Here is a 235,760-nt window from a genome sequence, read left to right as displayed (position 1 = left end):
AAAGTCACGGTGGTTCTACATTGAAAGACTGTGCCTGCAACTGTGGGGAATGGGCTCTTGAAGGCCACGATGGCATGGGAGGAACTGCACGAATTTTTGTGGTGTCTGGGTTTAATTAGCTCTGGCACTAATGACCCAAGGACAAGTTTCTGAGCCTTCCTGATTGTCAATTTCCTTACCTATAAAATGGGGATAATCATGACACTTAGGACATAGAGTCACTAATGAGGAATAAATGAGACGATGTGTGTTAATGGTGTAATCAGAGCCTGACGCATGGAAAACACTCAGTGCGTGGTGGCTGTCACTGCTGTGATTTGCGACTGCTGTCACCTCCAATGGAATAGACCGTTGCAGCATTTGCCCAATTCGGGAAGATGGGGCTGAACTGGTGCATGCACAGGACTGGCAAAACACAGCGTGTAGGGTCAGCAATTTTCTCTCTGATGCTGACTTGTTCTTGAATGACCACCATAGCATCAGTAACTCTCACAGGGGGTGCGCATAGAGACCTTGCAGAGGGGCTTTTACACCCCTCATCTGACCCTGCCCTCAGAGTCTGATGGACTGTTCTAGCAGTGTGAAATTGAGAATGGCCACCTGTGAGGAGTGTCCCTGATGGGAGTGTGGTGTACATATGAATAGTATGGAAAGGGGAAAGGGGAGACCACTAATTTATATCCATGCTATTATATCATCTTCTGTCCTGTCAAATCTAACCTGTTACTAACATTACCAGAGGCAAGTATCTGAAGAAACACTTGCTTGTCGTATTTTAGATCCTAAGGATTCGTCAGTCACCTCTTCTAGGGATGCTGTTCAGAGTTGAATCTCTCAGAATCTGACACAAAGCAGTGGAATAACTGACTAAGGAGGCCGGATATTTCCCATTCCTTTTTAGCCACTGATTTTTTTATGGGCCACCAGTATAGAAAAAAAGTAAGCCAACAGATTTTAAGATATAACAAAGATCACACAAAAAATTCCTAAAACGTAAGCCATTCCTTCACACATCACAATATTTTCAAAGTTCCAATGGAAAGAAGCATTTATTCCTAAAAGAGGTAGATGAGCTATTTCTAGAGCAGAAGTGATAACTCTGAGAAATAATCAGAAAACCAAAGTCAGTAATAACTTATTTGGAGGTCCATGCTTTGAGTGACAAGAGCAGTTTCTTTGGCTCCACACTAACTTTAGAAGTTCTGTTGCCTCCTCTTTCTCTCTGTGCTATTTCCGCTCGTTCTCCTTGCTGCGTCATAAGCACCCCTTATCCTATCTCCCTCTTTTCTTTGCTCTCTCCCCATCTCTCCCTTTCTCCCTCTGTTTACTAGCAATATGAGAAACTAAGCATTCAAATGATTTTTTATTTAATTTTAATGAGTGAGGTTTTATATTTTGTCCTTAATTTTAAGAGAGTATGTTAACATTTTATCTTCTTTGAATAAAAAAAAAAATCTAAATCTTTGTTCAGATATGATTCACTTAATTTTTTCCTTTTAGTGTATGTGTCATTCTCAATTAACAACAACAAACATCGTTTGACTTCTATTCTGGCCTGAAAGATACTTTACGCTGTCATTTTATTTCTTACTCTCATATAATGGGACCTCTGTTTTTTAATACTTTTTTCCTGTAAGCATTCATATAAACGTGATGGTGCATGTTTGCAAATCCAGTAGTAAATAGTTCAGCATGATCTGTGTCTGCTCATGACCCAGCCTTTACCTGAGTCCTGAAACTGCACCCCAGATCTAAGAGCAAATGTGCATGCCCATGGTGTCCTGTTCTTGACTTTAGTATCCCTAGCGATGTGGCCTGCCAGCTATCACAGGCCTCCTGGTGCCAAGAAGGAATACGCCATGTTACCTTCTCCTCTCCAGTTGGGCAAGACCCTGGAATTCCCCTGGATTGGACCTCCTAGGTGAGATAAGTTCAGTGGTATTGCTATTGGATCACACTGAATAACACAACCAACATTTCCCTCTCCTGGTACCACTTACAAAGAGCTTCTGAATCATTATCTCATTTGATCCTCACATCAACCATGTGTGGTGAAGCTACTAATGTATTCCCATTGTACAGATGTATAAACTGAGACTCAGAGAGACTAAGTGATTTGTCTAGGGTCACACAGCCAGGAAGTGTCAGAGCAAGAATCTGAACTCTGGCCTTCTGAATACCAAATCCAGGGCCTGGCTCAGAGTGGGCTCAGTAAACATTTGTTTTTCCCATTGCACCTGCCACAAGCTAAACAGAAGTCATTTCTTCTCTCTTGTTGGGCCATCTCTCCAGGAGAGGACAATCACCACCCCAGGACCCTCGGCAAAGAGAAGTTAAAGACAGGGCCCTGTTGTGTTATTATTAATAATTATTCAGATTTCAGAGCTCTCTTGGTCTCTTTGGAGTCTCCCTGCCAGCTCAGCGACGAGACTGCTCTTATATGTACCACCTGCATGAAAAAGAAAGGAATCCCCCCATTTCTCACAGAAAATAACAGTCAGGAGTCATTGTCACAGATGATAAAAATGTTAGCAACCAGATTCATGTAAGAACTAAGTGGCCATCATGCATTGCATCAGACTCTGTGCTGCTCATATTTCGCTCCACCCTCTCTGTAGTTTGCTGGCTAGTGGAGGGGGTAAGCTAAAGAGTAGTTTCTGATAATAAGCAAAAAGGATTTTTCTTTTTAAATAGCAATGGAATTGGCATACTTGGGAATGAAAATAAAACTTGGAACCAAGTTAGAGAAAGTGGAGTATATGTAGAAGGACTGCTGAAAATGTAAAGCTTGGGTACGTTATTTGTGGGGGCTCAAACTTGGGAAGGTTAAGTACCATAATTTTCCCATTTGTTCTACATTTTGATTCTGAAAAGACAGCTGACTTTGCCCATATCTTATTTTTTAAAACTTGTAGAAAAGAGAGAAAGGAACCATTTTTAAAAACTGTTTGAAACTATTACAGCCAAAAGAACCTACAAAGGAGCTAGATAGAGAACATAGTGACTAAGAGAATGAGGAATGACAAGTATGGCCACCCTCTGGGAGGAGTTCTACACGTACAGATCTCCACACACAGGAATCTTAACCCCAAACATGTTCTCACATGTATGCTGGTGGTGAATGATTTGAAAGAAATCAAAGTCAGAGCAAAGAAGAGTCAGAAACATGTCTAATGATTTGCTTCTGTGGATCATTCTAAACAACCTAAAATTTGGAAGACATCTCTGAAATTTCTGGCTCTTGCAGAATTCAGCTGGAAAGTAAAAACAAACACCTGTTCCCTTGGGAATGTCTCCAAAAGTCCTGAGAAAGTAAGAAATACCTAAACGTGAATGAAGTAGCCTTATTCACCAAGCTATACTGAATCAAAATGTCAGCCTCCTAATTCCATTAATAAGCCTCCCACCTTTGCTACATTCTCAGAACACACACACACACACACTTCCATGACACCAAGTCTAAAACTTTTCTGGTTAACTCCGACTCCCCTTCATAGCTCAGGCAAAATATCACTTCTTTGGGCAAACTCCTCTGATTTCTCAGACATGGAGACATGGTCACGGCCACCCATGAACTCTGACAGTACCCTGGAGGCTTCTCAAGGGCCCTTATAGCATTTCCTTTGTCCCCATCTCAGGGTGTTTTGTCTGACCCCAAAGTGAAGATATGGATACACTTCCACTCCACCCCACCACTCACTAGGTTCTCTTGGGCTTAAAATTCCCCGGGGGTGTTAAGTGGAAGGACCCCAAGAAGGATGTGGAAGCCTTGGCCTCCTAGGTGGGAGTGGAAGCCATGGTAGGCATGAGAACCACGAGAGATCCAGGCTGGAGAAGAGGATTGCTGATTCTGCGAGCCTGACCACGACCTCATCTCCGGAGTGGCAAGGCCTCCATAGACAACTGCCAAGGTGCCCATGGAATCCAACCACTAAGTCGGCAAACTTTGGCCCTTCAGTGGGGATTCTCAGGGTCCAACTTGAATAGACAGAATGGAACCTCCAGAAGAAAGGGCTGCCACTGCAGGGCAATGTGGGCCTCAGCCAAAGGAGGAGCCATCCAGCCAGAGGGATGGGGCTGTTTCCCTGGGTGACATCACCTCACAGAGAGCAGGGATCACCAAGATGAACATCATCAACCTGGGCAGGTGGCTTCTCAAGTAATATCTTCTTTGACTTAGGAAAAGTAAAGGATCTTTGCTTTCATCTAAATTCACCACCATCATACCATACCACAATTATAATTACGTAAGAACTTCCAAAATTGTTGTTTTTACGTCCACCTCCCCCCATTAGAAGTTTATATACCTAGCACAGTCTAAAATGTAGTTGATTCCCAATAAATAGTCATTCAATGGATGAGTGAATTAATCTTTCAAAAATTCCTTAAATCTTCCAATAATCCCAAACCCTCTTGTCGAAAACTTTTACCAAAGCAATATCATGACACCCCATGATATGTTTTTGAGAAATATATTCAGCCCTGAAAGTCTGAAATCATAATTTTTGAAAGACAGGTGTTTTGTTGTTGTTGTTGTTTTTAAGGTAAGAATAACGGCACTTTTATCAGGAGAGGACCTCAGCCCCTACTGATTACATATCTTAATCAAGGCTCACTTCTACCTCTGTTAGATTCTACCAGACCATCCCTTTCTCTTATATTTTTCCAGCTTTAACTAACTGATCAAATGCTTTTAAAAGAATAAACCCAAGAAGGAAACTTGAAAAGCAAGCAGCTAAGACTAGAGTTTTCACGTTGCAGAGAACACAACAAGTGGAGGTCTGCATTCTAGGAGGTTTCAACTGATGAGAAAGACAGTGGCCCAATGGTTAGAAAACTTGACTTGTCAAGAGGCGACTGGGGGAGGAGAGAAAGGAAAGAGGGTCTCTTTGTGCTGAAATCAATGCAGTAGCATCTTATGTGAATGGAGAAAAACAGGTCCTGTGTAGATAGCTCATTACAAGTGACAGATAATAGCATGCTCTGATATCTGGACTCTTTATGCCATTCATGTCCAACCAAAAACCAAATAGTCTTATTTCACAGATTTCTGGCACCTTGCCTTTCTCTCTAATGACAGAACTAAACACACATATAAAAATAGGTGGCTGCAAATAAATGACTTCTGGCTTTAAATGCCATTTGGCTCGAAATGTATGAGGCAGCCTCTCCCAACTTTCCTTATGATACTTATGAAAACAAGAAATAAACAAGAACTCAAAACAACACTAGAAACTTCAACACAATCAATGGCTTAACCAGATTCTAGGAGGCATTTTTATTAATTGTAATGTGGGACAACCTGGAGTGGTACAAACTTATGCAGGTTGTGTCTTATGTAATAGAGGTGACTGGGACGCCAGTTGCCCTTACATTTTATTACAGACACAGAGATCCAAGGTCTGCACCGACTAGGACACTCGGTGGGTACCCATATGCTATGGAAGTGCTGCTTTTGAAAAACTAAAAAACATTTTATTGAGGTATAATTGACATATAACATTATATTCATTTCAGGTGTACAACATAATTTTCGATATTTGTATAAATTGCGAAATGATCACCACAGTAAGTCTAGTTAATATCATCAGCTTACATAGTTACACACATTTTATTTCTTATGATAGCTTTGAAAATCTCTCTTAGCAACTTATAAATATGCAATACAGTATTATTAAGACAGTGCTGCTTTTTGAGGATGCTAATACTATATCTATTGCAAGGTAGCACCTCCCAGGAAATAACTGGTCAGGAAGTGTGTGTATATGTGGGGAAGGGGTGGGAGTAAGGAGAACCAGCAATTTTTGTACTATATACTCGGAGGTGTGGTATTTACAAGTTAAACACTACAGGCAGGGGTGGGGACAGGAAGATCTCTGATAGCAATACACACTATCAATTGCAACTTTACAAGTGACTCCATGGGTCAAAGGAATAGCGAACCAGATGGGAGAATATGCTATGTCAGTTGAATGGAGCCATGTTAGGCAAACACCTGCTAGAAACTGAAAATTGGTCTGGACACAATACATGTCAACTTATGCTCTGAATCTGAAAAGATGCTCATCACACAGTGGACTGACAGGGTGGCCAAGGGTACCACACTTACACTGATTGATGGCTAACATCTACTCTGGAAAGACTTCATTTTAGCTGGAGATGAGAAAAGAAGCACATCCTACTATTCACCTCAAAACTGGGCACATGTAAATTGTACAGAACAAGGGAAAGGGGATATGGTTTTGAAAATTCTTTGAAACCATCTATTGTAGAACCAGAAGAAAAATTTAGGAAGGTTGCAACTTCAATGAAATGCAAGAAGACATTATTTCTTAGCGGGCTCATTTAATTTATCCTATTTAGAGAAAAAGGGGGCACTATTGATACTTATGTCAATATCTCTCATAAAAATAAATTAAAACTTTTAAATAAAGTTTTAGCAAATAGAACCCAGAAAATATATTTTAGGAGATAATACATCAGACAGAATGGGATTTATTCCAGGAATGCAAGTTTGGCTTAACATTGCAAAATCAATGTAATTCATGTATTAACAGAAGAGAGAAAGATATCTCAATGGATGAAGAAAAAGATTTTTATAAAATTGAACATAAAATCATGATAAAACTCTCAGCAAACTAGGAATAGAAGGGAACTTCCTTAATGTGGTTACAAAGTCTTTCTCAGATGACCTACAGTTTATATTACAATTAATGTTGAAACAATGAATGCTTTCACTCTGAGATTGAGAATAAAGCATGGATGTCCATGTCACCATTTCTATTCAACATAGTACTGAAAGTCTTGGGAGGTGGAGTATAAAGCTTGGAAAAGAAAAAGTAAAATTTTCATTATTTGTAAATGACATGATTACACATTATAAAATTCAATAGCATGTACAATTAGAATTAATAAGTGACTTTAGTAAGCACACAGAATACAAGGTCAATATAAAAATCAGTTATTTTCTATGCACTAGCAATAAATCATTTAAAATGAAGTAAAAATACTATGTGCAACAGCATAAAATCATTAAATACTTAAAAATAAATATAACAGAAGATGTTCAAGATATCTCCATTGAAAACTACAAAATGTTGAAGAGAAAAATAATTTGAAGATCAAATAAATGGAGAAATATACCATGTTCATGGATTAAAATATGTAATATTGTTTAGATATCAATTCTCTCCAAACTGGTTTGCAATCCCAATCAAAATGTCACATGGTTTTCTACAATGTGACTTTGCTACTGCTTTATTAATGTATGCGTCTAATTTTTCTTCCTTGGAATTGAGATGGGCTGTGTGCTGCGTAAATTCCTAGGCAGGTCATAAATGGCAACGTGACTTCCACCCACTGAATTACTGGATTACTGGAATAATCACTCTTTTGGACTTCAGTTTTGTGAGCAGTCCAACTGAAATGAGGTGCCATGCTGTGAGGAAGCCCAAACTAGCCTATGTGGAGAGATCAAATAGAGAGGCCCTAAGATGACATGAAGAGAAGACTATACGAATGCCTGACCAGCCCCCCTGTCCCATCCCCACCCCGCTGCTCTAGTTCCCTGATGTTCCAGCTCCAGCCATCATCCAGTTACAATTGCATGAGAATCCAGACGCATATTGCTAAGCCCTTCCTGCATTCCTGACCCACAGGAACCAAGGGAGATAATACAATGATTGTTGTTGTTTTAAGTCACTACATTTTTTAAAAAAAACTATTTTGTTGCAGTATTATTGGAAAAACGTTGTACATATTTAATGTAAACAGCTCGAGTTTGGGGATAAATATACACCATGAAACCATCATCATCAAGGTCATAGACATATCTATCATCTCCCAAAGTGTCCTCCCATACACTTTACGATTGTGTGTGTGTGTATTAAGAACGTTTAACATAGGATCTACTCTCTTAGCAAATTTTAAGTACACAATACAATGTTGTTGGTTATCAGCACAATGCTATATAGTAAGAGCTGCTTTATCTTGCATAACTGAAGCTTTGCAGCTTTTGACCATCATCTCCCCATTTCTTCCTCCCCCAGTCCATGAAAACCACCATTATATGTTCTGCTTCAATGAGTTTGACTATTCCACATACAAGTAAGATCATACATTATTTGCCTTTCTGTGTCTGGCTTATTTCACTTAGCATAATGTCCTCCATGTCTATCCATGTTGTCACAAATGGCAGGATTTCCTTTTGGAAAGCTGGATAACATTTCATTTTATGTGCTTTAGTCTGTTTGGGCTGCTATAACAAAATAACCAGAAACGGGGTAGCTTATAATCAACAGATTTTTTTTCCCCCCCTCACATTGTGGAGGCTGGAAAGTCCACTATCAAGTTGCTGGGAGATCCAGGGTCTGGTCAGGATCCACTTCCTAGTTCATAGTCAATTTATGTTCTCTGTGTCCTCACATGCTAGAAGGGGAAAGGGAGCTTCCTTGGGCCTCTTTTATAAGAGCACTAATCCCATCTATGAGGGCTCTGCCCTATAAACTAATCACCTCCCAAAGGCCCTACTCCCTAATACTATCACCTTGGGGCTTAAGATTTCAACAAATGAATTTGGGAGGGACACAAACATTCCATCTATAGCAGTATGTATAGACTACATTTTCTTTCATATTTATCTATCAATAGACTTTTAAGTTGTTTCCAGATCTCAGCTATTGTCAATAACGCTGCAATAAACATGGGAGTGCAGGTATCTCTTCTAGATCCTGATTTCAATTCCTGTGGATAAATACCCAGAAGTGAGATTGCTGGATCGTATGATAGCTCTAATTTACATTTTTTGTGGAACCTCCATACTGTTTTCCATAATGGTTATACCAATTTACACTCCCTCCTCAGTGTACAAGTCTTCCCTTTTCTCCATACCCACACCAACGCTTATTACCTTTTTTTTTTCTTAATAAAAGCCACCCTAGCAGGAGTGAGGTGATATCTTATTGTGGTCTTCATTTGCATTTCTTTGATGATTAGTAATGTTGAGCACCTTTTTATATAATTGTTGGCTATTTATTTGTATGTCTTCTTTGGAGAAATGTCTATACAGGTCTTTTGCTCGTTTTAAAATATGGTTTGTTTGTTTTGTTTTTCTATTGAGTTTAGGAGTTTGTTATATATTTTGAATATTAACCCATTATTAGATATATAATTTCAAATAATTTCTCTCATTATAGGTTGCCTTTTCATTTTGTTGACGGTTTCCTTTGCTGTGCAGAAGCTTTCTACTTTCATGTAGTCCCACTTGTTTATTTCTGCTTTTGTTGCTTTGTGCTTTTGGTGTTACATCCAAATAATCATTGCCAAGACACATATGAAGGAGCTTTCTCCTTGAGGTTTTGGTCCAAGATGGTGACATAGGAGGCTCCTGAACTCACCTCCTCCCATGGACACAGCAAATCTATCCATACATGTTTTTCTTTCAAAGAAATCTTGAAACTAGCTTAGTGACTCCTACACATTGGGCAAATGAGAAAATACCATCAATGGGTAGGAAAGGCTGAGAAACACTGGCCATAAACCTTACTCCAGGCACAGTGACATGAAATTGGGGGGTTGGGAGGGGAGGTGACTCACAACCCCCAGCTTCTCCCTGAGGAGGAAAGGGTTTGGACTCATCATCTAGTGCCTGCAAACTTTAAGACTTCCACCTGAGGGATGGGCCTCCAAAACACCTATTTCTAAAAGCCAATGGGTGTTGCATTCACAAGACTAGAGCAAACAGAGAAACAGTTCTTCATAGGCTCCTGAGGAGGCTATCCCCTCACGGCTCAGCACAGAGAAAGCTGACAGAAAGGCCCATTCCCAGTCTTTCCCTAAACAACACTGAGGGCCAGGCTTCTAATTTAGCACCCATCTAGGGGCTGACTGCAAATCTCCCTGGAGACGGGGAACGCAGCAGACACCATCTCTGCATTCTCTCCAAAGCCCACTCCCAATTGCCAATATCTCCCTGGAAGGAGCTTGTACATATAACTAATGCCCACTTTTGTGGCTGCCACCCAGGGAAAGCACCCCTTGATCAGCTGGCCTGGTTCCATGTTAGACCACATTTGACTAGACGGACTTAACAGACATTTTTACAGAACATTCCATCCAAAAGCAGCAAAATATTCTTCTCAAGTGCACATGGATTATTCTTCAGGATAGATCCTATGTTAAGCCACAAAATAAGTCTTAATAAATTTAAGGGGACTGAAATCACCTCAAGCATCGTTTTCAAGTACAATGGTATGAAACTAAAAATCAATGACAGGAAAACTGGAAAATTTACAAATATGAGGCAATTAAACAACATGTTACTGAAAAAAACCAATGGATCAAAGAAGAAATCAAAAGCAAAATAAAAAAAAGTATCTTCAGATAAAAGAAAAAGGAAATACAATGTACCAAAACTTATGGAATACAGCAAAAGCAGTTCTAAAAGTAAGTTCATTAGCAATAAATGCCTATATTAAGAAAAAAGACAGATCTCAAATAAACAACCTAACTTTATACCTCAAGGAACTAAGAAAAGAATAACAAAATAAGCCCAAAATTAGTAGAAGGAAGGAAATTACAGAGATCAGAGTAGAAATAAATAAAATAGAGATTAAAAAGACAATAGAAAAGGTCAATGAAACTAAGTCAGTTTTTGAAAAGATAAACAAAATAGACAAATGTTTAGTAAGACTTAGCAAGGAAAACAGAAAAACGAAAGAGGACTCAAGTAAATAAAATTAGAAATGAAAGAGACGACATTACAGTTGATACCACAAAAATACAAAGAAAAGGATCCTAAGAGACCATTATGCCAACAAATTGGAAAACCTAGAAGAAATGGATGCATTTTTAGAAACATACAACCTACCAAGACTGAATCATGAAGTAACAGAAAATCTAACAGACTAATTACTAGTAAGGAGATTATTGAATCAATTCAAGACATTAGTGTTTTAGGTGCCGTCTGTACTTCTTGTACACTGTGCTTCACATTTTTTCTTTTGACCTCGTGGTTGCTAGAATGTCTGCTATACCTCCAGGCATCCTTTTCATTCCAAAGCAGGAAAATGGGGGAGGAGAAGAGAACACATGAAGCCAGCAGACTTTTTCCTATGTCTCATTGGCCAGGCTGTGTCCCTTAGGCACCTGTGGCTGCATGAGCATCAGAGGAACCTGGAATTCATGTTACAGCCTCTAGAGCAGAAGGCAATGGAGAAGGGGGTTGGAATTGGACTCTGAGTGAGCCAAACTACTTATAAGGTTTGCCACAATATTTAAAGCTATAAATATTTATCCACTGATTCTTTGATAGACCCCAGAAACCTGAAGAATTAATATGTTCTGGAAAATGTTTAGTGTAGGTTTCATAGCACAAGCTATGTCTAAGTATGACTTTCAGAAGAAATGTATTTAAATGTTTTCTTACATGATGGTCTTTGTGGCAGCTCCCAGGCTTTTGTGTATTGTTGGACAGAAGAAAAAGTCCTACAATGGAAGCAGCAGTGAAACATTGGGTCATATTCCTTTCAGTTTGTTGGTGATCTACAGTTATGGAAAAATACATGCAGCAGTTTTGAGTTTATGTCCTGAGGTGGAATGACAGTGGTCACATCAACCTTTTCATTGGTGACACTTTGATGTTTATGAGATAAAAGCATAAAAACCTTTGGCCATTTGTTGACTCTCGTAGCAAAATATTTCCATCTTCTCTGATTATTGGAAAACATGCTAGTAGCATTCAAAGAGAGCCATAGCACTCAATTTGATGTGCTACTATGAAGAAAATATCAAAGTTCATTCATTGACATTGAGCTCTTATTGTTCTAATTGCTTAGTACACAGCAATGAAAAAAAAAAGGAAAAAAAGACAAAAATTCTTGCCCTGATGTGGCTTACTTTCTAGTAGGGAAATAGATGATAAATAAAATATATATGATGGTGATATGTACTATGGAGAAAAATAAAACAGTGAAGGGGGAGAGGGAACAAGGGGAGTGAATAGCTATTTTAAAAAAGGTGGTCAAGGAAGAGTTCACTATGAGATGACATTTGAACAAAGATCTAAAGGAGGTGAAGAATTAAGCCTTGCAGATACGCGGGGAAGAGTGGTCCAGGTTAAGGAAAGCGCAAAGGGCCTGAAGCAAGAGCATGCCTGTTCTCTATGGGGGAACAGCAGGAGAGCAAAGGAGAGCAAAGGGAAGCAGGGGAGCAGTAGAGATGGAATTGGGAGAGGCAATGTAGGGCCCTATAGGCCATTGTAAGGATTTTGCCCATTATTTGACTGAGATGATATACGCCATTGAAGGTTTTAGGCAGAGGAGTGACATGGCCTGATTTATGTTCAAAAAGGATCACTCTGGCTGTGATGCTGGGAACAGAAGTACGTAGGGTTCAGAAATATACACAGGGAGCTCAGGAGAAAACTCTTGTAATAATGCAGGCAGAAGAAAATGGTTACTTGGAATAGGGTGATACCTGTGAAGTTGGCGAGAAGGGCTTGAATTTTGGGAAAACATTGATGCTAAGTATGGCAAGATTAGCTGATGGATGTGTGGGAAAGATTTCTGGCCTGAGCACCTGGGAGGTTGGAAGGCCATTTACCCACGTGGGGACGACAAGGACAATTACGTACCAAGCATCGTTTCTAGCTGCTCAGGAACTAGAATAAATTTTTGGTGCGGAGAAGGTCTGTTTTGAACAAGCTAAGTTTAAGAATACTATGCAAAGATGTCATGTAGACAGCTGAATACACCAGTCTAGGGTGGATGTCTGAATTTGGAACCTTCACAAAACAAGAGGGTCTGCTTCATTGGCTGGGATTTTGTCCTATTCATACTGAAAACAAGCAGGAAAAGACAAAGTATCACCTCCATGTTGAAAGCTTTTAGGATTTGGTGGTTTGGTTTCTGTCACACAGCTATAAATAACGTATTGCATTCATCTGGGGCTCCACCCATGCTTCAGACCATAACTGTGTTAACCTGAGCATCCGCAGGAATTGCTCTCACCCTGTGGCACGTTGAAATATGATCTAGAAACACATCAGTATTCAGTTTGTGACTAATGGGCTAACAGTGAATTAAGTCAGAGTGATGCAGCTAAAGCTGAAAACTATCCTCCAAGCCAGTGCATTCTTGGAAGTCACCATAGATGCTAGTGGCCTTTTGTGATCATTGCACAGGGATCATCAAATAAACAAACTGAAAAATTGTGATATTATTCATCCATTCTAAAATTGTTTCTGTGCCTTTCTCAGACTTTTACCCTTTTAAGAAAAAATATGAGGGGCAAGGTGAAGGTCAGAGGACCTCCAGAAGTCTGTGGTGGTTATAATGGGTATGCCTGTGGGTGTCTCCAGTCTCAACCTTGTCTCTGGCCTCTAAAGCCTAGTTTGGATACCAAGAGCAATACTAGGGTTTCCTGAACACAACTGTAGCTTGTAATTAAGGGTGACCCAAATGACGATTTGGTGGCCATGAGGTTGTGCTGTCATTTGAAACTTATGAATTATTAGTTTCCATATTCCTACCAGCACCCTGCAAACAATCTTTTCACTTTTATTCACCTTTTCCAACTTTTAATGTGTGTTTCTTTGTTTACTAATGAGTTGATCATATTTTCAATATATTCATTGGCTGTTCTTATTTCTTCTTTATATGCTGTCATGTTTAGCCAAAATTTTTGGTACCTATAGTCTATGGGTTTTATTTGTAGTAGAGCATGAATTGAATGTATCTACTCTGTAAGAGCGTCAAATTGTTCTGTCCTGTTCTAAATGGTCTTTAAATATACTTTAGTACTCTCTTTTGTTTCATTTCTGGTGGTAGCAGACTTATGTGTGTTCTGATGTTTTATACAGGTTAACTTGTTAACCCCCCTTGCCATGAATGGCCAACTGGAGTACATGAAGAAGCCTTTTCCACTTTCTTCTGTTGTCGATACCCTGACTCTATTTGTGGGGTTTGTGTAACTCAACCAAGATATCTGTGGTCATAAACTTCTCTGTGTGACCTCATGACAAGACATGTCTGCACAACACTATTTATCCTTATCAACTTTTTTTGCATTTTGAATTCTGCACATTCTTCAAAAGTGAATACCTAAAATGGAACACCTAACTCACTGTCTGCACACCTTCTTACCTCTTTTATGCACTTGGATGGGTGGATGTGAGGTTGGATGATGAGAAAATCACTACTAGGGCCCTGGAAGTTATAAATGGTACCAAACTCAGGATTTCGGTGGGGAAGGGGGGCATAAAAAGCTATCTTAAGCAGACCTATCATGCCCTTGCTGTCACTCAAGCTTAGGTATTTCCCAAACAGCTAATAACAAGCCATCGCAAACCCTACAAGCTCATTTTGAGTTGTGGCTGTTTTTGTTCAGTTGGAATAGTTGCAAAAATAATATGGCCTCCACCATCACACAGAATCTGCTCAGTGCTGTATTATTATCAGCTCTACAATCCTGCTGGGGTTACAGATGCTGCTGCTTTGGTGATTGTTAAAATGATTTCAACTGTGGGTGCCCTGATGCCACAATTTAAGTAATGCCATGAATGAGTTAACAGATAAATGTAGCATTCTTTATAAGTTCTCTAGGATGTCATTAATAATGTGTCTGATAGCATGCAAAGGGCAACTGAACAACACAGCAGAAAGGACAAAGTATTAGAATCCCCTACGGGGAATAATTCCACATTAAAATGTCAATCTACATGGTGTTAAGAGAGTAAACAAAGAAGTGTTAAATTTAAAGAAGCTTTAAATTTATAATCACTTTTCAATTTGGGAGCTGATACTTAGAAATGCCCTGATAGGACATCAATGTGGCCCAGGGAACCTCTTCAGTCAAGTCCCACGGTGAAGTCTCTCCCAATACCCCTCACCATTCTGTTGTTTCCCCAAAAAAGCCACTTAAGGACTGCTGATTGGCTCAATGTTTAGAGCGCTGTGCTCTTAACATCAAGGTCATGCTCTTAAGATCAAGGTCGCCATTTTGATTCCCACACAGGCCTAGTGAGCTTCGCCCTCCACAACTAGATTGAAAACAATGACTTGACCTGGAGCTGATGGGTCCTGGAAAAACACACTGTTCCCTAATATTCCCCAATTTAAAAAAAAAGCCACTTAATTCAAGGGCATCAAGTTGATCTATATCTTAATGTGCAGCTTGAAAACAATTCTCCTGCTATCCATCTCTGTATCTCTGCCAATAAAAGAAAGTATATATATATATATATATATATATATATATATATATATATATATACACATATATGTAAATCTGCAATCTCCATATATGCTTACTGTGTAATTGCTTGTGTGTATAAATTGTTTTCTGCCAAACTTTAAACAACTATTTAAAATCTGCAGATAGTTTTATCTCCAGACATCACCAAAGCATAGTATTTCAACCAGAAATATAAAACTCGTAATTTCCCCTTCCTGTGATCAAAACTGATTCAGCAATGCTGGATGTAGAGTTCTGGGTGAAGAGGAAAATCTGAAACTTCCAAATCAGAAGACAGAGCTAGAGCTTCTTAAAAATGTCCTGAGTTTATGTACATCTTTAGATATGTCTTTGGAAAGAGTAGCCACAAGCCTGATGTTGGAAACTCTCAGATGCCACACGTGGTTGGATATTTTTAAGTGGGCTATGGTGTCATGAAGAGAATGTGGTAAGTCTATGAATTACTATAATTATACACAGGGCACCTAAGGGGCTTTTCTAACTGCCTTCATCAAGCCGAACATCACGTCTACCCACCCTCTTCCTTTTTCCTTTCCCTACCTCTCCTCCTCATCCTTCATATTTTCTGATCATTGAGCTCTGTAGTTAATTGGTTTCCCATCAGTTGACCCCTCTCATAATGCAGAACTACACTCAATGTGTCTTCTGCAAATCACAGGTGTCAGCCTGATCTAATCATCTTCCTCAAACCCTTTTTGTGCTTTAATCTTTTTACCTTCACTTGATCCTTCTTTGATGCTTTTTCTTCCTATTGTAGATCTGAGTTTCTGAGCTACATTATCTTCCTTCTCTCTAAAGAACTCCTTTTAACATTTATTGCAAGGCAGGTCTATCGACAACAAATTCCCCCAATTTTTGTTTGTCTGAGAAATTGTTTTATTTCACCTTCACTTTTGAAGGATAATTGCTCAGGGTACAGAATTCTGGGCTGGTAGCATTTTTCTCTTAACACTTTAAAGCTTGCACTCCATTCTCTTCTTACTTGCATGGTTTCTGAAGAGAAGTCAGATGTAATTTTTTGTTGTTCTACAGGTAGGGTATTTTTCTCCCCTCTGGCTTCAGCAGGATGTTTTGCTTTATTTTTGATTTTCCATAATTTGAAAATAATATGCCGAGGCGTCACTTTTCTCGCATCGATCCTGCGTGGTGTTCTCTGAGCTTCCTGGATCTATAGTTTGGTGTCTGATATTAATTTTGGGGAAATCCTCAGTCCTTAATGTTTCTAATATCTTCGGTTTGGTTCCTTTCTCTCTTTCTTCTCCTTCTGGTATTCTCATTATATGTATGTTACACTTTTGTAATTGTCCCACAGTCATTGGATATTCTGGGCTTTTTTTTTTTTTCCCCCAATCTTTATTCTCTTTGCTTTTCAGTTTTGGAGGTTTCTATTGAGATATCCTCAAGCACAGAGATTCTTTCCTCAGCTGTGTGGGGTCTAATTGTAAGCCCATCAAAGGCATTCTCCATTTGTTACAGTGTTTTTCATCTCTAGAGTTTCTTTTGGGTTTGTCTTAGGATTTCTATTTCTCTATTACATTGCCCTTCTGTTCTTGTATGCTGTCTACTTTATTCATTAGAGCCCTTAGCATTTTAATGATAGTTGTTTTAAATTCCCAGTGTGATAATTCCAACATCCCTGCCATGTCTGGTTTTGATGCTTGCTCTGTGTCTTCAAATTGTGTTTTTTGCCGTTTGGTATGCCTCGCAAATTTTTCTTGATAGCCAGACATGATGTTCTGGGTAAAGGGATCTGCTCTAAACAGGCCTTTAATAACATGGTGGTGAGGTATGTGGGGGAGGGGGAGGCATTCTATACATCTCAGTCTTATATGATTAAGTCTCAGCCTTTTAGTAAGCCTGTGCCTCTGGACTGTGAGTGTTTTAAAAAAATTGTTTCTCTCCCCTTTGGTGGGAGAGGTTGGCTAGAGCTGAGTGGAGATGAGTATTGCCCTCCTCCCAGGTTAGTTATGCTCTGCTAATAACCCCACCAGGTTAGACTCTGGTTAACTAGTTTCCTCCATGAACAGATCTTAAGAAGAACAGAGTACTCTGGTTATTTAAAAAACGGTTCCCTTTTTCCTTCCCCTGCTGGAAGCATGAGGGTATTTTTCTCCAATATTTACTCTGGGTGCCTAGTTGAGCTCCTGGACGTAAATCTCCAAAATCGTGCCCCTCCCCCCATGACTGGGTCCCCTTGGAGTTTTTAACTATAAGATCCGTCCACCCTGAGCCTCCAGCAATTTGTCAATGACAGTTCAGGTTCCCCACACTCAGTTCTTAGGGTGGTTTCTGCTTGAGAGTCTCTGCTGGAGAAGCCCAAACTCCCTGTATCACCTGTCTATCTCTCCAATCTTGGGGGCAACCGTTTGCTCTCGTTTTCCACTGTCTTATGGATCCAGGAAGAGTTGTTGATTCTTCCATCTGTTCAGCTTTTTACCTTCATAGGGCACGGTGGCTATTTCCAAGCTCTCTACATGCGCAACTAAAAACTAAAAGGCCCCATACTTCATTCTTATAAACCTGCATGATGGAAAAGCTACAGCAGGAAAAAATGTGCCAATACACGGGGAGTGTGTGGGTAGGTGTGTTGCGTGTGTGTGTGTGTGTGTGTATGTGCTAGGGTACCTACTAGAGATGGCCCAACTGGCTAAGACGTTGAAGTAAGATTACAGTGGTTTAAAACTCCCCGAAGAGACTAGTAAAATTGTCTTTATTTTTACTTTTCTGAGTATTTTTTAAAAAAATTATAATCTGTGGTTTCACACGAGGAGTGTGAAGTGGTTTCCTCATCTCTTTGGGAAAGAGGGATGCCTCTGAGGGGTGTCCATGAGGAGGGGCTGGTGCAAGAAGGGAGGGGTGTCTGAGCATTTACACTTTGTTGGGAAATCAGTTTTGGATCTACCATTTCCTATTTTTCAAGTTTTTTAGAAGGTTCTTTATTTTATTTTTGTAAAAAAATAAAATGTCATCAAACAGCTAAGACGAGAGAGACAGGAAGGGAAGGTGGTTTGAGGCTGATGAAACTTGGTTCAAATGTAAACGCCAGAGGAATTTTAAACCTGTTCCTGGGCTTTTTTTCTATATTCTGGAGTGTTTCCACACACTCACCTCCACTACACCCCCAAAAATAGTAATTTCAGACTTGGGGAGGGGTGAAGCATTTTCTGAAAAATAGGTTGGGTAATGTTAGTGTTTGGTAAGATCTTTCAACAAGTTAGGAGGGTAAGAGATCTTAAACGTTTCATTTAAACATAATGGCAGCAGGCTTCTGGTAGAAGGAGGATTAAAAACATAACTGAAAACATTTGTGGAGTGGGCTGAACTAGGTAGCTGATTAAGGGATTAGCTTGATGTTAACATGAAAGTTGGGGGGCGGTGCATGACAGAATTAATTAGAAACACATGGTCAGTGTAATATGCTACAGATGCATTTCACAGCTTAAGATTTCTGTTCCTGGTTAGAGTGAACATACAAATAACTCCTCAGAATGCAATCATTCCCTCTGTGGCTCCCAGTTTCACTTTATGCATTTAGCACACAGGATACAAGGCTCATTCCCTGAAAGACTGTGGGGGGAAAGCAAGCATTCGCCCAACCACACATCTCCATTTTAGTACCCACTCGAATTGTTGCATCTTTACAAAATTCTCCCTGCCTCCACCGCATCCTCAAATTCCCTGGACATGGACTTGGGAAGGCTTTCACTGGCCATCAATTGCCACATGAGTGGCTTCAGCCTAAGACACCCAGCACCCGTCACAGTTCAGTCCAATGTGGGGCTGACATTATTCTCAAATCATCATCGCTGATCACAGCGAGTTAAGTGAGAAGAAGAGTTTCTTTTTAAAAACCAGTCTATCTGCAGTGTTCAAAGGTGGATCCTGGGTCCCGTCCTCTCTTAGGCTTTGATGATCGCTGGTGAGCTGAACTAAATCACATCACATGCTCATGCAGGAGCACGCTGGCCATCTAGTCAAAGGATTCTTGCAAAGTATGTGGGTGGATTTTGGCCTTGCACAGTAGCAGCCAGGCATAGGGAGAGCATGTTATCTCCTTGACCTTCAACCCTCTGGATTAGTCTGCATTCTTTAGAACTGGGCCTGAAGGAACATGGAACAATGTTTTAAACAGTTAAAAAAACAACAACAAAAAAGTATGGAGGGAATGCTAGCCTCAAATATGATCAAGAGACAACCTAGTTGTAGGCCTCTGTATGAAAAAGAAACCTAGGGGCCAGGTAGGAAGGGGAGAGTGGAGGGAGAGTGACTGCAAACGGGTAAAGGTGTGTGTGGGGGGGAGCTGGTGGTGATGGGAATCTTCTAAAATTAGATTGTGATCGTGGTTGCACACATTTGTAAATGTACTAAATATCATTGAGTTGTACACTATGGTATGTGAATTTTACCTCAATAAAGCTGTTTTAAAAAAAAGAAGATGAAAGAAAGAAAACGGCAGATCACAGATTGCTATTACTACAGCAAAAAGTGATTACTCCCATTTCTCCTGCGGGATGGACAGTTACCAGTGACTCCTGCAGAACCAGAGTTGCATCAGAACAACTCAAAAATTTCTGTTTCTCTGACAAAGGCCAGTAAGCAGAAATTCCAGGGATGCAGATTTAGCCTTGATATCAGGAAGGGCCTTCTGTTAGAAATCCTTAAAAGGAAAACATGCTTTTTGTGAGGTAGTGCAGTCCCTGGCACTGGGTTCGATCACAGCCCTCTACCAAGGCCGGGTACCAGGGACTCAGCGGTGCACTGGATGACAGGTGTCTTTCTAGCTCTGAGGCCCAGGAACTCCACTATTGGTAATGAGACATCCCCTTGTCCCTTTGAGGCTCTATTTGTCCATCTGGAAGCCAGATGCTCTTTGCCCCATTCCTAATTCACCCAGAAGGGGATGTTTGTCTGCTGCTCAGAGATTTGCTGATGAAAGAGGCCAGAGGAGCACAAAGACTCCCTGAAGAGTTAGACACAGGTAATAACAGGAACTCAGCAACTGACAGACTGCAATTGTGCCTCCATGATCATAGTAATTAATGCAAGAATAATAACTTCATTTTTGATATCCTATTGCCATGTTAGTCCAGGGCAGCTCACAAACCCAACAGAATTTTAGCCACTTCTAGGGTGTGACCAGGTGTTTTCATGTTTGTTTGTTTTAGATTTATGGGCTTTTTAGATTATAAAAGTGCTATGTTGCCTGTAAGAACTTTAGAAAAGGCAGAAAACAATGAAAGATAATGTATGTTAAATGGGAATCTCACAAGCCAGTGATAACCACTATTAACATATATCTTCTTATATTGTTGCACAAAAATAAAAATGTGATGAATGTTGTTTAGTAAACCGATTTCTAATTTAACAGTATAATGCAGTCTTTTGAAGTCACAAAGTATGCTTCTAAAACATTTTTAATGGTGACATAGGTTCATATTATATGATATATATTAATATATTGAATTAATTCCCTATTATTGTAGTTTTAGATTGCTTCTAATTGTTTTTACTGTCAACAATGTAATTTCCTGAAGACGAATCTTACCTCTGAACATATTCTCTTTCTGATTGTCCCACTGGAGTGTAAACCCTTATCTGGGCACTGTGTGGCATACTTTTAAAAATATGCTGTTAAAAATATTTGTTAATATTTTATTTGGGGATTTTCCCCCTTGTGTTGCTAAAATAAATTGGTCTGTAATTTTTATTGTCATTTTTGCCTTCAGGGCTACATTAGCTTTATCTTATAAATTGAGTTTTATTTTATACATCAGAAACATTTTACAGTTTGTATTCTCTGGAGCAATTTTTTAAAGACTTTCCTTAACAATTTTTTTTTCTTAAAGGCTTGAAATAACTCTCCAGTAAATTGTTTGACTCTGTCCTTTCAGCATATTCCATCCTAAGTCACCGGTTGTGAGTGCCCATATCAATATATTCTTCCTAGCCATCCTTCGATTTTGCACCCCCAGGTCTAATATCTTTAAGGTACACAACTAGACGTTGTTGCGCTCTCTGTTCCTGCCAATACCTATGAGTCAGGTCCTGCAATTCTTCCTGGGGCAAGACCCATATTTCTATCCTCCTGTTGTTCTGACACATGATCATGGTTGTCAGCCTGTAGAGAACTATGAGTGACGAGAGTCGATTTGCTAGGTACTTGCCTCAGGTGAAGTCTTTGCAGGTCTCCAGGCAACAGGAGATTGCTCTCCCTGATAAGGGGGTGGTGGCTACTTCTTCTAGAGCAAGCAATTCAGGGAAATTCTAGGTTTCAAAATTACTAGGGACATACATCCAAATGTCCCCATCCCATGTCCCACAGATTCACTCTTTTTGTATCAGCGCCCTAACTCTAACATGTGACACCTATTGTGAATACATGTTGTCTCTTGTTCTTACCCTGGTTGAGCAGACAGGGTCCCACACTGAGGGAAGACCTGAGGCCCAGGGGATTTTAAGTGATGCCCAAGAAGAGTCTAATAGTCCACCCAACACTGTGACTAGGTGTTTGCTTCTACAACTTTTAAAATTTCTTTAAGAATTAGTAATGTTGTCAGGTTTTCTGCCTCCTATTGAGTTCTTACATGTTTCTTTAAAAATCATCCCTTTTCATCAAGGTCCTCAAATAGGCTAGCATCATTTTTTTCTCTTTTTTTTTACTTGACTTTTAGAATGTTGTCTAATTTATTCTTGTTTTTTGTTGTTGTTGTTTTTGTTTCATAGAAACCAGATTGGACTGAATTACTAATGATACTTTTCTGTTTTTCAATGAATTAATTTCTGCTTTCATTCTATTAATACCTTTTGACAGCTTTACTTTACATTTATGTTACATTAAAAAAAAGTCACATTTCTTCTTAGACTAAAATATTCTAATTGATAGAAACAGAGAGTAGAATGGTGGTTACCAGGAGATGGGGCACAGGGGAATTAGGGAGGTGATGGTCAAAGAGTACAAAGTTTCAGTTGTGCAGAATGAATAAGTTCTGGTGATTTAATGTACAGCATGGTAACTATAGTTAATAACACTATATTGTAATACTCGAAATTTACTAAGAAGGTAGATTTTAAGTGTTACCACAAAAAGAAAAAGAAAAATGTGAAATATGTGGGGTGATGGATATGTTAATTAGCTTGATCGTGGTGACCATTTAAAAATGTCCACATATATCAAAACATCAAGTTTACACCTTAAATATATACAATTTTCATTTGTCAATTGCACCTCAATAAAGCTAGAAAAAAGAATATACAAACTGTGAATGCTGTTGGATAGAGGCAGGTGAATAAAGAGGTGAAACCACCCTCTCTAATTACACAATAAACAAACAAACAAAAAATAAATTTAAAAAAACTTTCCTTCTTGAGATGAATACTTAATTCATTTATTTTCATTATTCCTTTATAAAAATAATAATAATCTCATTTTAGAATATGATCTTTTCTGTTAGTATAGGCTTGGTCACATGCCAGAAGTTGTGAAACCTAGTATTATTATTATTGTTATTTTCAAAACACTTTAATTACATGTTTTATTCCCTTTCTTACCCAGGAGTTATTTAGAAGAATATTGCTTAATTTCCTGGTATTTGGATTCTACTATTTAATATTTTTCTTGCTAATTCTTTGTTTTGCTGGATTATGGTCAAAGAGAATTTACATCTAAGAATTTATTGAAGTTCGTTTTATGACCTAATATATTAACTAAGTTTATAAATGTCCCATGACTATTTTAAAGGAATATTAATTAGGTATTTGTCTCCTGTTCTATAAATTTGAAAAACTTATTGATTATATTACTTCATTCCTTTGTCCATCCACTTGATTCATCAAAGTGCATGAAAGAAATGATAAAAGTTACCAATAAGATTACAATCTTTCAATTTCTTCTCCTTTTTTTCCAGTGTGAGCAGTTGCATTTATTTATTTATTTAAAGATTTTTATTAACAAATAGCGCTACCATACAATATTATATCAGTTTCAGGTGTGCACCATGTTGTTCAACATTTATATACCTAAAGAAGTGATCACCATGATAAGTCCAGCAACCATTTGACACCACACTACACTATCATAATATCATTGACTGTATTCCCATGCTGTACATTAGATTCCCATGACTTATTTGTTTTACATCTGGAAATTAGAACCTCTACTCCCCTTCACCACCACCCCCACTTTTTAAAAATCTTCAATTGCAGTTGACATTATTATTTTATATAAATTTCAGGCATACAGCTTAGTGGTCAGACATTTGTATAATTTAAGAAGTAATCTCCCTGACTAGTCTAGTACTCACCTGGCACTATATATAGTTATTACCATATTATTGACTATATTCTCTATGCTTTAGTTTACATCCACATGACTATTCTGTAACTACCGATTTGTATTTAATCCCTTCACCTTTTCACCCTGTTCCCCAACCCCCCTCCCATCTATCACCCTGATAAATCTAGTGCCCATCTGCACCATACATAGTTATTACAAAATTATTGACTACATTCCTCTTACTATACCCTACATCCCCAGGACTACTTGGTAACAACCTCTTTATTTGTACTTCTTAATCCTTTCCTGTTTTTCACCCACACCCTCAAATCCCCTCCAATCTGTCAACCATGAAAATGTCCTTTGTATCTATGAGTTTGTTTTGTTTGTTTGTTTGTTTTATTCTTTAAATTCCACCTATAAGTGAAATCACATTGCCTCTGTCTTTCTCTTTCTGACACTCCACTGAGCACAATACTCGCCAGGTCCATTCATGCCGCCACAGATGACAAGAACCCATTCCCTTCCATGGCTGAGCAATATTCCATTATATACATGGACCGCCTCCTCTTTATCCATTCTTCCATTGACAGGCACCCAGGCTGCCTCCACACCTTGGCCATTGTAAACAATGCTGCAATGAACATATGGATGCACAGGTGCCCTAGAAGTAGTATTTTAGGTTTCTTTGGATAAATACCCAGAAGTGGAATTACCGGGTCCTTCTTTGTCTCATGTTGTAGCCTTTGTTTTAAAGTCTATTTTGTCTGGTATAAATATTGCTACCTCAGATTTTTTTTGTTTTTGTTTTTTCCATTTCAATTCTCATGAAATATCTTTTTCCATCCCTTTACTTTTAGTCTGCGTGTGTCTTTCAATCTGAAGTGAGTCTCTTGGAGGCAGCATATTAAGCGTTTTGTTTTCTTATCCACTCAGCCACCCTATGTTTTTGATAGAAGCATTTAATCCATTTAATTGAAAGTAATTATTGATAAATATGTAGTTATTGCCATTTTATTATTAATATTTTTTATCCTTTTTTTTTTTAACCTTAAAGAAGTCCACTAACATTCCCTGTAATACTGGTTTGGGGGTGATGAACTCCATTTGCTTTTTTTTGTCTGGGAAGTTCTTTATCTGTCCTTTGATTTTAAATGATAGCCTTCCTGGGTAGAGTGGTCTTGATTGTAGATCCTTGCTTTTCATCACTTTGAGTATTTCCTGCCAATCCCTTCTGGCCTGCAAAGTTTCTGTTGAGAAATCAACTGACAATCTTATGGGAGCGCCCTTATAAATTATTAGTTGCCTTTCTCTTGCTGCCTTTAGGATTCTCTCTTTGTCTTTAACCTTTGCCATTCTAATTATAATGTGTCTTGATGTGGGCCTGTTTGGGTTCATCCTGTTTGGGACTCTCTGCACTTCCTGGGCTTGTATGTCTATTTCCTTCATCAGGTTAGGAAAGGTTTTTGTCATTATTTCTTCAAATAGGTTCTCAATCCCTTTCTCTCTTCTCCTTGTGGCACCCCCATGATGTGAATGTTGTTATGCTTGTTGTCCCAGAGGTCTCTTAAACTATCCTTATTTTTTACATTCTCTTTTCCTTTTGCTGTTCTGGTTGGGTATTTTCTGCTGACTTGTCTTCCAAATCACTGATTAATTCTCTGCTTCATCTAGTCTGCTGGTTATTTCTTCTTGTGCATTCTTTATTTCAGTTATTGTACTCTTCACTTCTGACTGGTTCTTTTTTATGGATTCTGTGTCTTTTTTTTTATGCTTGCTATTTCATTGTTGAAGTTCTCGCTAAATTTCTTGAGCATCCTTATAACCATTGTTTTGAACTCTGTCTGTGATAGGTTGATTGCCTCTGTTTCATTTATTTCTTTTTCTGGATTTTTCGCCTATTCTTTCATTTGGGATGTATTTCTTTGTTTCCTCATTTTGGCTGCCTCTCTGTTTGTTTCTATGTAATAGTTAGATTTCCTATGTCTCTTGCTGTGTGGCCTTATATAGTAGGTGCCCTTTGGGTCCCAGGGGCACAGTCTTCCTGGTCTCCTGCTCTGAGTGCTCCAGGAGTGTCCCTTGTGTGGGTTGTGTGTGCCTTATATTTGAGCCTTGATTGCTATTGGCTCAGTAGTGAGTGGGATTGACCCTCAGGATGATTGGCTGTGGGGTTCGGCCACATCCATAGCTTCTGCACTGCTATGTGGAGGACTTACCCCACTGAGGGGCATTCACCCCCACAGGCTTTGGTGCCTGTTGAGATTGCCTTTTGTGTGTTCTGCTTGTGGGGGTAATTGAGTGGTGCTCTGCTGTGGTCTGAAGCCAATCTCCAAGTATGTTGGTTCTGGGACCTCTTGGGAGGGGCTCTGGTGCAGGCCCAGGTCAGCCACTGCCTGTGACCAGTCAGGGACTACCTGGTAGCTGCTACAAAGTGACCCATGGTTGGTCGCTGCCTGGGCTGGACCTGGAGGCAGGTGGGAGAGGTCATGCTGTGAAGCAGGTGGGAGAGGTCATGCTGTGAACTGAGGACAGCTGCCACCAGTACCAGTCTCCATAAAAAGCCAGGACACAGCAAAACCTGCTCCTGCCTGCTGCTGGTTGCTGGTTGTAGGTCTGGTAAGATTCAGCTGCCAATAAAGCCTCATGAAGTATGGAGTAGGGTGTGGCAAGGTCACAGTGAGTCAGCAGGTTGGAGCTGTGGAGCTCACCAAGCCAATCAGATTCAAAGTTGGCTGTAAGTATAGGGGACAGGCTCAACACAGGAAAGATGGAACCCATCTGTGGGCTGCATGGGAGGTTGACCCCACACAGGGAAAATGACAACTGTCCTTCAGGCAGCACCCCAAGGCCACACACCTCTGCCCCCTGTATGGTTCTGACGCCCCCCCCCACCCCAGAATCACTATCCCTCTGCCAGAATCCAAGGTGAGTGCTTGTGAGTGAGTCTGTTCATGGGCCGTTTAAGAGGATATCTGGGTTTCCCGCAGCCTTCAGTCCCACCAGGACAGTCGGAATCCCCACTGTTTATAACAGCAAGATGTTATGGGAGCTCCTCTTCCCAGAACCAGTTCTGCTAGCTGGGGAGCCTGGTGTGAGGCTGGGGTTTCTTGCTCCTCCATGCAGAACCTCTGTGGCCAAGATAGCCCTCCCAATTTTCAACTGCCACGTGGAGGATTGGAGTCAGCCCATTTCGCATCTCCACCCCTCCTACCAGTCTCGGTGTGGCTTCTTTATATGTTTAGTTATAAAACTTCTAGACTTCAGGTGGTTCTCCAGGTTCCATAATTTAGGTATAATTTTGATGTGCTCATGGGATGAAGCAAGCACAGTATTTACCTACTCTGCCACCTTGGATCATTCAGTCTCTCAATTTCTTCTTGAGTTCTAAGATTTTTATTTTTAACATTTAGATGCTATTTTACGCAGAACATAAACATTCTGAGCTTATATCTTCTTTGTTATTTGTATATTGTGTTGATATAATAACCTATTAATGTTTTTTTCTTGAATTCTTTGTTTGATATTAATATTGCCATCTCTACTTTAGTTTTTGCTTTGTTTTCATTAATGTACTATATCTTTGTCATCCTATTTTTCATATTTATTTATTTATTTTCATTTTTTATATTAGTTTCAGGTATACAAAACAACATAATGATTAAACATTCACATCACTCACAAAGTGATAACCCCACTCCAAGTCTACTACCCCTCTGATATCATATATAGATACCTATTACAATACCATTTGAATAAGTGCTTTATGAGTCATTTTATTTTAGGCCTGCTTTTGTAAGCAATATACATTACTCAGATTTATGTGGAGGAGATAGAAACCTTATATGTTTCAAGTGGAAAGGGATTTAATGCAGGGAATTTGGTGCTTATTGAAGTATTAGGGAAGGCTGGTGGAGTAGATATGGGGGCTTTCACTGGATTCTTGATTCCAAGTTACTGCATGGGACCGGGATGCTATTGCTGCTGCTGTCAGCAGAGCCACTGCTCACCTTTCCATATTAGTGACCAGACACTGGAACATGCCTTTGGCTTCCACCAATGCTCCTGTGTGCTCAAACCTATTTCCTGTCAACCAGCAGCAGGAAATGGCCTCCACCTCACCTTCATCTACCAAACTAGTGCATCTTCCTCAAGTGTATCTTATTGGCCTGACCTAATTTACACCCAGCACCCTCACTTTGAAGGCCTTTGAAAAAGTAGTTTTTGGTTTTACAATATATCCAAATAGAAGGAGGATGAAATAGAAATTAGGAGAGCCAATCCAAGAACTTACCACACACTGACAGTGCTGGATTTATCCTTTTGAATTCTGAGAGCCCTTCTGTTTCCAATGGGGAGTATAGCCTGTCACATTTATTATGGTAACTGATAATATTGATCTAACATCTATGGTAACTGCATTTCTACTCTTCTTTTCTGATCTTTTGGCATATTGATCAACTTTTATTTGCTCTTTTTTGTTTTGTAATGTGTAAGTTTCAGATTCCATTTTATTCTACTACTGATTATCTTAAAATTAAATATATATAAAGGAAAATATATTTAGATTATATATATTTAGGTTAAATACATTTACATAAATATAAACATAAATAAATATATATTCATACATGTATATCTTTTTCAAGGTCAAGCACAAATTAGCGTCTATTGACAATTGTGCTAGTCAGGGCTCTGGTTGGTAAATAAGAGAAACCCTCTGCTAATTTTTAGGATTTTAGTGGAAGGATATTTGATAGATTATAGAATTGGTGGGAGGGCTGGAGAGCAACGCTGGGGAAGTGGGCAGGAGGCCAGGGACCTAGCCCCAGCTCACACCCAGGACCAGCCTGTTTAGTGTCCTGCTGCTGCCACCACAGCCCCCGGGCACAGATCTCCCCATCTTGACTTCCCTTCCTCTAGGTTTTAAATCCTGGGCTGGGCTTCCTATTAGCTGAACTTAGGTCATGTATCTGGGCTCTAGTTGCCAGGGGTCTGGCAAGGGAGGACAGTATTTGGCTTTTTAAACTTAAGTCGAAAAAAGGCTGGTCTCACCTTCCACTCCCTGAACCTAGGAAGGTGTTAGAGGCTGGCATCCCCCAAACTGAAGCATCCATTGCACACACCCCTCATTGTGAAAGGTGAGAGATTTAATTCCTTTTCCTTCTCTCATGATGTATGACTTGCCTTCATACATCAGAAGCTGTTGCAGGCACAACATAAGGAAATAAAAAAGCCAATTTCTGTCTTTAAGGAATGTATAGTCTGAGGCGGGGGAGTTAGATACTTAAAGGTGTTGTTTTCCCAGCATGAAACACATCGTAGAAACATGTATATTCACAGGGTGGGATTGAAGCAGAAGAAATGGATGCTTAAGTCCCACCTGTGGGGGAAGGACTGAGGACTGACCTGATTTCAAAAGAGGAGCATTTTCCAGGTGTCAAGTGGGGAGAAAACCACAAGGACCCAGAAATAGAAGCCTTTTGCTGTTAGCAGGGCATGAAATGCAGGGTGAGGCCAGGGCAGTTGAGGCTGGCGAGACCTATGGAGCACCTCTCGTGAGAGAGGCTGGCCCGAGAAAACAGGCATCATCCCCACCTCCACCAATGTGGGGGTCTGGTGACTCTGAAATCTGCTGAGTCTCTGGATCCATAGAGCTTGTAACCCTTCTGGAGCCTGGAGAAAGGGACTGCTAGAAGGGTACCCGCAGGACACCTGCACCCTTGCCATTTGGCTCAGCAAAAATACAATGGTTTCCCACAGTTCAGTAGATGCCAGAGAAGGTGGCTAGGCTTGAGCAGACTTTTGGGTGACGGAACCCCCAACCATTTTCTGAGGGGAGGACCCCATGAATCAGGGAACCTGCAGGGAGGAGGTCTCACTGGCCCAAGAGAGGACTGCATTTTGGTGTCTGACCCTCAGAGGCTACCAGGGACCTGTCAGTGTTATGGAGAAAAGTGGACACACCCACCGAGGAACCTCTGCCCTGTCTCCCCTCAGAGCTTGGGCTCAGAATGGGAAGGGACAAGAGGCACTTGAGAGGGGGGTCACATCCCCAGTCTCCCCCAGCTCCTCCCACACCTGCCCCTGCCACCTCAACCCCAAGCTGCTAGGGCCACAACTGTAGCCTGCCTTGGAGTTTTCTGTACTGGAGTAAGACAGCTTCAATAACTTAAAATGATGACATACAATAAAAAATAAAAAGTTCTGGAGTCTTGACAAGCTGTCAATAGGGGAGCTGCTACCTAATGGGAAAGGGGAGTGTGACACAGTTTGAGAAAGGTTATTGAAAAAATAAAAACGCTTCATGTCTGTATCCCAATGAGCTAGGCCTTAATAAACTAGTTTGGTCGGCATTTGCTGGTGGCTAATTGAGGACATGAAGGAGGGAGCTCGTTATGCAACATGCAACACTGCACTACTTCCTAAAAATTCTTCTTAGAATCTCTTTTGCCTCCCAGCAGCTGCTCAAACTCCCTGCCCTCTACCACCACCCCCTAAATCTTTTTCTTCCCTGTGTTTTCTTACGTAAAGCAATCTACCACTGCCAACGGTTCATCCCCACCCACCAAACCTGTCCTGTCAGGACCTGACCTCAGCAGGCTGAGTCACAAGTGCATCATCCCTGGGGCCCAGGTCCTCATCCCGCTTCCGTTTCCGGTTGCAACCCCATGGTTAACTCTGTCAGGTTCCCTGAGGGGAGCTGCTTTCTCCTCTGCCTTCTGAATTAGATTCTCCAATGGCAAGAAATCAGGCTCTCTGGGGAAATCTAAGTTTGTTCTTGAACTTGACCATTAATTGTCCCTTAGTTGTCTGAGCCAGCTGTTCCTGCCTTTCCAAACAGCACTCAGCTGTGCCCTTAAGTGAACTGTAGCCAAAGTCCTTAGGTGCTGACCACATACCCTGTTCCCAACTTCCCCTCCCCTTGATAGGCAGTGGTGAACTCTGAATTCCAGCACGTCTCCACGGTGCCGTGGAGCCTTTCTAGGGCTGGCAGGCATTCGGCCACAGCGCTGGTCTCTGTGGCTTTGTGCCCACAGGTAATTATTAGAGCTGAGCCTTGCACACCCTCTTAACCTCCTCTACTTCCAGCCTCCAGGTCTGCAACCCCTGCAGTGTTTGGAGGAGTGAGTGACCACAGACTGAACGTGTGTGGGATAGCAGGTGGTCTGCTTGATCGCTGGTCCCTCCATGACCTTCTGTTCTCCAGCAGCCAGACCAGGGTTCTGAACATGTCCAGTCATGTCTGCCATTGACTTCCTCATCTGTGAAAGATCCCAATATCTGCAGAAATTGTATATGTATATACTAATTCCCAGTATTAGCCCATACGAATTCTCAGCCTGCACCTTGATAGACTTTCTTAGACTCCCTCAGCCTTGCTTATATAAAGCCAGGTAAGTGTGGTTCTCCATTTCACACATAGGGCCCTAAAAGTTGGTGCCCTCTCATTGCTCTAATTCTCATTTCAGAATAGACCCCACCATTTCTCTCTTTTTGAAGGATACTTTCCAAGGACTGTACAACTCCTCGTGGGCCAACTTTTGTTCCCTAGCACTATCAGCATAACAACTGGATGGTTATCGTGAAAGCTCATTCTTGTCCCAGGTCTAGGGAGGTAATTTACTTAAAGGGCAAAACCCCCGACAAACCACCAAATATGACTTGAACATTCCAGGCTGTGTTGGAGACCATTGCCATGATGTCACATCCAAATAAACACTGATCCCACCAAAAAAAAAAAAAGAAAAAAAAGATAAGTAATACAGGTCTTTACTGAAGTTTTCTTCTAGACCCAGAAGAGAAGACTACAGAGCACATCATACAAAAATATCTCTAAAATTCTCTCTGAACAATTTTTATGCTCAAATTTTGATTCCTCATCAATTTCTTATGGAAAGTGCTCTAAATCTAAATATCTCCAGTTTTTCTTCTTTTTCTCTGCCTCTCCATCCCTTTCTATCCTTTCTGTGTCTCTCTTTTTCCTTCTCTCCCTCTGTTCTGTGTTATTACATTTCCTTAACACTTCTTCCCTGAGGTGACTTAAAGCAGAAAGGATGATTTTTTTCCCCTGCAATTATTTTTTAATTAATTTGTTTATTTTGAGGTAAATGTACATTCACACGCGGTTGTTCAGAAATAATGCAGAAAGATCCCCTGTACCTTTATCCACTTTCCCCAACGGTAACATCTCGCCAAACTGTAGTATCATACAATTCCACAGCCACGATACCGACATTGCTGCAGTCTAGATAGAGAACATTTCCATCACCACAAGGCTCCTTCATGTTCCCCTGTCACAGAACCCTCTTTAGCTCCTGGCAACTACTAATCTGTTCTCCATTTCTGTAATTGTGTCATTACATGACTGCTATATAAATAGAATTACACAGTATATAACTTTTGGGGATTGGTTTTTTTCATTTAGCATGATACTCTGGAGATGAATCCAGATTGGGGCATGTATCTATATTAATAATTCCTTTTTATCGTTGAGTAGTTGTCTTTGTTTGTGCTGCTATAACAAAATACCACAGACTGCATAGTTTATATACAACTGAAATTTATTTCTCACAGTTCTGGAAATCCGACATCAGGGTGCCAGCGTGGCCGTGTCGCTGTGAGGGCCAACTTCCTGGTTCAGAGCCGGTGCCTTCTCACTGTGTCCTCACACGGTGGAAGGGGCTAGAGAGCTCTCTGGAGACTCTTTTTTAAAGATACTAATCTCATTCATAGGGGTTTCACCCTCATGATTTCAGTCCCCCCAAACGGCTCCACATACTAATCCACATCACTTCTGGGGGTTAGGATTTTAACATGAATTTTGGGGGAACACAAACATTCAGACAGTAGCAGTGTATTCCATGGTAAGGTTGTACCACAGTTTATTTAACCATTAAGCATTGGAAAGACAGCTGGGTCATTTCCAGCTTTTGGCTATTACAAATAAAGCAGCTATAAATATTTGTTTACAAGTTTTTGTGTGAACATAAGCCATCATTTCTCTGAGATAAATACCCAGGAGTGCAATTGCTGGGTCACATGGTAGTTACGTGTTTAATTTTTAAAGAAACTGCCAAATATTTTCCTAGAGTAGCTATACTATTTTCCATTCCCACCAGCAATGTATCCATTTCTCTGCATGCTTCTCAGCACTTTATGGTGTTATTATTTTTTTATTTTAGCTATTCTGATAGGTGTGGTTTTTTAATTTGCATTTCTGGAATGGCTAATCATATTGAACAACTTTTCACATGCTTATTTACCATCTGGACATCCTCTTTAATGAAATGTTTCTCCATGTCTTTTGACCATTTTCTAATTGGATTGTTTGCTTTTTTTCACTGTGAGTTTTTAAATATATTCTAGATACTAGTCCTTCGTCAGGTATGTGGTTTCAAAATATTTTCTTCCACTTTGTAACTTGTCTTTTTACCCACTTAACAGGGTCTTTCACAGAGCAAACATTTTTAATTTTGATAAAGTCCAACTTATCAATTTTTTCTTTTATGGATTGTGCTTTTGGGGTCAAGTCTAGAAACTCTTTGCATAGGCCTAGATCTCAAAGATTTTCTCCTGCGTGTTTTTTTTTTAAGTTTTATAGTTTTACATTTTATATTTAAGTCTACAATCCAATTTTAAGTTAATTTTTGTGTAAAATGTGAGACTTAGGTAGAGGTTCATTTAAAATTTTTGCTTATCATATTCAATTGTTTCAGCATCACTTGTTGAAAGGCTATCTTTCTTCTTGTCACACATGGGCGCAAAACAATAAGGTATTTCTTTTACACAAACTGTCCTAGGGGCTATGTGGCAGGTAGATTTGAACATGACCCAAATGGAATCTAATAAATTTAAAAGTTATTGGTAGAGATAAAAAGAGATAGTGGTAGGATGGATGGAGAGAAAGGACAAATTCTAGGACTATTTAGGAGATAAAATTAACAAGACTAGGTGATAGTTTGAATGTGGTGAGTGAAGGAAAGAAAGGAGTCTAAACTGTTAGGTTTGTGACTTGGGATTCTAATATGGTGGGTATATTATAAGATTGGGAACATAGGAGGGAGAGCAGGTCTGAGAAAGGGGTGAGGAAAGACTGGTTTTAGATATGTTGAGTTTGAGAAGCCTATGATTATCCAAGTGGGAGATGCTTATCAAGTAGTTATATACAAAAGTGTGAAGTAACACAGGGGAGAGGCCAGGACTAGTTCTATTTCTTTGAAAGGCCTAAGCAACACATGGTAGCAAAATCATGAAGGAAAGAGATCACGTGTGTGAGAACAGAGAGGGAAGAGCAGTGTGCTAAGAAGGGAACCCTGAAGAGGAGCAATTAGACGCAAGAGGAGAGGAGGGTTTGGGGTGTTTTTGGAAACAACAAGAAGGAAACTTTTAAGACAGAAGTGATCAGTGCATCAAATTCTGCAGGAAAGGCCATAGTGGGATGAGGACTACACAGCGTCTTGATTTAGTCTTCCAGAAGCCTGGTCACCCTTGTCAGAGCAGCTGCCATGTTAGTACTGAGGCAGGAGCTTGAACACAGAGAAGGAACTGAAAGGGAAGAGAGTGGTGAAAGCAAGTGCAGACTTGCTTCTCAAAGCTTGGCTTCACAAGGAAGGAGCAAGCTAGGAAAGAAACTAGAAGGTGGGATCTTGTACTCATTTTTTAAGGTAAGTGAGACCTCAGCATTCTCATGGGATGAAGGGAAAGAGCCAGTAGAGAGGGGGAGTTGCAAGATATGGGAGAGAGAGGAGTTGACTAGTGGACCAATGTCCTAGAGGCAAGGGGCAAACAACCAATCAGGAATGTAGAGGGAGGGTTGGCTTTGAGCCCAAGTCCAGACACCTGGTCCTCTGAGTCTGGAGAGATGGAGGTAAAGATGGGGTGGGGGTGGGGGATATGTGAATAAGTTCATGGGTAGGAAACAGGGAAGGGAAGTAGTTTACAGGTGTCTACCCCAATTAACTTTATGATAAAGTGGGCGGTAGGTTCTCTGCTGGCATAATACTTAGGGGGGTTGATTAAACAGGGAACTTGGAGACAGTGCTGCAGACTCAGAAAGAGAGAAGGTGCTGACCATGGATGAAGTAAAGAGTCATCAGTTGATTATGAGGTCTCAGTTCAGGTTGGACACGTGGAACATGCAGTGGCAGCTCCACTGTTAAGAACTAAGGTGGTTTCCAATGGAACTCACAGGTCAGTCTCAGCTATCTTTTCATTTGTGACATGTGGGCCAGGACAGATATAAACTCTTGGCAAAAGATAGAAATGAATAAGACATTTGGCGATGGTATTTCAGCATAGAAAAAAAATGTTCATGTGAAATTTGGTCTGTAAGACCTCCATTTACAAATACCACTGGTAGCAGGCTTGTATAGCTTGTGTTGTGTAATTATTGTGCGAGACAGAGAGAGAGAATTCCATGTCCATGAATTGCCTATATTTCACTGGGCACAGAATCAACTGAGGTCAGGTAATAATAAGCAGTGCTGATACCAGCCTTATTCATCTAATCATCTCTTATACTGCCAAGACAATGCTCCTCTTTATGCCACGTGGAGGCTGGCCTCTGTGATTGTAGGAACTCCAGCCAACTCAGCACTTGGCTTGGTGACCCAAGGGTTCTCAGGCCACATAATCAGAGACAGCTGGTGCCATGGACACATCTGTCTTGCTCCCCACGCAATGGCCATTGAAAACCCCAGGATAGGGACTCACTGCAGAACTCCTATTCAGTCCGTGCAGAGCCCCAAGGAGAACAGGACTGACGTCAGCCTGAGAGGTGAAAGGACCAGACCCAGAGAAGGCAGGCTGTGTTCCAGGACGTGACAGTTTCTATGCAGAGAAGATATATGTTCCTCTTTCTGCTAGAGAGTGTCTGAGGCTGGAGGAACAATGAAGATAGCCTTCTGAGGAGTTCATGCATTATTCAGGAGGTTGCTGAGAAAGGCTGAGATGGCAGTGGGAGAAGCAATCAAACTGTATATTTTCAAGCGGAAGTCTCCATTGTGCAACCAGATTCTGTTTAGATGAAGCCCTGAGACTGGTCATCCAAATACATGCAGGAGTAAGAAGAGCCCAGGGTGGCCCATCTGTCCCCAGGCAGTGCGAAGAGTCCTCTATTGGTCCTAAATTGGCTTGTGTCATCCCCTCCTTCCACTAAACAAGGAAGAAGAACAGCATTTATTTAACACCCACCACGGACACAGTCTTGAATAGGCCTTCCCTAATCTTCGCAACAGCGGTGAAACAGATCTAAGCATTCTCTTTTCAGAAGGGAAAGTGGGAGTCAGGCAGGTTAAGGAGCTTAGTTATGGCCCCATGTGGCAGGGCTGGGATTAGGACCTAGGCTTTGTGACATGGAAGACTATTACTACTCTTCCCATTATATCCAAAGAAATCCATAAAGTTATGTGCTTTGTGTTTCCTTCTGCTCAGAGTGCCTATTTAAACATCATAAATATTACAGCTCAAAACTGAATGACCTCAGAGGGCAAGTGGGTATTTGCCTAGTGGCTTACAGGGTGGGAGGGACGTTTTTCACTTTTATAAGTTTTGAACCAGGCGCAGCTCACTGTCTTTGAACTTATGGTGCTCGATGCCTATAGCACCCATTTTTACACTTGTTCCTGCCCTGACTCGGGAGACACCTGGGAGACTGGACCTCAGTCCTTACGTCATTTATATAGCAGGGAGTTGATGTGTTAGTCTTTCCTGAAAAAAACACGTCAGGACACATGGCCTGAACAAGGTCTTTTTCTAATTTATAAATATATACAAATAACAGGAAAAACAACGAAATCCACTTATTTGCACATTTAATCAATGATTTTTATGGAAGCGTTCACAATTATGAGGCGTGTGTGTGATATCATCGTGCTGAGAATAAGGGAGCGCTCGAGACATCTACGTTGAAAAGAACTGATTTTAACTGAGCTGCACAACTGCTTGGCACATGCCCTTGCTAGCTTTTCAACTGGACTTCCCGGTCCTGCCTCAGTTGAAAGATGGAGGTCTAAAACCAGTCGTTATTAATGATAACCATGAGTGGGTGACGTGTCAGAAGTTTTTCTTCAGAAACATTGCTCTTTATCTCGGGAAGTGAGCCTCTTTGAGGCTGCTGACCCTCCTTCCCCAACCCCCAGGGCCTGGTTCTTATCCCCTTGGCACGTGGTCTATCTTTGGGGCACCAGACTGACCATCCCCTGCAATCTGTTTGTAACCGTGAGCAAAGACTTCATGCTGCTGGCCAGGCCCACGGCCCACGTGCCTTGGCAGGACTCTGCTACTCGGGCTTATCCACCGCCTTGCTGCTCCTCCACCAGCCTCCTCCCTGCCATAGCCCGGTCTCCTCTGCCAACAAAAACTTTCACACCTGTCCCTCCCACACCACTCTGATTTCTCCCGATTCTTTCCTCCATGGATGATGTCCTTCCCAGTGCTTTCCAATAATGGCAATAATCCTTTAGAATATTGATCCATTGTAAATCAACTCTTCAAATCCCCATGCTCCAGGCTCTTTACAGAATCTTCTTTCCATGCCCTGCCTCTCTCTGGGAAAGCTGGAGCCTGGCACCCCCAGGTATAGCCTGGGAGGTTGAAAGACCTACCTCCAATATGGCGCTTGGAAAGAGCTGTATTCATGGCTGAGGAAGCATCTTGGTGGGTGGACCTGAGGACAGTTTCCCAGAGGCATGTGTCCCCAGTCTGGTGCTGGGAAGTGGACAAAAGGGTCAGCAGACCCAAAGAGGCCCTGTCCTTGGACAAGGAGGATAAAGGTAGTGTGAACCTGACAACTGGTAGCCTCACCTCAGTAGCAGATGCAGCTGGGGAGCAAGAAGATATCAAGATCTCACTGACAAGGTGCACCTCATTAGAAGCCAGTGAGGCTCGAAGATGGCCAAAGACCATTCCAGCACCTTCCTTTCAAGGTCACAATCACGCCATCTGCAAGTAGAGATAGTTTTGTTTCTTCCTTTCCAACCTGGAAGATTTTTAGTTCTTTTCCTTACTTAATTGTCTGTGCTAGAGCATCTAGTACAGTGTTAAATAGAAATGGTGAGGGCAGACATCCTTTTCCTACTTCTGACCTTAGTGGGATAGCTTTCAATTTTTCCCTATTAAGTATGTTTTTAGCTGTGAAATTTCCAGAGATGCCCTTTACCAGGTTGATGAAGTTCTCTTCTATTCCTGGTTCATTGAATGTTTTTATCATGAGGAGTATTGGATTTTGTTAAATGCTTTGTCTGTATCTATTGAGATGATCATGTGGATTTTTTCCCCTTTAGTCTATTAATCTGGTGTATACATTGACTGATTTGTGTATGTTGAGCCAACCTTTCATTCCTGAAATAAATCCTCTTTATATACTTCTGGCTCTGGTTTGCTAGTATCAGGTTGAAGATTGTTGCTCCTATATTCATAAGGGATATTTGCCTGTAGTTTTCTTGTGATGTCTTTGTCTGATTTTGGTGTCAGGGTAATACTAACTTAGAATGAATTAGAAAATGTTTTCTCTTCTGCTATTCTTTGGGAAGATATTGTGAAAGATTGGTGTGAATTCTTCATTAAATATTTCATGGAATTCACCAGTGAAGACATCTAGTCCAGAAATTTTCACTGTAAGAAGTTTTTTGATTGCAAGTTCAATCTTTCTTGTTACAGGTCTAAAATTTTCCATTTATTCTTGAGTAATTTTTGATAGTTTGCATCTTTGTAGGAATTGTCCAATTCATCTAGGTTTTCTAGTTCATTGGCATACAGTTATTTATAATGTTCTCCTATAGTCCTTTTCACTTCTGTAAGATCAATAATAATGTCCCCCTTTCCTGATTTTAATAATTTGAATTTTCTTTCTTTTTTTCTTGATCAATCTAGCTATAGATTTGTTGATTTTGTTGATCTTTTCAAAGAACCAACTTTTGATTTCATTGATTTTCTGTATTTTTCTATTCTCTATTTTGTTTCCATCTTAATCTTTATTATTCCTTCCTTTTGCTTGCTTTGAGTTTGGTTCGGTCTTTTTTCTAGTTTCTTAAGGTGGAATATTAGGTTTGTTTGTTTGTTTGTTTGTTTGTTTTAATTTGAGATTTTTCTTTTTTAGGGTGTTTGCAGCTATAAATATATTTCTGTGCACAGCTTTCACAACATCCCATAAATTTTGGTATATTGTATTTTTGTTTTCATTTATCTCAAGTTATTTTCTAATTTCTCTTGTGATTTCTTCTTTGACCTATTTGTTATTATTTAATTTCTACATATTGTAAGTTTTCCATGTTTCCTTCTGTTATTGACTTTTAATTTAGTTCCATTGTGGTCAGAGTACATACTTTGTATGCTTTTAATCCATATAAATTTATTGAGACTTTTATGGACTGAAATATGGTCCGTCCTAAAGAAGAATGTGGCATGTGCATTTGAGAAGAATTTATATTTTGCTGTTGTTGGGTCTACAGATGTGTTAGGTCTAGTTGGTTAATTGTTCAAGTTTTCTGTGTCCTAATGATCTCCTATCAAGTCATTCTATGCATTTCTGGAGTTATTTTCCAACACCACCAAACAATTCTCCAATTCTCAGTGGACACTGACTGGGTGTCCCACAAATTTAACTCAATCTTGGCACTCTCTATTTGGAGATATTGTCAGATTACATAGGTTAAGGGCTCAGTCACACAAGACAGCTCCCACTTCAGATGCCAATCACAAGTCCAGGTGGTTACCTGTGCTTCTGACCAACCAGTTATAAATCAGAGGTTCCCATGACCCCCTCCTTGAGTTTGGTTAACTTGCTAGAGTGGCTCACAGAACTCAGAGAAATATTTCCTTACATTTATCAGTTTATTATAAAGGATACAGATGATCAGCCAGATGAAGAGGTCCATAGGGCAGGTCTTGAACGATCCCAAGTATAGGAGCTTTATTCTGCATAGAACATGGGTGTGCCACTCTCCTGGTATATGGATGCACTCACCTACCCAGAATCTCATCAAATGTTTTTGTTCAAGAGTTTTTGTAGAATTTTAATCGCTAGCATGCACCACCTTCCCTGAGGTCAGTGAATAGGATGAAAGTTCCAATACTGTAATAATTTGGTCTTTACGGTGACCAGTGCCATCCTGAGTTTATGTAGGGACCCCGCCCTAAGCTACTTCATTAGCATAAACTCAAGTGTTCTTAAATGAGGCTCCTTATAAATAAGAAAAGACACTCCTATCACTCAGGAAATCCCAAGGATTTTCCTAGCTTTGTGCCCAAACTGGGACAAACACCAAATATATTTATTATGCCACATCATTACAAAAACGGGGTATTGAAGTCTCCAAGTATTACTACTGACTTGTCTATTTCTCCCTTTAATTTTGTCAATTTTTGCTTCATGTATTTTGAGGCTCTGTTGTTAGGTTCACATGTGTGTATAAGTATTATTTCTTGATGGATTATCCTTTTTATCACTATGAATGCCCTTTTTTATCTCTAATAATTTTGGTCTTAAAGTCTATTTTGCCTGATATTATAGCCACTCAGGTTCTCTTTGGTTACTGTTTGCATGATGCAATTTTTTCCATCCTTACACTTTCAACATATTTGTGCCTTTGAATCTAAAATGAGTCCTTTTAGACAGCATGTAGTTACATCTCTGTCTTTTAATTGTAGAATTAATCCTTTTACATGTAAAGTAACTACTTACCGGAGGGTAAGGGGGGGAGGGGTGGTAGATGAGGGTAAAGGGGATCAAATATATGGTGATGGAAGGAGAATTGACTCTAGGTGGTGAACACACAATGGGATTTATAGATGATGTAATACAGAATTGTACACCTGAAATCTATGTAACTTTACTAACAATTGTCATCCCAATAAACTTTAAAAAAAATAAAGTAACTACTGATAAGGTAGAGTTTATATCTGTCATTTTACTATTTCTTTTCTACACGTCTTATGTATTTTTTTTTTTTTATTTTTCCTCTATTCCTACCTTATTTTGTATATTTTCTATATAGCATTTTAATTCCCTTGTCATTTCTTTTACTCCATATTTTTGTGTAATTTTTGTAGTGGTTGCTTTAGGAATTATAACTAACATCTTAATTTACAACAATCTACTTCAGATTAATACCAATTTAATTTCAATAGCATACAAAATCTTTACTCCTATAAAGCTCCATTCCCACATGTCCTTTGTATTGTTATTGTCACAAATTACATCTTTATACATTTTGTGTTTACCAGTATAGATTTATAAGTATTACTTTATGCAGTTATCTTTTTAATAAGATGAGGGAAAAAGAGTTACAAACAAAAGATATATTTTATATTTACTTATGAGATCTGACAATTAAGTTCGCGAACTTGTTGCAATGATATTGCTAACCTTTTTTGATATCAGAGGGATTATTCATTATGAATTTGTACCAACTGGACAAACAATTAACCAAGTTTACTATTTGGAAGTGCTGAAAATGCTACATGGAAAAGTTAGATGACCTGAACTTTTTGCCAACAATTCATGGCTCTTGTACCACAACAATGCACCAACTCACACAGCACTGTCTGTGAGGGAGTTTTTAGCCAGGAAACAGGTAACTATTAGAACACCCTCCCTGCTCACCTGATCTGGCCCCCAATGACTTCTTTCTTTACCAAAATATAAAGGAAATGTTAAAAGGAAGACATTTTGATGACATTCAGGACATCAAGGGTAATATGACAACACTTCTGATGGCCATTCCAGAAAATGAGTTCCAGATTGCTCTGAAGGGTGAATTAGGCATGGGCATTAGTGCATAACTTCCCAAGGGGAGCACTTTGAAGGTGATCATAGTGATATTCAGCAATGAGGTATGTAGTACGTCTTCTAGGATAAGTTCGTGAACTTAATTGTCATACCTTCGTATAGTCCCCACCCATTAGTCACTTAGTAGCATCTCGATTATCAGGTCACCTGTCACAGTATTGCAGTACTTGTGTTCAAGTCAACCTTATTTTTTTAATAATGGCCCCAGAATGCAAGAGTAGTGATGCTGGCATTTTTGGATATGTCAAAGAGAAGCCATAAAGTGCTTCCTTTAAGTGAAAAGGCATGCATGTATAGAACAAAAAATATAGTCCATATAGGGTTCAGTACTATCTGTGGTTTCAGGCATCCACTGGGTGTCTTGGAACATAGGGGTTTGGATAAGGAGGGATTACTGTACTAACAGTCTAACTTTCAGGGCAGATTGACAAGAACTTTCTGATCACAAAATCTTGAATGGACTGGAATTTCTGGAATCTTAGCAAAGGTTAGAGAATAAAACAGAGGAAACAATCAGATTCAAATTATACCAGGTTGGGCTTTGGAATTCATACTAAGCCTCAAGGCATGTGTTGTATACAGAAGCCTATGCAGAAAGAAGACAAAGAGAAGAAAACTTATCCCAAAGAAATAAAACAAAACAGTGGATTATCAGGCCTCATGTCTCCATAGTGAGTGCCCACTTATTTTGCTCACACATAATACTACTCTAAAATATCTCATTCTGTCTTGAAGACTCTAGCATTCCCAGAGGCTTCTGGTGGGCGATCATGGAAGGAGGGAAGGTCCCCTGGCAGTAGGCATTGTGTGGTGCTCAGGAATGGACGACAGGAAAGAGCAGAGGGTGTAGTCATTATTTTCAAGAACATAACACAGGATGATGGCACACAAATGTACGCCAGGGAAAGAGGGTATGATCTATCATAGAGAACAAAGGAATTCTGACGTATTTTCTAGTTAGGGAAAAAAGGAAAAGGGGACAAACAAATACTGGAAAAACTCTTCCTTCTAGAACTTCTGGGCAATTTTGGTTTGCTATTGTTGCTATGAGCAATTAACATGGATTTGTCAACTCTATGTCATAATCTGCTTAAAGGAAAAAGTTGCCATTAATTTTAATTTTCCTTCATGGTGAATTTTAATTAGTTACTTGTCAGAACAATGATCTGCTAATTAGACAGCTTCCAGAAATGTACAGCATTATCTGATTTTCCTAGGTAACAGAAATTAATAAATTAAAAATGTGCCTTACAAAATCAGAGCTAATTAAGATTGAATTCTAAGTCAGTAAAAGGAATTGTTATTGTCTTTATTAGGATTTCCTGTTCCTGACAAATACATCAAAGACAACAGAAAGAGAACTATTCTCTCTTGAATCGTATCATTTTCATAGCAAGCAAGTGGTGTGTGAATTACAAAATGCCCACTCTTCTCCCAACAGGCTCACTTGCAAAGCTCTAATAGTAGGGGGGGAAACTAAAGTTATGCTAGAGTAACTTCCTTTAAGATTTGGAGAAATGAAACATTAACTAGAAATACTGTTAAATATCGAAATACTAATTCAAATGCTTTAAATGTCAATATAGAAGAGTACTTATTTAATAAGGTGAAAATAATAGAAATATAAAACTAACAGCCACTGCAGCAATCAATGGAAAAACCAGGACAAAACAAGGTGTTTGTTGAGACATTTAGAGGCTTGAGCTGCTTTCCCAAGCAGACCAAATTTGCCAACAAATTCATTTGCCTAGTGGTCAGTACCCACATTTTTGGAAATTTTAAGCGTTGCTTTGGCTTCTCCCAAGCTGTTTGCTATTGGTGGACGGGGATGAACAGGCTATGGTACCACCTCTCCCTGCACCAGGGCCATTCTGGTTCCCCAAAACCTTTTTCTATCAAAGACAAGTTCATAATGATCCATGCTGCATGAAACTGTCTGAATAGTCTTTAAGGATTTCCACCTAGCTTTTAGTTTTTCTCCTAGCTTTGCACCCCCTGTATCCTTTGAGGTGGGCTTGGATGAGGGAGACACTCAGAATGGACATCCACAAATACCTCTAACCCCTGGATCATGCTCCTGGAACATTGCCCAGGGCACCCCTATGGTCACACCCCTAGGGACAGCCCAGGGAATGGAATGAGCAGGACTTGTTTGGGCAGGAACACCTCTCAGGCCTCTCTCCCCACCCTTTCCACCCAGCATGTGGACAGAGGGGTATTGCCATCCTCAGCTGCTGCAAACCATCTGATGGTTGGGATAACTGGTCCTTTGGTTAATTTTCTGTGACTTAATCTGGAGTCATCTCCTCCCCCCACACCACCCACCCCCAATAGAGGGAAGAAAACCAGTCCATTCTTGCCAAAATGGAGGAAGGAGGGAGGGAGGGCAGGAGCGAAAAAGATCTGGTTTGCCCCCAGTGCCAGATGCCACCCTGGCCTGGTGAAGCCGGTGCCATGGTGATGGCTGCAGAACTGACTGTGAAAGAGGAGAGTACAAAGAGGACATGGAGAGAGGGCTGGACACTCCAGGAGTTGAGATGCCTTGCTATGTGGTGCTTACAGAAGAAGAAAGCTCAGAAGAGATGACTGCAGTCAGAAGGGGGCCCTGATTCAACTCTGCTCCTGCCACATGGGGTGAAAGTGAAATCCTGAAGGCAGCGTAGGTGGGGTTTTAGTGGAAATTGATCGTATTGGCCAGAACTTCCAAGGGAAACCAGAGTCCCATCTCACCAATCACTTTTCCCCCATGAGGCTCCTGAGAGCTGTTCAAACAAAAAGGAAGAGCAGATGGGCACGTAAGTGTCCTCTGACAGCTGGCCCAGAGCTTAATCACCTCCAGCGCAGGATTTTCTAGTCAAAGTGTGGCTGGAGCAGGTGGCTTACGTGTTCCCCAACCTGAGTCTCAATCTTGGGGTCTTGTCCCCTTCTGGTGGGTTCCTTGCGTAGGAAGTCTAAGTGACGAGCACGCCTCAATGGGGGCGGGCCTCAGAGCTGCTCAAGATCCTGGTGCAGTAAATCAAAGAGAGCAAGGCTGCCTGCGCCTGTAATAGACAGTGACCCTGCCCACAAGCACAGGAAGACCAGCCAGGTTCATGGGTTCTGACCAATCCAATGAGCAACTTCTCCTTTCTGGAGGAATTAGGAAGGAGGTATGTAGACAGGCTGGCAGAAAAGTAGGCAGGAATACAGATAACAATGATACTCATTTAACTTGGAGCTGGAAGTTCTGAAACAATGACATGATGAATGGCTATTTGGAAGGAGGAGAGAAAACTGTTATTCCTGTTTGTGACTAGACTATCCCAGAGAATTCATGGAAAAGCTATTATATAAAGTAGTCGTACTTTGTCCCCATTTCGGTTGTTTCCTTACAGTACATTTCACAGGCTTCGAATGTTTTTTATCACAGAAACATAACTGCTGATTCAGAGCATGGGATGCAAGGATTTCCAGAGGGCTGGGGCTCATGATTGTGTGAGGCTGCCCTTTCCACAGTTCATGTTCTTTTACAATTTTTTGCCAAATACAATAGCTAAAAAATAGCATTTTGTTCTCTTTTTATTTTTTTTGTGTTTGTTTTTTTTGCATTTTTGTTGTTATCTGAACAACAAAGTGAAGTGAAAAGGGATTCAGAGCAAGAGCTCTGGAGTTAGAGGTTGGCCAAGGCCTGGCCGCCACCCTTCTGTCCTGATTCATCTTTCCCCTGCAGTAACGCAGTGCCTTCCTTAGAGGAGTGTGAGGAGTAAAGGAGAAAACGCCTGGAACGCACTGAGCCGGGCTCTTGAGCTGTCAGCTGTGCTGGTACTGGGACCGTTATGATGAACACCCCCTTCCCAGCCTCTGGAAAATGCAGCATCTCTTAGGCTGTGTCAGGCTTTCTGTTCTGACATCACCTCTGAAAGCTGCCATTTACGTGTCTTGTCTCCATTCTCCTATCCCACCTGTGTCTATGCCCAACCATGAGAAGTTTGACCCTGCCCAAATGGAGAGAGTTTGGATGCTCTCTCTCTCTTTCTTTGAGGGCTTGAGGGCTGGTTCAGTGGCCCTTCGTTTCAGGCCATGGCTGAGCAGTGACCCTGGTGGGCACTCTGGCCACCAGTGCAGCTGTGGCAGGACACCATCCACCGCTGATGAGGTCAGCCCATCAGTCTCAGTACTCAGTGCCATCCCCTTGCAGACAGTCCAAACAGTTGACATCACTGCAATCCATGCTCCTGGACTCCACCCCAACAAGCTTCTCCCAGGCTCCTAGCCTCTTCCCTTCAGATGTACTTGTGCCCAGAGCCACTCCTCCTGGGGGCCAGGCAAATAAATAGAACTGTACACACTGCTAGGGAACAGGTTTGGAACTGAGCTGAGTGAGCCAATCTTCAGTATGTCCCCATTGTCAGCCATCTTGGGAAGGCTTTTACTCTGGGATAGGAAATGAAGAATAGGGAGGCAGACCTCAGAGGGAAGAGATTCAAAAACCCATTCCTTTCTTTGGGTTTTGTGAATGTTGGTTTGGACTTGAAGACTCAAGAGTAAGACTATGTTAGAGAGAAGCTGCTCCTGCCACACAGAGGCATGATTCTGGGCCTGGGCTATAGTTGGGGGCAGGGTCCACTACTTACTATGTTGTCTCCCCATCTGTTACCCCTTACAATCTCTGAAACTTTAGTTCCTGGCTTAGCCACTACTCCAAAGAATTAAAGGATGGCTGTATGCTCACACTTGGGAAGAGGTGGTTCAGGCAAAAGCAGGAACAGACTTGGGGAAATTACCAGCCAGTGAGCAGCGTCCCGTTGAAGGACTGTTGCAGATCAGCTGGCCAGAGTGAGACACAAGCCTGCAGCAAGCGGCACCTAGGAAAGATCTGTGACACGTAATCATCTCTGCTTGAACCTTGGAATTCTTTGAGGGGAGTAGGGGTGGGGGAAAGAGACAACTAGATCAACCCTGGACTTCCTGGCAGTAGAATATCAGGGGGACAGAGGACCATTTTACTTTTGAGCATCAATAGAAATATAATCTCATAGGCTGAGAAGGTCTGGGACATACCAGTTATAATTATAAAAGGGATAATTAGTTAGAAAATGGATTTTTAAAGTGGTATATTCAAGTAGACAAAACATATTTGCAGCCAAATCTCTGAAAAACAAAGTTCAAAACCTCAAAAATTAATATCTGGTAAGGTAGAAAACTAGACATCTTGAAAAATCCTCATGGTTCATTTATAATAGCATTTAAAAATATTAAGTCCCTAGGAATAAATCCAACAAAAGATATGTAAGATATCTTTAAAGATGATTATTAAGCTTTAAAGAAAGACATTAAAGAAGACCTAAAGAAATGGGAACTTAAAACATTCATGGCTGAGAAAACTCAAAAGCATAAGATGTCATATGCCCACCACCTACATTCTACTATCATTTTCTTATGCACGTTTTGTGCATGTCTATGGAAATATTCACCTCTATCCATCCATCAATCCACCTTATTTTGGGGATGAATTGCAAAGTAAGTTGCAGGCATCAGTAAACTTCCTCCTAAATACCTCTCTGCATTATCATTAATTAGGGAAGCCTAAGGACCTTTGAACCACCTGACTAGTATGACTTCAGGCCCCCAAACTGTATCCAGGCCAACTTTTATTTCTAAATTCATAGGGGAGAGAGAGACCACATTTCTTCTTTTTCTTTCTCCTCTCTCTAGAGCCAAGGCTGACAGCCAGGTGTTCTTGTTGCCTTCTTTTTGTGTGGGATCAAAGTTTTGTTTCTTGCTGTAACTTGTAGTGTAGCCCTTGGAAGTCAACATTTTGAGTCTCTAACATGACATTCCAGCCTGGGAACATTCTGTCCTACATGTGGCCATACAAATGAAGTTCTAGGCTATGGGGAATTGTGCTAAGTCCCTGAGGCCACCCCATGACTTTATTTCTTGCCTGTCTGGATTCCTGCTCTGTTTGGCACCTCTAGAGGGTTTCCTGGCTTTCTTGACAGCATGAATTTGAAAATATTTTTAAATCCAGTATATCATAATGATTTGTATTGTGCACTGTGTTATACAATAGGTTTGGTTATAAATTAATACACATTATCCATACATCTGGGTATAGCCTAGGGACTGCCCCTAGATCTGTCATTATCTCCATCTGTTGCCATAATGAGATGGGGAAGCCCAGGATTTCAACATTATATTTAACCAAATTCTAAGAGCCTCTTTTCCTCTCCTACTTTTTCTTTTCCCTCCTTCCTCTTTTTGGCCCAACACACATTAACAGAATGAATGGAACACATTCCCACGTTCTATATAACACTCATAGAACCGTGACTCCAGAAGTAGTTGTGGGGGCCAATTAAGTGGCATGATGTCACCAAAACTTGCTCCTAATTTGTGTAAGAAGAAGGTATCTGACCATTGAGGTGGTATCCAATGACCTCCACAATGAATCCACTCAGTCATTCATGCTGTCCACTCTAGCCCAACCCGTGTCCATATAGACACTCACAGAGTGTGCCAAGTACCTCACATCTCCAGCAAGCCTCAGGCATCCAGAAGCTGGAAGGACCCCAAGAATCTCTTACCTACCTGCGCTTTCTGCTGATGACTCAGAAAATCTGAATAGGATATTGCCAAAGGCTCTGCAAACCTATAAAGCACATTTACACACCTGAGCTACTTCAGCTAAACGCTCTAATCCCATATTAGCCCAAGTCTGGTGACGCAGTTTGTGAAGGGTTAATTACTTATGGGGTTCTGCCTTAAGAAAGTAAGGAAAGCAATGAGAGCAGGTGAAAGAAGATAACAGCAGGGGTCAGGCTCTCAGGTGGTGAGATCTCTTATCTCAGGTAGGCAGCTCTTGCTGAGCATTGGGCTGGAGATCAGGATTCCCCTGAGACTCTCCCTTGCTTAGTAAACTAAACGTAGAGGGGTCCTCATGAGCCACTTTCCTGGGGGAGGAGACAGGTGTGAGCTATACCTGGCTAACCACATCCTGAGATCAAGTGATTCATTTAGTGTGAAACCTCTTCTGGGAATATTCTACTAACTCAGCAGAGTAGAATGATTAATCCGCTCTCAGATGCCTGTCACAGTTGGACAGGTCAGCCTAACATCACATCTGGAAGCCAGGAAGTAAAGCCCAGGGCATGTTGCAGCCTCCGGGTTTGCAACTGCAGCACGTGTAGGGGTACAGAGAATGGAAGTGTTGAGCCCCATCCACTGCAGGGCTTCCTCCCAGCAGCGAGGCATAGGAGGTGGTTCCACCCCCTTCTCTACAGAACTGGCCCAGCCTGCCTGTGAGCCACTGCACCCACGGCAGGGCACAGCATAAACAGTGTGCCTTGGGCACACCATCATGGAATGCATGGGGACGTCTTTGTGCTATTAGTTCTCGGAGAATAGATGACACAGGGAAGGAACCCTGTGCTCTTCACAGAGCTTAAACTTTTCCCATGTTAGAGCACCAAGCCTTGTGGGCCGGATCCTGGCTGCCACCATGATAGAAAGCCCAAGTGTCCCTTTTCAGAGAGAACATTAGATGACTGTGAGGAATGTGCTTACAGTATAAACATGACCACGAAATATCCGGGCTGAGTATGTTCATCAAATGCTGTGAACCACTCTCTTAAAGAATACAAGTGGGCAGGGCTCACCACGTCAGCATCATCCTGGAAAATTCTGACGCTGTAGTTGATGACAAAAGGAAGAAGTGTCCATATCCACTGAAAGATGATGATTTCCTAGAGAGATCTGGGGAAATGGGAGCAGAGAGTCTGAGAATCTTCCTCAGGATTCTAAACCCCTCCCCAGCTGGGTGCTAACCTTCGGTAAGTCATACATTGGCTTAGGGCATTTGTTTTCCACATCTTGGAAAAGGGCTTGATGATACCAACTACTTGGATGTGCACTGAAGTATTTAATTAATGTTTGCAAATCACTTTGAGATGCAGTTGTAGGGCCCAAAGCCAAAAACAAAGCTAGCTTGTTTAGGTTGGCAGGAAAAAGGTTAAGCGCTCTTTACTAATTAACACCCTATTAGTATAACAGCAATATCCTTGTTGAGTTACTCAAGATCATGTTTATTTTCATCACTCTGCTTAGGTTGGTTTCCAAGCTAAGAAAATCTGAACTTACCTGATGGTGTGAAGTAATGAATAACTGAAACCTCCCTTCAAGCCAAACTCAACCGACAAAGAAATATGCTAAGAGAGGTTTGTGCCAGGAAATGCCAGTCAAACAGGTGCCTATTGGGAAAAGATGTTAACCAGAAACCCGGGACAAATGTTTCCCAAACCAAAGTTCTCCTGGACTTCGGAATGCACTTCCGGGAAAAAGAGTGCGCCCAATGAGGGCGCCCTCTGCTGGCTTTAGGGAGTTATTTTCAGTGATTTGCTTGCCAACTTGCAGGAATCTACAAGAATAGAATTCGAGAGAATTAGAAAAGTTCAAAGGAAGCTTATTAGGCCCGCCTCCATTTTTACAAATGGCAATAAAGTCTAACATAACCATTATGAGAAAGTAAAATAGGCAAATATAGGCCTCTGTTATGTAGTTTAGTAAACCTAGTACGTCTAGTAAACCTAGAAAAGTTTAGAAGGGAGCAGAGGATGCTGGTTAAGCTAAAAATCTAGCAGCAGCAATGGCAGATTGGTCAATTGTACCTCAGTTGGCACTTACGTTCTTGTCTCATTCTATTTCTCAGATGAATGTATCTTTTTTTAATTCTTAAAAATTTATTTTTCAATTACCGTTGACATACAATATTATATTAGTTTCAGGTGTACAAAGCAACATACGTAGTGATTAGACATTTATATACCTCACAAAGTGATAACCCCAATAAGTCTAGTACACACCTGGTACTGTATATACTTATTACAATATTATTACTACATTTCCTATGCTATACTTTAGGTCATCGCGACTATTTTTTTTTCAATTATAGTTGATATTCAAGATTTTTTATATTAGTTTCAGGTGTACAGCATAGTGGTTAGACATTTATATAATTTATGAAGTGATCTCCTGATAAGTCTAGCATTCATCTGACACTATACATAGTTTTTACAATATTATTGACTATATTCCCCATACTGTACTTTACATCCCTGTGACTATTTTCTAAGTACAAATTTGTACTTAATCACTTCATCTTTCTCACCCAGCCCTCCAACCCCCCTCCCATCTGGTAACTATCAGTTTGTTCTCTGTATCTATGAGTCTGTTTTGTTTGTTGGTTTATTTTGTTCTTTTATATTTCACATATAAGTAAGATCATATGGTATTTGTCTTCCTCCTCCTGACTTATTTCAGTTAGCATAATACCCTCTAATTCCATCCATGTTGTCACAAATGGTAAGATTTTATTCTTTTTTATGGTAGAGTAATATTCCATTGTATATATGTACCACTTCTTTTTTATCCAATCATCTATTGATGGGCATTTTGGTTGCTTCCATACCTTGGCTATTATAAATGGCGCTGCAGTGAATATAGGGGTGCATATATCTTTTCGAATTAGTGTTTTGGATTTCTTTGGATAAAAACGCAGAAGTGGAATTGCTGGGTCATAAGGTAGTTCTGCTGAATGTATCTTAATTAAGGGTGTTGACCCATTGGAAATATCCATCCTGGATTTTAGCAGAGTAATAAATTCTACTTGCATTAATTTTTTTCATCCAAATCTAATTACGTGGCTTAAAAACACTTTTTTTTGGCATACTAGCCATCCTAAAGAGGTTATGAAGTTGAGGGTAGGATTGTCAACTTAGGCATAATCCTATAAGCAAGTAGTTAATCATTGCTGGACAACAAATAGATAAATAGCTAAGCATCAAGATTAGCCAATTTTTACACAAACACACACACACACACACACACACACACACACACAGAGACACACACACTGAATCAATCCATCCTCACCTGAGTCAAAGAAGGAGGTTAGGAAGTGAGCCAGGCAGATACCTAAGAGAAAAGTGCTCAAGTCAGAGGGCATAGAGAGGAAGCACTCTTGACAGGTGGAAGAAGAGCAGGGAGGCCAATGTGACTATAGCAGAGTGAGCAAGGAGCATGCAGAGCACACCAACCAGAAGTCCGGAGTCCAACCTGGCCCAGCCTACCCCATGGGCCATCTATAGACCTGAGTGTGGAAATAGATTATTGCGGTTGTGCTTGTCAGTCACATCAGGAATGTAGCAATAGCTGACAAATTAATCAAGTAATCGCACCATTAAATGTAGTAGCAGATGAGATTTGACAGGTAATGAGGGGCCAGATTGTATAAGATTTTATAGCCACTGAGGGAGGGAAAATAATAGGAGAATGGTGTCTAGAAGCCAAATAAAGAAAGTATCATAAGAACAAGACAGCAATTCAGTGTATCAAATACTACAAATAGTAGGGAGACCTACTTCCTCATGCAGTGTGGGGTCCTTTTGAGAGCAAAATGGGGCACTATGAGTAACTAGGCCGAAACAATAGGTATAAACGAGGGGATATTCTGGGCAAACTGAGATGTATAGTCACCTTACAGAGAAATCAAGTAAAATAAGAACTGATCATTGAAACCAAATTTAACAATTCAAGGGTCACTAGTGATCTCCCCAAGAGCAGTTTCCGTGAGCCTGGAGGTTGGTCAAGTTTACTCCCAGTTGGGTTGAATTTAAGAGAAAATGGAGGAGTGTGAATATACACAACTTTTTTGGAGAAAATTTTCTATAAATGGGAGAAGACAAAGAGGCAATAGCAAAAGGGAAATGTGAAAACAATAATGGGTATTTTTTTAATGAAGAATTTATAAATATTTCTTTGCTGATGGAAATGATCCAGCAAAGAGGGGAACATTGATGATAAGAAAAAGGAGAGAAATGTTGCAGTGAGTTCCTTGAGTAGATGAGAAAAGATAGGATCTGATGGACAAATAAGGGTGGTGTTTTCTGCTAGGATCATGGGCCCTTCATCCTATAACAGGAGGGAAGGCAGATTGTCGACAGAGGGACGTGAGTAGGTGTCACAGTGGGAATCGGTGGAAGGATTCTTTGGATTTTGTCAGCTTAATGGGAAGCAAATTGATCAGCTGAGAGTGAGTTTGAAGGCAGAGAGGGGGGAAAGTTTGAAATAGTCTTCTAGGACAACAAGAGAATGACTACATAAGGAAGGTGGAGTAGGATTGCCCAGCAGCAGTAAAAGTTGTGAATTTAAAGTACAATCAGTGGAGATGCCACTTCTGCTTATGATGTAGAAAGCTACAGATGTCACCTGCCCTAACCTGCTACACAATCACCACTTTTCTTCAAAACAGCAAGAGCTGAGGTCACAAGGAGCAAACTACTGGAATTCCAAAGAGAGATAAGGTCTTCAGAGGAGAGATAGGAGTCAGCTGACTATGCCACCTGAGGAAGAGCATGGGGAAAAGGGAATCTGCAGGTCAAGTGGGGAAGAAGAAATAAGCTTAAGTTTTAACCAACTGCCAAAGGCCAAGTGTGGGCTAGTGTGTTGGTCCAAAATAGATGGATGCTCCAGACACAAAGGGAATCTGCATTCACTCACAAGCTTTCCCCACAAGCTTCCACACTGGATGCTCCTGAGAAAGATGAAAGGCAGGCAGGAGACTGAAAAAGGCCTTCTCCATGCAGGCATGCAGAAGGTAACTAGTGGCTGTGTTTGGACAGGTCCCTAGACCCCTCTTTTGCCCAAGAGAAGAAGAGTAAGAGAACAGGGCAGAAGAAATATTTTCAAAGATATTGGTCAAGAATTCCATAAAAATGAAATACATCAACCCATAGATCCCCAAGATCAGAGAACCAAGAAGGAATAACACAAAACAAACAATAACAAAATCACTTGCACACATCATAGTCTCATTGCTGAAAACCAGTGTTAAAGAGAGAATCTTGAAGGCAGCCATAGGGAGGAAAGGAGGAAAAGCACATTGTCTTCAAAGGAACAAAGGGAAGAATTACAGTAGAATCTCATCAGAAACTATGCAAGCAGAACACAGAGAAGCAGCTTCTTTAAAATACTGAAAGAAAAAAGCTGTTGATCCAGAATTCTACACCCAGTGAAAATGTCTTTCAAAAACAAAAGCAGAATAAACTGTTTTTCAGAAAAACAACAGCTGAGAGACTTCATTGCCAACAGACCTGTACAAATGTTAGAAATTCTTCAGGCAAAAGGAATATGATACCAGACCGAAACTCAGATCCACAAAAAGAGATAAAGAACTCCAGACATATTGAAAATGAAGCTAAAGTTATTCTTTCTAGTGCTCTAAAAGATAATTTTCTAGAGCAAGGGTCAGCCAATGTTTTGTAAAAGGGCCAGATGGTAAATATTTTAGGCTTGTGGGCTATATGGTCTCTGTTGCAACTACTCAACTCTGCCATTGTAGCATGAAAGTAGCCACCAACAATATGTAAACAAGTGGGCATGGCTGTGTTCCAATAAAACTTTGTTTACAAAATTGTGTGGCTGACCTGAGAGTCATAGTTTTCTGACCTCTGGTCTAAGGCAAATATAATTTTGAAAAATGTATTGTAGGGTTTATAAACTATGTGTGAGTAAAATATAAGACAAAAAGTAGCACAAGGATCAGAGGAAGAAACTGGAAGTATACTGTTGTAAGGTTTTTATACTATTGATGCAGTGCTATAATATTATTTAGGGATAGACTGCAATAAATTAAAGATATACATTGTAAACTCTAGGGCAACCATTACATATTTTTTAAAAAGAGGTATAACTAATAAGCCAATAGTGGAGATTTTTCCAGGTGTGAAGAGAGAGAGGGTAAAAGAGTTTTAAAGAATGGGTTATAGTATTGGATCGTGGCATTTACGAAGGTGAGACACAAAATACGAACATGAGAAGCAGTGGAAAGGTAGTAGGATCGATGGACTGGAGATCTGATAAGCATTATTGGAGTTAGAGGACTAGAAGAAGTAAACTGGATATTTAGATGGTGGTCAAAGAGAGAATGCTTGAAACTGACTTTACAGGTGGTAACAAGGTCAATTGAGTAACCGAGGTTGGAGAACCTGATCATTGCAAGAGATAAGAACAAGGAACTAAGATGTCGGCTATTGGAAATGCCGTCTGTGTGGCTATTAAAGCATCATGAATTATGAAAGGAGTAGTGTTAGAGACGGCGACAGTGATTCCAGAGCTAAAATCTTCAAGGAATCGAGGGAAATGACTAGCTGGTGGTAGATGACAGTCACAAGAAGAGCAGTAGTGAGTGATACAGTCTGATAACCTTATTAATGAAGAGGAGAGTCCGGTCTAACGCCAGCAATGAGGGGCAAGGAGGTCACCTGCTGCCCCACCAGGCTCAACGGTGCAAGGAGCTGAAAGGAAACTGCCCTCACTTGAGAAAGTGCAAGAGGATGCAGTGTCCTTAGGAGAGTGCGGGCATTCATAACGTGACTTAGGAAGCAGGCGAATTCTTTCCTTACTGTGGAACAGGCAGAGTAGCATGGGGATTTTAAAGTTCACATTGGAAGGCTGAACACACAATTTTTTTCCTTTACCCAAGACCCCAGTGGAATAATAGTGAAAGAGTAAACTCATATTATAAAAGAAAGAGACCATTGGTAGATGAGAGATTTCACAAATTTCTTGTAGATGGAAAGAGAATGTAAGATACTTGATGAATAAACAGGGTGAAACAAAGCATCCCAGAATACGCAGGAGGAAGAAACAGCAGGAAAGGAGAATGCCAATGTCCTCAGAAGCCCCAGAGAGGCTCCAGGAACAGGCCACAGCTGGCAGGTATGATGGCGGGCAGGGGTGAGGAGGTGAGTCCCAAAATGAAAGGGTTAATTCAGAGTGGGCCCCTCTCCTTTCCCCTTTTCAGCAATATTGCCAAGAAATAAATTGTAGGAAGCCCAGCATTTTCTTCAGGCCCAAACTACAGGCCTCTTCTTCATAGATGTCTAACTTACTCCCAGGGGCCAAATTGGATTCCCAGGCCGGGTCCCAGCACTGGTGAGGAAAGCCCTCCACTGAGGCATGAGGAGAAGCCCAGCTGAAAGTCTGGCTGTCGATGCGTGCGTGCTAATCCAGGGTGCCTGCAGCTGAGCCCTGCCAACACTGCAGAGTGGGCAGTAGCATACCCATTCCTAGGGGACACCTAGGGAGAAAAATAGACACACCTCTACATAAGCAAGGAAACCCATAGCAGCTCCAGAGGAAAATCAACACCATGCCCCATTATTAAGTAGGAATTGGCAACCATCAGCTAGAAGACAAACACCTGAGCATGAAATGACAAGGTATACAAACAGAGCAAATCCCGCCAAAAGAAACAGGTAACTCAGTGAAGACAAGAAAACATAAAAACAAACAACCCTCTAATGAACAGCCTCAGAGTTTTTAAGACATTGCATAGATATGGAGATACGGATAAAAACAAGAGCTGGATGCTATTATAAAGGAACAATCAGAAAATTAACTAGAAAAAAATTAATACAATAGCTGGGAGATAAAGTCAAAGAAATTTCCCAGAACATAAGTCAAAGACATGGAAATGTGGGAGAAATGATAAAAGGCCTTAAAAAATCAAGCCAGAAAGTCAGTTATCTGACTAATAGAAGTTCCAGAGAGAAAAACAGAGAAAAGTGGAGCAAACAAATAATATAACAGACTTTCCCAGGGCTTGAAAGAAATGTAGTTTTCAGATTTAAGAAGTTCACATAGTGCTGACCAGCCACACACACCTTTAACAAATTTCTATATACTGAGGCTAGGGTATATCCTAAAACAGGGAGAAGGGAAGGGGAGTAGAGAGGTGGAAGGGGAGAAGGGAGGGAAGGGAGAGAGAATGACATTTTTTAAAAATCAGAAGTCAGATTGACATCAGACGTCTCATCAATAACTGGATTCTAGAAGACAATGGATCCAATTCTTCCAAAGTTCTAAGGGAAAATGATTTTGAATCTAGAATTCTATATCTTGTTAAACTATCAATCAAATGTCAGGCTGAAATAAAATGTTTTTATAAATGCAAAGCAAAGAAAGTGTGTCTGCCACAAGAATGCATCTTGTACAGCTCTGATTATGGGGAATATAAATGATGGCCCCACTTTTGTGTCTAAAATCCATCAATATATCTGTCAACCAATGACTGAATGCAGCCGAGATACTAAGATAGATCTGTTTCTGGGAGAGAAAGAATTCTCCAATGTCTCTGCCAAACATATACTTTGACTAAATGGCAGTCTGGAACACTTCTACCCAACCTTCTCTTCCTCTCTCCATCACTCAGGGTCCAAATTGCATCATGGTCTGAAAGCTCTCCAGGCCTTACCCACCTTCTTCCCTATTTCTCCTCACGCAGGTGCACTGAACCCCATCTTGAAATCTACTTCTCAGGGAACTCAGACTAATAGAAGTTTACCTCTTATGCACACTTCTTGGGGGAAAACAAGCAACAACAAAGGTAAAAAGGAAAAAAAAATCAGAATGAGCAAGTCATGAGATATAAATGGCAGGTCTAACCAGAGTTCAGTAAATATGAAGTTGTGCAACAGGCCTAAAAAAAGCAACTGGAGTGGATGTCTGGTTTGAAGATGATTGCTCAAAGTTACCTTTCCCTCTCTTTCTTCCTGGAATTTATCCAAAAGCAACAAGGAGAATTTGAAACAAAATGTAAACTCCATTTTAAGAGAAACTTAGAGACAACTAAAACACCAGTCATGTGATAGGTAAAAGGACTGTCATAAGCAGGGAATTTGAGGCGAGTGTTTGTGTAGAGAAAGGATGCTGCAGGGAGAAGGTGCCATGGCCACCGCTCTCAGAAAGAAACAGCAAAGCACCATTCTTCAATAGGAGAGGCACCCTGGCAGTCAGTCCCAGAAGACAGCTATGCAGCATCCCAGATAGGAGAAAACACACCTTCAGGAGGGAGGGTTCCAACAGCAAAAAAAAAAAAAAATGGAGGAACAATTACATTGCTTCATGTTGTTGGCCCTGTAGAAAATGTTCTGAGGGACTTTTGGAAGTTGTGGGGTGGATGAGCAATTACATACAAAAAAAAATTAAGTAAATAAAAATGCAAGCTAATTATTAACTACAGGTAAAACAAAAATTAAGAAAGGAAACAATCGTAGTGCACTACAATACTCAGCTATGAATAATATTTGTCTAGGTATAGTATGTAAACAGTGACTATTGATCTAAGAACTGTAATCTAACCACATGGGGAGGTCGGGGGACAGGAAACAGAGGAATGAGAGGATGGTATAAGATAACTAGATCCTCATCTACTATAATAGGAAGCCGGTAGACAGCATCTAAAATTGATAAAGTAACAGGTAACAGCAAATACTTGTTATTTAGATACATGCTAGAATAATTACAGACCAATATCTCTGATGAATACAGATGCAAAAATCCTAAACAAAATTCTAGCAAATCAAATACAACAACGCATTAAAAAGATTAGACATCACAATCAAGTGGGGTTCATTCCAGAGGCACAAGGATGATTCAACATATGCAAATCGATCAATGTGATACACCACACAAACAAAATAAAGGACAAAAATCATATGATTATATTAATAGATGCAGAAAAAGCATTTGACAAGATACGACATCCATTTATGATTAAAATACTTAATTAAATGGGTATAGAAGAAAAATACCTGAACATAATAAAGGCCATATACGACAAACCCTCAGCTACTATCATAATTAACAGTGAAAAATTGCAGCCCTTAGCTCTACATTCAGGAACAAGAGAGGGCTGTCCCCTATCAACATTGCTATTCAACATAGTATTGGAAGTCCTTGCCAGAGCAATCAGGCAAGAGAAATAAATAAAAGGCATCCAAATTGGGAATGAAGAAGTTAAATTGTCACTTTTTGCAGGTGACATGATGCTATATATAGAAAACCCTAATGACTCCACCAAAAGTTATTAGAAACAATAAACGAATATAGAAACATGGCAATGAGTAAACCCAGGAAAACAGCAGCTGACAATGGTAGCCTTTGGGGAGGGGAACATGTGAAGTAGGGAGAAGTGGAACAGGGAATCATATTTTGTTATAAATATTTTAGTTCAATTTGATGTTTGAAACTATGTGTACTGTTAAAACAAAAAATTAATTTAAAAAACTGATTAAAAAAAACTGATTAATTTCTCCTAGCCCCTTTGCTTACAAGTCTCATGGCTGCCTCTGTATGCTGTAGTACATTTTTCTGGCTTCCCTGTCCCAATGGTAAGTCTTAGAAAAAAGACAACAATCCCACCTCCCCCACACACACCTTAAAAAACCACCTCTTATTTTTCTATAGGTGTATGCTTCTTAAAGTGTGCTCTTATTTCAAAAAACTATGCCCTGTATAAAATATATGGGAGAATGAAGACAGTGATCACAGACAAGCAAATTGTAATTGTGTTTGCAGAAAACACTTAAAGGCAAGTTAAATACCTTCCTAAGCATCAATCATCTTAATTTATCACGTAGCTAATTACCTTTTAGTTTTCCCCACTTGTGTTTCCTGGGCGGAAGTCCAGCTCTCAGTTCATTGATGGCCTCTCAGCTCTGATGGCTTTGGGACCTGCTCTGAGAGACAGTGAGGGGCCCAGGCTCCTGCTGGCTTTCGCCCATGCCCAGTTCTTTCTAACAGGCTCATCTTACCTTAGAGAGACAAGGACATACCTTTCCTGAGAGCAATGTCCTGCTCAACACCCCAAGCCTGGCAAAGAATACTCTGAGGTAATTAGCTGAGTGTATGTACTACCTTCCTAACCTCAGCACAATCCTTAAACCATTGTTAGAGCTGGAAGGATCCTAGCTGATTTTGTCCAACCACCTCATTTTGCAGAATCCCTGACGAGTCAACATTTGCTCAGGTCACTTGGTTAGTCAGATACTGAAGTAGGTGTGTGTATTAGTTTCCTGGGGCTGCTGTAACAAAGTGCCACAAACTGGGTCACATCAAACTACAGAAATTTATTCTCTCATGTTTCTGGAGCTAGACGTACAAAATCAAGGTGTGGGCATGGCCCTGCCCCCTCCACAGCCTCTAAGGGAAGATCCTTTCTTACTTCTTCCAGCTTCTGGTGGCCCCAGGAGTTCCTTGGCCTGTGACAGCTTGACTCTATCTTCCCTCTGTGTCTGGGAGTCTTTGTGTCTTCACATGGCATTTTCCTCTCATGTCTTCACATCTTCTTCTTATAAGGACACCAGTCATGTTGAATTAAAGGCCCACCCTACTCCAGTTTGACTTCATTTTAACTAAATACGGTTATGTTTTGAGGTAGCGGGGATTAAGACTTGAACATACCTTTGGGGTGCGGGGGACACAATTCAACCCATAACAACATGGAATAATAAACTTTCTGTCCCTGGAATAGCAGTTTTACCACTAGGTTCCATGGTTGCCCCTCTGTCCAAGCTGGATGGCCTGTTCCACCCTTTAAAGACAGCTCTTCCAGGAATACTTTAATATTACTACTTAAATGTGAGTTTGCATTTTAAAAGAGACTCTTAAAAACCAAAGATTCCTTTGAGAGCTAAATAAGTGGAATAAGTGATAAATGAGAGACAGAATTTACCTCAGCATCTCCCCTATCTCCAGGCCCCAGCTATGGCTGGGGTATTAGAAAAAGCAGGTGGCAATATAATGTTCCCATAATGCTCGCCTTTGTCCTGTCATTCAGGGCCTGTATCTCTCTTGCCTGCACTCAATGGCCTGTTCCCCTCCAGTTGCCACAATGACCCAACCAGACCCACAGTGATGCAGAAATAGAAACCCAGGGTCATGGGTCTCTCTCTTGCCATGGAAGAGCAAGAATGACGGACTCACCCTTTTTAGGGTGACACAATCTTTTGAGCTGGAACGTGCTGTCTTCTCTTTTTTTAATTGAGACCACAAGCCTCTGTGGGTAAGAACAGGCTGTCAGTTCATGCTGGTCCTTTGGTGTTTATTTTAAAAGCCACGAGAATGAATCTGATTCATGTCTTTAATGATCCAGCCTTCCCCATAATTGTGAGGGAGAAGTTTGTCCTGAGGCCTCCACTTCCTCTTCCTCACTCCCTTTCTCCCCCTAGTGTCATAACTTGCACCAGTCCTTCTAAAAGCAATAGCCCACACCTTTGAGTTAACTGGTGTCATCCCTCCCTTTGCACTATTAAAGAGCAAAGCAGCGAGAGGGACACAGGAAGACAAAGCCTTTTGTACAAAGAAAACAATTTGGGAATGTGGGAGGGCTTCCAGTTAGCCCACCACCAACCTGCTCAGCGCTGATGTGGACAGTGGGCTTTCATGTCATGAGTGCCATCTGCTAGCCGGAGGAGGGTGTGGAGGGGAGGCCCAGGGGTTGGCAAGAGCTATGGCACGCCTGGGGCTCAGAGGGCTAGCCACATGGACCAGAGGAAACCACCATGTTCGTCCACCAAAACAAACTTCAAAGGCAGCGATAAGACAGAAATGCTGGGTAATGACATGTCAGAGCTTCCTTTCATCTAAGCATCTGGAATCTCTTGAAAACATTAATTACACCTTCCTCCCTTTGGATGGAGGAGGACCCATGTAGTTGTCACCATGGAAGAACATCTCAGCTCACTGGGAAAGAGCACCAGACTGACTGGAACCAGGAGATGGCCTCAGCCCTGTCAATGTAGTGGTTCTCAGGCAAATTCCTTAACCAGAGTCTTGGTTTCATTATGTTGAAAATGGGAGAAATAATAACAATAACAATAATAATAATAATAAATAGTAGCCTCTATAAAGCACTTGCTGGTGCCAGGTATTGTGCAAAGGCTGCCTTATGCCGGAGGCCCACAGAGGACCTCAGTAGGCTGGTATTACAATGGAGCTCATTTTGCAGATGAGAAAACCAAGGCCCGAAGAGAATGATTGACTTTACTAGTAAGTTGAGATGCTGGTATGTGAAAGCCAGGGCTAATAGGCTGATAAGAAAATCTAATGAGACACAGTGTGCAGAAGTGCTTGGAAAAATTCCACAGAAGTATAAGGGAGTCTCAGGACCAGCGTTCCCACGGGGCTGCCATCCTGCCTCCCACCCCAGGCTGCACGCAGGCTGTTGTATCTCTGTGTCTAACTTCCCTGCTGCTGGTACTTATGCAAGATTTAGTCAGACTTCCAGTGGCTTAGAATGTACTAAAGGAACAACATAGGATGTACTAGATTAAAATGTTTTGTTTCTTTCAAAACCCTCTTCACACAGCTTCTGAATCCGTCAGTCCAGGAAAGCCAAACCATTCTAGCCTTAATCAGTTATGGAAAAGCAATTGTCAAAATAGGATGATAATTGAAGAATATTCTGCTGTGTATTGCTTTCTACCCCTTCTCAGGGCTTGAGAAACATTACCTGACAGTGGGGAAAAATTGTGGGTGGGGTACGAAGTGTCTTTTCTCCTTTTGTTATTGAAAAGATGGTTGCTTTTGTAATTAATGATGGGGCACTTTAAATTAGTGACACCAAGATTCCACAGAACCAAGGTAGTAATTCCCAGCTGAGTGCCTGTGAATAACCAGCCAGAAGAAAGTTCTCCAGGGCCTGTCACGCGCGCTGCCCTGGGAAAGGCAAGCCTTTGCGATTGCCTGTGGTTCTCAGTTCTTCCTCCCTCCACACAGGTTCACTGGGCACCGTGCTGGGTGCTGCAGTTACCGGATGGAGGATGGCAGACCCCTGCTTCAGGTGGTGAGACATAGAAGCCTACACTTGCTCCGCGTATTGAAGAATAAGGTGAAGAGTAGGCAAGGTGCCCACGGGGTGGTGAACGGAGTCCAGACGATAAGTCTGGCAGCGCCGTTTGGGCCAGATCCAAAAGGATCCTTGTAAATCGTGTGAAACAAGTGGTGCGCTCCATGGGGAATGGGCAGTCCTCCAAAAGTCTCAAGCAATGATGTGAATGAAGAGACTGGAGCCGTGTGTACGAGGGCGCCCCCTGGAGGTCGCAGGGCAGTGCCGCGAGCCCTGGAGGCACCGACTGTTTGTCCAAACCTGGGTGACAGGTCGCAACCAACTCACCTGGGACCAAGACGCACGTGCTATTTTTAACATTTGTGTCCAACTTTCTGCAAAATAAACTGTATGCCTAGTGACTATTCTATGTAGTTAGAGAGAATTTAAGACATGAAGCAAAATGTCTTTAAAAGTTAAGTCGTTTTGTGATTGCTGTAAGAGTCACATTGCAAACTTGAATAGATGGAATCAAATATTCATCATGGGATTTTAAAATCCTTTTTTAAAAAAATTATTGATGCTATTGTTCTTCGTTTAGGGGTTCACTTGATGATAAAAAATGACAATAGTGAACACTTCTGGAGCACTTACTACATGTCCTGCTGTGTCCTAGGAGTTTTCAACAAATCAACACATTTAATGTTGACAACAGCTCATGAGGTGGGCTCCAGTATTATCTCTGTTTATAGGTGAGGACATTAAATAACCATGCAGCTCGTAAATGAAAGAGCTGGGATTTGAACGCAAGCAGTCAGGCTCCAGAGCTCCCCTCTCAGCCAATTCCCTGCCAATTCATCACTTGACATGCCCAACACAGGCCAGCATTTAGCAGCACTGCACACTGAAATACAGGTGGGTTCTTTACCTGGGAGCATATAGGCAAGGTTTTGCGTATATGTGCATTTTCTGGAGAGAGTCTTGACTCTTAGCACCTTCTGGATCCCCATCACTAAGTAGCAATGTGACCTTGGGCAAGTTGCTGCTCCTCTGTGCCTCAGTTTCCTCATCTGTAGAATGAGGGAGGGGTAGTAAACTACGTGATCTCAGGGACCTCTTCCAGCTCTGACATTCTACTGTTCTAAGTCTGATAAATAGCTGAGCCCCTACATTGCATGGGCGGGCTGCCTTGGGAAGCCCTTAATCTCTGCAGGGATTTGGCCGGTGTCAGAGCACCCCTGCAACTCTAGTCCAGTGTCCATCAGACTGTGTGAGATCCGTTTTCACAGCCACACTGAGCCTCAGCGAAGGTCACAATGGCAGAAGTGGATTCATGTCTCTCGGGTTGTCTTCCTAGTGTTTGAATTCCCAGCTTCAGATCCAGTCCTTCCCTCAGAGCTGGGATGATTCTAGAGATGGCTGGGGGATACTCTGTGATGCAGAGTCTGGGATTAGAGACTAGACTGTATACTCTGGCCCTGTACCCCCAAAGATTCAGGGCAGTTATATTGGTCAGGGGTGACCATTGTTGCACGCTGAGGTTGTATAAGGCAAAGACCCACCTCTAATCTAGTGTATCTATGTTGTTCCTTTAGTACATTCTAAGCCACGGGAAGTCTGACTAAATCTAGAGATGGCATGTCTCAACAGGGGAATGCTGGCCTTTGTGCCAACATGGACATATGTAGACTAAACAATCAATGTGAAGGAAAGAAGAGCTCTGATCCGGTCTGTATCCCAAGCTTGGGTGATATTTATAGACAATGCCCTAAGACTACAGGCCCAGAACTAGAGGCCAGGTCAGCAAATGCCACTGCCAGAAGTGACACAAACAAGAATTGTGATGCAAAGTCTGGGATTAGGGGCCTAGACTGTTCTCCCAGGAGCAGCCTCAGTGTTTGGGAGATGGCAAAAGGATAAGATGAAGGTGCCTCCCTTCATGTCACCAGGAAGTTGCCACCTAAGAATGCAATCTGTGGAAAATAAGCTGCAATCCTGAGCCGAATCACCCCTGGGTGATCTGATAAAGTCAGTTTCCTGGCCCTACAAAGAGGAGAGCCAGATAACCTAACCAACAGGCCAGCGCTATTTCCTACCTGTATTTATCATGCTTCTGAAGCCAAGAATGAAAGAGAGAGACTAGAAATGGCTCGCCATTAAGATTTTAACACGGCAAGTGGGTTCCATGTCTCACTGCACTCAGTATCACTGAAAGAAGCTCTTACGGTGTTTAGATCCAGTGAGGGTAAAAGGAGGCTTGGTTTCATTCAGCCCTCATTAACCTGGCAAATCAACCATCCATCTAGGACTAGATCTTGTCAAGTGTTTGTCTTCCCTTATTATAACAAAACACCTCCCACCCAAACCCATGGTGAGCTTTTGTTTTTTAGTTAATAAAAATGAGGACATACTGCCTTCTCAGGAACTTCACAGAGGGGAGCCACTGCTGTCCAGCTGCTCCTTAAGATTTCCAACAGCAATCCTGCCCTTAGATTCCAGCAAGAGGGGCCCCTGCCCTGGACCCTGCACCACAGAGGGTCCTGTTCTGACCCTTTTGCTGGCCACACCCTCCATGGGGTGAAGTCAGCAACGCCAAGGGGACATGCCCACTGGGTGCTGCTCCATGCTCTGGCTATCCAGGGCTCCAGAATGCCCTGTGCAAACAGGCCCGAGCCCATTTCTAGTGTCTGCGCAGGTTCTTTGCAGAGTTCATACTCCCAACGACTCAGAGTGGCCAAGGGCAGCTGTTTGCATGGGGACAGAGCCTGGACATGAGGTCTGGGTGTCCACAAGGCCTCTGTGTCATGGGATGGACCCAGCATTGGGAAGAGAAGGGTAACAGGCCTCAGGCTAGTGGTTAGAGACGGGATCAGCTCTTCCCCCACTACCACTTTCCTCTGTGGAACTCCAATGAGTCTGAGAATTCTAAATTTGAGCCTAACCTTCCACCTCATTATCATGTATTTGTAAAGACAGGAGGATAGAACATATTTAACTTAAAACATTTAGCTTGATTTAAAACTTTTCAGTATTTAGGTATATAGTATGTGAACTTCCACGTATACTCTGGCCCTGTACCCCGAAAGATTCATGGCACTTATATTGGTCAGGGGTGACCATTGTTTCATGCTGAGCTTGTATAAGGCAAAGATCCACCTCTAGAGAGGAGGGACTCCCGCTTCTTGCTCTGAAGTCAGGAGATTTTGAACAGATAAAACAATGGAAATAGAAATAAGCAACTTGAAGTTTATTTAGAATGATGTCAGGTGTGCATCCGTGTGTGTGTGTGTGTGTGTGTGTGCATTCGTTTTAAGAATAGTAGAGGCTGACCTTCAGAAGTCTGAAGCAGTGAACATTTTTGTGGTGACCCCCATTGTATAATTCAAAATTAAAATAGTCTTAAATCATCAAAAAATGAGTCCCCCAAAATTCTAAATTATTCCCCTTACTGATTATTTTCTCATTTTACAAAGGAGGAAACGGTAGCTTAGAAATGTTCAGTGACTTACCCAAGGGCACCAAGCTCAGGAGCCCAGGGCTGGGATTCAGTCCAAGCAGCGTGGCTCCAGAGCCCTGGAACCCTGCTCACTAGCATGCATGGCCTCCTGGCAGGGAAAACAGATCTCAGTGAACTGGGGCCATGGGTCAGTTTGCCCAAAAGATGGAGACCCCAGAAGCCAGGCAGAGTACTGGATATTAGACAAGAGCTAAGTGCTGCTCAGAAATCAGATAGGTTCTTATGCCTTGGATGATTAAGGAGGCTCACTGCTCATCCTTGATCCTTTTGCTGGTGACAAAAAGAGACTACGGTCCATGAGAGCACTAGCGAGGGCTGCCTGCCAAAAACAGAACAAGTCCTGCTTGGCACAGTTTCTGCAAAGTGGAAGCAGAGAAAGGAAATGTCGTCTCCTGGTGGAAATCTTTGGTAGTGGCAGTAAGGGGCCTGGCAGCCTGAGTCGGTATAGATATGTGGCAGGACAAGTACGTTTTCTTGTCTCTTGGCAGACGATCAGTCGTTCTCAAGTGTCTAAAAAATCATTGTTTTATATATTTCAACCATTTTGTGGTCATTTTAAGCAAGATGGTAAATGTGGTCTCTGTTATTCCATCTTAGCTGGATTTCTATTGATTCTTTTTTTTTTTTTGGTATTTTTCTCTTTAATGATTTGGAAGCTATGTCGCCTTTTAACGAAACTTTTCTTTAAAATTTTATAAATCATTTCTAAGTTCACAACTTTATATGTAATTGAACCCGTATTCCTCTAACAATTGAAAAAATGAAATATTCTATTAGATCTCTCATCAATAATTGAAAAAAATGAAATATTCTATTAGATCTCTCATCAATAATTGAAAAAATGAAATATTCTATTAGATCTCTCATCAATAATTATAAATTTGGCATATTTTGCCTCTCTGCTGCTCCAAATGTGTGTGCAAGTGTGTGTTCCAATAACTACTTTTTAAACAATTTCTTTAAGTTGGCTAAATTCACTATAATTAACTAGACTTAGCTATAAATTTATTTGATTTATTTGCTCACTACCATTGTTTTAATCCCATGTCTTGCCCAGTCTTGAAGTTATTTACTCACATCGATTTCCCATTCAACTGGATACATGACTGGATACTTTTTTTCAAGTGGTGGACTTGGGCTCCTTACATGTCTAAACATACCTTTATGTTCTCCTCATTCATCAACCTGCTGCTGACTGCCTATGCTTCATTTTAAAATATGGCATTGTTTTTCATCACCACAAAGAAAAAATTTCTTGATTTAAGAAAACTTTTTTTATATGACATAGGGATAGGGCACTTGCCACATCCCTTTTCATGACTGGCTGGTCTTTAAGGTTAAATTAATATGTATATATATATTTTTTAATTAGTTTATTGGGGTGACAATTGTTAGTGAAGTTACACAGATTTCAGGTGTACGATTCTGTAATACATTGTCTATATCTCACATTGTGTGTTCGCCACCCAGAGTGATAAATTAACATTAATAGAGATGTTCTCAGCCTTCCTCCTGCTTTGTCTGGTAACTCAGCTTCACTGGGGAGCATGTCTTCTAATTTCTTGGTCTCCTACTTTTGAACTACTAACTCATTACCATATTATTTTTTCTCCATGCTTATTCTTTACAGTGTGAGATGTCTATCAGATGAAAGATGGTTCCTGTCAGAGACGTGTGGCTCCCTGTCCAAAAAGGCCCAACAGAAGAGAAAAGGAAAGACTTCTATTTCTAATGGTTACATTTTGTCAGTTCAGGGACCTAGTTTTCTGTGTGGCAGCAGTAGAATCCACAATAACTTGGCTGAAAGTTCCCTTTTTCGTATTAGGAGAGCCAGCATTAGCTGGGGTCAAGGCACCTTTTTCTTGTCAGGATCCCGGTGCTGAAGCATCCCTCCCCTTCTCATTACCTAGACCTTGCAAACAGGGTTCCTGCAGTGTGGACCCTGGCACCTTGTTCACTGCTCTTGAGGCCAAGATTGGCACCCACCACAGCTCCTGTGTCCCTGGCCCTCCCTCTCTGCTGTCAGCTAGCTCCGAGTGGGAGCTGGTTTCCCTGGCGGGTCCTTTCCACTTTCTCCCCAGGCAGGATCTCCATTCACATACAGTGAATTGGGGGTTGGTTGGCCCTGGACTCCTCTCCTGCACTATATACTCTGAAGAAATTCCTCAGCCTTTCTGGCAGGTAAAGGGCACTCTCTTCCTATGTTTGTATCCCTTTAGTCTCTGCAGTGGAAATTTAGGAGGATGAGGAAGAAGAATTCAACTTGTGGGTTTGCATTACCACCTTTCACTGGAGGGAGCTTTATAGAGTCAGCACACTAACTAATCAGTGCACACAGCTGTGAGATTCAAGAGCTGGGAAGTCATGTTGCTTACAGCTGGTTTCCTCGGTGACGTCAGGAGAGGAGACATTGATGGCTTTGGAGCAGGGAGGGCCTGAGCTCCGTGTGGATAAGTCCATAGGAGCCCATGGGAGCTACAGTGTTCTTGGATGTACGGGGCAGCACTGTGGGAAAAGGTACCAGGAAGCAGTGGGCTGTGAGCGATGATGGAGACAACATTTGTGGAGCTTCGTTCAGGACACTTGAGCAGTGGGAAGGAGGGGAAAGAGTAAGGCTTGGTTATCTAGAAGACCTCAGTCTGAATTTGGGCTTTACCACGTGTTAACCTGTGGCCCACGAAGATCTCCTTATGTCAGAGCCTGTTTCCTCATCTGCAAAGTGGGTAATGATAATAGGACCATCCCCGGGGTCTTATGGGAATTGAATGAGGTGCTACGTAAAGACATTTAAACAACGCCTGACCTAGGTGTGCAAATCTGCATCAAGTCCTGGGCTCGTATTTGAGTAAAAAAGAGCTGGTTGGGGGCAAAATGGGTCTTTTCCTCTTCTTTCTATCCCATAGTATCTCCATTCCCCTTTCACTGTTTGGGATGACAGCTTAGCTCTCCCCAGTCCTCTGATTCTGGCCTGACACCACTTTCCATTCCAGCCCCGCCCCCCACAATCTGCCCCTGTGGGAACATCCACATGTTTGTTTTTACAACCCCCTTTCCCAATCCAAACCCATCTAAAATGATCTTCCTCCAAAGAGCTGTTTGCAAATCCACATAGCCTTGCCCTTCTCACAAGACTAGAGCATTTTATTGCCTCCCTGCATGTGTGAGGAATGGTTTCAAGGATAAAGATGTGGTCAGATGTTTCCATACATGGACTCCCTCTCTGGCTTCTGCTCCCCTGGGAGTTGGGAGAACTGGTGGCTGACAGACGGGTCACACACCGGGAAGCCAAGCACAGTAGATTTACTGGGGTAATATCTGCAGGTGAGATAAGAGCACATACATACAGAAATCCCTGGGCAGATATACTCAGATATATTACTACCCAGCACCACAAACACCAAAGCAGGGGGTGGGAGGTGTCAGGAAGTGACTTTGGAACATTCTCTAGAAAAATCCAAGGGCAGCTTTGGTGCTCAGAGATTCAAACAGAAAACTATACAAAACCAACCCATAAATATATATATATACAATATATGTGTGTTATATATATAAAATTGCAAAATAAAAGCCCAAGAAACTAATCATCAATCTGCACGTCTCAGTGGCTCAAAAAGTGTTAGCATAGAGAAAGGTAAAACCATTTGTGGGGCTGCTGCATGATCCGAGGGCTAGCATTTCAGTAGCAGGAAGAGTATTTACATGGAACCCCTATTTGAAATCTCATAATACTAGGACAAGCTAAACACAGACAAGGTATGTACAGGGAGACGATTGTCTGACATAGACATTTCACTGAAACCATCCACAGCTTTAGAGAACACCACACTATCTAGACGCCCACACCCTAGCCAGGCCAGCCCAGGCTCTGCAGGGACTCCGAGTTATAGCATAGATTGCAGGAATTTAAAGAGGGAGCCAACCATGTAGATCAAACAATCTCCCACAAAGCATGCCCAAGAAGCATGAGGTGGAGTTGAAATGTGGGGGTGAAGGTCCCTAAAATAGATTCCCATTTTATAAGGGCTTTGATGTATTTAAATGTGGCCCCTCTGTCCTTGGTTCAACTGTCATCCTCCTTCTAATTCACTTTAAAAGGAAGATCTGGCCTTTTAGCTTCTAAAAGTAATACAAGATGATTTGCTGGAGCAGAGAAGAGTTTGGGGTTCTTTTATAATTACTTCCCCACCCCGCCCCCACAACATTTTCTTTATGTGACAGAGGGATAGGGGACTTGCCACATCACAGCTGGCCTCATCCGACTGCTTGGGAAACGGGGTGAGACATGGAGCACAGGAGCCAACTACCTTGGGAAAGCTGCCCACACCCAGGCTCTGGCTCTGCCTCCACCTGAGTCCCTCCCTGTGTCAGTAAGAGTGACCATTTCTCTTCCATCTTCAGGACCGAATTTCTCAAAGTCATAACCCAACTTTTGGGGATATCTTAAAGGCAATTGGCACCCAACATCAATTTGACAAAACCTAATACCATCTAAGTATGAATCAATGCAAACCATTACTTCTGTATTTTTAAGAACACCCCCAACTGGAGATTCTTTCTAATTGTTCCTAAAAGAGAAGCTTGTATATATAAAAATGATGAAAGCTTTCTCCACAAAAGAAGGACTCCCCATCTGAAATCTCCATGTTGATTCCTGGGTGAGGGTAGCTCCTCACCGAGGCACAAGAGGGCTGGGTGTGCCTTCGTGACTGGTCTCTATGTGTATGCTCTTATTTTTGGCAAAAAGGATGCCCCATCCAAATGGATAAGTTGGAAATAATTGCTCTATTGCATATGCATTTTTGTATTCTAGCACAAGTGGACCTACGCAGATAAATAACCAATGCGTATATTTCCTTAGTCAGTTCAAGGTCTCTGACTTTTTGTGCTAAAGTATCCCTTTTGGAATAGATGTGGAACACTGGTGTCCCATCAGGTTTTGAATTGTGAGGTGCCCTGTCCCTTCTGCAGGAGCGGAGGGCATAAAAGCATCCCCTCTCTCGTTTCTTCTCAGACTCTGACCCTAGAGGAAACAGGTCTTACATCTCTCACCACTTGAGCAGATTCTCGAGGCTCAGAGTCAACTGCAATTGTGCCAGCCAGCTCAAGGGCATGTGCCGCTCCCCATGAGAGAAATGAGTAAGTGTTATACGCTTTGTCGTTTGTTCAATAGTCAGAAACGGAAATTTGGCCTGGAACTAGTACATAAACTTCACACTTACACAAAAGATGGCATATAGGCCAAATGGTGGGCTGTGTGTCCCTGTTACCCCTGTACATGCCTGCATGGAAAAATCCAAACTCTTTCATCTTTCAGATTTTCAGAAGTGAATTGTGCTCTTAGGCAAAACCATGCAACCAGAGAAGTGGCTTTATAGCATTTCTCCCCATGCTGACAAAGGCAGTAGACCTCTGTGACGACAGTGACTGACGGCATCTGAGCGATTGTCTTGCCACATGTGGGAATGAGTGACACCGTATTAGACACAGGGAGCAGGATTCAAGCCTCGGTATATACGTCAGTGGTATAAGGGCAATGCTTTCCGGGGGTTCAAACAAAACCCCCAAGTCCTTTAACTTATCATCTGCAGAAGAAGAACCCCATTTTCATTATAGGAGTGTTGAGGGAGATTATTGTTATCTGTGTATAACTTGGCCGATGTGGGAGTTTCTTGGTCACCTACAGGCCAGGAGGCTTTTATGGAGCTCACACCTGGGCTAGCGGTTGTCTCTTGGCAGTGTTTTTTACAAAGTTTGAGGGAAGGTCATGTGGTATAGATGGGTCTCCCACACCATTGCTGGGTGCCAGCCACCAGTGCACGAAGAGTCACTGGGACCTAGTTTGTCTCTCTGTAACCATCTCTCCCTCTGCCTCCCCACCCCCTGCCCATCTTCCCGTGGAAACAGCCTCAGAAACCTCTTTCCCAGCTCAGCCAGCCACAGCACAGCAGACTGGTTCCATCTCCTCATCCCTTTTCTGCCGCATATCCAAGCACAGTGGCTTTCTTTGAAGTGAACCCATTGCCTACCAATTCTGAGTTCTCCATATACACATTCTCTCCAGACAGATACTGGTCCAGGTTTTCAGCCACCTTTTATCCAAAGCCAAAGACAATGGCCCCTCCTGTCACCCTAAAAGCCTGTGACACTGTTGGTACTATATACATCTACTTCAATAATATCTAGTGCACGGCCTCGAGCCTGGAACGAAGCGGGCCACACCCAACACGTACTAGGGAAGAAGAAATTAGCAGACGGACTCAACAGCCTCTCTACACAAGTCAAAATATAACTGGAAACTCTGCTAAGTAGTAGCTCTTTGAATATTTCCCTCTCCTTGTCCAAGTCTCTTAAGATGCCTTAACCAAATAATCGGATGGAAATGAATTCTGTGCTGGAAGCTCACTATTTGCTACGAAGGACAATGTAAGTGTAAGACAGGCCCCCAAACATGGTTTAGTGCTGACGTTCCAGAAAGGCCTCATTTAATCCATTCTCCACTCAGCCACCAAAGTTTTTCTAAAACCCAATCCTGATGATGACTCAGCAGCTCCAACCCCTGTACACGATAAAGTCTAGCTCCTCCATACTTTCTACAAGTTTCTTTATGATCCAGCCCTGTTCACCTGTGAAACGAACCAGCCCATCTCTACCCCACCCCCACCTTACGCTTTATGCTCCAGCAGTCCTGAATTGCTGAGTGCACACATCATGGAGTTTCATGCTTCCATGCCTCTGCACATGCTCTTCCGTCATCACGGAATGTCCCGCCAACCCTGGACAATTCCGCTGCTTTGAAAACCTAATTCAACCATCACTCCTTTCAAGATGGTTTCTCTGGCCTGGAAGACAGTAAATCATTGCTTCCTAATGCCACCTCTGCACCACTGATCATTTTGTAACTTGTCCACATGCTTCTTTTACTGATGAACTTCCTGCAGGCTGGGACTAAGTCCTGCCCTCAGGCCCAGCCAGTGATGCAAGCTCATGCGTGTTCTTTGAATGCACGAGGACTGAACAAATGGATAAACATGAGATGGGCCCATGGCATAAATTCCAAGGACGATGCTCAAATTGCAGCAAGCTCTGGCATTTTCACTGTTGTAAAGGGAATGAAGAGAATCTGTTGAATGCAAAGTCAATCAACACCATCTCTGAGCCACTCCAACACAGAAAGCTGCCTCAGTGGATGTAGTCACTCCACCCTTACCATTGCTTGCCATTGATTATTCTAGTCACCATGATCGTTTTCTTTTAATGTCAGCATAATACCTGACCTTTAGTGGGTGCTTAACAAATACTGTGAAGGGATGGATGAATGAATGAATATGAAATCTACCTTTTTAAAGAAGGCATCAAAGCATTGGCTATTAAAGGCATTTCCCATCTCACAGACTTTTCTGAGGCAGTGGTGCCCCTGACCGTTGGGCTGTCCATTGTAAGACCTAATCAAAAAGTAGAAGGAGAGGGGCCAGAGTGTGGGGTTACGAGGGTGCGGGGGTAGCAGTTGGGAATCTGCACTAGAGAGACACAGCATTGGGTTTTCCTCAGTCATATGTCAGTTTCCTTCCTTCTCAAGAAATTACCCAACAACAGATGGTACATCCTACCCCAACCAGAAGGCCCTTGCCTCTCCTTTGTCAGAGGTCCACACTGGCATCGCCACCGTCCATGTTATCAGGAACTTAACATGCACTGATGAGAGAGAACAAGGTAGTTTCCTACCTTCATTTCAAGTGCTGACATTATGCAATGGAGACCAGTCACAGAAATGGTTCTGGACTAAAACCACCACCCTTGGGGATTAAAGTTTTCTGATCACCATGGCTGTTAAGAGCAAAGGCTCTGACCCAGACTGACTTTGGTCAAATCCAGGCTCTGGATCTTTCTAGCCAAGTCACCTGGAACAAGTGAATTATATTTTGGGAATCTCAGTTTCCTTACTCATAAAATGGGAATAATCTTACCTACATCACAGGATTATTATGAGGGCTAAAGGATATAATGTGTGTAAAGCCTGCACAGTGTGTGTGTGTGTGTGTGTGTGTGTGTGTGTGTGTGTGTGTGGAGTAAGGGCTCAAACATGGAAAATTATGATTAAGAATGCTCAAAAATACTTTTATAATAACCAGGACAAAAAGGTAAATTATCCTTTGAAGACACTGTGCTTTCAAGAGAATAGATTGTCTTTTTTTTTTAGAAGCCAACAATGTTCATTAATCAATGCCCCATGGAAGAATATGAAAACATAATGTTGGCACTTAAAACAATAGCTGTGGCTATTACCAGGCCCCAGGATGAACAGACAGTGACAGAGCCGGGGACACCCAAGCATTTATCTGATTAATCCTGAAGGGCTCATCTCATTCTCTGCAGGACCCAGCATGACTGAGTTGGAACTCAAGGGCAAGATGCCAGTTCCACTCTATGAACCAGTGCTTCTGGGTTTCAGAGAAGGTCAGGGGACACCTAACCACTGGACAGGAGTGAGACAGGTAGAACCACATTGCTCCATGTGTCATGCAAAGCTAGAAAGGCATAGCATTTCCTGTGTTGTTTTGATCCTCCTCATATAAGCCAACAGAAGACCTAAATTTCCCCAAATTTCTGCCCTGAGCACGAGACAACTATTTTCTAAGCTAAATTTGGTTTTACTTTTGAAGCGCCTGAGATACACTATTTGAATGGGTCAAGTACCTGGCTTCTTATATATATTAAATTATCTCCCATCCTATGGCTGACTTGGCTTGCCCTTACGTCTGCCAACTGTTACAAGTCTTCCATCGTCATTCAGGAGGTTCCATGAGGAAAGCTCAGGGTTAATGGTTGGGGAAGCACAAGCTAAGCCATCAGCCCTTGAGAACAAAGATAAACTTCTAGTGGAGGGGGCAGGTCAATCTGTCTGGTTACTGTGAGCAGCAAGGCAGGGACCCTATGGAAAAGAAAAAAGAGATTTCTAAACATACTGATAGCTCCACCAGCAGGAGATTGGGTTCCTGTGAGGAAAGGACCTTGTTCAGGGAAAGCCTCAGTCTGATTTAGTCTGAGCCTGTGAGAGCTTGTGGCCCACTCTGGCCCTCTGGCCCGGGGCTCACAAAGGCCGCCCACAACTAGGCAGTGTTGTATAGTGGAAAGAGCGCTGGACTGGGAGCCAGGAGACCTGAGCTCTAGTGCAGGCTCTGCCACTAACTGTGACCTTGGGAAAGTCACCTGATTTCTCTGGGGCAATTGTAAGAGAGGGGTTGGTCAGGCAATTGCTATGTTCCCCCTCAGAGTGTGGTCCAGGGTCCTACTCTATCCCTCCTTGGCCCTGTGCTTCAGGGATGGAGATGGGAGAAGGGGAGAGGGGAAGAGAGGATGCAGATGGGAGCCCCAGGATGTTACAAATCAGGACTCCACTTTCTCCTTCTTTTTGCTCTTTTTCAGAAAAGATGGTGTTCGGAATTTCTTTTTCTTCTTTGAGGGAGACTTGGAAGGTGAGCCTTCTGGGGACATGGGGCCGCTGGTGACAGACTCTGTTTTGTCCTTAGAGGTGTCAACATCCGTGTCGGCATTGGTGGTCATCTGGCTCAAGCCTTTGCTGAGAATTTCTTCTGCTGTCTGCTCGTCCTCCCTCCCGTTGACCACCACCCCTTCTGGCTGCGCTGTTTCAGGCTCCGTGGTGGCTTTGCTTGTTTCTGTCTTCTTAGCACCTTCTAGAAAAAGATCAAAAGACATCACCCATTAGACGTCATTCCAGTGAGAGCTTTTACCTGGGGTTACCAGAACCATCTCTAGGTAATTCCACAAAGTAAGTCTAGAGCAATGAGAGGGCAGGCTGACATGGTAGGGGCAGGGGGTCGGCAGGGCTCTCATCCAAACCTGCACCCCTTCCTCATGGCCTACCCTGGGAGCAAGCCCTTGGCAGGTCAGTAACTCTGGGCTCTTATCTACAAATGCAAACCAGTAATGGCGTCCAAATATGGCAGCAGGCTCAGCCAGGGCCCAGTGTGGAGATTTTCTAGGCACAGAACGAGGGAAAAGATACAGGTGAGGACAGAGGCTGTAGGAAGGGGAAGGGCCGTGTCATGTACAACTCAGTGGATGCATCTAGGAAATGTAACTGGTTCAGTTTCACCAGTAAATGTATGGCAATTGCACGTTTTTGTACCCATTTCATTTCTGAAATCAGTGAGGAACTTTTGGAAGAATGGCGAGTAACTTCTCAGTAGGCAGAGAGGGGAAGGCAGACAGAGAATGGAATTCCTGAGTGACATGGACCCTGTGCTTCTAAGCTATAAAGATTAACCGAAAGGGGAAGGTACCTGACTGTCCCATTCTAGCAGCCACTGCCCCTTTAGGACTGGCACCATCTTGAAGGCCAGATCCGCTTAAACCCCAGAATCTAAACCTTCCCGTGGCCCTTTCTCCCACTTCTTACTCTCATCTCACTCTGTATCCACTTGAGCTTTGAAATGCCTGGATGGGGAGGAAGGAAGGAAAATTATAAAACCACACTTTGAAAAAGAGAAAGGAATATAAAGATCGTCTATCTCACCTCGCCCCTACTTTACAGATATGAAAACTGAGTAAACAGTAAAAGAGGGGGGAGACATCCATGTACTACCATCCAGTTCAGTGTTCTTTTCACTACGGGACACTGGGGGGGGGGGGGTGTGAGGATGCGTTGTGAGAGTGAGCATGAGAGATATCATGAGAAGGAACCCCACACGCTCTGCTGTACGGCAATGTGGCTAATGGCGGCAGGTGGGGCTGGTGTTACAGACAGAGTGGGTGAAGATGGGCTTTAGGAAAAGCCTAGGGTTCTCGACAGGGGTAAAGACTGGGGAAATGTATGCTTCCATGGAAGATGGGACAGAGGCAGATAAATTTGGGGACAGTTAGAACAGACTGGTTTAACTATCGGGCAAGGTCTTATAATGAGGTCTTTTATAACTTCCGAAATTGGCTGGGCAAGTCAAAGTCCTCTCTCAGATGACTTCTTTCTCTCTTTTGGTACTAGAGACCATGGCCGTTGGCTCCCATTCCTACTGTCCAACCTGTGTTCTGTCATCATCTAACAACCAAGTTCTCCAACACCCTTGACTCCTACAGCCTCTACTTGCCTCCCCTCCCACCATGTGTTCCCACAGCTGTCACCTGGCAGTACCCTTGAATGCAAGAAACCAGTCCAGACCCAACCATCTTGGTGTCTATTCTCCTCACTTCACCTGTTAGTTGACCTTATCAACCTTGTGGTCCTTTGACCCCTCCCTGTCACCCCAGCCTGTTTCCCTCTGTCTGGAAGGCCTTTCCCTCTCATCTGTGTGTCCCCACCCAACCTTCAGCCCATACAATGAATCAGCTTGAGTGTTATCTCTTCCTCCAAGTCTTTCCTGACCCCGTCCCTGCTTCTACGTAGAATTGATCACTCCCTCCTTTCTATCCATCATAGCAACTGGAAAATAACCACACTTCCTTGTTTATGCCTACCTCCACCTCAAAACTGAAATAACTTAGGGCAAGACTGTGTCTAAATTATCTATGTAACTAGCTCATAGAAGATACTAAGAAAAAAATATTTGTGGAAGCCATGAATGGTCAAATGCATGGGCAGACAAATTAATGTGCGAACAGTTTTGTTCTAACCAAGCCAACACTGTACCTTATCTTCTTTTCTGCCTATCCCAGCCAGAGCCTTCTAAACTGAACGGGACCCAGCCACATACACAAGTGTGTGCTGGCCTTTGTCCCTGTACCAAGTCCACTGTCCCCACTCTTGTCCTCCTGGGCTTTTGTCCTTCCCATGATTCTGAAACCTCAGTCCAGGCTGTCACTACAGGCCACTCCCTTCGATGACCCATTAGGACATGTTTCTCAAGCTTGACCCTCTCAGATGATTTGGTACTTGCCTTCTCGCTCCATGAATGCAACTGCTCTGTTCAAGGATGGTGACCAGTAAGCAGGAGGAGGGGCAGGGGGAATCGGAAAAGTGGGTGATTTGGAGCAAGACTGAACTTGGCAGCCAGGGTCCACATCCAGACCCCTGTGAATTGGGAAACAAAGGGCTGAAAGACTAGCAGAATCTAGAGCAGAGCTTGTTTGGACATTCCACCTCTCATATTTAATTTTTTACCATCCCTCAGCCTCCAACTACTTGTTGTCCCTAGGTCATCAATGTCCCCTTCCAGGATGCCCACTCCTCCAGATTCCTAGCCACAACCCCTGGACAGCTCACTCTACTCCTGTCTGCCAGTCCAAGTATGTATCTCCCCAAGGTCTGACTCAAACCTCCCTTGACATTTGACAATGAGCTTGCCCTTCTCTAAACCTACTGCCAATATATTCATTCTGCATTTGCATGTGTCATTTACCTTTTTTTTTAAGAGCTCACACTTGGTTGTTGTCCCCACCCATATTAAATTTGGGCTGGCCCTATGGCTCACAGTAACCAACAGAATTCAGGGGAAGTGCCACTGAGCCAGCCAGCCTCAGGCTGAAGACTTAAGAAGGCCTAGCAGTTTCTGATTTTATAGTTCCAGGAGCCCTGAGCTGCCACGTGTGAAGTCCGACTACCCTGATGGAAACACACATGGAGAGTCCCTACAATCACATGGAGAGAGACAGACAGAGACAGACAGAGACAGACAGACAGACAGGTAGATAAGAGTCCCAGCCATCCCAGTGTCCTGGCTGAGCCTAGCCTTCCAGCTGCTGCTGCCAAGGCACCTGACATGTGAATGTACCATCTTTGAAGTTCCATTTGAGTCAAGCTCCCAGCTGACATCAGGAACAAAAGAACCATCCTGCTGAGCCCAGTCAACCTACAGGAGAACTAATTTCCATCAAATCAGTTCTTACTATATACCACGATTTAATAATTATTGCTGTATAACAAACTACCCCAAAACTTAATGGCTTAAAACAGCAAGTGGTGTATTCTCTCTCACCATCCCGAGAACATAGTACACAATGAGAACTAATTTGCCTAAGCACGTTATGAGGTCCTCATATGCATTAGCTCATTTTATCCTGATAACAATGCTAGGAGTTAGAAAGGGCAAGGATTCATGTTGTTCCTCCATTCTGCAGTGTTTTTAAGTGACTTGTTTGATGTGGCTAAATCAGTAAGTGGCAGAGCTGATCTTCTGGTGTTCAGTGCATGGCTATTTCTTTGCGGGCATAGCAGGTGCTCCTGAGGGACCTGGGGATGGAGTCAGCAGGGGCAGGGACAGTCAGGAGCTAGTCCGAGAGAAGGCGACGACAAAGATGGCCAGATGTGAAGAAAGAGGATATGAAAGACTGTCCTTCAGAGAGGCTGATAGGGTCAGGGTCAGGAAGACTGATGAGGAGTGACATTGAGGGGACTCACCACAAGAGGACCTGAGAGCATGGTGACACATGGTAAAAAAAAGTCACCCCTGATCCGATGGGTGTGTGAACTGTAAAAGTACAGATGCTGCTTGGAGGGGCAGCCCTGTCTGCCCTGAGGAGCTGGGCAAGGCCACCAACCCCACTGCACCCTAAACAGCTACAGCTTATGCCTCATCACGTGGGGTCTGCTTCAAGGAGGCCCATGCTCCCCAGCTCTGTGTGCGTTACAGAAAGAGTCTTCAGGGAACACCTTCACTTTTCTAACAACTTCGCTATACTCTCCACAGGGGCATAGATCTATACAGGAGAGAAGTGGGATCCTGATGGAGTAAGGATGACGTTAGGAAGTGGGTATCCCACCCATCACACAGCCTTCCTCCTGCCCTCTGTCCTGCTGAGCAGCAGAGGTTGCTTCAGGGGGCTTCCAGGAGCTAAAATGGAATTGCCAGCCCTTGTCCCACTCCTGCCATGAGCCTCCTCTCCAGCCTGGATTTCCTGCATGCAGTGGCTTGCATGCCCCGAGGGATGCCGGAGCAGCAGTCAGGTCAGGTGCTTTACGCATCCCCGTCAGGCAGATGGTTTCTAGGTCATTCTGGTTCTGGCCCACAGCCCTGGAAGAGGTCATGGGCTCTGTAGAGGTGCCCATGCATTCGAAACAAGGACATAGATGTGCTCCTGAGGGCCATAAGCACTTCACCACAGGGAGTGCCCAGGAGCTGGCCCCACTGCCCATTCACTGTGGGGGCTTGTTGCCCAGTCATTGTGGGTGGTGGGTCAAGTGTGAATATCCATGTGTGTGCAAGACTGTGTCATATGTATGTATATACTTCAGGGAAGCCTTGTTCATGCATAGCACATGTGGACTTGGTCATAACTTTTATAGCCAAGAAACCTCCTGAAGGCAGGGTTGTAAGTTGCAAAAAATAATAATAATTGGGGAGAAATATATTTATTTTGAAAACCCCTCCCTCCCCAATTGCGAGTGTTGGAGTGAGTTAGTAAACAGCGTCTCTATACTTACTACAGAGACAAGTACTCAGAATCGGAGGAAACTCCTTTGATGAAGGCACAAATGGGAAGAGAAAGGAAGACATTGTGGAGACAGGTTGACAACACCACGATGAGACACAATGAACACAAACAGTTGGGGCACATCCACTTGGGGCCCTGGCCTCAAGCAGATAGGTTTTCTCTAGCAACACTGGGTCTGCTCTCAAGGCAGCAATTCATCTGTGGAGGGTGCTCAGGGGTTGGGGGATACTAGCAGCTTCCACATATGTGGCCATTCAGCCCAGGAGGGAGAAGATTCCATCAGGCCACTAAGCTGCTGCTCCCTGCATGGCGGTACAGCTCTCCCTGGGCTCACAGGGGCCAGGAGAGGATTGTTAATGGCCAGAAGTGATTTGATTCCAGGAGCTCATTAAAGACCCTTTCATGATCTGGGTGGAATGGACTATGAAAGTATTATTATCCACCATAATATTATTAATCATAACCATAATTGGATCTTACATTTAAATCATGCTTTTACTCTTTCAAAGTATGTCTTCATCTATAACTTCCCTTATACCTATAAGAATCTTAAAAAGGGAAAATGTTAGCAGCCCCATTTGACAGACAAGGAAATTAAAACCCAAAGATTATCTGATTTTCTAAAATTAGCAGTTGATTTGGGCCTAGAACTCAATTCTCTAAATTAGTAGCTAGTAACATGGTTTTCCACCTGGCCTCCACATTAGATTCCCCTGGGGGCGGCGGATCTTAAAACTCCACGCTGCATGCCTCCCCAGCTCCACCCCCAGACAATTCAACCCAGAATAGCTGGGTATGGAACCCAGGCAGGCATCAGGATTGTTAAAACTTGCCATGTGATTCCCAAGTGCAGTCAAGATTGAAAATGCCCTCATCAGCCTCACCTGGGAGCTTGTTGAAAATGCACTCCCAGGTCCCACCCTGAACAGGCTGCACCAGAATCTTCATTTTAACAAGATTCCTAGGTGATCCCGGAGCACATTAAGATCTGAGGACTGGGCTGGTGCATCTGGAAAGGCCCATCAGCCAACCCAGTGTGAGTTAGAAGTGAGACGGCTGTGAGTCAGTCATTACCTTGTTCCTCATTGCTTAGGCCAGGCTTAAACTGTAATGCGTATGGTTACAGCTTGTGAATGGAACAAGCTTAAATTTGGTAACCCCTCTTCCTAGAAATGGCAGAGGGGGAAAACTGTTGAAAGGCAAGGTCCCTGTAGTGTGCACACCTGCCCTACCTCCCATGCAGACCCCTTCTTCAGCCTGTGGAGGCACCTTCTTCCCTCCCAGCTGCTCAACTCCACTCACCGTCTAAAGACTTGGAGGGAGAGACCATGGGGCTCTTTGTCTCTGACTTCACTGGACTCTGTGCTGGAGAAGCAGGTGCAGACTTTACAGGTGAACCAGGCTCCTCTGCAGCAGTTTCTTTCTCTCCTGAAAATACAGAAAACCACCTCAGAATAGAGGTCAAGCAGAGAAGAGACAGGCAGTGGAGAGAGAGAGAAACAGAGAAAGACAGAGAGAGAGAGAGAGAGAGAGAGAGAGAGAGAGAGAGAGAGAGAATTTTAAAAAACTGCTTTCTTCTACTTGGTCCTCACTTCTGCCTGCAGTTAGGTGCTCCCCTAACCTTTGGGGACTTCTGCTACATCCTGGGGGAGGCCAACGGAAGGAGTCAGAGTCATGTTCTGTTTCCTCCATCAAAGCATATCCACTGATGAAATATGTTACCCCGGACATGGACAACAAGAGTGTACGAGACTTCCCACCCAGGATTTGTTAGCATGTAGCTCCTTTATTACTTAATTTATCTAATTTACATGTTCAGTCCAAACAATCCCTAGGGATAAAAAGCACCATATGTTTCTACCTCCTTTTTTGATCGGCACATCAGGACTCCAAGCAAACCAGGAAGTGTTTTTCTAGTGGCTGCTTGGTGCCCAGGAAGATGGCCGACTCTGGGTGGGGAGGACAATGGCGGAGCAAGACTCTGCCCTGAGGGAATGAAAGCCTAGCCTGGTGGACAAAACCAAGAGCTGAATTCTGAGTCTCAGACCTCAAGTGCTCCTGAAGCAAAGAGAAGGGACAGTTTGGTTTGAGAGAAGGGAGAGACACGGTAGGCTTCTTAGCTGGAGCGGGGTTTGAGATGGAGCCTGAAGTACAGATAACTTCAAGTCAGGCTCGTCCAGAAGGGAAAACATGCCAGGAAGGAACAAGGGTGTGGGGACAGAGCCCCAGAAAGTAGTTTCCAGGCTCTCGGCCTCACATAGAAAGGTGCTGGCTCAGGTAGTAAATGGCCATCAACTGTGATTAGATGGTCATCAGCTGTGGCTAGTTGGCCATCAGCTATAACCAGTGAGCCATTGGCCACTAATATAACTGCTGTGGCTACGCTAGCAGAAAAAATGGGGGCTAGCAAGAAGATGGTGGCTGGGCTGGCAAGTGTGGATTGCAGTTAGGATGGCGGGTTGCGGACAGTGTGGATCCAGCCTCCAGTGAGACAATAGTGCCACCAGCGAGAATATACTAGTATGACTCCCCTACCTATGGCTCCGTGGGTGTTCCTTTTGGCCTCACCATATCCTGCGTTCTTATGTGGGGAGCGGGAGCACAGACTTCACCTGATGACTCCCCGCACGACAAAGGGCATGTGAACTATCATGAGTATCTATCTGGGACTCAACATGGAGAGATGGGCTTAACTCAAGATTCTGAAATACGGGAGGAATGAGAAAAAGACATAAAGAAGTCAGCTGGTGGAGAGTTTTGTTTGCCAGGCTGAAAGGTTTATACCAAATCTGATAGATAATTAGTAATTATCACTAGTATCATTATCTTCTAGCTACCATTTATGTGGTGTCTACTGACCTAAGCCGTATTTACAGGTACTATTCCAAGCACTCTACAAGGATTAACTATACTCAGGTGAGAGGGTCCTGCAGACACCGTATAACTGTTAGGCACTGAGCAATGAGCGTCATTGGTGGATTAAATAGTATGCTAGTAAGAATATTATTTGGTGATTGGTCAGGAAGGTCAAACTGAGGATATGACAGACAAGAGACAGAGAGAAGGAAGTGAGGATTCAAGATGAAATCATGAAGCACGAGGGTTCTTTACCTTCGAGTTCTAGCTTCTTCCTCTCCACCTCTTTCTTGTACTCCTCCAGCTCCTGGTCAGTGAGTTGGCTGAAGGGGTTGGGCACCGTCTCCTCTGACTCGTCTTTAGTGTCCGCGTCGCCCTTGGCCATCAGCTGGCTCTCTGTAGACTGAAAGTTAACCATAGAGTGTGTGTTGCTCTCTGAACGCCGGGGTTGGGGCCCAGGCCTGAGCTTTCTTTCAGACTCATGTGGCTGCCAGTAGTCTTGCTAGGGACAGTGTGGCATGCAGCTCCTTGGAAACAGCCCAGGGCCTCAGGGGAAGGCTTCTTCACTCCTCCCCATGGCTACCTCACCCCCAGACCCAGATTCTTTGCAACTGCCTGGATGAATGCAGAGAGTCCACCCTCTGCCCCAGAAATAAAAGCAAAGGATGCCCCCAAGCAGAAGAAAGACACACCTTTATTGCAACCCCTCCCGTGGATGCTTGCAAGCCATCACTATGCACATACCGTCAGCGGCCCAAGGTCAGTCAGCCAAACTCCAGCAAGCAAAGCATTGGCTCAGTCAGCTTCATGCCAGCTGTTCCCCCGGCCCCTCCCACCTCCTAAAGCAGCACAAGCTACAGCACACAGCAGGAAAACACGCAGTGGCTTCGGCATTCTCAGTCCAAACTGTTAGGCCTGTTTTGCGCATAGTCGTAAATTACAAGGGGATCAAGGTCCTGAATCTTGGCTCTTCAACCTGCCTGTACTGCAGGTCCCTGCAGGGACATTGGCAAAATCACTGTTTCACCACCTCTGTGGAGCCTCTGGCTCTGGGGAGCTCACCAGCTGGGTAAGCTTGTGTAAGCTTCAGGAATGCTTTGACCCTTCTAGCTCCAGACAGGGACTAAAATGCAGACTCCATAGTCCTTTTTCCTCATCCAGCCTTCTCGCCTTGGCCTTTGAGAATGACAAGCTTTGAAGCTGAGGAGGAGCCAAAGACAGGGAAGCCCAGGGAAAGTGAGCGCGGACCCACTGGCCCACACCACGCACTGCAGGCCATTCTTCCCTAGCCCATCAGAGCTCCGGATGAGGGGCCCATGGGCTCCTTCCAAAAGAGGGCAGCACTGGGCCTATCTTAAGGAATCATGGGGTTCAAAAGAGAGTCCAAGACCAGAATTCCAAGAAGGTGGACTCCAAGAAGAGCAGACTTTTTAACAATTTTGCTCATCATCTTGAACTCCCGCCTCCCTCCAGCATTGTGGGGTATTTCTAGCCTTGACCCTGTGGCACATCTGTACTCCTCCTCTTCGCTGAATTGCGCTGGGGTGGAGGTGGGCATGATGACATAACATTCACACTTCTCCTGCCAATGGGCACCCACACTGTGCGCTGCAGCCTGATCTGAAATCATTGCATCACCTCAATTTGCTTAGCAGAGAAGAATGGTTCCTGTATTTCCCCCTGTTGCTAAGAACGACGCCATGCCCATTGCTGGTTTACAATGAGCAGCAATGATTTCCAACACAAGCCAGAATTCTGATCTTTACCTATTTTACTAAGCACTAGACAGACACTGTTCTATCTCAAGCATGGACACAACGACTTTCTACTTTCTAACTCTATGTGGGTTTGTGTGGGCAACTAACTACCTTACCTGCCCCTTCCCATCCCATAGGAGCACCAGTCCTTATATACATGCCTCCCCTCTAAGAGCACATGAGCATCTTCCCAGAGCTATGGTCTCATGATGCCCTATCCGTGCAGAGGCCAGAGATGCTCAGGGCAGGCAGGCCTGGAGCATCTGGGAACTGCCAGCCACATTCCAGCGATCCCCACTTTGCAGGATAGTAAGAGAGGGCAGAGTGGAGTTCCATGGGGGAAGCATGGAAGTCAGCGTCACTCCCAAGGGCAGACTGGGCAGCTGCTGCCCCACCCAGTGCCCAGAGGGGGCGATTAGACACTGTCCCCGGTCCTCACAGCGTCCATTTTGCAGCAAGAGCATCAGCGCATGAGATCACAGGGGGAGGTGGGCATGAGGATTCAGGGGTCCTGCTGCCCAGCCCCGGGCACTGATGACCCGGAAGGCAAACATGTTTCCCCTCCAGACAGGGGCCGCCTCTGCTGTACCGGGCTTCGGCTCTTCTCAGCGATGACACTCGCCAGGAGCTGGGACTGGGGCCCCGCTGATTTCACATCTTGTCGGTTTTGTTCTCGAATCTGTGTGGAAGGAGAGGAAGAGAGTGGGCTCGCTTTCAGTGTCAGGGTGTGGAGCTTGGGAGGGGCATTCCCAGGGCGTATTGGTGTCCAGTGTGGTCCGCGACTTGGGTCTAGAAGGGTCCCCTAATGGTGTGGGAGAATGTCTCCTCTAATTCTAACACAGTCTGTCCACTCTGAGACAGTCTCATGTCTGTTTCTGAGTGAAGGAGCAGTTCATGTAAAACACCAGATTCTCACTGACTCAGAGAAGGTAACTAACTACCTGTATGAGGGGAAGAGTGAAATGAGGCATAGTCGGTCCTTGAGGGAGAGTCTCAAATTTTAATATTCCTAAGAAGCCGCTGAGGAATTTGTTTAAAATACAGTTTGCTGGGGCAACTCCACATCTATTGAATCCAAATCTCTTGGGGAGAGGGATGAGGGAGGACCCAGGAACCTGCATTTTAAACAAGCATTTCAGAGGATCCTTAGACCACACATTGAAAAACTGTTTTGTGAGCGTCTCTGTCCTACTGGAGACAGCCTGCTACAACTTAAGTTTTTAAAGTAACATTCAAAATCTAAGTGAACTGTAAAGCAAAGGTGGAAAAATAAATATAAAGGATTTTGAAATCTTGAAAATGGGCCAAAAGGACAATAGCATAACATTCATAAAAACTTCGCCCAAATAAACTTTAATTTAAAAAAGTTCATAAAAACTCAATTTGTGGGCAAGGTCTCTTCAACACATCTAATGCCTAAAGCAAGCAGCACTTCTCTATGTAAGAAGGTTCTGTAGGACTACATAAGTACGGACAGCACTTAGCACAGTACCTGCAATACTGCCAATAAGTGGTAGTTCCTTTCCCATAAAAGGCATCTGGGGTGTTAGTAAGTCAGGAGTATCAACCCTGCACCCCCCCACACACACACTGGCCCTTGAGGGAGAAGAAATGGCAAGATAACTAGCTACCACCCTACCTTGTTCCGCATTTCCAGCACTTCTTGGGGGTCGGTATAGAGAGGCACAAATTGGTTTGGGTTTTCAATCCGTATCGGCATGCCGCTGCTGGATTTCTCCACCTCGTCAGCCTTCATCCACTGAACACACACAAGGCCAGGTGGGTAAGGCAAAGGAATAAGACCCGTGTGTCTTCCCCAGTGGTCTGCCCCATGCGATCTGGGCCAACCAGCTTACATGAAAAGTCAGCAAGCCTATACACACATGTTATTTCCCCATGGGCCTCTGTGATGTCTGTCTCTCAGAGCAGAGATGGGCAACAAATGACTTAGCTGCCCGAGAAGGCCCAGGTCCACAGCCAAACGGCACTTAAGAGTGGGGCTCAGTACCTTGGTAACCAGCATTGACAAACAGGCAGCCACTGGAGCTTCAGTATTAGATGACTCGATGATATTAATTTGCAAGGCTCCTTTTTTTTTAATGAAGGGCTATTCTATTTGGCTGCCAGCTACTTTAATGTTAATGAAAAAGTCAAATTAAGAGTCAGAGTGTGGGAGGGGGCCGTGGAGAACAACGTAATAGAAATGAATATCCCACCCGCCTCCTGGGTTGCATCAGATGTGTAGCTCAAATGTTGGTAGCCATCCTTGAACTTCCCAGAATTTCCCTCTGGATGTGGGAGCAAGAAGCAAACATTACTTGCTCTGTGCTCCTGGGAGTGACCTGGCCTAGCCACCCTCTGGACCCAAAAACTCAGCATGAATTTACAAGAAATAGGTGCTCGGAGGCTCCACGGGCACGAACAGCTGCTTCCAGCCACTCGACAGGAAGCCCTAAGAGGAGCTTGTACCAACACAGGCCCAGGGCGACCTGTTCTGTTCCCCTATTCTAAAGCTGCCTAACCCACAAACAGCCAAGCACTCTCCCCCCACCCTGGCCTTCCCCAGCGGGAGCCCCCTCTGCCCGCCTTACCGTGGTCTTGGGCCGGGGGCTGCCCATGCTCCTCTGGACCTCGTCAGCCACGTTGACCCGCAGGTAGGTGTTGGGCGTGTTGAGCCAGCGGGTCTTCTCCTTTTGCTGCTTCTGGGCGTGCTGCCGCAGGGCGGGCACCGGGACGCCGTCCTCCTCAAACACAAACGCTGTGACTGTGGCCGGAATCTCCACCTCGCTTTTGTGTTTGGTTTTCTCTTGAACAAAGGGGTAGCGGTACGTGTAGCCTGTTCTGTAACCCTATAAAGGACAAACAGAGAACCATTTATTGGGGAGGAAATGGCCTGTACCCACCTACGTGCCCACCTCCACACCCACCCATGAACTTCACCCCCTTCCATCGAATGACTCAACTTAAACCTAACTCTCCATAGTACAACCGAGGCCTTGCTGCTCCTCTGGTGTATCTGAGAATTGTTCCCTGGCTTGGTCCTGCATCTCTCCGTTCCTCTACCCCAACAAGCCCTCTGACCAGGGCTGAGAAAAGCCCTAGAACTTTGTGGACCAGACAGAGCTCCTTACCCAAACAGAGCTCTAACTTTTCATGCCATGGTCCTCAACCCTGGCTACACACTGGAACCACGTGGGAGCTTTAAAATGCTGATACCTCAGAGCTACCCATTTCATTGGATGGTGGTATGGTCTGAGCGACAGGATTTTTAAAAGCTTCCCTGCTGGATTTTATCAGTCAGCCCTCCCTTCCTCAACTCTGCGGCTTCTTAACTATTTCCCTCTTAGAACCCCAAAATCTGACTCAAGAACATCCCTGTCTCCTAAGTAAGACCACATCCCACATGGGCAAAACTTGACTGCTGCTCAGTGAGAACAAATTCTCGGGAATCCTGGCAGCTGTGGAGCCATTCTCAGCTCTGCCCGTCTTCTCTAACTGTTTAGATTTATTTCGTTTGTTTTACTAGTAAAATTGGATGTTTTTAGTTACACTCAATGGCCACTTGAACCTCTTCCTTTGTCAATTGTTTTTGGTCTCGGTTCATTTTTCCCTTGAGATGTTGTGGGGACAGAGCCAGGAGTGCAGTTTCCAGGCTCTTGGCCTCACTTGGAAAGGTGCTGGCTCAAGTAGTAAATGGTCATCAACTGTGGCTAGTTGGCCATCAGCTGTAACCAGTTAGCCATTAGCCACTGATATAACTGCCGTGGCTGAGTTAGCAAGCAGGGTTTGCAGTTAGCAAGTGCGGTTGGTTGGCAGAGAAGTGGACGGCAGGTTGCAAACAATGTGGCTCCTGCTTCCTGTGTCTCCAACCCAGCCGCCAGTGAGACTATAGTGTTATGACTCCCCCATCTATGGCTCCGTGGGTGTTCCTTTTTGACCTCACCATATCCTGCATTCTTATGTGGGGAGCAGGAGCTGAGACCCCACATGACACCCTGTGTGGGGGCAGAGCCTCAGAAAGTAGTTTCCAGGCTCTCGGCCTCACATAGACAGGTGCTGGCTCAGGTAGTAAATGGCCAACTGTGATTGCATGGCCATCAGCTGTGGCTAGTTGGCCGTCAGCTGTAACCAGTGAGCCATTGGCCACAATATAACTGCTGTGGCTACGCTAGCAGAGAAGAGAGAAAGAATGGGGGCTAGCAAGAAGATGGTGGCTGGGCTGGCAAGTGTGGATGGCGGTTTGCGGACAGTGTGAATCCAGCCTCCAGTGAGAGTATAGTGCCGCCAGAGAGAATATAGTGGTATGACTCCCCTACCTATGGCTCCGTGGGTGTTCCTTTTTGGCCTCACCATATCCTGCGTTCTTGTATGGGGAGCAGGAGCTGAGACCCCACATGACACCCTGCATGACACATGGCACAGTGAGCAGGGTACGGTGCCAGCTAAAGCTCTCCGAAGGGCAGGGGAGCAGTTTGTGCATATGAATGAATACCAGGAGGAGCAGCTGCTGGAGAGCTGGGCCCCTGTGGAGGGGTGGAAAGACGTGGACGGTTCTCCAACCAGCATAGGCAGGAGAAAGCAAAGGTCGTTGAGGCCGTGTGGGCTGGGCAGTGTTTGCTGAGGCAGCCCAGATGCGGAACTTGTGGTGCCAGGAGGCAACGCTTGCTGAGTCCTCGGTGGGAGATGAGGGTGAGGTCAAGGTCGTCCCTCATCCCCAGGTTGGGGAGGACCTGGAGCCCTCGCCCTGTGGACAGGGCACACTTTGTGGGGCCAGCACACAGCCCTGGCGAATGACTGGACTATGGGGAATTGCCTTCCATCCCTGAGTTGATGGGCCGTTTGACTGTTTGCTTGGGAACGTACCACCATGCAGTGGAACCCGTGGATGTTTGCTTCCTGTGTAAGCACCTTGGCTGTGAGCCATTATTGTTCCAGAAAGACTGGTGGTGCCCTGAGAACCCTGGCTGTGCCCAGAAAGACTGGCGGTACCCTGAGAAACCCTTGCTGTGCCCAGGAAGTCTAGCTATGCCCAGAAAGACTGGCTGTGCCCAGGAAGACTGGCAGTACCCTTAGAAACCCTCACTGTGCCCAGGAAGACTGGCTGTGCCCAGAAGGACTGGTGGTACCCTAAGAAACCCTGGCTGTGTCCAGGGAGACTGGTGGTACCCTAAGAAGCCCAGGAAGTCTGGCTGTGCCCAGAAGGACTGGTGGTGCCCTGAGAAACCCTGGCTGTGCCCAGAGAGCCTGGCTGTGTCCAGGATATTGCATTCACCTCCAGGATCCTCGCACAGGGCTCCTTGCGGAAGACACTTGTCGCGTAGAATGTGAGGCGAGATCCTGGAGGGGTGGGGACAGAGCTGGGAGTGCAGTTTCCAGGCTCTCAGCGTCACATGGAAAGGTGCTGGCTCGAGTAGTAGATGGCCATCAGCTGTGACTAGTTGGCCGTCAGCTGTAATCAGTTAGCCATTAGCCACATGACTCCCCTACCTATGGCTCCATGGGTGTTCCTTTTTGGCCTCACCATATCCTGCGTTCTTATGTGGGGAGCAGGAGCTGAGACCCTGCATGACAGATGTTTTTCTTTTTCATATTGACTTGTAATCTTTTTACATTAAGGACATTAATATTTTGACTGTTACAAATATTTCCCTCATAGTTTGTCTTTTACCTTTGTTTATGGTGGGGGGAGTGGTTTAGAAAAATGCAAGTTTTGAATTTTGATGTCATCTTATCTGTCAATATTTGTCATCACGATTTCAGACTTTCCTGCCATGTGAGATAAGGTCCTGCCCAGCACAAGAGCCTCAAAAAGATGAACCTATGTTTTTAATATCTATATGAGTTTATGTTTCAATTTTTGATAAATCAGGGAATTTATCTTGTTGAAAGGAATGAGGTAGCAATCCACCTTAGTTTTATTCTCCAAATGACTAGTAATCTATCTTTTCCCCACTGCTTTAGAAGATGCCTCTTTGACCTATGTTAAATTCTCATATATTTGGGATCTATTTCTGGATTCTCTAAGCTGTCACACTGATTTGCCTGTCCATTCTTCACTAGTGCTCATCCGTGTAGTTAATTAAGTTTTACCATGTGGTTGGAGCAGGGGTTTCTAAGTGCTCTTCTTTTTATAGGATTTTCCTAGCCGTTCTGAATTTCAGCTGGATGTACAATTTGCTAAATTCTTATGACTTCCCTCACTTTTAAATGAATTACATTGAGATTGATTAATTTGGAAGCGTGACCTCTTTACCCTGTGGAAGCTTTCTAACTAAAAATAGACTATAGCTCCTCAGTTCTCTGATATCCGCTGGTAAAGCTTTATAGTTTTCTGTGAATGGGTTCTGCTTACGTTTTTATGATGTTGTTGCATTTGCAAATAGGATTATTTTCTCCCATTATTGTATTTTTAAATATTATATGTTAAGATACATTTTCATAAGTGACCACTTTAAAATGCACTCATTATTTCTAATATTTTCAGTTGACACTTTTAGACTTTATAGGCATGTAACCATACTATCTATAAGGAATAGTAATTTCATTTCCTTTGCAATGTTTATGCATCTTATTTTTACGCCTCACTGCTTTGGATTAAGTTCCAATACTATTCCAGAACAATGTTAAATAATAGAGCTGAGAGCAGGAATCATTGTTTTGTTTCAAACAAAACAGATCATTTCTCACCTTTTTGGCTAAGATTGAGTGTAAAATGTAATGGAAATACTTCTAGTGGTTTCGCATGATATTGGCTCATGTTTTGAGAAAAATCACTTTAACCATGTTAAATAAGTATCCTGTCCTACATAACTGCTATTATTTTTATAAATTGATATTAAATTTGATATTTATTAAAATGACTGAAAGTTTTTTATCTTTAGACTCATTAATACCATGAAATATATTTAAAAGACTTATAATATTAAACCATCCTTGAATACTAGGAATGAACCTACATTTGGTTATTGTATCTTAATCTAATGTTATGCTGGATACTATTTGCTGGTTCTCATGCCGCATTTTTCATCAACTCAAAGTAAAATTGGCCTGACTGTTATAATTGTTACGGTTTAGTGTCTTTTCACTCTTCTGTGAAAGATTAAATAGCATAAGAATTGTCTGTTTCTTAAAGAATTGAAATAATTCCTGTATGAAACCATCTGCTTCTGGTGTTTTATTTCAGCATAGAGTACTCAGCACACAAATGCTAATGGGAGCTGTGTTTTCATTGTGGATTGTACCTTTCATCATTTTAAAGATACCCTCATGGTCAGCCTGGTAATAAGGCAGAAATAATTAGGAACTAGAGGCAAAGAGGAAAGTATTAATTATTTCATTGACCTAGGCACAATAAAGAGGGTTCAAGATAATAGCGTGGGTGGGGGGGGGACGAAATAAATCAGATATAAAAGTGTTACAAAGATAGGTTTCATCTTTCACTACTCTGCGCAATCTAAGAAATTAGAGTCTCTTCCTGCAATTAGCTCCTCATGCATGGTATAAGATTTCCTCTTGTTCTTGAATTGTCTTCTGTTTACATATCATGTCAGCAACTAAACTGTTAGCCCCTAGGAGAAAGAATGTCTTAAAATTCCTTTGTATCCTTTAAATCTCACTCCTAGACGCATCCCAGTTAACTCCTGTAATAATTGATTCAATCATTACAATAGGATATAATGCTGCTCACCAGGAATAAGAAATTTGTGACATTATGTGTTTTCTGCATTAAAGACATAAGAGAGGCAGAACTAACTACAAAAGAGTGAACAAGTCGCCTTCTAGGAGAAGCTCTGTGGTTCTTATTTTTACTGGATCACTACTTTTACCAACGCACATCTTCTTACCCCTTCTCTAAGGAGCAGTCTGTAGGGATGATGACACCGCAGCCTGTGATGCGGGTAGCAAAGGCCATCTCAACTACTATTAGAATGACCACAAATTCTAAGTCAAGTTGCCAATCAACATAACTGTGATGCTGGCAATTCTGATGCCCACCTAGTGCTTTGTACTGGCTGGTTCTGGGGCTAAGCCTCAGTGGAGCGGCCTGGAAGGGAAAAGGCAGGAGACTCACCAGATTGTCCAGCATCCTCATGAGGGCCTCAAACTCGTGCTCCCCCAGCCGGCTCTTCTGCATGGGTCCAAAGGTACTCCCCGCCCACTGCACGGAGCCCACTTCGTGGGGTCGGTGCTTCTCCTGCTCCAAGAGGATAAGGTTTTCTACTCCCCCAGCGCTGGACAGAGCAGACACCTGTGGTGAAGAGCAGAAAGCCCTCAGCTCGTGTGTGTGTGTGTGTGTGTGTGTGTGTGTGTGTGTGTGTGCGCTCGCTCGCGCGCACATACCTGTATACTTACTATACTCATATGTGTAACAGAGAGTAGGGATCAGGGAAGATTAGAAACAGAAATGGCTGGAACACTGAGCTGTATTTGACTTTTTCCTCCCAGAGGAAAAGCCACCCCAAAGTTGTTGGGCATGCACCCATTTCCAGAGAAAGAGGTATTAGCAGTTTCTTTCTTAATGTCAGCCCTTAGAAGCTATAGAGAAGGAAATGGCAAGTGTTAAACCTTAAGAATAAAACAATACAGAGGACTGGAAAGGTACCTGGGATACAGACCAACTTCAAATTGTGATTATTTCTGGGAGGGTGGGAGGATGGGGTCAGAAAGGGCTCTAAAGGGGATTTCAAGTCTTGTCTATAATATTTTATTTTTTCAAGAGGGAAAGATCTGAAGCAAGAAGGCTGTGGATATTTGTTAAGTCTGAGAGGTGGGTAGCAGGTGTACACTATTAGTCTCTGCATTTTTCTGTATGTTTGGAATATCTCCCCTTTTTTATCTTAAAGTCACTTGAAAAACATAGGCTCGCTTCTAAGCCAGTGAAATATGAGCTAGGCTCATAGACTGAATTAACAGGTCTGAAGTAAGAAAGCATCCTCCATGATGGGGTTAGTCAAGAATCCCAGGAGACAGATGAAATGCTGATAACGCACAGCCAGGCACTGTGTAGGGTGAGGCAGCTTTCGCCAATGGACTTAGAGTGTTTGTCCCATTGTCAAGGCTCCCAGGGGAGGGGACAATACAGGTGGTTGTAGGCAATGGACTTTGAGTATTAGGGCAAGAGGTCTGTGTACACAGCAGGCTACTTTAGAATGATCCTAAAAAGCATTCATCACTCTAATTCCGTTTTCTAATTCCATGCTCATCTAACAGTATATTGTATTTACTCCCTTTTTGTCCACTCAGATACAATTAGTTGTGATTTGGTTTCCTCGGCAAGCTCAACTACAGAAAGAATCTGAGTAAGGAGTTTTGTACTGTGCATCCATACACTAGCATTCTGATTAATATTTGATTATCTCATGTAAGCCTGTTATGGGAGAACTACTCTGATTATATAAATTTTTAATGTTTTAATTTTTATGACAGTTTTTTGTTTTTGTTTCATTTTACTGAAAATGAAAGGATGCAATTTAGCTTGCTGACAAACAAGTCCTACTATCCCATGAGGATCTGGGACACACCCTGGGGTGTGTTAAATTCACCAGTGTGACAAACGACCCCTAAGAGACTTCTTGGAGGTCAGCCAGGCCACCTTCCCAAGGTGACCCCATCACCCTGTGAAAAGGAGGAAGCTAGAACACTCGTTTTCCACGCTTTCTTCATCCAAGATATATGTCCAACGGAAGGCTCCATTTTTAACTTAAAAAATGAGTCCACACCTTGGCAAAGAGAGAGACCTTAGGGGTCATTTATTTTATCCTCCCACCAACAGTAAGAGTCCTTGTCTGAGATCCCCAGAAGGTGATCGGCCCTATGAGTGGGGAGGCAGCCAACTGTAGTGTTGTCCTGATGTCAAAGGGTCACAGTGAGTTGATATAGATTACAGTGAACTGAAACCTACTGGTCCTAGTTCTGCCCTCTGCTGTCATGTTTAATTCTGAAGTCCCAGCACTGAGGCTGAGCCCATAACGTGGACCCTGAGTGGTAGTGAATTCCACCTGGCTGATCAATTTACCTCGTTCATCCTGGACCTCCATCTCACCAAGGCAGGGCTTTAGCCTGGGACCTAAAACCCTGACTTGATGTGCCAGCTGCCTGGAGGAGGGTCCTGGGCTGTCAGCCGACCTTTCCCACAAACCCTTGCTATCCTGATAAGCAGTACAATGCAAGGCAGCATTTAAGAACACAGACTCAGTTTCCAGGCTGCCACTAGAATCCTGGCTCTGCCATTTACTCGTTGTGTGACTTTGGGCAGTGATTTCTCAGTTATTCTCATCTGTAAAATGAAAATAGTAGTACCTACCTCATGAGGATTATTGAAGGTAATAACACTTAGAATAGCACCTGGTGCATATAGAGTGCCATATAAATGTTTATGACACATAAATTATCAGTTTTTACCATGAAAGGATGAGAAGCAATATCCTCTGGGACTGGTCACTCACGGAGGAGGAAAGAATTGCCCACATCCTTGCAAGAGCTGCTTCCTCCCACCTCCCTCGTCCCCCATCAGTTTCCATGGTGATGGGTAGCAGATGGGGAACTGCCTGAGCTTCCTCCCATCTGCCTTTAAGCAGAGCAGGGAGCTGCCTCTCTCAGCTGGGGATGACCCAATTTCCTGGAACCCCAAACTGAGGGGAGCAAAGAGGACACTGTCCCATGAGATGAAAATAGTCTCTTAGTCTTGAACCACAGTCACACTTGCTTGTTTGCAGGAGAAAACTAGATCCACAGCTTCCAGAAAGAGAACTTCAATGCTGGCCATGCAACCAGAAATGACCCCACCGGATGCTGCAATCGCAACAGCATCTGCAGACTGCGGGTACCTGGGATCTTCCATGCCTTAAACCACCCACACCTCTGGTCTAATCTTGCCAGGTTTTCTCCCACACATTCCAGCTTCATTTCTCCCTCTAGAAGCCTCACTGCTCCACCAGCTGGAAGAAGCCACTGGAGCTTTTCTGAGGATCATCTGCCTCCATTGTCTGATGCACTTTAATAAGGTCACATCAAACCAGTCCTGACTGAAAGAAAGTGACGGCGGGTAGGGCCAAGAGAAGTAGCTGGTGGGCTGTCAGCTCTGCCATCCCGTCTCCGCAGTTGGTTAAAGTGCACAGTGGCCATTCCTGAAGGTCTAGAGCCCAGGAGAGACTCATTTCACAATGAGGGGGACGTGGGCATCTCTCTCCACTCATTTTTAGGGCGGTGCTGTCTTTGCAAAGAGATAAGAACTATTTTCTCATGGGAGCCTCTTCTTCAGAAGGAAGATGGATGACTCTTAAGAGCTCAGATGTGGGGAAGGGAAAGTGGGAATATCAGAGGCCCTGCCAGGCTCTAACACCAGTCATGGGTCAGAGCTCAAAGCCAGCATCGCTGGTTGAGGGCAGGGAGGCCCCACATCAGAAAGGCACCACCTTGGTCCTACTGTACCTTCTCCTCACTCTCCTGTTCCGACTACTGCTGTTGTTTTCTGTGGGGTTTTCTTGGGGGATGGGGATTGGGAGGGGGGAGGCAGTCTCATATCACTTCCTCTAACACCTCTTCATCACTGTCTTAACAATATTCCCCTCACCATATTTCTTTAAAAACCATTGAGAGATGTACCACTTGTAGAGGTTCCACTAGTAATTCTTCCAGCACAATCCCGGTCTTCCTCTAACTGCCAAGAGAAAGGCAGGCCTTCCTGGGGCACTGCTATGCCAAGACCAGTCAGGAGAGGGCAGACTGGACACCGAAAGGGCCCCGCTCAGAGCTGACTCATTCTGGAGCAGTGAGACTCCGCTTCTGTCAATTGAGTCCCCAAAATACCATCAGCTATACCTGTCCTTGTCTGAAATTCCCTGTCCTCACACGGACTCTACAGGCCCCACATCTGCAGCTGAGAAAATGGGGGATTCGTGGAGAGCGAGTCCCCGACCCAAGGCACACAGCCCAGAGCAGGGAAGGATGGAGCCCAGTCAGCTGTGCAAGGCCCCCTACTCACCCCTGATGTCTTGCCACACTGAAAGGAGCAAGTGCTTGGCTTATCCAGCACCACCTTGTTCTCTGAGAAAGCTACAGGATTTGTGTCTGTTTTCCTGTTGCTTCTTCACCAACTCCTCTAAGGTTCCCCATGACCACTGACGCTCCCTCCACGCCGTCTCTTACTGGTTAGGACTTCATGATGGGCTCCCTGCACGTCACCTTGGGGCTCCCTGGTGCTCCAGACTTGGCCTCTACTTCTCTTTCTGGACTTGACCGTGTTCATGGTTTTTGCAAACTACCCACACACCACCACCCCCAAAAAAAAGAAAAGAAGGAAAACTTACCTGTGTGGTGTCTGCTGGGTATAACCAGATGTAATAGGTATACCCCAGACAATAAATGAGCATGGTAGAATCTCTTCTCTGCCCTATGATGGCTTCTCCTGCTGTCTAATTCTGAGCGTAGGCAGCTCCCCATTCTGGGCATTGACCCCCAAGAGTTGGGTGTTGGTTGTTAGACCAGGACGATACATTTTTCAAAGCTACGGAACAGATTCTAAATGTGAAACTTTAGATGGATAGGACGGTGCCAAGGCAGAGAAATAGGTCAAGGCTTTTATGTGGCTACGTTCACAGGTCTCCCTAAATCAGAGCCAATGGGGCCACGGCCTTGGCCCACAGGCCTCTGTCAGAGCCACGCCCCAGAGGAACTTGCTTACCTGTATCTCACAGGCAGCCTGCAGGTGGAAGATCTTATAAAACGCCTCCTCCACGGTGTCACCCAGGGCAACCACGCCATGGTTTCTTAGCACCAGGATCTGCAGAGGAGCAAATGGCAAGTTAAAACTTTAAGCCTTCTAACTTTTAGTCTAAGGGGGAGAGATTTTCATTTTATTCAGATCAATTTCCATATCTAATCCTGAGTCTCCCCCCCAACTCCTTGTTCATTCTCCCTACACAAATACCCCAATGCTACCCCAAATGTGATTTTCACCCTAAGCACCCACCCTAAGAAACAGAAGATGCTTTTTAAGAATAAGACTAAATAGCTTGGTGGATTTCTTTGGACAATGCCTGGGGTTTTAGGCCTTGGAGAGCTTTAGAAGTCTGAAACACTGGTGTTTGTGTTAAGGTACATGAAATTACCTTAAGGTACATGAACTATGAGGTCCCACCTCAAAAGCAACCTCTTGCCTCTGTGAGTTAGTTGGCCTGGGAGTCAAAACCTGAGCGGTGTGTCTCTGAGGGGTGGCTCTGCAGAAACAAGTGGAAAACCTGAGACCCAGATGGCCAGTCACGTGATCTCTCTGGACCTCGGTTTTCCTCTCTATAAACTCAGTGAGGCCCTGGCAGCTCTAAGATGCTAAGGTTCTATGAAAGGGGCCGTAGTGACCTTCCAATCTAACTCACTGGTTTTACAGTAGAGGAAATAGAAGAGTAAAGAAATTGAAAGTCTCCCAGCTATTTAGGGGCAGAATGGGAACTAGAATCCAGGTGTTCTTGCCATTGGTGTAACGTTTCTGATTCAGCCAGGCAGATAAAAAGGGGGGGAACCCAAAAATGAATTTATATCAAGAGCCTGACTCCCCAAGGTCCAGGTGCCAGAAATTCCTCTTGGTTGGTTTTATCCTCAAGAACTCTCTGCAACTAGCGGACGCCCACCTGGGAGCTGGGACATAGATCCACACATTGGATCTGTCTCTGCAGACCTGGGCTGAGGCCTACTCAGCACGTCCTCTCTTGCTGAAATCAGTTGGAGGTTTTTCCTCTCAAGTACCAGAAAACTGGAAAGAGACAAGGACCCTGGCCCACAAAAGATTTTGTAGAAACAAATGCCCCATCTTTCAAATTCTTATGGCAGTGCATAGATGTGAACAACTCATCCCTCCGCGGGCCCTGCTCTTGAGGCTTTAGAGAATGTCAGGAGAAAGTGGCAGGGATTTCGCCTCTGTGTCAGAGACAGAAAGACAGGGACTTCCCGATGGGAAATGACTCAGGCAGTGAGAGCCTGTTGAGAACAGGAGCCCAGCAACCCAGGCTCGGCTCTGAACCTTCCCTTTCTAAGCTAATCACCCCTAACGATGTGCTGTTATAAGATTGTGTTCTTTAGATGTAAACCAAACAATGAGGAGATTTTTGTTTTTCTCTATCGAGTTAGAAAAGAAAAGTGATAACACTGAAGTTTGGGGAGACCGCCGGAAAATGGCATTCTCATATACTCGACATAGCAGGGAGGAGAGGGCAATTTAGCAATATGAAGTAAGAATTTTAAAATGTGCAACCTTAAGAATTTATCCTAAGGAAATTGTCTCAAGCATACACAAAGGTTTAGCTGAAAGTATTTCCATCACAGTGTTGTTGATACGCATATTAACAGAAAATTCAGGGGACAAAAAAACCTTCCAATGTCCAACCATCGAGGACTGTACAGGTAAATGGCAGCACAGCCATTCATACAATGAGATATGATTCAATAATTTAAAATAGTGGTATGGAAAATATTTAATAACACACAAGAGTGTTTACTATATATTGCTAAGGGGGAAAAGGAGAATATATTTTATGATCCTAGTTTTGTAAATATATGTGAATATATTTGGGGTGTGTACCAAAATCTCTGGATAGTGCGATCGAATTTTGTTTCACTTTTTTGTTTAGGTACAATTTCTAAACATCATCCAGTAAACATGTGTCACTTGTGATGTCGGCTTTGACAGTCCCACCCTGAAGCATCTTCCCAGAACAGCTGAGCCAAACCTTGCAGGTGGGTCCAAGGCACTTCTGCAGATTGATCCGATCCACTTCCTGCTCCATTTCACCATTGAAGTTGTAATAGGCCATGTCCCCCACCAGCAGGGCGTTGTGAGAGACAGGCAGGAGGCCCCACTTCATGGCTGACACCTTTAGGGAGACGATGGAATGGTTAGCACCTGCAGCTCCCCCCGCCCCTTTCCTCAGAGTGGCACAGTCAAGTTCTAGGCTGGGGACATGAGAAATGCACTACCCTTTGACTCTCCTCTCGGGTCTTCCTTCCTGGCTGCTGCCTCTAATGTCTTTCCATCAGTTTTCACAGCAGCCATATCACCTTTTAAAATTGCTGCAAAGAATGATCTTGAGAAAGCTATGGCTTCTTCCTACCCCCTTCTTTGCTCTTGTCCTAGGACTCTGGGAAGAGGCAGAGGGTGGTGGATTTGGCACCAGGCTGGGGTGAATCAGGGTCCAAGGTCCCCTAGGGTGGGTTTATGGAGACCCTCAGCCTTGAGGTTAGTGCAGAAACATCCACAACTTCTCGCCAACAGGGAGGCCCATTGTGAAGCCCCATTTTATTAGTAGCAGGGCAATAAGAGTGCCACGGGATGGGGTTAGAACCCTGTTGGAAACCCTACACACCATGCCCTGCCTTTTATTATAATCAAGAAGTGTGGAAAGGTTTAGGAGAGCCTTCATTCATTTTGCCCCATGAGTAAGACCAGGCTCTGCACACTTGGCACAAATATGTCATCCAGTCTTGGTCCAAATTCTGGAAAGTCTGAGTCCGTGCTCATAACCAGTGTGCTTCACTGAGAAAACCACAGCCCAGTGGCAAGTCTGCTCTGCCCCTATAGGTGTGTGGCCTGGAGAGTCAGGAAGATGGGGTAAAGGTTGAGACAACCAGAACTGGTTGTCCGCTGTCTTTCTAAGTGACGTTGCCGTGTCTTAGGCATCCAAGGAGAAATCACCAGAGACCCTAAGGGGACACTCTGCTCTTTGAAGAGGGGGAGGCTTCCTTCTACTGTCTCCCAGTTTTCCATGTTCCTGTCCCCAGCTCTCAGCCCACCCTGAGCCATGAAAAGTGGGCAAGTCCAGGTTCCCAACATCTTCTATCAAGCTCTCTCCCACCAGAGCCTGGGTTGGGGGGCAGGGGGGAGAAGGAACCAGCCTTCGATCCAATACAACTGACCTGAATAGAGAAACTCAAGAGGTGCTGTCATGTGGGTAAGTGATGCCAGTTTGTGTATGTGGCAGGGTGGGGGATGCAGTTGGGTGGACATCACACATCTTTACCTTATCTCCCCAAACCAAGACTTCCATAGTTAGAAAAATGGACAGGATTAGGGTCCCCACTGTGGGGGTTCCTTCTCTTCACTTTGGTATGAGTTCCAGGAAATCTTTCCAGAACTGTTCAAACAATGAGATTGTCACTAGCTTGGGAGTCTTATGTCTTTCCTCAGGTAGAATCTCAGAGAAGAGGGTAGCATGGGTCTGCTGCTGGCCTCAGGGAGTCAAATACTGGCAGAAGAGCTGACACTCACCGCTGCTGTGGCCGGTGTGTGCAGGTGGATGATACAGCGCACGTCAGGTCTGGCTGCGTAGATGGCCGAGTGCAGACAGAAGCCTGTGGTGTCCACTGGGAAGCAGCTGCTGCCCTTTTCTACCACCTCTCCCAGGATATTCACCTTGATCTGGGACAGGGAAGAAAACAGACTTACGACCCTCTTATCGAACATGCCCCCTGGAGCCCAGGGTGAGATCTCCCTGCAGCTGGTCATTAGCCTAACTTATTGACAAGAAGCTAGATTTTAGTTTCTAAAAATCACGACAGCTTTGGCCTTTTAAACTATAGCACCATGATATCCTGAAAGCAGTACACAGGGCAGTTCCACACATTGCCCATCACCCTCACTCCAGAAGGCCCAGGCAGACAAGATGGTACAAAGAAAGGGAGAGACTCGTGTGGGGAAGGGATGCTATTGACGCCATTTGTTTAAGCAGAAGCATCAGTAAGATGTTCAACAAATCCCCTCTTACGAAATTATATTTTAAGTGAATTTTACAGAATGAACATGACTTCAAAGTGGCGACCCCTGGTTACCTCTGCCCAGTCTTTCCCTGCTGCCCTGGTCTAAGTCTGTTTATCCTGTGGGCTCCTGAGGATTCCACTCTTTCATCACCATTTCAATCTAGGAGCTCCTCCTTTGCTCCCTCCACCTCCTACTGAGTTCCGTGCCCGTGCCCTAGGCGCCCCAAGCTTCCTTCATCTCTATCAGAGCACTCTTCGGTTTGAGTTTCATCACTGATTGCCTCCCCTGCTCCCCCCACCCGACCATGAATGCCTTAGAGACAGAGCCTGTGCAGTCTTTGTGTCTGTGGTCCCAGCCTTACTCTGCCATGATCTCCTTGGGTGGCCCTGTGTAAGTTATGTACCCTCACTGGGCACCAGTGCCTTCTCCTGCCTGCAAAGTGGCCTTAACAGCCCTGGAGGTCCTGCCCTGCCCTGATGTTCTGTGGCTTTGTCAGCCCGTTCTTCTGAGTACCTGGACTCAACATACGTGTCTCAAGCCTGGCAGAGGCCCCGAGGTGGTAGCCTCCTCTCCCAGGCTCATGGCACAACAGCTGCGACCCACAAATCTAAGGAACATTGGGCCTCTTCTGCTTCTAAGACAGCCCTTCCTACTGTCTTTCCTCCTCCCACCTAGACATCGTCCTCGATTGCAACCAACTTCTGGAATTTTCTCCTGACCACACCTAAGAGGTGCAGGAGGACTGAAAGCAGTCCCAGAAGCTGTTTCTAATGGCACCACCATGAGACAAGTCTTGCATTGCTTTGGGACAAAGCACTGGCTTTCATCTAATGTATTCCCCATTCAGAAAGGCCTTCCCACTCCCAGCCTTTGTGGTAAATCCCAGACTCAGAGGACCAGGCCCATCTCTCCCTCCTCCCTCCTACTGCACCTCACATGGGGTTTTGTGGTCACATCATGCTCTGGGGACTCAGTTTGTTTTGGTGCCCATGTGTATTTTCTGCCCTACCCGATTTGGAGCTCCACCAGCGACAGGACAGCAGTGGATAATCTGGAGATGATCTATCATTGTAGGAGCAGAGGGGGTGCTGTCATTTCAATGGGGAATGGGTAGTGAGATGCTGGACTGTACTCACCAGACTGGATGCAGTGACTTCGCTGCAAGAAACTCCCTTAGGGCTAATCAGGAAGTGATCCTGCTCCTTGCTGACTCTCAGCTGGAGGAAAGACACATGTTCTCAGTGGCAAGAAGGGAAGAGATCATTGCTTGAATCTCCTCTTCCCCTGAATCCATTGCACCCAAATCTTCCTCTCAAGAACCCTTATCTCCCCCCCATCCTAACCCAAGAGCAATGAAGAGGACTTGGCTTTTATGTGGAACTGGGGAAATGGAGCTGCAAGAGGAATCACTCGATGGTCAAGGGTAGTCCTAGAAGTAGGATCCAAGAGTTCCCCGATCCTCATCCAGAGAAGTGTCCCCTGGGCGGGTGACCACAGTGGTTATAAACCTTGGAAGGGCGCAGTGCATTTTGGCCAAAGGGCATGAGCAGTCTCATGGCTATGCCAACAATCAGGAGTTCTCCCTTTGGGTTTTGTGGGGGCCACACACAGTGAGTGTCCCCCCTAGTCCCAGACGCTCTCCTCACCGTGACATAGGTGTCGCTCAGCTGGGCCCAGCCGTAGAGGTCCAGGAGTCGGTACACACTGCTCATCTTGCACCGCATCAGCCGCTCCCCCTTGGCCAGGTTCAAGGAGTCAGCCGTGTGAAGGTCATTGATGGGCGTCATCATGGAGAAGTCTGCAAGGGCACAGGGCAGGGACAGCGCCGCTCTTAGGGTCAGGGGCTCCTGCCTGCCCCCCACGTCCTTGGCCTAGCCCTACAACTGCATGAGAGACTTTCACGAGCAGGGAATTCAACACTCTGACATTTACCCAAGGAGAGAAAATCCACAGATGGATAGTTGTGCCCAATAAAGTCCTCTGCTTATTTGGGTAAGAATAGCATTGCTTTTGGTCAAAAATCATGGCAAGACTCAAGGCCATGGAATGAAGGGTTCTCAAAAGGCCAGGCTTACCATAAATCCTAACGGTGGAATTTCAATAAAAGCAAGAATAAAAATAAGTTTCTTTTCGAGTGGAAATATTTGTATAGTTCATCAGTTTTTATGAAGAAGTTACTAATCCTTAGAACTGCAATTATATTGTTGTAACTATACCATGTCATTTTTCTCAGATTTGGAAACAGAGCAAATAGAATGCCAAGTCAGCTTGGAAGTAAATTCCTCAATTTTTTTTAACAAGTGATAAACTTCCAGAAGTCACTGTGGCTGTGATTGGCTGAAGGGCTGCAGGCCTCAGGCAGGCTACATTTGCTCCCCTCTGGATGTGAGTCCCTTGGTTCTTTACAGTTTCTTTCTGGGAATTTAGGGGACTGTGGAAGGGATTTCCAAATGGACGTAGAGGTTTGGTAGTCTTGTCCTCAGGGCATCCAAAGGGTCTAGGAGTTGACGTCCTGTCTGTCCCGTTAACCATGATGACTGCTGCCTGCAAACCTCAGGAAGGCAGAAGAGGGCATCTGAGCCCCAGAACTCTGATTAGTCAGTGTCTAGGAACCAATAAGAGAATCAATAGGAAAAGGTTCCGGCTTAAAATGATGTCTGGCTGGAAGCCTCCTGATGCTGCTTCTCCCAGCATCCTATTATTAACTTTAATGGATTAAAATGCTCTTGGGAAGCTTCCGCCATCTCTACAAACCTTGTTACTACACAATGTGATGTATGCCCTGGACCAGGTTTGCCATTAGTTGAAATAATAAGATGGTCTGTGAATGTGAGGGTGGGCTGGGTGCTGTTGGCCCTACACAAAGCAAGCAGAGCAAGCCTCGAACACCCCATGTCAGGAAAATGCGCCCAAAGGGCCTGTGCCCACCAGAATGGTACACCACTGGGGCATGTGTCCAGTAAACATAGTTGACCCACTCAAGTGGCAAGAAGAGCAACAAGGACACTCCAAAATCAAGTTTCTAATTCAAATGGATCAGTGTGGGCTCCCTCCTCCTCTCTGTGCTTCCCCCAGACGAGAAATTACCTCTTTGTTTCACCCCAGGCAGCAAGAAGGGAGTCATATCAAAACCATACGGCCCCAGGCAAAGCCAGGCAGGTGGGCTGTTGTTGGGACTTCAGACCCAGAGTTCTTTGAATCCTTCTCTTACAAATAACTGTAGAGTCCCAGTGATGACCAGGAGGCCAGAATAGGACTGAAAACGCCCCATCACATCCTCTGGGTCCTGTAGCAGAGTTCCCCTCCCTGACTCAGCGAGTATTACTCCACCCACAGGCCTGAGGGCAGGAGAAGAGAACCGAGGGCTCCATAGGAGTCTCCATCCTCTGCTCTCAAGGTCTTTTTTTTTTTTTAATGTTTCAATTACAGTTGACATTCAATATTTTTTATTTTAGTTTCAGGTGTACGGCATAGTGGTTAGACATTTATATAGGTTATGAAGTGATCCCTCAATCAGTCTAGTACCCACCTGGCACTATACAAAGTTACTACAACATTATTGACTATATTCTCTATGTTGAACTTTACATCTACTTGAGTATTTTGAACCTGCCGATTTGTATTTCTTAATCCCTTCAGCATTTTCACCCCAACACCCCCCCATCTGGAAACCATCAATTTATTCTCTTTATCCATGAGTCTATTTCTGTTTTATTTGTTCATTTATTTTGTTCTTTAGATTCCACATATAAGTGAGATCATATGGTATTTGTCTTTCTCAGTCTGACTTAATTCACTTAGCATAATACCCTCTCGGTCCACCCATGTTGTCAAAAATGGTAAGATTTTATTCTTTCTAATGGCTGAGTAATATTCCATTGTATGTACCATATCTTTTTTATCCAATCACCTATTAATGGGCACCGAGGTTGCTTCCACATCTTGGCTATTGTAAAGCTGCAGTGAACCTAAGGGTGCAGATATCTTTTCGAATTAGTGTTTTGGATTTCTTCAGATAAATACTCAAAAGTGGAATTGCTGGGTCATAAGGTAGTTCCATTTTAAATTTTTTGAGGAACCTCCATACTGTTTTCCATAGCAGTTGCACCAATTTAAAATCCTACCAACAGTGCACGAGAGTTGTTCTAAAGGTCTTAATAGAAAGAATGCTTATTCTGACCAGCCTCACAAAAGTTAGGATGGCTGAGCTAGGCTTATGACTCAGATCTAAGCCATTTCTTTACTCACATGACTTCAGAAAACAGAAAAAGATGAAAACTCACCAAGCCCCTCAAAAGCTAAGACTGAAAGACACACTCTTGCAAACAAACAAAACAAAACAACAGATTCTAAGGCAAATGGAGCTGGACAAAGACAAACCTCTCTGGGCTTGAATGCATGACACTTTGACTTTCCCTCTCCACATTCCCTCACTCAGATACCCTGGATGTGCACTGATCAGATTTCCAGTCATCCGACTGTCTTCGGGATGATGCTGGTAACTGAGGCAATGGGAATCCTGGTCAGACCTATTTCTCTTTCAAAAGGAAGAGTATACAGACAGAGACATGAAAACGGTGAGAGAGAACATGATAGATACGGGAGACAAAGACCAGACAACTAGCATACAGATAATCAGTATTAATCTGACAGAAAACATTTCTGGACTGAAAAACAGAACTATGTATATAAATTATACGGATTTACTGCCTTCTGGGGCAGAGGGGCACTGTCTATAAAAAGAAAAAGCCTACAATTACATGCTGCCTGGCAACATTTCTGAAATATAAGGAGAAGAATCCACAAATATCTAAAAAATATCTGGTTAATGGCAATAGAACAAAAAATAGGTTGTTTCAGATTTCTCTAATATAGCAATAGATGCCAAAAAACAATGCTATAGGAGGTTTGCACAAAACAAACACTACAGTAAAGTGATATAACCAGGTAAAAATAAAAGAATTATCAAAAGTATGCCAGGCAATTGTAAACAAAAATTAAACAGAGGTCGTAATATTATTATCAAAGTAGAAGTCAAGGAAAACAATATTCTTTTGGATAAAGAGAGCCGTTTTGTAGGTCATTTTATATGGTTAAAGGTATAGCGAAAAAGAACACTTATGCTCTGAATGACATCTCACCAAGATATACAAAGCAACAGCGATCAGAAATGCAAAGAGAACTGAACAGAAGTCAAATACAGCAGAAGACAACACAACTCTAACTTTTGACAAAATCAGAAACAATAAGTGAAGATATAAATTAAATACTATACCCTAGAAATAGTCTATACCCATATATCACTTTTAAATGATATTACTAGGCCACAAAGAAAATCTCAATAAGTCCTGAACATAAACATTATATAGGTCACATTTTCTAAACATATGTAATAAAATTAAACATTACCAACAAATCTTTAAAAGAATACAAACTCAACCATTTGAAAATGAGAAAATACACTCCCATATAGCTCTTAGAATAAAAATAAAATCAAAATAGTGACCTCCTATCTAGAAATTAGCAATAAAGGAAATACTAGGTCAAAATTCACGAGATAAGACCAAACTTAGACAACAACAAAAAATTCATAGGTTTAAATGTCTTTATTATTGAATTAAATATGAAAAGAAGTCATCCATTTTATTCTTCAGAAAAAAATATAAACAACAACAAAAAAGAAAACTTATGGAAAATAATTAATGAATATAAAAACAAAAGCAATAAGTTGGGAATAAGAAAATTAGTAGAACCAAAATGTAAATCCAAGAATTGGCTTATGTGGGAAGATCTATGAATAAACCAACGTCTGGATTGGCCAGTAAAGAGGAAAGTGGGAAAACACAGCTCCAGGAATAGGAACCGGAGGTCATCTTATTCATAGCAGAAAGTTTAAATGATTAAATAATATTGTAAATCACTCTAATAATTTTGAAAAGCTCCACAAAATGGATTGTTTTATACAAAATATATGACCAACATTTGCTCAGGAAGCAGCTAAATAATTTTTTTAAAAATCCCAGATGAAACTGAGAAAAAAAATTTTATCAAAAATATCCCAGATCTGGCTGGCCCAGTGGCTCAGGCAGTTAGAGCTCCATGCTCCTGACTCCCAGGCTGCTGGTTTGATTCCCACAAGGGCCAGTGGGCTCTCAACCACAAGGTTGCCGGTTCAATTCCTCGAGTCCCGCAAGGGATGGTGGGCTGCACCCCCTGCAACTAGCAACGGCAACTGAACCTGGAGCTAAGCTGCGCCCTCCACAACTAAGACTGAAAGGACAACAACTTGACTTGGAAAAAAGGCCTGGTAGTACACACTGTTCCCCCAATAAAGTCCTGTTCTCCTTCCCCAATAAAATCTTAATAAAGAAAAATATCCCAGGTCTAGATGGTTTTACAAGTGAATAATAAATCTTCAAAAATCATTGACTTCTTATCTTATTTAAACTCCATTAGGGCAACGGAAATAAAGATTGCCAGAAAAGTGAACTAACTGCTGACCAATCTCATGTGTGAATATGGATCCAAAAATCCTTCATAACAGTCTAGCTAATCAAACCCTGAAGAGTATTTTTAAAAGAATGTATCAAGACCAGGAATGATTTATTTCGGGAATGGAAAAAGAATTCAATATTCAGAAATCTATTAATATAACTTATCACATCAATAGTTCAAGGGAAAAAAATCAATAAATGCCCAAAATGCATTTCATAAAATTCAACATCCATTGCTGAGAAAAATCCATATCGAACTAAAATAAAAAGGTATTTCCTCAACATGATAAAGAATAACTATCTCAAACTCTTGTGGTAAAAGAATTTCCATTAAAGTCAGAAACAAGACCAGGATGATTACTCTCTAATCTATTATTAAATATTATTCTGAGAGTTCTCACAAATGCAATGAGAAAACTGGAAAAATAAACCAAAGAGTAAATGTTGGAATGAAGGATGCAAAAACGACTATTATGTGCAGATTATGTGATTTTTCTATATACAACACCAAAGAATTAACTGAGAAGATATTAGAATTTAAGAGTTTGATAAGAGGCTAGTTTAAACATATATATCCAATGATTTCCCCAGATGACAGCAAAAACCGTAAAGAAAATTGAATAGAGAAAGAATCATTTAAAAGGACAAAATTACATAAAGTTTCCAGGATAAACATAACAAGAAATTAGTTGGGATTATACGAAAATAACTCCTAAACTTTTCTGACGGACATTAAAGAAGAATTAAATAGAACTACATTATTTCTGAAAAGATTTAAAATTCACTCATGCAAATATTTCTTATGTACCTACTATGTGCCAGACATTTTCCTAAATCCAGTACATTATATCCTAAGTCCAGGATGTAGCAGGGAACAAAACATACAAATACTCTTTCCCCGTGGAACTTACATTCTAATATAAAATTGTAAATTTATAAATTCTCCACCAAATCAATCTATCCATTCAATGTAATCCCAATCAAAATCCAAAAAGGAATTTTTTGAGGTAGATGAGGAGACTTGATAAAATACTTCTAAAGTTATTCTAAAGAATAAACTTGTTGAGAAAATTTGGCAAATGAATATTTTCAAATGATAAACCATGGGGAAAGTGCTTCTAAACATACAATCAAAAGCAGAACACAAGAAAAATAACAATGGATTCAACTACGTGGAAATTAGAGTTCTACAAGACAAAAACATAATGAATAAAATTAAAAGGCAAACCAGACACTGGGAAAAACTGCAATATATTTGATAGATAATAGGGGCATAGTCTTACTTTATAAAGATTTGAAAATCTGTAAGGAAAAGAATACAGAAGTAGGAACACTGCAAAGGACATGATAGGCAATTTACTACAGAAATAAAATCATGTCCAACATGTATATGAAAATACATCCAACCTCATTAGTAACTGCACATTAAAACACAAATAAAGTACTTTTTATTGCCTATCAAATCATGAGGGTGAAACAAATGATAACACATACTGTGGATCAGGGTGGAGGAAATGGGCACTGTAGTGTGTGGCTGGTGGGAATATAAGTTGGTTCCATCTTTCTCCAGGGTAATTTGACATTATGCATTAAAGTCTATAAAACATTGCATTACTTCAATCGAGCAATTCTGCTTCTAGTGATTTATCTTAAAATAGTCATGGACATAATCACAGATTTAGGTACAAGAATGTTTATTGCATTGTTGTTCATAATAGCAAAAAGTAGAAACAACCTAAAAGTCCAAAAATAGGAGATTGATAAAACTATGGCATATTCAGCTATGCCGTAGAATAGCATACATCCACCCAAAATTATATCATAGAACCTATTTTCATTATGTGAAAAATTAGTCAAGACATATTAAGGCTATTAAATGTGTATAGATAATGTGACTTCATTTTTGTTTGCATAATCTATATAAAGAGAAAAGGGTTGGAAAGGTATCAAAATATTGATTTCTTGGTTGTAAGAACACAGGATAATAATTTCCCTTTCTTGAATATTTTCCTGATTTCCCACCATAATCTTGTATTCATCTTGTTGAGAAGTATTTTTTGATGTTTGTTTCTTAAAGGTTGTGGGCAGAGCTTCAGAGCCCAGGAAGATGGGTTTGTGCCCAGCCCTGGCTGCTCTTGACCCTGGTCTGTAGAGTCAGGTTGGCCTGTCCAGTGAGGCCTGGAGACACTGGTTTCAATAGCCTCTTCCCATCCCCCCACTCCATCTCCAAAGGAGTGGCTCCAACGGATCGAGGGAAGAATAGCCTGAGTCAGAGGACACCACTAACATGAAGAAATTCTTTGGTTCTATACCCATAGCTAGAGGTATCAGGGAGCAGAATCTTCACTCTCCACTCTCCACACCTGGGCCTTCAAGCAGAGGCCACGTAAGGAACCTTGAGTTGCAAAGCTCTTCCCTTCCTGCTACTCCACTGATGAGGTGGGGATGGGGCTGGGGTGGGGGGAGCCTATATGGGCTGCCTTTCCTCTCAGAGCAATGACACGGTGTTATCCTTTCCCCACCCCCAGCAGAACCAGAACCAAGTTCTCCCTTGAGTCACCACCACCACCCCCTTCCTATTTCCGGGCATCAGGGATAATTCTCCTGTGGGTCTTTAAATCGCAGCCGCATCAGAAGCAGTTTTAAGCAGGTACCTCTCTGGCTGCTGCTCAGCTCCCCCAGGTCTGCTAATGCAACTGCAGCACTCACCCCGTAGCCTGGCAACCAAGCTGCTTCTTGCTGCTCCTTCCTCTCTTTCCCACCCCACTTCCCCCACCCTCTGCTCCTGGCAGCTCCCCAGCTCCCCACGTACTCATGGAAGATGTTGGGAAGACTGCGTGGGAGGTGCTGGCCATGAAGTCCGCGATCTGCCGCAGGGCCCAGATGTTGGAGGAGTTGTTCCCCTTCTTCATCTGCTCCTGGATGAGGCCTTCCAGCTCTTCCCTAAAAGACTGAAGTCCCCAAGGTGCTGGTTCCCCCCAGTGCATCTCATGCCAGAGACCAAGGCCCCTCTTCCACATGCCCACCCTGCCCGTGGGTCAGCTAGGCTGGGGCCACACTTGGGATCCCTGGGCCCCAGCGGACATCGGGCAATTCCACTGAGATGTTGCTCTAGCAGTTTGGGGAGCAACAAGGAAATGCTGGGAATGGATCCTGTTCCCTTTGCCCTATGGGAAGTAGTCCAGATTCCAGGTCCTTACAGTGTGTAAGTGATAGGCAAGACCCCTTCCCCCATCAGACTTGGCAGGACTTCATTTTAGTAATTGAGACATTTTCAAAGGCAGAACTGAATGAAAAAAGTGTGCCATATTCCCCGTCCAGCAGCCATGCCTATGGCTCTTCTGAGCTTCAGTTTCCTCAGTTTCAGAAAGATTTGATGACCTCTGAAGTCACCTCCACTTCTCATGTCCTATTATTCTAAGCTGGGCGTTTCAGACCGTCAGGCTATGACTAAAGCATGGCTGCCCAGCATGTGGCAGTGGGGAACACTCAGGAGGAAATATGGAGAAAGCTACTTAGATGTTGGTGAATCTATAAAAAGACAGACACAGCCTGAGTTCCTCCCATTCCCATCTCCTGCCTGAGGATAGAGTCCCATCCTTTCAGGCCCAGAAACTTAAGTCAGCCAATTCTCTTACCACACCTGCCATCCCTTCTAGTCATACTCTGGGGTTTTTCTATCACCCAATGCTTTTAGCACCTACCATATTCCTTCAGGCTCCCCAACATTGTCTGTCACCAAGACCTCAGGCCCCTCCCTCGCTGCTCCTCTGTGAGGCCTGAGCATTCACTGTGTGCTCTCAGCCAGGGTCACACATGGCTTGTGTAATGCCCTGGCTCCCCAGTGTGGGAACTGAGGCAGAGCTGGAGATGCCAGCTCCATCCCTGGGCTTCCCGGCCCTTGGAATTAGGCACTGTTTCCCGAGGACCCCGCAGCTCTACCGCCCTCAAACTCCCATTGCCTCTATCCACATTGCTCCTCCTCCCTCCCCACCCAAGGGCCTGCCCCACACTTCTACGCCAGTGGCCCATTAGACCCACTCTGTCCTTCCAAATGCACCACTTGCCTCAAGGCTGAGCTCTGCGTCCATGGCAGCCAGGCACCAACTAACCTCAAGGCCGGAGCCTTGGTGGGGTGATCCTGACTTGCCCTCCCTTCCCTGGCCCCTGGCCCGTAGCCCCCCAAACCCTCCATTCCTCCTGCCTCCTGGGATTTCCAGGCTCTGCTCACCGCTGCCCCATGCATGTCAATCTTATTGACCCAACAGTGAGCTCTGTGTGGTGTTCAGAAAGGGGAGCCCCAAAACTTCCACGTGGCGCCCCCTGCTGGCCTCCGGTTTACACGAATTTGTTCGTTGTGACAGCTTTTGGCTGAGGAGGTAAGATGGGAACTGAGGCTCAGAAGGGGCACAGGAAACTGAGGTGGGGCTCCTGTCTATCGACCCACCTCCCCCCACCACCGAGAAAATAGCCTGCACATAAACCAGGTTTTGCCATCCACCAGTGACTAGAGACAGAAGCAAACTCCCACGTTACCCCCCTCTTGCTCCGAGGGCTGAAAATTGCCGGGACCAAGTGGAAGAGTAGTTATCTTTCCTGTTCACCCAGATGAGTCAGCGCCGCCCCCTCTTCACCTCGTCCCTGCCCGCCCCGCCCGGTCTGGGTCAGACCCCACTCACAGGGCTCTGCAGAATCATGGTGACGCGCTTCTTCTGCTCCATCAGGTTGAAGTCCTGCCGCAGGTCCGCCGCACGGTTGCGAAGACGCATGTACTCAGGGTCGTCCTCAGAGAAGCGGTCGAAGTACTGTTGCCTCTGCGGGGGTGGTGGGGAGGCGGCCTCGGGGACAGTCTCCTCACTCATTGTCCTGGGGGGTTTACAATCCACTCCTGGAACCCTGCAGAGAAGGGAAGTGGGGGCGGACAGGTTGGTGCTCCCAGCTGGGGTACACGGGTCCTAAAGCAGAGGGACTGAATTCACAGTGGAATTGTGGCTGTTCCCAGGAGGGTGTAAAAAGGAGCCGCGGATTCCAGGGCCGAGCGCTGGCAGCTGCCGATCTACAGGGGGCGCCAATGGACCATTGTACTAAATGAAAATATGTGACAGGCTCAGGGGTCCACCACCCTTCCCTGACCATCCGGGCTTAAAAGACCATCCTCTGGTTGAAGTAAACAGTTCTCCCAGTGCAAGCATGACCTGCAGATCTTTTTGAGCATTTCTGTGATGCATATCTACGCAGTGTAAAGTTATTTACGGGGAATTAGTACTTCACCTAAAATATAAAAAGCCTCTAAGAAGCCTCTTGAAAAAATTTGGTGGGAAATTCACAAAAGAAAAGGGAAGAGAGAGCGGGAAGTACTAAAACATGGGAAACGCTCTGCACAATGCTTTTCTGCACAACTTTAACTTTGCTCTGGCCTCTGGAAAAGAATTATTGGTGAATCTGTTCTATAAAACATGTCTCCATGCAGATTCAGATTCTTATTCCAAGTTTAAAAGAGGTGTGCAGTTTTCATTAATGGAAAATTAGTTTCTCCAAAACCAAACTAAGTATTGAGAAATAGCCAAATGATAAACACTATTTGAAGGGCACCAGGTTACCAGGCTGCCCAGAGTCCATCTAGACCTGGTCCCTGGAGTGAGGACTAGGGCAGCATTTGGAAAGTTGGGTGGGGAAAAGGACGTATTTTTCTACTCAGGCATGCTTTTTTAAATGCCTGCATGATGAATGAAGGAATGTCTTCTGTGGCCGTATCAGAGCGCATCTGTAGTTCCAGCCTCTGCTCCCCAGCTATGGGGCTTTGGCCACACCAGTCTCCCTCTGTGTCAGCACTGCTAGGCCCTCAAATCTGAGTTATAGCCCTTCACCACCTGGGGGGGGGGGGGGGGGACTTACAAAGCTTTAGTCTTCTCCTTGTTGACAGATCCCCTTCTCAGGGAAGGAAGGCAAGTGTCTTGATTGAATAAAACCTAGCTTTTGAACACGAGTAGGGAGATACTAACAAAAAAGCAATCCATGAGATCAGGACACCTAGCTTTCGTCCTTAAGCTGCCCCTGCCTCACTTTACGTCCAGGGTTCTCCTTCCACCAGGAGGCAGAGTGCTCTCTCGTTCTCTCAGAGCCTCTCTGGTCCTGATCTGCTCTGCTTCCTCAGCTGACCCTGTTAGCCCAAGCCTTAGTCTTCTTTCCAACCAGCAGCTCATTACAAAAGAGGCCTTGCTGAGCTAGCAAAGCTTATTCTTGTTGTGGGTGAGCTGTCTGACCTCTTCTTCCCTGTTCTGTCAGGACTCAACCCTCTACCTCACAATTCCTCTGAGTGGGGTGGGCAAGGATGATGCATTAGGTAAGAGATTTGGGAGTCCACCCCTTTAGTCCAGAATCCTCAGGTGACGTTTCTTTCTTTTTCTTTTTTTGCATTTTTTTCCCTTCTGGGGAAGGGCAAACCGCAAGTTCAAGGGAAGGTACATGGACAGGGTCCCTCAAGAATCAACTGCTGGCCTGAACCCTTGGCCTAAAACAGTGGTTCCTCACCTTGCATGCACAATGGAATCACCAGGGAAACTTTAAAAAATACTGATATCAGAGATTTTAATGCTATTAATTTGGACATCAAGATTTTTAAAAACTCCCTGGGCAATTCTAATGGGCAGCCAGGGTTTTACCACTGGCTAGATGTTCATGGTTGTAACATGTAAGGAAAGGTATCCATTCCAGGTATTAGCCATTTGTAGCGAGCCTGCCAAAGATGGCACAAAGCGTCATATTTCTAATGCTAGTGTCAGGTGCCATTTCCCATGGTTGTTCAGGCCCCTCCTCCGACTCCAACCATCCCCTGCCACCACACCCTTGACCTGGGACAGCCGTAGTGCTCCAAATTCCACCCAAACCCCACTTTTGTAAGTTTACCAAACCATGACCTCTGATCTTAACTCTTTCACTAATTAGTCACCTCCTTGTGAAAGCCCTCACCAGATCTCCCCCTTACCAGTCCTGTCCATGGGATGGAGTCTGGGACTGGCAGCCCAAGACAAACATTCTTTACGGAAATATTCTGAAGCATAATTGCCACGTTGCTAGAATGGTTGAGGTTGTACTTCATAACATTTAAAGCCCTCACAATGAGTGCATTGGATGTGAGCCTGGAGAGCCACGCGTTCCTTACAACTCCAGGTCCCACCTGAACTACCTGAACCTCAGCTTCTCTAGACTAGGATTTTGACCCGCACAGCCTGGTCCGGATCCTTCCTGGCCTAAATCCTTTCCATCACACAAGAAAAGGCTGATCCTCTCCCCTTCCCCTTGGAGTGGCTGCATTTCCCAGGAATGGATCTGTGAAGGCTCTGAAGCAGCTCTGCCCTTTCTGAAGCACCAGGGATAAAGAAGTTCTGGCCTGATGGACAAGTGCCCACACCACCATGCCCCCAGGCCTGCCTTTGCTTGTTAGAGCCCAGCCCCAGAGGGCTGCTCCAGGGGGGGAGGAAATGGAAGCCCTGACTCCCTCACTGTGACAGCGGGAGCCTGCTCCAACCCTTTGGCTTTGTGAACCAGAGGCATCCTTTTGTGCTCCTTCCTTCCCTTCCCAAAAGATTTCATAGGCAATCAAAGTTGTGTGCAACATGGCGTAGTGGTAAAAGCATGGACTCTGGAACAAGACAATGAGGTCAAATCTCAGCTATGCCACTTCTTAGCTGTATGATCTTGGGCAAGTTACTTTAGCTGTATGATCTTGGGCAAGCCACGCTCTGTGCCTCAGTTTCCCCATATATAACATGGGGATTACATTTAAGTACCTCTTCAGGTTGTTGTGAGGATTAGATGAGTTAGTGTGTGTGAAATACGTACTTATGACAGTGCCTGGTGTACAGCAAGTGCTCTTAAGCATTTGCTCTTATTATGTGACATTTAGCAGCTAGAATCATCGTAGCATTAAGGACTCAAGTAATGAGAGGTGTGTGATTCAATTGTAAACAGGTGCATACTAAATAACTGTAATTATGTTTTAGTCCAAAAACGAATTTGATCGTGAGCTATGTGAACAAAAAGAGAACCGTCCAGAAAAATACTGATGAGAATGCCTTAGTTCTTTGACCAGATAGTGGGCACATGTCAACCTGGAGATCACAGAAAGAGGGTAAGCAGGCTCCTGAGGACCAGAGATGGCCAGCACATGTTACACAGGTGTGAAATCATAAAGAGTGCATCTGGTCTTGTCCCTGGTTCCTGGCACAGAGCTTCAAAAACCCTTGGGATTTCTCAAATGTCCAAAAGACTTTCGGAGTGTCTTCTGTTATTCCTAATGAGCCCCTTTCACCAAACCTGAGTTGATGCAAATGAGGTGATTTCTGGTAGGCCCTGAGGTAGTTTCCAGGGAGTGACGGGCCACCAAGAAAGACCAAGCATGTGATTAGAGGGTTGCAACTTCACCCCACCCCCAGCCATGGAGGAAGGGAGGAGAAGGGGCTGGAGATGAGGTTCAATCAAGTGGCAAATGATGTAAACAATTATGCCTAGTAATAAAGCCCTTCCCCCACCAACATGCCGCCCCATTAAAAATCTTGGGGAAGCCTCCCGATTGGTGAGCACATGGCTCTGCTGGGATGGTGACACATGTGCATTCCACAAGGAGGGCACTGAAGCTCTGTGTCCCTACTCCCAGCCCCCAGACCCTGCCCTAGGTGTTGCTTCCATTTGGCAGTTCTTGAGTTGGCTCTTTTATCATAAAACTGTAACGGCAGTTACCATGTCTTCAGTGAGTTCTGTGATTAGTCTATTGAATTACAGAAACTGAAGGAGGGATGTAGGAACCCCCAAATTTATATCCTAATCAGTCAGTAGTGCAGGTGACCTGGGGACCCCACTGTAGCTGGCCTCTAAAGTGAGGGCAGTTTTGTAGGCGACTTTTCTCTTTAACTTGTGCTGGTCAACTTGTGTGCCCTTTGACTCAGGTTAGTGTCAGAACTGAGTTGAATCATAGGACATCCAGGTGGTGTCAGAGAATTGGTGATGAAGCAGCACAGGCAACTTCTATTCATGATTTGTTTTCATTCCCAGGACCACTCTATGAGGCAGACATTATTGTCCCAGTTTTACAGATAAAGAAACTGTATCAGAGAGGTTAACTAGCTTGCCCAAGATCACACAGCTGACAGTGGAGTCAGGATTTCACCCAGGATTGTCTGTGGCTCCAGAGGCTGCACTCCCCCACTCCAGTTGTCCCCAAATATCTGTTGGGCTGCCATATGAGAGAGGGATTAGGCTGATTCCTTAGAGCCTCAGGAGCCAGAACCAGGAAAGCAGGCAGACAGATTCTAGCAGAGGGTGTGAGGAAGAACTTTCTACCAGCAGGAACTTCTCAGTAACAGGCAGCCTCCTGGACGGCGAGCTCTGTCCTGGGCATCAGGGAGGACTACGGAGGCAGTAGAGGGGCTTCCACCGCAGCTGGAAGGAGTCCATGGTAGCTCTTGAGTGAGCAGAATTGGGGGACTTTATGCGATGAGTGTCTAGAAACTCATGCTGGTGAGATGGGCCCACCCAAAAAGTGTGCCCCACCCACACGAGCACCAAAAACTACTGATGAATTACCGGGAGGCTGAACCGGCCTTGCCCCAGGCTGCCTCTTCTCAGCGTCCGGCCTGTGCACCCAGCTCCACTCTCAGGGACGCCGTCCACATCTAAAGGATTTCAGACATCTGGGTGGAAACTGGAAAACACAAACATGACAAATATCAGGGTCCTGCCTGCACTACCAGGACTCCTGAACCCTGTTTTTACAGGATCGTTAGGTGTTGATTTATTTTAAGGACTCCTGGGAAATTCTTAAAAATGACCTTAAAATGAATTTTTGTTTTAAAAGCAAATTATGTCTATGAAAAAGTAAAGAGAGCTTCATTATCTTTACAACTGGGATCAAAATTCCTTTCAAAGAAAGGAATTGGAAAATCCCTTTGCTGAGTGTTAGCCAGCGAGGCCCAGAGGAGGGAGGCCGCTCTGCTCGATGGAGGAGCTGAATGTGAGCCCCTAGGGGCCAAGAGCTGCTGGACCAGAAGGGATATGACGCCTGCCTCACACGCCCCTCCCCGAAAATACTGCACTAATAGCTGCTACACTCACAGATGTGGTGTGAGTGATTTCTGGATGCAGCCCAGAGACAGAAGAAGCCTAAAGAACATCACACCCCAGGCAAGTGGAAGGGTTTGGAGTTGCTCAGGCCAGGAATTGGTGGATTCCAGACATTTTCACCCAGCGTTCCAGAAAGGCCCCCTGCTAATACCTGGGTAACAGGTCAAATGTAAAGTTGTTAATATCTTACAAACAAAGCTGAGTCGCTACCCCACAAAGTACTGGGGATCAAGGTCTTCAAAGGGTTAATCATGGAAATGTTTTTTGTGTGTTTTTTTTAAAGGCAAGTGGTAGTTGTCCATTTTCACTTGGAGCGCTATGGTTCAGACCCAGGGATGCTTGTCTCATCCAGGGCCAGCAGCACCCCCGACCCTACCTCCACCCCCACCCCAAAACCTGCTAAGGTTTGAATTGTCGGAGTCAGACTTATTTCTTGTGTCCACCAAGAAAATTAATCCTTAGCGGCGAAGGGACGTGTGCCATTCATGTAAGAAGACAGACATCAGATAAGTATACACTGTACACAAGAATTCTCTTCCCAATCTCCATCGGAGTTGAAATTCCACTATTAGAGCTCCATTCCTTGGCTTCTGGGGTTATCCCCTGATTGCAATGAAAAGAGTCCTGAGAGGTATTGTAAGCAAATGTGTTATCTGTAAAACTCTCACCTGTGGTACCGAAACTATCAAATCTCTGATTGCAGAGTCAGGCTGAGCAGGCTCAGGATGGGCACGGGATCAACAAGTCTTAATGAAGGAAAGGGAAGAGAAGAGGACTGATGCCAGGGCCACCAAGAGGGTGCAGCACCTTGGGCAGGGTTGCCACCTGGGTGGGCCTCTGGGGACCCTGGCCTGTCACCCTGAGACTACTGCGGAATCCAGGCCAGCACCACCACCCATTCAGCCTTCGCTTTCTCCAGCACACACTTCAAGAGCCTAGCTTGCCCCAGCTTCCAGACACCCAGGCCCCTTGGGCAGAGCTAGGAAGCAGGGGTGGGTGCCCCACATAGTAAGGACGGCAGCATCAACGCCCCCAGGGCGCCTGACACCTCCAGGGAGACATGGAACCTCTGGCCACCTGCTCTCAGCTCTCAGTGTGCAGTCAAGCTGACCTGGGAGGTGGAAGAGTTAGGATATGGGATTCCAACTCTAGCTGGCCATCCACTAGACTATGAACCTGGACAAGTCACAGCACTCTGGGCCTCTGCCTCCTGGATGTCCCATGGCCACCTTGAAATCGACCTGTCTGAACAGACCATTACTCCAGCCAACCCTGCAGCAGAGCCTCCCTTCCCCAGCCAGGCCCTCCTCTCTGCACCCCGCCCCCAGCCAGCCACCTCACCAAGGGCCCCGGAAGGCAGCCTCCCGTCCTCGCTCTGCTCACACTGCACACCTCCCTGCTCTGTCACCAAGTTCTCTGGCTTTACGTCTTACATATCTCCCTATCCAGAGCACCACGGTCCGAATCAAGCCCACATCTCTCCACGCCTTTCACAGTCTCTGCCCGGTCTTTCCTCTCTCATACCTGTGTCCAGTCAGTAGCCAGAGTTGCCACTTTACAAAAGCAAATCTGGCCCATGCCTGTCACGGCCCTACTAAAAACCTATCCGTCGCTCTCATCACCTGAGGCAGTGTTCCTTCATCGTTTTTTCTAATTCCTGCTCCTCTAGGCAAACTTTGGTCAAATTTAGATTGTATTACAAAGTGCTAGGTATGATAGGCATTCTTTTCATATTTATCAAATGTAAAATTTTAACTCTGAATTTGCTTTTCCAAACCAAACACATGTTCCATGTTGGAAATTCAAACCCACACATCCCAACCAGGGGACTAGGGAGCTGTGCCTCTCTTGCTCTGGCCACCCGTTCCTCTTGAGGACTGCCACCCTGCAGAATGGGGTCCAAGCTCTGAGCTGGCACAAAAAGCCCCATAGGCTGCTCAGTGGCCGCCCCCACCCTCCCTGCCTATCACTGGAGCTCCAGAGCTACCCCTAGCACCTGGAAGGTTCCAGGCTGCTTCCGCCTTGGGGAAGGTCCACGCTCGTCTCCGCCTGGAGCACTCTTTGCCGTTTGCCTTCCCCCTTCAGCTCAGGTTGTCCTGTCCTCTGGGAAGCCTTCCTCCCATACCCCTGTCCCTTAGGCTCTCACATCACCATTATTCACCACTGTCATTGCACTTACAGCCCAACAGCAACAATCTATTACTATGAGCTCCTATTGGGCAAGGGCTATGTCTTCAGCATTTCTCTGTTCCCCATGTTGCCACAAGAACCAGTGCCAGGTAGGTGCGGAATAAATATAAGTTGAACTAAAACTCAACTAACACTGAATTGGGAGGAGTTAGGCGGGTTTGGCAAAGCAGCACTGTCCCTGCCCTCCTGCCCTGGGGCCCCAGAGGTGACTGAGCCCTGAGGGGAGCTCAGGGTACAGTGTGGGGAGAAAGCCCGTTTCGGGATAAGGAGCTGAGTGTTAATGGAGGCTGCACGACAGATGCCCCAGTGCCTAAATCACCTCCTCTAAACCAAAATGTTCTTTGGTTATATAACCCAAATGCTGGGCCCTCTCTGGCAGCCATTCATCTTGTGTTATTTTGAAGCAGAATTCCAGTAGATGATTACAAATCTCAAACTACCAAATCTAACTCCGCAATATAATATTAATTATGGGGAGAAAGGAGAAGGTAGTATTATACACCATCCATCATGTACTACAACCCCCTTAGCTCTCTACAGTTCAGCCCTGCCCCTTTATCCATCTCTCTCCCCTCTTCCCTCCAGCAACCCTTCCCCTGTCGCCACCCAAGGCCCCTCTGCTCTTTGCTCAGGGGCGTCCTGGAGCTCCCTCTCTGCATCTCCAGTTTGCATCCTCACACTCTTGACCCTATTCAGCAAAGACTCTGGGATTCACCATCCTAGGAGAGCAGCTAGGGATTGCAAATCATGAAAGACAATCCCTGTCACAGGTCATTTCATCCCTGTTCCGCTGAAGACCAGGTATATGTAATTGCTGGAGTAAGAAATTGTATTTCTATGGGTCGTTCCTTACAGCTATAAAATAAACAAAAGGTCTAAAAGGGGAGTAACAGATGCCCAAGTTGTCTGACTTTTTGTTAAAATCTGTTAAGCTCCGTCGCACCGAGGAGCGGTGGGCGCCTGTCTCCTGCACTTCAGTGGGAGGTGTCCAGACAGGAGCAGACAGTCTGTATCACCCAGCACCCTGAGTTCTAAGCAGAAAGATGCTGCAAGTTGTCATTTCCTGGATGTTCCCACCACTGCCCTGGGCACGGCTACGTCCTGTGGTGGTACCAGCCTCTGAAAGCCCCAGGCCCCAGCCCCACAGGTCAGCTCCAGACAAGGGCAGCACAGCATTTGCTCCAAGCTTTACCCTGTAAGTCAGAGCCCAAACTCACCGATCCCTGCAAGAGAATTCCAAACATGAGGGAGAAGCTGGTCACAGCCTTGCTGTTGTGACTTTGCAGAATAAATGGAGACCGTTGAATAAGGGACTGGACCACACCCTGCCTGGTCTGTTCCGATAAAGAGAAAGCTCGAGCCTCTGAGTGGTGGGATTATGGGTGAAGCTTATCATGAGCTTTTTCACACGCTTCTGTCTTTTCCAAAGTTCTACATTAGGTATTAACTGCTGCAACCAATTAGGATGGAAATAGTTTAAAAGAAGAAAGGAAGAAGGAGGAAGGAGAGATGGTCAAGCGTCCCTCTGGAAACCCCCTTGGCTGGAAGAATCCTTTAACTCCCTGACTGCTGCAGGCCTAAGAAGCACTTGTTTCTGAGCATCCCAGATGCACACCTTCCTGGTCAAGTCCAGCAAATTCTGAAAGCCTTCTAGCAAAGGGCCCCAAAACTAATGGTTAGTATGCAATTTTTTTCCCATTCTTCTGTTATCCACAAATTGCACTGCTCTGGAACACTTGAGCTCAGCATTCTTTCTCAACACTTGGAATCAGCTTCATTCCCTGTCACTGGACAAGCCCAGTTACTTGTTGAGTATCTATTGGTGCCCAGGAGTGAGCAATAACTGGAATTGGGCATGAGAGGGGAGATTCCCAAAAGACATGAGATTTGGCCCCTGCCTGCTAGAGTCCCATGGTCATGTTAAAGTGAAAAAATATGAAGACAAATAAAACTATGTATTTCCAATGAGCATTAAACATATTCATTTCAGACCACCTCATTTTCAGTTTCATATATACATATAATCAACCGTTAAGTTCAACACAATACAGGAAACTGAAAATACATGAATGTGTTCACTGTTTTTTTGGAACAGGAGACTGGAAACCTTGGGTCCACGATTATGAGGGCCAAGGTCCTGAGTTAGACCTTGAAGGAAGCCATTATTTAAGTGCCCACAGCCCACGGCCCAGGCACCATATTCCTGGAAGAAGCCCCAAGGGTTTAGCCAGCACCTTAAACAATAATTCTGGTTCCTATTTCTGGCATGAGGACACCAAAGGATATAACTCACAATCCCTGCTCTCAAAAGGCCCGTGAGTTGGGGCAAGTGGGAGCTCATAGAGAGATCATTACAGTACCGGGGAGACAATGCTCCAGTAGAGGCTCATGAATCGGGGGTTCCATGGAGATCTGGACCTTAGGCTCCTGCACTGAGCTTCTACTCACTGTTGGATACCTCTTCCACCAATCACAAAACCATATGGACTTCATGCCTTCAATAAAAGGGAAAGAAAAAGTGATGCAGGGTACCCTCGTGATGCAGAGACAATGCTGAACTAGCAGGATGGCTGGGCTCAGCCTTCAAATACTCAGTCCCTTCAGTGAAAAGCTCAGCCAAACCTGCATAGTATGTGGGTAAAAGCTCATCAAAAAGGCTGCCTAATTGAACAGATACATCCTCTAATTCACTGTTCCACACCTCAGGCTCCCCTAGAATCCAGTCACAGATACTTTTAAGTGGTCATCTTGTCTACCTTTTGCCGTCAACTAAGATCGCACCTAACACCAACAGAACTGTATTTTGAAAAGTTTCACCTTGGACAAGTTCAAACACAAAACAGTTGATTCTGCTTTTGGCCTAATCTGAGAGCATTTGTTCTTCAATAGGAAAGTGAAGTGCAGCCCACTGAATCATGTGCCAGAACGACCTTGTCCCCATCCCTACCCACAGCCAAGAAATTCAGGAAACAGCTATTGGATGACGTGTCTTTCTGTGTTTAATAGAATAAACCATATCCTACGCCACAAAAGGTGGAAATAAATGCTCTTTAGCATTAAGATCAAAGTGGTTTTGTTGCGTTTGGGTTTGGTTTTTTTTTTTTATTGGTTTTGTTGGGTTTGGGTTTTGTTTGTTTGTTTTGTTGGGTTTTTTTCTCACTAATTGGGCATAAGAGAAAACTGTAAGAACATCTTACAGCTAGGACTGGGGCGTGAGGGGATCTGACACCATCTCTCTCTCTCCAGACTGAGAAAGCTGTAAAAATCCACAACTCTAGTGAGACATGAGACTTGTTGACCTAGGGGAGGGAGAGGAGGAGAGTTAGGCCCAGGAAGAGGGGATGGTGGGAACTGGACGGAATATGTGAAAGGGCAGGAGGGTCTAAAGCCTCATGTGGGGAACTCTATGGGCCTCTGGAACATCCATGTGGAGACACCCTAAAAGCCTGAGAAGTGAGGCTCAGACTGTCACAGTGTCAGGAATGAGATGGAAAAGATAAGAGGCACGTTGTCTGACTTTCTGCTTCTCTCTATGATCCCGAATGGTTTGGATTTTATCATAAAGATATTAAGGAAAAAAATTATTTCAAACCCTCTCTATATATATCTATGTGTGTTTGCATATCCGTGTGTCAGAGACCATGCCATGTGCTCAACAATCCCACTTCCTCTTCCTCCTGGGCACTCACATTTCCCAGATCCCCTTCCATCTCGATGGGGCCACATGGAATGGAAGCTGATGGAATGGAAGCAGCCGTGATGTGCTTATACATCACCTGTATCCACGGTAATTAAGAGCACAGGTGCCTTCTCCACACTCTTCCTTTCTTGCCTCCCTACTAGATGCAGAGGATTCAACAGCAACCCTGGGACCCTCGGAGATGATGTGGCCACCAAATGGAGGGAGCCAGGGCGTCGCTGAAGGCAGCCCCCTGAGTCTCTGATTGGAGATTCTGACGTTGTCATTACAGCAGGCAGCCGGCCCTGAAAACATATTCACACCTTTTCTGTAGCTCGAGATAGTCTTCTATGAACTCTTTGGTTATTGCTTCCATTCCATGCCAGTGTCTCCTTCAGGATCACCAATTACCAATTATCCATACGGAGAATCTCTGTTCTCCCCCCCCCCCTTTTTTTTTTTTTCGTTTTACCTCTTATTAGTTTTAATATTGACATTTTTCTTGCATTCTGACAGTTTGTCATTATTTCCAACTTCATTGATTTTAATTCAGAAAAATAAGTGGATTTTTAATTTTAATATTGAACATGTTCTCTCTTGCATACTTTCCTTATTTTATCTCCATTTTCACCTCAGGACTTTTCACCTTAATCCGTTCTCTCCTATGACTGCCCTCTCCTATTTCTTAGAAGCCATGTCTTTAACTATATTAAAGATACCAAATAGTTTTCTGACATTTCTGTTCTGGATCCTATAGCAGATTATTATAAGAGTAAGTGCATCTTTGAGTCTTTCAGATCATTCCTCTTCCCGTGAACTGTCTTTTCTCAAGACCCTTCTAATTGTTTTTCTTTTCCTATATTCTCAAATAAGGTGAAATCAAGTCCACTCAGATACAACTTACAGGGATAATAGCTTCCAGTAAAAGGTGATCAGGAAACCACATGACAGGGAAATCAAATGTGATACACACATAATGAATGGTGACTTTTTATACCTCCAGGCAATTTCTGCTCTAAGCAGACCATAGCAATTGCCTTAATAATTAGTCCACTTAAATCAGAGGTTTAAAAGGACAACTATCAAGAAACAAGCTTGATCCCATATCCAGGTTATAAAAACTGGGTACTCCTTTTATAGAAAACTTAATGAAGTTCAGTCAAACTCATTTCGAGGTGGTGCAATGATTGGTCTATTAACATCAGACTCAAGGAAATAAATACTTAGGTGAACCTACAAACATAAAAATTTGACCCACTGCTTCGTAACGTCCTGAGATTCTAAAAATCTTGATAATATTTGGCAAGGAGGAAAATGAAAGATACACATCATGATAACTATTTGAGGGCCATCAGAGACTGGGGACTCATGTAGCCTTGCTTCCAGGATATCTCCTGCTTGAAGAAATGACATGGGAAGCTAATCCCACAGGCGAGCAAAGGAATAACTTTGATACAAGCCCCAGAAGTGAAGGTAGAGAGATGCCAGCCAGATGTTGAATTGATAGTCAGGAGTAAAAATAAAGCAAACATTGGCATCATGGTCGTTTTCCAAATCTAAGACATCACTGATTAATTGACACCCCACTATTTTAAATATTACTAAGAAAGGAAAACCACTGCCAATTATAATCATGTCATTATTAATTGGAGGACACATCCCAATTTCAGAGACATCGACATGTGGGAGAAAATGTGTGTCTTAGAATTAGTGAAGTATGGGACCCAAACTTACAAGTTAGTGTCACCAACTTTGGGACTGCCCTTCATGGGGTGGGGAGGACGGCAGGTCATCCACTAGGTCAGGAAGCCAAGACACAGACCATGAGGGCTTCAGGAGAACCCCTCGATACCCTGACTCAGGGTTTATCAGCAGATGAGCTGTGGTGGCTGTCAGTCCTGCTCCTGCTACGTGTAGCATCCTGAGATCTACAGAGAAAGGTAGACTGACGTACCCAGCTCCCAAAGAGTTTTCACTCCGAGTACATCCATACACTGCTGAGGAGTGGGCTTCCTCCTCTGTGAAACAGGACATAATGTCATAAGGCAAGAGCAGGCTAGGATGAGAGGGCCAGAACTTAAAAGATAGCAAAATGAGACAAAAATGCAGATGGATCCCCCACCTGGATTTCTGATTCGCTGAGCTGATGAAAACTACCTTGGCTAGATGTGCTCTCCAAAAAGGACTAGCACACAATAAAAACCCCACCAATGCTAGTTCCCAGCCCCTATAGCCTCCCTCCAAGAACCCTCCCAGATCTGCAACTGGGATCTGCCCTGCATTTTCCCAATGTTGGGAGTAGAGAGATTTGAGGCAAGCAAAGGGAAAATTAAGGACTATTGTGGAAGGCAGGGCTGGGGGTGGTAAATAACTCAATAGGAGCCCAAAACTATGTCATTACATTAAGGGCCCAGGGAGGTTGGCTCCACCAAATAGCGTCATGGCTAAGAATCCAGGCTCTGGAGAACAGTAAGAGTCCAAGATCGAATCCCAGCTCTGCATCTTTCTTGCTGTATGATCTTGGACAAGACCTCAGTTTCTTCACCTGTACAATGGAGAGAGGAACGGTACCTCTGCAGAGGCTTTTGAGATAATACATAAAGGCACAGACCTGATAAATAATAAGGGTTCAATTAATGTTAGGTGCTACTATTAAATCATTCTTCATGTTGTCTATTGACAGTGTAACAATTCAATTTTTAAAATCACAGTCTGGATTCCATCTTGCCAGCAAGCATACATCTGGGCTGACTGCCTCATCAAAAATTCTCGAGGGAATGTCAATAATCTGTAAAACTGAGCTTAATAAAATTAGGCAGGTTCTGTTTGCTGCTGAATTTCTGTACTAAAGACACAGGTAGATTTTCAGCTGATAGGCAGTTCTAAACAGTGGGTTCCAATTTTCCATCTGGAGCGTTCAGTGCTGGTTACAATACTGCTTGCATCTAGTGAAAATGCCTGGACTGGGCTGCAGGTTGTTCCAGCTAATTCCCTGACCCTTTTTAACCTGGCCATTGATTTTACCGGCACAAAAGGTTGTGCCCAGCCATCTGACATGCTTGTGTCTCGGGAAGGGCTTCTGGGCCTTCTTGGCAGTCAAGCTTGTAACTCAAAGGAAAGGAGTAAGGTTTTCAGTCTGGGGCAAATGAACGGGGCCAAGGACGGCAAACCAAAATCATGAAGGATTTAAAGAGGGTGAAGACAAGGGGAGATCCCACTTCTCACCACTAAAAAGGGCATTTAAAGCAAATTAAATAAAGTTTTACATATTGGTTTACTAAAACAAATGGAATGTGTTAGCCCATGGCATGATACAGACTGAAAGTGTATGAAGCCATACTCCACATCCAGCTAAAGGCCTTCTTTGATAATGAGCCCCAGAAGGCATTAGTCATAACAAGCTGTCTCATGGAAACATGTACCTATACAGCGTTAAATGCAAAAGGTTTCAGGATGCAATAAATAGCAGCTGGTGGTTCCTCCAACCCCACTGCACCGTGGGGTGGGGGCAGGACAGCTGCCCACACTCCATCTTGGCCTTCCTTGTACCCACACTCCCTGGGATGTGGGACAAAGGGCCTTGGTGCCATCTTCTCCTCCACCTTTAGAACCCTCTGTAATTTCAGAAGCAAACTCTGGTGCAGACTGCCAGGTTTGTATCCCAGGTTCACCTCTACTAGCTGTGAGATTTTAGGTGAGTCACTGAACCACCCCATGCCTCAGTTTCCTCATCTGTAAAGTGGGAATAGCAACCCCAAGGGGTTGTGCAATCAAATGGATTCATCCATGTAAAACACATAGGACAATGTCTGTCATAGAAGCATCAGTAATACTGGTATGATTTGGCCATTTCCAGCAGTCTGGGTAAAGCTGAACATCAAATTGGCCAGCGAGGAGAGTGCGCCCTGGCAAGTGGCTCAGAAGCATGCTGCCTGGGAAGGTTCCAGGGGGTCTGCAGAGGGTTGAACGGTGGTCCCTCAAAAAATATATCCACGTCCTCACTCCCAAACCCTGAGAATGTGAGACCTTGTTTGGAAAATGGATCTTAACTAATGTAATTAAGTGAAGGCTGTCATGATGAAATCACCCTAGATTATCCAGGTGAGCCCTAAATCCCATCACATGTGTCCTTACAAGACAGACATGGAGGGGACAGCCACATGAAGACGGGTGCAGAGACTCGGGTGATGTAGCCACAAGTCAAGGAACCCCAGAAGCCCGCAGGAGCTGGAGGAGGCCAGGAAGGAACCTCCCCTGGGGCTTTTAGAGGGAGCATGGCCCTGCCGGCACCCTGATGTCACACTTGCAGCCTCCAGAACTGTGTCGGGCTTCTAGCCTTAGTGTGCAAACAGATCACCTGAGGGTCTGCTTACCTGCAGGTTCTGACTCCGCAGGTCTGGGCTAGGGCCTGAGAGCCGGCATTTCTCGAAAACTCCCGGGTGATGCTGACGCTACTAGTCCACAGATCACACTTTGAGTAGCAAGAGTTTAAGAGCATCTTGTCATCAGCAGCACACTCATGACAAAGGAGACCCCTGGACTAAAGGTTCAGAAGTTGTAACTCCAATCAGCCACCATACTGGGCCACTGTGACAGGGGAGAAGCCCAGCTTTCAGCCACGAGATAGAGTGAATGCAAGGCATTGACCTCTGGTGGCACATCGCCGTGGGCTCGGCTGAGGCTTCTGAATCGAGCAGCAGCTCACGGGGGCAATGCTAATGGTTTCTGACTGCTCCAGTTCATCACTCTGTAACAGGGTCAACCAGGAAATGTCTCATCCTTTTGGAGGAGAAAAAGAGAAAATGTCTTCATCCCTGGCTTACGGAGGGCCCAGAATAATTCCTGGGAGAATGGAAACTTATGTGTTTCCCCAAAAATAAGACCTAGCCGGACCATCAGCTCTAACGCGTCTTTTGGAGCAAAAATTAATATAAGACCTGGTATTATGTTATATTATATTATACCCAGCCTTATATTAAAATAAGACTGGGATATTATATTATATTATATTATATTATATTATATTATATTATATTGTATTATATTATATTCCCGGTCTATTACAGTAAAATAGACCAGATCTTATATTAATTTTTGCTCTAAAAGACGCATTAGAGCTGATGGTCCTGTTAGGTCTTATTTTCAGGGTAGCATGGTAAGTGACAGAATCCCAATTTCTTAATTTCAATGAACTTGACGGAGATTTATAAATCAGTATTTTTGCCCTGATGTTTTTTATGAAGTGAAAAACATGGTCCAAAAAGGAGACAAGAATGTGCTTCTAACGTAAGCTGGGCTCTTATGTGACTGGGTACTGAGAAGCTTAGTTTGGTAGGTAAGAGAGGAGAGGCCATTGGCATATATGTCCTAGTATGAGGGTGGGCATGGGGTAGCTTTACCCACTAAAAGAGCATAGGTTTAAAAACTAAAGGCTGGTCCACCAAGTTCAGTGTAAGAATGGGCAGAAGAAGGTACAGACGTCCCTTGGCCTGAACTCTCACTCCATTCATTTTCCCACTGATCTCTTTTTCCAGTGTCCCTCCTCCAATCCAATCTGCACACGTGGTTATATCTCTAAAATGCTTCACGAAAACCACCCACAACTTCTCCTTGTCTATAGCCAAGGTCACGAACAACGCTTTATAGCATGTACCAACTCCAGCGGGTGGGTGGCACTGCCTTGGTACCGCTCGAGTCCTCCTCTGCTTTCAGTCGGAAAGAACGTGGGGACTGACTCCCAGCATCTGCCATGGGCTCGGGGACAGGGAGTGGCACCGTGCCATTTCTTTCTGGGCAAGATAAAATCATTTTGGTTTTCAAGCTCCTCAAGCTAGCCCGTAAGCACCACCTCCCACTCTTCCTCTCCACGAAAGCCCACCCCAGACAAACAGGGTCACCCTCTCCACCCCATGCCAGCCCCCAGCTCCACTCATGTCCCTGCTTCTGTGGTCTGACTCCAGCCAGACCTCTCCAGTTCCATGGTCAAGGTCTTTCCAATCCCCACTGTATAACTGTCCCCCTTTTCTCTGCTCCAGCACCTCTCATTTGTCATCAGACTTGCATATTTTTCTGCGATTACTCATCTCTGTAGGTGTGTCAGGACAAAAACAATTCATGCGTGAGTATTCCCAGCTTTTCCCCTCCCTGCAGGCCTCTCCCCTCCCTGAAATCCAAGAAAAGCCTGCCTCTCCACATTGGCACGTTGGGGCTTCATAATGCAGAAGTGACAGGGAAGAGAGACAGGGAAAGAATAAGAGGATGGGAACATCAGGAAAAGTGGTGGGGTTTTAAGGCCTTGTATTGAGAGAAGAGCAGTTATGTGAGGTGTGAGGGCAGCAGGTGGCAGAGAAAATGGATTTATAGGAAACGTTGCTGTGGTCTCCATTTCACAGCCCAGAAATGTAAGCCCTCGAGTTATTACAAAGAGCTTCTGGTTACTTAAGTCCGTCCTTGAGGCCTCAGCCTCGAGCTGAGCCTGAACCTTGGCTGTGTAAGTGTCCCATCTATGCCTCACATGCTCTCTTCCGGGCATGGCTTCAAGGGCCATTTCCCGCACTCGTCTGCCAGGGTCTGGGGCAGATCCCTGTGTGGCAGAGTTGGGAGGGCCCTGAAAGCACACCCAACCCCCTCACTTTACAGATACAGAGCCTGAAGCCTAGAGAAGGAGGGTCCATTAGCACCTCAAATTCCACTGCGGCTGAAATGCTTGTGTGTGAGGAATTTGTCCTGAGCTGAGGACAGTGTGTGACCGCTAATGCTTCTTCCACTCCTTCAGGAGGAGGTTCCATAGGTGAGGGAATCTCAAGCCAATCCAGTTGGACAGTTATTGATTGAAGACATTCTATGCAAGAGGAGCTTTGTGTGAAAATCCGTTAAACATTTGAGAAAAGCCTACTATGGACACTGCCCTGTTGTGAATTATTTTATAATGAGAAGCATCCTCTTGCACAGACAATAGTCACCCCTGGTCATGGCTGAAGCCCTCTGACCTCCTTGCCTTTGGGTGTGGCCTTCCACGACAGGTATGACCCTTCTTCTGTCTCCTCTTTCTCCTCCACCCCTCACCCACAAACACCACCCCTATAGGCTTGCCTGGTGTACCCCTCACAGAGGCAAGCCCAGTGCATTCCCAGGTGTGCCCTAGGAATGTTTGTTTCTGATGGTGGGAGTAGGGGAGTCTCATTAAAGACTACTCTGGCTTTATTGGCCTGGTTTTCCCATTGGCAAACCCTCAAGGACACACTGAACTTCTAGCTCTCATTGCATGTCAGGGTGACAGGGTACTTCAAAGGCAACCTGGCCTGGGCTGCTCCCGACCCAACCATTGCTCAGACTTCCCTGCTGACCCCAGCAGGCACCATGTCACTGGCTCCTGCTGGGTTGGGGGCAATAGGAGGCACTGACCCAAGACAGGAAGAGACACTAGGGCATCTCCTTCACTCTCTGCCTCAAGCGGCATCTCCTCCATTTCGCCAGCTCCCACCAGAGAGGCCCACCATGTTCCATCTTTCACAGTGACCTTGGGCTGGGGTCACCACCTCCTGCCCTTCTCCCTCCAGCCTCAAAGCGGAAGTGACTTCCCACTGGAGCTAATCTCTGGGCTGCCTCTCCATGCCCTGTCTGTTTTAGTTCCTCCATGATCTGTGCAAATGTCCTGCATTAAATGCCCTGTATTGAGATACTTGGAGAAATTCCTATTTTCCTTGGTAGGCCCCTCCCCCTTTATTAAACCTCTGAGAAAACTGAGACCAAGAGGGTGTGATTTGTCCAAAGAAAGACACACAAATACTTAGCTGCCCATGACTGGACTGGGTTTCCTGTCTCTGTCCTCGTCTCTGCAGAAAATGAGCAGAATGCTTGCTTTGCACTTTTAAAAATGCAAAGAATCACAAGTCATTAGGATCAAGAAGTTTGAAATACACAACTTCTAAGGGACAACCACAGTCATAGAAACACAGTCCTTTTACGGTCTAAACACACCCTCCGGGCATCCGGAGTGATTTAAACCTTCACTCTGGAAGATGGTGGTACATCAATGACAGTAGCCCAGGCTGTGACCATAGCCAGGTCACCATCTGCTTCCATGCCTCAGTTTCCATAGCTAAGGAAATAAAAGTGACACAATATTACCATTTCTAGAATCATTTAAACATTTCTCTTAATGTATACAGCAAAATTCAACTCCTCAGATTTTTGGACCAGATGGTTTCTCAACTCTGCAAAGTAGGTTTAATTTAATGGTTATTTAAATATGCCATATATTTTAAATACACAGTGCTTCTGCTAATTAACACTTCATAATTTCTCAAGAGTCCCACAGGCAATTGTCACCATTTGTAAGTGGTGAAAGATAGTGTCAAGAAAATGAACCCTATTTCTTTCCCAAATCACAGCCCTGGGATAATGTATGTGAAGTATCTCGTCTCTCCCACCCTGTGTGAATGGAGTGGTGGGAAAGGACAAGCTGACCCCCGGAGTTGGATGATGGCGACATGTGAGCACAGCGCCACCTGTGAGAAAGGCAGGCACTTCAAAGACTGCTGTTCTTCAAAAGGGCAGATGGGCCAAGACGAGTTACACAGATGCACGTACGTTAAACAGTGACCTAACAAGAAGACGTGGACATACTTGCACACGTATATGCACACAGCACTTGTCAGAAAAGAACAGTCAATAGGGCAAAATGACCCCTGTCTGTGTGAGCCTGAGAGGCGAGGGCAACTAAGCCACAGGTGCAGAGTGGGAGCTGAGGCTCTTCAGCCCCCATATCTCTCCAGGCTGCCTGAACATCATCACCCCACTCCTCTGTGCCTGAAGTTGGATCATTTAAAGGTTCATACGGCTAATATGTCTCCTCTTTTGAAAGGCCAGCACTCCTGGGACAGTTGATGAGATATTTGTCAATTCTGCTTACATCCGTGTGACCTAATGAGGCAGCATTCTTGCTGGAGATTTGAGGGCATCAGGGGCTGATAGAGCGGGGAACAGAAGAGAACATGGAGGGCTTAGGGAGACACATGCACGGATGCCGTGCCAGGGGCCCTACTTTATTATAACAGGGGATCCTGGACACCTGGGGAGTTGAGGAAAGGGGGTATTTAGAAGTGATAGGGCACCAAAGAGGGAGGGAGAAGGAAACATCTGCTTGCCCAGGGTTCTGCCTGGGACAACCATAGATGGACAGGCTCCTACCATGAACACCCCTACAGGCACAGCCTCAGGATGCTTCTTCTTTGAGGAGAAAGGAGGAGGCAGGAGCAAAAGCCTGACATTGAGGCAGGGGACAAAAATAATAGGAAAGACTGAGTGTGATTGGGGGGAAAGCTTATTGTTTAGAAACTTCTTTCTCAAAATTGTAAAAATAACAAAAAACTAGACTGAAGGTTCTAAGAGGGAAGTGTGTTGTCTGATTTTCCCCATTACTGTATCCCCAGCACCTAGACTAGTCCCTGAAAAATAGGCGGTAATCAGTAAGATGTGAAGAGGGTACAGACCAAAGTGCAATGAGATGATATCTCAAGGCCCTTCTGAGCGTGTCATTTCTGAAGGCCCGTGACATTTGTGGTTGCACAATCTCTTGTTGGAGTTATGGGTGGGCCTCTGGGGAAAAGGAAAACCCCTCTGCAGACCCGTCGAGAGATGCACGCTGAGCTCTGCTGGCTTTCTGCTGTTCCCCTGGGTCACTAGCTTCATGAGGCAGCATCTGCTAAATGGCCAGTCCACATGTCACATCAGGCATCCTAGACATCTTCCCTGCTGACGCCCAGGACAGGAAGTAGATGCTGTACCAACCAACCTTAAGTCTCCCTTAACCAAACCTCTTGCTCAGCAGACAGCAGGCCCTACCCCAGAGGACACTGAAGGGGAATTCTCCAGAGGTCTTTCCACCTCTCATTTTTGAAGCACCACAGGCAAAAGGAAACTGCTGATATTCTGTTGGACCCAAGGCCCCAAGGTGATGTTTATGGTCATATTTTCAATCTTCCCTTCTCCTCTCATTGGGTTCAGAGGATTAAATGGCACAGGCAGCAAGGGAGAACATAGCTATGACTCTCTGGAAGGTAGAACACAGTCAGTGTTTTGTAACCAAACCAAGAAAAGTACACAAATACATAGCATGAGGCCTGTGGATCTTTACAGTTTGCAAAACCATTTTGTCAACCAATCAAAAACAGCACAGAATTTATCCAGTGACACTCCTACCTAAAGCCCATCTACAAAAATCCAGGTCCACACAGAAGCACCTTATTCAATGCTAGGCTCACAGTAAGTCCTTAATTAATCTCTGTTCAATTGAGAAACATTCGAATGCCATGTGTATCTGGTCCAGTCGAGATCCTATATGTATGCTTTCCCAATCCCTGGACATATACTTGAACCACACACCATACTGAGAAATCAGAGCCCTAAGGAGACATTCCAGGGGTGTATTGTGGGGAAAGAACTCTGGACAGACTCCAGAGGCCAGAGGTCTGGTCCTGGGTCTCCAACTAACTACTTCTGTGATGTACAGCAAGCCACGTAACCTATCTGAGCTTCTGTTTCCCCATCTGTAACAGAAAGGGCATGACAAGGCAGGCTCTGATGTTCCTTCCAGTTCAGAGGTGCTCTTTGACTGTGAGTGTGTGATTTGAACAGCTCCAGTGGTGCCCCTGCTTGGCCCACGTGGGGAAAGAGGTGAGGTGGGAAAGCAGCCCGTGGGCTCACCCTCTCCCAACCGACCTCAGTTGGCCCTGGGATGTGGGAGGTGGGGATGGAAAGCAGAATCCTGTGCCACCTAAAATCAGAGTGGCAAAGTCCTGGGGCAGGGAGGGCGCCTCGAAACAAAGAATTCAGCCTACGAAGCCTTCTCTAAGGGAGCCCACTGTCTGCCTAGGGGAGTCAATATCTTTATTTTAGGGAGAAAAAGAAACAAAAGAACCTTTGGAGGGCTTCAGAAGGCCACAGCTCATCCCTTGCTTACTGGTGAAGGGAGTCATGCAGGAGCTCAATTTGAGCCACAAGGCTACTATCCTCACAAGAGGAAAGTCACTGAAATGTCTCCTGAAAACGTACCAGGTTCTGGTTTCCATCTGTCTGTTCATACATCTGTCTGAATCTGCCTTCCCCTGTTAATTAATTCCCATCTCATCACAATCACTCTTGGCACATAAGTCCTGCTGACAATTTCCCATCTGTATTACCTAGCATTCAAGAATTCCGTGCAATGACATAGATGCACATAAAATAAGACACATTTGAACCAATTAGCCGCTTTTATAAGTTCAGGGTCCAAGGGCCGTCATTTTCAGATCTGCTAAAATTGTTGATAGGCCACAATTGTGCAGACTCTTTTCCCTGAATGTTTCCTGCAGCAGATGTTGCTTCTTGCAGGAGACGTGAAATCACTGCTGGCACGTCCTCTCCCCTGTGATCCGATCTGATCCGTAGGCTGCTTTTTAAGGAGCCTTTAATAATACATAAGAAGGAAAGGGTGGTGCATGAATTAAACACCAAGCCACTACCAAGACACGGCGCCTTGATATCAGGCCTGGTGGGCAAAGCAAAAGGACCGGCTTTTTAGCCTTGAGTCTTCTGGTTTGCCTCAAGAATGAGGGTTTGGATCGCAAAGCCTTTTCTGAGGACGCCATCTGACAAGTGCAGGTTGGAGCCAACAGCAGCTTTTCAAGTGCCGGTTTTCATTTCCTCCCAGCAGCCTGGCCACACAAATCACTGCTAGCTGAAGAAATGCTTTTCATTTAGGCTTTAAGATTGCTAGGGGTGAGTACGTATTTGACTGACATCTTAAAACATGTTATCAAAAAGGTGTTGCAGGTCTTGTAAAATACATCACGGATCAGAGGCAATACTAGTAGAAAGGCAAAGAAGATGTTATATATGGGTCCCCAATGTGCAGATTATATAACTGATATCATTGTGCCACCTGGGACAGTCTCAATATTGTTAATCATACAGTAAGAGTTGGCGAGTGTTCAGAGTCGGGTTGCTGCGCTGATAAAGAACGGATCGCCTTTCTCGTCCCCAAGTCCCAGTGCTCTCTGCAGACACACAAAGCCCACCCCCAGGAGCAGATGAGCAGACTACATCTCTGTTGTCAAGGAAACCAGTCTGTTCCTAGCTCTAGAATTAGAAAGCCTGGGCCTGGCCTCAGCAGTGCCTTCTGCCCACTTCTACCATCTCTCCCCCACCAGGAACACTGAAGACCCTTTCACAAAATTACGAGCATTGGCTGGTGGGGTGGGGGCTCTATCGACAGCCCAAACCAACCAACCCGTGGGCAGGTGCACAGGCCACATGAACAAATCCATGGAAAAAATTAGTTTATCCTCATGGAAAGGGAGAGGACAATTGGCGAGGGCCTGGGACAAATGCCAAGTCATTGACCCACAATACCGGGAATGGCTTAGGGAAGTAGGATTGACACCCAATGCCAGCCCAGCACTTTCCCCTCCAAAACATCCACCCCATGTCTCTCCAAACAGGAGAGTCGGCCCACTGGCATCCACCCATGGTTCAATCCTGGTGCTCTACCTGAAGTGGAAAGTGGGGCCCAGGAGAGCCTTTCAGGGTAAAGGGCCTAAGTGTTAATAAAATGCTCCCAGGTGGGTGGGGGCATTTGGAGACTCACGGGTAAGACAAGGTCTGGGAGGAAGGAAAGAAGAACCTCAATGTTGCTACCACCAAGGAGGGGGGAGTCTGAGGTGGAAAGGAGACAGAGAAAGACAGAGGAATGAACTGGCTGCGAGCAGGAGACCACCAGCATCTTCAGGAATATGCTCTGTGAAAACCAGGTGTGGGGAATAAATTAAAGGGGCCCTAGTGACGCCTGTTAAGAACAGTCTTGCCCAAAAAACAATCCATATCTTAATCCGATGAACTCCCAGCCTACGCTGTGTCAGTGCCCCTTTCAGAGCTTAGCATTCTCAACCTCGCATTATACCGGTTTGGATATATGTTTCATCTGTCCTTGTAAACCAAGAGCCCTGGGGGCTCCACTTCAGACTCATCTCTCTATCCTCCACAGCCTTGGGGGGAGGAATAGCATGCACATACCAGGACTGAGAGGGTCTGCCAAGTTTTCATGAACAAATGAATTCTTATTCTAGACACTGTGACATCACCTACAAAAAGTACTCACAATTTTGACATTATTACAAGAAAGAATTTTTAAATTTCTTTTTCGAGAGTTCAGAGAGTATTAATCGGGTTTTCACTTTCAGCGGTGCTTTCCCCAACTGTCCCAATTATTGCAATGGCCGTATTATTTTAATAATAATGCTGATGGGCATTGATTCTTGTCAGCACAGGGAAGCTAGAGCGAGACACCTGAACAGAGAAATGGAGGAATTAAGAAGGCCCTCTGAATTGAACCCAAAGAGATTTACGCAATGATTAACCGAAAGAGCAGATGATCCCTTGGTCAGTAGGACTAGACTTTAACCTGACAAGGTAATAGCACAGCAAAACTTCATCACACGCCTGGAGCAGTCCTGGAGGGAGGTCACAGTTCCGCGGGCACGATTCATGCAACACAAAGTTTAAAATATCTCCAGTCCTCCGCTTGAACTTCTCAGACACCACGAAAAATAGTCTCCAGAAGTGCTTTAGCAAATCCTTTTTCCTTTCTGACCCATGACACTCACACACAGCTACCACAGGCCTTTATCCTCCAGCCTCAACCTCCCCACCCCAAAACCTCCTCCGCCGCCCCAGCCAGCTCCGCCTTATTCCCACGACCCTCTTCCCTCCCTTCTCTCAACTTTCCCTGACAGCCTCAACTTCATTATGCAAATTTAGAAGTTCGTGTAATTTGTCCTTCCTTGGCCCCAGCCTGCCCACCTCTCCACCCAAGCCCTGTCGCTATGCCCATCCCCGCCACTATTCATCCAGGAAGCCAGAAGAACAGGCCTGACTAGGCAGTAACAGCCTAGTCCTTCCCCCATCAGGAGGGTACAACGTGGCAAGGGAAGAAACTGTGTACCCAAAACCAGTCTTCTTCAACTTCCAGGGGAGCACAAAGGCTGACAACAATCAGGCAGATGGCAATGACTTTTGTCCCATCACCTAAAGAAAGGCTGTTTTAGGAGGAAGGAGAACTGGAAAGTAGAGTACGGCATAAGGAGAGTGTCACAGGGGCAGTAGTTGGATTAGAGCTGGATTGAAGGGTGGGCCAGCTGGGCAGATGTCTGGGGCACTTGTCACCAAGCAGCATGAAAATATCATTGTCACAGTTAACTCAAGTTTATGTAGAAATACGGTATCAGTTAACCAGGTTTTCATAGAAACAGCACATGTCAACTCAGGCTTCCGTACACGACTCCTCACATTATGATGAAATTTAAACTAGTTCTGCTCCCGTTGAGTAGACAGAAGATGTAAGGCAGCTCCTTGACTATGCTGACCTACCGTTTTTAAACTTTATGTTCTTAAACTTTATGTTTCATGTTTTCAGGTTCCCTGAAGCCTGGCATTACATTCAGTTGAAATTTCTAAACCAAGTAAGACATGCTATAGTGCCACATACTGAAATCAGTTATTTAGCTCATTATATAACTTCTAGAACTTTTCATATGCCTTTCAAGAAGCTGCCTAGTTGAGAAAATCTTATTAATGTTTCCCTTATTTTGGACATGAAGAGAATCTATTTCTCGCCACCCCTGCTTAAAAAAAAAACACACAGAAAATTTGAATGGATACTTAAGTAATATCAGCTTGGAGAGAGGCAGAATCATTAGTCCACTCAGGATGCTCATGAAAGCACAACTCAGAAGAGAGGGAGACCATACTTAATTATCAAAAGGATACTTCAGGCTTGATACTGTTTTGAAACATTTAATTCATCCAAGTTCCCCTGTTCTGATTCTATCTCCCTAAGAATTCTTCAGATTGTGATTCTGTTTCTCACATCCATGTGAAGCCAAAAGGGAGCAAGTCTGGCAAACACAACACAGATCGCCTCTGATCTTCACTACTACTCTTTAGCGTGGACATCATTAACCCTATTTTACAGAAAAGGAAACAGGCCCAGAGAGTTTAAGTAACTTGCTCAGGAACACACAGCTAACAAATAGCAGAGCTGTACACTGGACCTGGTTCATGATTCCAAAGTCCAGTGTACTGTGAGGCCTCAGTTGTTTCTAAAGCTTGTTTATTTTTTAAAAAAATTTAAACACTACTTGGGAGACTTATTTATAAAAGAAAACAAAAATCCAGTAAGGGACAACCAGAATTGTTTTTAAATGATTACAAATATTGTAAGAAATACCAGTTTAGGATAGAGTCTGACCAGTAATTTATAACTCATCCTCCATCAACTTTTCACTAAAAAGCAATGTCAATTCACACGTAATATCATATCATAACTCATAAGAGTTCCAGAAATGAAGACCGACAATTAGAGTAGGGCCAGAAGGATGGATACACATTTACTTGTTACAAGACCCGTGAGACTGAAAGAAGAGGCACCAATAGTGACCAATACAGGTACTTGTCTTCATCACTTGGAGGAGAGAAAGCTCAACAGCAGGAAGCTGAGGTCTTATTCCTCCCCCGCTGCCTGTCTCCTGGCTCAAGCTGTACCCTCCAGAAAATTTAGCAACCTTCCCACTATGATGTGGAAGCTGCTCCTTGAGTGGCCAGAGCCATTTCACACACATACACGTGTGACCCCTGTGAGCATCTCTCCTGCTACATCTGTACCAGGATTCCAGTGTCGGTCAAGCAACATCACCAGGTACAGGCATGGATTCCAATGCTAGGCTGCAGCCATAGAGTTGAAGACACAAATAAAAAGTGGCTGTAACAGGATAGGTGTGGGTGTCAGACAAAATCCACCTCTAGGCTACACATAAAAAGATATATCTACGATGAAGTCCTACAATATCATTAAAAATAATTAGCTGGATCAATATGTACCCGGAAAAAATAAATGTAAACAAACTATGGGTGGCAATATTTATATCAAAGACAATAAAATTCAAGGTAAAAAAATCACTAAATGATGCAAAAATTTTTTTATATTTGAAAAGAGTAATTCCCACAATAAAAATATCATATTGAACTATATTATGCGTCAAATAACATAATATTGGAATATATATATGGAGAGAGAGAAAGAAATGTATACACATTTTAAGAAAGAAAAAAACTATTAAAATTTTAATATTCAATATATACCGATAACAAAAGATGAATACAAATCATGTTTGACTTCTGCAATTACAAGAGGTGCTCAAAGGGGTTACCATCAGTGTAATTTTAATAGTTTTTTCCTTTCTTAAAATGTGTATACATTTTTTGGCAATATATATAGATATAGATGATATAGATATAAATATAGATATATTGAGAGAGAGAGAGAGAGAAAATTGGTGAGAAAATAACAAGATACCAATAATAATGAAGGACATTAATATGCTTCTCAGTCCATACAAATTAAAGAGTTAAAAAAGGGGAGAGGGGGAGGAAGATATAGAGACCTGAGCAGGTTGATTGATTAGACTTAAAGGTATTCCTTGATACCCACATTCTCACAATACAAACTCAGGAACCTAACAGATATGGTTGGCAAGATATATATTGAACATTTACATTATAGAAAGCAATTTCACTACAAGCATCAAGAACAGAATAAAATGCCAGTTGAAACAAACACTTCAGCAAAGCGTTTTTTCATTCTATGAGAAGCAACATTTATCCTGAGGGAGATCCTGAGGGGTTTTGTTTTGCTTGGTTTTTTGGGTTTTTGTCTAAAAAATCTCTTTTTTACACTATTTCCAATTGGTTTTATTTTTTAAAGATTTTCAATAAAATATGGCTAACATACAATATTATATTAGTTTCAGGTATACACCATAGTTATTCAACATTTGTATACCTAAAGAAGTGATCACCATAAGTCCAGCAACCACCCGACACTGTACCTGCTATCACAATATTCTTGACTATATTCCCCATGCTGTACATTACATCCCCATGACTTGTTTGTTTTATACCTGGAAATTTGGACTTCTTAATCCCCTTCACCTTTCCCCCCCTTTTTAATTTTTGCAATTACAGTTGACATTCAATATTATTTTATATTAATTTCAGGGTACAGCATAGTGGTTAGACATTTGTATAATTTAAGAAATTATCCCCCTGACTAGTCTATTACTCACCTGGCACTATACATGGTTATTGCCATATTATTAACTATATTCCCTGTGCTTTCTTTATGTCCCCATGACTATTTTGCAACTATCAGTTTGTACTTCTTAATCCCTTTACCATTTTCACCCTGCCCCCCAAGCTCCTTCCATCTATCACCCCAACAAATCTGTACCAATCTGACACCATACCTAGTTATTCCAATATTACTGACTATATTCCTTATGCTATACCCTACATCCCCATGGCTACTGTGTAACAACAAATTTGAACTTCTTAATACCCTTCCCTTTTTCCGCTCATCACCAAACCCACTCCCATCTGGCAAACATCAAAATGTTCTCTGTATCTAGGAGTTTGTTTCTGTTTTGTTTTTTTGTTTTATTCTTTAGAGTCCACATATAAGGGAAATCACATTGCATCTGTCTTTCTCTGTCTGACACTCCACTCAGCACAGTACCCTCCAGGTCCATTCATGCCGCTGCAGATGGCAAGGACCCATTCCCTTCCCTGGCTGAGCAATATTCCATTGTATATGTGTACCACCGCCTCTTTATCCATCCTTCCATCGACAGACACCCAGGCTGCCTCCAAACATTGGCCATTGTAAACAATGCTACAATGAACAAATATAGATGCACATGTCCCCTTAAAGTAGCATTTGGGTTTCTTCAGATAAATACCTTGAAGTGGTGTTACTAGGTCCTTCTTTGTCTCTTATTATAGCCTTTGTTTTAAAGTCTATTTTGTCTGGTATAAATATTGCTACCCCACATTGTTGTTGTCATCGTTGTTTTCATTTCCATTTTCAGGAAATATTTTTGTCCATCCATTTACTTTCAATCTGAAATGAGTCTCTTATAGGCAGTATATGTAAGGGTCTTGTTTTCTTATCCAGTCAGCCTGCCCACATCTTTTGAATGGCACCTTTAACCCATTTACCCTGAAAGTAATTGTTGATCGATATGTAGCTATTGCCATTTTATTATTCATAATTTTGATTTTTTTTTTTCATCTTAAAGAAGTTCCTGTAACATTCCTTATAATACTGGTTTGGTGGTGATGCAAGCCTTTTCTAGTCTGGGAAGCTCTTTATCTGTCCTTTGATTTTAAATGATAGCCTTGCTGGGTACAATAATCTTGGTTGTAGGTCCTAAGTTGCAGGCTGGGACTACCTGTAAGAGCTACAAAGCTATCCACGGTTGTTCAATGCCTGTGCCAACTCTGCAGGCATGTAGGAGAGGCCACGCTGTGAACTGAGGACATCTGCCACCAGAACCAGGCCTGGGGTAGCTCCACAAAAAGCCAGGACACCACGAGGCCTACTGTCACCTGCCAGCTCCCTTAAGGTTCAGCCACTGATGAAGCCTCATGCAGTACACAAATTGGGTGAGGCAGGGTCTCAGGGAGTCACTAGAATGGGAAGAGTTGTGATCACCAGGTTAATGTAAATTCTGGTTTGGTGCTAGTGCTGAGCCTAAAACTACTCAGCAAAAGTCTCAGAGCACATCGAGGCCAGTCACCACCCTCCTGGCATCTGTAGGACTCTGATAGTTTTCCAAGTAAGACTGCAATGCAGACGGGGCTGGCTGCTCTTGGAGAAGGTGCATCTGGCATTGGGGGAGTTGAGTGGGGCAGGGTCCCAGTGAGTCAGCAGGGCAGAGCTTCAAAGCTCACCAGACCAATCAGATTCATATTTGGCCGTAAATTTTGGGGGTGGGGGCTTGACACAGGAAAGATGGCATCAGCCTGCCTGGCTGCATGGCAGGAGGATCTCCTCACAGGGAAATGACGACTGTTCTCCAGCCCTCAACCCAAAGCAACACAACTCAGTCTGCCCCCATATGTTTCCGACAGCACCACCCCTACCCCCGAGTTATTGTCCCTCCGATGGAGCCCAAGTTGAGTTCCTGAGAGTGAGAGTCTGTGAGTGGGACCTTTAACAGGATGCCTGGGTTTCTTGCCTCCTTCCTGGATGGTCTGGAATCCCCACTGTTTTTTACAGCCAGATGTTGTGGGGGCTCCTCTTCCTGGCACTGGGGATGCCAGTGTGAGTCTGGGTCCCTTGGTCCTCTGGGGGTAATCTCCATAGCAGAGGTATGCCTCCCGATTCTTAATTACCACTTGGAAGTGTGGGGTTAGCCAGTTCTGCATCTCTGCCCCTCCTACCAGTCTTGATGTGGCTTCTTCTTTATATCCTTAGTTATAAAACTTCAGTCAGACTTCAGCTGGTTCTCCAGGTTGATTGTTCTATAATTTAGTTGTAATTTTAATATGTTCATGGAAGAAAGCAGGCACAATGTTTATCTTCTCTTCCATCTTGGATCTCCTATGTCTAAGAAATATTTTGATGGGCCCCTTAAAATATGAAAAGTGAGTTCCTGCTTCCTTTGCTGTGAAGTAATAAAAATTATATATACTGGTCTCTACCCCCAGTTCCTGACACAGAGCTCCTAATGCCCTAGTAATTTCCTGAGTGATGGAGGTGATAAGAGCATCTTACACAGAGCTCCTAAATCCCTTGGAGTTTCCTGGGTTATAGGAGCACCTTTTGTTCTAATGAGGTAATTCTTGGGATCCTGGATGGGGGTTGGTCCCCAAAAAGCCCCAGCTATAATTAGAGGCTTAGGATTTTCTTCCCTACTTCCCATCTTCTAGAGAGGAGAGAGGAGCTAGAGATTGAATTAGTAATTGATCATACCTATATGATGAAGCCTCTGTAAAAATTCCTAAAGTACTGGGTTTGGAAAGTTTCCATGTTGGTGCCAGGAGTGTGGCACATCCATACTCCTCGGGAACAGAAGTTCCTGTGCTTGAGATTCTTTCAAACCTCACTCTATGTACTTTCTTTCTTTTTTTTTTTTCCCACAGTGTAAAATGTTTATATTTAGAATTAGCCACCTGGACTCAGTTTAAATTATCCCAGTTTTGTTGGCAACACCCAAAGCATCGTAGTCAGGAGCCAGTCGAACATATGCCTTCTTTCCATCAGGCCTGATCAGGGTGTTGACCTTGGCCACATCAATGTCATAAAGCTCCTTCCCATAGAGCTCCTATTTAATCTGGTGCCTGTTGGCCCTGATGTCCACAATAAACACAAGTGTATTGTTGTCTTCTGTCTTCTTCATGGCTGACTGGGTAGTTAGGGGGAACTTGATGATGGCACAGTGGCCAAGCTTCTTTCTTCTAGGGGCGCTCTTCCAAGGATATTTGGACTGCCTTCGGAGCCACAGTGTCTTGGGCCTTAGGAAGGTGACATGCGGATCTCTTTTGTGTGTGTGTGGCTGTGGAAAGCTTTCAGCTCTGCTTTCTTTGCCTTCAAAGCTTTTGCCTTGGTTTTGGCTTTGGGAGGAGCAGGGTTCTTCCTTCTTCGATTTTGGTGCCATCTTTGTGAAGAGCTGTGTACCGTCTCATCTGGCTGTTCATCTGTATTTTTTATATCATTTATTATATAAGTCAGTGGACATTAGTGATTCCCTGAGTTCTGTGAGTTATTCTAGAAAATTATTGAACCCAAGGAGGGGATTGTGGGAACCCCAGATTTATAGCCAGTCAGAAGCCCAGACTTGTAATTCGTATCTGAGGTAGGAGCCGTTTTGTGGGACTGAGCCCTGAACCTGTAGGATCTCATGCTAATTCCAGAATTGAATAGTGTCAGAATTAAATTGAAATATAGGATGCCAGGCTGGTGTTAGAGAATTGGTGAGTGTGGGAAATCACCCACACATTTTTGTGTCAGAAGTGTTGTGAGTAGAATAAATGAAACAAGTGTTTTCCTTTTCCTTGCCAACCCTCAGCAGCTTTGAAATGGAAGATGGTGAAACAAAGAGATAAATTGCCCTGTAGAGGAAGTAACAGAAAAAGTCCGAAGTGGTGCACCAACAGCAAATAGGGAAAGACAGGATACATAAGAGAGGCAAGACAGCAAAGAACAGAGGTCAAAGAGACAGCCAATGAGGAATTCCCTGTAATGGAGAATGGCCAATACATTTGGAGAATCATTGATGTCTGACATTGAATTTAAAAGTTGTTTCCAGCCCTAGCTATAAATACCTTCTGTATGCCTAATACTTTGATTAAAAGTCTGACATGCAGCAGAGCCTTGTGTTAGTGGTGTTTTGGGAGAATAAAGGAGAAAGGACAGTGGTTAGCGGGGGCAAATGTATTAACAAAGAGGGCAGCTCCTCTGGGAGGCAAGCTCTCAAATATGATGGACGCCATTGTTCACCAGTATCTGTTTCCTCTCTACTTTGGGGTAGAGAAGAGGATGATAATTTCCCACCCACTTCCAGTTCAGCATTGCCATGTGTCTTTTTGTGATCAATAAAATAGAAACAGAAGCTCATCTGGGAAAAAGCATTTTAGAACCCATCCTCCGGCTGCTGCCACCAGCAATTTCAGGTTGTGGCAACTGCATCAGCCTGCCTCTGAGTAAGGAGACATAGGACAGGTCCTCCCCAAAACTGAGTGGACACGTAGCCGAAGCAAGAGATGAATCACTGTTGTGTCTTTTTTTTACCAATAAGTGTGTAAAATCTCAAATTTTGATTTAGAAATAAGCTTCTGAAATTCTGAAAGATTGTCTGTATTATTTTTAGATTAACCTGGTTTTTTAAAAACCCAAGAGTAGACAGAGGCCTCCCTGAAGCCAGTGGCTGTAGCTTATTTAAAGTCCTCCCTCTGCACGGCAAAGATAAGCACGAGCTATTAGGAAGGGAGCAGTGCCTTTCAAGCCAAGGTTTTAATTTGCCAAGTAAATAAAGGCATTGTCTATTTTTTTCTTTTTTTTAATTAAATTTATTGGGGTGGCATTGGCTAATAAAATTATATAGGTTTCAAGTGTACAATTCTGTAATACATCATCTGTATATTGCTTTATGTGTTCACAACCCAGAGTGAAATCTCCTTCCATCACCATATATTTGACCGCCTTTACCCTCTTCTACCACCCCCTCCCCCCTTACCCTCTGGTAACCACTGAACTGTTGTCTTTGTCTATGAGTTTTTCTTTGTTTTGTTTATTGTTGCTTTCAGTTTTATACCTCACATATGAGAGAAATCATATGGTTCTCAACTGTTCCTGTCTGACTTATTTCGCTTAGCATGATAATCTCAAGATCCATCCATGTTGTCATAAATGGCAGTATTTCATCTTTTCTACTGGTTGAGTAATATTCCATTGTGGATGTATATATATATTGAAGGACACTTCAGTTGTTTCCATGTCTTGGCCACCGTGAATAAGGCTGTAATGAACATAGGTGTACATATATCTTTACGGATGAATATTTTCAAATTTAGGGGGTAGCTATCCAAAAGAAGGGTTGCTGGGTCACATGGTAATTCTATTCTTAATTTTTTGAGGAACCTCCATGTTTTCCATAGCGGCTGCACCAATTTCCATTCCCACCAGCAGTGTATGCGGGTTCCTTTATCCCCATAATCTCTCCAACACTTGTTATTACTTGTCTTGTTGATAATAGCCATTCTAACAGGTGTGAGGTGGTATCTCTCTGTGGTTTTGATTTGCATTTCCCTAATAGCTAGTGAAGTTGAGCATCTTTTCATATTATCTGTTGGCCATTTGTATGTCTTCTTGGGAGAAGTGCCTGTTCAGGTTCTCTGCCCATTTTTTTAATTTGATTGTTTGGTCTTTTGTTGTTGAGTTGTATGCGTTCTTTATATATTTTATATATGAGCTCCTTGTCAGAGGTGTTGTTTATAAATATCTTCTCCCATTTGGTTGGTTACCTCTTTGATTTGTTGATGGTTTCTTTTACTGTGCAGAAGTTTTTTTGTTTGATATAGTCCCATTCATTTATTTTTGCTTTTACTTCCCTTGACTTTAAAGTCAAATTCATAAAATCCTCTCTAAGACCAAAGTCCGTAAGTTTAGTATCAATGTTTTCTTCTGTGTATTTTATTATTTCAGGTCTTATATTTAGGTTTTGGGCTCATTTTAAGTTAATTTTTGTGTATGGTGACAAATAGGAGTCTAGTTTCATTCTTTTACATGTGGCTTTCCAATTTTTAAGACATTTTCTTTAAATACTCCCTACTCAGAATTACTTATAATACTTTGAGGAGTGAATTCCAGAATATTTGTTTTTCATTATAAGTTTTATTGGCTGTTCCAAGGCAAGGTACTGGTATAAATATTTCAAATGAAGCAAGAAATTATTCCGAGTTCATTTTTGTGAAAAGAAACTTAGCTAAATACCTCTGAAATATAAGAGGACCTAGCTTATATATTGTGTTTATCTTTTTAGTAAATCAAAATGAACTTAATTTGGCAAGTTAGGGTCACAATATTACCTGCTTATAAATCATTCAACCTTGAAAATGAAAGCATTTGGACTTCACATTCCAAACAAAATGCATTTGACTATTTTGACTGAGTAACTCTCTGACAGAAGTAAAGTCTGAAGAAAATTTTAATAGCATTGTTGAACATTTTGTAGTATTAAAAGCACACCAAAAAGAATTTTCTACTAAATACTGGAGATTTAAATGCCTGCGTGGCTCATTCAATCGATTCCAACTAAATAGAACCCTTGGCGAAAAGAAATGAACGCTGTTGTTAGATGTTGCCAGTGGTTCAACTGAGGAAAAGAGCTTTCAGCAAATGCTGTATAGAAGGTAGAATGGTGAACAAAACCAAGCCACCTCCCAGCAAGCATGAAGTTACTGTTTGGTACAGGAAACAGGCACTGACCAGTAATCACAGAAATTATGGCACCTGCACCTGTGAGAGCAGCCATGAAGGAGAGACAAAGCTCTGCCAGGAATACTACATAGGCACACCTCAGGGATAGTGCAGGTTCGGTCGCAGACCACCACAATAAAGCAAGTATTGCAATAAAGTGAGTCGTAATGTTTTTGTTGATGGAAAGTCACATATTCAATTTGTAAAAAGTGCAACATTTGTGAAGTACAATAAAGCGAAACACAATAAAACAGTGTATGCCTGTCATCGGAGACTTTGGCCTCCTAGTAAAGCAGGTCAGAGACAGCTTCCCTGAGGAAGTGACATTTGAGCTGATATTGTAGAGAAGAATAAGAGTCAACAATGAAGCAGGAAGGAGAAAGTATTCCAGGCCGGGGCATGTGCAAAGGCCCAGTGGTGCACCAGAGCGAGCACAGGGAATCAGAGAAAGGCTAGTGTGGCCAGAGCAGAGCCAAAGAACCTAGAGAGGCCAGTGGGGGGTTACGAAAGATAAAGGAAGACTAAGGAACATTTGTTCCAGACTGAAGAAATCCAAAGAGATGTGATCCTGGGTGGAACATTGGACCATCCTCTAGAAGCTGTTTTATTTTGTTATAGAGAATATTAGTGGAATAACTGGGAAAATTTGAATAAAGTAAATTATATAATAGGGTTGTATCAATGTTAATTGCCTGGTTTTGACCAATGTATTTGGCTATGTAAGAGAATGTCTTTGTTTTGGGGAAACACACACTGAAATATTTAGGGCTAAATGGACAGCATTATGCCAGCATTTTACTCTCAAACAGTTCATAAAAAATTATATATGTGTGTATCGATGTATATGTATGTATATTACGTATGCAAATGCACATATATATGTATAGACAGACAGACAGGCAGACAGACAGACAGACAGATAGATAGACAGATAGCTCTGAAGAGGTGATACTTAGGTTGAGTTATAAATGATAAGAAACGGCAGTTCAGGCAGAGGAACAGCTAGTGCAAAGGCCCTGAGGCTGAAAAGCACTTGTGAGTGTAAGGAGCAGAAAGAAGTCCAGGTGGCTGAAGCTGAGTGAACAATGGGGCAAGTGCTATGAGACACGAGCAGAGAGGGGTTTTGCCTTTTTTCTAAGTATAACTGGAAGCATAATCTGTTTTAAACATGAAAATAACAAGGTCCAATCTGCACGTTGAAAGCCCACATTGGCTGTAGAGTGAACAACAGAGCAGGGATGGGGCACAAGTGGACGTGAGGAGAACAGTTAGAGGCCACTGCAGATATCCAGTTGGGGATGATGGGGCTTGGACTGTCGTGCAGGGAGGCCTGCGGGGTCTCTGCTCCCGCTCCCCACACTAGAACGCAGGATATGGTGAGGCCAAAAAGGAACACCCACGGAGCCATAGGTAGGGGAGTCATACTAGTATATTCTCGCTGGTGGCACTATAATCTCACTGGAGGCTGGATCCACACTGTCCACAACCCGCCATGCTAACTGCAATCCGCGCTTGCCCGCCCAGCCAGCATCTTCTTGCTAGCCCCCATTTTCTGCTAGCGTAGCCACGGCAGTTATATTAGTGGCCAATGGCTCACTGGTTACAGCTGACGGCCAACTAGCCACAGCTGATGGCCATGCAATCACAGTTGATGGCCATTTACTACCTGAGCCAGCAGCTTTCTATGTGAGGCCAAGAGCCTGGAAACTGCTTTTTGGGGCTCTGTCCCGACATGGACTCAGGGCACAAGGGAGACAGAGAAAAGTACAAGGGTTTGGGGATGTTTAGAAGACAAAAAATGAAACAGAACTTGGTGGTGCTTTGATGAGCCCTCTGGTTCTCTTCTTTCAAGATTCGGATCAGTTAATGGAACTGAACCTAAAAGTTTAAGGTGAATTATTCAAGTGAGCCTACCCCATCCTTGCTATAGGGCTAGGGTTCGGTTTTGTTTCTTATGCCCACACCCCTTTTCCAGACAAAGCCATAAAATACGGAACCAGAGACAGAACAAGTTTACATTGCGGGGAAGCCTTAGATGTGTGGAAATGGTACTTAGACATAAAGGGGGCTGTTCTTGTCGTGGGGCACAGCCCACGTCTCTGAGGTTAACGTGGGTTTCTAACATCCCACAGCACAAAGCAGGGAAAACGCCATGTGCTGGGGGCCAGATCCCCCTCCACAGCCAGACGACAGCCTCAGAACATGTTCCCCCAGGGAGAGCAGCTGTCTGTGCTGTGTGGAAGATTGCCTGCCCCTCCCTCTTGACAAAGCACAGCAGATGCTCTTCTATAATGTCCAATTACTCCAAGGAATGTCAATTATTTTTATGATTAATCACTTCCATATTCTCAAGGACATATATAAGGTGGGTATCCAAGGACAACAAAAGACCCTGCAGAAAAGAGATAAATTGTAGTTGATAAAGAAACCGATCAACTGTATTTATTATATAAATATCTCTCCTTGTAAATTATTGCCGAAACAAGGAATATTTTAATCTAAGTTCACCATGAAACAAATCTATTTTTAAAACCTACAGGTTACATAAATGGTGGGGGAAAGTTGTAAATAATAAATATCCCCTGACAGAATTCAAATAATAACAAGCTAGTGAGCCTGCAATTGCGATTATCACTTGTAAAATAGCGCCCAATAACTCTTTTTAAAAAGATTTTGCGCTTAAAAGGATTCTTCCAAGAAGGAATCAAATCAAGCAGGAGTGTTCCAAGTGGCTTTGTGAGGCCCAGCTCGAATGTCAACCCCTTTGTGAAGTTTTCTCTGATCTTTCAAGCTGAATTAATAGGCCTGGCCTCTGAGCCCCTTACTGCCCTCATCGGTGGGTAGTGGAATTATTCATCCTGGTAAGTCTTTCTGATGATTCCCGTCAATTTCAGTGCCTAGCGTACTACTCAGCTTCCTTCTCATTCTGGGGCCTTAAGAAGATACAAACATGAAAAGCATCAGTAGTAATAGAGCTGGCAGCTGCTAACACTTATGGAAGAATTCATGGGGCCAGGCACTAACCCCCCAATAACCTTAATGAGGTAGGTACCACCAAGATGAGGAAACAGATCAAGAGAAACAAAGAGTGTGTCCACGGTCACATTACTAGTCAGTGGGGACAATCAGGATTCTAATTCAGACAGTCTGACTCTGCCGCCTCCCAGACTGGGGTGAGAAGGGAAATCACTGGCTTGGGATTCAAAATACCTGGGGTCAAGTGTTTATTTGGCAGTTTATTAGCTGTGAAGCCCTCAGATATTCACTGAGCCTCCCCAGCCTCTGGGATTTCCCTGTAATTCCCGAGTTCCAGGTCTCATTCACACTCACCTGCAAGACAGCAACTGTCCCCAGGCTGGGCTTCCTACCACTGAACACAGCCCAGGGCTCTCAGATTAGCATTTGAGCCAAATGTTTTTGATGAGATAAATGTTTTGGGGATGTATTTACTTGGACCGCATAGCTTTCCTGATGTCTTTACTCATCTCACAGCATTGGAAGACTGAATGAGGCAGTGCGCAAAGGGCTTGGAGACAGCAAAGATGTAGCAAATGGTCCCTGCCCTCCAAGAACTAAGAGTCCAACAATGGATTCAAACAAAGAAGCTGAGATTACAATCCATAGCTCTACAGCACGTGCTCCCCAATCATGCCACGTGCTCTCCACCATGCCACATATTCTCCCATCATGCCACATGTTCTCCCATCATGCCACATGTTCTCCCATCATGCCACATGTTCTCCCATCATGCCACATGTTTTCCCATCATGCCACATGTTCTCCCATCATGCCACATGTTCTCTCATCATGCCACATGTTTTCCCATCATGCCACATGTTCTCCCATCATGCCACATGTTCTCCCATCATGCCACATGTTCTCCCATCATGCCACAGCACAGTCACTCAGGCAAGAGAAACTCATCCTGTCTTCTGCTATATTACCCTTTACTTTATACTTCCTACACCCATTTTTCAGAGATAGTATCTCTTTGTGGGCCAGTAGCTTGGGAATCACAATTTCAGACTTACGTTTCTGAAACATTATTCCGTGATAAACAGATCACTTCCTTTGCACTCAGAGGGATTACAATTTGAAATTCTTTTTTTTTTTTTTTGTACAGTAGGTCAACTACCAAAAAAGTACAAGGACATTGGGCCTTTCAGCTGCTGCCTATGGACACAAGGCCTGTGTGACCTGTGCTTTCTTAGAAATTTATAATGGCATAAAATTTTAATGGTTTTTAAATTTTTTCTGATATGTTCTTGCTGATAGGAGAAACAGGTGTTTTGACATCCCAGATTGGTTACTGCCACACAGAACAGAAGGAAGAGCTTGTATTCATAGCAGAAAATGGAGAATGTCAAAATCTCCATGATTGTTTTTCACCCAGGCCACTAGGCCCCCACTTGTGAAGAACATTCCTGTTCTCCGGTTTGATGACCTGATTGTCTTATCATGTGGGTCCTTTTCTACTGCTCACCTGTCTCCAGAGATAGGATTAGAAATCTCACATGTTCAAGCAAAGATCAAAAGGAAACTGTTTTTGGAATCTGTTGCAGATCTCTGTATTTTTATCTTTGATATTATTGTCTGCTGTGATCATCAAGATAAACCACATTATGCTGCACTAACGAGACTTCTTTCCCCAGCCTGTGTGCTCTCCCTGACCACACACAGTAAAAGAGGGAAAACCAAGTGGAGAAGGAAACCTTTTGGGCTCCTTCTCTTACAATAGGTTCCTCGCTGCAGGTCCTGCCTGGGAATGGAGGTGTGCGCTTTGGCTCCCCTGGTGATTAGAATGTAACCACAGCAGGGATCGTTAAAGGTCCCCTGAACCACAAGGCAATAGCCATTGTCTCTGAGAAGGTGTGAGCTCCTGCCTTTCTATTGCTTTAAATGTCGGCCAGAAGAAATGGCGATGCTTCTACATTGCATTCCAAGTATATTACTTCAAACATAGCAGCTTGTGGGGACAGAACCCCAGAAAGTAGTTTCCAGGCTCTTGGCCTCACATAGAAAGCTGCTGGCTCAGGTAGTAAATGGCCATCAATTGTGATTGCATGGCCATCAGCTGTGGCTAGTTGGCTGTCAGCTGTAACCAGTGAGCCATTGGCCACTAATATAACTGCCGTGGCTGCACTAACAGAAAAAATGGGGGCTAGCAAGAAGATGGTGGCTGGGCGGGCAAGCGTGGATTGCAGTTAGGAGGGCGGGTTGCGGACAGTGTGGATCCAGCCTCCAGTGAGACTATAGTGCTGCCAGCGAGAATATACTAGTATGACTCCCCTACCTATGGCTCCGTGGGTGTTCCTTTTTGGCCTCACCATGTCCTGAGTTCTAATGTGGGGAGCGGGAGCAGAGACCCCGCAGGCCGCCCTGCAGGACACAGCTACATAGTTAAGGAATTGGGTTTGTAGAGAGGGAAGCTCCAATTCCATTAGAGCACATTAAAGAAAATGAAATTAGCTTAGGAGTGCAAACACACATCAAGCCTCTAAATAATTTAAAAGGCATGTAGTGTAGCATGGTGCCATGGGCACGCAAACTGGTTGAGCGGTACTTGGAGGCTGATGCTAAAATCCTGGAATTCAATAAGAAGCACTCTCTTCTGAAGGACAATGGTGACAAATCTTTTACAAGGGTGATCTGGTCACTAATGCCACGGGAAATTATGTGTATGGCAGTCACCACCAGCTGCCTAGGCAATAGTCACCTTCCCTTCTTCCTTCCTAACAGAACCTCAATTTTGTCTAAAGTACAATGTGCCAAACAACAGCAACAAAACAAAAACACTGTATTTCTCAGCCTTCCCTGAAGCTAGAAGCAACCATCTGATATAGTCCTCGTTAATAATGTGTAAGCAGAAATCTGCTGGGAATTTCTGGGAAAGTCTAATTTCCTGCTAGAAATTCTAGCCTTCCTCCCTCACCAGATCTACCTCCTTCTCTCTGTCTAGAAGGTAGTTGGGAGGTTGGAAATGGAGTAGCTGGATTACAAACTTACAAGAGAAAGAATACTACCTGCTAAGCATGGCAGAGCAGAGAGACAGCAGAGAAGCCTGGCATGTTGGTGTCATCATACGCCACTGTGCCAACCCTGGACTGCCAACCTCTGAGCTTGCTAGGTGAGGGAAAGAAACCCCTATGGGACTAAGCTACTGTGGTTGAGTTCCTGTTTCCTGAAGCTTGAGGCAATCCTTAATCAATATAGAGTGTTAAGACAGACAAAAGAGTTCCTTGTCCAACAACCTTTGGAATTGGTAGGTAAACACGGATCCTTGTTACAGGACCTTTCCCCCCAACCTTCTATATCCTAGATGCCTGAGGATGCTTTGAGAGGAAGATAGAATACAGTGTCTCCCAAATTGTCTTGACCATGGAAACTTTTCACGTTACATTTCTTGAGAATAGTGTTCTACTGGATATATTTTGGAAAGCAGTCTCTCTCTCTCTCTCTCTCTCTCTCTCTCTCTCTCTCTCTCTCTCTCTCTCTCTCTCTCTCTCTCTCTCTCTCCTGGGCCCAGGAAACAACATGCCTTTCTAGGATGTATAAGTATAAATTATTAGCAAAAGTTAAAACATAAAATCATTGTAACTTTGCATACTGGGCTGAATAATATCTCCTAAAAAGTCATGTTCAACTAGAACCTGTGAATGGTACCTTCTTTAGAAATAGTGTCTTTGCAGAAAGTTAAGATAGAGTTATAGTGCATTAGGACGGGCCCTACATCCAATGGTGGCAGTCTTTATAAGGAGAGGGAGATTTGGCCATATAGAGGCATAGAGGAAAGACAAACGCAGAGGAGAAGGCCATGTAACAGTGGAGGAAGGGATTGGAGTGATGCAGCTGCAAGGCAAGGAACACGAAGAATTGCTGGCAACCACCAGAAGGCAGGAAGAGGCAAGGAAGGATTCTTCCCTAGAGCCATCAGTGCCATCATGCTCTTGCTGACACCTTGATTTCAGACGTCTAGCCTCCAGAACTGTGAGAGAATACATTTCTGTTGATTTAAGCCACTCAGGAACCTAATAAACTTTGCAACATGTAACAAAGTTCAAATTGGAACTTTTCCTTCTGTCCAGAGATGAAAATTAAGGATCACCATGGAGGTTTGGTTATCTGGGGAGCCTGCCTCAGCCCCACCCATCTTCTCCACCATATTTTAGATTCTTGTAAGGAACTTACATTCCTCCTGTTTCTTTTCCTTGAAATCAAATGGCATCTTGAAAACTCTGAGATTAAAAAATGAAAAAGTTGACATTTAGAAAGAAATGCCCTGAAGAGCAGCTTTTCAGGAACCCCAGGTTTGCCTGTAATTACGCACCACACCTCAGTGCTTTGTCTTCTCTCAGCTTCATTTGTCTGACCTCTGTAACCCAGGGGCTGACCGGGAAGATCTCTATGGTCCCTTCTGCTTTGACATGCTGGGATTCCAGTAGGAATGTTTCATATGTGACATCTGATGCATGTTACTCAGAAACATGGAGACAGAAAGGCCCTTGCTAATGCTTACGGCTCCTTTTGAGCTTTCCCGAGTTCATTTATATATAAGAATTGTACTCCCTAGGATATTTCTTTGCACTGAACCAGAGAAAGGAACGCAGTGTTATGTTTGGTGTAGTGTTTGCCTTGGCATATTGAAAGTTCTAGAAGAGACAACCGATTCTTAAGAGAAGGCTGTAATGGGAATCACGAGGACAATAATGGATGTATGTGTCCCTTTCCCAACCTTAAAAGGAGCCGGTGAATTAGTTATTTTGGAGAGGTGGAAAAGTAAATGCCTCAGGATTGCCAAGTAGTACAGGGCATTTTGAGATTTTTGGCCATGAATCTGAGAAACTCCATGCTTTCCCATCACAATCTTCATTCCTCCAAAAGCATCCTGTTATAATGCATGAGCCATCGGTTATGAGAAGGTGCCTCTTCTCCATCGATCCTCATTATTCCCATAAGCAGTTTATTATGTTAAAGGTCATCATCAGCAAAGCAAGGCTAGACAAAGGAGTCATCACACAGCCAAAGCAAGATTCTGATACCAAAGGACAGAAACCTTCTCTGCCCTCCATGAGATTAATGGCTGGGGGTAATGCAGGAATTAATGACATGAAAACACAAGAAGCCTCAAGAGAGGAAGTTTTGTGTTCTGTTGTTCTCTTCTCATAATTCACAAGAACTGCTAGGAGGTCTCTCATGAGACTAGTACTTTGGTAAACAACACCAGATACTGTTAATTGCCATTAAGTGAGTTTTGAACAAGCCCAAAGTCAATAACACCTCCTTGGTTACCTTCCTTCCTGCTTGGAAACCAATGTCACTGAATAATCACGTAATTCTTTGCAGCATTCCCTAATGCCTAATGTGTCTTTTGGAGCAAAAAGTAATATAAGACCGGATTTTATATAATACAATATAATATAATACAATGTAATATAATACCAGGTCTTCTATTAATTTTTGCTCCAAAAGACACATTAGAGCTGATTGTCCCACTAGGTCTTATTTTCGGGGAAACACGGTATCTGTTGTGAATAGGGCTACTGTTAACATGGCTGTACAAATATCTCTTCTAGTCCCTACATCAATCAAATTTAAATATACTTTTTATTTTATTTTATTGGGGAACTGTGTTTCTCCAGGGCCCATCAGCTCCAAGTCGTTGTCCTTCAATCTAGTTGTGGAGGGTGCAGCTCACTCACCCATGTGGGAATCAAACCGGGAACCCTGTTGTTCAGAGGTCACACTCTAACAAACTGAGCCATCCAGCTGCCCAATATACATTTCTTGAATATCTTTTATGTAACTGCCCTTCGCCTCTCCCCCAAAAAATCAACAGTAAGGCTACTACCTGGACCAAATTTATCTATTTTAAAGAGTTATTACTGAACTAAAGGTATAAAGACCAGAACTTGAAGTATGCAAATAAAAAATAATGGGATCAATGTTATGGCTGTCTTCCTCGCTTCCTTCCTGCCTTCCTCCCTTCCTCCCTAAGGAGCAGCCTCCCATAATACAAACCACAAAACCCTCTGGAGAAGAACTCCAGAAGCAGCCTTTTCATGTGTGACTTTGCCCCCCTGATTTTGCCTTCCTCTTAGCTCTCCCCGCATCCCCTCATTCTGCCCCCCCATTATGCTTCTGCTCCCCCTTTGAGACTAAGGAAACATGCTTCCCCTATTTGCTTTAGAATGGCAGAACCTTGTTGACATTTGAAAACAAGAAACAACCAAAGAAGAGATACTGTGACATTCAAACTCATGAAAAAATGTTCACTGTCATTGATCATTGGGGAAATACAAATTGAAACCACAATGAGATACTACCCCATACCTCGTACACTGCTGGTGGGAATGCAAAATGGTACGTACAGTCTTTCTAGAAACCATATTGCAGTTTCTTGTAAAGTTAAGCATACATTTACCATACCACATGGCAGAGAATTGTAATCGTGTTTACACAAAAACCGCATGCCAACATATACAGTCCTTTAATGAGTGAATGGCTAATCAAATTGTGGTAGTTACAGCCATCCAAAGGAATGTTACTCAGCAATCAAAAGAAATGAACTGTTAGTATTGTAATAACATGGATGAATCTCAAAAATATTATGAAAAGTGAAAGAAGTCACACACAAAGGCTACACTGTGTGCTCCCTTTTATATGACATTCTGGAAAAAGCAAAAGCGAAAACAGATGTGTGGTTGCCAGGAGCTGTGGGTGAATAAGGGAGATTCACTACGAAGGGGCATGAAGGAACTTTTTTTATCTTGATTGTGGTGGAGGTTGCATGACTATATATTTGTCAAAATTCATAGAACTATACATCTAAGAAAGGTGAATTTTAAAAAACGTATATTATATATCAATAGGTTTGATTTAAAAAAAAAAAAAAAAGTAAATTTAAAAGTGACCTTCTAGACCCACCCCAGAGTATCTGTGCAGAGGACCCAAGCTCCAGCTGTGCTTACCGCATAGTTTTTATACATGACTGTTAAAAAATAAAATGACCTTCTGTATAATACTGGGGCAGCACAATAGTAAGTATACCAGCAATACAAACAACATAAGAATAAATCGTTTTTTAAAACCTGGTTTCTGATCCTATAGTAGCAGCATTCTAGGCTTGAAAGAACCCAGCTATAACGTACTACCTTGCCTGATAATGCCAGGGTCCTTTCTAGGTGCCATCTGGAAGCTGGGCCAGCATCTATCTCGGCCCCTCCTTGAATAGGGCATAAAGGACCTTATTCCAAACCCACGGCCACCTGGGCCCTCTGATTGGCTGAATCAAAATGACTGACATCCTGAAAGGCAGAGCCCACCGATGCTGCCTTGCCCAAGAGCCTCACCCACACCACCTCAGCAGCAAACCATTACTAAATCATGTGATGATGGACCGTGAGAATTACAAAGTGAGAATGGAGACCTTCTCAAAACCTTACTAACCGAAAGAATATTTTAGCGGGTAAAAGGTAACGGAGAACCTCAAACAGGAGAGACACCGAGGTAGTTACAGGTCAGCATGGGGACTCGCTCTGCAAACCGAAGCCCGCTTTCTTGGCCTGCGCCTCGTTTCCCGGCGGACTTGATCTTTCTGGGGCTGCATCCACAATAAAATCCTGACGATCCCAAGTCACAATGAAAACAAGGTTTCTTTGCAGAACTAAAGCTATGCATCTGCTTTATAACATTGTTAACTAAATTAAGTATTGCTTCCTGGGTGTCCCAGTGCAGAATCTATACATTTTTGTCCCATTATTAAAAATCAGCTTAATAGCTTTGTCCTTTAACAATATTCTCTAGCTATTTTGATTTGGGGTTTGAAGTTGACTAATGTTTAACATCATAGTTAAGATGAAAGACTCCAATTTTAATAAGATAGCAAACCGGACAAAGCAGTGGACGTTTTCTAATTATGGAGATATTTGAAAGTGTACAAAATGAGAGAGCACACTATAATGAGCCCCAAGAACACACCGCCTAGCTTCTGAGTAGACTGCAGTTTGCCGTAGAGAGTCCAGGTTATGCCTCTTGCTCCAGTGTAATTGGTAATTGCACCTCCTTTTACTCTGAAAAGTGCCAGTTTAGATAATAGATAAGATAATACCCAACCTCAAGAATTATCAGCTTACAGTTTATCTTGATTCACCTCTAAACCCCCTTATCCCCCCATAAAAATATGATTTTGAGATAAATCCTGGATATTGTATCATTTGATCCATAAGTATAATAGACTTTTAAAAGGAGATTTTTTTAAAATTCTCTGACGTGCTTAATCTTGCTAGGTCTTCAGTTCAGAACTAAATATAACAAGTACAGGCTTCAAAGCCGACAACAGTTTTACAGACTGTGACTGTAACAGTTGAGATATATATAGCAGGATCCTAAAATGCTTTTCAGTCTTAATGATGATTGCTACGGCTGAAAAATGAAGCAATAATCTCCAAATTAGATGGAAACATAGAAGCAACTGAATTTTCTTGTGCAGATTTACTTTCTGGACAAAGAGCCTCTGGCCTCCTCAGACTCTTCCTTCTCATCCAGGTAAAGAAAACCAGCAGCCCCTCCCTCTGTGAGGACAGTCAGTTCACTTACTTTCTCTGTTAGGTTCCTCCTTCCTGGGTCTAAATGAACTATTGGCAACTCTGACAACTCATCTTCTGTAGCACTTGGCCAATAACTACCACTCAGGTCCCTAGGAGAAATTTTCATCTTCTTTTAATCCTCATTTTCATCCCAACCTCTTTTAGACTGTTAGCCAAACTCTTCTTTCTAACTTGCCCCTTCCACTTTTCTGGACTCTGAAGAGAAGCAACTGAGCTTGGCAGAATTGTGTGTAAACTAAAAGCCCATCATCTTTGAGTAGAGTAGAAGAATGTTTCAATGTTTCTAGACTTCTCTAGACGGGAGAAGATATTAGTTAGTTGAAAGATACTGCAGCTGTTTGAAGGCATTTTAATAACAAAGAAAAAGCAAACTTCACAAGGGTTTGAATGTAAATCATGGCTATGCCAGTAGTTTGTTTTCTCACTATTGTACAGGGCTTGGTTGGAAATGTATGCCCTTGACTTCTAATTCAAGATAGCAGGCCTAATCCACCTGTCCCCGAATTTCTCTCTCTCCTTAGTCCTCATTAAATTGATCATAAGGCAATACAAATATATAATCCCACACTAACAATGTAAAAGCAGGTCATTAGCAGAAGAGAGATTTCAACAAGTTTCGGAAGGACCAAAAGAAGACGGAGAACTGGTGACTAATGTTTGAAAGCAAACAAGCCTCAGCCTAGATTTCAGGCAGAGGATGCTGAAGCCCAGGAGGCAGACGATCTGTCTAGTGGAGCCCTGCAGATGTCCCAGACTTTGAGATGGCAGGTATTACGGAGGGCAGGGGGAAAAGACACTGAACACGGGGCACAAATTGCAGGTCTCTAAAGGGAGCAGCGGACCCTGCCCACTCCAGCTCCTACGCCACACAGAGGGCTCCACAGCCAGGCACTCAGCTGTCATTCCCTCTGTATCTATATCTCAAGCTAGTGTGCACATATTGCTGGTTCTGAATGTATCCATTTGATCACTAGAAGGATCTTCTTAGAGAAATTGCACATACTGTGGGGCCGTAAACTAGCGCAGCTATGATGGTGCTGGTGCCCCCAATGGAACAGAATCCATTTGAAATTCACCCGGGGAGCATTTTTTAGTTAGTGGCCCAAGAGGTGAGATAGTGGAGCCCCTGAGAAGGATATGAAATACTAGCATGTTAATTATTGTGCGGTGAACAATATCAACTCCATTAGATAATGAACACTAAGAGTTTTCAGCATTTAGAATTACCTTATAGACAAATCAAGGAAATCAACTGTGGCTATGGAACACAATGAATATTTTATCCATTTTGATAATGCAGAAGTAAATGGTCAGCGAGAGGGAAGGAGGAAGCAGGCAAGGAGAGGTGGTGGTAATGCCCTTCCTTATCTTACAGAGCAGAGAGTCAAAGGACCCAATCAACAGTCCAAGCAATGCGAAATCTTGTTTTAATAAATGCATTGTCTGGAATGGCAGGGGTGAAAGGAGGTGAGGAGATGTAAGCTGGTGTAAATAAGTTACATCCTTGACTTCCACAGCAGAAAGTCACTAGACAACGATTGAAATTCAGAAACAGCAGTACCTGCATATTATTTTGAGATACAGAGGGAACTATAGCAGAATGGAAAACACAGCTAAAAGTTTGCCTGTGGATAAAGGATTGGGGTGGGGCCGGAATTGTTGCTTTCTGTTAGAAGCCCTTCAGTGCTCTGGGATTTATTAATTATGCACATGTATTGCCTTAAAAACAATAAAGATTGGGGACAGGAGAAGAAGAAAGAAAAAAATGGTATGTGTTATAAAATACAAGAAAGGCAGTTTCATGCATGGTACTGTTGGAACAAGCATGGAATGGGTTAAGCTGGATACTGCATAACTATGGTAACAGATGTAGCTAATTTAGGACACAAATGAGGGTGTTGGAAGGATCTAAGAGAAATGTGGTGCTAAGAGGGAAGGAGAATATATTCTAAATAAAGGAATGTTGCGATAATCAGTGTGGATGCTCTGCCATCTGACACAAGGAAAGGAGGAAAGAAATGAATACGCCCTCACTTTCCTGGTGTCTTTTCACCATAGTTTTCTAAAAGCAAAAATCGAGAGATTCTTATATGCGCTCCATGCTGAGTAAAGAAAGCAAACATGATGAAATTCAAAGTCAATAAAATAATGCGAGTGGAAAATCATGTCCATTGTTAAATGAAATTCTGTCTTCATAAAGTTCCCATGCATTCAAAGTTTAATAACTTCATTTGTTCTTCAAGAAAAACAATTCACAAGTGACATTCAAACGCACATGTATTGACTTTCCCTTCAATAAAATGATTCACAATTCAGCACAAGCATTTAACTACCCCTTTCAAAGATCCACAGAAAATTACCAAAGGAATATAAAAATAGGAACAAATCTGCATCACTTCTGGTTGCCAGGAAGGCTGCCCCTCCACACGGCAGAATCTGAGGACTCGACATCTTTGCAACGTTGAGTCTTCCCATCCAGGAACATGACATTCAATATCTGGAGTACATATTGGTAGTTCATTTTTTCTGGGAAAATTGTACACTTGGTCAAGATTTTCACCTATGTTAACATTGAATAACGCATAGTGTTCTTATGATTTCAAATCTCTTTTTCTCCCCTTTATTCCACATATCATTTCTACTTGCTAATATTTTTCTTTTTTATCTTAATTAAGTTTGCCAGAAGTTTGTCTATTGGTCGGCTTGCTCAAAGAACCAATTTGCCAGACAGAAAGTGGGGGGAGGCTGTATGAGGTGGAGGAAAGAGCCTGTGAAAGGTGTGGAAGCTGCCAGGGGGTGGGGTTGTGGGGGAGATAATGTCTAGAAAGATGGTGCTTCAGCCTACCTAGGGGGTAGAATGCGAAGGAAGAAGATGTAAGCAGGAAAGGTAGGTAAGGAGTTTAGGCTGTATCCTGAGGATAGAGGAATGACGAGGTTCGATTTTTGTTTAGGAAGAATCACTATGGAGGGAGGGGAGGGGGTTGGGCTCAATGTCTGAAAGAAAAGGGGAGGCTCTGGAGGAATCCAGAGTTCCAACCAGGAGCAGTATGGCTGTGTGAAACAGAAACCCAAGCAAACTAGCCCAGGTAGGATGGAGGGCAACCTCATCAGCATAGGGACCAAAGTCTAGCTGGGCCTCACAGAAGCTACTAGAACTGGAATCACTGTGGCCACCTCAAGGGAGCTAGTGGCTTCTTCTCCAAGTTGGCAAGGGAAGTAGGGGGATGACCCATGCTTTCCCTCATGTCTGTTTTTGGGTTTTGGAGGATTTTGTCCACTTGGTTTGTTGTTTGGTTGGTTGGTTGGTTCATTTAGTTTGGTTTTCTCACCCTGTTCCCCTCCCCTGTTTGACCTAATATGTCCTGAGATTCCAAGTCTTCACAGGGCTATGTCTGGTCCAGTCAGTTGTCTGTACGTGTGTGTGTGAGGACGTGATAGAGGGTGTCAAATGATCCTTAGAGCTGTCACTCATGGAAGCCAAAGGGATTTGCTACCTGTCTTGTAAGTTTCTTCCGGCCACTTCAAGACTAGACTTAGGGAAGACCATTTCAGATATCACATGGCGCACCGACATTTGTTTCCTGGCAACTATCAACTCCCTGGCCTCCAGGTCTTGCCTGGTTTGCTTGTAGGTGAGGTCTTGTGTCAAATCAAAATATGTTAGGAATATTTTCTGCTGGGCCAAGTGGCAATTATTTATGTACTTACGATCTTTAGTTTTAGCTGCAACTGTTGGGGTGATCAGAACTGACCTGGTTGGAAGCTGGCTACGTTAAGGCCCCACTTTATTGGGGATTCCCTCAGCACATGTCAAGATTGGGGGTCCAGACACTCAAGGTGGAAGGTGCTGATAGAGTTCCTAGAGCCCTTTGATTTACAACCCCACCCTCTCCAACCACGCCACAACCCATCCAGGTGCAGGGAGCCTGAGGAATATCCTAGGACTCAACTGGGAGAACATCCCTGCTTCTTCCCAGGAGGGACCCTTGTTGAATCCTGGGCTGGCTAATGTTGGTTGGCACCATCTGTACCATATTTCTAGAAAGTCCTTGAAGAATCTGGGCCCATTGTTCGCTCCTTGTTCTCTAAAATTAAAATGGATCTGTCTCTGTCTGCCTTTGCCTGGCACTGTCTCGGTTTTAGCACTGCAAGTCCCTTATCCCAAGAAACCCATCAGTCCTGGGCAATCAGGGCCCTATCGACAGAGCATCAAATGTAACTCGTGTGTGTGTGTGTGTGTGTGTGTGTGTGTGTGTGTGTGACATATTTATGTATATATCTATGACATGTATATATCATACATAGATATCCCAAAAAAACTACCAAAAAAAAAACAATAATAATAGGAGACTAATGTATTTCTTGCGATCTTTGAAAGATCACTTAGGTACAAAGAAAATTTAAAAATAGATTTGAACAATATAACCAATGAACTTGTTTTAATCCATACAATCGAATACTGTACTCCATGGAGAATAGACGTTTCTTTTCACCTCATTCCATTATCACTGGAAAACCTTCCATGTGTAGTTTATCTTGGAGGATAGGTCAGGATGAGTATTTGAAGGCAGCTTGCCATTCCATAGGTGCGCTTTGAGCCTGTGGGATTTTGCTGTCGTTGAAGACAGAAACAGTTTTTGGTATTACCACCTTAAAATTCTTTCAGGCTAAAACTATGGCAGTCAAGGTAGATGGAGTCAAATATTGGGGCTGCACTTTCTCTTCTAGAGATTCAAATTCTACTCCAAGAATCTTGGGTGTGTCCTTGTAAACAGTTCAAAATGCATAAACTACATAGAAGTCCTTTTTGAAGAAAAAATTTCTCAAGGACCCAGAGCTGACCTAAGTCACTTTTATTAAGATATAACTTAAATATGTACCTTCATAAAGACCAATTCTAAACACTTATACTTTATAGCTTTTACATAATTAAAATGCCGAAATAAATTGTGCAAATAAATACAACTATCAAACTTTAAAATATCAAATTAATTCCCTGCACCAAATAGTATTGTTTTTCTGAAACTACAACACCATTTTGGGTTTAACGATAGAAAGATGTAGCCTCAGGTATAGTTACCACATGTTATTTTCTGAATTTTGACTTCAAAAATATGAACGCAGACAATGCATAAAGCATGCTGTGCAAAACAACGTTAGAACCTCAACAATGTGTTTGCTACATGAAGATAATCAGATATCAGAATGAAAAATTCTATCAAACCATCCTGGAGTGCCAACATGAATGAGGTGCCATTTCATAGTAATAATCGCTAACATTTACTGAACCGGACTGTATACTCCAAGCATTTCACATGTCATACCTCTAACCCTCACAATATCGCTATGAAATCAATACCACAAATTTATCAACATATATCATAAAAGGAAACTGAAAAAAAGAGAGGTTGACTAACTTGCCCGAAGTCTCACAGCTAGTAAGTAGAAAAATGGATTTGAAGTCAGGCAGTCTGACTCCACTTAACAATGACACCAAATCACCTGTGTCATTGCTTTGGCCATAAGGGAGTTATTGGAGGATTATGGAGATCTAATCCAATTATTGCTGAAACCAGCAACAGCAACTTTTTCATTGTGTTTTTACTATACCACCTGCTGCTAATAAATTGCTGAGACTTGGTCCCTATGCAGGTAGAATTGGCATGAGAGCTGCATTCCTTGCCAACACAGCAGTGGTTACCAGGATCTGTTCTCTTGAGTTTGGCAAGCCTGTGCCCTGTGCCGGCTCGCCTCTCTTTCCACATGCCTCTGTTTCAATTCCCTTCCCTTCATCCGTGCTGTAACCTGAGCCACTGGGCCTGCCCCTGGCTCACATAGGAAGATAGAAAGGCAAACACAGTCCCCAGCACTGGTTTTGGGGTGGCCGTCAAGATCATCCACAACACATTTTTATTCATTATTTAAGATTATCATTGAAATGAAACCACTAATTTTAGAGAAGAAACAGATCCCTCAAAATACATATGCCGTCAGAACCGCAAGGCTATGAAAGACCTGTAGTGTGACATGAGCTCACACGGAGGGACACTAGAAGAAAACAGCCAAAGGCCACTCACCCTTGTGTCTGACAAAAACATAATTGAAGACATCATTCCAAACACTGTAACATATTTGAAAAAAGTTCCTTTTTGTTCTTAGAATCAAGAATTGTTGTGCTTCTCTTAAGAAGTTTTTATTTTGTATCTGTATATTCTAGCCATGTGATGTTTTGTGTTTCATGCTTTTCCTGCACAGCTCTTATCACAATTTGTAATTAGGAGTATATATTCACTGGAGAGATTTCTTCATGAATGTCTGTTTCTTGCATTCGTCTGTAAGTGCTGTCAGGGCAGAGACCATGTCTGTGGCTCACAGAACATGGCATATAGTAGGTCCTCACTGAATGCTTGTTGAGTGAATGAACGAAGGAATGAGTCAACAAATAAAACATATGAGCCGTGGGCTGGTCGATTTCCCTTTTTGCTACGAACTATGAGAAAGCTGAGAGCTGGAATTGTTTCCCTCTCATGAAAGGTATAGAGGGTCTTATGCTTGTATTTTTGTATTTGTCTCATTCTTAATACCATTTTATGTCTCTACCCTTAGTTTCCTTTTTTCTTTCCCATCTACTACTTGGTTAGTCTGCTTTTCTATATTTTATGAATTCCTTAAATCCCTTGTGGAACAAACTAGGTAATAAATATATTTATGAAAGCCTTTTTTACATTTATTTAAAATCTTAACATTAAACTCTCTGCCAACAAACATAGTTGATCACCTGTAAACTCTTAAGAATAGCTGCGATTTACTAATTCCAGCACTATACTTCTATTTAAAGCAAATTCAGCCCAAGCCTAGAAACTACATGTGGAGTGTCATTTCAGGCCGTGTTGTGTATTGTGTATGTGACAAGCACATTTCTAACAGGGCTAAGCAATTTGATGGACAAGAAAGAACATAGGGCTTGCTACAAAAATTTTATGGATTTAGATCAAAGAATGTATCATTAGTGGTTCTCCAAAATGTATTGACATCATGCTAGTACTGAAAAGTATGCTTTTACTGTGCCCATTGTGGGTGGGGGTTTGGGCAAGATCCTGGTCCACAGGTATTGAGAACGTCTGGTCATGTTGCAGAATGAAGGTACAACATTATAAAGTGAAAATATTAAATGGCCTAAAAATCTTTAACATATACTATTCATATGCCAGTGGGCAGTGTGACTTGTAAGTCTGAAACTTCAGTTGCCTCTCAGGTTTTATTCATTTAAAGCACTTTCACTTCAAATGTTGACCAATTATTTTTCCCTTAAAATGAAACATTATTTTCACATCCCATTCATGAGGACACACCTCACTGCCCAAGTTAAAAACCTCATGTATCCCAGCGGGACCCACACCCTACACGTGAAAGAACTGAAGTCCACCGTCTCCAATCACCGGCTCCCCGCCTTTGGGGCTACTCATACAATACTCATAAGTGTCCATTTAGGAAACTGAGATTTGATTTCTGTTATTTATAAGGCTCATTTGAGTCAGTTGAGTCTTAAACGACAAACTGCAAGAGGAGGGAAGAGTGGGCGTAAAGAAACAGATGGGTGATAATCATGTGTCACAGATAAATGACAATTTTTAAAAGAATTTGATAGGGTGTGGGTTGGGACTTTTTTCTTTCTCTCCCCCCTCCTTTTATTGGGGGGGTGGGGTTGGGGGCAGGGGTGGAGACTAGAGAAGAAAAGGAAAGGGGAGAAAAGGCAAGACAATAGGCTAGACCCTAGCGCCTGATCTGCACCCTAAAGCAGCCTGCCCCTCCCACCCTTCCCCCAACACCAGGTAGGCTGTGGTCGTGATTTCAAAACAAGCAGACGCTGGCCCCTGCCTCTCGGACCGGGGGTGTCCTCCTCTCGTAGTGCAGGAGGGAGGGGAGGCCGGGAGGGGGGGGTGGTGAAGGGAGGGAAGCGGGAAGATGGAAGCTAAGAGATGAACAGACTAGCAAGACCTCCTCGGGGACAGTGGCCTTTTTTCCCCCTCCAAAGTGGTGGAGTTCCATAAAAATCCAAATCCACCGGGACCCGCACATTTGCCAGCTCTCCTGCTCCAAAGGCAGGCGGCTGGCGACGCCGCACCTGCTCACCCCGCAGCGGCGGCGGGGCTCGTCGCCGGGGCGATGGCGAGGCTCGGGGAGCGCGCCCAGCCACGCTGAGCGCGCCTAGCACGACACCCCGGGAGGGCGGCGGCTCGGCAAGGCGCCGCTGGCCACCCTTCCGCCGGGCGGAGAAGAAAGCCCCACCTGTCAGATGTTGCGCTTAGAGGTAGCGGGTCCGACCGTCCCCAAGCAGAGTCCAGCGCTCTGCATGTAGCCCGGCTTTCCAAAGAACCTCCAATGTTACATCATCAACAGAAACCTTTAGGCAAAAACACAGCCGCGGGGAAGGGCTGCATCGCAGACGCACTCGCTAACTGACGCTCACCGATCTGGACCAGCCAGCTCCCGCACGGTGGAAGGATGCTGTAGGGTCTCAAATTCCATTAAAATAAACAAAACCAAGGCAAGCCTACGGTGCCCATGCCGGAGACGGGCTTACCTTCTGCACGGCTTTTTATCCATCGCTGATCTTCCACTGTGAGCTGTTGTTTTCTTTTGTCTCGTCTTTTCCTTCTTCTTTTTGGGATCTGATCAACAAATGCACCCAGCTAGTCTGCAGAGAAATGTTTTCTCCCCATCCTGCAGCCCTGCACTTGTCAGAGCTGCCTGGAATTCCACCAGCAATGCAGTTTCTCCGCGTCACTGGTGATTACAGACAACAGAGACTGTCAGTCCTTGACAAAAGGCGTTCGTTCCCGCTCGTCCCTTACAGCCCTGCAGTGAGAATTAAATCCAGTTCCCGCATGAGGCTGGGAGGAAATGAGAGTTCTCCTGGCGGTGCGCGCTGACAAAAGGACGTTTGGTGGTGCCCACAGCGCCCCCTCCAGCGGGCCGCTGCCCGTCCGCCCAGGGCCGCTGTGCTGCAGTGCCCCCGCCCGCAGTGCCTGCTGCCCGGCGCTGCCGCAGTCCCGCCGCCGCTGGCCTCTGCCCACGTCCACACCAGCACTACGAACCGCCACAAACAGCCAAGAGCCAGTATGAGGATTTTGTTACTAGGAAGAAAATCTGAAAGGTGAGCTCCCTTGGAGAATATATCCTCCCTGGGGTTTAAAATTTTTTAAAAAGAAAGAAAGACAGAAGTCTTACACCTGAAATATTTTTTGTGTATGAGGGACATCTTGCCTTTAGAAGGTAACACTATTAATGATTTTAATAGCAATTGTAAGACCATTTGAATTCCAAGCCAAGATTATCCGTATCCTAATTCTGATTCCATTTTCAAAGAGAACAAAATTTTTATTGTTGCCCTGCCCTCTGGGACTATAGGCCCAGCTCCCTCCAATTCTCACTACTTCCTCCTCTCACCCCTTTCCCCTCCTTAATCAGTCACCCATAGGAACAGGTAGGTGTTTAGTGAATGGGGAACTGGATGGAGAACCAGAGTCCTTGGTCACAGTCTCAGATTTGCCATTAACTAGCTGTGACCTTGATGAAGTCATTTAACCTCTCTGGGCTTTTTTGTCTTCCTCTGTAAAATGACGTCCTAATACTCCCTGACAGTGTTTCTCAGGGAGTAGGGCCATCAAAGTGGCAGCATGGACGTTAGACCCCTCTAATCTCTACCAGCTCCCCTAAATCAACATTCACTCTAAGTGTTTCTAAAAAATGTGAGTGCAGAGCAAGTACAGCTTCCAGGAAAGCTCCCAATCAGATCATGGCCCCTCTGCTCCTTCTAGGTTCTGGGGCATCACGGCTTTTAGACACCCTCATAGAAATCACCAGACCCCACCACAGTGCTGCTGCAGAATCAGTCTCTGGAGGGCCCAGGAATCCGTATTATTAACAAGCATCCCTAGGGACTCCTTCGCACACTAACATTTAAGAAATGCCATTCTATGTGAGCTACTACTGATGTAGGAAAAGAGAAAATGTCCAGCACAACAACCCTAGAACAACTAGCAGCCTTTTCGTTTCAGATACCAGAGTAAGTTTTGTCTTTCTGCTCCAGTCCCTCCAGCCCCTCCAGCCCCCAGTCTTTACACCCTCCTTCCCCACTCACAGCTTCTCATTCATTCGCATTTCGTCTTCAGGATCACTGAGTCCACAAGCCCTTTCCCCACTGTCCTGTCAAAACCTACTAGAATTACAAGCAGCTCAGCCACTGGGACCGAGGTCTGTTTGGCCTGAACCAGGAAGTGATGTGTTTATTGACACTTCAGGCAACTGTGCGCTATCGGTATGAACTGATAATATCTCGGAAGTCAGGAACACCTTCTCCAGAGCCCTGAAATCACAGCGCTGGTGGGTACTTCTCTGAAATAGAACCCAAAAAGGGAATAGAGAATTTCTGTTTAGTCCAGAAATTGCAGGTTTCATAAATCCCTTTGGTCATCTCTATCACGCAGAAATTTTTCTTCCTAGTGTACTATTTAGCTTTCTCAAGAGCCAGCAGTCTCTTGTTGGCTCCTGACACCGTCCTGAGGGCTTTGCATGCATTTTTATTTATTTAATCCTCACAAGAACTCAATAAGGATGGTACTATTATTACCCCATTTTACAGATGAAGAGACTGGGGCACAGAGGGGTTAAGTAACTTACCCAAACTTGCACAGTTAGTGAGTGGCTGAGTCAGGCTTCAAACTCAAGCACTGTGGCTCCAGAGCTTGTGAGCCCTAACCACTGCCCTGCACATGGCCTTCAGAGAAAACCAAAAAAAAAAAAAATTGATTTAAAAAAAACAGAACTAGTACAAGACACTGATAAAGTTGATAAGGCTAATATGATATACTCTCCTTTTCCCAAAAAAGTGATTCTGCTCTCCTAGCCATCAGAGTAAAACAAAAAAAGAGAGAAAAAAGAAAAAAACAAATCCCTCGTTTCTCCCAGATGCCAACTGAATATGATACCTGAATATGACAAGTGCTGGGAAGAGTAGCACCATCCTATGGCTGTAGGAATTGTTCAAATGCCAGACAGGAAACAAGATTTCATTATATAAATTTCTATATTAACAGCCTAGATGGAATTTTAGTTGAAGATCCTGAGGTTCTCGCTCAATTCTAAATTCACTTTGAAATCCAATTAAAGGAACCACCACTGTAGGTGGCTCCACAGCCTGGCCCAGGAAGACCATTAGGATGTAGAACCCACACTGCAGAAAGTCCAAGATGCCTGGCCCTTAACTAGGGAAAAGAAGCATAGGAGACTCCATGTCAGACCCAAAAATTCACATTTGGCTAGCCCCCAGTGGCCAGATAGTTTAAAATTAGATTTTCTGACTGATTTGCAGTAAAATTATTTCTAATCTCCAAGTCTCTTGACAAAAATGTTTTTGGCCAACAATAACTTGTAAAGAGAGCAAAACAGCAGTTTTGTAACAGACACCTACAGGGCCCCCCCTCAGTGTCCATGTCCTTGTGTAATCCCCTTCCCTTAGGTGCTGGCAGGACCTGTGATTTGTTCCCAACTAACAGAATAGAGCAAAAGGGATGGGATGTCACTTCTGTGATTGCATTACGTAAGATTCTTCATCTTGCTAGCTGACTCTCTTAATTGTCTTATTGGCTTTAATTAAGCAAATAGGCATATTAGAAAGAAACACATGGTAAGGAACTGAGGGCAACATCTATCCAACAGCCAGCTAGAAACTGAGGTCCTTAGTCCAAAAGTCCTAGAAGAAATGAATTCTGCCAACAACCACATAAGACTAGAAGTAGATCCTTCCCCAGCCAAGCTTTTAGCTGAGACCCCAGGCCAGACCACCACCTTGATTTCTGCCTTGAAAGAGACCTTGAAGCAGAGGACTCAGCTAAGCCATGCCCAGGTATGATGCCTGACCTGCAGAAACTGTGAGATAATGTGTTGTTTTAAGTTAAGTTTGTGGTCGTTTGTTACACAGCAGTACATAACTAATGCAGTGCCTCAGCACTCTCCAGGCTCAGGCATGCTCACCAAGGGCCTTCCATGGGCAAGTTGGAGGTGCTGGAGGAATTGACACTCCAGCAGAGCAACTCTCAACCAATGACCATCAGGATTTAGTGGATCAACAGCCAGGGTCCCTCATCTCTGGGTGTTGGGAGGACACATCTGAAGCATGTTGTGCTCAGTCTCCCTGAGTGCCTCAGCAGAGCTGCGCCCCAGCTGCCCACATGCATCTTTCATAGGCTGCTTGTCTTCCCCATATCACCTTTCCTTCCCCTTGTTGGTGCTTCCTGGGCTTGCCTCCCAAATCAACTACAAATCATGGCCTACTTTTAGGGGAACCCAATTTAAGACAGTCGGTGAGGGGAAAGACAGTGATTTCAAAGCAAGATAAAGTCTAGATCTCTTGAAGACACCACTCTCCCAAGTGGAAGTTCAGCCAGCCCTGTAGCCGAGGCCTGCTGTGGAAGGAGAACTGGGAGTCCAGGACCTCAGGCTGCAGTCTCGGTCCCCATGACTGTGTGGCCTCAGGAAAGATTCTGCCCCCGGGGGTTTCACTTCCCAGCTGTAACGTGAGGGTAACTAGTACTTACCTTCTGTTATGGGCTACACTGTGTCCCCTGCCAATCCATATATATTGAAGTCCCAACCCCCAGTACCTTAGAATGTGACTTTATTTGGAGATGAGGTCTTCAAAAAAATCATTAATAAATGAAATAATTAAAATATAAAAAGTGAGGTCTGATGGGTGGGACCTAATCCAATAGGAATCTTTATAAGCAGAGAAATGTGGACATAGATTGACACAGAGGGAAGACCATGTGAAGACACAGGGAGACGACAACCAACTACAGCCAAGGAGAGAGGTGTCAGAAGAAACTGACCCTGCTGACACCTTGATCTCTTGAGCTCAGACACTTTTCTGTTGTCCAAGCCACCCAGTCTGTGGTACTTTGTTATGGCAGCCCTAGAAAACACATAGTCCCACCCAGGGTAAGGACATGAATTTGGGGAAGTCGGGTACAGAATTCTATAGACTGAACTGTGTCCACCCCTAATTCATATGTTGAAGCCCTAATCCCCAACGTGACTATTTGGAGACAGGGCTTTTAGGTCATTCTGGTTAGATGAGGTCATGAGGGTGGGACCTTAATCCAACAGGATCGGTGTCCTTATAAGGCGAGAGAGACCACCGTTTGTTCACTTGCACTCTCTCTCCACCTTGTGAAGCCAGAGAGGAGGCAGCTGTCCCCACAATCCAGGAAAAGCGTCCTCACCAGAAGCCAAACCTTTCCGTCCTTGATCTTACATTTTCCAGTCTCCAGAACTTCAAGTATAAATTTGTTGTTTAAGCCACCCAATTGGTTGTTTAACTATTTGTTATGGGGGCCCAAGCTAATATGTGTTCTGTGCCTTGGTTTCCCATCTGTAAAACAGGGATAACGGTGGCCATCTAGCAAGAGTGCTGTGAAAAACATTAACATGTGTGAGGTAGGTGAACAGAATCTAGCATATAGTAAGTGTTCTGTCTTTGTGGGCAGCTGTCATAAAGATGGAGACAGTCTCTATGCTCAAGGGGCTTTGGGGTCTAAATTGCACAAAAGTGCCACATGGCCTAAGCTGGATACTGAGATAATCTTGAAAATTCTCACTCCCATTGGCCAAAACTTATAACACCACATTCTTCTAGCTTTAATTTGTATTTCTCTTAAAGGTTAATTTCCCCAGGAAGGGTAACAGTGATGAAAACAAATGGAATGAAAGATATTAGGTGTAGGACCTAAGAAGATAAGGCTAGAAACCTCTGGAGGATTTGAAGAATGAGAGTGAAGGCTGAAGGCCCTGAAGCCTATTTCTTCAAAGCATTAATTAAGGAGAAAGTAGAGTTGAGTAGATTTGTGACAGGCAAGGCCATTTAAAGGGCAATTATAAACTGAATTATCACAAAATGTTTTTTAAAAAATACTCCAAAACTTTCAAAACTGTTTTATTTGTCTCTGGAAAGTAGGCCTGGACCAGCTTGTTCACTTTTCACACTTGGGGAAGCCTGAAACATAGAAGAGAATTTATTGTAAATAGTTAAAGGATAAAGACAGACAGTTCACACAAGAAATATCTCAAAAAAAATTAATTTCATTAGTAATTAAAGATATTTAAATTTAAATATACCAATTTTTACCCATTAAATTCTGGGACCATTTTTAATAGATCCCAATGTTGGCAAGAATCTGATGAAACTGGCACTCTTACACACCTGTGGTACTAGCACCAAACATCAAGTCACAGATTGTACCTACCGGTGACTCAGGAGTTCGACTTCTGGGAATCTATCCTAAAAATTTTTTTAAATTTATAAATACAGAAAGAAGAGGTTATTTGCCATGTTTATGAGAACAAAATCCTGAAAACAACTTAAATGTCCAACAATTAGAAAACTGTCCCATTTCATGGGCCATTAAAACTTGTTATAAAGTTGACTATATAGTAACCTCTAAACATGCCAATGACAGAATAAAACAGAACACAACACTGTGTACCATAGGATAATTTCTTAATTTGGTTGTATAGAAAAACTACTTGGAAGCATTTTAGTATATTTCCATTAGTGGTTTTACTAAGATCATTTTGTATCATCTCAATTTTCTGATATCCCAACTTGAAGAAGAGACAGATGCATGACTAAAAAATAAAATCACTCAAATCATGGTCAGGCAGTTCAGATACTGGAACCCAGATGTATATCACTATGGATAATAAAATATTGCAACCAAATGCTTTAAGTTAAAAAATTTATCTATTTCCTAGTTTGCTCTCATTTACATTTCAAGGGTGAGTTCCGAGAGGGAGTTAAAGAGTTTAACACTATTACCCACAACCCACAACTCCAATCCTTCATTGGCTCACTGGATATTGGGCCAGTGACTTAACTTTTGTTCCTTAGTTTCCTGACATAGAAAATGGATATAATTATTTGTGCATCACAGGGTGGTTATGAAAACTAAATAGGTTGATAGGTATAAACTGCCAGGAACAGTGCCTGGTGCAACATAATAGTATGGATGCTGGTCATCCTTTCTCTGGCCTAGATCAAGCTTTTCACTATGTATGTGATCAAGCTTTCTTTTCTTGAGTTCTCATTTGGCTTTAGACATTTTATTTAAAAAATTTTTTAAGTTTTCACATATCTATGTTTTAAACCTAAGAGATAAATTCATATATTGTTGTGTTTACCTAAAGAGCCTATATCAGCCTATAGTCTATTATAGTTCATTGTCTTAGTTTATTTTTGTCTTAAGAGTTATCTGGAAAATTCCAGGAAGGTAATATTTAAGTATCAGATTATGAAAACTTGAAGTTTATTGGTGTTGTCTTATTCTCACAGTTCATTTTTAAAATATCTGTTGGCCTCATCTAAGTCCAGCAGTTAAATATCCAAGAAGAGTCTGGTCTGAGGACTAGAAACCCAGCTTCCTGCTCAACTCCTTTAATGAAGCAGGTGTGCTCCTGTTGTTTGTGTAGCTGGATAATCTGACACGTTATCCAATGGACTTTTCCCTCCATCTACTGAGCCAAGGCTTGGGGATTGGGATAGGGGGCCTGCAGATAGATAACGAACAGAAGTCCTCACTTGCTCAGCTTTAGAATTCAGTGCCCAGCTTAACAAGAGTCTGAAAAGCAAGACTCTCATTTGAAACAAAGCTGACTTTATTGAATGTGTGGGTTCTAGTGGGCAGAGCTCACCAGGTAGGCATAGAACAGGAAGGAGACAAGGTACGAGAGGAAGACTGCCTACAACCAGGAACTGAGATGCAGGTTGAACCAGAAGGATGTAGTTATTCAGAGGGGATGGAACTCCTGTGCAGAAGCTGCCTGATCCCTAGGAAGGGCCCCTGTACTGTGCCGTCCTGGGCCTTGACCCAAGGCAATAGAACCCACGACACTTAAAGTAGAATCTGAGGGAAGCAAGGATTTGCACCAACTGTTTGGGACGTTGCCTCTCAGAGGAGTTTAGTGGCCACATGGCTGAGGGACATCACCATGTATATGGGGATGAGGGCAGCCTCCTAGCCCATTTTGAAGTGGCAAAGCCAGAGAGACCAGAAGAGGCCTGGGTTCTGAGTGCAGAAGGCCCAGCAAGTCTGGCCTAGAGAAAAGAGCCACAGTGGGGCCATGGACATACACAGGGGATATCAGCTCAGCAATACCTAAGACCAGGGGCCAGAGGACCAGCTGGGGTCAGAGGAGGGGAAATACATATGAGAGCTTCCATTCCCGCCTCTACAGTGCATACATATCGTCCCCACGGTAGCTAGAGGAGGAGGAGAAGTGGGGAGATCACTTAAGAGGCAAAGAGCTCCCATCGGGATTCTGAACATTGAAATGATTCGGTATTTATTCACTCAAGAAAAATAGACTTTAATGGGGCAAAATAAAGAGTTTTCCCACCATCTGAGTCATAAGAGTCTCACTGGGTTCTCAAGACTAAGTGGAATACAGTGTAGAAAGTTACATTTCTTTCCATCTAAATTGTGCTCAAAATCGTCCATCCTGCTTCCGTGTGTGAAAGTGCACACAGGACCCGGGCATCAGAACCCAGCATTGTGACCACAGCCTTGCCGTCTCAAGTCTGGAGGGAGAGCCATACAGATGATCTTCCAGCAAATGAAGATCCTTTATAATGAGCAGGGCTTTGTCCATCAAACCCCATGTGGCCTGTCTCTTCCCTTGGAGACCTGGCCTAACCTGCATGATGCAGGGGAACTTGGTTCCTCTAATCTCAGAGCACCCCCAATGAGGCAGGTGCCCAGGCCTGTATGCCACACCCGAGTTGTTGGAAGGACACATTCCTGGAAGGAAATATCCTCCAAAAAGGAAGAGAGTGATCAGAAGACCAGAAGAGTTCCTGAAAATAATCGAGTTGCATTTAAATCCCTCTACCCTTCCATTCAGAGATTTATGCTTAACGCTATTTCTGGAGCCCATCTGATCCCCGATCTGTTCTGGACAACCCAGGGGTTAGAATAGGGGGAGGAGGGGGAGGATGGAAGGTGAAAGGACACACTGACCTCCCTCAGGGGTAGCTTATGTGGTCCTTGCAGTTGGTGGTTTTCTGCTAACCCAAAGAGCCATCTGTCCAAGGGAGGTCAGCAGCACGTCAGAGAAGCCCTGCCTCTACCTTTGAGGGGGTCTTTCATCCAATTCTTGCCATTCTCCTCTGTGTACATATGGGACCTTTTATAAAATGCATAAATATCCCTTCAAGAAGTCCACTAGAATACATAAGGATTTCCTTCAATTAGTTTAACGACCAAGCTCATTCTACTGGTATGTCAGAGAAATAGAAATACTTGGCTTTCTTAAATTAAGCTCAGCTCACAGGTAGGGTTAGGAGCACAAACCAGGTAGAGATCTTGCCAAACATACCAAACTTCACACACACACATATGCCTGCACACACAACATACCAAAACCTACTTCCGTGACTGATTCAACCTTTTGTCTCCATGGAAAAATTAGATTTCCAACAAAAGAACTCTCCCTTGCTTATTTTCACAAAGAAATAGGAATCTGTCTTCCCTCTAACATTTTTTTTATCTTGATCAGATTGGGCCTTAAGAGCCTTCCTTGGGTGCTGGTTGAACCTCTTCCTAAACAGCTGCAGCCCAGGGGGTGCCATTGGAGGTGGCATCACTCCCGAGTTCCATGGATCCTGTCCTGTATGCCCCAGATCGTATCTTTCCAGAGTTCCAGAGAGAACAACCAGCATCCACATCATCACAGGACCAACCCCGAAACCCCCCAAGTTTAGAAGACACAATAACATCCCCAAGCCAAAGGCAACCACTGGCACAGCCTTCCCTCTGAGCTTCCATGCCCTTGACCCAGGGCTGCAAAGTTAAATGCTTAAACCAGTGAGGTAATAAGGATGGTAAGGACTGACAAACCAGAGGACGCCCAGCCCCTCAAAAGGGAAGTGCAATTTTTGAAAATACTCTGCTGCCTAAACTCATCAGAATATGCCCCCTAAGACCACCAGTGAACACCGGGGCAGGCAAAAGTACTTCTGAAGGAAATGACTAGACCCCCCATGGTGGTAGGAGTTTTGCTAAAACACATAACCACTAGCTGGGGCAAATGCAAGATGAGAGACAGAAGATAGATGCTTCTGGGCTTGCCCAGGGTGCTAATAAATTCATCACAACTAGCCAGACTATCTCATTTCGGATCTTAAAATGCCATTAGAAGAAATGTCCCCAGTAATTAATTTCACATACACACATTACCGCAACCTGAAGAGGTGTCAGTGGAAATCTACCACCCACACAAGTTTCCTTCTCTCAGAAATCCTTTCCAAAGAACACTCCTATGACAGGCCAAAGTTTAGAAGTGTGTGATGGCGGCATATCCAGGCCTCCTAACAGACACTTATGTTCATCCATATATCCTTTCTGGAGCCCTTGTGAGCCTAGCACAACTGGCATCTCACTCCAACACTGAGGGTGGTCTTTGCCCAGGGACACAGCCTCTAGAGGATCACAGGCAACTCAGAACAAAACTCAGAGCCTTGCATGATGTGAAATGCCCGTGTTGTAGCCACAGGGGACAAACAGAATAAACAACAGTGGGTCAGTGAACATCTTGCCACCCAGCAATACCCACCCCCCAAGCAGCAAAATCCTACATCTCGAAGTCCAGTTCTAAGTCAGCCTGGCCTGGACCTTGGCATCGATCCCTGTCCCCACCAAGGCCAGATGCTGTGGCTGCACATGGCTCACGGCCCTTTCCATCTACACACATACTTGCTGATTCAGTCCCCAAGGAAACCTGCTCCAGCCCAAGAAGTTAATCTCCATCTCTTCCATCAGCATATTCTTATGTACTTTGTTTGGGACTGTGCCTCTCAGGAATGTTGCTGATCTTGCATAGCCTGTTCTGCCCCCATCTCCAAATCCCCAAAAATGCCCATCTCTGCCAGCACCAGGATTGCACTCCTCAGATCCTCTCCAAGGGCAGAAAGAAAGGGTGATGGGGCATCCGGTGGTCAACTTACTCTCAAAAGGGTCAGGAAAGAAGTTCTCTGTACTGTACTTGCAACCTTTCTATGAGTGGATCATTGTTTCAACATCAGCGTTTTTATTTCAAAAATGATGATTTGAATCTCAAAGAATGAGAAACCCTTGACAAAACGTGAGATCCAAGAACAGTCCCGTGGCACGCCTTACATGAAGGCACACTTGACAGAAGTTACACACATCTATAAAGATTTCAAACAGATGATTAATCCTTTATTCATTCTAAGAATTAGCACACTCTTCCAATTACCAACTTAAACTTGGTTAGCTAAAAGACTGAAAATTAAGTGTTTTGTTTACTTTCTAAAAGGAATTTCCAGTCAGAACTTTTGTTTCCTACTAGAAAACGTTAATCCCTCTTTAAATCAATTTACCATAATTGGCCTATTTCCAGGATCAATTATCCTTGGACAATAGGAATCTCCCATACAGCCTTGCGGCTGGTGTTGCCAACGTAGGTCTGCTCGGCGACCAGGCTCGCCAAGCAGAAAGGAAGTGCCAGGTAGTTTACCGTGAGGATGCATGATGCCTACCTGATAAGGATCAGTGGGGATTAAATGCAAGTAAGATTCTTGCCTTAATAGCTAGTACATATTAAAACTTATGTTTGTGGAAGCGTTACTATTATTAACTTAGATAGCCAGGTTCAAGTTTCCATTCAGGACATATCTTCATTCTTTTCTTTTGTCCTCAGTCATTCCCTATCAGCTCATGTAGTAGCAAGAGAAATTCTGTCTCCTAAAGGTAGACTGGCAAGGGAAGGTTTATATCTCAAGTGGCCAGAATTGGAAAATCTAGATGGAGCATGTGCACAAATGGAATCCTTAGAAAACAGTAACCAGATCAGAAATGGGAACCAAGGCCCGCCAGTCAGCAGGCAGCCTGTACGACTTCAAACAAGAGTGGAGCATTGGTGAGAACCAAGTGAGAAAACCCAGAACACTTGGTACGAACAGAGCTGCAAACTGTGGCTCATTTTCAACTGCTCACCAATCAATATTGATTGCTCATGGTGATCAAGCAGACTTAATGCCCAAGTGAACACTGACGATGCTAGACACTTCACTGACATGAGGCCATTTGAACCTCACAGTTATCTTATGTACAAAGTAGGTACAATTATCATTCCCATTCTACAGATGGGAACACTGAGAACTGGAAAGATTCAGCAGCTTACCCACGACCACACAGCTAGCAAGTGGTAGAACCAGGGTTTGAACCTCAGCATTCTATCTCCAGAGCCTGCACTCAACTGCTATTTGAAACTGTCTCTCACCACCAACCATCATTTATGATGCCACAGCCTCCACTGTCCCTTACCTCACACTAAGCTACTTGCTTGTTACAGCACATTTGGTTCCAGATCCTGATAAGCCTTTCTTATTTCAATAGCAATCGTGTTGTATGATGAAGCAAGGGGTCTCATTTGTGTAACAGTGAGATATAGCAAGAGCCAAAAGTCTACTTTCTAGATCTGGAGAAGCAAGCTGCTACTTCCAGGGACTTTGTTTAGCTTGGCAATTAGTAAGAGCTGTTACAATAAACTCCTTTGTTATTACTTATAAGATGCTGCCTTCTAACAAGGCCAATTTAAAAAAAATGTGTGTGTGTGTTATCACCATGCACCTTTATGTATAGCAATATAGTACTTATTTCTTTTTCTAAGAACCACAGAATACAGAAAACCTTTTGACGTATTAATTAGGATCATAAAAATGAGCTTATGTCTATGTTGAGTGATCGGGAGGAATGGCCTTCCCCTTGAGCTGCTGACCAATTAATTTGGGGACATAATAATACATCTTTCAAACCAGCAAACTCCACCTCCCACCGAGATACTTTTGCAAAATGATCTTGTTCCACTCATGGCTTAGCGTGGAAAATGCCACATGCTTCAAGGGATGTGTTTTGAGTTTTTTGACATCTATATTGCAGTTTAAGAAGGAACACTTTATCAGACTTCTGGTTGGGGAGATAGCTCCAGTCACAGACATCACACTCTGGCGACAAGCATACGCCAACTCACCACTGCCACCATCTGCCCAGGGCGCTTCCTCCTCATTCTTCAAGCTGATAGCACAGCTGGCAGGTTGGGTGTTGTTTCTCAGTAGCTCTCTAGCCAAGGATACATGTGCTTCACAAGTACTGTTGCTATAGTTCTGATGATCTTGTTTCTAGAAACCGGAGTTAGTTGTCAAATAGTATGACAGTTAGAGTTTGAAGATCCGAATCAATATGTTTCAAAATTTTAATGGATAAAGTTGCATTTAAGTGATAAGGGGGGCAATGCTTCAGTTATTGTGGGGAGAAAAATCATTGTTCAATCAATTGTATTTTGTTCTTCTGTAACCATAAAATCTTGCACAACGGGCACCTTCATTAAAAAGATAATAGCATGGAACAGATCCTATATTTTAATGAATGCAGCATATGACAAATTCTGTTACACAATAAACATGCAAGAAAAAACTAAGGCAGCCACCTGCACATTTGCAAACACTATGACAACCCAACCATCAGATTTGGACAATAGGACAATCCATTCCCATAATTGCATAATTTATCCGGCCAACAGTCACCTAAGTAGGACTAGTAGACAAGAGAAAAAGAAATCCAAAAAGTAGCATTATACAGCTGCCTGTTTCTGCCCTAAGTTTCTAGATTGATTGTTTCTCTTCTTTCTAGTATCTGTCCTTCTCTTCTGTCCCTAAACACAATCACATTGCTATTTAGGAAAGACCTTTACTGGCTCTTCTTTACAGCATTTCTTCTTCCTTTTCTGGGGGGGTTGGGAAGAAGGGGTATCTTTCTTTTAGTCTCAGACTTCCAGGTTGAACAGACTTGAAGTTTGGCACTTCGCTCTGCTTGGACTCCAGATCTGTACCTATAACACATCCTCAACCCTCTACGAGCTGGCTTCCAACCAATTCCTGTTACACATCTCAAATACTGGGCCTGGTTGCCTTTCCCAGCCTCTGTGTATCTTCTCCCACTACTTGCCACCCTCACATTCCCAAGAGTCCCCCGTCTCTGACTTCAGGACCTATCATGCTTTTGTTCTACCTTCCTGACACCTTCCCTCTGATGGTTTCTCCTTCCTCCTGTCAGTGATGTCATGTAGGGCTCATTTCTAAGGCCTTTTCTCTCTTCATATCTTACCTCCTCCAATGACTAGTCCATTTTCAGGCCTTCAAGCTTTGCCTCTCCAAGGAACGAGCCCATAAAACCAACCCACACTTCTGAGCTGTGCAACCTGATAACAGTGGTAACACTGATGCTTCCCAGTTTGTAAAGCAGGTTCATTTATGTCATCCCACGGAATGGCTGGAAAACCCCATGAGATTGCTGAGCTATCCAGCAGGGCTGTCTCTCAGGGAGGGCCTCTCCCAAGGGAGGCCCCTTAGGCACAGAAATGCCTCTTCTTTCTGTCTGATGTTTTTCCAGCTAAAGAGAAGCCACCACTACAGAGTGGGTGTACAGAGGTCTTCTCTCATGCCCCAGCTGCCAAGGTCCTATTAAAGATTCAGCATTTAGGAGCTCCGTGCCCTGGACAGTGACAGGAGGTAACTACATAGATGGCCAGGAACTTGGCTCCAAAGCTCTCATGGACCTGGACTCAATCCCCAGTCCTGACATTTCTTAATTGTGTGGTCTTTACCTGTGTTTTGTTTTCTTCCTTCGTAAAATGAGGACAGCAAATAGATCAGAGGATTGTTATAAACTAACTGGAATGTATACATAAATTGTCTGGCACATAGAACGGGCTCGATAAACGATGCGTATCATTGTTCTAACTTCTTAAACCTTTACCTCAGAGCCTTTGGCTGCTTCCAAAACGTCGTTGAGAACTTGTATGTATTCAGTTGCGCCTTTAAGGATATCAACTTTGCTGGGCTTCCTGCTTTGCGGAAGAAATGGCACCAGTGCCTTCAGTTTGGCAAAACCACGGTTGAGATTTTTTATCTGGAAAACAAAAAGACACAGTAACACACAGAGCAGCTAATTTGTACAGACATCCCCCCAAAACCGCACAAGGGGGGTTTGAAGGTTCATTTCCACAGCTCTCTTTTCTGGGTGGGGAATCTCAGCAGGCACATGCCAAAGAGTTGCCACTCCACCAACCATAGTTCCAGGCAAGGGGAGCGGGAGCCACATACACTCGGCACTGGAGGTGGACAGGCTGGAGGGGTGTCCATGTTCACTTGACCTCCTCCTCCTCTGAGAGCACACCCACTGCAACATAATGCGGAGGCAGTGGGGAGAGTGGCTAAAAGCTCTGAGTCAATACAGCAGGATTTAAAACCCAGTGCTACCATTAAGCTTTACAAGAGTGTATAGGATACTGCATATCACCAAGCCTTGGTTTATCTGCAAAGTGGAAAATACCACCTTGTAGTTTTATTGTTATAATTCTTCAACTTCTTTCCCAGCAGAGTTGATGATTTAGAGTCAAGTGTTAGAGTCCAGACAGACTGCATGTTGCCAGACTTGAAAGGTAGAATAAAGTACCTCTTTTTTTTTCTCTTTTTCTTTTTTTTTTTTTTTTTTTTTATCTCCAGGGTCTAATTCCTTAGCTCCAAAACACTGAAACTCTGATGATCAACCCCTGGGGGACACAGACCCTGGAAAAACTCAGCTCCCACTATACCATAAAACCAGTGTATGTACTCACTTATGTAGAGTCTTCTCCCACCCCACATCTAAGTGGACAATGGACATAGCCCATTCACAGCATAATACAGTGACAAATAAACTTGAAAATATTGAACTTTAATAATCAAAGAACTATAAATTAAAACAGAAATTAGATACTATTTTTCATGTACCAAGCTGGTAACCTTTTTCTTTTGTTTTGTTAATCATACCCAGCATTGAGAGTGGGAACAGTCCTATATCTTATAAAAGGGGATAAAAATTAGTAAACGTTTCTAAGAAAGCAATTGGGCAACTTGTATCAAAAATCATGAGATTATATACATCCCATTGATTCTAGCATTTGATTCCAAAGCAGGACACTATTCTGGTAAAACATGCACATAGATTTATGTAGCAGTAAAAAGCTGCAAAAAGCATACATGCCCCACAATGGGAGACTGGGTAAGTTATGGTTCATTTCTATGCTAGACTATGCAGTCAAAAGCTGCTCTCGGAAAGAATGCTTAGGAATGTGAGGGAATGCTTTTGATACTGTTAAGTGCAAAAAAGTATAAAGATGTGTACTAGATGGCCAAAATTTTGTAAAATTATATATATGCACACACATAACTAGAAAAAAAGACTGGGAGTATACAGAAAAATGATAGTTCCTGGTTGTTATATTTGTATAATGGGTGTTTCTTTTCCCTATTTAGTCATCTCTATATTTTCCAGGTGTATTTTTTCCCTAAGTTTCTTATTTTTTTAAGATATGTATTAAAATATAGCTAACATACAATGTTATATTAGTCCCAGGGGTACACCACAGTTATTCGACATTTATACACCTAAAGAAGTGATCACCGTAAGTCCAGCAACCATCTAACACCATACTATGCTGTCACAATATTACTGATAATGTTCCCTATGCTGTACATTACATCCCCAAGACTTATTTGTTTTATATCCAGGTGTATTACTTGTATCACTATATAGAATAAAGGTCATTAGCTTTAAAACAGTGGATAACATCAGGACCAATTCTCCACAGAAAGCAATTCCTTCCTGGTGGAAAGTCCCACTTAAAATGCAAAATATTGCATCAGAACCTTTTTTGAGGGCCACATCATCACTTCAGATCAGAGTCATTTTCATAAAGGGTCTAATGCCTGGTCAAACCATGGAGACTCTTGCACTTTTCCCAACTTTCCCTTAAGTCTTCTACTCTTCCTTGGTCCTTTCTCCCCACACCTTTCCCCAGACAAAACTTAGTTGATTCACTGGGTCTACATTTCTAAGGGACCCAGGGTGTGTAGGAACAGCCCCACAGACCTTCCTCCTCGAATCCAGTCTAAACGCTCACCCCTGCCTCTTCCACCATTCACCCTTCCCTCCCTGGGATCCGTCTCTACGGCAACACAAGACAAAGATTGCAAAGGGACCAAAGGAGACCAGATCTGACAAGTTTGGGGCCCTAGTTTAGTTAGAAATACTAAGAGCTACCGGTAGATGCCGCTCCGACTCCGGCCCACAGGACCATTCGGGTTGGTGATTTAACGAGAAACCCGCGGGATTGGGAAACAGACACTTTCTCTTGACAGGGGGTCGAGTGGGAGTCTGGGTGCACACTGAGGGGTCGTGTTTTTTTGTTTTGTTTGTTTGTTTAAAGAGTAACTTCCATTAGGTCCGCCCCTTACCCCATTTGTGCTTCGAGGCAGAGTTGCAGAGCGCAGGGAAAATGGGTGGTGGGAGTCCTGTGCGCCCCAAGCACCCACGCAGCTCACTCGGTTGTGAAATTTAAGCGCAACTCTCCTGCTCTAAGCTTTCCAAAAGCACTTGCTAAGGGGAGACATTTTGGAAGTTGTCACGGGCCTCCTCGGGCTTACCCAAACCCGGTTTCTGCACAAGTTCAGGTGGGTTGCCAGGTGAGGCGGCCATCCCAGCGGCCGCGAACAAGGTGCTGGACCAGAGTGGAGGGTAACAAGGCCACTGTCATTCTCCCAGGCTAGGCCACGAGCAGGACCTCGGGAGGCCAAAGTCGCCTCTGGGCCCCGCAGGTGGGCAGTGAGTGGGTGCACCGTGTCCTGACCAGGTGTTCAGAGGTGGGTAGCAGCTACAAGAGGAGAGGGCAGGAATTCATTCCCGTCCAGGCGCGGGGGTCTTGGTGCTGCCGGACAGGGTGGCCTTGGGGACCCACGCGCGGCAAGGCGCTCACCCGCTCGCGCTCCTTGGCATTGGCCACGCGCCGCCGCTCCAGGACCAACTGGAGGTCGTCGGTGGATGAGTAGGCGCCAGAGGGCAGCCGCTTCAGCCGGCAGATGGCGGCCAGCTGGGGCAGCGGCCCAAATTGCTCCCGCAGCACTTCTTCCAGCACCTCGGCTGGCGGGGTGCCCAGGAGGCCGGGCGTGGCGTCCATGGCGGCGCACGGGGTCGACAGGCTGCCCGGGCTTTTCATCCAGGGCACCTGGGGCCGCACGAGGCCCGCGGGGCCGCGGGGGCGGGGCCTGGACCACCTGCACCCATTCCCCTGCTCGCTCACTACAGCTCCGTCCCGCTTTCTGGAAGCAGGTCAAGGAATTGTTTTTAACGAACTGCACTGGTGATTATGGTGAACATTGACTTACAGACAACACTGGTTCTCAAATTTAACTGCACCCTGGAATCACCTGAGGAGTTTTTTTGGTTTTTCATTTAATCCACATGCTTGGGTACCAAACCCCCAAATTGAGATTTAACCAATCTGGGCTAGGACCTGAGCTTCTGGATATGTGTATATGCATGTATGCAAATACACGCATGTACATATATACATTTAGCAGAAAAAAAATTTGATGGATACACACAAAACTTTTTAAAAATTCATTTTGAAATCAAAGTTGCAAGAGCAATAACAAAGAGGTCCCGTAGCCTTTCACCTAGATTCTCTACTTGTTAACTTTTTTCACGTTTGCTCCATCACCCTCTTTCTCTCTATGAATGTTCTCACTGTGGTGGTTCGTTTTCCAAAGCATTTCCTCAGTCTTGCCCTATCTTCATAGCCTTGATCGTTTCGAAGAGGAGAAGTCTTCCATTCTGTAGGATGTCCCTCAACTTTGGTTTGTCCTGTGTTCCTTCAATTCCAGACCCAGGTGGTGCCCTCTTGGCAGAGACTCCATAGAAAAGATGCCTGGCTTTTCTGAGTGCATCAAGTCAGAAGATACATAATGTCAACCTTGATCATCTGATCAAGGTGGTGTCTGCCAGGTTCCTTTACCATACAGAAATTGACTAATTTTTCCTTTTAACTGATCAATATTTAATGAGGAGGTATCTTAGCATCCATTGCTGACTCTTGCCTGAATTCACCACCACTCTGATAATGGCCAAATGGTTAGCATCCTACTGTGGGGAAGAGCTTTCCTTTCTCCCCATTTATTTATTCATTTTGTATTCATCGGCATGGGCTCATGAATTTCTAATTTATTGAATAAGATGTAATTTATTCCTATCATTACCACATTTCCCCGAAAATGAGACCCAGCCGGTCCATCAGCTCTAATGCATCCTTTGGAGCAAAACTTAATATAAGACCCAGTATTTATATGATATTATGTGATATGATATGATATGATATTATTGTGGGGATAGAGCCCCAGAAAGCTGTTTCCAGGCTCTCAGCCTCATATAGAAAGGTGCTGGCTCAGGTAGTAAATGGCCATCAACTGTGATTGCATGGCCATCAGCTGTGGCTAGTTGGCTGTCAGCTGTAACCAGTGAGCCATTGGCCACTAATATAACTGCTGTGGCTAGGCTAGCAGTAAAGATGGGAGCTAGCAAGAAGATGGTGGCTGAGCCTGTAAGCGGTACAGTGAGGGTTGAGAATCGTGTGGCTCCTGTTTCCTGTTTCTCCAACCCAGCTGCCAGCGAGAGTATAGTGGTATGACTCCCCTACCTATGGCTCCGCGGGTGTTCCTGTTTGGCCTCACCATGTCCTGTGTTCTCTTGTGGGGAGCGGGAGCAGAGACCCCGCCGGAGGCCCCCCACAACAATTATATTATATTATGAGACCTGGTCTTATATCTTATATTATATGACACCCAGTCTTATATTAAAATAAATAAGGCTGGGTCTTATTTTTGGGGAAATGGCATTTTAATGCTCAAATTGTCCCAGATTTGGCCAGTGCGAAACCCTCCAGGCTGTCCCCTTTCAACATAATCTCATCATTCATTGAGCACTTTCTTGTACCAAAAAAGACACATTTCAGGCTCATCTTGCAGCCCTGGAATCAGTCAATTCTCTCTTTAGTGGAAGATGGGATTTACAGACCAAAATTGAATGCTTGATTTTTCATTCCTTTTGGGATGTCATTGCTTCTAAGCACTGTTTGCAGACAAAAAAATAAAATGTACATACATACACACACACAAGCATACACACACATACAGCTATACGTGTATATAGATGGATCGGTAGATTTAAAAAGCACGAGTTCACACTAATACTTCCAATTCTAAGTCAACACCTCGGCCTTCTCTCTAGTTTCCCCCGTTCCTTATTTATAACTCCCTTCTCCCACAGTGAGAAGTCTGGCTCCAGTCATCCTCCGTATATTTACTTATTTGCTCAGTTCTCATCTATGACCTCTCTCTCAGCCACATCAGCTAAGTCCTCAGCCCTATCTCCTCCTCAGCTCCCACCATGGCACTCACTGCCTCCAAGAGAAGGGCAAGGGGAAGAGAAGAGGACATACCAATGCTCAACTGGGGTTCCCCTGAGTCAGGGACCTGAGAATGGGGAGGTGTAATCTGGTATTCCATCTTCTATATGGCTTGCATTTTTTATATTAAGCATGGGTCAGTTCTATAATTTTTTAAATACATATATTTTTAAGGAGGAAATAATTTTGTTTGCTCTAAGTTTGTTTGGTGGTGTTTGCTGGGAGGCAGATAGAAGGCAACAGGAGCCAAATGTGTGGGAATGACGCTGAAAATGGAGATACAGCGGTACCTCGGTTTTCAAACGTCTCCATTGATGAACATTTTGGTTTACGAACGCCATAAACCCAGAAGTAAATGCTCCTGTTTTCGAACATGACTCAGAAGTCAAACATGTCACGCGGCTTCTACTGAGTGCAAGATCCTGAGGCCTAGCTGTCAGCTGTTTTTGAATGTTTCAGAACTCACGGATTACATTCGAAAACCGAGGTACCACTGTAGTTTACCACTTACTTAACTGTCCTTGCATCAAAAAGGGCATTATTGACATTGTTCTATTTTATTGCCAAACCTTTGAGCAGACCAGCTGCTATACATCAGGAACCCAGTGTGAGAACCCCAGACTTTGTTCCTTCGTACTTTCTCCCCTCTATCAACTCCAACTATAACTTTCTGAACTGTTGGCTGTTAGATTCTTCTACTGAGCCATCTGCCCTGAGGGAGAGCCGTTTGAGCTAAGGCGTTACACCTGATGGTGACAGTGTCACTACCTTGCCATCACCCAATAATGCAATGACCTAATGAACAAAAAAGATTATTTCTCTCTCCTTTAACAGTGCAAAAGGCATAGGTCAGCAGTGCATTTCTGCCCTCATGGTCACTCAGGGACTTAGATTCCTTCCAAATCATACTCCTCCATCATTGTTCCTAGGTGTCATTTTGAAAAGTGGAGTTGTCCCCATAGAGGCTTCTGCCATCACTAGTGCCTGGCAGGGATTGAGCCTCACAGCACATAAGTCCCAGGCTATTCACCCCAGGCAGGGCTCAGAGCAGGATCAGAAGCTCTTCTAGGTATTCCAAGCAGATGCCAAGGGATCTCGTTTAGGGATTTAGGTCCTTACACAAACATTGGGAGAACTGGAGGAGGAGGGAGGGGCTCTGAGTTCAAGAACTCACCACCAAAGCTGCAGACCATGGAGCTCCTGCACCTGCCACTCAACGCCCGAAAGCTGGGAAAGGAGCCCTGGAACACTGCTGCAGAGAAAGTTCCAACCCCCTGTCCTGTCCACAGGAAATAGACAAAAGGACCGGAGGTGCTCTGCCCCACTTCCACACTTGCAACCTCACACAACTGCTTCTAATTAAATCACCTTAATTGGCATACACAACCTTCAGCACAAGGGCTTCTGGAAAATGGAGCTTCAGCCTCCCTGCCTCTGCAATGCAGAAAGGCACCTCGGAGGAAGGGAGAGAGGCTGGAGGGTTGAGGGAGCCAATCCACATTATCTTCCACCCGAAACACAAAGAAATTTCCCCTTGCTCATCTCATGGAGGTTCATCTCATCAATCTTTGCCTGTTCGTTACCCTGAGGCCCCACTGAGAGGAGCACCCCCTCTTACACCTGTCAGCCTGGGTGCTCAGCAGCCCCCCCCCCATCACACCAGCCCGATCATGACTCAAACACAGGTCCCTTCATCTCCTTAGCTTAGTCAAGACACAAAAGAGCTGCTAAAAGAACAGCTTTAGTAAAACAAACAAACAAAAACATTTAGTAAGAGAAGGCAAAGCATGACATTTTTAAAAGGGACCAAAAATTATACAAAAGTGTTTGCATTGCCCAGAATTCCTATCCAAATTAATTTGGCAATTGTATATTATTATTCATATTCACATTAATTTGTGTTGTTATTATGACATATTGTTTCTTACATGGTATATATTATTTTATCTCACCACATTTCTAGGAGTTAGACTTCACTCCAATTGTGTAGATGAGAAAATCAATGTGAGAATTTGAGTGACAACCCAAGGTCGTGCTGCTTGCTGGTCAGTGGCAGAGCCGAGCCTCAAACTCAGGTTTGCTGCATCCCCTGCAGTTCTTTTTCCTCGACGTCTGAGCGGCCTCCTTCCCAAAGTTACTGAGTCCAGCCCCGTGCCTGGGGTGGGCCTGGCCCACTGGTACATAGACCTTGATGCTCTCTCCGTGGCCCTGCTTGCCGTGCCCATACTTTACTTACCTTGAGGCTCCTCCACTCTCACAGGCCGTGAGCTGAGGTTAACATCTTGACCATATCACTAGCAGGGTTAACAGTGAGTCAGAAGTGCTTCTCCACCAAGAGCAGAAAAGAGGAACCAGCCCACAGGCTTTGTCCCCAGAAAGCCGGTAAAAGGTTATTTCCTCAACAGGGACCCTCAGCTCAAGTCCTTCTACTTCGTGCCCCAGCAGCTGGTAGCCTTGAGCTCTGACAAGATGCACAAAGATGGCCGGCAGCCTCGAGAAGGGGTAGATGGAAGCTGAGAGCCCTGTGGGCTGTGGGGCCTCTAGAGAGAAGCTGAGACATAAGCAGGGCCCCAGGGTTAGTAGTGGGTCAGAGGGAAGAGCTTCTGCAGCTCGGTGGTTCATAGAACCTTTGCGCAAGTCATTCAAACTCCAGGCTTCTTCTTGCCATCTGTAAAGTGGCAATTATAACAGAAATCCCTCAGAGGTGTGATGAGGAGTCCATTAGACCATGGGCATAACCATAACAGCAAACACCTTTATAGAGGTCCACACTCCATAAAGAACCAACGCTTTTACAGGGATCCGCATGCCACACCCTTCTAAACCCTTTATAGACAGTAACTGTCTTAAACCACACAACAGCCTCAAGAGGGAGATACTGTAATTTTTTTCACAGAAGAAATTGAGACACAAACTTCAGGTAACCAGCTTTCCCAGCTAGAAAGGGACAAAGCTGGGACTGTCCCCAGGCAGTCTGGTCACAGAGCCTGGGTCTGTAACCACCAATCTCCTGCCTCATCTAATTCCCACCACATTGGAAGTGAAGGCTACAGTAGCAAAGATGGTTTATGAACCAAACAGAACATCCAGAAACTCAGCTATTGTACAGACAAATCCAAAGTGACCCAGGAAGAGGGATGGACTGAGCAAGAGTGCAAAAGCTGAAATAAGAGCTGGTTGAGGGGACACTGAGGCAGGGCTCGGTTCCAAGGACTTGGTAGTGGAGATGTCAAGAAAGGCTCGTTGGGGCCACCTGGAAGAGGGCCTGGGATTCCTGTCCTGGGACTGGTACAGCTGGGAGTGGAAAATGCTTGTCATATATAAGGAAGGTAAGATTGCAACAAAAGCAGGGCTTTGGGGAGATTCAAGAAGAACTGGGGTGCAGGCTGCTTTGGGGAGAGTACGTGAAACTAAGAGGCACAGCTGTGCTGGCCATACCCTGCTGCGTGGGCCCTTGTCCTGCAGGAGGAAGCCTTCTTGAGGCCCAGCTGGCAGGCCCCTGTTCTAACTCTCCCCTCCCAAGAGCAGCCCAGGCCTCCTCACTCTTCTGTGATTCTCCCTGGGACCTGGGCTTTCACTGGCAGGGAGGGTCCCTGGCATTGGTTGGCTTTGAGCTGCAGGAATTGCTAACAGCAGATAGAAGTAGAGCCAGTTATAACTTTCCCTTATAAGTGAGAGCAATGCAAAAAGAGACAGTCTTTCCTGCAGACATGGTGCAGGGGAGATTGGGTCAAGGCCCAAATGTAGGTACAGTACATGGGAGCAAGTTATAAGAATTCAGGAGGATGGAGGCCTGGGGCATTAGTTGGTATAGGACACTCAGTTGCTGACTATAGGCACAGGTACATTTTCCTCTAAACTAGTGACTTCTGTCGTCCTTAAAGTGCTGTGACATCTTCCTCCAGAATATGTGCACTCTCTTTACTGAGAAATTGTTCCCCACCCCTAGAAAACCAGGCCTGGGAGACCATGGCTAAAAGAAATCTATGCCTTCTTCTCCCTGTGCTTGAGTCAGGCCTTCCCCTAACATGAGTAGAACCCAGGCTCCATCAGGTTGGGTCCCCATTCCCGTGGCTCTGGAAGAAAAGGCTGTGGGCACAAGGTGCCAACAGCACACCCTGTGTGGTGGCAATTGTCTGTCACAGCCTCCTGTTGCCACCAACACAATCCATGGTGACCGAGAGTGGCAGCTGTACAGGGTCCCCACGGCAGAGGCAGGGTGGGACAGGCTGTCCAGAGTGACAAGCTGACCACTTCCCCCAGGTCAACTGAGGACTTTACTGTCTCCCCAGATGGCTCCATTCAGTCTGTAAACAACTTAATTCCTCTGCCTTTCTGACTCTCTCTTAGGGAATTGCAGCTTTCGGAACCTCCCCTGGAGGAGCAAAACTACCTCCTATAACCAGGCAACACCATATAGCTGCCTATACTGCAGAAGGGTGGTTTATATCCAGAGAGGCCTGCACAGCCAGACTGAAAGCAGGGGGCTATCTCTCTACCAGTGGCCTTCTCCCTTCTGGGGCCTGTACATGGCTGGCAGCTGAGCTTCTATTTTCCAGGCAAAATATTGGAGAATTCCTTTCTGAGGAGCCTCCCACAGCCCTCAGGTTAACTAAAATTAGAAATGAAGATGCTCCAATGAAAAATCCAACTAGCCCATCATGCCCTAAAATAGGACCCACCAATCACCAAGCCTGTCCCACAAAGATCTAAAACTTTTTGAAAAAGTTAAAGGGGCACTTGCCCTACTAGATAACCAAACATAGAAACTACAATAATTAAAACAATGTGGTTCTAGTAAAAGAAAACAGCTCATTAGAATGTAATCAAAAGCCCAGAAACAAACTCGTGAATTTAGTATTTGAAAAAGTTGACTTTTCAAGTGAGTGAAAAATAGTATGTTATGAATTAACGATACTTGAGAAAAAGTAGATGCCTACCTCATGATGTTCCAGAAATAAATTCCAGATGGCTTAGTAACATAAATGTAAAAAGTAAAACTATGTAAAAATACTAAAAGAAATATAGTAAAATGTTATTTCAATCCTGGGATAGAAGAGGAATTTCTAAAAGTGATAAAACGCTAAGAAGCCATACAAGAAAAAGTCAAAGGAAAATATGAATACAAACAGATTAAAGTCTTGTTCAGCCAAAGATATCATAAAAGATAGAATAGATTTCCATTTCTGATCATCATGGAGTAACTGGACTGGCCTTTTTGCTGTAAGCAACTAGAAAATTGGACAAAATACATGAAATGATTGTTTTCAGACATTGGACAACAGGCAGAGCAAAACTGTGATCCACGTTCCTGGCTAGGGAAGCACACCTGAGCCCATGACCCGCATGGGTTTCCTCCTGGAGTGTCTTTCCAGACCGCAGTACAGGGAGCAGGGTCCCATACAGGGTATGATAGTCAAACTAAGCTGGAGAAAGAAAGATGGGAGTTTGGGGGGACAGAGTGTGCTAGAATTTAGTGAAGAGTATGACGGGGAGGGAGCTATGCAGAGAAAGAGTTCCAGAAATCTCCTCAGGGTTCCCTGTGTGTACATAGGAGGGGATTCCACAGGCAGGGCAAAGCACTGCTGTAGAAATTCTCATTCTAAATTGAGCTGGCAGAAACCTGAGTCCCTGGAAGGATGCATGGGGGCACAAGACAAGGCCGAAGTCAGAGATACGCCTCTGAGAGTTAACAGTCTGAAAATGAGATGCAGCCAACCACAGGAGAGAAATCCGTTTTTGGAGTGGTTTAAAGACCTGGAATAATCTAGCTCCAGCCCCACCTGCAGAAAAGGAAACTCAGAGAACAGCCAGGATGGCTATGACGTCCTGAGAACTTGGACCATCTATGGTTTCCCTGTCATTGGTGTTAAACCTCTGCTGTTTTTCAACAAATTAATTACGTGTTCCTAGCTACTAAGCCCTTAACCAAAGATGTGCTTCTTTCAGGACAGAAAGGACATTGAGGAAGGGGAGCCAATCCAAGGTGAAGAGAGTATGGCAGCTGTCGCAGAGATAAATACAAAGGTTTTGTTCATCCAATAAGTATTTATTGAGACCCTTGGGACCCGCTGTCTGACAGACCTGTGCTGATTGCTGAGGGGGATACAGAGGCACAGCAAGGCTCTTGCCTTGAGGAGCCATTGGTGCCACTGGGTCCCTTGAGGTAAGTATGTTTGAGGGGTAAAATAAAAGTACAGAGCAGGAAACACAGATGGAAGGCCCCAGAGGGTTCAGAGGCTCGAGTGGAAAGGGTCCAGAGCTAGCAGCGGCAGTGACCTCTCATTTCTGGCCTGCCTCAGGCCACACCCTAGCTAACGGGCTTCTTGCAGACCCAGTGATAGGGGGAGTTACAGTTCATGTCATTCCACTTCTGCTGAATTTGGACACAGTCTTCATTCTGCCCATCTCTGTGGCGCCAGTTGTCTGGTTGGTTATTTTCCCAAAATCTGGAGGGAGAGGGCTTTATTCTATGAGATGAAGAAAGAGTCCCTTTCCCCCACTGTGGCATAAGGAGCTGACGTGACATGGGTCCCTAATCCCCTGGTGGCCCCAGGATGGGAACGGAGCTGGGGCCAGAGTCACCAGGAGGGGATCTCTGCTGAGGTCGGCCTTAGTTACCTTAGTTACCGAGGATCAAAGGACAGGAAGGGTGTCTGAAGCTGCAAGCCCCCACCCCAGAATTCACATTCAGATACCTTGTGATCAGGGCAGGGCCTCTTGGGACCAGGCCTATGCAGGATATAGACAGGCAAAAACAAACAAACAAACAAACAAACAAAAGAAAAACAGGAACATCCACTCAGGCTGCCTGCCACGCCTGGAACATGTCCTCTGTGGAGAGGTCCAGGCAAGGATCACAACTATGCCCATTTATACTCACACGCACGTACACACATCATACACCCATCACACACAGTTATGCACACACACCATACACACACACCATACATATGTCACATCATACACACACTATACGTACACATCACGCACAACTACACACATCACCTCACGCACATACACACGCACACATCACGTACAATCATACACACACCATACACACACATCACACACACACCAGACACACATCATATCACACACACATCATACACGTATATCACACACACAACATTAACACTTACTGGGCAGGTTTACACAGACAGGACAGGGCCACACAAGAGCCTCTAATCAGACCTGCCTGAGACCGTGCCTGGGACAGCACCAGGCAGTGGCTGGACTTACGCTCTGCTCTGGGCATCATTGAATGGTGTCCCGTCTACCCAGCGCCAGGAGCCCTCATTTCCTCTGTCAGTGAGGCCAATCCAGTGGTAGGTAGTACTCGTGAACGCTTTCAGATATGCCTGGCAAGAAAAGGCAGTGTTGTTTGACCTGTGCGAGGAGCTGGTTCTCCGAGCCACGTAGAAGAGGAGTTCAGGTCATCCCCTGCTGGTCCCGGGGGCATGCGGACCGCTCCTCTGAAGGAGCTGGGTCCCTCCCCGTGCCTTCCACGGTTTGTCCAAGATCTAGGGCAGCAGCCAGGTCCCCTGAAGGGAAGTCCAGCTTCTCCCATGTTGACTTGATGAGGAGTGGGGTTTTCCTGGGAAAAAGAGACCTGGCCACAGTTTATTAAGAAAATTTGTTTTACAAAATAGCATGTCCTTTGACAGACATACAAGAACAGTTGGGAGAACCACCAGGATGGGCAGTTCTGTTAGTTGAATTAGACCAAACCTATTGTGGTCTTTTGTCAATAACCCTAGTAAATTCTGATAAGGACCTTCAGCAGACGGGCCACCCAGGGACTATGGACTTTGGTGGTCCTCAAACTCCTATGTGTATGTCTGGCCTTCCCAAGAAGCCTGGGTCTCCTGCTCGTGGGTCCTCCACAGCTACTGAATTAACTGACGTTAAAATCAAGATTGACAACTAGAGAAGATGCTGAGGGGTTAAACAAGGGGATGAGGAGGGAAGTATACGCCCCACACTTTGTGGGCAGTCATCTGGTGCCACCTCCCTTTGCCCTCCCTCACTGCTGAAATCTGTGGGCCTGGGGGTCTACCTCATTCACTGAGGACATTGGGGTTTGCTGTCAGTGCTTCTACTTCCAGTGCAAGATGCTCATCAGAACACAGTAAATATTTGCTCCCTTACTGACAGAAGTGACATGACGATCTCTGCCATGTGTGCTCCAAGAGGGAGAAGGCCAAAGCACCAAAGTCCTTTATCCCACCAGCGCCACACCAAGCCCACAGCTCTGACCTGCTCCTCTTCAGAGGTCACTGAGGCCAGGTGGGCTCCCTGGGACACACAGAACTGCTCAGCCTCGTGCCAAGACTTCTTGACTTTAGAGAAGTAATAAAAGTTGCTGTCATGGACCATCCAGCCTTGCAGGATCAGCTGGAGAAGTTGATCTGGAACAAAGGTTGGGGAGGAGAAAGAAGCAGGGGCTGGCTGTGGATGTCCAAGAACTGGCCTTCCTGGCCTCTCCAGGGACTGGCCACTGAGAGTCACAAGCCCATGCAATGCTTGTCGCCCAGTGCCCCAGGGACAAGGCCTGGGAGGCTGCCCCCTCAGCCCACTACCCAATACTCCAGGTACTCCAGGAAGCTACAGCCCAAGACACCTCCATCACTCCGGGGATCCTCAGACAGCTTTTCTACCCAAACAACACTCTCTTTCCGGACTCCTGCTTTCTGGCTCGACTCCCCTGCTTCCCAACTCATTGCCATCACTTGACAGTCCTCTGCACCTCAATTCCTGCCATGTCCCTGGGGGAGATTTCCAGCCGTCCCATAATGCCACTCATTGCCTTGACTTCATCTCCATCCACTTCAGCTGCCCACACCTAGGACCATACCTGGAACCTTGTCATCACCTGGTCTGCCTGACCTCACACTTTCAGTGAGCTCCTCCCCCGAGCACCATCCCTCCCTGCCCTGACACTCTGCCCTTTAACATCATCTAAACGTCATTTGTCGGAACGGGTGCCACAACAGACTCGCTTATGCATTCATTTATTCTTTTGTTCAACATTCCTTAACTTCTACTAACAGTGATCTATTATACAAAGATCAGTAAAACAGGATTCATGCCCTCTAGGAACTTCCAGCCTAGTAAAGAGACTGGTGTAAAAAAGGGTGTTGGAGGTGCATTGATTGACGCCTGTCAGAATAGAGGCAGGAAAGAGGTTATGGTCTATTTCACCAGGGCTAGAAGTGGGGCTCAGGAAGGATACCCAAGGTGAGATATAACTTGAGCTGAGTCTTAAAAGACTAAGGAACAGTTTTCCAGGTGGTCAGGGTCAAGGAGAGGATTCCTGGCAGGAGAAAGCGTAGACACAAAAGCGTGAAGGTGTGAAACAGCAGAGCATGGCCTGATCTGTTCAAGTATTTGGTGTGGTCAATGCACAAAGGATAGGAGACGAACTTGGACGGGCTCACCAGCACTAAATTGTACCTCCACTGTGAAGGAGTTTGGGATTTTTCCCCTGTGAGCAGCGGGAAGGCCTGATGGCCACTGGTTCCTTTCTCTCACGTCAGATCAAGCCCATCGTAATCTAGCAAAAGCCTCTCAAGGAAGTTCACCTAAATGTTAGCAGTGGGTTCATATAGAAAATATAGAAATTTTCATGCAAATGTACTTGGTTGTTTTCTCATCCTTCTCTTTTTCATCCTTTGCCACATTGTCTATAATTAATACATAGGTTTTATAATGTAAATACTAATGATACATTTTTTTTACATCCCTCCCTCTACCCTGCCATCCACTCACCTTAGCCTCATCTCTCTCCTTCTCTTCTCAGCCGAGGTCCTTAAATGACCGGTGCACCTGATCTTTCATTCACACCCCTGGCCACATACCACTCTCTCCACTTAAACTTCATTCCAATGAAGTTTGCCCAGAGTCAGTGAATGTTTATTGGTTACTTTACCTATCCGCTCTAAGTTGTTTGCAGGAATAGCCACTCCCTCTTGTAATTCTGCCCTTCTTTGGCTTCCCCAACAGCACATGTGCTGGTTCTCCTCCTGCCTCTAAGATTGCCTTCTCCAGTCTCCTTCAAAAACACCTCTTTCCCTCTTGCCACCTGAAGGTTGACTTCCTGTGTCCACCCTCAGCCTTCTTCTCATGAAGCATTTCATCTCATGCAAATCCCCCACCGCCGCTCCCATTGCCACAACCAGAACCAAAATACCCAGGATTCCCACATCTAGGTCTGCAGCCAAGGCCTCTCTCCTACACTCCAGACAGTCTGCAGGTGACATCCACATGAATATTCCTGCAGCATCTCCAACTCAGCATGTCTAAATCTCCCTGCCCTTCTGCCTATTCTATTCCCCATCTCAGTAGGAGGCCTATCTAGACAGCCTCCTTGAAGCCCTGCAATAGATCCTCAGAGGCCTTCCACATCTAGCTGGTGTCTCTCCAGGTCTGCCTACCTTTCTAGCATAGTGTTTTTCAAACTGCAATTATCAACTCATTAGTGGGGTGTGTTGAGATGTTTTTGTTTTTTAAGAATAAATTATAAAACAACAGAATGCATTCATGCAGTGAAAGTTTTGTTTTTTTGAAACGTGTGTGTGTATGTGTAGGTGTGTGTCACATACATAATTATACTGGGTCACACTGTAAAATGAATTGCATGCTGTGGTTACATTCAAAACAGTTTGAAAGCCGCCATTCTGGCCCCTGCCTACTGTCCTTTCAGCCTGCACCTCATCAACTGCCCTCTTGGCCACAGTCCAGTCAGAGAGAACTGCCTCAAGTTTCCTGAACCTCGTGGATTCACGTCTCCATGCCTGCGAACCTGCTGCTTTCTTACCCTGTTTGCCTGGCAAACACTTACTAGTTTTCCAGGACTCAGTTCAAGGGCCATCTTCTCAACAAGGCATCTTTTGATCTTTTCTCCCCCAAAAGATTTTCCCTCCTAGGAAGATCTCTTCTCTACACCAGAGAATGCCAGCCCTCAGAAGCTCCCTCCTTTCCCTTCTTTTGCTCTTTCCCACCCCCAGTTTCTAGATTTGCTCCTAACATAATAACTCTTATGCCTCTATGCATGTGTTTCATGCGAGGCTGCTCTACCAGCCTGTAAGCTTCAAGGGTGGGCATCACATCTTATTCACCTTTATGCCCCGGACATATAATAAAGCCTCAAAAACTTTTCTCAGAGGAATGCATGAATGCTGGGTAGTTTGTTAAATGTGTTAACTCATTTTATCCTCACTGAGAAGCAAATATTATTGTCCCCACTTTGCAGATGAAAAAAGTGAAGCTCAGAGAAGGTAAGCGACTTGATCAGTTACACCACTTGTGACAGCGGGAAGTCAGAAATAAGGCTGTCTGGCCCCACTAGCACCCGCTGTCCTTATTGCACACCTTCACCATACACAGTTTGTTTCCCAAGTGTTCATTTTGTGACTCTGGCCAGGTGATGAGCAACTTGAAAGAAGGGTCTGTGCCTCCTGTGCCTCCTCCACCACTTCCTAAGCACATCGAGATATGTGGTTGGATTTGGCCCCTCTCCAGCACTCACACTCTTTCCCAGAGGGATGTATGGTGAAGTAAGCAAAAGGCCAAAGCAACAGAAGACTCTGCCCTCCCAAGAGACTGCATCTTCCCCAGGTCAACCCCCTCCCTTCCACTTACTTTGGGTCTTCTGTAGCTGCTCCTGTGAAGCAAAGGCCGCATGGAGGGTCTCCAGGCTCCTTTGCGCCTCCTGGACTTTCGTAGTGAGTGTTTTAGAGTTCTCTAACTGGCCTTTTAACTTCTGGATCTCAGCATTGGCCTTCTGCAGGTTGCTCTCTAACATCCGGGTCTTAGCATTTAAGGCCGCAGCACCCTTCATTCCTTCTTTTAGGGTCTTTATCTCTCTGCTGGCATTTTTCAAATGATCATTTAATACCTGAATATCAGAATTTAAGGCATTGGCATTTTCCAGCTGTGTTTTTAATACTTGGATCTGAGCACCTGTCTGCTCCAGGCGGCCATTTGCCATTTGGGCCTGGGTAGTGGCCGTTTCCAAACCTCTTTTTAACAAGTGAATCTCATTGCCAGCCCTTTCCAGATGACCTCTTAATAACTGGATCTCAGCACTGCTGTTGTCTAAACTGCCTTTTAAAAGGGTCTGAGTCTGGGAATTTAAAGCATTTACATTTTGCAGGCTTTCCTTTAGCTTCTGAATCTCAGTATTGGCTCCTTTCAAACTATTTCTTAAAAACTGATGCTGGGCCTTTAAATCATTGACACTATCCAGATTGCCTCTCAAAACGAGGATCTGAGCATTAGTATGCTTTAAACTACTGTTTGTCAACTGGGCCTGGGAGTTTGCCATTTCCAACCCTGCCTTCAAGGCCTGAATATCAGTGTTGGCATTTTCTAATCCTCTGCTTAATACGCCCAGCTCGAGACTGGTGTTTTCTAAACTGCTTTTTAAGAAAGTCTGGGTCTGGGAATTTAAGGCATTTGCCTTTTCCAGATCTCCCTTTTGCTTCTGGATCTCAGCACTGGCCCCCTCCGAGGAACTCCGTAACATTTGGGTCTGGAAACTCAAAGTTTTGACATCTTTTTGAATGCCTTTTACCATCTGGATGTCAGCACTGGCATTTTTCAGATGACCGCTGAGCATCTGGATCTGAGAACTGACATTGTCCATTCTGCACATCAACATCTGGATCTCCACGCTCCAGCTGCTGGAATTCTCCACATGATCTTTAAACATCTGGATAGCCTCTTGCAACTCTGCCACCCTGTCAGAGTGGTAGGGATCTGGAGGGAGGAGATGGAGAAGGCAGCCAAAGAGGCCCATTACATGGGGAAGCATTCATTATCTGGGTCCCTAAAATTTCCAAGGGAATGTGTACTGCACAGCCCTGAGTGCCCCTCAAGCAGCCTCCTGCTCACTGTTTCCTGAGTGTCCTCTGAGAGGCCCTGGGGACGAGCCACCCGAGAATGTGGACCAAAAAATGAAAGAAGTAAATGCTTACTTAGCGATCCCACACAAACTGAGGGGCAAATCACATGACTGATAAAGGACCAAAAAATAGTACATGCTCTATGATCCCTTTTATATAAATCTCTGGAAAAAACCAAGTGATCTATATTATAGCAATTACAGTGGTCGCCTGGGGATGAAGGGAGGAGGGAAGAGGCAAGGACGACAAAGGGTACAAGTAAACTTTGAAGGGAGGATGGTGGCTACTCGTACGTTCGTTATGTTGAGTGTGACATGATTTCACAGGTATATACGTGTGGCACAACTTATCAGATTGTACGCTTTAAATATGTGTACTTTAGTATGTGTCAATTATACCTCTATAAAGCTGTTTTTAAAAAAGATCATGCCTCTTGAGATTATAATGCTAAGCGAAACAAGTCAGACAGAAAAAGCAGAGAACTATATGATTTCACTGATATGTGGTATATGAACCAAAAACAACAAAAGAACAAGACAAATGAATGAGAAACAAAAACTCATAGACACAGACAATAGTTTAGTGGTTACCAGAGGGTAAGGGGGGAGGGGTGGGAGATGAGGGTAAGGGGGATCAAATATATGGTGATAGAAGGAGAACGGACTCTGGGTGGTGAACACACAACGGGATTTATAGATGATGTATTACAGAATTGTACACCTGAAATCTATGTAATTTTACTAACAACTGTCACAAAAAAAAACTTTAATTAAAAAAAAAAGAAGAAACAAACCAAAAAAAATGATCATGCCTTTCTGTGAGGAGAGTGGAACCCATTCAGGGGCCGAGGAGTGTGAAGGGAGAGGCCCCACCTAGGACCCGGGCACCCGAGTGCCCCAGCTCCCTCCCCCACCCCCACCCGCACTATGGCTACTCACTGTCAAGTTCCACATGTAACTGCCCAGTAGTGTTGTCTCCTGGAAACTCTTGGAAGGAGGCCGAGGCTTCTGGTGTAGGTCTTTGGTTCTGTAGAACTGAGACCCCCCCATTCCTGGGTCAGCACAACCCCTCAGCACTGAGCCTTGGGGAACAGGCTGCCCTACCCAGTGGCAGGGTTCTGAAATGAGGGAGATGGCACCAAGGACTCCTCAGTTTCCTTCATGGACCTCTGCTCTTGGAAAGCTCCCCTTTGACAGTGGCCTTGGTTGGATCCCAAGAAAGCTCTTCTTTGGGCCTGAGGCTGGAGATGGACTGACCCTTCTGGGAGCAGGGTGTGTGTGTCTAGCCTTTATGCAATAAGGAGAGAGAGTCAGTGGGGTTCAGATTACCTAGGAACTTACCCACAACAAAGAGAGCCGTAAGAAAGGTGATGATGGTCACCACCATAAATGCCAGGGTGGCCCAAACAAGCCTTGACGTCTTGTGGGCGGCGGGAGCCACTGCTGAGGAGTCTGGGCCTGTAGGGGAGACACCAGTGTCCAGGACAAGACTATGCTGTGCGACCTGGACAGTCAGCCCTTCAGGCTCAGTCTCCTGGCCTGTCCGAGGGAGATGAGAACACCCGCCACACTATCACGGAGAAGGGAGCTTCAGTGCTTCGAACGTTCACCAGAGCGATGGGGGGATATGGTGGCAACACAAAGGCCAAGAGAAGACCACAGCCAGAACCTGGAGGAGGTGCATAGGGCACAAAACCTAGCACAGACAAAAAGGACAACAGATGTGTAGTTTGAATGAAAGCAGAAAGGAGGGAGAGAGGAAGGGAGAGAAGGCGAGACAGAGCAGGAACCCCGACCTCAGAGTCTCAGGGCCCGTCTTGTCCATGAAGCCTGACCAGAGAAAGACTCACAGCCCTATGGGGCTGCTGCCGCCCGCCCCCAAACCAACATGGCCTCAGTCTCCCTCTGCTGGACTCAGAAAGGCCCCTGTGGATGTCCGAAGGGCTGTGTCTGGGGGGCTGTGGTTAAGGATAAAAAATATACAGAGAAATCCACTCAAAGGTAGAGAGACACCAGCCCAGCACCCCTGAGACCTCACAGGGTCAGCCCAGCGTGCAGAGATGGGATTCAAAACCAGGACCCTCTGAATTCAAAGTTCACCTTCTCTCTCTTACTAGGTTGCCAATGTCAAGGAAAGGGTCTGGGAGGGGCGGCCGGGTGGCTCAGTTGGTTAGAGCACAAGCTCTGAACAACAGGGTTGCCAGTTGGATTCCCACATGGGCCAGTGAGCTGCTCCCTCCACAACTAGATTGAAGACAATGAGTTGCCACTGAGCTTCCAGAGTGACAGCCGATGGCTCAGTTGGTTAGAGTACGAGCTCTCAACAACAAGGTTGCCAGTTCAATTCCCACATGGGATGGTGGGCGGCGTCCTCTGCAACTAAAGATTGAAAACGGCAACTGGACTTGGAGCTGAGCTGCGCCCTCCACAACTAGATTGAAGGACAACGACTTGGAGCTGATGGGCCCTGGAAAAACACACTGTTCCCCAATATCCCCCAATAAAATAAAATAAAATAAAAAGATTTCTCTGACTAGATCTTTTAAAAAAAGAAAGAAAGAAAGAAAGAAAGAAAGAAAGAAAGAAAGAAAGAAAGAAAGAAAGAAAGAAAGAAAGAAAGAAAGAAAGAAAGAAAAGGGTCTGGGAGATTTCATGTGGAGACTAAGGGTATGCCCTCACCCTACCACCTTCTGTCCTTGCCTGTTTGTTCTGGAGGCTGAGACAGAAATGAGCAGAGCTCTGGCCTGGCACGGAGGAGCTGAGAAAAATGGCAGAGGGCTGGGGGACAAGCAGGCCAGTCCCTGACTGAGGATGGGCCGAGCCCCCAGTTTGCTCACCTGGCGGGTGCAGGGAGACATTCTGGTTGTCTGTGCAGAAGTGGACGCTGTCACTGTTCATCTCTGCTTCCATCATCCTCCAGTGCTGCTCGCTGCCTCTGCCCCTGTAAAGTCGTGTTGTAGGCCAGCAGTGGTGGGAAGAGAAGCTGACATACCCCGGACTTATATGCTCCTGAGCAGGTCCTGACCACCCCCAAGCTCTGCCGCCTTCCCCTGCTGACTCTGCACAAGCACCCCAGTGGGGCCCCTCCCCTCAGGACTCCAGGCACCAGTCCATCCAGGCTCCCTGAGTGCTAATAAACCTGTAGCCCACTGCACTCGTGGAAGAACCATACTGAAACTGCTTCCTACTGAAGCTGGGCCAGGTGAGCAGCTTCAGTGCAGGGAAGCCTGCCTGGGTCCTACGGCCACTGTCAACTCAGATTGCAACCAGCCAAGTGCACAGCTGATCTGCAGAGTGAGGAAGGAGTGGTTGCCTACACCCAGTTCATGATGGCAGAAAAGAAAGGGTGTGTACTTGGTTTCTATTTCCCCACACACAGAAGGGCTCAGGCCAGGCCCACTCAAGAGCTGACTCTTCCTAGGGCCTCAGAAGCTAAGGGAGCCTCAAAACAGAAATTTGGGGACCCCCTTATCCAGCTAGAAGGGCTGAGTCTGGGCCAGGAGAGGGGCATAGTCCTCCAGACGTGGTGGCCTCAGAGGTGTGATCAGCAGGACCCTTCCTCTAGCCCCCTCTCCCCTGTCCCCATTCCCCTCCAACCCCCAGATCCAAGCTTTTACTTCTCCCACAAGAACACCACCTGCCAGCAGGAAAGAAACACCAGGAGGCTGCTGCATCCTTGCCAAAGAGGTCTCTCTGTTCTCTGGCCAGAAAAAATCAAATGGACATTTTATACATTAATATCAGAACCATTCATCAGCTGGGAACTCTCACACATTTGTTTTCCCTATTCCTACTGAAGGGTACAGGGCTGTGCTCCTAGAGGTGCAGACCACTAGCTTCAGGCACCCCAGAAGTTTTTCAGTCATCCATATTAACCCCTAACAACACAGTGTGGTCAGCTGTATTCCAGGGAGTAGCTAGATCCAGCAGTTTTGATGGAAAGACCTACAGCCTGCAAGCAGGGGTCCTTAGCAGCTGAGAGCTAACAATCTCCCTTCCTCGGGCATCTATCCTGGGATTTGTCTTGAGAACGACCCTTCCCTCATGCTCAGTCTGGTCGGTAGGGGTGAGGCTGAACCTATACCCAATTCCCAGCCCCAGGAATGAGCGTGAGGCTCCATCAACATAACCCACTTCCCTGACCTCCATCATTACTTCAGAGATAAGCATGTGACCCAATGCTGGGTTTGATTGGAACTGTTGGAAAAGGGACATTCTTTTCTCGGAAGTTGCAGAGCCATGAGGTTGTAAGTGTGGAGCTACCAAGATCACCACCGAGAAGCTTGCTTGGCACTAACTCCAAACCAGAGGCAGCCAGAGGCAGCCAGAGGCAGCCAGAGGCAGGGCAACTTCATGGCCTGATGGGAGCACCTGTACCCAGCTGCACAACGTGTCTTGACACCCCATATTGAATCCAACAATAGCAACAACAATCCCTCACTCCACAGGCCGCAGTGCAGGCCACCATGTCACCTGGTTTTAGCTCAATTAGTCTTCTAACGGTTCTCCCTGCCTCTTGTCTTGCCTCCCTCAAGTCTGGTCACCATATTGCAGGAATGAGCGTGAGGATCCATCAAAAGATCATGTGTAATGATCTTTTCAAAACACAAGTATGCACACACACATTACCTAGCTCTCTCAGCCAAGAAGAAGCAACCACACTCCAATAGCAGTGGCTGATCTTGGTTTCTAATACCAGTCTCCAAAAACAGAAACCAGGTCTTTTTAGAGAAATGGCTGATTCTAGGATTGGGACAGGAAATGCACAAAATGAGTCTGGAGTATCTTGTACTGCCAGAAAGTTAAAGAGATGCTTTAAAAAGAAATGATGAAAGTATGTCAAAAGGACACAGGAGACAACTGAAATAGTTCCCAATGGCCAAAGCTGGAACAACTTGAACAAGAAAATACATATAGGATTATCAGGTTATAACACAAAGTAGAAAATCTATGAATTCGGGGGCCGGCCCGGTGGCTCAGGCAGTTAGAGCTCCACGCTCCTAACTCCGAAGGCTGCCGGTTCGATTCCCACATGGGCCAGTGGGTTCTCAACCACAAGGTTGCCAGTTCAATTCCTCGACTCCCACGCGGGATAGTGGGCTGTGCCCCCTGCAACTAACAATGGCAACTGGACCTGGAGCTGAGCTGCGCCCTCCACAACTAAGACTGAAAGGACAACAACTTGAAGCTGAAAGGCACCCTCCACAACTAAGATTGAAAGGACAACAACTTGACTTGGGAAAAAGTCCTGGAAGTACACACTGTTCCCCAATAAAGTCGTGTTCCCCTTCCCCAATAAAATCTTTAAAAAAATAAATAAAAATAAAATCTATGAATTTATACTGATGTAAATAAAAGTTTGACTACATAAACAAATAGAGAAATTCCCCATGCATAAAAATTCCAAGTAATTTCTGTAGATAATCCATCCTCAAGAAAGTACAGCATAACTTCCACTCCTTACGTGTGGGCTACGCAGAGTGACTGCTATGGTCTGAATGTTTGTGTCCCCCAGATTCATATGCTGAAATCCTAACTCTCAACGTGATGGTATTAGGAGTTGGGGCCTTTGGGAGGTGAGGAGGTCATGAGGGTGGGGCCCTCATGAATGGGATTAGTGCCCTTAGAAACAAGGCCCAGAGAACTTGCTTCATCCTTCCACCATGGAAAGACACAACAAGAAGTCTGCAGCATGGACGAGAGCCCATTTCATTGAAAGACAACGTCCTCTTCTCAGGACCCTAACAAATGTCCTAACGAGAACACTAACGAGGGGAGGGTCGCTCTGCCGAGCCCACTCCTGTGCTCACACTGTACTCCTTCCTGCTTCCTCTCTACTCTCCTCCTGTCTGCTGCCACCTGGATTCCTGCCTCAGTCACTGGACTGGGATTTGGAACCACTACCCATGAACAGGGTCTCCGTGAAGAGTGGGAAACCTGAGTAGCCTCCCCCTTGGGAGTAAAGCCAGAGAATAGAAGATGGTCCAATGAACATCAGACAGGAGAGACCACCAAGAAAGTCATGACACTGCAGACCTCACTCTCCTTCATTTCAATAAAACCAGCGGTAAGCACTGCTGTATTCTGTGGCATTTCCGGAGCTGGCAGTTCCCTACTCCTTGTTCATTTTAAACCATCAGTTGGTTCCTGAGGGTACCCCAGCACTTCGTGTCCGGCAAAGCAGCTGGCCTTTCCTGAACATTCACTTGCACACCCAGGAATAAAACATGCACAGAGAGGGAAGACTTCACCCAGGGAGCACTTTATTCTAATGAAGCTTGGAAGCTTTATTCTAATGAAATGCTTCAGGTACTGAAGACCACTTCCCCTGCACAGGGCACAGGAAGGGAAGACACGAAGAAGAAAGAGGACGTGCAGGGTGGTGAGGCTGGGGTGGGAGAGGGGCTAGCTGGGCCTCACAGGTTACTGAGTGAGGGGGAGGGAGAAACAGCCCAGATGCTGGCCCAGCTCGAAACGAGATGGGTCTCCTGATCCCATCCAGGGGAAGAAGTTCAGACCTCGGAGGATGAGGATGAAGAGGATGATGGGGGCGTGGCATGGACAGGGTCACGAAGAGCAGAGCTCTTCCCACTGAGAACACGGCCATCTAAACAGGCAACTGGGAATATGGGGGGATCGACCAGAAAAGCGCTGAGTATGTATCAGAATTGCTTGGGTGTCTGAAGCAACTTTCATGTGATGAAATTGAGGCTTCAATTCATCCCTGAAGGAACGAGAAACCCCAGGGTGTTGCCCCAAATTATGAGTCCTGATCCACCTTACGGAGGCAGTTTGAACTTCTAAATCCTCTCCACCCTCCGCTCCCATTTTAACCCAAGGTCTCCTTTCCATTCCAGCTACCTCGGTGGGGTCGGAGAACTCCCAGCCGAGGCAGACAGATTCCAGGATGCCTTTGCGACAATTCTGAAGCAAGCAAAATCAAGGTGCAAAGTCACCCAGGAGTGTGGAGGACAGAGAAGCATTTCCTTGAGTTCATCAAGCACTAGAGCTCAAAGTGCCAGCTTGGGGGCCAGTCCTGTCAGGGTTCTGATGGTTTATAGGGCCGTTTACAGATGAAAAGGAAATTTTTGTCACAGAGGGCATCATTCCACGACTGAAGAGAGGATATCAACAAATTGGCACAGTGTTCATTGTTCCCAGCATTGTTGGGCTCACCTGGAATCCAGAACCTACCACAGGAAAATACAAAGAAAAACATATTTCCAATGAAGAAATGAATGACTTCAATTCAAGCTTTGGTCCTAGGTGAAAGCATCGCAAGTTTTTGCACCCAGGCCTGAGAGAAAGGGAATTGGTGAGCTGTCAACCTCTAAGCCTGCAGTCACCCTCCCCACCCCCAAGTAAGGGCCAAACCTGCCCACCTCTCTCAAGACCCTACACAAACCCACAGTTCTGAGATGAGACTTAGAAAAGGGCCCCTGCTGAAGCCAAACCCCAAAGGGCAGAGAGAGGCCACAGATTTGTCCCCAGGCCCACAGCCCATTAGTGGCAGAGAAGAGCTGGATTTTGGTTCAGGGCTCCTGCCATCCGTGGACAGGGAAGAATCACAAACTCTGTAGTCAGAGGAAAATATCACTCCATCCTTTGTGCCCTGGCCCTGGCCCAAAAATGTCTGGCTGAAAAGGAGGGTGCCGGGCGGCTTACCTCCTACTCAGGACCTTGTCGAAGGGGGTATCATCCACCCATTTCCAGTCCCCGTCACTCCCTGCTTTGGTCAGGCCAATCCAATGGCTAAGTCCACCAGCTGTTTTGTACAGAAACTCCTGGAGGGGAGACAGAATAAGCAGAGGCGCTGCCATCACTTGCAGTTGGAGTACCTCTATGCCTGGGTCTTCACCTGTCCTCAGTGACAGCCCACAAACACACTGGGCACACTGACCTCTAAAGCCTCTTCCTGTCCCTGCCCAGAGCCCAGAATCCCATCTTCCAATTTCTGATTTGTCTCTGCTCTGTAACGAACAGACTCAGGGCTCAGGCCTTTCTGTCGCTCAGGACGAAGGTGCTGGAGCACAAGAAAGATTCAGGTAAACCCCAGAGCAAGAACCCCAAGAGAATGGCCCAGATAATAAGAGCTAAATTTAGTAAGCACTTAATATGTGCGAGGCACTATGCATTTAAATGCATTTAAATTGTTTTTTTCGTCTGAAGTCGGGACTATTGCCATATATGTTCCATCTAGGACTACTTAGAGGCAGGATTGGGACTCTAGACTCTGACCCCAGAGCCCACACTCAACTGCGCTGCTAGCGGACCTCCCAGATGAAAGGCTTGTTCAATATTCTGCCTCACAAGAAGGAGACTTCTTGGGTTGTGTAGTATCATTAATGCTGTTTACAAATATTTCTGTTTTCTGGGCACACAGAAAGATTGTACCTCCCTACCCTCTTTGAAGCTAGGAGTATTGGGTCAGTTGCTTTGCAAATGAAATGTGAGCAAAAGTGATGTCTGTTATTTCTAGGCAGAGCCAACATACAATTTTTCATGTTTCCTTTTCTTGCCTCAGCAATTATGGAAATATACGTTGAGATGAAGTTTCCTTTGGCCTAAATCCTTGAGTAAGCACAATGAGTAAAACCCCTTGTTGGCCCTTATTGCACACGTAGTGTAAGTGAGACATAACCCTTCACTTTTAGGTCACTGATATTTGGGGATTTTTGTCATCACAGCATAATCTTTCCGATCCTGCCTGATACAGATACTAATATACCCCCTTTCTAGAGCCTATAGGAACAACACTCACCTGTTCACTCTCTGAGGTCACTGAGGTCAGGTGTGAATCCCTGAATGCACAGAACTGCTCGGCACTGTACCAGGCCTTTGGGACACGAGAAAAGTAATAAAAGTTCCCCCTGAAGTACTTCCAGCCTTGAGAAACCATCTGTACAATGTCATCTGGAGAATAAAGGTGAAAGGTGAACACTGGTGTTCTTCTTTTCTCTGGGTTCTGGCTAAGTGGGGGCACTGGAGTGGGATCTCACAGACAGCAGTAAATGGGACTGGGCTCTGGGGTCCTTGGGTTCAAGTGTGGACTTGGGGACACTCTCTCAGATCCTGAAAGTCGGACTGAGATTAGTAGAGTCTCTGGTCTCAGAGAGGGGAGAGTGAGAGAGGATGGATCAAGAATCTGTCTCTCAGGGCGGCCAATTAGCTCAGTTGGTTAGAGCACAGTGCTCAGAACACCAGGGTTGCTGGTTCGATCCCCCCATGGGCCAATGTGAGCTGTGCCCTCCACAACTAGATTGAAACAACTGCTTGACTTGGAGTTGGTGGGTCCTGGAAAAACACGCTTAAAATAAATAAAAAGTTATAAAAAAAAAAAAAAAAAAAGAATCTGTCTGTCATGAGAGAGAAGCAATTCTCCCCTAGCCATCACAAGTGGCTGAGCCCCTGGGCTTTAGGTAAGAAACTTAATGAAAAATGGCTCAGTTTGGGCCAGGACGACTCCTAATGCCTTCATAGTCTGTGTCTTTGTGTGGGAGCCCAAGCTTAACCCTGGTTCCCTCTCTTCTGAAAAGCCCCTGAGTCCTCTGTAACCCCAATGCTGAGCCCTCTCTGCTTGGCTGTCCAGCCACGTCTGCTTGCCTCCACAAACACCAACCCAATGGCCTCGTGCCTGAGACTGGCAAAGTCCCATGGGCCACTGATCCGTTTTCCATGTTCTTTTCTGAGTCACTTACTTTGCTGTTTGAGCAACTTTCTGATATTCTCCAAACTGCTCTGGAGTCCCCGGACCTTCTCATTTAAAGCACTGGCTTTATCCAAATCTCTCTTTAACTCTGGGATTCGGGTGTATAAATTATGGACATCCTCCCAACTGTTTGTTAATATCTGGATCCGTGCATTGGCTTCTTTCACACTAGTTTCCAACCTCCGGATGTGAGAATGCACGTGATCCAGGCTCGCATTCACCATCTGGACCTGAGCGCCAGCTGCTTCCACGCCGCCTCTGTTCCTCTTAATTTCAGAACTCAGGGCGCTGATGTTGTCCACACGACCTTTCAGCAACTGGGCATTGGTCTTTTCATCTGATAGTGTGCTCATAAACCAGGGATCTGGAGTTGAAAAAATCCAGAAGTCAGTCAAGGGGATCCCTAGGGACGGGAGTGGGGTGTTATCAGGGTGATTCCAGGAAGAAGAGAGAAGGGAAGAGACAAGCTCCAGCTTCACAAGGACACAACCCAAGGAGCTGTTGCCTACCCTCCATTCATTTATAATCTATTCATTCACCAAACATACGAGGACACCTACCATGTGCCAGGAACCCTGGAAGAGTGGGTAATGCAAAGATCGATAAACACAGGCTCTCTGTTAGAGGACTTCACAGGCGAGCAGAAGCAGGGCTTAAAACCCAGTCCAAAACTTTCTTTGAGTGTTCAGGGCACATTTGATAAAGGGATGCCCCTGACCACCCCCTTGTCACTCTCCCTACATCCTTCCGGGCCCCATCGCTTGATTCCCAGCCCTCTCCTGCAGTGGCCATCAGCGTGGGCAGCACCACCCTTCCCACATCTGTCCACAGACTCTTTGTGACCATGGGAGGAGCCAGCCATGCAGACTTCTAACCTGTTCTCTTCTAATCCAGAGCACACGCAAAGGGAGAATTATGACACCATTTCACCTTTTCCCTTATCCCTCCCACTGTCACGTTCTGCTTGGGCCACAGGCTTAGTGACAGAGAGGAGACCAAACGTAACCCAAGACGACTCCAAGCAGAGGAGACTCTGCTGAGAGGCTCAAAGTCTGAGACCAAATATGTCCCGAGGCCATGAAGGCAGAAGACATTCGTTCCCTCCCTGTTTTCTGCAGACCTGCTGAGAGATGAACGCTCTGCCAGCTGCAGATGCCATAAGCCTTGACAAAGCTGGAAGAAGAAGAAAGATAAGCCACACATCCAATGAAGAAGAAGGAAGTCTCCCTTGACATGAGCCTTGCGAGAATAGGAGAATGAAAAGAGCATGAAGGGGTCCTGCTAAGGGGAGGAGCCATGGAGATGTATTGGCTTGTTCGTCCGGCTCTCCATCTAGTCGGTTGGGGCTGAGGATACAGTCGGGAATCCATCCCTCATGGGATCAGGAAATATCTCACTGTTGGGGCTGCCCTCAAGGTTCTGGATCAATGGGGTGCAGAGCTCAGAGAGGGAGGCGAAAATGACACAGGATGAAGAAATAGGTGAACATTTCCTTGGGGCAGAGGAGTGTACCTTTGAGCACAAGCATGCAAGTGCTGAGCCCATTCAGGAAAATCTCCCCAGAATTGGGAAGGAAGGAGCAGCAGCTCATCTTCCTGAGGACAGGGACCCTGTGACTGCATAAGGAAAGAAGAGAAATGAGACCAATGAAAACGCCATAGGTGGGAGAGACCACTGGAGAGCAGGAAAGCGAGGGTCTGGATTGGAGGGAGCTGCCGGATCCTGGAGAAGCACCAAGCCCAGCTGATTAACACGGAGGACTTACAGAGGACGGCTTGCAGCAGGACGGAGGCGAGCAGGACCAGCGTCAGGACGATTACAGCAGCACGAACTGTGCATATTTTCCTCAGAACCAGAGATGAACCCGTCTTGGGAGGAGGCTCTGTCAGAAGGAGAGAACATTTGTTGAAGGGCAAGCAAGGGATGGGTGATGGGTTTGTGCGCGGAGCCCTGAGCAGGTCCTGAGCAGGGACTGGGCTTACCTCGGGGCCAGAGGGAGATATTCTGTTTATCCACAGTGAAGTGTACATCAGGGACCTCGCCTTCTGCAGTCTTCATCCTACACCTTCACTTTTGCAGCACAGATGCTTCTGGTTGGCTGCCCAGGGAACTTTATCTAAAGGAAAAGGGAAGTGAGTCCCGCAAGAGGTCGTCATGTATCCCGAAGTTCCCCGTTCCTGCCTTAGACACCTTGTCCCGCCTGGGCCACCGCTCAGTCCTCTCTTCCAAGGTCTGAGCTTTCAGGAAGAGGCCATTTGTCTTCTTCTCTGGGGGAGTCTGTTACATGGACACATTAACCATCTTGTCCCAAGGCTATCCTACTTCTTTTATTCCCCTCATCCAGCATCTCTCCACCCATCCCTTTAATCCCACAAATACATATAGAGTGCCTTCTAGGTGCCAGGTATGGCGCTAGGACTGGGCCACAAAGACAAATACTCACAGTCTTTGCACTCAAGCCACTCACAGTCCAGAAGGAAAGACAGATCCAAGCAAATCAATTACACTACAGGGTGATGATTATAACAATAAAAGAATACACACGGTTCAAAGGAAGTAAAGAGAACGGAGAAAGGGTAAAAAGTTCCAGGTAGAGGGATTAGCATATTTAAAAGACAGCATGAGTGTCTGGCAATTGCAAGTAGTTTGGTGGTGTTGGAGTGTAAAGCATGGGACAGGAGCCGAGTTCATGGAGCTAAAGAGGCACCTGGGGTCAGAGCATAAAGATCCTTTGGAATCATGTTAAGAAGCTTGAACTCTGGCTTATTGGTGACATGGAGGCAGTAAAGGATTCCAGGCAGGAGAGAGACATGGACAGGGACATTGTAGAAAGATCGTTCTGATGATGGTGAGAAACATAGATCAGGGTGTGGAAAACCTGGAAGCAGGGAAACCAAAAAGGAAACCACTTACTGCAGAATATTCTACTTTCTGTTATTAGGTCATCTTAGATGATACAGTATCCCCTTTATAAAATGGGACTTGGAGATGCGAAATTTAAGTGTAAGACTTGGGTTCACCTCCCTGTTTCCTGTACTTGTGAGCTTCTTACAGTGGGGAGGCTCAGCAACATCAGGCCAGGAACTGTTCTTTCATATGTGGGAGTTCCTCAGTGCAAAGAGGAGATGATTTAGGGCTCAGTGATTTAGGGCTCACTAATTTTCCTCCTGGGGCACTTCTCATGCTTTGAAGAAGTCTGCCAAATCTGAGAAGGCTCGTACGTAACAGATTCTAAACAACTATTTCTTGGAAGGTAGGAAAGAGAGAAGAGAAGAATGGGGGAGGCGGTGGGCAAAAAAGAAAAGGAAAGGAATTTAGTCCAGAGAATTGGATGGATGGATGGATGGATGGATGGATGGATGGATGGATGGATGGATGGTTGGATGGATGGAAGACTGATGAATGGATAGATGATGGATGGATGATCAATGAGTAGATGGCTGGCTGGCTGGATCGATAAATCAATCAGTTGATCAATGGATGGGTACCTGAAAGATAAATGAATGGAAGAATTGCTAGCTGATCATTTCTCAGTTTTCAAACCTACAATCTGTGGACTGGAATCTATCATCCAGAAGCTACTTCTTCTTCCCACTGTCTCCAAAAATTCTCATTCATTTTCATAGCAAAAGTATAAGGGAAGTGTGATTGACACCTTATCCAAAATGCAAAAAACACTTCGGCCACGGGACTAGAAAGTTAGCTTAGCCTTTCTGAGACGAAGCCAGTAGAGCTGGATGGCAGAGCAGTGTCAGGGACTTGGGTTGGAAACTAAATGAGCAGGACAAAGGAAGCAGCCACCTATACTTTCAGGGGGCATTTAGAAGAATCCTACCTCCCTGCTCAGCCCAGCTTTGTCTGGCCAACCCGCAGTTCCTACGGGTCTCTTGCTGTTCTGTTCCTGGCTGACTGGGCCTCAGACTGGAGCTGCTTCTCAGACTGGATGAGAGAACCCAGGGAGGACTCCACATCACACTTCCCAAGTGCTGGGAAAGAAGCTAGGTCACAAGGATGGTATCCCATTCATCCTATCTCATCTCCTCCCTACCCACATTCTGTCCATAGCTTCCAGAACGGCTATCTGTTCTAACCTTTGACACTAGTTAATCATGCAAACTGAAGGCCTCACTCTGACTCACCGCCTATGTGAACATTTATCACTATATGTACCTGTTTTCTTCAGCGTTGCTCATCTAGTTGCAGAGCCTTGATGCCCCTGGTTAGAATGTTCTGCTCCTGGACTCTCGTGCCTGGTACCCAGTCTAACCCCAGAGTCATCTCAGCCCTTCTGCACCTGGCTCCTGGCCCTATATTCACAACTTGTCATAGTCTAGGGCCTGAGAGTGGAAAAGAATGCAAGTTACTTAAGACCCCATTGGGGTCTGGGTCTCTTCCTGAGGCTTTGAGAGAGAGAAGCTGCCCCATAACACAACTTGGGGGTATCTGGCCCCTTTCCTCTCTGTCAGAATGTTGACTTTTCCCCAACCTCTGCTGATTGGTACCGTGAGTCATTGATGGAAAACCCGCATGCCCTCTCATTGGTCCCAGAAAAGAATCCAGAAGCCTCACCATGCTGATGCCCACTGTGGAAGAGGGACTGGGGTTGGGGAGCATTTATCCAAGGGATATAAATGGAGGCCTCAGATAGATGTTCTGCTGATTTCTGGGCAAAAGGCTGAGCCAGCATGAGGAAGCAAAACATGAAGCAACCAGAAACCTGGGCTGCGGGCCCTGTGGGGTTTCAGAAACAGTGGGTATAAAAGTCCCAGCTATAAGGAGTTTCGTTTCCCATTCATAGGGAAGGAGTGAGTCACATGCTGTCTTCCTATGGCCAGGCCCATCTGCAGCTGTTTACTGAGCACGAGCAACCCTCCTGTACATCCCTCTGGGGGTTCTATCAGGCCCCTGACCTAACAGTCTGGGGGGGAGAAAGGACAGAGCGGGAGACGAGTGCTTCAGGCACACTTGCCAGCCAGAAAAGTGAGCAGTTCTCCTGGACACGCAGGAGATGCCAGTTCTTCCAAACAGAGGAGGAACTGTGGACAAGATCCGGAGTGACCAAAAACCAGTGCTGTAATGAGAAAAGGAAAGTCCGTGCTCATTTTTCTGTTTCCCCACTAGCCACACTCCTGAGGTTCTAAGACCTTCTCTGGATAAGGGCAGAGGAAGAAAACAGTTTGGCCAACTTTCTCTCTTCTCTGGCTGGGACCCACCTTATGCTTAAAGGTGGGCCGTGGATATAATCAATGAGAGTGGAAAAGAGACCTAGTTGTTAAGAAACTAGAATGGACAAAAAAATCAGGGAGAGGGAACTGGGAGGCAGGAAGAATGACTATGAGATGAGAAAGGAGCTATTATAGCTGGTCAGGCTGGTCATAGGCCTCAGAGAGAATACAATGTGATGGGAGATTTGACCAGCAGACCCCAGATAATCAAAAGATTTCTTCCCACCCTATGGATGTGTGCTCTGGGGATAGAGGATAAGGCAGAGACACCAAGAAAGGAGTGGTAGGCGGGACAACTCATTTCCGTTCCCTGAGAATGCCTGCTCTGCCTCAGGAACAAGGAGAAAGTCCGATAGACCCTGCCTGCAGAAACAGCGTTCCTCTTATTGGAAAAAATATGCTTATATATTTTTTTTAATTCTAGGGAGAAGGGAAGAATCTCCCAAGACTGAAAAGGAGCACGGAGACAGCAGGGAGCCTCCCCAGGTCTCCCTTGAACCTAGGAATGAGTTCCTCTTTTTTAGAACATCGTGGGGAAGCAGGTCCCTCTGGAACAGTGACAATGAGTCAGACCGCAGTGAATAAGCCGTTACGTCTGGTGCCATCATTTAAGTATTATGGTATGGATACGGTGGGCAATCTGGCTGCCTGGAAGGTTCAATGAGTTTCAGGTAAAGGGAGCGGCTCTGAACAATGCAAGTCAAAGAGAGCCTGCCTGTGGTCTTAGTGAGAAAGGCAAATGCGTGTCAGAAAAGTAACAAAGGGCTTTTGGAAAAAGTATGCATAGTTCTTTTTAAATCTTTTATTTCTTCATTATGTAAATAATGATATTCATATAGAAAAAAATCCAGATAAGCAAAAAGAAAAAAATTACCTACTGTAACAAAAAAAGCTGGATACCAGTTCATTCTTCCTATCTCTGTGTATATATAGCTCCACATCTATATCCATAGCTGTATCTACCTATAACTGTGTATATTTATATAAGTATCAAATGGGATAGCTCCTATTTATTTTCTCCATCATCCTTCCCACCCCCATTTCCGATACCAAAAATCCCCTTCTTTTGAGAAGTTGTTCCCCCTTTTAAATCCCACCATTTCTTGGCTCACAGCCAACATCAGCAGGTGGAGTTGTTAACCACACCCCATCACTGACAGTCTTCTGCCTCCGGCTTCCACTTTCAGGACTCTTACATTGGGCCCCACCAGATAATCCAGGATAATTTCCCTATCTTAAAATCAGCTAGTTAGCAAACTTCATTCCACTTTGCTATAGAACTTAATATACTTCCAGGTTCCAGGGATGAGGATGTGGATATCTTCACAGTCATTATTCTGCCTACCACACTTCTTCACCATATTAAGTTCGGGTGGCCTTAATGGAACGATTCAGAAAGTTAGGTATATGTCTCTGGAGTTAGAGATATCAAGCCTGGTACTTGACACATGAATGAAAAGTCTAAGGGCTTCAGTAGGTGAATGGATAAATAAACTGTGGTACATCAGACAATAGAATATCATTCAGTGCAAAAAAAAAAAAAATGAGCTATCAAGCCATGAAAAGACACGGAGGAACTTAAATGCATATTACTAAGTGAAGGAAGCCATGCTGAAAAGGCTACATAATGGATGGCTCCAATTATACGACACTCTGGAAAAGGCAAAACTATGGACACACTAAAAAGATGGTTGGTTGTCAGATGTTATAGGGGAGGGAGGGATGAAAAGATAGAGCACAGAGGAATTTTAGGGCAGTGAAACTATTCTATATGATACTGATGATGGATACATGTCATTTTACATTTATCCAAACCCATAGAATGTATAACACCAATAGTGAACCGTAATGTAAGCGATGGACTTTGGGAGACAGTGATGTGTCAATGTAGTTTCATCAGTTTTAACTAATGCACCCCTCTGCTGAGGATGTTGCTACTGGAGGAGGCTGAGGGCTCGGGTCAGGGAGTATATGAGAACCCTTTGTACTTTCTGCTCAATTTAGCTGTGAACCTAAAACTGTTCTAAAAAAGTCTATTTAAAAGGAGGGGCTGTGAAATCTAAGGCAAGACACTTTCGCTTGCTACTGCCTTGGGGCAGCAGGATGGGGAAGAAACGCAAAATTCAAAGGCAGGGCCGGCCGGTGGCTCAGGCGGTTAGAGCTCCATGCTCCTAATGCCAAAGGCTGCCAGTTCGATTCCCACATGGGCCAGTGGGCTGTCAACCACAAGGTTGCCAGTTCAATTCCTCGAGTCCCACAGGGATGGTGGGCAGCACCCCCTGCAACTAAAGATTGAACGCGGCACCTTGAGCTGAGCTGCTGCTGAGCTCCCAAATGGCTCAGTTGGTTGGAGGGCATCCTCTCAACCACAAGGTTGCCAGCAGTTCGACTCCCACAAGGGATGGTGGGCTGCACCCCCTGCAACTAGCAACGACAACTGGATGTGGAGCTGAGCTGCGCCCTCCACAACTAAGACTGAAAGGACAACAACTTGAAGCTGAACGGCACCCTCCACAACTAAGAGATTGAAAGGACAACAACTTGACTTGGGAAAAAGTCCCGGAAGTACACACTGTTCCCCAGTAAAGTCCTGTTCCCATTCCCCAATTAAAAAAAAATAAATAAAAAAAATTCAAAGGCAAAACCTGCTCTTTCAGAGTTTGGTGGGGAAAAAGATGTCTGTCAATGGACCAGACTTGGGGTCCCCCTGGCAGGAAGCTATTCGTAATTGATTAAGAGGGACTGTACGATAAGAACCACCTGGAGGAGTGCGCAGTGAGACCACAGGGAGGCAGGGGCTTAGATAAGCCCATAAGCAGACAGCCAGAGGAGGCATTGTCTGTGCCAATGCAGGTGCACACAATGCAGAGCTCCTAAAAACCCCCAGAACACACCTAAGAAAATGAATTGGGATTTAGAACATGTTCCACCTTGACGTCATGAAAACCAGATTTCAACTCTTCCAAGCAAAGAACACCTTTCTGCCACCTGGACCAAGGTACAGTTTGGTGTGGGGGAGGGTAGGAGTAAGGAGGAGAGAAGAGAGAAAAATGTGACAAAAAATCAAACCCTCCCTCCACCGTCTCATACTTCCAAGACTGAGCCTAGGGAAGGGGAGAAATGCTAATTCAATGAAAGTCTGCACTTTTGTGATTATTTTGACTGGATGTTGGGGGTATAACAACGTGATCAGAAAAGCTGTAACACCTGCCTGAGGTTCCATCCAGGTGTAAGGAAGAACAAAGAAAGGAAAGCAGGCTTGAAGGGGAAATGATGGGAAATCATACAGATGCTGGCTAACCAGTGTAGCTCATCAGTAAACCAGCTGTAGGCTAGTTAACTTTTAGGAGTCCCCAGAGCTCTAGAGACCACAGACCCAGCAGGGGACAAGAATCACAGCCTCTCTCATCCACCCCGCACCCCCAGCCAGTCTCAGGATCATACAAAATGTGAGCTCCTGTGCAGAACTGCCCATTATGGCCTTGAACAGAGAAAAGGACAGAGGTGAAAATAAGTGATGTCTTAGCCTTTGCGGGAAAGTGATGTCATGCGATACCCAGGAGGGAATCTCCAGAATCAAACCTGGTCAGAATTAGGTCTAGTTGCTCTACAAGGAGGAAGTGAAGAACTGACGATGACAACAGTGTAATCCATAGCGTGTTTGATAATTCATTCATCCCTATTTCACGTTACTCTTGGGTTGCCTCCCCTAGCATTATGGGGAGAAAGGTAACGGCTGAACTTTCACCTCTACAAGTAACACATAATAATAAGTAACACACAACTTAAATAATAATCATTTAGTCCTTGACCACATGGCTACTTCTTGGCAATTAAAGTCAAGTTCCCAGTGCCTGGAATAAGGAATACCCAGCAAGTGTCCAATTCTGCCTTAATGGGACTTTTTTGTGCTACATGTGCTATTCAAACCTATGCCCAAACCCACAAAAAAAAACAGGATCTCTGGAAACCCCAATCCTAAATAATATCTCCAATACCAAAACAGGACATTCTGTCCTCGACAAACTAAAATCATGAAGCCAATAAATTACAAAATCCCAACATATGCCCATATTCTAATAAATCGTAACACGGTTCACTTTATATACCAATGCTATGTATGCTTCCCTCTAGCTTCCTTTTTCAACTTTAACAGCAGTTTTATTTTTCCAAATATTTCCATTTTGCTCTTTTTCAGAAAGTAAATGAGATAACTGCTTTCAACTGCAATTTTATGCTTTTAGAATAGGTTTTTGTGGGCAGCCGGTTGGCTCAGGTGGTTGGAACACAGCACTCATTAACACCAAGGTTGCCGGTTCGATTCCCACATGGGCCAGTGAGCTGCGCCCTGCACTAGACTGAAGGAAAAGGACTAGGAGCTGATGGGCCATGGAGAAACACACTGTTCCCCAATATTCCCCAATAAATTTTTTTTTAATTGTAGTTTAAAATGGTGTAAAACATGGCATTTTTCCAAACTACTTCTATTTAAAACACAATACAGAGATATAGGTACAGCCTTTCATTTCCTGCAAATGAATCTGCTTTTGCAACATACGTGACTCTGAACTACATGAGAACTCCATGCTTATACTGCCCTTGCTCAGAGCCCTTCTCTGGATGGGGAGAATGACTAGGCTACATGTCTAAGGCCTGGTGCAATGATCCTCAACGCTCCGAGCACATTTGTAAAAATGCCAGCACCCCACCCCCAGAGATTCTGACTTAACTGGTGTGGGTTGGGCCCAGGCAGCAGTATCTTTAATAACTCTTGAGGTGAATCCCATGGGCAGCCAGGACTGAAAACCACCAACCCAGTGGAAAAGCAATGAGTCCTGGGACAGAATCCTGGCTCTGCCACACCCCAGCTGGGTGGATGATTTGGGGGACCTTCCATCACCTGTGTCAGTTCAAGTGAAGTAAGATGGATGTATGTGGAAACATCTTGCCAAGTGCTGCATAACGAGAGTTGCTTAGTCTAGATGATTGTTGAATGAAAATGCCTGGCAGCATTTGTCCAGAGTTAATGATCTTGAACCGGAAAACGAACAGAGAAGTGAGACATCTTGTGGCCAAAAAAGCCAAACCTCAAGACTCCATAGCTTAACCGCCTTAGGGCTGCAAACAGTATTTGAGAACAGGAACTTGAAGACAGCAACCCACGTCAGTCACATACATATCGTGTTTCCCAGAAAATAAGACCTAGCTGGACAATTATTTTACTATAATATAAGACCCGTGTTATCTAACATAATATAAGACCGGGCTCTTATATTAATTTTTGCTCCAAAAGACGTATTAGAGCTGATTGCCCAGCTAGGTCTTATTTTCAGGGAAACACAGTAGAACACTGAATACAGGCACAGAGAATCAAGAACACACCCAGAACTTCTCACCAGAGAGTCATTCAACAAACAATTATTGCACACCTTCTCTATGCCAGGCCTCAATAGGTGGTGAGCAATAAACATTAGAGTTTTCAATAAAGAGCACAAATAAGTACATCACATGCTGTGTTAAGTGACAGGAAGGAAAAGTACATGGAGCACTCAGATCATGTAAAAGAGAAGCTGACTTGTCTGCAAGGACAGATAAGACTTCCCCGGAAAGGGACATTTGAGCTGAGAACTGAAGGGAAAGTGGGGGCAAACGTTTGTGTAGAGGCAAAGGCATTCCTGCAAGAGTAGGGTTCAGAGGACATGTGGCACATTGGAAGAAAGAAGAAAGGTCAGAGAGACTGGGGCAAAGGGATGGCACAGCATGGTACCTGAGAACAAAGGCTCTGGAGCCAGACCGCCTAGGTTCAAATCTGGGTTGACCACTTTCAGTGTATAACCCCGGGCAAGTTACTTAACTGCCTCATCTGTAAAATAGGTATAATGATATCTATCTTATACGCTATTAATAGAGATTCAGTGAGTTAAAACAAGCACAAGTATATAGTAAGCACTCAATGAATGTAATGATTATAACCATTATTAATAATGATACTCTTACTTCTTGACAGCTAGGGGTGGGAAAATTCACCTACTAGTAACATGCTGCTTACATTGAACCTTTTCCATCAGGAGTAGGATAGTGATTTGGCCCAAAGTGTGAAAATATGTTTACCCCACATCAGAACTCACCAAAGCCCCCTAGAAGACACGCTCCATAATCAGTGGGCCAGATGACCCTTCTGTGGATGAGAGTCAGACTCCTCGCCCAGCCTCCTCTGTGATCACTCAGTGGGCCCATGTTCAAGTGTCATGTGTTGAGACTACGCATGGGCTCGACGGCATGATTTCTCCTCTCCAAGGCTACCTACCACTGCTGAGTACCAACTACCAACACAGCAGCTAACTCGGAGCCCTCAAAATAATACCATTCCTTGGGTGGATCAAAGTGCCACCTAATAGCAGATTGATGGTTTTGGATCCCTGCCATCATGGAAGGAACTGTTTTGTTTTTATTACCAAAGAAACTTATTTTGAATTTGGGTTTGTTCTCACTGCTTGCCACCCTTCTGCCAGCAACACCATCCGTAATCACTTAATAAACGTCATTGCATCCCATATATCATAGCCCTTTTCTAAGGAACTCACTTTAGAGTGAAAGAAGAAAGACAATGGGCTTGTACCATGGGATTTACTAGATTTACCATGTATTCCATCACCCAGAAATAGCTGGCCTTATAGAACAGTGGACTAGTCTATTGAAGAGTCAGTTATAGTATCAGCTGGAAAATAACACCTTGAAATACTGGAGCTCTTCTGCAGCAGGTAGCATCTGCTTTAAGGGCTCTTTCTTCTCAAAAAAATCCATAGGTACCAAGAAGTATAAATAGGAAGTGATAGGTCAGCCTGTAAAGGAACACGCATGGTCAGGCAACTTAAGAAAGTTTTTAGTGTAAGAGCAAGACTTTATCGACTGAGCAAAAGATGGCTACAACCCAGGTTTCACGTCTAAAGGAGACTTGCAGCCCTGAGAGAGGGGGTGAGGAGGGTTTTATAGCTGTGCTGACAGGGGAGCAGTGTTTAAACAGAAAGTGTTGACTGCCTGCAAGCCAGTGGCTGTTTTGTGACGTTTCCTGTTATCGCAAGTTCAGCTCTGTCTGCAGGTGCAGGCCCACAGACATTTTGTTGTTTTCTTGCAGACATGGCTCTGTCTGTAAGTCAAGGTCTCTGAGACCTGAATTCAAAGACCTAACATTAAGTCAGGTCTCTAATATTCAGAGACCTAATAGGAAGTATCTCTCACGTTGACATGTAATGACCCATCGTCAAGGGTTTCATTTCCTATTTCTGAAACTGGATATGCTGACCTAAGATACCCAGAGGAGAAATATTTCCACCAGGAAACACAACAATTATTCCCGTAAATTAGGAGACTGCTACCAGGCTATTTCCAACATCTCATTACACTGGGAAAACAGGTTTTAAAAAATGTTCATAGGTATGGCAGTGTTGCAGACTGGGTTTTTCAAAAGCAGACACTGAGATGGAGTTTGGTGTACAGGATATTTATGAAGGACCAACATCTGTGGAAGGGAATAGGAGGAGAAAGGATTGGGCAGAGAGAGAAGCTAAACTGTTGAACTGTAGTGCAGGCCCAACAAATCTCAGACAGCCCCAGGAGGAGCTCTGGAGCATATATGAGTCACCAGACTTGTCTGATGTTGGGCCAAAATGGCCAGGCCTCATTAACTGTGGCTCCATCATTCATTGGGTATAGGCCACCCAGGGAAAGACATGCCCTTAGGTGAGGAGATCTCTGTAACTGAGGCTCCCTGAAGGAGCTGACAGCTGGAGGCCATCTGCTGACAGCCCTCCCAACTGCTGGGGCAACAGGTTCTTTTTTGAAGGGGGCTCTGGGAAGTGTATCTCTATGTCCTCCCATAGGATGATTGATCCTGACAATTAAGGGAAGAAGGTCTGCTGACACACAAATGGAGTGTGGTATGTTGTTTCTAAGATGCTCCTCAATGATCTCTGCCTCCTGGTGTTCATGTTTTTGTGAGCTTGGAAATATGAACCTCCCCCACGAGTTGATTCTTCAGATGAGACCACAGCCCCCACTTGGGAAACTGTCATTATGGGGAAAAGGATGTTTTTGGATGTGGGACTGTAGAGATAGTTGTCTTTTTTGGCTGTCCAGGATATAAATACCTTTCTTAATAAAAAGAAATCTCAAAATCAGTGGTAGACAGGACCCCAACTCCAAGTCAAATGTCTAAAGGAGCCAGACATTTCTTCTTGCCAACTGCACGACAGCTGAATCTCAGGCACATCGCCCAGACTCATGGAATCAGATGTCATTACCTGTGTGACTGAGACAAAAATGCACTGTTTCAGAAATATCTGAGATTCTTCAAGGGGTATCTTGGGAGTCATCTCTTATGCCCACCCTTCTTTGGTGCTGCTCCACATTTTTTTTTTTTTTTTCAGATTTTATTGGGGAAGGGGAACAGGACTTTATTGGGGAACAGTGTGTACTTCTAGGACTTTTTCCAAGTCAAGTTGTTGTCCTTTCAATCTTAGTTGTGGAGGGCACAACTCAGCTCCAGGTCCAGTTGCTGTTGTTGGTTGCAGGGGGCGCAGCCCACCATCCCTTGCAGGAGTCTAACCGGCAACCTTGTGGTTGAGAGCCCGCTGGTCCATGTGGGAATCGAACCAGCAGCCTTCGGAGTTAGGAGCACGGAACTCCAACCGCCTGAGCCACTGGGCCAGCCCCCTGCCCCACTTTCTAAGCCTCCTCATTGAGTCTGGGTTACCTTCCCAATAAATTCCTTTGATGCTTAAAGTGTGCAGACATGGGCTTGTTTCCAGCCAAGAACACTGAGTGATATATCCACCAAGGTATCTCCTTTCCTATTAAGACTGATCCAGTTTCTCCAAAGTGTGTTATATGGGACACTAGTCCAGAAATACGCTTTGCCCAAAATAGGTTCTAAGATTAAATAAGTTTGGTGAATATTCCATGCTATATGCCTTTTTTTAAAAGATTTATGGGAACTATGATCCTATTAAACATTCCAAGAAGTCCTATGTGAAGAAAATCTGTTTAACATTGTTTATACCAGAGTTTCCATTATGGTTTTTTGTTTATGCTTATTTAATGGGTGATCCTTCTCTCTCTGAACAACAATGGTCTGAAGCCAAGAAAGGAAGATTCAGAGAGAGACTGCAGTTCCCTTCAAGTTTCAGTTTACTCTATGAGGTTTTGTCATTTTCCCCGGTTGAACCACACGAAGAATCATCACCCCCGTCAAAAGCCTCCGTGTTACCCACAGAATATCAACGCCATTCTGTTGAGTAACCTGTATTTTTCCCATTAATTTCAGATGCTTCCTTTGACATTAACAGAGTGTTTTATTCTGGGGTCTGCTAACGGTCTCTCTATTCTGTTTCATTGATCTTCACATTTTTTTTTAATATTACCAAACTAATAATTGCTTTACAAAACATCTTAAAATATGGTGGTCTGTTTTTTAACCTTTTTTTAAATTAAATGTTTCTTAGCCATTCTTAACTTGTTCTTTCAAATACCTTTTGGCAAGTTACAATAACAAAGTCCTATTGAGATTTTAAGTAAAGCTTAATTTTAGTAAATTTAGTAATTTTAGTAAAGCCATAAAATTTCTTAGGAATACTTGATGTCCTTAAAATAGTCTTTATACCTAGATACACATGATGGCTCTATACTTCCTTTATATCTGAGAGTCAACAATTTTGGTTTTCTTCACATAAGTCCCAACCTTCTTTTTTTTCTGAAGGGAAGAACACAAAGTTATTATTATTTATAGATGATATTATTTTTTTATCTATGAAATCTGAAAAAAATCCAAAAGCGTTCTTTAAATTTATAAGATATTTCAGTCATCATATGGATAAAAATAATCCACATGAATAATTTTTCTATATACCAAACAACCCATTAAAAATAAGGATATGCACCATAAAGATGTATGTACCCCTATGTTCATTGCAGCATTTTTCATGGTGGCCAAGACATGGAAATAACCAAAGTGTCCTTCAACAGATTATTGGGTAAAAAAGATGTGGTACATACATACAATGGACCATTACTTGACCATAAGAAAGGATGAAATACTGCCACTTATGACATCATTGATGGATCTTGAGATTATCACGCTAAGTGAAATAAGTCGGAGAGAAAAAGTTGAGAACCATATGACTGCACTCAAATGTGGGATATAAAGCAACAAACAAAGAAACAAAAACTCATAGACACAGACAACAGTTTAGTGGTTACCAGAGGGTAAGGGGGAGGTGGTAGAAGAGGGAAAAGGGGTCAAATATATGGTGATTGAAGGAGAACTGACTGTGGGTGGTGAACACACAAAGCAATATGTAGATGACATAGAATTGTACACTTAAAACCGATACAATTTTACTAACCATTGTCACCCCAATAAATTTAATCAAAATTAACTTTAAAAATATGGGTATGCTGAGAAATTGGGAGGATTCCAGATATTTTTTAAGAACAGAATTAACAGGACTTGGTAATGGGTTTGGTGTAGAGTATGTTGGGGTGGCGTTATCAATTAAATTTTTCAGAATTTTGTGTCACTATCACTCTCCAGAAGAACCATGTTGGATTATACAATCTCATTTCAATTTTAAGTCCATATTTTTGCCTCTCAATGACACTTTTCAAAGTTCCTGGCATTCCGAATTTTAGCACTGCTCGTGTGGTCTTTGCTACTTTGATTTATTTTGTTCTTTTCATTTCTGTTGCCTGGAACTGGGTTTGGATAACTAGTCAACTTCTCCCCACCATTATTCCCAGAAATCTGCCTATAAGGTTCTCTGTGACTATTTCCCCCTCACTCTTTTCTGGTTGTTTGATGAAGTCAGAGGAAGAATCATCTGCTAGAGTTGCACAGTGGAATGAAAAGAGTGAAGATTTAGAACAGTGGTAGAGGAGAAAGGAAGAGGAAACTTACCAAAGACAGAGAAGTGGACAGCCAGCCAGAGACCACATAGTGACCCTGAAATTCAGAGTGGCCCTGTACATTTCAAAGGCTCTCAGACCCTTTGAAAAAGCATCCATGAAGGTAGGAAAAGGAAAGGCCAAAGCTCCTTTTCTGGACTAACTTAAAATCTTGCAAGGTATGCCCTCAGGGGGGAAAAATATATCAGTGTAAATATTGTTATCAGGGCATCAAATTACTGAGTGACAACCAATCCGACTTATGGACTTTCAAGGGTTAAAGGTTACACTTCACAATACATAATGACAATCTCTGAAATTCAGGCATCTTAAAAGACTCTTTTGTTATATGAAAACAGACCAAGACTGTACACATTTAACAAGTCTTACCACTGGGCAGGAGAATAAAACTGATATTATTTGTAAATATTCTCAATACCCCTCTTTATCAGAACTCACTTTAAATGGGTCTGCTTTCCTACAGTTTGGTGTGAGGGAGTATTTTCTCATGTTTCTAGGATCTTTTTTATGAGCACCGTGCTCAAGGTTAAGTGTGTTCTCAAGGTTAAGTCCATTCGTCCAGGAGAAAAGTCCTGAGAAACTTCAATATAGAAAAAAAAAAACAGGGTAGGAAAGAACTTTAAACAAATGGACTATGCTACAGAATGCTCAAAGGCCCTCTAGTACTAAAGGGGAAGCTTTTGCAATATTTGCCAGTTACCATTGCGTAAATATTCCCACCATGGCCATCAAATTACCAACATGATGCCACTGAATGCAGAGCTGAGAAGAAATGCACACAATAGGCTCATGAGAACCTGTAAGGGCCATTTCCAGCCCATCACTAAGGGACAAGTAATGTTTTCCTCCTGTGGCCTAAACCTATCCAACTGTGTAGTTTTTCTCCAGCTTTGCACTCCAGGAAACAGAGGAGGCTGTAGGTTTCAGGTGGAAGGACAGGGATACTTCTAAGTGCTATCCGGGGGACCCAGAGTGGGGAAAAGATGCAAAGACTCAGAATAAAATAGAAGGAATGAGCCCCTATTCCTCTTGGAGATCTCCATTCTGATAACTTATTTGTCCATTTCCACCAATTTTCACCAACAGTATGCTATTGCCTGCTTTAAGTTCTCTCTGTAAATTTCATAATGAACCATTCCTCTTCCCTAGCCGCAAGAGGCCTGGCTACTCCCCACAACCAAAACTCCCTGATGTGGGCATGATTCCCTTTCCTTGGTCGGGCCTATGGTCACCTGATCAGGAGTGGGAGGACTAACAGGGAAACCCCCTGGTTCCTGGGTACTTTCCCTGGAGCGAAAGCCACCGAGACCACAAAGGCCCCGTGTTTGGCCACCAGAGAGATAGATTGGGGGAACAGCTGTATGTCTACAAAGAACAAAAACCTTTTCCATGAGGCCTGGGGATATGGGAAGAAATGAGATGCATAGTGGGATTTTAAAACAAAAATATGATCATGTCAGTCCCTTGCTTCAAAGGATTCTCATTAGCCTTAAAACACTACTTCCACAGCCCATCAGCCTGACACGAGCCCCACCCCAAACTCAGGCCTGTGCTCCAGTTGTACTTTCATCTGTTTCCCTCTCTGTTGTATCCGAACAATGTAATCCACTCAAATAAATATCTGTTGACTGAATAAGCAGCACGGAAGTCAGACAACTTTAGTTCAGATCTTAGCTCCACTATTTCCTCGCTTTATGACCTCAGAGCAAGTCAGCTCAGCCCAACGGGGTTAGTAATCAATAGTACCTACCTCCCAGAATTGTAGATTGACTGTGGAGACTCATAAAAATCACTAGCTGTGTCTATTACAATAAACAGTCAATAAATGTCTAAGAAATTAAAATAAGTAAATAAAGGAACCTAGTAAAGGCTCCCTGGCCACTTGTCTTGGCTTGACTCTTATGGGAGAATTTTTGTCCTTCATGGTTCTTTACTTTCCTAAAATCAAGGCTATGTGGGCCCTCACTTTTCTGTGAGGCCTCCAAAAGGGGGCGTGAGGGTGGAGAAGGAGGGAGCTGGGAAGGGGTGCAGACACCCTTGGAAGCTCCCCTCACCACCCAAAATGAGGCAGTTTGAGAGAATGGCTGAAGTCCAAGAGCAGTGAATGAGAGGAGAGAGGCAGACAGTGAGCACAGAGGGACACCGAGGCCCTCCGTCCACAGCCAATGTCACAGAGCAGCTGCCTCACTGAACACAGGGTCTCCTCACTTTGGAGATCCTAGTGACGGAGACTGGAGGGTGGGCCTCTGCTCTGGGTACCAAGCACCTCAAAGGCCTCCCTGCTCCCCAACACCCCTCACTGACAGCAGCTCAGTGAAGGTGGGGATGTAGACTGGCAGCCAAGGGAGGAAGAGTCCAAAATGGGGCTCCCAGTTTTGAGCAAGGGCAGTGTGTTAGTCCAAGCAGTCAAAAAAACAGAAGCCAAGACAGAATGAAACATGCAATAGATTTGTTAGGAGATTGCCTGGGATGGATGGGGGGAATCTAGAGGGACTGGAAGAGGCTGGGGAGACGTCTGACCACCAAGCAAGTCTGACCCCAGTGAAGGAGACAGGAGGGGAGGTCGAGTGGAAATGTCCCAGGCTGCTGGTCATCTACAGAGTGTTCGGCGAGGCCCATGGGGAGTCCTGGAACCGGTGACACATCAAAGGAGTCTCACATCATCTAGGGATCCCCTTGGTGTCCTGCCTTTGCCTGGAAACAGCTATGGGAAGTGAGGCCTCAGAACGAGGAAGTAATGGATTTCAGAGTGAGCAAATGAGGACCTCCATCAATTACACTGCCTGGAGTTGGAGATCTGACAGGTGAATTTGCAGGGTCAATACAGGGAAGGTGTGGGGACAGAGCCAGGAGTACAGTTTCCAGGCTCTCGCCCTCTCGTGGAAAGGTGCTCACTCAGGTAGTAAATGGCCATCAACTGTGATTGGATGGTCATCAGCTGTGGCTAGTTAGCCGTCAGCTGTAACCAGTGAGCCATTGGCCACTAATATAACTGCCGTGGCTACGCCAGCAGAAAATGGGGACTAGCAAGAAGATGGTGGCTGAGCTAGCAAGCGCGGATTGCAGTTAGCATGGCGGATTGCAGCTAGCAAGTGGGGTTGGCTGGCAGAGAGAAGTGGACGGCAGGTTGCAGATCGTGTGGCTCCTGCTTCCTGTGTCTCCAACCCAGCTGCCAGCAAGAATATAGTGGTATGACTCCCCTATCTATGGCTCCGTGGGTGTTCCTTTTTGGCCTCACCATATCCTGCATTCTTATGAGGGGAGAGGAACCAGAGACCCTGCATGACACCCCACATGACAGAAGGTCTAGCAAAAAGTGGAGGTTAAGGACAGGAAATAAGTAAAAGGGCCCTTGCATAAATCCTGAAGGGAGTGAAATCTCCCTGAAGGTCTCTGGGAGCTTCTAACCAAGCTGGTGGCTCAAATCTTTCTGCCAAATCAGGATACCGCCTCTTGGAGACCTCCTTGTATCAGATTCACACTGCACAAAACAAAATGAGAAATAGAAAGAAGAAAGATGACGAATCCAGAAAGGACATATGAGTCACTACCTCTAGTCCTCAGCCTGTGGGAGCCCCTTTGGGCCAGGGCCATCAAACTGCTTCTGTGGTTGGGGGAGGGGAGCAGACCTCTCCAGCTGTTGGGATGATAGATCCCCCAGGAGACCACAGCACTTGATGATGGAGCTCATGTCTCCCCATCAGGCTGTTCCCACCCATCCTCCAACTAGGGCTCTACACTCTAGACAGGGAGAAGGAACGACCACTCAAGAAAACCTGCGAAAGACCCATTCTTCCAAATGTACCTTCAGCTGCTGCTAGATCCTTCTTGAGGTCAGCAACACCTCCCTTCTCACAACCTTCCCCTCTAAGCACTCTTTCACACTCCTGCCTTTTCTTCCACGATTCCTGCTGAACCCAGTACTAGAATGATAGCTGGTAAGATGCTTAAGCATAAGGCTCAAATCCTCCCCCAGTGAACTTCCTAGAGCTACAGGGGGAAAGACAACTGCTAAAGGAGCTGAGAAAGGAAAGCTGTGTCCAGTAGGTACCCCAGGGGAGGACCATGCCTTGGGAGCACTTTGAGGAAGGAAGGAGGAGAAGCAGTGCCTGGCCAGACTCCCCCTCCTGAGTCCCCTGGGCCTTAGACTGGCCTGTTCTGAGGAGTCTTCACCCTAGTTCTTATCCTAAGATTGCTGGAGAAACCAGCAGGACTGTTTGCCTGGGGCTCTGCGCTCTCTGAAAGGGCTGGGCGGGTTTGCCGGCAGGACTAAGAGGTAAGGCATCTCCAGGGTACACAGCAACCACCACCATCTGCATCTGCTCCATCAGGCAGGCACAGGCCCCACCCTACATCCCCAGTCAGCAGCACCAGGGCAACACACAGATAGAATGTGGCATCTCCACTGGGCAGAATGTCACCAGAGTCCCCCAGCCCCACTCACCCAGCACCAGTCCTTCTTCCAGTGAAGCGAGCTGAAGCGAGGGCAAAGTCCAATGGCCAGGCAAGAAAAGTGGCACTGTTTTCTGGAGCACTGTGGCAGGACTCAGTCACCTCAGGAGGCACTGGGGACAGATAACAGAGGATAAGAGAGATGGTATTTGATTCCAACTCCCCTGGGTCCTCCATGCCACTCTCCTCCTCACTCACAAATCCCCCTGAACCAGTCCCCAGAAGCCCGACCAGAAGAGCACACCTGTAGGGTCTCTAGCGTCACAGTCATTGCCAGGTCTCCATGTCCATTACCCTTGGAGAAGACCTAAATCAGTTTCTAAAACCTAAATTGGACCAAGTTTCTCCCCTGCTTAAAAGGCTTCCATAGCTTTCCATCCACCAAGGGGAACGTCTACTAAAAATAGACTCAAGAGCCCCAGATGACCTGACAACTAAGGGCCATTTCTCAGCAGCCCTGAACCCTGAGCTGCGTTAGCGGGGTCTGGGGTGATGCACACTTCCACCCAAACCATCAGTACAGGCATATTTTACATCCCTCACACTCCATTTTAAAAGGCACGTAATGCATTTTAGCAGGATGTGGAACAGATGTTGGCAGCAGACGTCAGAGAAATAGGCAGTGCAATGATTAAGACCAAGGCTCCAGAGCCAGACTGCCTAAGTTAGAGTCTTGGGTTCCCCATGCTGTGTGGCCTTGGGCAAGTTACTTAACCTCCCTGGGCCTCAGTTCCCTTACATATAAAATGGGGGCTAAAATAGTGTCTACCTCACAGAATTGTTGTGAAAGTTAATGAGTTAATATGTGTTTTGAGTTGTTTAGGAGACTATCTGGCACTTGGTAAGCAAGTATTGGGTATCAATAAATAACTGAGGCACACACACGTCCCAAGCTGCATTTGATTGCATTCAGCCCTAAACTCATCCCCAACCTGTGATCAACTGCTTCTCCCATAAGAACACATACCCCACTGTGGGGACAGAGTCCCAGAGAGCAGTTTCCAGGCTCTCGGCCTCATGTGGAAAGGCGCTGGTGTGGGTTGTAGTTGGCCATCAGCTGTAACCAGTTAGCCAATTAGCCACTGATATAACTGCCATGGCTGAGCTAGCAAACGGGGATTGCAGTTAGCAAGTGGGGTCGATTGGCAGGCAGAAAAGTACACGGCCGGTTGCAGATCATGTGGATCCTACTTCCTGTGTGTGTCTCGCCCAGCCACCAGAAAGACTGGGGGCAGGAAGACCCCTTGTTGGGGTACTGGCGGATGTTTGCTCCCTGTGTCTCCAACACGCCGCCAGCGAGAATATAGTGGTATGACTCCCCTATCTATGGCTCTGTAGGTGTTCCTTTTTGGCCTCACTATGTCCTGCGTTCTTATGTGGGGAGCCGGAGCTGAGACCCCACATGACACCCTGCGTGACACCCACCCCTACCACTCTTTTTGTCATATGCTGAAAAGGAAGCCTTTAGCATTGTTTTTGTAGAACACAGACATCCACAAGCTTGAGCTTTCCTCCTCCCTAATTCACAACCAGGCTCACATATTGGTCCATCCATCTCTTGTATTGCTTTCAAACACACAGTCATTAAACAAAGATCAAGTTCACCTCTCATTAATCAACAGAAAGAGCATAGAACCCATTCCTGAATGCGCTGCCACTGTTGCTCCCTTTGTTATAACACCCATGCTGTCTCCTTCAATGGCCCATAGATGGCACCATTACCCTTGGATGGGGACAGCAGGGCCATCTGCTGTTTAGAGTAATGTTTTTACTTTGTATATGAATCTGGTCCTCCTTGAAATGTTGTAGGACGGCATGATAGTTATAATGGAAGCCTGGCCTTCCAGGGACTCTAGACCCCCTCAATAAATGGAGCCAGTAATACTAGCGATTCCATCCCTATCCCTCACTCCCGAGGCTAGGGCTCATGAGAATTCCGTAAATACCGAGGGTACCAAAAAAATGTATACACATGGTTTGTATTCTTCTTTTGTTATCTGTACATATTGAGTATTACAATTTTAATACAGTTTTTTTCCTTTCTTGTAGTTTTTTTTTTGTTTGTTTTTTGTGGGTTTTTTTGCACCCTCAGTATATGAAGTTGCCAGATTCTTTGAACAGAGAGAGATAGGTGATGGCTTCATGGAAAGCAGACAACTGCGGACCTTGTCCCCAAGGAGCTGACACAGATGACCAGTCTTGGTCTTTGGGACCTAGCCAGACCGCAGGTGACCTCTCTCCACCAGCTGGTGACTGTTAAATACACCAAGCCCTGACAAGCTCAGTCCTAAGAGTCTAGACCCTCTGGAAATGCCGGGGTTTCTGGTTATGAGGAGACCCTAAAAGCAAGAGTCAGGTGGCTCCACATATCCCCCTCCACCACAGCTGTTCCTGCCAAAGTCATGGTGAAATGACCCTTTGGTGTCTGTTATGGTCTGAATGTTTATGTCCCCAAAAATTCATATGTTAAATCCTAATCCCCAATGTGATGGATTAGGAGGTGGGGCCTTTAGGAGGTGATTGGGTCATGAGGGCAGAGCTCTCATGATTAGGATTAATGCCTGTACTAGAAGAAACTCCGGAGAGAGATGGTTTCCCTCACTGCCATTTGAGGACATGACAAAAAGTGGCTTTCTATAAACCAGGAAGAGGGCCTTTGCCAGACCCAGCCATGCTGGCACCCTGGTCTCAGACTTCCAGCCTCTAAAGCTGTGAGAAATAAATGTTTGCTGCTTAAGCCACCCAGTCTGTGGTATTCTGTTACAGCAGCCCAAACTAAGACAGTTTCCAAATTCAGCGCTTTCCTCCTTTTTTTGTTTTTTTAACCTCTGGACAACATTCCTTCCCTTCCCCACCCCCTTGAAACTCCCTATGCCCGTGGATTTTTGTGGCCCCACATGCTCCTGGATTTCTCCTAGCTCCCTGGCTGCTCCTACTCAGAAAACTTCATGAGCTCCCTACTTTCACCTTCCCCTGCATTGGTCTTCCTTGTAAGTCTATTCTTCATGCTCTTCCCTGCTCCCCTCACAAGCTCTCCTTGTGTGGTCTCCTTCATCCCTCCTCTCTCCTCTATTCTATCTACATTTAAATCAGTCAACCAGACTCATAAATCCAGTTGCCACAATCCTCTTCACTTGCTTATCACACAGACTCTTCAAAGGCAGTTTACCCAAACCTGAAGCAACCCTCAACATCTGTCCACCACTGTTCCTATCCCCACCCCAGCCCCCAAGTCCAGGGTCACTCACCTGAGCCAGAAACTTGAATACCATCCTTGACTCCTGCACTAGATTACTAGGGCTCCTGGAACAGAGCACTACAAACCAGATGGCTTAAAACAACAGAAATGTTTTCTCTCACAGTCTGAAGTCAAGGTGTTGGCAGGGCCACCCCCTCCAAAGGACCTGGGAAAGGATGTTTTCTTGCCCCTTCTAGCTTCTTGTTGTTCTCGGCTTGTGGCAATGTAACTTCAATCTCTGCCCCTGTCTTCTCATGGCCTTCTCTGTGTCTCTGGGTGTTGCTCTTATACACACTCTCATTGGACTTAGGGCCCACCCTAAATCCAGAATATTCTCATCTTGGTAGTTACTTTATTTATACCTGCAAAGACCCTATTTCCAAAGAAAGTCACAGTATGAGGTTCTAGGTGGATGTGATTTGGAGGGGACGTTATTCAGTTCACTACAACTCCTCTACTTCACCCCACAACGTATCTTCACCAATTCTACCTGCTTAACACATTGGATCCACTGACACCTCTCGGTCAACATGAGGCCACCATTCCCTGGTGACACACAGTTCTGGTCTCCAGGCCTCCAGCCTTGCCTTTTATACACTCCTCACACAGAGTAATTGTTCCAGAACAGGTCAAATCCTGCTCCTCACCTCATAACCTTCAATATACACACACCACACACACACTCTCTCTCTCACACACACTATACTCTCACACACTATACTCTTCACACACTACACACATAACACACACACACACACACACACACACACACACTCACAACTCACAGTCCTTGGGAGAAAGCTCAAGCTCCTTAGTCAGAATATCAGCCCTTTTGTAAATTGTTCCTGCCTTCCTCTCTGGCTTAACCTCTAACCTCTCCCCACCTAGTCTATACCTCCCTTCTGAACTGGACCAGAAGTGCTCACATTACCCATGCCCCAGGTCTCTGGAGATGCTGTTCCCTCTGCCTGAAATGCCTCTCACTCCCCAGCCTAACCTCACCGCCACCCTTCACCATCTCACTGACTTCTTCAAGTCTCAGGTCAGACATGGCTTCCTCTGCTCAGAGATCCCTGACCCCCAAATCAGGGCAGATTCTCTTTGGGGCATAACACTTATAACCTGGCTATTTTTATAGATGCATTTTTATTTGTATTTATTTGGTCTTTTTTTTGTTGTTGTCTTTTTGTTGTTATTATTGTTTGCCCTCAATCTTTGGTAAAATTCTTTTGTGACAATTCCAGCTACCTTCAGATGTGGTTAGAGGAAGCAAGGGAAGCTGGGTTTGCCTACCAAAAGTGGAGACCTCCCCCACTGCTATGCCCAGCCCGCTTCTCCTGGCAACCTGGCCTTTCCCTCCAAGCAGGAGACTGGGAGAGACTTCTCTGGAGAAGCTGACAAGTTCAGGAGAAATATCCTCAAAGCAATAAAATTGATAGATTTTTCTAAAGGCATTAAGGGGTGTTTTGGAGAGTTGGCAGAGTTTGAGGCTGAATTATATTTAAGTACATAGAAAACCAAACAAACAAGAAAGGAAACAATTATTAATTCAAATAAAAAAAAGTACTGCAGGAAAGGAAAATATATTTTGTGACTCAGCTGTGAATAATGTTTACCTATTCATACTATTATAAATACTGAATTGATATGCCAAATGTTATTTATTGGTTTTGAGCATCCATTATGAGCGCAAGGCTCAT

The 235,760-nt window shown here is 44.4% G+C and overlaps 4 protein-coding genes and 1 long non-coding RNA gene across 8 annotated transcripts; 1 reads left to right on the top strand and 4 right to left on the bottom strand.

Moving 5' to 3' along the window:
- Window positions 1-68,569: 68,569 nt before the first annotated feature.
- On the bottom strand, window positions 68,570-167,878 carry ADD2 (adducin 2). 4 transcript variants are annotated; one of them, XM_088796099.1, is made up of 17 exons: window positions 167,742-167,860; window positions 123,795-124,002; window positions 117,292-117,409; window positions 112,389-112,605; window positions 110,522-110,660; window positions 102,862-103,013; window positions 102,352-102,432; window positions 100,727-100,876; window positions 99,192-99,335; window positions 97,154-97,252; window positions 92,543-92,719; window positions 87,063-87,320; window positions 86,111-86,230; window positions 85,061-85,150; window positions 82,970-83,117; window positions 81,161-81,286; window positions 68,570-75,168 (listed from the first exon to the last, which is right to left on the bottom strand). In XM_088796099.1, exons 4-17 carry the CDS (start codon window positions 112,569-112,571, stop codon window positions 74,861-74,863), a joined length of 2,175 nt encoding a protein of 724 aa, XP_088652225.1. In that variant the 5' UTR covers window positions 112,572-112,605; window positions 117,292-117,409; window positions 123,795-124,002; window positions 167,742-167,860; the 3' UTR covers window positions 68,570-74,860. The 4 variants fall into 4 exon arrangements, with proteins under 4 accessions (XP_088652225.1, XP_088652223.1, XP_088652224.1 ...); XM_088796097.1 differs by lacking the exon at window positions 123,795-124,002 and having other exon boundaries at window positions 167,742-167,878; XM_088796098.1 differs by lacking the exons at window positions 123,795-124,002; window positions 167,742-167,860 and adding an exon at window positions 121,236-121,367.
- Window positions 167,879-168,176: 298 nt separating this feature from the next.
- Window positions 168,177-198,109, top strand: LOC141571561 (uncharacterized). The gene is made up of 2 exons (XR_012496400.2): window positions 168,177-168,314; window positions 193,520-198,109. It is a non-coding gene; the product is annotated as an uncharacterized LOC141571561 (long non-coding RNA).
- On the bottom strand, window positions 178,065-187,760 carry FIGLA (folliculogenesis specific bHLH transcription factor). The gene is made up of 4 exons (XM_019717033.3): window positions 185,087-187,760; window positions 182,047-182,199; window positions 180,197-180,410; window positions 178,065-178,165 (listed from the first exon to the last, which is right to left on the bottom strand). The coding sequence occupies exons 1-4, from the start codon at window positions 185,324-185,326 to the stop codon at window positions 178,065-178,067; spliced, it is 708 nt and encodes a 235-aa protein (XP_019572592.3). The 5' UTR covers window positions 185,327-187,760.
- Window positions 193,599-203,599, bottom strand: CLEC4F (C-type lectin domain family 4 member F). The gene is made up of 7 exons (XM_074332140.2): window positions 203,315-203,599; window positions 201,819-201,935; window positions 201,417-201,512; window positions 199,214-200,332; window positions 195,830-195,981; window positions 194,813-194,931; window positions 193,599-194,019 (listed from the first exon to the last, which is right to left on the bottom strand). Exons 1-7 carry the CDS (start codon window positions 203,388-203,390, stop codon window positions 193,881-193,883), a joined length of 1,818 nt encoding a protein of 605 aa, XP_074188241.2. The 5' UTR covers window positions 203,391-203,599; the 3' UTR covers window positions 193,599-193,880.
- A 3,917-nt stretch (window positions 203,600-207,516) lies between these two features.
- On the bottom strand, window positions 207,517-212,287 carry CD207 (CD207 molecule). The gene is made up of 6 exons (XM_019717124.3): window positions 212,169-212,287; window positions 211,952-212,068; window positions 210,176-210,550; window positions 209,239-209,390; window positions 208,143-208,261; window positions 207,517-207,667 (listed from the first exon to the last, which is right to left on the bottom strand). Exons 1-6 carry the CDS (start codon window positions 212,242-212,244, stop codon window positions 207,517-207,519), a joined length of 990 nt encoding a protein of 329 aa, XP_019572683.3. The 5' UTR covers window positions 212,245-212,287.
- Between the last annotated feature and the right edge of the window lie 23,473 nt (window positions 212,288-235,760).

This window comes from Rhinolophus sinicus, chromosome 2 (genome assembly GCF_057876585.1).
Source record: "Rhinolophus sinicus isolate RSI-liver-muscle chromosome 2, RSI-T2T, whole genome shotgun sequence".
NCBI classification, from domain to species: domain Eukaryota; kingdom Metazoa; phylum Chordata; class Mammalia; order Chiroptera; family Rhinolophidae; genus Rhinolophus; species Rhinolophus sinicus.
Note: the sequence above shows the minus strand (reverse complement) of the source record. Positions and strands in the feature narration are given on the sequence as shown.

Bases quoted from the DNA above. Each gene is read 5' to 3' on its own strand.
- ADD2 (XM_088796097.1), bottom strand. From the start codon at position 112,571: ATGAGTGAGGAGACTGTCCCCGAGGCCGCCTCCCCACCACCCCCGCAG. The intron at 103,014-110,521 runs GTACGTGGGGAG...GTGCCCTTGCAG, and splicing joins CTTCCCAACATCTTCCATGA to ACTTCTCCATGATGACGCCC. The intron at 102,433-102,861 runs GTGAGGAGAGCG...TCTTTCCTCCAG, and splicing joins TGAGCGACACCTATGTCACG to CTGAGAGTCAGCAAGGAGCA.
- FIGLA (XM_019717033.3), bottom strand. From the start codon at position 185,326: ATGAAAAGCCCGGGCAGCCTGTCGACCCCGTGCGCCGCCATGGACGCC. The intron at 182,200-185,086 runs GTGAGCGCCTTG...TTTGTTTTCCAG, and splicing joins ATGCCAAGGAGCGCGAGCGG to ATAAAAAATCTCAACCGTGG. The intron at 178,166-180,196 runs GTCTGATAAAGT...CTGCCCTTGGAG, and splicing joins AGCTATCTCCCCAACCAGAA to AGGATCTGAGGAGTGCAATC.
- CLEC4F (XM_074332140.2), bottom strand. From the start codon at position 203,390: ATGATGGAAGCAGAGATGAACAGTGACAGCGTCCACTTCTGCACAGAC. The intron at 195,982-199,213 runs GTAAGTGGAAGG...CCTTTGTTCCAG, and splicing joins GCAGCTACAGAAGACCCAAA to ATCAACTTCTCCAGCTGATC. The intron at 194,932-195,829 runs GTCAGAGCTGTG...TTTTCTTGCCAG, and splicing joins TGACCTCTGAAGAGGAGCAG to GCATATCTGAAAGCGTTCAC.
- CD207 (XM_019717124.3), bottom strand. From the start codon at position 212,244: ATGAAGACTGCAGAAGGCGAGGTCCCTGATGTACACTTCACTGTGGAT. The intron at 212,069-212,168 runs GTAAGCCCAGTC...TCCTTCTGACAG, and splicing joins TATCTCCCTCTGGCCCCGAG to AGCCTCCTCCCAAGACGGGT. The intron at 209,391-210,175 runs GTAAGTGACTCA...TTTATTCTCCAG, and splicing joins AAAGTTGCTCAAACAGCAAA to ATGACATTGTACAGATGGTT.